The sequence below is a fragment of the Aphis gossypii genome, chromosome 1, assembly GCF_020184175.1.
Source record: "Aphis gossypii isolate Hap1 chromosome 1, ASM2018417v2, whole genome shotgun sequence".
Taxonomy (NCBI): Eukaryota; Metazoa; Arthropoda; class Insecta; order Hemiptera; family Aphididae; genus Aphis; species Aphis gossypii.
Window position 1 is genome coordinate 66,769,347 of NC_065530.1, and position 280,094 is coordinate 67,049,440.

Genomic DNA, 280,094 nt, shown 5'->3' on the forward strand with positions numbered 1-280,094 from the left:
GCACAGTACCAACACTAAGTGTGAAAAAAAGTTTCTTTATTGTTATTGACACAGATAAAAAATGGTTTTAGTTGGTAAATATTGTTTTGATTTATTCAATATATCTACCATGAAAACTAAATTAAAATTATAACAGGTTAATCGAAAAAAAGTTTTTACCTGTACTACATATTGTTATAAAATATATTTTTTATGAAAAGTAATATTATTCTGGCTACCTAGTATTTTTATATTTCTGTTTTAGATACGAAAAATATTGATACAACTTTGTTTATTAAATATTAAAATCTGCAGTTATTAAAACTGCTTATAATTTAAGATACAAACACAAATTGTTTTATAACTAAATAGATATTTATAATAATTATGGGAACCATCTTACGTGCTAAAAAAGGAAAAAGCAATTTATCTGCAACAAATGACTTGTATAATAATGACTATCATAATCAAGTAATATTGTTAAGACAAGTATAATATTCAATATAGGAATAATTAAATAATAATTTAGTAGTTTAAAAAAAAAACAACATATTTTTCAGTTTGTATAATATTGTATTAGATTTATATGTAGAAAGCATTTTGTTATAATTAATAAATTATCTTATTTTATATAGTTATTATTTTAAGATGTTTGAATTGATTTCATTTACTTGTCTTATATTATCATTGTTAGCAGAAAGAAATGATAACCGAATCAATTCCAAAAATTGTCCCATTGTATGATGGCACAGAACTAAAAATTAATCAAAAGTTAATAATGAATGGACTCGCTACTATATCAGTACGGAATATGAGATCTAAAGGGCATGCTATCAAAGTATAGTTGATTAATAATAATCATTTTTGAAACTTAATAATGTATATTTTGCCGAAAACATTGCTAAGTCAAAATATATTTTGTGGAAATAGATTTGTTATGTTTGATAATTATAATTATTATCGCTATATTATTTTATATACCTATACATATTTTGCTGAATTTGTTTTATTCCGTAAGTTGTAGTACATTCATTTATAACCAGTAAAAAAAATTTGAATAATAATAGCATTGTCAACACTTTTATGCAAATATTGTTTGGAGATTATTTATTATGTGTTTTTTTTCATAAACTATAATACTAAAATAGATTATTTGTGAGCAAACCTATGGTAGGTAATTTTTTTTATTAATTTAACGGAAAATAACTTTTCTAAATAGAGCTGATAAAGGATTTATAAGAGAATTGAAGTGGTGTACCCGGATTTTTAAATAGAGGGAGGCTTTGAGTATTAATAAACATGAATCATGATAACTATTATTAGAACAGAAATAATTCATTTTTTCTCATTTTAAATAAAAGTTTTTGTTCTTTAAATATATTAAACTGGCTTATCGATATAAAATTCTGACTAAATAAAATTATAAAATAATATAATCATTCTAATTGCTAAAGACGTTTATTAAAGTATTTAGAATGATTATCAGTAATAATAAATAATATATCAACAATAAAATGATACATGTATTATTTCTTTAATCAGGTGAGATAGGACTATAGGTTGATCCCTATTATACTTTCTAGGTATGCTATTGGAGAAATGGAGACTTTCTAGGATGATCGACATAATTTTATTTATGTAAAAATGTAGAAAATAGTGTAATTTTGGTTGTCACATTCATTAGATGTGATTGAGTTACCTGTGACCTTGGGTATAGACATGTTTTTATTTGATGAAAATGGTTGTTGGATGATATTTGTATGGTTAGAACTAGGACTAATCATTTTTTAGACAAGTTTTTTTTGTTGAGTTTTCGATTTTTGAAGTTCACTGTATACCTAATGTGTAAATTGTTATAATTGGTTGAATGATTGTTCGCCTATAGCTTGTGTTCCATGGAAGATATGAGATTATAGGAATATAGTAGAAGGATGGTTAATTATTTTGCTCAAATGTTCCATATCAGACACAATAAGAGAGACAAAATTAGAATTTAAAAATGTGGAACTTATAAAATAACTTCATATGTTCTTATTGTGATTTATTTATGTATCTATATATCAATGAAAATGCATACCTACGTAATATGTTATTGTGACTAATAATAATTTAATTTATACATTAAAAGTATAATTATTAAATTTTAATAATCTATATATTATATTCGTTATTTAAAAATAATAAATGTAATACATAATATTAAATGAACTCTTATTATATGTCAATGATCATATTTTGTACCATTTATTATATCATTATTAAAACGTAGGAACATATTGATATTATATGATATACATTATTTTTACTTTTTATTGTGAATTATGATATTCATATTATACATTACGGGTATACAAAATATATATAGAACTAATCAAATATATAATAATGTCCAATGTTTTTCCTTTCGAACCGAGTAGTCATAGTATAACAATACTAAAAGGCATTTTAATTGTTAATTTATCGTTCGATATAAATAAAAAATCTTAATGGCTAATAAATATACAATAAAAAGCAGACTTTTATCAGTGTAATGACAATGTTTTTTTTTGTGGCGGATGGTTCAATCAAAAAATGTTTTTTTTTTTACTTATTTTTATCATTATTAACATATTTTATTTAAATATTATAGTGTGAATTATGTTAATATAAACTTATTACTTATTATTAATTTTTATTTGTTTTTTGGTTGGTATAATTGTAATTCAATTTTTTTTATTCACGTGGGAGTTCATCTACTTCACCGTGATTCATAATTAAGTTATATATAATATATATATGCTATTTTTAATAGAGGTTCATTGATGTTCTAAGTTTTTGATTGAAAACTATCGAATATTTACAGTTATTCATTTTTTTAAGTTACACCAAAAACAGTATCAATTTTGTCAAAACTTGGTGTTGCGTAAAAATGTGCGTTTTTCTTAAATTTTATTTTTTACAAAAAAGATCAGTGATAAAATTTATAATTTTTATAACGACGTACAATTATTATGTATAATTATAATAATAACTATTATAAAAATAATTACTGTTTAAATTTGAATTTATTATTAATATTTATATTTGTCTTATAATTTTGAGTAGAAAAGGAATTCATTTTTCAACCTCCATCGTCCTGAATTAAAAGGTTTAGATATTATACCCAATGAAAACCAACAAGAGAAAACATTACACCAGCAAATTCTTAAGGAAGTAAAGACAATTCACGCGATAAAAACAATGTAATAAATAAAGTTTTTTAAAATATGAAAATTTTTTTAAACATTATGTTGTTTTTTTAAGGAAATCACTTTGTACAATTAATGGGCCACAAAGTTTGCTAGAAAATAACCAAGCCAACATCTCAAATGATAATCGTAATTATTTTTAACAATTTATCTAACATCATAAAACAATATAAATATAAGCATAAACTATTTTTTTTAAAACAAATTATTTTTAAATAATTAAAAATTAAAAATAAATAAAAACATTTTTATAAATTATTTTTATCTTACATTATGGTTTGTGATAATTTAAAATATACATTTTTAATAGTAAAATAATATTTTTGTTTATACTATAAAAAAATAAATTATATTTTGATTACAAATAATAGCTATACGTTTTTGTTATAATGTTAAATTAAGTAGAATATTTATTAATATAATATTATGCTGTAATACTTTATACATTTCATATGATTTTTTTTTCAATACAAAAGATATATTGCAAAAAAAAATATATACACGTAAATATAACTTAGTTTTAATTGTAAATTGTAATTCATTTATTTTAGTTCAACCAGCTGCGACATTAGTGGAAAACCATTTTCAAAAAAGACTTATAAAGCCGATAGCCATATCCCCATCCAATCAACAAATCAAATGGGATAACAGTTTAGTTTGTTATACTTCATGAATATACCACAAGTAGCTTTATTTTGCTTGTTTTGTTTTCAGTTACAGAGCTTGAAGAATCAACATTAAAAGCGGATAAATTTTGTGTTCACGATGTGGAAATAAAATCTACTTTAATCGACTGAATTGAAAGTACTATAAATAAAGTAAAAAAGTTGTCTATAATTTTTGTAAAGTTTATTTATTCGAAATCAATAGCCAATTGGATTTATATATTTACTGAATAAGTTAGAAATATTTATAAATATGTGTAGATATGTATTCCCTTTTTTAACAGGATAAAGTTTTTATTCGGATTGCCTTACATAGAAAAATGTTAATTATATTTTTATAAACGTAAAAATAAATAAATGTACACCTATGTAATATAAATGAAACTAAAATAAATTTTGATTTCGTCACTTCATATTATTTTTAAGTAACAACTTTAATACTTCTGTAATTTTCTCATGACAATTACTAATTAATTGTTTAATAAATATATTTGTATAAATTTAGTACTGCTAATTTTTCTTTTCAGTAATTCGTCATATATATTAATAATGTCGTATATTAGGTATCTTAAGTCACACTATACAGCAACAATATAAGTAATCCGCCATACTACGACCCGATGGTTGCGTGGTTATAAAATATATAATATAGTTTTTACATTACGTTTTACATTTTTATGGTATAATGATGAATATAAATATTTTCTATTTTCTTTTCTGGGCTGTACAACGTATTTTGTCATACTAAAAAAAATATAATTTTCACAATTCAAACATATTTAATATTTTCTTTTTTAATAGTTTTTTCAAAATATTGTAATAGTAAAACAAATTATTTATTAATAAATAAAAATCATATACCTAACTGTCCTAACTTAATGTTTACTCCTACTAGAATGCCATATGCTACTTAACTTACGCAGATTGTTATATTTTATTAATTATCAATATTAATATTGATAATGAATTAATTAATTCAAATATAAAATTAACGGTATAATAAATTGTAGCCTTGAATTAAACTATTTAACAATAATTATAACATAAAAACACAATCACAAATATGCTAACTGAATTTATTTTAAGATTGTTTTTTCGATTGTGTTTAATTTCTATAATTAATAATTTATAATTTTATAATCAACAAATACAATAAATGGTTATACAATTCTTTTTGAATTTTAACCAAACTTCAGTATACTTTACTAGGAGTTGTTTATTAAAAATTATTTAAAACAATATTATAATCTATAATTATTGTTATTTTTTTAGAACATATTATTTAATTTTATGGAAAGATGACTTATAATTGGATAAGTATTATTATTATATACCTATTTATAAAAATATCTAAACAATTTATACTTATGACACATAATATCTGAATAATATTTTACGTATTCATAAAATAGGAAAGATAATATTGTTAATCTTACCTTTTATTATTTATCATTAAATTTAATGTTCTCTTTTTTTTTCTGTATCATATTTATTGAATTTAATGTAGATAATTATTTAATTTAAAACTGTGGATTATTGTATTAGATTCTAAGTGGATCGGGAAAGCTTTATTGGTTTCTTGATTTTTTTTTTTTTGAAAATGTTTATTATGATACAAATTATCATAAGTACAAAATTATCTACCGAAAAATTCAAACTGCAAAGTATGATTTGTTGTTGGTTGGATAATTTATGTTTATATTCGTAGTATTTTAAATAGTAGGATTAAAGTTAAAAAATGAAATGATTTTATGTGAAAATTTATATTACTAAAGTAATTTTTGATTAAAAAAACGATCACAATGCTAAAAACATAAATGCTTTGATATAACAAGCATTTTTTAATTTTATGTAAGCAAATATACACATATCATCATTAGACTATATTGCCTAATTAGTAAATCGACTACTACGGAAGATGATTGTTTTAAAAATTAAGAGTGGTCATGAAAAAATCTCAACAACGATGTACAGCTTGACAATAATAGGTACTTGACTCCCAGGTATGCCAACAGTAGAAACATTTAAACCTTCTAAAAAAAAGAAAAAATGCAATGCATTTAACATTAATATTTTAAAGGTAGGTAATAGATAAATATTTTTTTTCTTCAAATTATTGCATATTAATACTTTTATTTCATATTTTACGCGTTGCATAATAATATATTGACGTATGTCAACGTTATCGCATTATCTAAGTTACAAAAAAACCTAAAAATATTATTTCATAAATTACGAGTATGATAGTAGGATTATCATCACGTTATTTTTTTCAAACAATAAAATAAAAAAACTTTCTATACATACCATACTTGGTAACTAAGGATCTAGTTACGAAATTAAATAAAAAACTGATAATTAAAAAAACTTCCAGTCAAATGTCAGGTGGCTTCTTATTCTAAATAACGTGTAATACTAATGAATGTAATAATGAATAATATATAAGTCTTTTTTTCTTTTTTCTACCATCATATATTATATACTTATTGTGTTAATAAGTATAGATCGTATACCTTCATATAATGTAAAAATATATAGGTTTAAATATTTATTAAGAACCTTATATTATATATTTATAAATATTAGATTTAAAAATAAAATTTTTAGTTAACTTCTAACAATAAAATAATTTAAAAATGTTCGATATTTCTTAATTATTAAATGAAGCAGTTATGACTGTTATGAGGAACTTTTAATTAATTTTTACAGAAGTATTTCTTCTAATCATTTTTAGTCTACGCTGATGTCATTAATAGTAAAAAAAAAAACTAAGAAAAATTGAAAACTTCTCATGTTTATAAATACTTAAAAAAAGAGTTGAAATATTTTGAAAATTCTTTTCATAAATAGAAAATAATAATACAAACATTAATTGGTAATTTGTTTTCAAGTTACACAACAAAATCGACTTTGTCAAAAATTTACCTAATTTTTGTTTATTTATCTTTATTTTTTTGAAAAATATTGGGAATTATTGATTTTTACCTTTTAAAAGTACAAAAAAGAGATTCATTTTACTATCTAAAATCATCCTAAAAGTAGAAAATCGAATTATTGGAAAGATTAAGAAGGTTATTCGTTTTTAAATTATAACAAAATAAAAAAATGAATTTTGTCAAAAACATTTCGTTTTTCTTTGAATATTTTGTTTTTACTGATTTTAAGAAAAGTATTTGTAATTTTGATACTCGAAAATACTAACTATAATATGATTTCTATAATGTATGAGTATATAATACATATACATACAAGATACGTCTGTAGTTCTATACTTTATATATTATTAAGATGTAAGATTTAAATAGTCGCCGTTACTATCGCGTGCGTATAAAATCGTAGTAAGTTTACGTTTACAAACGGTGACGTCACTGTTGCTTTGGTTGTTACTATTCATATACTATAATATATATATATACATACCATATACAGCGTAAACGAAGGACCACTCTATTTCATTACTATTGTGACTGGGAAATCGTGCTAAATGCAATTCAGAGTTGCGCGCGTGACAGCAGTGTGTCAGGAAATCGATAACGTGGCACAGAATAATGTTATTTCCTATTTCTATTTATTTTTGTGTTTAAACAGGCCAAAATTAAAATATTCGATACAAATTGACAACTATTTAAAAATCAAAATAGAAATGTTACGGAAAACACACCGTAGAAGAGTACAATTTAACCGTTTCACTAAAAGCTCTTTTAATGGATTATCTATAGATTATAAGTATTTAAATAATAATATGATAATGCTATTCGTAACAATACTGTATCGATATCGATAACAAGCAAAAACAATTTTGTATTTATGTATTGATCAATAATAATTAATAATATATTTTGATGAGTATAAATTATAAATATCATATTGAATAAATATTGATGGACACCAAAATTAAGAGATGATAGTAAAGAAGTCGTAGTAAATTCAAATTAAATACTATTATCAATATATTGTATGGTAAAAAATTTTATTTTTTATTAAAAGCGTTTTTTTTTTTTTTTTGGTAAAATATTGTGTTGTGATCAGAAAACTTTTTACTTTCTAAATAATTCTTCTAATAATGTTTTTTATTTTAGAGTAGGTAGTAGGTAACTAGCGTCTAGCTAGCATCTTGATGCTGTAGTTTTTAATAACGAAATTATTTTTTTATGTTTAATATTTTCTGCACCAGACATCTTGAACTAATACAATTTTAAGTCATAGTTTATCACAAATATTCTTATATTTCTTTGGCTTAGTTTCTCTTGAATTTAAACTGATGTTTACATTTTGTATATTAATTAAATTGTTTAATCTTTCGAAATGAACGAATGTTTATTGTTATGTTACAGTTTGAATATTGTAGAAGACAGCAGTAGGTAGATATTTCATTAATTTCTAATTATTGTGCGTTAAGTTTTCCTCTTTAAAATGATTATTATAAATATTAAATACAACGTTTTAAAATTTTGAACTTAAAGATTTATAGTTTTGTATTTTTATATTGACTGACTCAGTTTAAGTATAAGATTAATATTATTTCCTGTAGAGATAATAAAAGTAAAAAATAAAAATAGTTTTAATTTGTATTTTTTTAAAATACTTGGAATGGAGTATAGAAAAATGTATTCTTAATTTTATTATGCGTGTTACAGTGTCAAAATGTTCTTATTATTGTTACTTTTGTATTAAAAATCAAATAATTACAAAATGTATAAGTCCGAAGAAAATAAATAATTTTTTTATTATTTATACTTTTATAAATTATAAAGTTTCTCATTCATAAAAATAATTTAATAATTGTTTTTCAATCTAAATAGATTAACGAAAATTAGTGAAATTATTGTTCCTTAGTCTCATTTCGCTAATTAAAAATTAAGTGAGATTGTTTATTAAATTAATGAGTGACAGTGACATCTAACAGCTGACAATAAATCATTAGTCGTTACTAATAAGTAGCAGGCAATAATAATAAATCGTATAATTTAGGGTTGAGATGTTTAAAACAGTTAAATTAATCCAACGGTGTTTTGTTTTAAAATAAATTATTTAAATAAAATAATAAAAAATTGTGAACAGAAAAAACAAATGTGTTGGCTTATTTGCTTATTTAGCTATTTAGCTTAAACTAATTGTTTTTTTTATTTTAAATAATAAATAAAAATTGAATTTGTAAATTTTAATTTTGAATTCTAAATATATTTAGGCTTTAATTTTAACTTTTCGTCATAGTTTGTAATTAATACCATGCTTTTGACTTAAATACAAATAAATTTATCATTGAGCTATTATAATATTCCTACTATGCTTTTTTGATTTTTAACAATATTATAATAAATGTAAACAGGGTTTTATACCTACAGAGTTTAATTTTATTAGTTTAAAATTTATATTATCATTTATGAACATGTTTATCTAAAAATAAATAGCTCAGTGGCTTAATTTATACTCCATATTTTACACAAAAAGATAACTGTTATATTATGATGGCGTGTTACTTTACTCCATGACAGATGATGTTTTTATCTAGGTTTTAATTTAAATGATATTTTAGATTTAGGAATCAGGTTATATTAATTCAGCTTAGAAGTTAAACTAACTTATTCCTCTACATTAAGAAAATGAATGTATGAACAAAAAACTTATGATAGGGATTTAAATGTATTATATTATATTAAACTATTGTTTAGAAATAATCATAAATAAATTTAGTTTATAGTATATAAATATAATTCAATTTATAGTAATAATATTTTGAATTCGTTGTTGGATAAATTTTGTTGAGTAAAAATACAAAAACTAAAAGAATAATAAATTAAATTAGATATCTTTAGTGGAAAAAAATTATTTTGAGTAATATTTATGATGAATAAAGTAGATACAACTATTTTTCTGTATAGCCTATTTACGGTTTAGTAGCTGGAAATTTAATTTAAAATTATTATTATCTTTAGAAAAATGTCATAGGTGACATTTTAGAATCATAAAATGTTTATCATTGTGTTTAAAATAGTAAGGATGTTATATTATAATATACGTTAACAGTTAAAAAATATTATATTATGTTGGAAATGCGTTTTATTTATAATTAAAATTTCAACGATTTATTTCAGGATGATCATAAAATAAATAAGTAATAGTGTAATACATATTATATTCGAATAAGTTTACTATTTAAGCCTTAAGTATATGATAAATGGTTATTATACAATGTTACTTTTAGGTAGGTATATGAAAATAAAAATGTACATTTATTAAAATCTGAAAATTTAATACACTTGGTATTTATAATTTATAAACAAATTCACTTAAATTAATGTTTATGGAATCTTTAAAAAGTAAGTGATTGATAAATCATTGAAATAATGTATTTATTAAATGAAAAATTCATATTACTATGATGAAATGACACATTAGATACATAATACTATGTATAAATTTTACTACAAATTAATACGTTAATAAGTAATAACATGGTAACTTATAAAATTTAATTGACTATATCAATATGAGTGTATTAAATTATTATGAACTTAGTGCTATTAATTCGATATTAATTCAATTTTATGTGTTTTTATAATAGGTTTTTGAATTAAGACGACGCCAAACTCGTATGTTTTGTCTCCGCCTGAAACTGTCTGAAACAATGACATCGGTTAATACTTTGTTTGAAAGTTTGTTACAAATTTTATGATTATTGGTATAGGAGAATATTTTATTTTATCAATATATGACAGAGCTCATTGATTTCTGACTGTATGTTTTAAATTTAATTTTACTGTCATCGTTCTCATTAGTATACTGTATAGTTGGATTGTTTAGATTCACGATGTACAGATTAGTGGTTAAAAGAATATTTTGATTTCTTTGCAGAGGCATTTTTAGAGGTTAACTTCACCGTGGAAGGTAAAGATCGTCTGCAATAATAATTGTGGTTTATTATTTATTCTTGTTCATGTTATTATTGATTTTGTTGTTAATTATCTTGATAGGTGGTATGGGCGGAAAACTTCAGATGCATTGTTAGTTGGTATAACTATTATATCTTATTGAGTACAAATGTCACCTATAATAATATATTGACTTGGTTATTGATACACGATAATAACTTCGATGATTAGGGTCTATAATAGTACATTTCATAGTGTTTACTTGCTTTAAGGTCAATGGTGAGTATGTAACAGAAACTGGATAGTTTTCTTTGCAGATTACGATTTAAAATCGGTTGATGCTAGTATGAGAACAATTCATTAAGACGAACTGCACTTAGAGAAAATATTGTAATGGAATTGAATTTAAGATGTGGACATTTTTACATCTATACATTACCTATAAATATTATTATTTAGATAATACAGTTTATCTAAAATCCAAAGACACCCTATAATTGCGCTTACAGATTTTAAGATTTTCGCGAATAATGTGGTTTTTAAGTTCTCTAACGCCTATTTGTACATATATATGGATATTAATACTTATATGTACATAATATCCAATTGCAACACTTGACACTTAATCATTTATCTGGCCACCCCATAGGAAATACATTTATCACACGATCAATATTAATAGCTTTGACGTTTCAATGCATACACATTTGGCCTACACTATTACGTTACGGAATGGTATAATTTCGGTTATCTGTAACGTATATATAATAATATATTCAATACACTACAAATAGTATAAATACACACACGAACGCGCCGATTTATAGATATATACATATGACGGAAGAGCACTAAATACATACATAACCTATAGAAATATTTAATGTTGTATGTGTGGAAGTAGAATATGTACATGTATATGAATATGTATATACATGAAAATCTATTCATAATACTCGTATTGTATGCAACGCAAATTCTAAAGAATATACTTTACTAAAAAAACATTTAACAATAATAAATTACGTAATGGTATTTAAATTCGATCTGCAAATGTAATCTGATAATCCAAATCATAATAATGTTGACAAACAAATAAAAGTAAAAACAATATTATTGTTTACAATAAATTTAGTTGATAAATATAGCGATACTAATAGTTCATACACAGGTTTACGATGGTTTTTGTAATAAAAGTAAAAAAATTAAATTTTTAAATCTAATAGAAACAAAGTAAATCTGTATTTAGTCTTTCAGAATATATTTAAATAACGATTAAATATTATCATGACGAAGAAAATTACTATTGAAATATGTATTATTATGAGTTAGTGCGAATCATAGTACAGGAAAAAAACTCTATACTCGGAATAAAACTATTAATGATACTTTCAGAGTAAAAGTTCAGTAAAAGTTCAGAGTAAGAGAGAAAAAATGAAATAAGTATACAGAGAACATAACTATGGACTTACCTATTCTATAAATATAATATTATATTATACACTAGTAATTATAATACCATTATAATAATAAATTATCTAAAATTTAAGTTTCAGAAATGGTTTGAGTTTTAAATTTTACTATGAATAACAATTAAGTTAAAAGGAATTTGAATCATTTTCATTTCAGTCATCGGATTGAATTGGGTAGATCTAGAGAAGATAAATTTCATATGATAGGATTTGAATAATTATGTAGTTTATTATGATGTCGTTTGTAAAATTTAGATAGTTGATCGGAAATGATCATTATAAGTATAGAGGATTTAATTACTAACATACCAAAGAGCATTGGTTATTGTTCTGAAAGACATTGATTGGAAGGATTGTGTAATTTTTATAATTGAATTTTTGGATGCTTCCCAAAATTGGATTCCATAAGTGGCCAAAAGTAGGAAGTATAGGAATATGATGACTTATGAACGTTGGATATTGTACGTATATTGTACATAATATATTATACGCACGTCACACATTGTAAATAATAATGCTAACAAACACAATTTGTCGGCTACACATTGGCACATGGTAAAAAACAAAGTCAACAGAGTCAACGGTCCTTGGAATTTTCTGTGGAATGATTGAGGAAGAGGGTCGAGCGTCAACCCACTATGGTCAACTGCCACTTATTCAATTACTGTTTGGAGCAAATAGTCCGGCAAGGAACAAATCACTAACCCTGCCTTGAAGTTCTTCCCAAAATACACATTTTTAAATAAAATAATAGACGGCTGTTTCAAAACTTTGTTATTTATCAAACACCCGAAACTACCATTTATAACCTCTATTCCGAAATCCGGCAAAATGTCATCAATCTCCTATAGGCCCATAGCGTTTATTTGTCTTTGTTAACATTTTAGGAGTGTATCACTTAACTACTTTAACTAACCGAAACCATTGACCAAATCAGCGTCAATTTCAGCCAGTGTATACAAACAGCAGCTGTGTTTTTCGACGTCGAGAAGGTTTTTGTAGGTGTGTATCATACGAGTAACTGTGTGAAGTACGACGGCCTTCTCCGAAAAATAAATTATGGTTTTGTGGACATCCGTATAGAACTCATACGTATAATAGAATCCTTCTTTTTAAAACGAACGTTTCTCGTAAAAATAGTTTACCAAAACTCATTAGTTAGGGCTTAGAGCAACTCACGAGGTGTGCACGCTCCAAAGGCTCGTGACATTTTCATATATTGTATACTATTTATATCATGCCCATTTGGAAGTATATATATTATATTTCATTATTTATGAATGACTCCTACCATTTTCTGCTGTTTAATTCTATAGTCTATAGGTATTTGAATCGCTTCCATTCAACTTTAGCGTCAAATACATCTAATTTTCGAGTGGCTTACAAATGATCTATTTTTAAATTACTGAAAAATTACCAAATCGATAATAAACAAATATTTACGCTATTGAATCCACAATTATTTTGAAGAGGATTTTATACTTATGAATTTAGTGTCAAATAGATACATTTTGATACCAGGAATTACTTTGATTTAAAAATTGTTGCATTTTTACTACAAGACACATGCATACACAAAAAGCAATATTGTAAAACCAATACATTTACCTAGAATTTAATTATAAAAGTCATTATTGTCATTATTGGTTTTTGTAATAAACGTTTAGGTGCAAGTATCATGAGTATTTAAAAGTTTAAGCTATAAATATATAAAATACATAATGCAATTTAGTAAAACCAGTTTTGTATTAAGAATGTAAATATTCAGAGAAATATTTACGAGTAAAAAATATAAAATGTATAGGTACATGTCTTTTGCAAATACAATATAAATTATTAATATATACTTTTTTTTTTTTGAAAATTACGATTGTTATTCAGAAATATAGTATATAACAACGTATACAATATAAATCATATATCATATATCATATTATAAAGTTTTAAATTAACTTAACACAGATGAGCGAATAAAGTTTGAATATTTATTGGTCGAAATACTGGACGAATCGGGCAAAAAAATAAACATTATATCATATTATATGTGAATATAATATTTGAATTCATACAATAACGTATATTATTATTTTTTGAAGAAAATGCTGTGGATTTGTAGAGCTATAATTTTACCTTTAAAACTACTAACGACAACCAAATATAATAAATATATTTTATATGCGTATACACACACACACACACACACACAAATATATATGTATATAGGTGTATCATAATACGACCACTGGACGCACTAAATCATTTACTGTCCTATGTGTACCATATTATACGTATTATGAGTAGTTGGCGGTCCAGTGAGCTTTTACAAATATCACGAGTTGCTTTGGACACAATAAATACTTTCTCCTCTCTTGAACTATATATTTTTATTAAATATACAATATTTATTTTGTATCTATCGAGTTCGATCAGTACAAACATGCCTGTGTTAAGATCTTGTCGACCACATTTTTTTGTATTGGTATAATAAAAATATATATTTACAAAACTATCGATATTTATTTAAATAGATACCTATTGACTTATCTGAAACAAAAAAACCAATGTAGCTAGTTTTAGGTTATTTTTTTATATGGTAAAAATATTGAATTTTCTGAATCAGTTGAGATATGCTGTCCATTTAAAATTCAGATCATCAATTAATTTTTTTCCATCACCAATTTCAGAAAATATTTAGAGGCCATCAAATTTTAATGTAAGTAATTAATGTTAGTTTAAAGAAAGTAAAGGTAAATTCAAATTAAAACCTCAAATTATTCACTATAAAAGAAGAAAAATTCTTGTCAACGGGTTGGATACAAGTCGCTCTCGGGCCATCATTCTATGATCACGGCATTAGACTATTGACCTCTCCCTCTAAGTTTGGCCCTTAATGTAAGGTATTCTTCAGTTAATTTGGGCCTCAGTTTTTTTTTTTACTTTTACGCATACAGCATATCGATTCGGCAGGTAATAGCATGCACACAGGTACAATGTATTATAATTTAATACATAAAGTGCTAAATGAAGTCAGGTGAGAGCTTATTTATAACAAGTAGTGTACGTGAGGCACAGTAGTTGCTTTTTTATTTTTGTTTTTTTTCCTTTCTTTCGGAAGGGCTAATTTTCGTGCGGTTTTTGCCAGGAAAGGAAGGGGCGGGGACGCACACTATTGCCAATCCCCTTGTGCCTCCCTGCACCCAACTCTATTCGCGTGCTGTGACGTCGTCGTTCAAGTAGGTAACGTTCGGGAGTTCGGGACATTCAGTTCACCATCGACTGTCTACCGCGACACACGCGCCACGAATTTCCCACGAAATCCAGTCGTAAATACACCAAAAATATATTTTATTTATTTGTGTCACACATTTTTTCAACACACTCGACGTGCTTCCTACACAGTCATCAACCTTTTGCGAATCAAGGTAATACTATAATTGACACAGAACGATTTAGTAAGAAAGTTAAAAGTAAAAATTAGTTTTATTATTTTAATTTTTAACTAGATTATAAATTTATTTTATAATTGTAAAACTTGTACTTTATTTGATTTTGAGTTGTAGATTATTTTTATAAGACAAATAACTGAAAATCTTATTAACATATACCTAGTAAATAAATAAAAAAGATTAAATTACAATATAGTTCTACAGGTGTTTAGGATTGTACTATTTATGATAACCTCATACGATTATACAATATTACGATATTATACGATAATATAATGTATTAAATATAATATAAAATATGTTTCTAAATTAAAGTGGAATTTAAAAGTTTTAGTTATACAAAGCTATACTAGTACATTTTATGTTTATCTTATGTAATCACATATATTTTAATAACTTAAAACTTTGTAATAGTACATAGATATAAACTAAAACTTTAAGTTACCCAATTCAAGTAGGTTTATAATAATTATTAAATTATTAAAAAGTAATAAATTAATAACATTGTGTTGTTCTTATGAATAATATATTATAATAATCTATTGTTATATTATCAAGTTTTATAGAAGTCATCAATATTAAATAGTCTTCAGATATTAAACATAATATGAGGTTAAGCAGTGAAATATTCATTGAAAGTTATAGTGATTGAGGGAGTTGTAGCCCCCGAATCTGGGTAAATTTTGAAAAAATGTTGATATGCATTGAAATTAAAATGTTTTAGATTTTGAGCGTAGCTATGCACATGTATTTTGTTTTACAGTTTATTTATTTTTGTGTATGTACACGATTAGTAATAGAATAAATGAAGATTTTTAACTTTGAGAATGGTTTTTGAAAAATAATTGTTTCTAGTTAATACTTTCAGAAGTCAAATTTGAAAATAACTAGTATTTTTTAAAATAATTGGGGAAAACAAAAATAAAAATAAAAAATAAAAAATAAAATATATTAAAAAATTGATTTTTTTTGTGTTAGGTGTATAAAAATGAAAAATCATGGGTACTTGAAATTTTGGTTAAATATTTAAATCAGAATTTTCTATAAAGATAACAAAATCATAATTTTTTTCTTTAAATGTCGATGAGCTTGAAAAGCTTGAAAACGTAATACAATGTTTTTCACAAATATTTTATTTACCTATTAAATACATATTATAGTTGCATTATTTTTTATATTGTTGAATATTAGAATGTTAAAGAATTTCATTAAAACCACAAAAATTCATAAATGATTTTATAGTTGAAAATTCATAATATTTTTAATAGTCATACTTAAGATTTAAAAATGTAATACAAGGTACCTTATAAGTTGTTCTTATTAGACTTATAGAAAACAGTTAAGTGTATTTCCAGCAATATATTTTATGAGTTATAAATATATAAGGTTGTTGGAATTTATTATTTTATAAATAAATTACAATTAATTATTTTTAAACCTAGATTTTTATACTTAAAAATGAATAAAATTAAACGAAGAGTAAATACGCAAATGAATAAATGAAATAAAATGAATCTCACAGTAATATTATGTCACTTTATTTTTTTACATACCTATTTAGAAATACTAAATGACGCAATAAATTACAAAAATTATTTGAAAATAATTTTAGGTTACAATTTGCGTACCTTAATGTGTTTAATAAGTTTTATGTTATAATCATTAATCACGTGATAGTATAGAAATTTACGTAAAAACGTACTGATTCACATCACAATCCACTGTTTTTTTTTTTTACGATACCCTTGCGTATAACATATAGTTGCATTATATTTTTTAGACATACATATAATTTTTTGAAATACTGATTTATTAAATATTTTCCCCAACATAATCCCTAGATACGTACCATATTTAAGGAAATACACCTATAAGTCGAAAATTTATAACTGACCACATTTTTTATATCTATTTTTGACCACAGCTAAGGTCTTATCGGTATGAATATAAGAATTTTTCTTTTAGTATACAAAGTAAAATGGTATACGAATAACAAAAATGGAATTTAGTGTAAGAAATATAAATTATATACCACATATATTACAAGATACATACACTAAACATAAATTAGATACCTAATCATAATAATTCTAGTAAATTTGATTGTTAAGCATTGATATTAATAATACATTATAAATATACCGCTTATAAAAACAATAAAAATCGGTAGTTTCATTTATCATTTATTTTATATTACATTATTTGTTTTATAGAGCGTAGGTAAATGATAATAAATTGAAATTCATTAACAAAAGTAGAATTTTGTTTTTAATTAAAAATTATTATTATCAGGTGAATAAACATTTCATACATTTTTAGTATATTAGGTATAGGTATATTGAAAATCTAGTATTTACAAAAATTTAGTTTATTTAATCAGTCAACATATTATTTTATAGCATAAAATAAAAACATAGTATATAATAGTGGACAAAAAATTAAATTATTTTAGAAGTTAAATTAAGTAATACTTAAAAAACTAAGAACCATAAATAAATGATTATACAAATAATCCAAAATGTTCAAACTTCAAATATCCTTTTGTTTAGATTTAGTAATTAAATACATTTATTAATATATTTTGGCCATAAAAATAATTAGGCGTTGGAGTTTACCTATAACGAAAAGTTTACAATCGTTTAAAGCAATACAGATAAGGTAAAACAATAAAATTGTTATTAAGAAGTTTAAAATATTAAAATCGGTTTAAAATGTAAAGAGCTTTATCTGTATTTCATAAAAGGGTTCACTTTAGTAAACAACAGCTTGATGTTAAGTTTCAAAGCATTTGCTTCGAATGGAGTTTCGTACATTATATTTTACCGGCGTTTATTTCTACAGGAAGCATAACTTTTCCTTTGTACCTAATGGATGTTGAGTTATATTAGTTCAAAATGAGTGCATACAGCAAAAGGGTTTGAAAAAAGTAGGTTTTTAGGACTTCTAGTTTATACTATAAAACCAAGCAACATAAAATTAATACGAATTTTATACTATCGTAAATAAAATTACATGGAATATTTTTTAAATGTATACTTTAATCACTCACATTTTAAAATTTAGAACTCGTAAACTTAATCACGTTTAGAGGCTTCGAATATTTTAAGTCAAGAAAAGAGGAAAATTCCTAAATCTGTATACATATTTTATGTGTTTTTGTTTACTGAAGTTTAAAAGCATATAATATGGATAGATGCTGTTTTTCATGCAAAATCTGTTGTTATAATGGATATTGAAATTGAATTTTTTTGTTAGAATAAAAATATGTATTATTGAAAAACCATAAGCATTTTTTTTTTTATTAAAGGTTATGTTGACGGTAGTGATACATATTATCGAGTTAAACGAATTAGTTATTATTATTACTACCTATAGTAATCTTACAAAATGATTTAGTCTTTTAAATGTATGATACAAATCATATGTCTTTCAAAAATATCAATCAAATAATGATAACTATTGGTTGAGTACATTTATAAAATATATAACTGAAATATTTTTACTTAAAATTAGAAATTACATATTACTATGAAATTTAACTAACAACGAATAAGCTACTATCTATCTTATCTTCTACGGTGAAATTATGTTTAGTAAGATTATTAACAATGTAAAAGGTATTACCTTACGTCCTTACGACCTTACAATAAGACCGTTTTAAGACTTCAAAGGATGTAACATGATGTGAAAGCTTGGTGTTTTTATGTTCGACCTGTGCAATAATGGCTGATGATTTACGACTACCTTTACGTTTAGTATTGGTTACAACTCGCCGGCCATAACCATTGTACATTTATTATAAACAATTAAATAAAAAAACAAGATTATTTATCGTTAGTATTAGACAATAACATAAAATTAGAAATTTATTGCATTGTTCTTATTGGATAACTAGGTACCTATTTTATATAAAAATAATAATGATAATGTTTATAACACTACGGCTATAATGTGGAGCAAAGAATCAATTAATTAATTATTTTATAAAATAATAAAATAATAATAACAATATAAATATACGGAACTAACAAAATTAAAGCTCACTGCTGGCTTTTTTCTATTATTATGGCAATATCTTCTCTTATCACTCACGGTATTTTTATTACATACCTACTTAAACTAGAAAATTTAAAATGTTATATCCTCACTAAAAATAAAGCTGTTTATTTAATAAATTCACTTATATATATTAATATATTATTAATAAATACATGACTGTTATATTCCTCAATTACATAAATATATCTACATTGTAAAATAATAATTATGTGTGTAAAAGTTTTAATTTTCACGCATTAATTTATCATTTTTATTACGCCAATGGCTTAAGTTATTTCAGTAACCATCGAGAAAATTAGTGAAAATACAGAATTAAACACATTACTCTAATAAATTTAGATATAATGTGCATACATAACAAAAAACTACATAAATGTAGGTTAATTATTATTTTAATTAAAAATCTAATCATTGTATGAAATAAAAGCATAAATTAATTTTAATCCAATAAAACATAAGATGCGATTTAAAGAACTCTATAAGATAAAGTTGTAAATACAAAAAAAAAACAGATGGTACAACAGGTATTTTTATAAAAAAAATATTTTAAATTTGTTCGACCATACTTTATACAAGTATAATAATTTGAGTATAACATATATTATTTAATATTAAATAATTTTTACTGATCAGTACCACTTGGGTATTAGCTAGATTTGTTGTTTCGTTATATTATTGTAAAAAAACATTTTGTACATAGGTAATAGAAGTGAACTTTTAAAACGAATCATGATTGAATGCTGAAATCATTTAAATGATTAAATATGATTTTGTAAAAACTATTTCAATTAAATTTATTAAAAAAAAAAGTTTAGTTGTTTGTTCGTTTAACATTCTTGAAATAATATTTTTAAGTATCTATAAAAGCGTAAAAATATATTTACTTGATGAAAGATACGGTATATCATTTAAATAAATTACGAGGTAATATTTTTATTAAAATATTTATTTTTCATTTCTTTTGTATAAATCATTTGAAAAAATTTAAGATGTCTATCGTTTATAATGTTCTTTAACAATTTTTCTTTTCCTATATCGTCTTAGATATATTTCCTGCACATTGATACTTCACTTGTTTTTATTTGCTCATCTTTTGGGACTTCGAGACCAATTTTACGTGAATAAATATTAAGTTACATACTGTTTACAATTTAGAACCACTTTTACTTCAAATGTTTTTCTTTTACATTTTTTTTTCATACATCCCACTGGTCATTGAATTTTAACCAGGTTCAATTGTATTACACATTTATTCGAACTGAGTATCGTAATAAATGATTTATGTATATAAAAGTAATATAAGTAAAAGTTATAAATTATAAAATGTTTGATTCAGTACATTAAATGCAAGGAAATAATAAAATATATACAATTTTAAAAATACGCATTATAACAATAATAAAAGAAGATACTTACAAACATAAAATCAATACACTGAATGAACTCCGCCGCAGAAGTATACAATTAGTATAGAAATGTATTTTTAGATTTAATTTTGTACTATGGTACATAATATTATGTGTGCAATATACAATTCTATTGAACCAAACGATATTTAAAAATTTATAAATGTTATTATCAATACAGAAATAAGCAGTTTATGATGTAAATTTTAATTTCTATGCTAGTATCAACGAAAGATCTCAAAACGTTTGAATTTTAAATCACTAATTCCATTATACTAAGAGCAATGCCTAAAAATTTAAATTGAAAAATTAAGAATTTACAATATTATTTATATATTTTCAGAAACTTTTACGTATGTTACGACTTTATCAATGAATTTCTTATTTTGACTTTTAGAAATGAATTTTTCTAAAACTATAAATAATAATTATTTGTCTTTTATTAAGAACCAAAATTTTCATGGATAAAACTTGAAATAATTATAAGGTATAAAAACAAGAAGGAAGTCACTTTTCTTTATAAAGCATTTTGAATGTACTTTATATCATAGGTCCCTGTTATAAGTATCTTAAATTTAAATTTTATAATAAATTATGCAAACAAAAAAACCAAAATAAAATTACAATGTACTATGATAAGTATAGTTTGGTAAAATGTTTACTCGGATATAAAAATATTTCAATCTCTCGTAGAAACTAATCAGCTGTAACAACTATATCATAGAGCGTTTCTATACATGCATAAATACACGCTAGAAAAAATCATAAAAGTTCAAAAAAAGTTTAAATTATAAATAAATTTATTGGTACACGCATGCAATTCGGACAGACCTCTCTAAGAGGCGGCATGCGATTTGGACTCTTTTTTTGCGTGCAAGTTGGATGAAGCGTGTACTACAGCAGAGCATATTCACTCATCTACATTTTAGATTTTGAACGGAGTGATGAATGTATTGATTTTACAATGATATGTGTGTTTTTTTAGATTCTGAACAAAGTGATGAATGTATTGATTTTACAATGATGTGTGTTTTTTTTTGTGTGTCTGAGTACAGCATAACTTGTGGAAATAATGCTTCAATTTCAAACTTCGTGGGTGGCTTCCGATGGAAAAGTAAATATCTTTGGTGCATTATAGAGGGAAAAAGTAAGAATTTTCCAAAAGTTTTCAAAAAATCCGAAAAAATGACGGAAAAACGGAAATTTTTACGCAAAACCAGTTTTTGACAAAATCGATTTATGGTCGTAACTCAAAAAAGAACCATTGTAAATACTTTAAATTTTTACTAAATATTTAAATTAACGTTTTCTAAACACGGTTAAATTTTCAAATCACTCATATTATAGGATTGTATGACACTTATACCTTCGCTTAAAATCTAGAATTTATTGTATGAGTATTATTTATATTTCATATAATTATTATAGTAATATATTTCTCAAAATTTTACTATAGACATTTTCAAAACTAAACTCAAATCTTTTTTTTAGCTTTTAATTTATGTATATATATAAAAAAAAATAATTAACTCTATAAACAATTATAAAATTACGTGTTTTTATCATGATAATTTTATTTTATTATAATTTGAATCAAGCACTTTAAAACAAGAAAATAAACATAAGGTATTTGTGAGCATTTATTACTGAGCGGAATTTTAAAGTTGGCATGGGTTATCCTGAAACTAATAACAACAATTATTATTAAGTTTAGAACAATATATTAAGATTAATACATTTGTTAAAGGATTAAATTGTATATATACATGATATCATGGAAACATAATTAATGGATAAAGAACTGAAATTTTTTCTTTCTTTTTTTTTTGTTAAGTAAACTTTTACTGAAAGAAATGTGTCGTTCTAAATAATGAAATTAATTTCATTGAAATTAACTATTTTGAAACACAGAATAAATGATTGTATTTTTTCTACCACAGTGCTTTAATTCAACAAAAGGGTGTAAATTTGATTTATAACGCTTTCTAAACTACTCCAAAAGAATTGCTATCAGTACGTTACTTTTAGATACTTTTTTAGTGGCTACCTTGATTTACATTAGAACGTATTAGATGTGTCAATCGTAGTATGAGTAAATTGTATAAATTACTTCCAGTTCAAGTTTTTTAAAGATACCTATAGAATATATTTCACAGCACAAATGCTTATTGTAACACTCATTTATAGATTGTAAGTTTTAGAAATGAAAAAAATTCAACTTGAGTAATAAATGTTGAACAATATTATTATGAATAATTGTTCTATTTTCTTTTCCTTCTAATTGAACATGTCTTTACCCAAAACCATATATTTTATAGACTCATAGTTTATCTCATTAACTTTATAAATACGAAAATGTACGTTTTGTAACATATAAACAACTTTATAAATAGTTATTAGTAGAGTTCGGTTTTGAAGTCAATATAATAAATAAAAAAAAAAGCATTTAAAATGTTAAAAATGTAATAATAAAAAATCATTTAATGCAACTAAACACATACATAATACTATATATTATGTATTATTTGTAATGATAAAAAAATATATTATACCTATATTTATAAATTTTATTTTCATGATAATACGATTTTATTAAATTTAAGATCTGTAGCTTATTCAAAACCGGTAATATTTGTACAAAACCACCAATTGTTTAATCAAAAAATGATGAAATTAGTATGCTCTTAAACATCTATAAAATGTATTTTTTTTAATTAGTATGTCCACAAAAATATGTTCATTCATGATTAATAAATTATTTATCAATTATTTTATACTGTGGATATTTTAGTATTGATCGACAGTCGATCTTTTTTAAACGATGGATACTAGTATTAACCTTATCAGTCATTATCCTCTACTTTGGTAGAATATTAGGTTACTTACATACGTTTTCAATACAATTTAATTATACATTTTTTAAAATTAATTTTTGATTAGTTAAAGTATATAGTCGTTAAGATGTAAATAATAAAACATAGTTGAGTAGAGGATTCAGTTGAAGCATAGATTTAAATATTGGTATTTATTTTTATCATAAGCTCTCAAAATATGTAGATTTGTTTGAGATGAATTTGGTTTGTATATTTATTTTGAATAGATTTTCGGTTGGTCATTCTTGGTTATTAATTTTAATTATTTTTTGAAGATTATTTACTTTTAGTGATAATATAGTTTCTTGAGTTTCTAATGATATTTTAGGACTTTGTGGATTTGGGTATATAATCTACTGAAACTTACATGAAACAAAGTAAACCATGATAACCAAAAAACTATTCAAAGAAGATTAATCTAAAGTTGTCGTTAATATAATTTAAGTCTAAAACATAATATTATATATTATAAATAATAAAATATAAATATGTAAATATGGCTTTTAAAAAAATCACCATAGTTGTCGATGTTATTTTAATAATAATAAAAATTAAAACAGGTAAAAAGTATTAATACATTTCCATACGGTATAAAATACAATAAAAGAAAGAATTTTAGTAAGGATCTATAACAATATGTACGGAGCACAACACCCTTTGAGTCAAATAACCCTTTGTATACACCACCAGGATACGCCACTGATGCCCCAGGAGGATTTACTATTTCAAAGTGTAGAGAGTAGGATGAAATGTAAATACCATTAGCTTTCCACTTTAAAATAGTAAATCCTCATGGGATACTCTATATAGTTTAATAATGAATTATTTTTGTTTATGTAAGAAGAAAATTAGATAGTATTATTTTTAAAAGTTAGAAAATTATTTTGTTTGAAGTAGTTTATAGAAAATTGTATAATAGAAATTTTAATGATTGAACTTTGAATAATTTATAATACAATAAAAGAAATTAAAATTTTATTCAAGAATTTGTAAATAATTGTATGTAGTAATTTTATCTATCAAAAGTGTATTTATAATTCAAATATAAGAGACTGAAAAATAAATTATAAATTAAAGAAATGTATCTGATTGTAGTTTTATCTGATCTGATTTTAGAATCGGGTTATTTATTATTGACAGTGAATTGACAATAAAAGCGAAATATTTATCAATAAATTCATCATTATTTTCTAAAGTCAGCGAAATAAAACGAGTGCTTCCCAACTAATCGCTGTATCATGTTCGGTTTTTACTTTTTATGACTTTACAGTAGAAAAAAAATCATTAAATAATATATATGTATTATATTATATTTTTGTATATAATATATTAGTATGAATAAATTAAATGAGATGCATACAAATGTCATTATTAAAATGTTGAATAAAATATTATAATATAAATGGTTTGTTATTCATATTGAAACAACATAAAACCGTTAAAATGTATAATGTATTTTATCTTTAGGTGTAGATTTTTATAAAACTGCCATTTTTTGAACACAAAGATGAGCCACATTGACACATAAAATGGCGTTTATCATCAATAATTGTATATAAACGTTGTTTATATAATGTATGATTCACGTTATATAAACGATAAAAGTATGTTACAATAGCTGATCGTTTTTATACTTTGTTATCAGGAAAAATAACTCAAGATTCTATAGGTAATATTATATCAACCAAATACAATGTAAACGATCTATGACATTAATAGACTCCATTAATATAGTAAACATACAATATTATTATATTAAAACATTAAATAAAATAATATCAAATACGAACCACCGAATTTATAATTTTAGTTAAAAAACTCTTCATACATTTGTGTGAATTTGATTGAAAATTAAAAAAAAATTGTAGTATAATATAAAAAAAATGAAAATTCTACTGTGTAAAGGAAACTAAAAATATTTAAGTAATTTTATTAATTATTTGTATAAATAATATTATATGTACAACAATTATACATGAATAAAAAAAATTCTGAGATACGATTTAGTATCATATATTTAAAATTTAAATGTTCAATGACGTTAAAATCCGAAATTAAAACGCTTCACAAAAATATATATTGTCTAAAATTCAACTTTTTTTAAATTCTAGTAATAAAAGTCATAAAATCTCTCATTTTTAATCTTAGTTATTGAAAATTGTATATAAAATGTATTATAATAATTTTATTCAAAACTGATATCGCTTTTATAATTTTGGTTTTTCTATATTTTTCCCAATTATTTAAAAAAAAATTCTTTGAATTCACAAACTACCAACTACTTTAAATTGTTTATAAGAAATTATACTAAAAATAGTACACTTTATCATTAAAAATTATTATACCTAGTAAAAAAATACAAATAAAATCCATTCTTGTACTCATACATTTATCACCCAGACTGAATCTAAAAGATTAAAATGTACATTTATCGGTTACTTTTATTCTGTGTAGAAACATTTGTAAATTGTATAAATTATTTTTTACGATTGTGAAAGATGAATGTTTTGAATTTAATAAAAATAGAAATAATACAATCAAAAGGAATTAAAATAAATATCTTGGTTGATGTTTGGTTTATTTTTATTAATTGGAATTTTTTGTGAATTATCTGTTTATTACTGATATTCGTTTTAAAGCTATCGTATTTATTTTAGATCAATTTTTGGATACTGTTGTAGAATACAAACAAAATAAATCACACGAAATTATAACGTTGATATTTTCGAGAAATGCATTAAAATCTCCCGTCAAAACAACAAACATTTATAACTGAAAATGTTTCGTCCACCTAAACTAACCTGACCTGAGTTAAAATAATTACATTATCTATTATACAGAATCTGTGCTTGCATATATTTAAAATATAAAATACATGTAATAATATTTAGTCTGCTACTTATCATGCTCATTCAATTTTTACAAACTATAAATTAAATGCTTATAAATTAATATTGATCATCGATAGAATATGATTTACAAATCTTAAAAACTTATATTATTTAATTAGTACATTAAGTAAAATCAAGTAATCGTTCGACTTAGATAAATAAAACCTAAAATAATTATTCGCTTCATAATTTATTGTAATAATGGGCTGAACTAATTTAGAAATTTGCATTATCATAGGGTGGATAGAATTAATGCCATGAAAAATTTAAGTAGGTATTTTAAAATTTAGGGTTTTAACGTTTAAGTAACCCTATGGTATAAAACGAAGGTTAGTTTTGGAAAGGTCGATAAATCACCTTTTATAGTTAACGTGTTGTTTTTGATCCTTAAAATAATATTATACAAACGAAACGGGTATTGTAACAAATCGAGAAAATAATAATAATTGTACTTTACATAATCTGATTTCGAAAAGTATAACGCACATTCAAATGGAAATTTATGTGTGGCTTTTACCTTATAATTTTACTTTGACCTCTGTCTATAAAGATATATTAGTTTCCCCATTAAGCACCCATCATAGTTTGATTCTTTCCACCGTGTTATTATTTCTGACGTCTTGGGTACGTTCAAAGCATTTTGAGTGTATTCATTTCTTAGTTTGTCTATTCACATCACACCCCTTATAACGCATCTCGTTATCTACACGGTCTCATCTATTCAATGAAAATATATTCTTGGAAACTGATTTTATTACATAATATAATGATGTCGGGACATAATGTTAAACATACCTTCATGAATTTGGTATAATATTATACCTTAATTTATTTTACATTTTCCATGATATTTAAATATTGTATTTGGTTAAAATACATTTTTATTTCACTCAAATAATACAATTGTATAAAATATTTAAATGCCGTTGTTAAAGAATCAATAATTATACAAATTAGCAATCTCTACACTTAAATAGGTTTCGAAAATGAAATAATAATATATAGGTATTATTCGATGTACATTAAAATGAATAACTTAATTTAATGCAATTCAAAGATGTATACAAATTTAGTTACACTAATAAAAACTATGAGAAAAATTTATTGTAGTGGTTTGAGGAATACGATGTATTATGATTACAGACAGTTCGACTTTTATTACTTATGGTATTATTATGATTTAAGTATGATTTAAGAGTATCAATAATAATTATATATTTCCAATAAACAATAACCTGAGTTTATGTTTTTAATTTAAAAGCCAAACCAATCTCATGTAAGTTTAATTTGCTCTAGAAGTTTTGTCGGTAATAGAAACGATCTTTTTGGTTTAAGTATATTATTATTATTTTTTGTTATTTTAACACTGACTTTATTCTATTCACGTACACAACAAAAAAATGAAATTTTTCTATTGCTGGAATGTATGTATAAAGAATAAAACATCGAAGAATAACCATAATGTGTTATAATTATACTCTAATGGCTTATACAATTCCGGTATCACAATTTCCATAATAATATTTCGATATACCAGTAGATTGTAACACGGCGCATTGTATATGCAATTTTGATGTTTGCATGTGTAGCGTAACGAATAAAATATAAATTGATCACATATGATAATATACGTATATGGTATATTATTAGATATAGCCCTTTTGTAAACATTTTGACTAAATTATTATAACAGCAGTTTACTTATATGATAAAATAATTAAATTTATTGATTATAATATATCCATATTATGCTATTGCTATAAGAGACAAATTTTAGATTATCTTTTTATATTTGGTATCATTCAATATTATTTAACTTTGAACAATTATTAAATTGATAAAAATATATAATCTAACAACCTTGATTTATAATGAACTAGCTACAAAAAAAAAAAAAAATAAATAATCATCATAAAATATTTAACATAATTATTAAAATAATTGTGTTCATATTATTTTAATTTAACATTTTTACAGAAGCGACTAGGGTATGGGCACTCATCACCTCACACCTAGCCGCTAGGTATGTATAGTGGTTTGATATCAAGTACAAAACTTTTGGAGCACTTTTAAAAGTGGTTAGTATTTTTTCTCATACTTGGGGATATTACTGAAAAATATCCTATTGAAGATCAGTTTTATATTTTCATATATTTATGGATGTATGTTATACAAAACCTTTATGATTTTCATAACTGTTCTAAAAAGAGATTAAACTTTAAATGTAAAACTACACATATCATTAAAAAATAAATATATCTCCTCAGTATCATAAATCTAATAATTAAAAAAAAATAATCAAGTAAAGATATAAAATGCGACTATAGTATTATATTTAATAACGTTTCATAATAATTATTATTATGCACGATTTCCAAGAAAACTACGATTAGATTCCATGGAATTGGATTCTAAAGTAAATCATAGAGTTGTTCTTAATTTCAAATAGAAATGTCATAACAAATATATGATTATGTTATGTATGTTGTATACCTCATAGGACTTAATACATGTAATCATTTTAATTAAGTTTTCGTTCATTATTATTGAAAACATTCAGTAATTTTATATTTCACAAATTTATTAATATATTATATATTTTTTTAAGTTTTAAAATTTTAAAATTACATTAATATAAAATCAAATTGTGTATAATAATATTTATGAGTGTATGGTATACATTTGAAAGTGTCACGTATACTTTTTAAATTATTTTTGTTAATTACTTAAATGTAGGTATATGATTTCTTCGGATAAAATATTATTTATGTTATACTATTGTATTTTGCCTTTTGTTTGATTTTTTCATGAATACACTTCGTTACAATTATGCATTAGTTTTTTTTTAAGTATAAAATTTATTTATTTTATTTTATGAAAAAAACAACAACTTTAAATACGCTATTATTTATCGATATATTTATATGTTTTTTACAGAGCATGGACGCCGAAGACGACGAAGACAATAAATCACGTCACAAGTGTATCGTATTCGAGACGGACCACAAATAAATGGAAAAAACCGAATAAAATTGATTATATTAAACAACTATGACAATCACTCTGATACAGTTGGCGTGTTATGGTATCGTGTTGGTGGCTCTGTGTTCGAGCAGTCGGCAATATGGAACACGAAAAATTAGACATGATCACAAAAGCCAAGATGAGGGGACGCAACCAGACATCGATTTCGAGTTTGAAACGACCAAAGGTTTTCAATTCGAAAACGACGGAGATTACGACAATCCGTCAGAAGAAGGGATCACTTTGGACGTCGTTCACAGTTTGTACGATACTCGGAAAGGCGTCGTGCCCAATATAATTTATCAAGGTAGGTACATCATATAATATATGACTACATCACCTTAATCAATTAGTTATATATACATAATAAAATCAATTACCACTAGTAATAATATACACCTAGACATCAGATTGTTTTTATATTTATTCAAATATATCAGTATGGCAACGAATTTTATTAAAATATATATTATATAAATTTTTTAAATTTTTTCATTTGAGCAACTGAATTATAAATTTAAGATAACTCAAATATCTAAATTGTATATGTATTTATTATGTAAAAAATTATATGTAGCTAATGAGATTTAAAATAATAAAATATGACATGAAACAACTAAGTATGGTTAATCTCAATAGATCACACTTGTTTTGAAAAAAACAGTTATCCAAAAATTGAATTAAATTAACCATTAGTTTGATTATAGTTATTTGATACATACACTAATATTTATAAAATTTTTAAATACAACTAAGTTTTGAATGTTTAAATAAGAATATAAGAGGAAGAGTTAATAATGGTAATTATTGAAATAAATATAAATACAATTTAGTAAAGAAATTTGTGATAAAGATAAATTACAATTTGTAGTATAAAAGTGTTAACAAAGATAACTTAAGTATTAACTTTATACATTTCATTATAAAATAATTATAAAATGTACATTGCTAAAAACATTTAGGTATAACAGTTTAAAAAAATTTCTTATATAATGTAAAAATATACATAATATTAAATGTATAACTATAAGTATCTATGGCATCATATTTGAAATTTATAGATTTTGAACGAGAAATGGGTGACTATAATTTTATTTCCAAGCATCGTGTTTCTTTATAAAAATAATTTTTAGTGTCATAAAAATGTTTCAAAAATGTTGAGCATATGTTTTCAAATTGAAACGCCTGTAGATTATACTATAAAATACATTTTAAAATGTCACATTAGTTTGTAAATAAATCAAAATAGAACATTAAATGCAAATCCTGCAAGCTGTTAAACAAAAAAAAAAAAAAATTCGAAAATAAAATAAAATAAACTAAATATTATTTATTAGTTTATACTTACGTACCTATAACTCAATATGTTACCATAAAAATTTGTGAATTATACTAAAATTCGATAGAAAATATAAATATTTTGTATTAAATATTTTGAAATGGATCGCGTATATTTTTAATGCTTAAGGTCTCATTAAATCAATTGTTTAAAAGTATCAATTCTTATATGTTTTAAATTTTGGTTGACTACGTAATATTCATATTTTGTGCGATTTTCTTTTAATTTTAAATTACTTAATAATAAATCATTATATTAAAATTATTCCCAGTCAAATTTGGATAATTCAATAATACTACAAATTTTGTTAAAAATAGATGTTGGCTTGTATATTTTAGATTTTTTTTTTTGGTTTGCGTCTTTCATTTTTATTGTGTGTTATTATTTTTTTTTATTCAAAAATCAAATTTAAGAAATAAATTATAAAAACATCTATTAGTATAATATGTATTGTTTAAGTTTAATATTTATAGAATTCATAAAATTCGTGTATATTTCATATAACTCACAACTTATTTACAAATTGTAATCTTATATTAATTAATTTTAACTCGTAGACCATTTGTGTTGACTAGCATGATACAATAAATTACATTTCATGTGTAATTACATCGCACTGTTAAGGTTAGTTTGGTTAGGTCTTGGAATGTTCTGCCACGGAGATTGGCAATACACGTTTCCACCAAAAATGTACTTTCTTAATTCCACTAATTTTCATTACCACGAATCCTGTTTTCGCCAATTGCCAATTCTACTCTTTTCCGTTCCCATTAAAAGTATACCTTGCACTTTTCCCCCAATACCCATATCAATAAAATTAGAAATTGACGAGTTCATTAGTCAATTGTTAAATTCTCGTTTAATGGAAAGGTAAGCACTTATGGTAGGTTTAAAATTTGTAGTTCGCATAGACATCTCAAGTATGAAAAGAAAACGTTAATGGTTTTCCAAAACAGTCCTTTAATCCGAATTAAGGTAATTTTACTAGTTCAATTTATATAGTAGCCACTATTTATTACTAAAAACCATTATAGAGATTCTAATCTTATGTAAACAATTCAAAATTCCCGTGTTCGTTAGAAACGTATGGCATTACACAATTATGTGTACATACGGGGTAGTATGACTGGGAAGCCCCGTGGCTCAAGTTTCGAGTTCCGGACGTTGTTACTGGCGTAAGTTGACTGCGTTTAAATTACACAAAGACATTATTTCACTATTATCTTAATGTAAAGGACGTGGTCATGTAATGCGTAAGTACGACGTTTTTAGAAGTTTTAGTTATTCGGGCCCGGCATATTGTGTTTGATATTAGTTTCGATTGTTCTACATGCGGTTTTGATGTAATCACTCGTTAGTAGAGCTGGAATTTAAATAACTTTACTATAATAATATGTGGTATCAATTTATTGGTCAGTAATACGAATTGATCAACTGAAGAGTATGCTTCACATTGTAACTTGAATATAGTATAAGTGGAATAGTATCATAAACCATAATATAGAAAAATGTGTTCGAGTCACATCACTCAGATATGCATTATGCGTAGTCAATTGATATACACGATATGCTTGTACACGAAAATAAACATGACATAAATATGACGTGTATTATATTATAAATATATAATTGACGATTCAATCTTTTTATTTATTTTTAATAGAGTGGATACTTATTAGCAAATAAATCCTAAAAAACGTTAGCATAAAAGTAAAATGTCATTAGAGTATTTTTAGTATGTTACATTTTAAAATATAAAAATCATAAAATAAGTATTTACATTTTTAACAAGTATGGTCATCAGGCCAACGAATAGCGAATTATACTTAGAGATGCAAGTGCAGAGCACGTTTCGTTAAGTTGAATACAAAATGTTTTATTATAGTTGAAATAAAATTATCATATTATGTGACCTCTTAGCGATGATAATATAATATCACGTAGGCGTAACTCTGCATATATTATCGTATCATTATACATCAAATCCATTGAAGGTCTCGCGTTTGATGTACGCTGATGAAGTCCTATACGTAAATATTATCTATTGATTAAGTAGCTGTTAATAACGACGACGCACTTCAAACAATAATTATTTTTGATTATTAATTCATTAAAATGAAAAGTTAAAGTGAACCACATGCTGTTACTGTTTTTTTTTCTTCTTCTAAATAATTTATTTTATTCTATGCCATTCAAGATTCCTTTGTGGCTGGCATTTTATGTTTATGTCTTTGTTTTTTGAAACTAATGAAAGAAGCACATTTAAGAAATCGATAAATGAAAACAAGAGTTGAAGAATAATAATAATTATACTATTTTCCATTATAAATATTTTCATAACGATTGATGATGAGAATTTGATAAAAACTTTAATAACAATAAAAAACACTTGAAAACAACAATGTTTAAACATAAAAGCACATTACTTGAGTTCGATAACCTAACCTTTTTTGTATATAAATGTATTAAACCGACACGCGGTTACATTATATATTCTTGTACAGAAAAACTAAAGTTCACCGACTATACCTATTTGTTATTAAATTGTTTTTTTTTTATTGTGTTGTACATACAATCAAAATTTTTAATCCTATTTTATTTCTACATAAATGTCTTGTATCACGATAAAATATTTTCTATATCGGTTTAAACTTTGGGTAAATGAAAAATAAAAACAACTATATTGTATAATATAATATTATATAATCAAAAAATATATTTTTAACTTCAATTAAAAACAAAGTTGTAATAAAATAAACATAAACAGTTGTAGTTTTGGATGGAAAAATAATATTTAAAAAACATTATAGAAGTATGGCATTATTTTTATGCAAGATGACCTGAATTATCGAATCAAGTAAAAAATAAACCTCACATTTTGTACAAAATTTAAATTTAAATAGTCTGTTCATAATAAATATAATAGCTCAATCAATATATTGTAACAACTTTTATAAATGTTCCGTGATTTAAAATGTGAAATCTATAGAAAAATTTTATTCATACATATTATATTTGATTATGTGTGGCTTTGAAAATATTACTGTTGATACTATAAAATAGGTATATTTAATTTTTCTAGAACTCTTCAAGGGAAGTACGCAGAGCACGTACGTTTACACATAGACCGTTTTAATTAAAAATCATAAAAAAATTATACTACACATAATCCCAACCGGCTTATTTTTTTTTTTCATAGAACATTATTTAATAATTTTTCTACAGTATCATATATTATAGTTATCACTATAATCATGTCTATTGGTTGTTTAATAAACAGAAAATCATATTTGAAGATCAAATAAAATGAATACCTCTAAATATTGAACTTTGCAAACAATATAATATATGATATGAAGTATTAATTTATTAAAAACAAAAATTATATTTTAATTTTATTAACCAAGAATATCATATAATCTGATTCACGTATTTTTAATGAATTTATATGCACCGATAATAAATGCTATTTAATAAATACATTTAATTTCTACTATTTTAAATAATATATATTATGTATGTGAGCATTAAAATTTTCATTTGGAAAGTTTCAAAATGCCCAGTGACCTTTTGTACCACTTAAACATTGACAACAAAAAAAAAAGTCACCATTATAATATATTAATATTGTACCTACATTGGGTTTACTACAGGGGAAGGGGCTGAAAATAATCGTATAAAAGAGTTTCAACTTCCGGAGTACAAGTATGACGTTCAGGGCCATTATTGTGTTGTTTTTGTGTTCCTTTAAATGTATATATATATTCGAAATGTATTACACATACCGCATTGGTCGACAACCGAATAGAAGTGAAAAATAATGTTTAATCTGAACGTTGTAGGAGGGTAAAACTCGGATGTATATTGAAAGAATAAAAAAAAGTGAATCGAAATCGCAGATGTATATGTTTAAATTTATATCCAACTATATACATACTATATATAATTTATATAGTACAGCTACTAGCTAGTGATGTTATTCCAGTGGTCTCCTGTGGCATTTTTTTTTTATACGCGTCTTCACCCTCACAACTGAAAGAAAACAGACCTATTAACATTTTAAAAATCTATGAATGTTCATAAAAAAGAGAAAAAAAAATTACATTGTTCTTTTGTATGCATTTATACATATTATTATATATAAAACAAAAAAAATCGAGAAAAAGAACACGCACAGAAAGTAGGTCAACTAAAATTAATGTTGCTCATAATAAAGCACTACTGAGATTTTCCCAGTAGATTAAGTATAGGACCACCGCCAAACTCACATAAAACACGACTATGGTATTATATGCACACCGTTTCCGAATTTTCTACCACCCGAAAAGTCGCCTACATGACCTTGAGTAGCAGGTATGTTAATTTTTTTTTCGATCGTGACACTGTACTTGTAATAATTGACTAAGAGTTTTGTCAATAACATTAAATTACTATTCGTTCCAAAGCTCCATTTTAAAATGACAGTTTAGAATTTATGTAAATTACACTGTACCATGGTTTAGCGGCTTTCCGCGTACAACTATAATAGTCGATAACTTTTCAACAAAGTATACTAGTGGTGGTTTTCCACGACCAACAATTATGCTCACAATAATGCTATACAAGTTTTCAGAAAATAACCATATCATAATATTTATGGATTTTTATTCGAATATGTCTACGAAGGCAATTCTAGAAACATCATAATATTATATTACAGCTGTATGTTTTACAGGCCGAATTAATTAAGTACTAATTTTATTGATTTTTTTCCGTGACTCAACTTGTAAAAATTATAGATGTCAACTTCAAAGTCTCATCAAAATTCAGAAAATCTGCATTTAGTTCATACCAATCGTAGTAAATGGCAATTTAGTATTTTTAAGCAGGCTGATCTATTGATTCACCAACAAATACATCAATATTAAACAAAAAACATCTACTTAATTTTTATATGGCATAAAATATCGAAATATAATTAAAAATACCACAATCCATAAAACATTTCATAAAAATTACAACAATTATAATAATTTTAATGAATTAATTATTGAAAGAAGGAAGAGTTGGGCCTAGTGGGAAAATTACTTTATATACATTGATTGTTTATGTGTTGTATATTAATAAACATATATTTTGTACTGCACAAGGTGATTATTTTACCATAAACTACTCATTATGAAAAAAAATTACTAACGTTTTTGAAAATATATTTTTTTTTATATAATTTTAAGTAATAACAAAAAAGATAATTAAAAAAATATAATTTTTTATGTCTGTTTTTGTAAATGTTCAGGTAAAAATCAAATTTTTAACCAGTGGTTTGTAAGCTATATATATTTAAAGTATTAATGAGTGGATTAGTCGACTAACATTTATGGGGAACTCTTGGGCCGCTGTACATCGCTAATTCAAACTTTAAATACCTATAAATAGGGAGCGTATTAGGCTCTCTACCTTTAACTCATAAATTACTTGTTTGAAATTACTTTGAATAATATTTCTCTTTGAAATATGAAGTTCAGAATATGTTAAAGCATAAAATAGTAAAATACTTAAATTATAACAATAAAAAAACATAAACTTATTGTTTTTTTTTATTGATTACAAACTTCTATTATAAAAAAATATTTTTATTAGTTTTTTTTTTTTTTAAAAAAATAATGAATAGTTTATGATGAAACAATCAACCTGTATAACATTATTAGGCATCATTAAGTATAAATAATTGAAAATATACAGAAATAATTCTACTATTAGCAATTTAACATATTATAAACATTAAATAGGATTCTTCAACTACATAATAATATATACTTTGTGTTTTCTCGTTCCGTTAATATAAACGTTGAAATACAAAACGTATATAATAATGTTATCTTTGTTAACGTTAAAATATTATAAGTGATGTTCATATTATGACAAGTAGGCACGCTGCTGAACACACACATGCATCACTGATGGAATAAGTACATTTTGTTTATATTGTACGTATATCCTGACATCCAGATCTAGTTATGATTAGGACAAAGAGTATTGTATTGTTAAGTGAATTGTATATTATACATAATGATATTGTAAGCACATGTTGCATTGTAGAATTATATTACTACAAGGTAACAGATTTCATTGTAATTATATATTTTTAATTAGATTAAAAATGTGTATAATTTAGAATATTTAGATCGTTTGTATTAAGATAAGCCTATTTTTTTTTTTTTTTTAATATTTTATATTTATTATCTAAATAGCTAATATAATTCGACGGAAAACGTTAATTTGAAAAATAATTTAACTTACATTGCAATGGATTTTTTTTTGGTATGATAAAGCATCAAACCCAAAATATGCTCTTATCAGATGGCCTTATGAAATTTAGTTAAAGAAATAATTACAATGTATACAGAAAAAAATCATGGACTAAAAATTTGAAAATATTAGAAATACATTAAGAACTATGCCTCAAAAATTTATTGGACATCAATCATATAACTAACAAAATACAAATTACACATTATTTTATGGTTATATGATTAGAATATTTGAGAACCCATATAAATAGTCGATCGGTCAGTTAACACATTTCTGTAAAATGAATAGCTTACAGAAGATCATTTCCGAAAAAAAATTCATAAACCAAAATATTATCAATTGAATATGTATATAAAGCTATTTAAGCTACAATGCTTAAAGCATACACGTTCATAATATGTAGTGTACACGTAATACATTAAATGTATTAAATATAGCAAAAGACTTAAGTGTAGAAAAAAAAACCAAAATGAAATCTAGGTTAATAAAATATAAATTATTTAGACGAAACGGATAAAAGTAAATAAAATTTAGACCACTTAAAGTACTGGGTTTTATAAAGCGCAATAATAAAATTTTTATGTTTATCTCTAGTGTTTCTACTTTTCTTTGTTCTGCTCTATTTTAGAATACGATATAGAGACGTATGGAAACCAAATTTTTCAAAGGATCAGCTTCGTATGAGCGACTTTAAAACCGGTTCTTTTCTTACGCTGCCCTTATCTTCACAATATTGCATCTTCACGAGTACTCTTCTATTAGCTCTTATATTATGTTTCTACTCTTGTCGCTTGTCATTTAAATATGGAAATTTATTTTATTTTCACTTTATTAAACGGTTTTATCAATTGCCCTGGTATTCTGCAATAAACTATGTATTTTCGCTTATTGACGAAAAGCATTTAATCATTTATACATTTATATAGCAAGAGACCACTCCTCATTTTAAGTCACTCCCACCGTACAAACTACAACCACAATCAACCTTTTCTGTTTTTAATTTATTACACTATTAAAAATGTTGTCTAATTACCTCGGTTTTATTTGCTACATTCTCACTAACTTATCCTTTTATAACTGTGTTTTCTTCTTCATTTTTAAATTACTATTGCTACTACCTGTCTGTTAGAGTATCATATGCATTATACACGTCTTATAATAGTTTAATAATTATGAAAAAACAAAAACCAAAATATAATTACGGTCTGGAGTTAACTAATTAAATAAATACGAATGTGGTAATCATAATTATATTTATTAATTTTCTTTGATATGCAAATATCTGCGTTGTTATTAAACCTAGTAATATATATTCAGATAATTATCAACTTGCTACATCTCGTACTTGTGAAGTACAGTACATGTTAGCATAACTTATTATCTCTCTCATATTATATTATATTATGTTTGTATTTCCCTACTTTCCACCTCTAGCGATCACATATTCGCAAATATTGTTTTAACAGCTAGCATAATATGGTATTTTCATGTAAATATTTAATTAGTTTAAAATATTTTAATAAAACTAAAAACTAATATATCATTTACTTAGTTTGATTTTGCCAAAGTAGTGTTAAATTTTTAATATTTTAGATTCTGAGTGGAGTGATGAATAAATTTGTTTTACAATGATGTGTGCATGTGTACATAATACAATTTTTGTCGTTGTGAGATTATATAAAATTTTCGATTTTTTATAGCTAAGATACGAAAATTCAATACAATGTTTTTATAAGCAGTTCATATTAAGAATAAAAAAATCTAAAAAATATACAAATAAAATTATTTTGTTATAATTTAAAAACATTATTTAAAGGGACTTAAAACTTTTACATACGTATATAATAAATTTTACTTTGCATAATGACATTTTCAAAATATGCAGATTAATTTTAAGGTATTATCTATTTATATTATGAATTTATTCTCATTGTTTTACAGTACTTAAAGTAAGATGTTATTTATTTAAAAGTTAATAGAAATAATATAATACAGAATGAGTATATATTATAAAAATTAAATACTTATTATAGAGAAAGTAAACGTAATTTTTCGGAAAAATAATTCAACTTACCGTAATACTAATATAGTAAAATAAATTACATTATTTAATAACAACATTAAAAAGCATTATCATAAAATGTACTTAGGATATAGGTTGACGTACCGTTTCTGTCTAAATTATTTTCCCGGTTTTTTGCATACAATTTAACATATCTAATAAAGTGTTCCACTTGATATCTATTATACAGAAGCATGGTACCTACTTGCCCACCTTTTTGTATTATTAATCTATTTATTTTTTTTTAATTTAATTTTACGACAAACTATTATATGAAAGATTGATATAAACTTGTAACATTTTAATAATATTAAGTAATTTTATTTTTTATAATTTACTAGTTATTTCAACTTCAGTAAATAAAATATAAAAGACCGTGTTAAACATTTAAAAAAGTGAAATTTTCCATCATAAGTAGTTTGTGCCAGATAGTATTAATTTATCCATGGAATACATATCATATAAATAAATAAATTATTTAAATTATAAATAACATAATATGTTATTTATATAATAAAATATATATTATAAAATCGTTAAATTATTAACAAAAAAAAAAAAAGAAAACAACAACAAAAAGCAAACAAATAAACGGACAAACTACACATTTATTAATAAAGTTACATAGCTATCTTTCTAATCTTTAATTTTCCAATTAGAAATATATGACCACAATTGTAGTGGAATACAATGCTGAAATTTTATCAAATTCCTAAAAATAAATAAATAATCAAAATCATTACAAATATAAATAAAACATACATTTAAAATAAAATATTTTATTTATGATAAATTAAATTTTATTAAATAAAAATATTCCAATTTAGATTTTGAGCTGTTAAATGAGTTAATGACCTATATGTGTTTTATATATATTTTATTTTATAATATTGTAAATGCATCTTATGAAAAAATACATTTTTAATTTAACGAATAATTCAAGTTAAGTCACTCTGCTGTGTATATAAATTCCCTAGTATACCTCGTCATCGAGTAGGCTTATATTATGATTATGTTTAATTTAAGTTTAATGATAAATTATTGCATACGAAAAATTATTATGAGCAGAGACAATTTGTTAACAGAAGTTTTTAATTCCCTTCGAATAATATTAAAACAAAATAACTAAAAATGTTTTTTATTTGACATATAAGACATATAAAAATGTCTATAAAAAATTGTGTAAATGTTTTTGTTTTTAGATTTCAAATTTTCTATAAGAACTACTTATTGGAAACTTCATGATTTTCAATCAGTTTTACACAAAACAAAAATTTACCATAGATAAATAAAAAACTAAAATTAATTTATATCTATAAATATTGCAATAATAGCCAAAATTGTTTGAAATAATTATATTAGTTTAAAAAATACTAGTAGGTATAAAAATTTGGTAAAAATGCAAGTCTCAAGTTATTAATTTTTTAATTAAAATAATAAAAATCTTTTCTCCTTCCTTCGCAATCCAAAAAAATAAAAACACTAATTGCCAAACTAGATAAAATATTTTTCCAGAAAACAATCTTAAAGTTGAAAATATTAAGATTATTACTGTTCCAAAATAGTAAAATGTGATAAAAGCAAAAAAAAAAAAAAATACATTATTTAAAAATCAATTAAAGGTATATTTATTCCTCTACATAGAATCTAAAAATTGATAGTCAAGATATTATAACAGTATATCTCTTTACAAAGTTGTTAATGTTCAAAAAACACATATTTGTACTTTATTCTTTTTAGCACAAAAATCGTTATAAATGCACTAGTTAGAGTCCGGTGTTTTGGGTTTATCCATTTACGCTTTTATACTCGGTAATCGATCGTCTAATGATTATTATGATGTATTGAATACGTTATACGATTTCATGAGATAATAAGACCAAAAAAAAATCCAAAAGCAAGAAAATGTAATTTGTTACATTGGTAAAAATTATCAATTGTACGCAATCTTTTAAAGCACCAATTTAATGTAACAAATAGTAATAATAATACGTAATGATGATATAAATTTTCTGCAAACACTAGACTTGTGAGACATCTCTCTCTGTCATGTCGTACCTAACAATCTCACGTATTCTATTTTTCATCTTTATTAAACAGTTTTTCAGTGTACTCGTAAATAGTGTGATAAATACATCTCAATAGACCACACATCTCAAACCGATAAATCTACGTCGAAATTTTACAATCTATCAACTAACCACTTTCCATTTATTATTATTATTAGGGGAGTTTAAAACCATTACGCTATCAATATAACTTCTGTTTCGGTGATTTTTCTTCTGAATCCACGCCCATCGTCTTCTTATCGTTAGAGGCTGCTATATGAACGACTTTTACGGCGTATTACTATAGACTACCGTGAAACTCGTTTATTGAAAACGAGGTCTCATATATTTTACGAACTTAATCTCTAAAACATATTATTTAGTAGCTTACAGTAAATCCATCACATTCTCCCAGCAGCATGGTCGTATGATCTTATCGGTAGTATTTTATCAGACGTTGAACACGTATAGTTTGAGTTCAAAACTGTAATATACAAGGGGGGAGTAGTAAGCAATGCTATAAACCACTAGCACAAATCTAGGATTGTACAAAAATTAAGAAAGTTACATTAACACTAATTGATTTTATGAATATAATAAATAATATATACCAATATTATATATATTATGTATATGGTATTTTATACTATTATTATTTTTTTTGAATTAACTTGCTGTAAAAACAAATTATATTTAAAACTAATTTCTATTTAGCCCCGCGTTGAATGTCCTTTTTTTGTGTGTCTTATGGTGGTAAGATTTGTCAGCAGTATATCCGAATGGAGTACATCGCTATGCAAGAGGAATCGCAGGCAGCTTGTACCATACCCTCGGTTAAGGCTTTGAGCATAATGTTCTAAAACTTGCTGGCTATCCACGTTTAGGTCTTATCCAATAAAAACAGTTCACAATAATAACAACCCAAAAGCGACAGCTGGGAATAGAAAAGTGATGAATGGCTACCCAACGGTAAATTTGGCTTTTCTGAATATTATTAATTCTATTTTTACGTAAAAAAAAAAATTCTATTGCTACTGACGTGATTCTTTTGTCGTAAAAATAATTTAATAGTAAATATTTTTTATGTTAAATAACAGCATTAAAGTTTATGAAAAAATGTTTTTTTTTTTAAATTATTAGATAATTTTATATAGGTAATTAATAATAGCTGTTTCACAATAAAATTAATATATATAGAGTGAAATCGACGATTGCAAAAATTGTATGAGTCAATTATTTAAAAGTTTTGAATAATTGATAAAAACTGTATAGTATAAATAATTTTGAAAAAAAAATGAATTTAATAATTAATATTTATTATTATTATATAATATATATGTTATTATCTTTAAATAATACATACATTGTTTATTACATACAGCTAAACAAAATAATTTTCTTAAAATGTTGATGTATGATGAAAATCGAATTTCATATTAATACTTAGTTAATTTAATGAGTGGATAATGGTTGACGAAGTGGTTATTCGTAAAATAGTGTGATATAATATATTTTCTTTAAATACTTATATCTAATTAAATACTAGTTAATTATTAAGAAAAAAATTATAATTACTATTATAATAGATGAATCACCCAACACATAACACAGATTTATTTTTTACTTAGGAAAATTTTCCAAGGTGCAAAGACTTAAGATAGTCAAGCTAAAAAATTCCACGGATGTTGTATACTTTGTTAAAATGTCTTATTTGATCAAATGTAAACCTCGATAGTTGTTGTGGCAAAATGGATTCTCGGCAAAATTACTTCGAAGAATGTAGTCATTCCATACACGTCAAATGTCATTCTGCAATTTCAACGCTACCATAAGTGCGCGAGAAAATCATCTATTCATTATGCCAAAAACATTAATCTGGTTCATCATGATCAAACCTGACTCCATCGCCCACAAATAGCAATAGAGAAAGGATTCATGTATACCACGTGTTTCGGATTTCACGATTGAGGTCACTGATTGTTAAATTTCAATATTTTTCTTAGGTCTTTAATTTACAATTGAATTTATCGCTTAATATTTTATAAATAGTTTTTTTGTTGTTAATATTTATCATTTTATAATAGTATGGTGCATGAGGTAATGTACAATTATTTAGACCTATAAAGGTTCATCAACTCAGGATGTAACGAATTTCAAGGGGATAAGATAAAAGTTAGTAATATCGTAAGTTTGTTACAAATATTAATACATAATATTATACATCAACATAGTCTTTCAAGGAAATGACAGTTTCATTTGTTATATAGAGATTTTTAGTGTACGTAGCTTTTGTAAATTACGAGTTGACAGTATTTTAATTTAAAGTTATACACAACTAATCCATTATTAATAAATTTCAGGTTAGCAGCAATAAATAAATGAATTAAGTTTTTAAAAAAAATTAATTTCTATGATAACATTATGTATTATTAAGTTATTATAGAAACTATTATTTAACTTTTTATAAACTAATTATGTATATAATACTCATATTATGGTATATACAGTGTACACTGATGTTGATTTAAACTATATTATTAATTAAAAGCTATTTTATAAATATTTCATTCAACAATTGTATTAATATTTAAACTAACTTTCAGTATATTGTTTAGCTCAGTGGTTCCTAAACTTTTGTGGCTCAAAGCACCACTTTCAAATTGACATTTTATCAGGTATAGGTCATAGCATGATTTATCATAAAAAAATAGAAAATTTAAACAAAAACAAAAACTAGAAAAAATTGTTTACAACGATAATACTAATACGAAAACGAATTTTTTATATTATGCGCTAAGACACATAATTTGATCCTATAGGATCCTATAAGATTGATCTTATACTCTATAGGATCGATGGTTCAAATAATAATCGTTTTTTTTAACGCTTTTACAATCTAATTTACAGTTTAACATTTTTTTCTTTAAATATAATATAAATGAATATTATCTTAATAGTTATTAATTATATATGTATATATATTACATTGAAAATATAATGTGTCCTTTGATTTGAGTAATATGTGATGTTATATATTATGTAACTAAAAGAAATAAGTAGTTACGCAATCATACACAAGTTTAGCTGAGAAAAGTTTATTTCCGAGTATTACAATAGTTTTTCTACCCTCGGAAATTATCCTATTGTATGTTTAAATATGATTGTCGTTGAAATATATATCTATTTATACATTTAATTTTATAATTAGTTTATACATTTCTCAACAACATCGTTTAAAATACTTAATTAATAGCTACTTATTAACAAAATTAAAAAAAAAATCGTTTGATGAAAACTCTAATATATGAATATCCAAGTTCATTGAAATTTAAAATTCAAACGTTAATAAAAAATATTTGTGGATATACTTATTCTATACCTTTATAGTCTATTCCGGGTGTCTTCGCTGCTTCCACTATTTCATGCTACATTTCTCTATCTTTACTTTCTTCTAAACTTAAACGTTTTGTACATTTTTTGAGGTCTGTTTTAATAGTTTCTATGCACATATGGCTAGATTATCCTCTAGCTAAGTCTTTTTTCATTTATTGTGTTATCACTGCGTAATTTATTAAACTATTGGAACTCTATATAAGTCCGGTTCAGCATATTTTAAAGTTTGTCTCTTATATGACTTGATATTAGGCGTTGGTAAATTTTTTTGTCTATAGATAGTCATCATTTTGTTATTCAAAAAACATATTTTTCGATACTTTCATATTATGTAACATTAAATTGTATACACATAATGTCTTTCTAAAATTCAATCTTTCCAATATAAATTAATTCAACCTATTATATTACTACTAATAAAATAAATTACTTAAATAGCAATATCAAAAAACCAAACATGAAATATACTTAGGTAGATTCACTGTTTCTGCCCAGAATCATTTTTTGCATACAACAATGTATCACTGAATTCAAATTTAACACATCCATCAGTGACCCATTCGACACCTAAAACTGTATAGGAGAGTGGTACACTTACTCATCTCTTATAAAGTTCTACTTTCATATGTTATTATTATAATGTAAAACAAGTATTAACTTTCTATAAATATATTTTTAGTTAGATCGTAGATATTTGAATTTTAAAATATATTCATTTTTTTATTATAAATACAATATCATTACAATTTATTCTCTTTTAATTTTTGTATTAAAATTTAAAATTTATAAATGTTAGCGCATTAATAAATAATTATCAGTATTATCATAAACGTTCAGTATTTAATAAATAGTATTTTGAACAATTAATTGTTAATAAACTATAATAGGCATATAATTTTTTTATATAACTCGTTTATGCTACTTCTTAAAGTAAAGTAAACAAGTTAAACGACAAAACATAAAAACTTTTTTGTAGGTAGTTATTGAAAAGTTATCCACTTGAAGTGTCGTTTACGATAAATAATCTTTCTTCACCATCACTGTAACTAAATTTATATAGTTCTTTACAAACAAAATAAGTATAATATCTACTTTTATAATATTATTTAAGTAAAATTCCTTATAATTTATAACATATTTTATGTGAATTGTATAGGATGAAAACTAATTTTAGTATAAGTAAACATAAATAATTCAAAATCATCTAATTTGAATATAGTAAAATAATTTAACCTTTCAGGATTCACAAGTTGAAAAATATTTAAAATAATGTTTGATATAATAATTTATACTTGTAATATTTTGGCATATGCAGGAGGTATCAGTATTATTAAGAATAGCAAAATCGTATGTGTTTTTTTTTTGTTTAGTTAACATGTAAATATTTTTTAACTACCTAGTTATACATTTTAACTACCTAATTTTATTATTCTCAACAGTTAAAATATTTGGCATCTGGTTAAGATTTTAAGTTTAATTTAGTTTAATATGATACTATACGTCAAATTAATTTTTTTTTTTGTATTTCTTATGTCTTAGTTTTTTGTCAACTTCGGTAAAATTTTTATAATTAGTTTATATTTTTAATAAAATTAAGACGTACTTTATTATTTAAAAAAAGGCAGAGTGTAACTGTTCATTGTTCGGCAGAATGATAGAAAGCTAATTATAGAATTTGTGCCCAAGACTAACCAAGAACAATTTAAAATGAGCAAACATTGATTTTCAAGTAGGAAGGTATGTGCACAGCTCTTCCAGCATCACGCTGAATTGTTATGTATAACTTCTACTTCAGAATAAGGGCCACGTAATGTGTGGTTTTTCCTCGTCAAATACAACATACCTACCTAATATAATATAGTTTATCTGAATAATATACTTAAATTGATACTCGTGCGTTTTAATGTCATATATTTATTTATTAGATTATAAATCCCCCTCTTGAGAATCGAGTTTCTATTGTTGAAAGCGGGGAATAACGCTGTAGACAATATTCAAAGCCACCTTTAAATTTTCTATCTCTCTTTATTTTTCTCTCTATATTATTCTCTCATAAACAAATATATACCAGGACGTCTTAGTTCCATGTTTTTTTTAGAGCAGAGCTACTACTACGCGTGATCACCTATCGGTTTTGTAATTTTAAAAACTGGTAAAAATAAATAAATAATATACAAAAGTCGCGTTTTTCATATAGGTTTATCGACCTGCAATGCCTATATGTATGCGTTCCACGTTTTGCGTTTTTATGTACTTACATTCTTATAGGTCGATCCTAAATATAATATGCGTCCTTCGTGTAATGTCATTACAGCCATCTGTTGCTACAACACACGTCTGATCACGGTGATTTTTTTTCGTTTATTTTTGACGTTAACTCAGAGCAACAAAATATGAATTATGCTAAGTATCTTCTAAATTTTAACTTTTCATCAAAAAACAATTATTACAAGTAATAATATTTATAGGACGAACAATTATATTGAAAAATTAAATACTTTCGGTGTATAATATTTTTGTTCTTTTAATAATTTAAAATGACTGAGTATTGTTATACAGATAGAATAATATAATTTTAGTAAATATTTATATTTAAAACAACGAACGGAAATAAATCATAGCTATTAAAAATCACTTTATTAAACAAATTATATAGGTTGTTAGTCAATGAAATAATGAGAAACTCGTAAAATTGAAAGCAAATAAATTATAAACTTATTGGTTTTGAAACAAAAATTGTTTTCGAAAATTATTTTAATTAAAAACTGTAAAGATTAATGTAAAGAAATTAAATTGTTATAAACTAATAGAATCTATGTATAAAACAACTATATTTTTTTTCTTCAAAACTTTGTGGTCGTGATAAAATATGAATACATTATTATTGATATATGATCAACTATTTAAAATACATCGAATATCGTATTAAGAATAATTGTTTGAAAACTTTTACCATAATAATATTTTTTAGTCTTTAGTAACTTTTAAAATAAACTTCGTATAATACATTTCTGGGTCATTACTTATTAGATTCAAGTTATATTTACGGAGCATATGCTTGTGCTATTATATTTTAATTTACATTTTTTAGTATACACACAAAATGTGTATACGTAATACAATAATACATATATTTTCAAGTTAATAAACTAACTGACTATTGGATTGGATTAATAACGTGGAGATCAGCGGACTGTGATGTGTGTTTTGTTTTCGACATGATAACATTAATACGAACGAGGACGGACGTTATTCATTTGTCGGATTTATAATTCTATAAAATATGAATCACCAGCAATTCAATTAATATCATTCAATATATACGTTATGTGCATAGTCCGTATATTAATTGCCAAACAATAAAATAATAAACATTTAATACAATTAAATTCAATAAAATTAGCATGCATAACATAGAGTAGTTGCGTATCAAAGAAATGACTCGAAGACCATGACTAGCAATACGAGTAACTAATAGATTACAAATAACATTTATGATATTAAAACAGCTTACAAACCTTTTTTAATGGATATGTATCCGATAAAACCACAGCTTAAATGAATTTATTTTATTTTTGATAAAACTAGATTCAAATCCTCTCATGCATGATAACGTTACATATACAATATACATGCAGTGTTTTTATCGCTATTTTTTTTTTTGTTCTCATATAAATAATAATAATATGATTGTATTTTGTGAGTTAAAAAATTCTGATTACACCGATCAATGGGTTTTAATAATTTAAGTTTTAAAATAAGTTAATCGTAAAAAAAAATATAAAACAATAAGCAATAGGCTTTTGTAATGGATAACTTATGAGTCATAATCATGAAACAAATTTTGAAGTTTGTTTTCATTTTGAACCAAATTTAATAGTTTTATATATTTTTCAATATTAAATTAGAATAACCATACTTTTATATACTAATAATACCAAATTATTATGTAAAATCAATAAAACTAAATGTTTAGTAAAGATTTAAAATGTTCAAAAGTTTCAATCTAAATATTCTAAACGTACACAAATATAGGAATCATGTTCATGTAAAAAATTTAACACCATCCATCTTACAATTCTTACATATAAATAAACTAGCAAATTTCGTTAAGTTGTTCATACTTAAGATTTAACAAAAATGTAAAAAACTTCATATGCATTTCATGTTTGTTGTAATTTATAAAAGGTTAAAAAGAACTTGTTTTTATGGCTCCGCTGTCAATTTAGTCTAGACATATAAATATAACTTATCATTCTTATTCTAAGATTTTACGTTATTCTTTCGTTAGACAAAATGCCGAAATGTCAAAATGAAAAAAAAATTTTTGTATGTTGAACATGAAAAATAAATATAAATGAATCACGTATCACGTTATTTACAAATCGGAAAACGAAATTATATGCGTTTGAATGTATAGTCTATAACTTAAATTATAGTGTGGCTAAACATATATTTTATTTATTTACCATTTAAAAGACAAAATTTATGCAAATTGTTAAATTACACCGAAACCGATAAAAATATGAATTGTTGTAGAAATTATTCATATTTGTATAGTAAAACCCGCAACAACAAAATCATTAAATATTTCTAAAGGTAATTTTTAATTATTATGTATAAAGTTTTGTATAATAATTATATAAATAACTATTTTATCGTTTGGATAAAGAAAAAAATTAAAAATAAACGTATATACTATAGAAAAAAATAGATAATAAAGAAACTCGTTTAAAACGAAATATTTTTAAAGAACCATGCTCATATGATTTCAACAATTTTAATGTTAATGGAAGCACGCAAACTTTATGTTCACATAATAACTATTTTAAATTTGTACGAAAAACATCATTTTTTAATAATATGTAATATTCTACCAACAAAATTGTTATTTTTAGCATATTAAAATATACCTACGTTCCTTGATAATCGTTTGATAAATTCACGCATGGATGAAGATTGAAGTAATCAATATTTATGTTGAAATTAATTGAAATGTAGATTTTTAAGTAAAAAGTTAGGATTTTCGTCAATATGATAAAACTTAGAAAAATACTGAGGTCATCAATTCTTATATGGCAATTATACACGATGCACTACGTATGTGGTATACTTATAAAATATAATTTTCGTTAATCATAGCACAGTGTAAACGTAAATTTGAGTTATAGTGGTCATATATGTTAACACTTGCTCTAACACAAAACTTTTAAACTATTTTCAGTCTTGGAAATTTAATGAAAAGTAAACGCCATTACTATAACACTGTAATATAAAAATTTTAAATGGTATATAAACCTAACGTTTCCTTGATCTGCTAGATATTTTAAAGCACAGAAAATGTCTCGTGTATTATGAACATTCCTCTATTAATTTCATTAAAAAAAAATACTTTTTTGTACTAACTTATATAATTTGATTAAGGTAATTTATACTTTATAGTACGATTGTTGTAACTCTACAAAAAAATGAGGTTAAATTTAATGATGACTGCAGTATGCAAGATATTTATGAACAGTTAATATAATACATAAATATAATATACAATTTTCATTAATTGTCATTCTAATATGATTATTATCGTTATTTTTGTATTAATTATTCCCTAATGTTATGGTCCATTATAAATATATTTAAATTATTTCTTAGTCTTAATTACTATAATCATAGTATATTTTAACAAGTAAAATGTACTGTGGTTTTGACTTTATGATAAATAATATTTCTTAAAAATCTATAGGTTCTTGGATTTTTATAATTGTATTATTTAATAGAATTTATTAAATGTATATAATAGTAATTTTATTTACCAAATACCTATTTTTACTTCTTTTAGCGATGACATTTTATTAAATCATACGTTTGCTAAGCTTTATATTTTTCTGCCAGTTATGGTACAAGCTTTCAATCGTTTAGAATTAACAATGACTATTATCTTGATAAAATAGATTAATATTAAAAGAAATTTTCATACGGATTAAAATTGTAATTTATTAATAACGTAATATTTACATATATTTTTTGAGTACTTGCTGTTAAAAATAATACTTGTTTTAGGTACAGACAGTGTGACAAGCTTGCCATCACCTGCTACCTGTATAACCCGTAAACTTATCCAAACATATTTTATTATTGTTGAAACCGATATCAATATATTATATATAATAGTTACAACGATAAACTGCAATTAATAATGGCTGTTTCATAAATAGTAATATGAAGTAACAATATATTACATTGTTTAATTCGAATACCCACAAATCGGTACCTAAATAACAAAATAATAATTATTATTTATATACGGTCCTCTCTAATAACTTATTAGTGCCTATAAAATGTCAACAAAAATAACGTTCAATGTACATGTTGTGCATGTTTTCAATTCCAAAAATACTTGTATGTTATATCTATTGTTTCAAATTGTATTATAAATCATAATAGTATACCCATATGGACTCATTGAACTAATTAATAATGAAAAAAAAATTATGATACATGAGCTTTTACTCTCATATTTTCGAGAGTATTTGAGACACGTGATAATTTATAGATTCTATACTAGTTAGTAGCTATACTATCCAATGATTGCAATTTTGATTGTAACGCATCTAAGTTAAAACGTGTAAAAATTGGAGAATTTATAAAACAACTACAAATGTGAAGAGCAATCTCGATAGATATCGAATAAGTACTTATTTACTGATACTCTTTTATTGACAAAAATTTCGAACTTTGAAAAACAATACACACAAGTTACTTTATATTATTTCATAAAATAATAATATTTATTAAGCTTGTTAAGAGTAAAATAAAGAGAATAGTGCTTATTTTAGATTCAAAGCGGAGAGATGAATGTATTAATTTTAACATGATGTTTTTTTTTTTGTGTACTAGTACACGATAAGTTGTTAATAAAATGCTTCAAATTTCAAACATGGTTTTTTATATCAATTGAGATCTAATATATACGAGTATACTTATTTTTATTATCCTGAAAATTGAACAAAAAATTAAGGAAAAACAGGAATTTTAAATGAAAAATAGATTATTTTAGTTTTTTTACTACATACATTTCGATACAATATTATTCATAGGATTAAAATGCTTAAAAATTGAATAAAGATCCCACATAAGATATTCTTATATCCACATATATGAAAATATTATAAATACAAAGGCATAAACTTTATTTTATACATACTTGAAATTAGAATTTGGAAGAAATTTGTCAAAATTGCAAAAAGCTACAAAGTATTTTGTAGTTAAAAGTTCACAAAAACTTTTCTTTTTCTATTTAAGTTTTGATAATTTGTTATAAAACCATTTATAAGTAGTTTATATTGAAACAATAAAATGCAAATAAAATATATAAAAACAATTATTTTTATAAATATTTTAAGTTGCATTTTACAATTTTGGACAAAATTACTTATTATAACGATAAAAAACGATATATTAATTATTAACTTAAAATTCAAAAGCATTATTCGAAAGAACTTAAAATTTTATGTATTTTAATATACGCAATAATATTTTCAATTTATTTTTAAATATTATTTATTTATAGATGCAATGAATTTATTTTTACTATTTTACGATATTTACAGAAATATGTTATTAAATGTTGAGTTATATAAGTTGATATAATATGGCTTCAAATATATATAAAATTAATTAATAATAATTTCGGAGAAAATTATATTACTTACTATGATACTACTTGTAAAAGTAAATTAAATGACTTTAATAGCTGTATAAATAAAACATATTAAGTACTTGGTGATATAGTCTGATAAATTGTTTTTGTTCAGAATTCTTTCTCGTATTCAATGATGTATAATTGAATTCAAATAACATATTACTATTATTACACCTATAATAGTGACCCACTTGACACCTAATATATAGCAGAGCAATATTCACTTAATTAGCTTTTTATGAAATTTTACAATAGTACTTAATATTATAATAAAAAAAAAAAGTTTAAATAGCTAAATATTATGAATTACATTTTATAAGAATTTTGAATTTTATAATTGCACTAAGTTTCAATACAATAAATTGTAAGTTTTCTGCTTGACCGCAGGAATTAGTAAGGACCGTAAGGTACTATATTTATAACTTTGTATCAATATTTTTTTAAACCATAAATGGGGGATGTATCCATAGACTCACGGAACCGTGCAGGTATCATATTATGATACAATCGAAAAATATGATTGCAAAACTATCGACCGTGAACAATACTACATATAAGTAGTTCGTGATATTGAGTTATTATCATCTGAAAAAAAATATTTGATATAAAAATGTGGATAGTTTTTTTTAGATTATATAAAAAACATATTAGTATTTACATACATTTTTTTATAAATATATAGGTATAGTAATATATATTAATATTACACCTATATATTATGTATTTGAAACAAGATTACAAAACTATTAGGAATTTATTTGTTTTTATTATCAGCATTTATCGTAATTTATGAAATTCTAAATCGTTTATCTACAAGGGTGAGTTAGGCTATAGGAACTGTAAGTGTAATGAACGCGTTTGAGAACTGAATGTTGCTTCATTTTATCAGAATATACAGTTATTTCATTCACTATCCATATTTTTTATGGTGATTTATACTCATACACGTTACATACAAATAATTGTTTTACTTATCGACTAAGTAAACACACACAAGTGCTTTAAAAACAATTTTACTTTAATTAATCTTTGCATATTACACAGGTATCTACTTAATATTCACTACCATGGCATAGCATCCTATTGCCATTTATGCGGGATTAACATTTTTAATCTACATTAATTTACCCATTTTAGGATATAGTTGATATTATAATTATTTACTCTGTATTAGTAATTTTCGACCACGTTCGCAACAAATTTTGCATTACAATAATTATTAATTTGAAATAACTAAAAATATAGTCCCTACTGTCCTACTATCTATCCACTTATTATTATTATGTTTTAAGAAATAAATATTCCGGTCACCACAGTCATGGCGTACCTATGAATAGTTTATGGTGGTACATTAATATAAAAAAGAATAATCTAGAAGAACTACGGTATTATACTGAATAAAATTCTATTAAACTATATTGAATGATAACCACATATTCGAATAGTTTGAAAAATTTAAATAATTATTAAAAAAAAATTGTTTACATGTTTTAACACTTCAAAACCCCCCAAAAAATATTTATTAATAATATTAAATGTATAAAAAAATACATTAATCATTCTAGTGTTAAAACTTTGTTTTAAACTTTAGAATGAAACTACATCTTAATATCATTTCATGATAACATTTATTTTTTTTTTATTTTATAATAATCCGGGTGTCCATACCATAGAAGATACTAAATTTTGATGGATGATTATCTTTTCTTCAGTTAATTTAATTTAAAATACTCTTTGTTTATTTATTTAAAAAAAAAAAATAATAATATATTATAATAGATACTAATAATTATCACCTACAAAAAAAAAAATATATATATATACCAATTATGTGAATGGTCTTAAACGTAATTTTCTTATTTCGATTTCGTCCATGATTATATTATAACCTCGAGTTGTCATAAAAGACTTTTTATAATTAAAATAATATACATTTTTTATAATGTTTTATAAATTATCTACAAAGAAAAAACTATAACGTATTAAATATTAAAATAAAAAATAAATAAAAACTTTTAAGTACGTGGAAAAAAATGTATTGTATTTACACAATAATAATACATTTCACTCGGGTAAGAATATATATGCGCTATTTGAAATTAATTTTGTATAATATTATAAATTCTCATCATGAACACGGTTTACATTATTTTTAAAAACAACATTTTCATAAAATAAAATGGTAAATTGTATTACCAGCATATAGTAGATATGATTTTATTTTCTAACCATAGCTCGAAATATTACTCTTTATAAAATATATTTTTGCAGCATGGAAGCGAGTAATACGATTTTTTTCATATTACCATCCATGCTTCTGTGACTGCATATGTGAGTTATAGGCGTGTATAATATCTATTATATTTATAAAAATAGAAGATCTTTCATGACACACATTTCCACTAAACATTATATATTTCTGGTCACTAAGTATCATATTAATATGCATATTATGATTACTGGTAAGTAATTAAAAAACAGATACATATGTCATATATATATATACATTTCCAACCGCTGTACTAACTATGGTATACAACTATTTTATTTTCAATGATAACGTGTAATTGGCAAACGTCAAATAGGTACCATTCTATTCATTTTTTCGAGAAAGTTTTTTCAATGCATAAATTATTTTAAAATATTAAAAATTGTCAGTCTGGGGAGGGGGGTAATATTAAAAAATATACTACTATTCATATTACATCAAAAACCTGAATACAAGTATATAAGGTATAAAAAGCTAATCGAAAATATTATTTAGTCATGATCGTATGAATATTTCTTTTACGTAATTATTATAAGCTCGTGCAAATTTTGAAAAATAAATGTATAATGATAGCTCAAAATGTCAAATAGAAAATAATTGATGAATATTACAATTCATAATATTTTATACTTACTGTTCCGTCACAATCATGGTTCGAATGATACAATGACAATGGAAATGGTGTTTTTCATGTATATTTTCTTTTAGTAAGAGTAATAAATAAAAAAATATATTTTTAACAATAAAATTCGTTGACATAATACGTATTGTGATCGATTTATTTATATTCAGTAAATAAAACACAATATAATATGTTGTCTTCTTTGAATAGTAATATTATTTTCATACACACATAAACATAATATACCTAGTTGTTTAATATATGTATTTAATTTAAGGAAATACGATGTGTATATTATATTATGACAAATAAATAGATAGTACCTATACTTTGTGCGTTACTCCAATGTATAAAAATGTATGAATATAAACAAGGTGCCTGTAAAATATCTAATTTGAAATTTCAATCAAGTTTTAGTTGATGTGAAAATTAACACTATTTTTCGAAAAATAATCATCTATGAAAATTATAATAACATAATATATTTATAATAACACATAAATATTTTCAATGCTTTTTTACATTATTCATTGTTTTTTTTTTGTTTTTTTACTGTTGTAATAACAGTTGGTTTTAGACTATAATATAGCGTTTACTGTTTAAACCTACAATATTTCTCTTTGTGCAAAGTTAATCGCTAAGTGTAGCTGTTGTTAAATATTTTAATCTGAAAGGAAATGTATTTCAAAAACTTTTTCTTTATAAACATTTAAAATTAATAATAAAAAATGGTTGAAAGAAACTTGTGAACCGTAAAAAAGAAAATGTTTAACTTTTCACTATTATATATTTTTTTAAATCGTACTAATTACCATAATTATTGTAATTTGTAGTGATTACATAAATGTTGTAAGTATTAAATACACAATATATGCTTTCTTACTTTCAAATATTTTCTGTATTGTTTTTTTTAACGACTAAATAGGTAAGTATGTATTATGTAGATTCTTTTAAAAAAATAATAAAATATAAAAAGTTAAATACTATAATAACATTTACCGTATTGTATTACATTATACACTATTATAGGTGCATACATTCATATCAGAAATTTATTAATTTGTGCTAGTTAATTTGCATTATAATTTGTTTTAAAACAGTGATTTATGAACACGGAATAAAACATATTCGCTTTTTCGTGACGTTCTGAAAAAATTAAAAACGCGATAATCCAACTAACCGCAAAATTACGGTGTGTTTTTATTAGTTTATACTGTTTAACATAATAACACTTTTTAGTTGTGACTGGTCGAGTCGATCATAATATAAGATATAACGGTATTGCGTCACGTTTTGAGTTATTAACATTGTTCTGTATTATATTACGTCGCTGCGGTCAACATACAGCAAAAATACGAACACATTTTATTATTATGTACATGCGTGAATAGCGGTAGACGAGAGTGTATCAACGACAAAATAAAAACGCTTTTTTGAAACAGTATTTTGTACTCTGGTTAGGGGTAGTATTTGTTTTCGTCGTGAATTGAAACGTATTTTCTAGAAAAGTTTCGTAACACAAAAGCTCTCTTCTTCGGTACGCAAACGGGGAACCAGTAGTTATAGAGTATTATATATACTCATCATGCTCGCGTGTATACAAATGGCTGCGGGAGTAAGTAGGGGTGGCAGAATTTGTAAACGCGCTCCCGTTGTTGTTCACTACCCATGTGTGTACTTACAAACAACGACTCTCCCCCCACCCATTTTAATTTACACTTGACCTTTTACGGTTAAAATGCATATATATAATATATAAATATATATGATACATGTATAACACGTACCTCTATACGCTTATACGTATAATATGGAGTAGGTGAAGGCGATAGAATTCATAGTACTTGTGGCTGGTTGTAGTGGTATTATAGTACCTTTGCGCGATAGTAAAACATACGAATTAAAGCATTAATGTTATTATTATTTAAATTATTAAACGGTGTGTACTCGAACTCGCCGCCGGATCCAATAATCTAGATAATATATACAAAACACGGCAAGGCCGCAGCTCTGTATGTATAATAACGTCATAATTATGTGTACGCACCACTTAAATATATAATGCGTGTATATTTTATATAATATTATATGATGTAATACAAGTACACACGGTCCGCTATACTGTATATTGTATAAAAACAAACAGCGATGACAAAATAATGTTTCATATTGTGTTTATACGCGCGCGTACACACAAAACACGGGCGAAAAAGAGGTGTATAATTCGATTAGTATGTACGACGCACCGTGATAATAATAATATATAACACATAACCCGTTGACATTTTAATGGCACTCGTCCAAATTCGAGTTGCTCGTATCGACCCCGAACCGTTTCAATAGAGCCGTCGTCTGTGTAATACATAATTCGATAAAATAATATTACCGGGAGGTACCACTGTTTAACTGTCGACGATTATGAACGGCGCATCGGTGTTTACGCGGCAGGTAGGTCGATCATCCCCCTCCCCCACGGCGTGGCTTTGTACGCAGTAACTCTAAAACAGTCGCATCGTTGTCACTAGAAAATAAAAAAATAAAAATAATTTCGTGTTAGACGGTTAGCGAGAATAATAAGTCCAAAGTACATAAAACTACTTTTCGTGTACTTACAACAACGGGAAAAGTGAGATGTACTCGTATAAACGCTAAATATTTTCAACCACTTTACCGTTGGGACTTATCAAGAACCACCCTTGACACGGCGGTGGCTGCGTCGTAAGCGCCAGCTACTCGTACAATGTACGTATTATAATATTATAATAATATACACGACGACGCCGCCTGTTGGTCGATATTCGCCGGTCGTTGTCGCCACAAGTGAATTTTCATTTCACGCGCACGTGTACGTTGAAACAATATTAACGCTGCGTAGCATTATGCAATAGGGTACACTATATTTTAATATGTACACCGAAAACTGTTATGGTAGCGTACTAGTTGCAGTATTAGTAGTACTACATAGCTAATAACGACTATTATCGTTATACTGGTATTGCTATTAATATGTATTAATGCGCCACAGTGTAGTTGTTTAAGTTCGACCTAAACTTGACCGGCGATAGGAGGGTAGAGGCAGAGAATTGTTGTGGGTGTCGAGAAAGGGTGAAAGGAGAAAATTTTACGCCCAGATATTCCATCGAAAGAATTATATACTTTCTCCGTTACTGTACAGCCGCGTTCCGTGCGTCGTCGTTCCCTTCGCCGGGCCGGATGACAAATGGTTTTGCTTTTCCGGATGTTGACGCCAAAACAACCGTTATTCTATAATAGTGTGCGTGTATAGATGTATATAATTTTTGTTTTGTTCTGTTACAAGATTTTCGGCGCCGTCTGTTTTCCCGAGAAAATATACTGATTTATCGTGCGTCTCTTTACTATCATCTCGCCCCCTCCCCTTCCCGCAGGGTCCGAAACAGAAATCGCAAAATATCTTTTACCTACCCATACATAATGCGTAACATTCCCGGCGCGAAATTGTCTGATTCATGAAATGTACATTTTTTTGTACGTTATGTCAGCGCTATACTGATGTCAAACAGCAACAGTAATTTATAATTGAATGCTAAGTTCACGATGGCGCGATTGTAGGTAATATGATATAATATGTAGGTAAAGTTAGCTTTAGAACTTTATAAAGGATGTTTCACCGAGTAAGTCTGTTCTAACTATGTCCTTTAATTATGCATTTGTTCAAATATCGATTTTATTTTGAAATGCTCGTATTGAAGATCACGTTTTATTATTTTCAAACATTTAGATTTTTATACTGAGTGTTTTTCTGGGTGTTATATTTTTTCCAAACTAGAGCTTATGTATATATATATTTTTTTTTTTTGATTGTAAATAGTATTGAAAACATAATTTATGAAATATAAAAACATAGGTATACAAATTGTATGTGGTAAGAAAGGGAATTACTAGTACACTATTTCACACAACGGGTTTTATAATATATTATTATGTTATACATGATGTATATTATGTCTATCGTCTATATATCTCTAGGCGATACGTATACCTTTATTACCATTGAATGAAGTGTAAATTTACTTTTCAAAGTTTTCTTTCCATTAACTTCATATACGAGTAGTGTGAAAAATACTCCTTACTAGAAATACAGACGCGAGTTATATTTTTGATAAGTAGCAATTGGGGTTTCTTTGTTTTGTTGAATAATAAATCTCAATAGGTATTATATCTTTTAAATTGAATTATTTTGAAGATCCTGCAAGAAAAACAAAAAATATTTTTCCTTTCGTCGGCTGGTATAATATTCAATTTGAAAAATATTTCAAGGAAATATACAAACAAGTGTCTTGTATTCATAACCGTAGTATGTGTAAGATTATGAAAGTGAATATGCTTTATTAAAGTTCTCTTAAAATCTTTAAAATAAAGGTAATAATCATAAATGAAATTAAATATTTATATTAAATACATTTATCAGAATTTATCATAATCATATAAGATCAGAATATTGTTGTTGTAGAACTTTAAACTAATGTTATGTTGTATACGATACACAGCCTTTCGTTTCAAAAACATTTTTTAATCAAATTTATCCACACATTATACAACTCTCCAAATATATTTTAAATATGAGACCTAAAAAAAAAATAAAAATAGTACATGATATAATAATACAGATAAAATAAAGTTAGTTGATGCATCAGTGGCATTGGACATAATACGGCTGTTTACAATGGCAAATGAAATTTGTCCATTTCGTTCGTGCAACAGCAGTAGAACTATACGAGTGTCTTGACGTTTTCTTTCGGCCGTTTCATGAATATTGCACGAGTGACTCGGTCGTTTCCCGAAATGGTCTCAGTTTTTCCGGACCATTTCGTGAATTGGACGATTCTGTGTTGGGGCATTGTAACATAATATCACGTATTACGCGTATACATATTAAATATAACACGCTTAACAGACACGCGTATACGGCATTCCCCGTGCAATGTTATCTATCGTATCGTTTTAAGAATAACCACTTCACAACGCGCCGTCACAATACCTATATTATTATATTGTTGTCGTTTGTATACTATTCCGTGCACCAAAGCAAATAAAATCCTTATATTATCATCGTATTGTTTCACAGTGAGGATGAACTGCTCGGCTTCCGCCTCGACGTTGTACAATTATACGATCACAGTGAATGGCAGACTATTAGCTCGGGGAGGTCAACCGGACGCCGACGGTGGATGCAATCTGCTGAAGTTTGACTGGTCGGCGACGACGGCCGATCAACAATCGCACAAATATTTGACGTTTAGGTGAGTACCCTAATATACAAAATATATATATGTGAGCGAGAGTGTGTGTGTGTATTGATCATTGAGTTGTACTTAGGTATTTGCGACTGCACATTACTATTATAAATATTAAGTATAATAATTAACGTAAAAATTATGATTCATCATTGAACTGATAATATAATACTATTGATATGCAAAATCAAACAATAATATCAAAACATGCACTTCAAATAAAAACCAATTTACTTAAAAAATTACATTGTATATTTTATTGATAACAATGGTAAAATAGGTACAAAACATGTACATAGACACCTGCTAGATGGGAACACGCAAAAATACCGTAGCAGTATATGCAACGTAATAATAATATAACTCGTACATTTCCTATATTATAAAAAATGTTTACTTATAATTTAAATAATAAAAGTTTGTAAATTGTACAAATTATTCAAAGTATACTTATCTATATTTTATTATATAATATATAGGAATTCTAAATATTATATTGTAAATAATGATGTATTTTAATAACCTAATTGTATAAGCAAATTTACAATAATTACAATTATAAATATTTAACATTTTCAACTTCCTAAAACAAATTGTTTTCATAAAAATGTTATTGAAAAATGTAAATGGTATGTTTGTTTGTTCGAAAAGAAAAACATTTTTTTTATTTGAATTTTCAGGTCAAATAATATTTATAATAAAAATTATTTGCACATATGTGGTTAAATATTTTTTTTTACATAATTTCATTACTATTTACTACTACCAAAAAGGTAGAAATGTTAAATTCACAAAGGAAACCAATGTGCCCTTTATATACTCTAAAACTATATGTAGCTTAGTGCATACTGATGTGATTTGTGTATTATGTGTCTAAAATATAAAATTTAACATCAAGACTGATGCGAGTGTCTGTGTATATGTTCGCTCGCATCAATCAAATTTCAATTGTTGGATGGTCTAAGCAGCAAACACGTTATGAATTATTTCACCACACAAGCGTTTTCAACAATTTCAAAATTGAATGTTCATCTGCCTGGTTTTTTCTACGAAAACAGTAAAAGTATATATATATATATAACGTACACTAAAAAATAAAATGGAATGATGAATTAATTTTTTCCGCTCAAAAATCGTGTAAAACACGTCGGGTGCAGATCAATCAATATACCACCGACAATTGAAATGGGTTGACAGATTATTGATTTATATGTTTGTTATTATCATGTAAATACCTGCTGATACGATTGTAGATGTCTTATTTTGGCTTTTTACGGCTAGGATTTATATACATTCATTTATCATTTTATCAGTATCCAAACACAGATTTAATCAACACAGTATATAGTAAACATAATTTCCAAGAATATCCTTCTATTTTATTTTGATAAATCATTATTAGTAAAAAAATAATTAATGACAAATTTATACCATACAGTACAAGTACGCAAGTGTGTTTTTGGCCGTAGTAGGGTTTTTATTTTACAATCTAGTCAACAGTGTAGATATTCATATTAAATAGTGTTGTTTTTTGAATTTTACGGCATACCTATAAACTGGGTAATATATATTTTAATAAAATCATTAGGTATATTGGCAATAATTATGGCAGAAATATTGAAAAAAAGCCGAGTTATCCTGATGATTTAGCGGCACTCTAAATAATATGAAAAGTTTTTCTTTGGTGGTCTGTAAACAGCTCTGACTACCGTCACTTGGTGAATATTATCATGTTTTACATGTTTTACTCATATTAAGTAATTAAGCTAATAATTCATAGATTATAAATATCTAGACATACATAATATTTTTACAACTATCCTATTATTATATAACAATCTGAAATTTGCATTCAAATAATATACAATAAATTTAACATGGCACGAGCGAAATAATAGTCGAGAGTAAGACAGTACTTTTTAACTAGACGGTGGTCGTGATCAAGTAATAGTTATTTGAAAAACAGTAGCTGAGAGAAAAAAAGTAATAATAAATATGAAGAAGATTTTAACAAGATCGTAGTTGTGAGTTTTCAATAGCTGTGAGCAAAAAAAAGTTCGTCAAAAAAATATTAAACAATAATAAAAAAAAAAAGTTAAAATCAAAAAAAATATTTGTTAAATATTTCCTCATGGCTATAATACCAGTACCTATGTTATATTATAATGCCGATGATGAATTTAGTTTAATACATTTTCCCCTAAAATACTTATATTTATATAATAAAATTCGCAGTTTTAACTAATGCATTCTTATTAAGTCAATTATTATTCTGCTACAGTTTATTAGACATGTATTAAAGACTACCTATAGGCACATGTAACAAAGTGTGAAAATTCTCTATGAATTTTTAAACTGCTCTATAAGGTTAATGGTATATAATTCATTATGTGAAACATTTGGAATTTTATTATTATCCTAAAAATTATACGAAAAAAATAAAAATAAAAAAACAACATCATAATCCAATATATTCTACGCTCTTCTCGAAGTCTAAAATTTATACTTTGCAAAAATTGAAAAAAAAAGTTGGTTTATGTAAAAAAAAATGTAATATTTATAGATTGTATTCTTAGATACGAAAACAAAAACTTTAAAAGTGTAGTGTATAGTTGTGTAGACGTTATAATTCATCGTTAAAATGTTTTTAACTTGTGTTATTGTCAAATTGTAAAGATAAATCAAAAACTTAAGAATTTTAGCAAACAATAATATTAATTATAATACATAACATAGACTGTGTTTCTAGTTTTTTTTCTTCTTTTCTTTAATTTCTTTCTTTCATATTCTTTTACATTCATTGGAAAAATATGTGTTATATCATATATACTGAGAATCTTATAAAAAAAAAAAAAAAAAACAATAACACTAGTCAAATTCAAACATATTATATAATATTACACACATATGCAACATTTTCATTCATCTAAACATTTTATTGTCATAAAATTATGACACAGTATATTATTACAATGCAATTAATAATTTTTTATTTGCATTAGTCCATGAAGCATTTAAATCAGTCTCGTGGTGAACAATATTTAAAAACTTCTGCTTTAAAAGAAAAATATATTTTGTGAATAATATTTTGGTAATATCATATATATGTATACTAATATTTGAAGTTAATACAAAATGTTACTCGAACTATTATTTTTTGAATAAACTATTTAGTTCATTACTACTTAATATTGAATTAAATACATGTAACGATACTTGTTGATATTTTTATAGGTTACAATTATAAATAATTGAGAACAGTTTTAATTAATAGAGATTGATTTAAAAACGCAACTTTGTCAGAGTTTCATTTACTAATATTCTGTTGTACTACTATACCGCTTCGTAAGTAATTCGAATTTCGAACGCAGAGGTTTAATTGGTAATCACGTATTTTGTTGATTGCTTTATGAAGAAAAAAAATATTTACTATCTTAAAATAATGTTGACTGTAGATTCAGTCCTAATTAGGTAACTTGTTGACCACTTGAGTTCTATAATAGTTTTTTGTTTTATGTTTATTTATCTCTATGTTTCAAGTATTGTTTCCATTACTTGATGCTTAATGGTTTATTCTATGACTTTTATTCTAGGTGTTCTGTTAATTATTTCTGTAAGAAGGGGAAGACGTACACTTTTCGCCACTTCGATGATGGCTTTTTTGATGGAGAGTACTTAAAACTAGTTTTATGCGGCCTTGTTCGTTATGATACAATTGTTTACCGTCTGTCATAATCCAAAGAATGGTGGTTAGATTAAAGTTCTTTTACTGCTGGATGAGGATAGATTATAGATATTATAAAACGTCTAGTTTTTGTGGTTATTTATTTTTGAATAAGAAAAATTAGAAATTTTTTAATTTCGTTAAAAATTATAGTTTGCATACAAATTTTAATTTTTTATGAATCAAAAGTACCAACTAGATATAATTTTCTACCAAAAACTTTCTGTGAAGTCAAAGATTGAAACATTTTTTCTTTTCAACAATAAACAAGTACACAGACCAAAAAAAAAAAACAAATTTTAAAATAAAACCTATATCAATCTCTACAACTAATACGTGTTGTATTAAGTAAACAAAATATTAATCTGAATTTTTATTTACTATAGTTTTTTTTTTATACACATCAAAGGTATAACCGTAACCCATATTTAGATAGTATAATATCGTGTGGGTTAGATGTATGATCAATGATCATTGATCCTGGTGTAATTGAAAGTGATCGGTCAAATCTCTATGCGTATTACGTTATCGTATGACGATATACGGTCGCATAAATGTATTTCTATGTCGTGGCGTATTTTATATGGCAAGGGAAGCGCTGTCATCGCCGTGTCACGTCCCCGCGGGGTGGCTCATGGTTATGATAAATGTTTTTGAGCTTCACGGGGAAACCGAAAAACGCCTCAGAGTCGAGACGATATTATAATAAAACGATATATTATCATTATTATTAATTATTATTGTCATGTGCGTGTATCTTGGCAAGCTTTGCGAAGTACCCGCGGTGCTCGTAATATACAAAATCTACCTTATATCGCGTCCTATAAGTACACGAGTTTCGATTTTCATCGCGCTGTCAATCATTATCACGATGTACTACATTTTATACATATACTGCAAAAGGGATAAATAATAATTATTATTTTATCGTGATCAGCCGTTACCTTCGGTGGTAGTATTTTTTTATTCTTCAACCGAGCGGAGCGTTAAAAATACGTCGACATGAACACAACGAGGAATTTTATGGTAACAAATTAATAATATAATAAGTAGGTAGGTTATAACGTAACCTGCTCTAAGCATTGGCGCAAGGGGAAAAAGTATGAACATTTTGAATACAATAACATAAAATATTTAGTAGTTCTCATCCAGTGCATAAAATTCCTAAAAGGAAATTCCAATCATATAAAAAGCATTCAAAAGATCGTGTATATACGAGGCTCGAAAATGGAACTAGCACATACACGTGTACGTACTCATAAGACAAAAAAAACCTTTAAAAAATGTTTAAAAAAATAGCATTGTTGTAATATTATCATTATTAACATAAGCAAAATACCTATTGAGTATTCAGTATATAATATACAAGTTACAATATAGACAAAAATGTCGGTAACCTTCGGACATGGTATAATATCATTACCATATAAGTAGTAGGTTTATTATATTATACAAAAGACGTATAGGCTCAAATTACGATGAACAACGGCCACTCGCATTTGTTAGGTACCTATTTGTCATTTTTACTTGTGGGTATTATATTATTGCTGGTTAGATGGCTGTTATTATATCACAAGTGGTATCATAATAGTAATATCAATAATCCAGAGCGCAAGCCTTATTATATCTTATAGGGGAATATTGGGGTTTGTGAGGTACTATAAGTCCTCCAGTATATTTTCAAGCCTCCCCCACACACAAGTATTTGCCAAAGTAGAATGTTGATGAGTGATGATGTTACTGTCTAATGTCTAAACGTACATAAATCTACAGTGAACTTTAAAATAATAGATGATTTCGGTGGCTGAATTTTTTTTAAGTTATTTGGAGGTGGTCGATATTTAGAAGAGAGAAGTAAGTGAAAAAATTAACAGTATAAAAATATATCGAAAAAAATGATACAAATATGTTTATTTATATTATTTGTATGAATAAATATTATACTTATATGTATAATTATTTAAAACGAAATCAGTTACCCAATAATTCGCCCATTTCATATGATGGATAAGATAAACTGTAATAATATGGTAGTGTGCAAAATGCACATTGTAACAAGATATTCTTGGATAATAATTACGATAAAAATTATTAAAATCTAGTCAAATAAGTATCCGTTATTTAGAGGTTTTCTATAAATAAATAATGAACGTTTTCCGGTTCTCCCAAAAATATTCTCTACTTGGAGTTATCTACTATTTAGAGTTGTCAGTTAAGAGAGATGCATCGTGAATATATGCATTATACATACATAAGATATAATATATTATATACTCTAATAGAAAATACAATTGTATAAAAGTATACCTACTTAAATGTGCAATATAATAAAATATGTATATCATGTGCTAAAAATATACCATTTGAATGATTAAATATCATTCGCAAAAATGCAAAATGTTAGTGATGTGAGTCTTGTAAATTTACTATGTAAAATTTTACCGATAAAGTAAATTTACAAAAAAAAATTTACAATTTATATTTTTTTTTACCACTCAAACAGTTCAGTGACCACTTTATTTGTATGTTTTTGTATTTTTTATCAAAATATTAGGATTATAATACAAATCAGGATTTTTTTTAAACGATAATGACAGTTACGTTTTTTTATTTTTTTTTTTTTGAAACAGATATTGATTATTTTTATTTTAAATTTTAGTATTTTACTATAGTTAATAATTATTAATTATTATTTTTAATAAAGCGATTAAATACTAATACTTTATTTTATATACATAATATTGTGAAAAAATTCAACAAGTATACTATAAATTGAATTTTAATAAAAATGTATCAATTTTACTGTAAATTACTAAAAAATTGCTTACGTAAAATTCACATCTCTACAAAATACCTATCAATCAATGAACTAGTGTTTACCGAAGTTTGACATATTATGTTAAAATCGACTGTAACTAGTTAAAAGGATAGTAGTGAAAGAACAATTTATTTAGAAAAAATATATTACAATAGTGATGCATGACTTGAAAAACATAAAAACAAAATCTGATATCGTTAATTTATACAACATAAGCAATTTAAATTAAACTATAAAAATGTATAACAAATTATTGAAAAGTTGAAATTTATAATAAAAATGTAAAAAAAATCATAAAAATCATCTACTCGTGTATTATAAACTTAAAAGTGATATTTGTTTGCATGTTATAAATAAATTTAGGTAGTATATAATTTATTTGATTATTAATAATAGTATTAACTTTTCTTAATAATATTAGTGAAATTTTAAAACTAAATATTGAAGTAAATTATATATATATATATTATATTTTAAGCAACATACACACTAAGTATGTATACAATTTTCATAATAATTATCTGTTAGTTTTTACAGTGTTACATTTAAAATATGACCAGGAACCCGGTGACTAGGTATAATATAGTGAAACGAATAATTATTTATGAATCTTGTATTAATAATAATATTTAAGATTTTGATCAAGGTGATAACATTGTTGATTCTATATTAAATTTCCAGATGCATTTCAAAAAATATAATCAAAATGATATTCATCACACTACGTTATATTCTTTTTCTCCTATACAGATTACAGACTGATTTATCAGAATAATTTATTCATCTTGTAGATGTAGTTTATTATTATGTTTTGAAAAGATATGATCGAAATCACCAACAATGTGACCTAGTTTTTATCTGAACAAAGCCTTTATTTTAATAATTATCCTCTAGTTATATGTATTTGTACATAAAAGGTGAATCATTTAACGGGGTAGAGTATTACACTCATTTATCAGAAAATGATTGTAATTTAAAATATATGTATATCTACATAGACAATTTTAAAACGTTTTATTTTAAAATATGATTAAGAAAATATCTGAAACATCACTATGGGGGGAAAAAAATCACAAAACTTCATTTTATGAAATGTTTATAGCTTTATAAGTATGGTCGCATATGGGTATTTCATAAACAATGAAACATTGTTTTCTTCATAAAAGTGAATATATACCTATATCAAATGCGGTCTTGGTTGTAGGCGCAGTGGGAATATTTTTAATCACCGTAGACGTATATAATATGCATGTATATTATTATCAATGACTGTTGCAGACTTGGAATAGGAAATTAATTTAACAGACGTATGCACGCTCGTCCACATCATATATAATAGCAACCATACATTTAGAACACTATAAAATAAAAAAGTTCTGTTTTGTATCTTTTTTTCTACTTAAAAATTGATTCAAAATGTATGATGTTTTACTGCCATAAACTGATTCGATAATCTTCTATCAAATTTTCCTAAGCTAATATTGTGAGTCGTAGATCCGAATTTCACTGCCGGTTCAGATTTCCGGATTGTTGATGCCGACGTTGGTATGACAGTATTTCCGGAATTCTGTTAAACTTTAATCCCCCCACCTGTATAATAAAACATTTTTATATCATCTTATCAATTGTATATCAATTAATTTACTTGAATAAGCACTTCAGTTTTAATAGTGATTTTTCTAAATCCTAACGCCGGATGACAGTTATAGTGCACTAGCATGAATTGACAATTTAAAATAAATTATAAATATTGTTAGAAAACAAAATAATATTCTCAGTACAATTAACTTTTAAAAATATAAAAATAATCAAACACATCATACCACATTTTTAAATAAAAAACTAATTACAAAATACATTATTTTAAATTATTTCAAATTAAATTTTATCATAAATTATAATCTATATTTTAATAGAAACTTGAATTTAATCAGATATCTGAAAAAATAAATAATCAGTTTTCTGATGTATAAATCACACTCGAAAAAAGCTCTGAGTTTACACATAAATCCGTGGGTTTCGTAAAATTAACTTTTTTTTTTGTTTTATCAAGCTTAATAAAATTAATATTAAGTGTATAATTTAAGAATAACCCACTCTTTTATGTTATTGTTTTCAATAAATGTCTATTTTTTTATTTGATTTATTTTCAGAAGTATAGAAATATATAGAAAATACTGAAAATCGCCCTTTATAATTATCGTAAAAACATCAATTAAGAAATTATAAAACTGTCAAGTGTACAATATATTTATTAAAAGATAATTATAAAATGTAATATAAGTATTATAATATAAGGATGTTATTTTATACCTATTAAATTTGTGCAGAGTAACGGAAAATGTCTTAATATATTATCATGTTCAATATTGATTCGGAATTTAATTTAGTATTAATTAAAACTGTGTGTTTTTTATATACATAGGAACTTTTGTAGTTATATATGATTTAATACGGAAATTTCTTCCACTAAGATTTACTTATTTATGTAATAATTAATACCTGGTTATAATTATTTTATTTATTATAATACATAATATAGTGTTGTTATTATAATATTGTAAATTCAATACCTTAGGTAAAAGTGTAATGCTATTTAGTTTGATACAAAAAATATTATAATACATTACTTATTACCCGGGATAAATATAACAATAAAATTAATTTATGTACATGTACATATTTTAAACGATTTAAGTTTTACAGATTACTACAATACTAATATTTTTATGCACATTAAATTAGTAATTTAAAATATGAATAGATTTAGATTTAATCTTTGTTCTAACTTTATCGTATAAAAGTAGTGCCAACGAAAAAAGAGTTGAATTTTATCTAAGTAAAATTTGGGTGATAAATTATCCAGTTGAATAGTATATATCTATGATGAGTGTAATTAATTATGAATTAAAATAATATAGGTATCTATTAGACAAACATCAATATATTTTCACTGGTATAGTATGTTTTCAAAACAAAATAATAAAATAATAAACAACTATTTTTGGCCAAAAATATTACATAGCATACTATATTTTTTATCATGATCTTTTTATAAAAATTAATAATTTATTTTGATAATAATATATACTATATTATAACTATTAACTTAAAGGTCAATATAATTATGTATAGAAAATAATAATAATATAGAAATAATAAAAAGTTGTTAAGTTTATACAGTTAATATTTGTTGATTTACAAACAACATACTTGTGTTAGATAATTTAAAATAATGGGCGTTTTTTGTATGTTAATGTGTTTGGTATTGACTGTGCGAACAGTAAAAATCTTTAAGATTGAGGGTGTTTTTTTTTTAAATTAAATAATTTTAATTAGATCTTGTTGGTATTTAGAGAGGTGAAAAGTAAAAATTATCAGTACTTTTTAAAAAAAACTATGAATAAAATTAAAGATAGGCATGTTGGTACCGCTTTGCTGTACATTATGTGTCAAATGAATCACTGTTTTGGATATGTTAAATTTTAATTCAATGATATGTATAGTATTATATACGAAAAGCGATAACTTGTTTTAATAAAAGTTTTTAGTTGTAGTTACACATGTATTACATTTTCTAACTTTTTGACTAAATTTTTTTTTATCGTAATCATAATAAAAATTATAAGATACACTGGAAATTTACTTGACAGATATTCCCCGTTTTGGCAGTTTTTTTTTTGGAATTATTTAAAAAACAACTTCTAAACTACTAACTTGGTCCAATTCGTTGCTAATAAAATACATTTTCAATATTGAATGTTACATTTTTTTTTTGATAAAACATAAAATTACATTCATTGATCTGAATTAAAAAAGTATAGTTGAAATCATTACCATATGGTAAATAAACTTGTAAAACAATTGAAATAAACGCACATTTAAATCGATTAAATTTTAAATTAAAGAACTTACAGTTTGTTATATAATTAAATCTATATTCTTATTCTTAAAATTAGATTAAATTATATAATACGATCATTAAAATTTTAATATAGTCATTAAAACATCGTATTATTACTATTTACATAATAACTCTGTTCAATTTATTATTATTGTTTGATTTTTATGACTGCGATATTTTGTTGTTTTACTTTAACTAAAATGAACATAATCATTAAATTTTTGTGCACAACACATTATAAAACCTTATTACTAAATCCATTACAAACGTCTTTGTGTTCTATGGATCATCGCTTTCAAGTTTATTTGTACACTGCTGAATCAATGATTTACCACATCTACGTTGACCTACTTGCCTACCTTTTAAATATTTAAACTATAACTTCAATGTTAATGTTGACTGAAAATGGCGTTGATAGCATATAAATGTCTACCTATCAAAGTGAATATACCACAACTGTTTAAATTTAAAAAGAAAAGAAAAACATTATAATATGAGATACGTAGTAAAATTGTTACAAATTGTTTATGATGTACCTAGCCCTTCTAAATGACTGGAAATAGAATATAGATTAAAGACTAGTATAAAATAGACATTATAAATTGATGTTGTGCTCTTTAGATAGTTAATATTTCAAATTCCTTAAATTATTAATGCTCTTGAAAAATCGTATAAGCGAAAATGTCAGGGATTAAAGCCAGTCTTCAAAAGTATTTTGATTGTATTTTGACTGTTTGAATACCAAATATTTATCCACTATCACTAAATAATCATGTATATTATTATATTAGTTTTATTCTTAATCATAATTTTAAATTAGAGTATAAATGTGACTGATGTCAATATGGTGAAATAAGCATTATTCCTATGTATTTCACCTTATGTACATTTTATATACTTAAATTATTATTTTTTAAGAAACCAAATATTTATTTAACAAAATTATAATATGCAATATTATACTCGCCTATGTATATAGGTATTGAATATGTATTATTTTATCGTGTCCAGGTCACGTAATAACAAAAATTGTTATACAGCACTTAAATAATCGATATTAGACCTCTACGTAAAAATATAACTGGACTGTTTAGTTTCTACCTTAAATTTGAATTATTAAAAAAAAAGATTTATTTTATTAGGTATTTAATTATTTTTAGTTATATATTTGCGTATATTTAGTACGATGTTGTTATTTTATGACAATTATATATTTTAATAGAAATAGTAACTATCATAAATAATTTAATTTTTAAAATTTAAAATATTATTTTTTTTCTATAAAGTTTGCTTTATCATTTTATATAATAGTATTTCGATCGTTAGATAATTATTATTATTATGCAGAATCTGTTATAATTCTGCTTACTCTAACTTATAAAATGTTAGAAGTTTATTGTGGACCTATTAATTAGAATTTAGAATTAATTTAGAATACTGATTATGTGTTTCTTTAAAGTAAATGTACAATCTATAGCAGTTAGAATGCCTGGAGCATTTACTATGTAACATTATGTTGTGTAGTTTGATAATGAATTAACGTAGAATTTAGGGTTGGAGTTGACTGCAGTAAACTATAAATTAAAGGTCACAATGTACAATATATAATATTATCATTATGAATACAATCTATGGGGTCTTCTATGAATTATACAAGTTTTCGTTACAAAATATACCAGGTTCAGGTATTTATGGATATTCAATTAATAATTGATATTTTTTAACAGGAGGTTTATTTTGAAAGAAATAATTATTTTTAAAAAAACCATAAACTTGGGGTAGAATCGTGATTTTCCAAACGAATTATTTTAGAGCATTGATTTTAAATTTAAATACGTCTGACCGACCTACAATACCCAACTTTTTTTTATCTTTTAGTTATAAAACGAAAATCCTTAATTGGTTAATTAAATGTGTTATATGTAATATGTATGTATTAAGAATTATTAATAAAGGAATTATCGAATGACAAAATACAATATAGGAACAAATACATCTACAACAGTGACACAGTGTAGATTACAAATGCTTTTCCTCTTAAAAACCCTATTATCTTCAATAAAGCTGAAAACTTTTTCGAGTAGTACCTACATAAACAAATTTAATATCCTTTGATCATTATAATATTATATAGAGTTAACGGGACACTATATATCTCCGATACTCCGTTATCTTCGTTAGTGTACAATAATCCAATATTAAGTAATAACATAATGATGGTGAATGATAATATGTAGCTATTATTACTATAATATCTATTTGTTGTATTTTCATTAAATTCAATTATTTTATAATAAGAATACAACTTTTATGTTTTAAAAATCGATGGCTTGATGGTCAAGTCAAATAAAAATGGTATCTCATGTTTGGTGAACGTTTTTGTATCAAAAAACCTTCTACCTGGTCGATAAAGGGTAAAAAGCCATTGATTTCACGCGAACCCTATACAAAAATATTATAAATGGAAAATTTCACTGGCCTTTTAAATTCAATCACCAAATTTTAGTAGTAGAATCCATTAATCAAATACAAAAAAAAAGAGAAAAATGTTTTTTTCGTCGAAAATTCTGTTTTGAATAAAGTTTGAAACATCTTTGAAAAATTGAACGGTCCATTTAATTCCATTTTTTTATAAACTCAATATACAAGGACAATATACAAATATTTCTATATAATTTTAATGTTACACGATCAGTTTTTTTTTAATATTATTTATTATATTTATCGTTTATTTAACTCCTATTAATCTTAGGGAAAATTTTTCTTAAAAACCAACCCATCATTACTATCATATAAAAAAGCACTATCTATGATTGAAGAAATTGTTAGTGAATAGTGTAATCGAGTTACTAATATTTAGGTTTATACATTTTAAAACAATAATTGCTTTGTTACAGTATCAGTAAAACATTTGTCGGTTGCGTCATTTACTCTTTATGTGTCAGTGTGTAAATGTAGTGATGGCTATTTAAATTCATCTATATTGTATTAAATTTATAATTAATATGAAACGATATTCAAATCGTTATTATTTAAAAATATAATAATACGAATTTTTAATAAAATAGTTTATTTTTTAGATTCTGAGTAGATCTATAGAGTATTGATTTAACGATATTCGTATATTTATTTTTATTTTTACTTCATTCATAACCTCTTGGGGCAGTAATAATCCGGTTTTTAACTTTGAGTGCAGTTTCTAGTAAAGAAATTGATCTGATTGGTACTTTGTGAAGGGAGGAGCAAAGTTCTAGTATTTTCTTAATAATCGAGAAAAAGAAAAAAAGAATAAGAAATCGTCAATTTGTACACAAAACCGACAATTAACAAATTTTATTTTGTTTGATAAACAAAGTTTGTTCAAATTTTAATAAAATTCGTCATATTTATTAAAGTTGCAAATTTATTTTTTAGTTAAGAATTTATAAAGTGTTCAATTTTTATATTTTTATAGATAAGTATAAAAAAAAATGTAATACAATGTTTCCAATAAGTTATTTATATTGTAATGAAAATGTCTTAAAAAAAGCACTTTTTTTATAAAAAATATTTTAAGTGCAAATTTAGACAAAATTAGATATTTAAATAAACAAAAACGATTTTAGTTATTTTATTGTAATTTTTCCTGTTATTGGTTTAAGTGATATCAGGCAATCTATACTAAAAAATCACAATAAGTATTATTATAAGTGTTATGTGATCCATGAGGTATGAAAGTAAAAAACATAATTGTGATTTTATAAATTATTGAGCTACCTATTATAGTGGCACTTAGCTTAGGATTGATCTCGATTCTCGAATAATGTATACTCGTATTTTAAAAATATTTTTCGTAGATACTATTGAAAATTTTATCGTATGTTATTATATTTTATACACACAATGACATTTGTAAATATGATGTTTTCTAAAAAAAAATGTGTATAACTAATTAAAAAATTGAACGCTTTATCAAAATTAAAATAGCCGGATTTACTTAGACCGTGGCGTAAATAAACATAAAATATAGGCAGATGCTCAATATTGTTTTTTGAATGCAATAATTAATCATTGAATTAATATTTAATACATACCGCGGTGTATTACTGCAGTAAATCTTTATTTTTCGCTTTAGACTTTAATATTTTGAATGAATGTACTTCGTGTAGATAGCATTCAAGTTAAATTCATTCGAACAAATTGTAGAGATTATGCGTGTTTAATGATATTGCAGTAGGTTAGACGTGATATAATTGTAACTCTTGCTGCACTATACTTATTAGTAAACATAAAAACCACTAACCAGTGTATAAAATATTTAAAAATACAAAAGTATAATGTGACAGTATCATTATTATACAGTATACTTACTATAACGACACATAATATAATACCTTTCAATTAAAACTTAGTATTACGATCGTAGTGTATTCGTTCTCGTATAACTGAACTACTACCACGGTTAGTGGTTACAGAATAAAACACCAGAATCATTTTTTTATTTTCATTTAGTTTATTCAAAGCATAACGATGCTTGTTTATATATTATGTTTCTTTTACCATTCAAATGCCATTAAATTATATTATTTCGTTCATAAAATAACATTTATTTTAAAGGTAGGTATAGGTACAATAGGTACATTGAATTCTTATTTACACACGTATATACACCGTTTTATTATTATTATCACGCCTTTTTAAGAGATTTCAAAACATTTTAAACTCATTTACACTGAACTATACACAGACATCTAGGCACAATTGTTGTTATTCATTTATTCATAAATATATAATAATATATTATGTTATTGAATATTAAAATAATCTTTTGACTAATTTTAAACAAAAAACTTAGTTTTAAATATAGGTATAATAGTAATCTCAGTACGAAGATCTATTGCCAAATTATTTTCATTTTTCATACAGTGGTGCCAACTTTTTAATTAATGTTTTACGAACTCCAGTATGGCCTTTTATTCTTATATACCTGTACAGTTGTACACCAAAGAATAGTCTATTTTTCAACAGCCGCCTTAACTTCTTTGTCTATGCAGAATTAATGTTCATTGGTGTGAAAATAAAATGTTTAATTACTCAAGCCGATAATATTTCAAGACTGGAGAGCGTTACCAAACATCCTAGTCGAATAAGTCGAGATGATTTATTGTGACATTATCAGAATTTGACGCAATTTTATGTGAAAAAACTATTTTTTTCTGATAATTAAACTGGCAATGACGTAAGATGGGAACCATATCACCTTCTATCTAAATGTATACATAAAATAAAGGTAATAATAACTTATTATTTGTCTACATTATTTTATTGGTTTTAACCTTTTTAAGTTAACTTTCGTAAAATATAATTTTATACGGATAAAATAGTACACCATAATATTGATATAACTGACAATAAACGCTTTAGTCGTAGAGCATAGCAGCAGCAGCTGATGCGTGATTAAAAAGGAAAATACGACGAATATGGTTATAAGTTTAAAACTATAAAATAGATAATTTAATTACGTTCATAGTTTTTGACTTGTCCAATAAGCATACTTTACTTTTTTATAAGTCTATGAGCGTAGACAGCAGTTACTTATCATCGCGAATTATGATTACCGGGTTATAAATAAAGTTAGAGCAAGTAATAACTTTGGTCGATTGATACAATTATATGGTCAATGGCCCCTATACCTTACCTATACCTTATAATTGAATCTGAATTTGTTTGTCTTGTCTGTAAAAGTGTAAACTAATTATAGACTAATAACATTAAAAAAAAAAATACTGATATTAAAATTATTTTCCATTTTTATCTATAAAGGTTAAAAAATACAATGAGTTTTACTTACTAATATTCTTCAATTAGCCATGTAAATTATTTTTAATTGTCTATTTAAATGTATCCATTGCTATTTTTTTTTTTTAATTTGATAAGGGTATGCCAGATTTTTATAATTTACATATTATATATAAAAAAATATTCACTGGCAACAGTAGTATAAAAATATTTTTATTTTTACTTCCTCCTTTTTATTGGATATTCTGATTACACCACTGCATCCTGATTTTCAATTTCTCATCACTCATCTCAATTTTCTTGAACACACAAATAACATTTTTGTTTGAAAATAAAGGATACCTAGTATAATCTCTTCACAGACCTTTTTAATAGAATAAAAGAAAAAATATTTTAATCTCTTACACTAACCTTTTTTTATCTGGCCACTTAAGCTTAGATTTTTGGGATGTTCCAAAAAGTTCTAACTTCTATGAAAAAAAAAATGGTATTACATCATCATATTCATATGAAAATATTAAATAATATTTTAAATAACATTTATTTAACATAATAACTCGGATGGTTGTTTTTATAGATGTTATGTAATTTATTTTAGACATTTTATTATTTTTAAAATATTTGAATTTATAAAAACTTAAAGATTTCAAAGTTTCGGTTTATAGTTTATACTGATAAAATGTTTTTTTCAAATAATTATTTAGCATTACTCCATAACAACTACCTATGCATAATTTTATCACAATAAATATACGACACTATAAAAAAATGTTAGATTATTTATAATGTAAATAGTTCACTATATACAATTATATTTAATAAAATTCCAGATAATAAATTTATTTCACTAAATCCATCCCGTTTGATGATTAGAAACAAATTGACGAATACTTGTTTTTACAATTTTTAAAAATGTCCATTATGAATTACTATTATATTAATAGGATTTTTGTTGTATACTTACTCTATTCGCTGTGTTAAGATTCTAGCAGCAATTAAAGTAAACCCTAAATGCATACTGTAGTTCTTGAACAACAGTATCTTTAACATGTTCCAAAAAACTATAATAGCAATTATAGTAAATATTAGTCATACAAATGATATAGTCTATTAAAATGTAGATATTTAGTTGACTATTCTGTTGGTAGATGGTAAAAAATATTTCAATAAAGCTTTTTTTTTTTTTTAATTTAACACTAAGAAATTAAAAAAAAATATATATGAAAAGAAAAGGCATGCATAGAAAGGTTAAAAACAAAATGTGAATACTTATCGAAAACATTTTAAAACACATTGTAAGTAATAAATTATTTAGTATTCTTATTCATTTTAGAGATAATATTATCATATTCCATATAGACCATTACCATTATAATTTATAGCAATACATCGTAATCTAATTTAACTAGATGCAGGTTATTATAAATTTATAATAGCATAATAATGTTTGTGGTAGCTGTGCGTAGTATAATATAGTATCTAGTTATGGGCACAACTTCTACCAGTTGCGGCATAAAGATATAAATTACGATAAATGATATAATATACAATATATACTTCAGTACTAGGTACGTGGTAAATGTTTGTATGGTTGTTGTATTGCATTTATCCACTGTGGGTCATCCGAATGACCGTTCGGTTGTATACCTGTTTGCTAATTTGATGAGGATTTCCTTTATTTGGGATAATTTCAGAGACCCTTTTCAACGGCCAATTACCGTATTTCTGACTAAATACGAACCACTACCGTCTTTTGTGGAACAAAATTAGTACAGATTATAGTGTTTAACTGATTACAGATGCTCGGAAGGTCTGTTACACTATGACAATATCATTAGTATATAATTAAATATTCAAATTCAGAAATCATGTTAAATTACTAAAAACAACATTAAACAATAATTATTGCTGTAATTACTGGAAAAACAATAAAAATAATACATTATTGATACTTCTAAAGTAAACAATTCATGATAATAAATAAAAATAATACAAAATAATATACATATGTTGACGTAGATACTATAAAATTATATATATACTTACACAATATATTTATAATATTGTCATATTTATGTATAAGTAACTTAAGACAAAAATAATATTTAATAGTCGAATTTGTAGTAAAGATGTCTTTCTCCCAGTAAAACAACCAATACATATTATATATACAGAGTGATTAATCTATTTCACGGGTATTTAAAATAAGGTGTACATTGAATACCCTACACTGGTAGATGAACGTTGAAATCTGTGTATCCGTTTATTTGTTCCGTTTTTTTAATATTTTAAAATCTTAAAATATCCATCAACACTTCCAGTGAAAATATCATGATTATCGATTTCATTATAACTAGTATCTCTATAGTTGAAAAAAAAAGAGCCGTGAAAACAATTATTAAATTAAACTAGCCTGGGTGAACAATTCATGTTGGTGTTTAAAAAACTATACAACAAATTTCTAGCCATACATAATATTACCTATATGTATAAAATGTTTATGTAAGATATTTATTTGGTAACAATTAATTGAGGGAAGATAGTGCTTGATATATAGTGTATATATCGTTCGATAACAATGAACGGCAAACACGATCAAGGAAAGTCACCATGTCTGTCGTACTGTCACAGTCATTCACGAGTCCGTAGTGTTGACTGTCGGCTGTCGTATTAACGTGATTTCTGAGTCACATATATGAATAAATAATTATCATTAAAATCAGTTAAAGATTTTATCATCGTATATATTATTCTCTCGACTAAAACACTTATATAATTATCAATTATTTTGTCATTAAAAACGTATAAAATGTATACTACATAAATATACTTAAGGTATGCAAATAAATTATGTAAAAGATTTTCTGTAGTTTTCTACAAGTACCTAATAATAATAATAAACACCTTCAGAAATATAAGTTGATTCTTTAATTAGAATCATATTCGAAAATGTTAGGAATTATTATTGAATTTAAATCTAATCAAGGTGCCTACACACTGCAGCGGTGGCGGTGGCAGTAGCGTTAAAATGAATCCGAACACAGTTTTACCGCCACCGCCGATACAAAAAAAATTTTACCGCCAGTGTGTGGGAACCTTAAATCCATTTAGTATACGATACTAAATTTACTTATTTTTTCCGATTGACTTACCGCTTTTTAAAATTAAAATATTTAAAACTAAGTAAATACGTTCCTTTTTAATTTAGAAATTGAATATCGGTTGTAAATTATGTTAACTTTAAATTTATGTTAATAGTGTCTTCTTAAAGATCATGTCGATGTACCATAAAAACAGAATTCATTTTTTTTTTTATTTTGAGAACACAAACTGCAATATGCTTTTTTTTCTACACCATAAGCATACTGCCATAAGTACCTACTACCCAACTTTTGCGATTACTATAGATTTTAATACTCACATTTTAAATATTATATGAAGTATTAAATAAAAAGATAAATGGTTATTAAGACAACTTAAACGTCAAATGAAAATTCAAAACTATTATTTTTATAAATGACATTCAAAACTTTATCTAAGCTTACATTACATGCTATTCATGATAATGTAATTGAACGAAACAAAACACTAAGTCACAATAAAAATAACACGATTAAACTTTGAACGTATTTAATGTTATCATATAATATAACATATTATAATACTAAATAGTATAATATTTATTTATATCCTTCTACATATTATATCTAGTATTAGCACTACTTAGGTGTACCTGACATTTGGTTTTGAGATTTACTTTATATTATGGTTAATTTATAGAAAGCATAACTATGGATTTTATACTTGCAGCCTATAAGTTCAAAATATATCAATTATTTAAATACACGTGTACTTTGAATTTCAATTACACGTGTAATTCTATATACTTACAGGTATTAATACAGTTAAGCTATCTGTACACGGTATCCTTATACACATGTTGGTTAATACTTGGTAAAAATCACGAGCTACAAAATTTGTACGTTATATTATAGTGTAGTATGATTTTCTGCAAATGTATAGCTTTTTAAATATTTGTATTATTTATAGAAAATATAAAAGAATATTATAAAATAATTACTTTGATAGATTTTGATATTGATAATATATTTTGACTAAAATTAAATACTAAGACAAATATGTAAAAAAACAAAGTTTCAAAAGAAAAATTACCATCTTACAAATGCTTAACTTTGTATACTAATTACAATGGACTATCAATCTGTTAAATTTAATTACTCTCACCCACAGCTTAAATTTTTTAAGATGAGAATTGATTTAAAAATGTAGCTGAAATCAATACTGAAACTTATTTAAATTGGTCTCAATTCTTTTAAACATAAAATATTTTAATTTTATTTAAAACATTTATAAATAAGTATAGTTAAGCTTAAAAATCAAAAAAAGCTTTACTAAAATAATATTGAATAAACGCTTAAAGGAAACGTAATAGGTTAATACATACGAAATATAAAATCACTGTATAAAACATGAAGTTTCAATAATAGCTATATTATATATTTTGATAATGGTATAATTGGGTGCAGTTTATTATAATCTTTTATAATAATCAAAAGTTTTTATTTTTCAATTTGTAATAACTGTTAGTAATTTGTGCACAAATACATATTACAATGTACGGTATATTATAATAAAGGTCGTTCATTTGTGAAAATTGGTTTGAAATACTATTTACTCGGTATAATATTCAATGAATGGGTAGAAAAATATGTTCATTTAAAAAAAAAAAATAATTTGCCACACCACTAATCCCTGTTTAATAACTGTATTTTTATATTTTTAGTTAATCCTACTACTCTTCTGTACTGGACATATATTTTATGGGAATTGTCCTACTCACAATTTTCTTTCTAATAGTTTGTAAATAATTTGTTTTTACATTCCTGGTGTAAAAAAATTATTTCTGTATTAACTTATTATGATTAACTTAAAATTTTTACAAATAGATGGTATTTTTAATGTTTTTGACGGATTATAATATAATACACTTACGTAGCCAAGCGAAAAATGGGAAAATTGTTTTTTCTGTAATACCTATAGTATAATATTCCAGTTTACACATGTTTTAATAATGTTTGTCAGAATCCATTTTGACATTAATAAAAAAAAGAAACCTTAAAAATTGCGTTCTCCATAAAAAAAGTTTTTTTGTAGTAAGTACTCGTATGACAGAATTTGTTTTGACTTTTCGGAGAAGACATTTTATTAATCGTGATCAAAAAACGAACATTTAATTTTGAACTCAGATTATTTGACACAATTTTTTGTGTAGATAATACTTCAATAAAAAAAAAATAATAATAATAATATAATAGTAGTTGTGTTTGTGTACTGTGTATACCTATTATACCAAATAGAAATTCCAATAAGTGGATGATATTGATCAACTATGAAAACTTACGAATGCCCGAAGACAATTCAACCAAACTCTATAAAATCGGAAAGGTTTACGATTCTTTATTATTTATGCTAATAAATCATAGGTTGGTAGCTGTTTCCAGTAGAGACTAACAATAATGCAAAAAGTGCTCTATAGTGCTCGTTTTTTAAGAACTCAAATTTTACATACCTACCCAATACAACCTTATGCTTATAAGATAGTTTGCATCTTTGTATTTAAAAATAAAAACTCAATTTATAATAATATGTATTATTATTGTATTTGCATAAAATAAACTATTATTATTAGTATCTATACTAACTTGAGAGTCGAATCGTTATTATGACATTGGTCGCAGCAGCTATAATCTATGTAAATACACAAAAATATTGAAATGACGATGTTAGGTTATAACGTAATAACCAATACATGTTTATATCTATATAAATAGGTAGGTAGTTACGATCAAAGTATTATAGTGGTTTTATGAACAAAAAAAGCTTAATAAATATCAATTTCATTAAATATGATGAAAATAATAATAGCCTTTTACCTATACTCTATAGTATATAATGTAATGTATACCTATAAGTATAAATTAGTTATAACGAAAATACTACGAAAATAGGTTGTTTATTCATTTATTTTCTGTATTTGTATCGATTATAGATAACAACGCTTTGATCATAACAATAAATAACAAATAGGTAGCTTTTTTTCACTACAAAATTGAATATTTAATATGATGCTTAAGTAAAATTTCTAATTATTAGTTGTTCAGTGGCGTACTAAAAATGTTTATATTCAGGGTGGGCAAGTGTTTTATACAACTTTTATTATTACTATAATTATTTATACATAAATATAATATGTTTTATTAATATATTTTCAAGTTTTTATATTAGCAGTGAACACATGGCATAGATTTGCACAAACATGGTTTGTTTTCTTTTCATTTACGCGATTGAAATTTTCAATGTATTTTTTTATTCTCGTGAAGATAGAACGTTTATTTTTGGTCTCAATGGATTTCACGTTAAACAAGCATCGTGGTACCTACCTATCGTGTAATAAAATAATAATGTTAATACAATTTATAGTAAAGTTTTATTAGTCTGTCTAGAGTAGTAGGTACTTACGTATTGCGAATTCTCATGGGAAATTCGATTAGATCGGTTGGTTTTACGAAATCACTTTTTGATGTGCAGTTGTACTAGTTTATATTAGCTATTTAATGTTTTGCAATAATATATAATAATAGTGGTAAATAACATTGTTTCAGGTTAGAATATAGTACGTTAGGAGCACCAGATATCAACCAGTTCAAAAAGAAAATACAAATACTAAAAGGTAAATTAATAATACATTAACGTTTATAGTATAGTGTAATGTATATTATTAAATAGTTTAATATATATATATATATCTATATATATATACCATTATACCACAATGCTGTGAAGATCGTAGATATAATTTCTAGTAATATAGCATATGTTAATGAGTTACGAATACAAACCATTTTCCGGGGATATTGATTTAAAATTACGGGAAAACAGAATCAACATATTGGAAGTCCTGGGTAATGTAATTCGTCATTTCATCAGTAAATTATATGTATATTATACATATTCCTGATCTGTGCATTTATGCCACAGTGAGATATCGGTTTAAATAATATTGAAATAGATAATTATAGAACCGTACGTGTTTTTTTTTAAAACATTTATTTTAAAACACAAGAGCTATTGTGAATTTGTTTAACACGCGTATTTTTAAATTAATACTAAGGATAATATAACAAAAAACGACTGTTGCATGACCATTAAATTGTTTAAATGGATAACTTTACATTGATTTCAATCGGAATCCCACTACCGTTAGATAATACATATATGTAGATACATATATACAGTATGTCAATATACATATATACAGATCCTTATATATAAGATAAGTACATTTGATTACAGATTAGGATTACTTGGCTGTATCCATTAAGTTTTGCGATTGCTAAAATCTTTTTTTTTTATGAAATGTCAATAGTATAATTTCATTTCATTTCTGAAGTCTGTAATCATACTATATAACCATGCTATGTTTTCAATTATTTTAAATCATAATAATATTGTTATTCAATATTTATTATTTTCACAGTTCAAAAAGCAACAATAAACATATTTAAATTATGTTGTAGAAATTCGTTATTGCAAGTTTTAATGTAGCATAGTGGTCGTTGACCGTGGTATACCAGCTAGTTATTATCCGTATATGTTATTAAATGTTCAATATTTTTATCATTACTTATTCTTTGTTTAGTGTTTACTGTTTAGGGTCGTAAAGCTTATATTATAGTTGCCTGTGTTTTATTTCAATACTTAAAGTCTACGTATAAGTTATATAACCGTCTATAATATTATGAGTTTAAGTGACCTCGGTCGGTCAAATTTTTCGAACGTTTTCCAAATCTCTTGAGACAATAATATTTTTTTATCGTATCGTTTTACGACGATCGAGGAGGGGTCCCGCATTAAATTTCGCCTGATCACTGACCACAAACACTGACTCGGTCGGACTCGGTTCGCAGACTGTGAGCTGTACCTGTTGCCCGCCGAATCGGGTCGGCTGTCGTCCAGAGACCTGCCGCTGACACGCGGACAACAGCAACAGCAGTGCGTGGTCAGGTTCGCCCAGCGACACCGCGCCCGGCTGGTGGTGGACATCGTCAAGCTGAACGTGCCGTGCAAGCGCGGCCGGCTCCAGGTGTCCGGCCACCAGCCGGTGTGCGGCAAGCTGGAGGACCTGCGCGAAGCCGACCGGCATTACGTGCTGGACGCCGGCCGGTCGCCGCCGCCGGCGGTGACGTCCACGGTTAACCGGTACTCGTTCTCCGTCGTCTACCGGTTGGCCGCCAACTGTTTCGACAACGACGTGGCCCAGCAGAACGGTACCGTCGTGTTCACGCCCGGTTCCGAGTGCCGGTACAAGGTCACTCAGCCGTACGGTTACCGGTTGCGGTTGCTCATCAATTCCGTGCCGTTCGGTCATCAGACCTCCGCGGACGCTGACGCGGCTGTCACCGCCGACTACGACCATGTGGCCACCACCGCCAAAACCATGACGGTCAGTACTGTGACATTATACTATTAGTATTATTATTATTATTATTATTATTACTATTATTATTATTATTATTAGGTAGTAAGTGTTATAACTTATAATAAAAACTCCTGGGTAGTCTTCATTTTTTGTTTATTCGATGTCGCGATTTCATAATAATATTAAGTATTTCAACGATATCAACGATTGTACTACGACCAGAGATCAAAATTTTTGTACCATCATTAGATCTGCACAACAGTGTCGATAAAGTTATTTTTTTACGGGGTAGTGGGAGCCTGTTTTTTTAAGGCAATCCAAATTATTATTATTTAGGTACATTAATTGATTTTATAAATATATACTCGTAGGTAATATTATGTATAAATAATATTGACAAAAAAAGTATTCCATGTGAAGATACCCTCTCCCTAAATCACAAAAAGAGCAAGGATCTATTGAATATTAACTATGATGTTAAGTCATACAATTTTATGGCGTCTCATTTTTTTTTCAATGATATTGAATTGAATCCTAAAAATACTTTTGGATTATCGGAGTTTATTCCGACCAATATTTGTTAAGTTATTCAAGTAAATTCCCTTCAGACTATTAGCGTTACCCAAGAGAAACCACGTAGAGGTTGATTAAACAGCTAAACATATGTCATTCGGTGAAATGTCTTAAGTAATCTCCCAAAAATGCTTACATTTGTTTAACTATTTTTTTAATATTTTAAATAGCAATAATAATAACAATAAAAAAGTTAATTAATTAAAAAAATATTTTATAAAACAATAATATAAGTACAGAAATTTAATGATGTTAAAATTGAAATATTAAATGATACTGATTTTAAAAAAGTGAAATCTGCAAATTTGTTTATTTGTATATTTGTTTATTTGCTTCTGTAAAAATCGCTCCTTGTCCAATACCTACTTTTTTACACGGTTTTATTGCTTTGCAACAATTTATATTGATCTATATGGTACAAAATGCAAATTTAAATACTGCCGGCGTTGGGGCTAAAGTCAAAGTCAATATTTACAAAACCTCTATAATAACTAACGTATTTACAATACGTGACTTATCGACATCATCTACAATTCATCAGTGTTTTTCGTGAACTCGTTTAAATTCAAAGGACTGTCGCAGATGAATATTGAAAAATTTGCTTATATTTTTTTGAAGCGTTACTTGTCATCTCTGAACACAAATTTCGATGGATGCTCAAGTGACTTATAGCAGGCCATAAAACAATTTTATCACCAAATTTATCATTCTAGTTCGATTCAAAACACTAAAAAAATCGTTACATAATACATATCATCGTATTTAACACGAAATGCGGTGGTTTGTCAGCCCATCATCAATAAACAAGCACATCAATCGTTTGAGACCATTTTTCAAATGCCATGGGTAACATTTGTTGAAAACGGTGTTTGCAAAATTACGAATGAATACGTGCGGTGTAGTTTGACCGAAGGAGACCGAAGACAGAATGATAACTATCTTTTAACAGTCCCACGTCGGGTTTGTTATTTTATTCATCATTTTCTGTTCGCTTTATTTGATTCCATAACTGTGACAACGGCGATAAGATGCGAGCATTGTTCATTGATTACCTGTTTTGTATTTAACTGCGTGTCTACGAATACAATAATTTTTATCACAAAATGTAGTAAATTCTATAGAGCTAATAAGTCGTAAAGAATAGCGATTTAATAATAATTAATATTATACTTTATTAAACTAATATTATAAATGTCCTATATCTAATGTCTATGGATTAATTTTTTTAATTAAAATATCAAAGGAAAAATATATCAGACTGTCAAAAACTCAAAAAATTTTCCTATGAACAAAAATTGTAATAAAAAAAAAATTTTAGAAAATTCATTTTTATATTTCTTAGTTTAAACAGTACCGTATTATCAATAAAATTAATTTAAATAAAAATAAAATAAAATAAATAAAAAATACATTTTTAAATTTTGTTGTAATCAATAAATTATAATTTTTTTATAAAATTATTAACGGTAATCTAATTTACTTTATGTTATGTTTGTCTTGTTAGCTGGATTTTGTATTTGCGTTTTCAAAATATATAACATCCAAATTTTTAAATATTTGTGAATAATCTAACTCAATATTAGCGCAATTAATTACTAGTACACTGACCTTAAACAAAAATTTTGTTTTAGACGCAATTGGTCCATGCTCTTGAATATTCTATAAATGATCAGTGAATTTAATGAATGTTTACAAATATTGGCAATAATATAGTTTATGGTTAAAATAATTTTATAGTGTTCGAAAAATGCATTTACCTTTAACGTTTGGAATGGGTTATAATAATAATGATAATAATTATGACGTTAATTTTTGATTAAATTTCATACACGTATCTACTATGTATTATGTAAGAATACTTCACCCTTATCTTCATTAATAAGATGATGGACGATCAGTTTATTAACTCTATCTTCATCAACCACGTTTTTCTTTAAAATGCGTTTATATGATAATACACACTTATATAATATTATTACATTGCTAAGGCTAACGACGTTTCTTATAACGTTTTATCAAAGAAAATGATTTTACTCGTATTACACCTTCAGGATAATATTAAGTTTCCAATTAGTATTAAAATTAAATTAATCACTAGTTGTATAATAATACATGTCAGTTGTTTATTAGATACGTTAGCTTAGGGAATGATAAAAAAAGCTAGATTTTTTATTGTTACCTATTAGGAAATAAGATTTTTTTCTATTGTAATTTTAAAACGTAAATATCGTTTAAATATAAATAGTATCAGATGGATAATTTTGATCTAGAGTAGAAAAATAGTCAATTGTTCACATCGTACTTCACACTCTGAACAGGCATTGGAGTATCCAAACAAAATAAAAATAATAACAATAATAATGTTAAAACTTTATATTTTATACTTAAAATACATTTTAACAATATTTTCACTAACAAAAAAGAAAGGAAAGAAAACTATAAAAGCATGTATATATATTATTTAAACTGCAATATGACCTGACTAAATGTTCGTGTTATTTTCAAATATGAAATGAAAGGTATAAAAAACCTGCTAATGGCACAATCATCAATTTATAAAAGATATTAAAAATAAAAACCTTTTTTTACAATATTAAATAAACATCCAAACGTCCGGATTTAATAAATATTTAATGTTAATTACGATTTATTGATCGGATTAAATCTGTGTTAAATTTTAATTGGATATCTAAGCTCATTCCTACACTACAGTGAATGTCCCCCTTTTCACATTGTGTCTCACTAAGGTTTTCTCTCCAGAACCTGTTCATATCTACCTTTTTTTAAGTGACCTTGTTATTAAATAGTTAAGTTTAAATAAACTAAACTATGTAATTTTTGAATAAATAATGAATTATTTTATTACAATTTACAATTAATAAAAATTATGCACATACCTTGATCTACTCTGCAAAGTATATTATGTAGTATAAATGCCTGTTATCTATACAACAAACAGTATAAATACTAAAACGTGTTGTGTTATATTCACCCACTTTTGACATTCACCACGCTAAATTCACGTCTTGTCCAATTATACACAATGATGAATAAATTGTATGATTACACTCTATATATTATATTTAGTATACATGATCATATTTTCATGTATATTATATATATATATTTGATTAGATGAATATAATAAGAAACGATTACAATGCATAGTAATACTTCATATTTACATGTTACATGACTATTTTACTAAGGTCTTTGTTGGATTTTCAAAACCTATGTAGTATGCACACATTATGCATAGAACTATACAATTAATTCTTAATACGTGTCATAGAGGTATAAGCCAATGTCGCCATTATTACAAGGAGCATGGGGATATGGGTTAGGATAATTCAGGTAATTTATGCATACATCCTACTTTTATGGAGAGTTAAGCGTATAATCTCAAGAAATGGACGGGGTGTCCCGTTTTGTTGTGTTGAAAATTATATAGAAGCTCGTTCATATCTAGTTTCGGTGAAAACTCACTCCTGGAATAGAAAAACGAAAAACAAAATACGGAAATTATAGTGGTTATCTGCTTATTGCGAGTGAACTAAAATAAATAATAATATATTTTAAGAAATACCTAATGTTATATACATACATTGAAGTCGTCTCCAGTAAAACTTGCTGTGATTGCAGAGCACCGTAGCACAGGTTTATAAAACCTCACTGTGTAATCCGTAAATGACGTGTTTGGAATGTTGTCACCGAAACATTTATTTTATCGTCGAAAGCCGTTGCGATCTAAGTTTTATAAATACGACCGGGGCGACCGCTAATGACACTAATAATATTATTTACGGTTCTCGCGTTTAGCGCTGACCACGACACTCGTAGTTATTTTGAATTTTGAATAAGTCCGTTTCATAAAAAATGGTCGTCATAGCTGTTTTCTTTTCATTTGTCTCCATCGTCCAATTTCGTGTGACGAAATTTCCGTTATAGATTTTATTGATAACCAACGGTTTTGGTATTACCATTTGTAAGTGTTGAGTGATTATAATAATTTAGTACACTAATCGACAGTGGTGCAACGACTTTTGGTCAAACCTTCGGTTTCCAGAAGATAATGAGCTTGGCAACAAGTCCTAACTTGATAGTCATCTATTAATGTAATAAATGTATATTACGATATTAGTTACGTATTTAGGGTAAAAAATATTATTTTTATAAAACCATTATTTTAATTATGTAATTTAATAATGATAGATGATCAGAGGCATCACAAAAAAGTTATTCATAAAGGGAAATATTATGAAGCTGACCACACACCCACAAACAAAATTAAAATATGTCTGTGTATATTTTTTGTTTGTATAATAAAAAAAAGTACGATATCAAATATCAATGGACATTAATGGATTAATGTAAACAAGTTATGATATGTTTTATTAATTAATCTATAACTTACAATAATAAATACCATACGCATACAATCTAATCACTTCTATAAGTTGTAATATATAATATCTATTAATGAGGAAATATTACAAACAATCATAGAACATGCGTTTTGTTACGTATGTTATGTAGTGTTTATTTCAGGGGGGTGAACGGGGGAGGGGGAATACCCCGGAGAAAAATGTATACCCCCCCCCCCGAAAAAAGGTATGACATTATTATGTAAATTGTATAATATGATGTGATTTCTAAGGCATACACGATACCTCCCCGGGATAGAAGGTCTGTAATAAACACTGATGTTACGTATTATTCCTATAAAGTAAATCCGTAAAATTTATCTACAGTGTAATGATAATTAATCACACTGAATTAAGATAAGCATAATATTAGGTACTCATTCGATGATGAAAGTCAAATATAAAAATATTTTTACGCCTAAACAAAATTAACCACTTATAATGCTATACCTATAAACATAATATCTCTATTGACTATATTATACCAATATTCCCGGCCAATACCTAAGTTATATACAGACATACTGACATAATTTTATCATTGCTGTATATGTGTCACAGATCGACACACTTCCAATTCATCAGTCAACTACTATGTGTCCGGGCACTTTGTTTCGGCTCACCGATGGCGCAGTCGGGTGGTTCTACTGCGCGCCGGCCGACGGTCCCAGACGACAGATGTCTATGGTCTCTGAGACGAACGTGGTGCTGATGGAGTCATCATCTGCATCAATGCATGTGCCAACGCTGGTGGTGTCGTACCGGGCCGAACCAATACCGGAAGTAGTGTCCCAGTGCCCGTATGGTTCCGTGTCACTTAGAGCTGGCAGGTGTCTGACCATCGTCAACGAATTGCTCAACTGGGAAGACGCCGAAGAATATTGCACTCAAAATGGTGGTGGAGGTCATTTGGCCAGCATCGACAGTCATCGAACCCAAATGCTCATCGACACAATATTAATTAATAGGTAAGACACATATTTAAATATTTTGTAAATAATATTATACGAGTAGTATAATATATATTTATATACTTCATATACGTTGTAAATCAGCGTTGCTTATTATTTGTGATATAATTTTCAAAGAATCTTTATTTTCTGTTTTCCAGAAAAGTTGTATTAACAATTTATACTAATAACGTGTGGTAACACAATCGATTTCATGCTAAGATAGATAGTGAGTTATGACATAAAGTAACGTACTAATGATGAGAAACCATCCCTTGTAAACAATAATCCATAGAGTATATATTTTTCACTTAAATTATTTGCATATTATTCATAATCGCAATATTATTATGTAGGTATATATAATAAATACAATAAGTACATCTGTAAAATATTTAACTTTTACTGCAGTCGCAGTGATTGTTATGTTCCGATAACTCTGGACATTTTTTTAAATTTTATTTGTTCATTTTATTTAATTTGGAGGCACAATATCATTGCCATTAGCCAAACACAAAAATAAATGTCTGGAACCCATGTAATATTGTCACATATCCGACGTGCTACGCAACAAACTGACCATATCATTTTTAAAGCAAACTTGCAAACCTTTTATACGACCTTTCGCATCAGTTGTTGTCAAAGGATCAGGTTGATCAGGGATCAAAGGGGTGTGTATATATTCACAATGTGAACGAATATAATAAATATTATTTAAGATCATAAAATACATGATTTAAAAAAATCGTAGTAAGTACTAATTAAATGAAGAATATTTAATATGTGTAGATGATTTTCAGAAGTTTAATATAAATAACATGTTTTAACGACACTGTTTAATTATTTAATTTGACTGTTTTAAATCATTTTTGACATATTATGAGATAAACAATCAGTTGTATTATTAACCAAATAATTTATTTCCTATTATCATCAACAGTAAATACGAAAAAGGTTTATAAGATATAAATCAGAAATAGCTCTTATTGTTTACAGATAAAATATGTTTTTGTATTTATTTTGAAATTTATTTGTGACTTGAACACATTCGCTTAAATAATGTGGGTATGATACGATAAATATGAACAATGTTTGTATGTATGTTAAGCTTTGATTTTTTTTTTTTTTAAGCCCAAATTACAGTGACAATGCTCCATATTGGATCGGAGCTACGGATATGAACAATGAAGGGTTTTTCAAATGGACAGATTCATCGCCGTTTACTTATTCCAGTAAGTCAAATTATTAATAGTGCTGCATAAAATTAATATACAAAGAATCTTACTAAATATTTATACGATAAATTGGCTTTATACGTAATACACCAATGATAATTGGTCACTGATGTGCAAACGATATCCAATAATTTGGCGCAGATAAATAGACAATAACTGGTGGATATGTTTTCTCGTTTATTTTGTAGATTGGTATCAAGGACACATACACCAACCATACAGTGGTCCAAATTCCAAACAGCCTAATGACGACGGACTTAGTAGACAGGACTGTGTTGAACTGAGACAAGTGTACAGGCCCCAAAATCGGCTGCTCAAGTACTTTAATCGAAATTCGTCTTACACTTGGAACGACCGCGATTGCTCTGTGAAAAATAGATTTCTATGCCAAATGCAACAGCACACCTCTTTAAACGATTATGGTAACGATTTAGTTTACACTGTACATCATACTGTATAATTTTTAATAAATTATATGTGTAGAAAAAATTATGAGAAAAATATTGACCATCTATTTTATAAACTTTATTTGTATATTATTTTGTTAGATCCGGATGAATCGAGTTGTAATGTCACTATGAAATTAACTAGCGAGATGAGGTTCGCCTCGGTCTCAAGTCCAGGCTTTCCACAACCTTATCCTGACAACCAAGATTGCACTTTCACCGTAGAAGTGCCTCGAGGTTATCAGATTGAAGTTGAATTCGAAGAACTAATGTTAGAAAATGAATCAACGTAAGTTTAAATTCACATTTCAATACAGTTTGGTGAGAATTATACAATATACATCTGTGTTTATTATGAAATGAATATTTTCTCCCCGAATTTTGAACATTAAAATATGCATAATAGTATATAATAGCAATAATTTAATTCTATATATATATATATATATTTATGTACATTACATAACTATCAGCTTAAACAAATATATAAAGTTAATTATTAATTTAAAATACATAAATATATAAATATACTTTCAATAGTAAATAATTAGCGCATTCATATATAACTATAAATGAAGTATATGGATACGCTGAGTTTAATTATATTCTTAACTGTTTATTAATTACATATATTAAATATATTTTTCATTATTTGATGTAGTTTATAAGTGTTTTGTAATAATTTTTGAAGAAGTGTCAATATTTTTTGTAAACATCTAATTTGCATCAATTATTGTCTATTGTTTTTTTTTCATTTTATTTAAATACATAATCATTAATTAAAAAATAAACCTAACAAAGTTAAATTTATGATGATTTGCAGTTGCAGTTACGATTACGTAGAATTAATTCCGGGTGACGACGACGAGGGTCCTAAACACTGTGGTGACAAGAGCGACGTACTCAAACTAACTAGATTCGTCACAAAGAGGACTAAGTTGAGGATACATTTCGTGTCCGATTATTCACACACGTTCAGTGGATTTAAAGCTCGCGTATCTGCCGAACACGGTAAGTAAAGCACGTCGGATGATACAGTAATACATATTACAGGTGCGGCAATATTATTTTCTAATCGAATTTTATGTTGTGCGTGATAAACAGTCAATAACGAGTGTGACGACGCGAGACAGCAAATGTTCAATGGGTCGTGTTATTTGTTTGCTAGTTACCCGGAAGTGTCTTGGCACACCGCTAGAAGTATCTGCAATGGAATTAAAGTACTTTTTATACTATTATTACTATAAATACAGAACTAAGGAGATTTTTAAAAACCGTTTATAAACGTGTTTGTGTGTCGTTTTCCAAGGCGGAATTGACGAGCGTCCATAATTCCGAGGAAGAACAGTTTGTTGAATCTTTTATCCGGGAATCGACTGACAGCAGATCAGCGATTTATTGGTTGGGTGGAACATGGAATGATAAGTCCTGGTACTGGGTGGACAACTCAACAGATACATTTTCAGGTTTGTCAAACGTTATGTACATTTTAGGTATTTCCTAAAAAAAAAAATTATTTTACATAATAAAATAAATTATTATTATAACCGTAATATATATGCACAGCTTGGTTAGCAACCGACGATGCGAACGCATTGACATACAAGGATATGTGTCTCGCGATTAGTTGGCTATCGTCGCCACCCGTAAATCTACCCAGGGGTCTTTACTGGACCGCCAACAACTGTAACACGGTCGGAGGGTATATTTGTAAAAAAAATCAAACAAGTAAGTACCTAAAATTTTATAATAATAATAACGATAAAAATATTATGTCATAACGTTGTTTTGAATACGATGTTGTCACTTCTATTAATAGATATATAATATAATATAGCGATAGAAATATTCATATATAGGCAAGTGTTAACTGGAATGGTTAATGAAAAAACCTTTTCGGTAAAAATAAATATGTTTACATGACGACAAAATACCAAACTATGGTTTTCGTAACGTGTCGATCGATATTGAAACCCGGTCGAGTGTTTGACCCCAACATTGAAATTGGTATAAAATACAATTTTTTTTTATTGTTAAAACAAACAAAAAATATTTTTTTAAATAAAAATTTCCTCCAAAATTTTTGTTGAAAAATGAAAAAACTTAATCAAAAATAGAATTAGATAGGTACATAACTTATTAATTAATTACATTAAAATTCATTAAAAACATAGATACGTTCTAGAAATAAACTATATTAGGTATATAAAAAACATAATATATTAAATGAGTTAAATCATAATCATTTACCCCCCGTTTAATTTTCTTACAACAAATATAGTAAATTTTGTTTTTAATCAATATTATATAATAAATATAAATTGTCCAGGACATATTGGCTAATTATGACATAGGAAATCCGGATAATGCTAAAATTAACAAATGCTACCTAATGAATTTTTTTAATAACATCAATGGGTGATATATTTACTAATTTACAATTAATTGTTAAAATTATTGATACAAGAATTATCGGATCATTACAATTTAAATACCACGATGACCGGCACAAAAGGAATAATAACGTCGTTAAATTATCCGGCCAATTATTATCACAACTTGGACTATTGGATACACGTGATCGGCCCATACCAGTCACGCATCGTGTTCCAGTTTGATTCGATAAACATAGAGCCACAAGCCGATTGCCTTTACGATTTTGTTGCCGTGGTGGAACCAAAAGAACGCGAAAACCGAACAATGACGGTTTGCGGTTACCGCGGAAGTCATCTCGAAGAGTGAGATTATATTTTTATTATTACGTTAACACTAGCATTATAATTTATCCGTTTAACATTTAAAAATTAAAATCATAACAAACACAAATATACAACAATTTAATAATGTCTAATGCATGTGATGTTGCAGTTACATCTTCGTTACCGATTCGAATGAAGCATTTGTACATTTCCATTCTGACTATTCCGTGTCCAGTTCAGGTTTTCACCTCCTATGGAACACCGTAGATATGTCCGGTTGCCCGTCCCAAACACTGTCCGCTCTTGAAGGGGAAGTTGTCAGTCCAAACTATCCTAACTTCATACTACCAAATCTCAATTGCGTCACCATGATATTAGCACCAGGTGACGACTAGGGCGGTGGCTATAAAATCGTTGTACTATCTTGACTTGTGAGTACGTTATTAATATGGATTTCTCATCTTTTAGTCGGTCACCGTATATGGGTCGATTTTGTTGACTATAACTTGGATGATTCCCAAACCTTCAAGTTATATCTGTCGAGAACTGCAGACAATATAACTCCATTTAGATATCGGAACTCAATTAACGACGGTGCGTTTTTGTCGGAAGGCGAGAGCGTTAATATTGAATACTCTACAAACCGCTTGCCACGGGGGAGAGGTTTCAAAATAGTGTACAAAATGGGTACGTATGAATTACATTATTGTAGGACTACAACAACAATTAAAAAAGTACGACTATATTTTATTTTCTGTTCGTAAAATTTCAGTGGTGGACTTTGACGAAGAACGCGCAATCGTACTAGAGAATGACACGTCCGGATTCATGTATAGATTAAATTATCCGTTGCCGATGCACTTTCCTAAATTACGATACAAACAAAGACTGTTAACTTCGATAGGGCACAATATCCAATTACAGTTTAACCGAGTGGTACCGGCGCAAAGTAAGAGTTTCAAAAAATAAATACATCGAAACTATAACCGTTTCAGTAGTTATGAAATCATATTATACGATATCTATAAATATAATATTAATGGTCGTCATCGACATATGAGTTCCGTGTCTTTCTAAACTGATTCTCGTCATTAAAATATTTTTTAATTGATATTTTTTTCAGTGGATACGGCGTTAGGCCGTACTGTATGTCCGGGTCAGCAATCAACAACCGTTATCGAGATCCACGATCATTACGCTGCTGAGAACGGAACTTGGTGGCTACTGTGTGAAAATGTTGAACAACCAAAATCCGTGCCGATATCGATCACTTCGTTTCTTAACTCGATGTCCGTAGTTGTCGTATATGGCCAGAAGCCGGCGATGGATATAGCTTCCGCAAATATTTCAGTGAATGTCAAACCCGGTTAGTATTCCACGATTATGATATTATTTTTTACGTATTTTATTGTGTAAGAATATGTTTATTTATATTTTATGCGCTGTACCTTTTGATTTCTCATGAAACATTTATGTTTTTTTTACATCATAAACGATTAAAAGCAGCTGTTATAGTTATATTGATGAATTATTTTTACGCATTTTTGATTAACTATTTCTACTGGATTTGCCGTGAGTTATATATTCATATGAAAGCTATGAAAATGTTTTGAATACAACATATTATCGTCCCGTTTATATATTTTGCGATTAAACAAAAATCTTGTTTCTGAAGAAATGATTTTTTTAAAGTTATTTATACAATAAACTGCTTATTTAAATGCAAAAAAAAAAAATCAACAGACTCATTTGAATTATTACTAACTCTTAGATATACCTACGGTCCGCCTAGTGGGTCCCATCATTTCCGATAATCCTCGTGCGTGATGTTATTATATTATATTATATTATATTTTTTTTTAATAGTTGCATGCTTCCACTATATATAGTTGTGAAATAATCTGCATATCATTAAAAAATTAAATATCTCGTGATTTATGTATCCTGTGTATAATATGTAGATGCTGAATCCAAAAAGAAACTTGTTGCCTTGGCAAAAATCCCAGAAACAGCCAACAACACAAGAATCGAGTCTTGCAATCCTAACCCTTGCGTAAACGGTGGTACATGTGTCGTCCGAAAAGCCACGCACACGTATCACTGCAAGTGTCAAGGAAACTATACTGGTAAATAAACGATTTTTAAATAAATTTATATGTAGTTTATATTATATTAAATACCTATACGAGTACTAGTTTGAAAATGTTCACGAAAACGTTCACGGGTATTGCATACAATGGTCAACGAGTGAAGTAAAATATGACTATATTATCAAACGACTTACGTCTAATAATTATTATTAACATTTACATACTGTTATTGAATGATGAAAATAGGCTTACGCATTAAATTATTTCTAATTTGACTGTAAGCCGTATTATGTTTTTACATTAATATAGTCTTATGAAATCGGAAAATATTATAAAAAGACAAACGTTATAACAACTATTGTACGGCAATAAAACAAAAAGTACTATGTAAAAACTAAAAATTAGATGAAAATATTTTTACATAAAACATTTTCAATTAGCTAAGTTTGTAACTTTTATGTATTAATATTTACCATAGAGTATAGAAATCAAAATTGAAGTGTAAAATGCGAAATCAAGTTTCATTAGTAGTTCTTTTATTTTTTAAATCAAACATAACTTCATATAAATAATAATAATATATTTAATTCAATAGTTTATTTTAATTTGTGTGAAATAAATGTAAAAGTAAAAAGTAAAACAAACATGAAATGATAATTTACGCAATGTGACGAGGAACTTTAGATAAATCCATTTAAGCAAAAAACAAAAACTTAAAATTGAAAAAGTTAAATTAAAATGATGAACGACAATTTTTCAATATTTCAACGCGTTTAAAAACGTTTTCAAATAAGTTATTTATTTGTTTTTATAACGCTAAACTTGATGTTTACAGGAACATTCTGTTCGCTTACGTACTGTGATCTGGGATATTGCGTTTTTGGTGAATGTATCTTAGCTGGTAGTAATGGCTTCGAATGTAAATGCCAGTATGGATACATGGGACGGTTTTGCGATGAAAAGATCAAACCATGTGAGCTGAACCCATGCAAGGACCGAGGCGATTGTGTATCATTGGGTGATTCCGACTACCAGTGCAGGTGTTATGCCCTCTGGACGGGTAAGTACTTTTGACTTTTACCCAGTACCTACCTACTCGTAAACTACAAATAGGGAAATAAAATAAAAATAATGTATCTAGTATACAATATAAAACACTACAACTACTATACAAATATATAAGAAACAAGTAAAAAATAGCAACATAAACACGTATATTATAGTCGTATAGGGTTACCTTTACGAATTTGACTCACGTCACACGTTATATGTAGACATATGTCTTAAATTTATTGTATTACAGGTGATCAGTGCGAGAGGAAAATGTTTCGCATCACGTACAAGCCGTTAACGGATCGAATGCTTCAAGAACCATTTTGGTTGGGTCTACTTACTGTGTTCGTGGTCATGGGCATATTGGGAATAATATGGTGTGCCAAACGTCACGTACCTGAAAAAATTGAGAAAATATTATCCGAAGAAGCCGAACGCAGTAGACACTGTGAGTAACAAATGAGATTTAACCCCCTCTCCTACTATATAATATTATATATTCTTATATAACCATAAAGGTATAGGTACATAATATATGTATATATAATATAGATACTTTATATACATTATACAAGTTAGGTAGATCCTGCACATACCTATGTTATGATGTTGTCGATTCGTATGGAAATACCAAAAATTTGGTTTGTTTTGGTACTAGTCAGTGAATTAGTGGCTTTTGCTAATATTTTATATTAAGTAAACGCTAAAATAAATTGTTTTATATATTTTTTAAATAATTTATTAAAACTGAAAAGAAAGGTATTTTATTGATAAAAATTGCAATCTAGAATTTATTTGTAGATAAAAATCCATTTGTATATCTTGTGTTGGTTGATGATAAAATAATATTATAATTTGTCAATGTACCGGTATTTTAATATAATACAAGTGTATTGATAATAAAAATATCCGATATGTAACGATTGAAATAGCACAAAATATTGGAATTTTCTTTTTAAAAATATTGATAAGCGCTTAGCACAGCGTTTTCAACAACCACATAAAAAATGTGGATATCTCCTTCTATCTAATCTAAAGTCAGTATTGGAAATTATCTCAATTAATATTATTCATTTAATTATCTTATATAGATAAAAAAAATGAATGGTTATATATTATTTATCTAGATAAATGTTGAATAAATTATCTGTTCTTATTTAGATGATTATTTGGTCATCTTTTACCAACACTGTCTAAAATACAAGTGCTCTATAAAGAAATTGCTTGTACGAAAAAAATTCATCTAATTTCTTTCAAATATGAATTATTAAATAATTATAATTTTAATGTATAAGTCACATTGTCATTCAACATAATAAATATTACAATTGTATTTGTGAGTATGCTCTACTTACTTAGCTTGCCCTGACCGCACGGTATGAATACTTAGTAATAGTAACATGTAAAACATTTATAAAAATAATATAAAAATATATACACATAATAATAATAATAAAATAAATAAATAATATGATAATGATGTCACTTAAAAATGAAATGAAGAAACACATTATTATTTTAACCTAAATTGAGTGCTGAAAGAAAATTCAAATCGTGATATATTTTTTTCATCCACATATTATGAACTTAATAAATTCTATTGGCAAGTACTGAAGTTTTAAATTTATTACAATTCTATAATAATATATCTTCTGTAACTAAAACTATATTAAAATAAAACTTTTAATTAAAAAAAAAAGTACTCTTCTAAGCAAAACTTTTAGACTCGCAGTATAGTTTTTGAAAATAATAGTATACACTCGTATTATGTTTACTAATATATTTCAATATATTCGCATCCTGTTAGTTATTTAAAACGATTAATTTCAATAAACAAGTTTGAAAAGCTTGATGCATTTTTAATTGTTGATATATTTAAAACGGAAAATACAATATAATATATCTAATTGATTTATAACATATTTTTATACTCGTCTAACGTATAGTATAATCAGATATCAAATGAACTAAGAACGCCTAATGTTAGATTAATAAAAAAATAACACGGTGATAATAAGTAATAAATAACAATATATTTGTTACTATTCTTTGTTAAGACGACTGTCACCTTCTATGTAGGTAGTATATAACTATCTATCTATACATTTATATACTATAATGTGCGTACTCTATTTTAAAGGAAATACTCCGAACAAACGGATCATGTAACACGTTTTTTTAAAAGCGATTTGTCGTTCACGGTTTTTTTGTTACATTGAAAACCGTGGTATAATAGACAATACATAGTAGGTACCTATAGTGTTAACGATATTTTTCACAGCCCCTTACGTAGGCGATATTTGGGCTAAGTTTCCAAACACTTTATACGTTTCAGTAATTCGGCTAAATCTCGTGTCGAATTATTGATCGCAAGTATAATAGTAATATAGTCTAGTTCGCCATCTTCTTTATATTCTTGACCAAAATGTTTTCCACGAAATTTCCCCTATATTGTAACTTAAATTATGAGTAAATCTGACACACCATTGTGAGCGTTTTGACCTTTGTATCACACAACAATACATGAAATTAGCCGGTGGTCGGCGATATATATTGTCGATAACAAATACGCTGTGCTAATATCATATAATTATATAGTTACAGTGAATGCTTCCGGGCGGATGTCGAGCGTACGGGGCGAACTCCTGGTGCCGACTGTGAGAACAAACGGCGCCACACCATCGGAGGGTGGTAACTCGCCACCGCCGCAGCCGAAAACGTTCCTCAGACGATTGGGTATACGAAAACCTTCATTAATGAGCCTCACCAGTCCGTTACAGACGGGCCGGACGGCCCGTACGTTCAGCCTGGACGATTTGCTCAGGCCACAAGTTCCGAGTAAGGTGTCGACTATACACCCTCTCCCAAACCCTTCACCTATTCGCACCGCATTGCACTTTACAATATTTTAACTATTTATTCTATTTCTATACTTCTATTTTTACAATTAAATACATTATACATAACAAATGTATTGTATATTATATATAAATACACACACACATACACACATATACATATATATTGGCACCTCACCTGGACTTGCTCTCTAACACTACCTTTTATTATTATTATATTAGTGTTGTTATTAACGTTTTTCGTGTACATATAAGTATTGACTTCCGTCATATCGTTTTTGTTTTTTTGATTTGATACTTACAATTATTTATAGAAATTAAATAATATGATAAGATGTACATTTATTCAAGGGTGGGCAAGTTAACATTTATTTTTTTTTTAACTCGTTAAGTTATTTTAAAATAATAAAGTTAAGTTAAATGTTAGTCAATTTTTTTTTGTTAACTTTGAAAAAAAAGTAATTTAACTTAGTAAAAATTTTCTAATTTGCAAAATAAAAAATTCATAGTATTGTTTATTAGATAGTTTTTCTTTACACTCAATAAAATTACTAGGGAAATTTAAAATGATACATCATAGTATTAACTAACTATCAAAAAACCTAATTTTCTGAAAACCTCATTCGAAAATTTGCTATATTTTTTGGACGAAAATTAACTTAATTTAGATAGGTACTTTTGAAGTTTTAAATAAAATTTATTTGATGTTACCACGTTAATCTTAAAAAAAGTAACTTATTAAGTTAAAAGTTAATTTGAAATAAAAGTAAAGAATTAATTAACTTAATTTTAACTTTTAATTCGTTAATGCCCAGCCTTGCATTTATTGTTATTACTATTATCAGTATAATTACAATAATACCTATACAACACTATACGTATTTTAGCTTGTACATAATATTTTATTTAACCTATACATAGCACGTAATTTATGTCTTGTAAATATAATACAAAATATATATATTATTAATATGATGATTAAAGTGAAGTGCTGGTGGATATTATTGATTAAGAACAATCGTTTTATTTTAGGATTTAATCAATACCGCGCTAAACAAAAAAGTGCTTCTCCATCAAAATTTCGTACCACTATAGCTGATAAGTCAGAAATACTTCAACAGCTCATATCACCTGGTCTCGAACGACAAGCCAGTTTCAACGACGAAATCAACTTAGTCGACAAGCTATCAACTAATAATATTGGGCCTAACGATATTCTCTTACCACAGTCAAACATTTCACAAGAAACGAGCTTTTCAAACGACTGTTCAATAGGTGATATACACAATCTATTTTCGGTATAGATACTTAGGAGCTAACGACAAATATTAACAAAATGTTATAATTCAGATGAAGCTGTTCAAAAGATTGAAAAGAAAGTCACATTTGCCAGGCTGATGAATAAATTTCAATCAGAAATGAGCTCAACAAGTTCAGAAGTAGACAATCAATCTAAACGAACTTTGAGAAGACCATGTCCCAATCAAGGCAGTGATTCTCTGTCCAGTTTAGAAGGTGTACTAGGTATATTTATATCGCTCTAACAGGAGTTAATAATTTAAGCCTTGTGCAGAAATCTTGTTAAGTTACTTATTTCATTATCCATGATGTTTTTGATTTTTAAATTATATGGTTTAAAAAATAGAAACGTATTAAGGTACATAAATTGTGTTGGCTTTATTTAAATTATTAATGTGAGAATGGTTTTAATAGAGAATCGAAATCCAAATACATTATCGCTAAACCAATATCATCAACAAACGGGACAAAAAGCCATGAGCGCTGATTCGATTTTGGCCATGTTTCGGAATTTCAATACTGCAATGGCGATGACGGAAATGAGTAATTACTTATCAGCATCTACAACACCAAGTTGCTCAAGTTTGCAAGACGAAGTAGTGGGTAGTGAAGACGAGTCGTTAATGTCAAATACTGCTCATTCACCAAGTGGTGGCAAAGAATCCCCCACGCGATATCGTTATTCCAATGTGATTCAAGTGAGTTAAATTATGTTAAAGTACATCAATTATCAATGTATATGTGTAATAAATAAAAATAAATATGTGTTATTAATTTATTAATCAATTATAAAAATATGTTTAATATTAAACATATTGTATTAATTACATTTTTCAATCATCAGCTACCCGTGGTGGACATGTTGAGCTCACAGCGAAACAATTCAAATAATCCATTGAACAGCTTGCAACATCCTCCGTCCATACTACTCGAAGTGCCCAACTATCGTATGGATTGTTTATCACCGATACACGAGCTACCAACGCCAGCGCCATCACCATCTCCCACACCCATCATATCCAGAAAATCAGCGTTTAGTTGTCTGAAGGATATAGATAACTATCAGCAGCAGCAGGTTTTTAATTTATTTTTTTAAAGAAAATTTTTACCCAAAATTTTAAAACTTTTAACATGTTTTTTTATTTAGGAACCACCATCATTACAAGTACCAACCGAACTACCAATGACCCAAGCGAAACAACTATCTATACCTACGCTGGTAATACAACAAGCAACACCTATCAATTCACCAAGTATGGAATTTCCTGGTTCTCCACCACCACATAAAGAGAAACCACTCAACCGGAAGATGTTGAAAGACATGGAGAAACCAATATCATTAGATCTACCCGCTCCACCGCCGGTCATCACTGTTACGTGTATGAGTGATTCAGATACGGAGTCAGTAACCACAAAAAACGGTACGGATTCGTCAAAAAACGGAGGAGGCATGTGTTATCTTAGTCCATTTTCTATGTGTTCCCGGGCCGACAGAATAGCCTCGGAGTCGAACCTCAGCTCATCTGGGTACAGTTCGGGTCCATCCAGATGCAACTCGAATACCCGACTGTGCCCATTAGACTGCGGAGAAGAACCAAGACGAATATCACCACTGATTCACACGCCCGAGATCAGGGAAATGGACTCGGAGACGACATTCTCCGAAAACGATGATGAGGGCTTCGACACGGAAACGGCAGACCTAAAGACAGACCACCACTACCAAAATACAGAGATTGAAACGGAAACTCAAAAGTGCGGTATGACTACTAATGGCCTTAAAATTTACACTTCCGGTTCTGAACCAGAACCGCTTGGCCGTCACTTACAGCAGCAGCCAGTACCGTCAATCACGGTTGAACAGTATCCATCTACACTGCACCTGTCCACAGACATGTTGTACGAGAAGAGCCCAGTGAGTTCGAGGAGCGAAAGCCCGCTTAGTGACAAGACAGTGTTCAGGTTTTCACCCATGTTTTACGGCCGCATTACTGATTCGGACAGTATATATGACTTTACGAGTTCAGATTGTGCTATGAAAAAGCGAACAGGCAAAAAGAGAGAGCGAAAGAGGAGACACTTCGGCGGTGGCAGCGGGATAATTGGAGGATCCACGTGTACCACTCCATCGGAGACTTTAGCTTGCAGCAACAGCGTTCTGTTATTGGACGTGCCTGGTAGAAATGACCGGAAAAATTCCCGGTCCAAACCGAATACTAGGAGACGGTCCCGATCTCAACAGACGATAGTGCCAAGCTCATCGTCGTCTACTGACAGCTTAAACGACACTTCTAAGTGAGTACCGATAGTGAGTTACAAGATTGTCATGATTTATATGTTTAATATACCCAATATAAATTCTAAAGGACTGCAACTCAAAAAATGTAAATATTGTTTCGAAGAACATTTTTTTAAGTTTAATAATTCTGTTATATTTATAGATAAATAAATTTTAATTTTAAGTATAATAATATTATTTATCATGGTTTTAATGTTATTGTTGTTTTCCACTATATATCTAAAAATAGTATTTTTTTTAAACTAAATTTTAATTTTCGTATTGCAATAATGCATTATAAATGTTGTAAATGCTCAATAGGATCACACATTATTATTAAATATTGAAATAAAAATTCAATTTCTAACTAAATAAACAATTTTAACGTTATGAATACCAAAATAATAATATTACATACGTACTAAACAGCTTATAAAACAATAAAACATGAATACTTAGTTATTATTATGTTAATACTAATTACTGTTAGGTATTATTCTATACTTTTTAATACAAAATTGACGAAATGTTTTAAAAATGTTAGATAGTTACTGACACTTAATAGCGATTTTATTCTTAGATTTAAGTTCTTCAATAATCATAGTGTAATAAATTTAATAGTTAACATCACAGTTTCTTAATATTTACTAGATACTGTTATAAAACGAGAAATTGATAAATTTACGGATACCAAATCAATTAAATTTTAAAATTGTTAAGTTATGGTCTCTTAATACTTATAGTAGGTTTAATAAATGTTATATATCATAATATTTATATAATATTTACGATTTTGTACTCAGGGTTAGTTACAGCAATAGGCACAAACGTTCCAATGATTCGGTGAAGAGAAATCTTTCGTCGGAAAATTGGTCGGACCGCGGTAAGAGCGGTGAAGACAAGAAAACCGTTAAAAGAAAAACCAAGAGTAGTCGCACTGAAAACCGGAGATTGAGGTGAGTGGTCGAACGACCTTGTGATGTCTGCAAACACTGCCTACATATATTATATAACCATTAAATTATGATAAATGATGGATCGTTATTCGCTCGTGTAGGTATCAAAACAAGACGGTCAGCGACCAAGGGCATTACGAATCCACACACGATGAAGAGATCGTTTCAAACTTCGCGTCACTACCGTCGTTGCTGTCTATCGATAATCGCGGTGCAGTTCCTGTAGCAGAGATAGCCATCACGAATAATAAATGCAAATTTAAAACAGCAAGGTTTCAAAAAAGAGTTATCGCTTCCGATTAAGTCTCCCATGTTAACCGCGGTGTTCTCAGATTTTGTTTCGACAAAAGTTTCAAGTGTAAAGCTTAGGAATTCAAACTGCCGTTCAATTGTATTGCGCTTATAATATATAAAACATGTTTATATTATTATATAACGTGAATTTTGTTTAACGTTGAGATACTCATCAGTTTCAGTCAATTGTTTTGATGTAGAAGAAAAACATTTTTTTTCTATAGAATTTGAAGTAAAGAATTATATGTTAATTATTATACAAAAACTTCATTCAACAATTTTTACGCATATTAATGTAAGGAAAATAATTCTTAACTAAATAATATTTCATCAGTATTTTATTTATTTTAATCGAAATCAGTTTTAAGACATTTCATATTCTGAAAAAAAAAATATTTTTCTATTTTTGATGGTGTACCCATCCAATATTCTTTAAAATGGTATTAATAAAAGACTACCAACTCAATGTGTGATACATGTCTTATTTCAACAATTTAATAAAATGTATTTTTCTTCCGAATATTAAATTTTAAATAATGGCCAGAATTAAAAAAATTTTTATGATGATATATTTAAAATAATTTAATCTTACAACAATTGACGAAGCAAATTAGTGTCTGCAACGTTTAAAAATCACTCTGTATACACATAGGTGGTATAGACAATCTGAGACACGATACACTGGTCTCCAATCATAATAATACTACCGAATAATCTTTACAAAATTATAGCAATAAAAAATTGTTTTTCAAAAACAGTGTAGGGTATTACAATAATATTATATTTATATAGACTACGAAACAAAATGCCTTACTTTTCTATCGCTTTTCGATTAGTAAAATCTGTGATATTTTAACGTTAAGATTTACCGTTATTTTGTCAGAAAGGCCAATAATAATTGTTTAAAACTATTTAATATGTTAAAATATTATATTATAATAATTATATTATGAATATAAATTTAATATTTATGATAATATTATGTTTACTAGAGTGCCTCTTTAATTATTGTTAAATTGGTGTAAAATTGTTTATTATTACCTACCTACTAAATATATTATATTTAGGCTAGAGGTTCTTGCTCATTCACTTGACTGTTATTTAGGTAAATCACGCTTTACTTTTGTAATTTCTATAATATTTAATATTATTAATATATATTCTATATTAATTAATATTACGTGTGTATTTGACATACGACTTTCTAGATTAAATATGATTCGAAGTTTGAAAGAGCATTATTGTAATAGCGTATTATGTATAAGATTAATTTTTGAAATGTAAAATGAATCATATAGCATGTACCAATTCCTTTTATTTAAAAATCGATTTAATAACTTTTTGAATTCTTCATTTGCTCTATTAATAATTATTATTATTATTATAAGCAATCTATTTTGTCTACTAATTACGTCTAATAAAAACAATTTCTATTTTCAATTATATTTACTCGATAATTTTTTTTTTTTTTGTTTCCCTTACAACACAGGTTATTGTTATTCTGTAGACACAAATAAAATATGTCAACAGGTGAACACCACGTATTTTAGTAACAAATATTATAGGCACCCATTTGTTTCATTTATTAGAGATTACTAATTTTTACAATATGATAATAGTAGTGTGTAGAAGAAAAAATATAAAAATATTCATAATAATAATACTAGTCGACGAACGAAGACGCAGAAGAACAACTAGTCGGCATTATCTGTTCCACGAAAGTCCCAGAATGTTCTTGGCCTGGATAAAAAAAAAATACACATCAATTTAAATTATACGATTATTGTCGAGTTAAACGATAGTTTAATGTCAATTCCCGATTGATTGGAATTACCGTAGACACTGATGCTGTGACGACGTCTTTAGCGAGCTGAGCGTTACTCTCTAGCATTGTGTCTAGTTTCACGCATTCCTCGACTGCTCTTTTCACAAAATTCCACGTGTCGTCGTATCCTTGTGATCTGTCTTGCAACAAATGCAGTTCACTGGACTTGTAAATGGTGGCCAAGCCTATACGCCGTGTGTACCATCGTGTCTATAAGCCGGATAATTGAGACAAAACACACACAAATTAGTTATTGTTGTAACGTATGGTCTGCGGATGTTATGTCGGATATACGCGAAGCTGTTCAACTAATTGTTTGTCTTATTATATGTATCCAAAAATAGAAATTATAGAAATTATCCAAAGATTTTATGTCGATTGAAATAAAGTGTTTCTAACAAGACTATAAGACAAATTAGACATTATAAAAAACTTAATTTTACATTAACTATAAAGCGCCTATAACGTTTTTCTCATCACGAAACATAATAAAACAACAGTTTTTAATTATTCGAGTACCCTCGAACTTTGACGTATGAGTAAATAAAATAATAAACTACCAATAAGGATTTCATCGAAAGTGTGATTTTCTAACGTAGTAAATTAACTTTTTGGAATCGTGTTAAATATTTATAAATATTATTGATTATATTATAGGAAAAACTGTATTGGCAGGACGTGTGACTTGCTGCAAACTGTACACGTTTTCACAAACATGCACATATTATAGCTAAGTGCGCGTGTTCGGGTGTTTTGATGTTAATATTATAATATTGTACGCACGTCTATGGACCGGTCGCCGGCGTAGTAACAGACGTCGTTGACCAAAGTCATCAGGTTGGACAGAGCGTGCGGCGCGTTGGAAGGTTTGGAGAGCAAGGCGATCGCTTGCGGCCACTGATTCAGGTACGGTTCGAGCATCAACAGTCTGGTCTTGATGGCGTTGGTCAGGAACGCGTTCAGCTCGGCTTTGCTGCAATCAAAAAACGGCGAAATTAAGAGGAGTGTCGACGACGGACGCGAACGATGACCGATGGCCAGCAGTGTATACCTTTCTGCACTGGGGGACGGCAAAGTGCCGTCTCTCAGGAGTCGGGAGAGTGAATCGTTGCTGGCCGAGTAAAAGTACAGCGCCAACTCGGCCCCGGGGTCCCGGAAGAGGCCGTGCACCGTGTCCGGATAACCAAGTTCTTCGGCGCCTACATAAAATACGAGCGGATTTAGTGACAAGACGACAGTAATATAGTTGGTAGTTTAAGTCGGCGTTTAAACCGCGGACGACAATGTAATTATACAGTGTTAGTGTTATTGATAATTATAAATTATATACGTAATATTATTATATTATAATGTGTACGCGTCGAACGTGTCTTCTATATTGGCCGGCAGACTGCCTGACACTTGTAAGAGGCTTTTTCCTATACCATTGCAGATGGGCATTCGATTTGGATGCGTAATCCTTACATCGCTACAACGATAAATATTATACAAAATAATCGACCTACCTGGCGGCTGGCAGTGTAATAACATGGCTATTATTAATTATTTCTAGGGCTCGGATTTTAAAGCATAATATGTTTATTTTTTTATACGAGAGATACAAATCTAATTTTTATACATAAATTCGTTTCACGTCATTCTGATTTCAAATAAACCAATTTATTTTTGCTTTTTTTATATAAATGTTTTTTGTTTTTTTTTTTTTTGATTATTCCAGCTGTGAATTTTTTATGTTTATTATGCTATTGTAATAAAAAAAACAATTAATAATTAATGTAAAACCACAGAATACGAATATTGGATTATTATTGTTTTTTTAACGGCTTTTTTATTAAATGTACCTATAGAATGTCGATCTACATATAGCCTGTAGTTAGTACCTATACGGTCAGTATGTCTATAAAATCGATATCAGCCATTTCAAAATGTAATATTTAATGTTGTAATTTGAAATCTTTTGTATGAATTATGTACCGATCACTTCAGTGGATGTAGATAGTTTGTTTTCTACGTAAAAAAATTTTCAGTCGGACCCTAACCACCGTTCCCCGAAATGTTTTTTCAGTTACGGCCTTGTAGTATACAAGAAATACATAATTATTAAATATTAACAGTCGTGTAGGTATAATATAATACGATACGAATTAGATTTTGAAATCCATTATATATATATAATCTATTCAAACTGTGCGTCGCGAGAGTTTTTGAAGGGAGTAGCGTCCTATAGTTATTGAAAACCAATATATATTTTTTTAATTTAAGGTTTTTTATCATACGTATCTATATCGAAGTTAATATAACTTTGATTGTATATTAGAAAATTACCAGTGACTAAAAATGGTGTGTTTATTTAGGATAGGAATACTCATGTAAAATCATATTTTAATTTACTAAAAATTTCAACTATCGACATACGTAAAACATTTGTTATTAATAATCATGACGTTTCGTAGCACATCTATAGAGGTATTGAAGCACACATCATAGAGTTCCACCAACACTCAACAGTTCTCGGTTTAACCTATACAGTCTACACATACAAATGGCGTATTTGAAAACCCAAGACGCCGCAGAGTGATTTTCGTATACTACGTTATAACCTACGCTCATTTCAAATTTCAATTTCTTTTTTTTTTTTTTATCACATATATCGACGTGAGCGTTGTAAAAGAAAAATAATAATTGAAAAAATTTGAATACCTGCGGCCACAGTATCTCTGGACCATCCGTGTCGGGGAACGTGTGGTAGAGAGGATTGAAGTATCTTTGTTTTGATATCCTTTTCGTAACTATCGCCGTCACCATTGTTTCCATTGTTTGCAATGTTTCCATCCGTCGTAGATTGTCCGCTGCCGTTGGGGTTACCGCTGCCGTCGGGGTTTCCGCTGCCGCTGCACGGTCTCGAAGTCAACCCTCCGCCGACGTTCGGACGAAACGACGAGCGAAAATTATTCGCCCTGGCAAGAGTGCCTATACAGTACAGAAAAAACCACAAAAACAAAACGCATAAACAACGATGATATCTTTTTCGACGATGGCGCGGCAACGGCCAGAATAATAATATAATGGTATGCACGAGTATGATTTATGTAAATATACTTTATTTTTAACACGTTTCGTGCGAACTACACCGACTTAGCGTTGTAGGCACGACTATATACATACAATTATTAGCATACCACGCTTAGTCTACCCGCGATTCAAAAACATTAAACGCTATTTACCTATCGAGTTACCCGTGCTAAGCTATTATAGGCAATGCATGGTTCTTTATCCTTCTATAAGTATGCAAATATATTTATAAGCAATGCGTAGTAACGGTTTCCCCTTAGATTGTGTTATCCGATAAATTAAAGTTTTAGATTTTATTTTTATGTACAACTAGTGTATAGTCATTACAACGTTGCTACGATACAAGTATTGTACGTAACATTAAAACATGCGATCTAAACGTGTGATTAAAAAAAGGAAAAAAAACTTCTGAATTTACTTTTTGAGACGCTTAAAATTAGGTACCTATATTATTGCTATTCATAATATCAAGTAGATAGAATAGCAATTTGTGTATATATAAAGTAAAAAAAAAAAAATTATAAATTTAAAAAAAAATCCAAAACACAATATCCAAATCGAATGATGAACCATAAGTGTGGGTACCGAATATAATATAATATACTATATGTAGGTATAACGTTTTATGATTATAAAAAATCGATTTTGATCGAATAAGACGGTAAATCAGCACCTATTTCTATCTTCTAAGGATAATTTATGTTAAGTAGGTTCATCTTAATTATATTCTTGATTCAATCGGTACTAGGTTGATCTAACATGCTGCATTTTCGTGGTGTATAAATAGCTTAAAATAGTCTCAAAACTTTGAAAATTTAATAGTGATTAAAAAAATTAAAATCTTTACAGTATATATTTCGAATAACAACAAAATAATTAAAATATATAAAAGATAAATCGTTATTTTTGATTTAAATTACACCACGTTATATTAGAATTTAATTTTGAAAAGCATGTAAAATAATGTCCTTCAATATATATTCGATATTTTTAAATCACTATATGTCTAAAATTGCTTAAGAGGGAACCATGTATATATGTTCAAGCTTGAGATAAATCGAGTTTCGAGAAATAACTAAAATAATTTATACATTTTAAAAATGGGTAAAAATTTAAGAGAACTTATGACTTATATTTATATGTCTATATACCTACGCATTATATAGTTGTGAATAAGTGTGTGTTATAAATAAAGCTTACAAATTATTAGTCTATACATTTTTAAAATTGAGTTTAATATTAAAAATTATAATTTAGATAACACTAAAATGTTTTGGCAATTAGTATTACAAAACATTATAACAATTATATACAACAATAAAATAGTAAAAAATATCATATGATAAATCATTGTTATGCACATATGAATATTTAATGTAGTCCAAATTGTATTCCCATTTACCAAAAACTAATGTAAGTTTTTTTTATTTTTAGTAAAAAGCGTATTAGAAATCTCGTATTACATTTTTAAAATTTTGATATTAAAACTTTAACCTAAACGATTAAAAACAATTGTGAATATATGTATTTTTAATATTTTTTAATTGAGATAATAAATATTAAATTTCCAATCTATCTATACTCAAATTAAATATACAAATTGTATTAAAGATACATAAATCCAATAATAATTGAAAATTTAAAAAAGTATAAAAAGAGCCAATATAAATATTTGATAAAAAATTCAAGTTTCAACAATTATTAATTTTTATATTGCATATTATTATTATTTATGGCTTCAATCTGAACCACCTCTATCTCGTATTACTATATACATTCTCGTGAAACTTATTGAGTGAGAATTAAAATTAAAATATCATAATATATTCTATGTTTTCATCTAATAAAGAATATTATTATCTGAGAGAAGCGAATAATGTATTATTTTTTTTATTGGTTTTTAAAAATTTTTCGTTTTTAGTTTCTACTTATCGAAATATTAATTAAATAGAATAAGTATATCCATTTTTCTAAGAGAAACCACATTAGAAGTTACAGATCGCATTATTTTTACTACCTATTCCAAAAGATTATGACTAAAACAACAAAATTTTAAAAATTTATTATTATAAATGCTAAGAAAGTTGTATATTTATTTGATTTCTCATATTAAATAATTTAATATCTATATCCCTTTACCCTATAATATTATGGATCGGTCAATTTACTTTTGGAACACTACACATAAAATATAATATAATATAAGAAAACATTTCAATTATAATTATGGCGAAACAATAATATAAAATGTTGGCAAGAACATAAAAAATATATAAAAAAAAACAATCACCAAATGTCTATTTTTATACTTCTCCGCCATTTATTTTCAGTTTAAAACTAGAGTATAGAAATATATTATAGGTTACTATTGTTATTCAACTATGTAGAATGTATATTTATATGCATTACTCTAAACTGTATATATATATATTGAAATTGCCATACACAACAAATTGTACATTCTTGAAACCAGACAATTAACTATTCAATAATATAATTTTATCAAACTTAATTCGGAACAATCAGAATTGATGTGCAATCACCCTATAGGTTTTTAAGTTTTTTGTACTATCATTAATATTTTTAAACGAGGATTGCTTCTTTGTAATTGGCTTAATATTGGAACCATAAGAGCAGATATTTTATTCCAAAACTTACTTCTATTATACATTAAATCTATAGTACTAATAGAGTAATAAGTACCATAGTAAAATAATAAATATAAATGTAAAATGTAACAAATACACATACTTAAAAATAAAAATAAACAGCATATTATATTATTATATTTTAAAATACAACTTACAAATAACCAATACAAAACTGTATAACTGTATACATTTCACAATTATGTAAATACAATGAAGTTTGTACAATTGTATTTATTATCATAAAAATAGGTAACTTAGATTTAAGTATAAATATAAAAAATATTAAACTTAAATGTTTTACATAGAAAATCATTAGTCTTTGATGCAGTTTTTCAACATATTTAACCTTTCCTGCACTAATGTAATATTATTATAAATCTGTGCTAAAATATCTCTCTTTTCATTTTTGGTTAATTTTGAATAGTCTAAATCATTTACTAGCATATCGGTTTCTTCAATGACAATTTTACCATCTAAAACTTGTTGTTCTAATGTGTGCTGTTCAAGTGCTTGATTGATGGTATTTTGGATTTTGTTCACAAATTGTTTAGTATGGTTTGAAAGTTCTTTGCCCATATTTAACTTTTCATTCTTATTGATTAATAAAAAAAACAAAAGTGATATAGCGCCCAAAATTTGTTCTACGTTGTTTTCAATACAGAATCCAGGTTTATCAGGAATATTACAACATAATTGTACAAGTTCTAAAAGTCTTATTCCTTGAAAACATCCAAGGACATGATTGGATTTTAATTTTAATATTATTAGGTTTTTCATCTTAACAATCAATTGGTCTTTGATAGCAGACTCCAATGGTTTTAAAAATGCATGCCTAAGAACTACATACTGAGCATCAGTGCTTAACTTATCCAAGAATATCATCAATAACTCGAGTGATATTTTTCTAACATCATAATCTTCAGTAAACATTGAACTATGTGCAGCTTCTAATATAAAACATTCATGATGTTCATTCAACAAATGTAATGGAATTTCATTATTTTTAAATTTTGTTAAAATTAATTCAGTAAAAGATTTTCCAAAATTGTCGTCGTTAAACACAGACATGGCTAAATTACAACATTTATATAAGATGTAAAATTGGTTATAGATTTTGGGTCCCCATTGCATTTCAGTTTTAAAATACAGATAAAAGAATGAAGCCATACATAATTCTTCTTTCTTTTCATCAAATTCAATCTCAAGTAAATGAAAAGGATCATAAATTATGTTTGACAATAAGTTTAGATACTCAATTGGATCTATGTTAGCACGTAACACTAAGAAAGCAAATCTAGTAAAATAATATAATATTGATTGTTCACGTTGAAAATGTTTCTTTAATTTTAATAAAAGTCGTACTATGTTTAGCAAATTTTCCTTTAAATTTGTGATGTCCATTTCATTTAAAATATTAGAAGTACTAATCAACAAATATTCTAAGGATGTTAGATTTGGATTTTCAGTATTCTCTAAAACAGTAACCGCTATTAATACAGATGATGATAATTTAGAATCATGCATTTCAATTATATCTAAAAAGTCAAAAATTAATTCTTGATATTCTTCATTATTTGCCATTTTAAATAACTGTTCTTCACAAAAGTTGAAGTAATCAGGCCTTTTTTTAAAATTGTCTTCAGTTAATCCCTTTCCAAGTTGTTCTATTACATCACCAGCATTTAAATTAAAGCTAGTTTTAGACAATATTTTTGATGCAACATTAATGTTGAAATTCTCCATGCTTGACAGAAAGATATCATATTCTGTAATGGCGTCCATTTTGTAAATATAAGCAAAAAACTTAATACATCACGACACATCTAAAAGAAAGAAATTATAACAATATTACCAGGGGTTTTACCTCATCAGTTTTTATATTAAGAGTTGTGATTATGGAACCTTATTTAAACATTAATCATAATAGATAATTTGATGCTTGTAACTTTTAATTACATATAAATTTTACAGATCAATTTTTTTTTATCTAGATAGTTAATTAAGTTAATAAAAAATATAGTTGACAATTTTAATTTTAATTTTATTATTTTAAGTATTAACCAATACCTAATCTAAATTTAAATATGAAATATGAGTACCTAGTAATAGAATATAAAATAAAAATTACCTAGCAATATATAATTTTTACTCAACAAGTCTAAGTAGTTACAAGGATGAAATTATTTGTCTTAAAATTGTGTACATCTAATACAATACTAACATAATACTCGTATTGCAATTTAACTTTTTAAGTATGATAATTTTTCTCAAAATTACAAAAATGTAAGTACAGCATAATATTATGTAAAATAAATTATAGATCGTTTTATTAATGAAAAAAAAATACAGTTATATAACTAATTAAATATTTTTTTATTGATTTTATACAACTTAAGTGGCAGATTTTTAAGTTTTTATATTTATTATAAACCTACATAAGATGTTAATGATATAAAAAAAGTAAAATTTTATCTCTTTATTGATATAATATTTAATATTTAAAATGCCTCATAAATGTTTTTTAAGCATACCTTATTTCTTATTAAGTAGCTATCTTGTTTTTACCAATTTTATGATCAAGATATTTACATCCTCACATCCACCAACTTAAATTACCTATGACATTCTTGACGGTTGAACCACGGGATAGGTGCCACTGATAAAACTAATTTACTAGGTATTCCAAATTAAATCAAATCAATTTATGTTCATAGTTTTAAATTATATGCAAAATGTAAAATAAAACTTAATCATAAAATAATAAATTTTGTTATTTGAAATAAACCTAAAAAATTCAGATTTTAGTAAATAATTAAAAATAGGTATACACTCACATTTAAATATATTGATTACATTTTAATAATAATACTTTCCTGGTAAAATTAACTCTTTTTTTTTGTAAATTAAGCAATGGTAAAATACTAAAGGCTTGTTAAACCGATCAAACTAAATTTATTGGCAGGTACTCTCTGCCAAGACAAAAAAAAAGCACTAACAGAATCACCACAAAACTTGTATGTTAATATCAATTGATTTCATCGACATGCAATGCAAACGGTTTTAACCAGTCAATATCAGGACATGAGGACAAATGGAAAACTTAAATGGAATGATGAAATTGAAATACAAGGATTAATGTACCTAAATCACTTGAAACGCTTTCGTACACCGAGTAAAAATATTAGAGATCAAACAACTAACATGCATTATTAATATTTGAATCAACAGACAACAAACAAGTAGATATTATAAGTATTTACCTGATTTCGAAAGAACTCTGCAAAACATGGCTAATTGTTCGTGAAATCAACTGCTCGTTGAATTTTAGTATTCTGTAAATTGTTTGGACACTTTCAGATGAAATAGATAGAAGATAAAACTATAGATTTTGTAATGTAATGGTAGTAGCTTTTCTACCACTAGGAGACTAGAGCAGTAAAGCGTAAACAATTTATTTTGAAAACAGATTATAGTCAGAAGGATTCAACTTTCACGGGTTATTCATTAAATTCATAAACAACTAAACAAGTAATTGCGGAGAGATAAGCGATAACGCTGATAACGACACTGCAGGAATGTGTGATATCAGCACAAATGTGTCAGCATTGCCAACGTCTTTTAATTGTCATAAAACGTCATATTATCATGCTCGGAATGGTACAGTTCGGCCCCGTGATAACAAACAGAGTCTTTTGAAAATAATGCAGGTTCACCAACTTTAATATATAAAAAATCTCATTTTAATAATATTTACGTAGTATCCATAGATAATAAAGATAATATGGATAGGACATATCGGTCTTATCAGCGGTATTTAAGGGGTCCAGTTGAGGCCAAACAAGTATACCTATATTGAGTATCGACTACCATTATAAAAACGCCTCAATTGCCTTCCCCTCCAGGCACGCGGCCTCAAATATATTTAACATAGGCATGGCCTATCCATATCTTTATTATCTATGGTAGTATCAAATTCAAATATTATTGAATAATTTACTTTACGATTCAAATATAATTGTATAGCTCATTGGCTCAAACGTATAAAAAAAATTTACTTATGAGACATATACTGTGAAGGATGGCGTGACAACATTAGAAACTAATTTATTCCTCGCAACGATATATATAAAATGCATGTTATAGATTTGTCAAAAACACGATATTAAAAGTTATTAAAAAATCGTCGCACACCAAGTTTTTCAAAAAATGAAAACTTTCAACGTTAACAATTTGGAAAAACGGAAGACTGATCTTTGTGTAGAATTTTACAGACAACAATTCGATTTCAATGAGAAATGTAAGTTCGATTATTTTGGTGACTGATTAAACGCTAAATGAAAAAAAAAATCATTGTATCTATTTTTATAAATCTTGCTTATGATATTTAATGGAAAACCTGTAAAAGATTTCCTGCATACATATCTTTGATACAAAATAATAATAACTAAATATTAAAAAGTTGAAGTTAGAAGAAGTTTTATAATATACGTATATTTATTGTATATTATTATGTATTATATAATTATTATCGTACTATATTATTCATATTATATACATGGGCGCCCGCAGGGGGGCTAGGAGGGGCCTATTACAGAATTTTACCTAACCTAACATTATATATATATAATATATATATATATATATATATATGTATAATATACACCTTGCCCCCCCCCCGGTGAAAATTTCTGCGGGCGCCCTTGATTAAAATAATGTACGCTATAATGATATAATTTTAATTCAATTTTCCTATTTTGCAAGCTGAAATTAATAAAAAATGGTAAACATCTTTGCGGAGTTCAAGATGTTAAAAAATAATACTCCATATCACCTAATTATAACAACAATAAGTTAAGAAATATTAAAAAAAACAATTTCCAAATGGTCAATCCCAAACAACTCGGACAGGAAAGAACAAACAGTCATTAACAGAACCAGATTAAGCCATTCACATAACACACTCATACCTCATCACCAAGGAACTTAAACCTTTGTGTGACTTATGCAGAGTTCTAATTACAATCAAACTCATCACCATCGACTGCCCCAAATACTCCTCAGCACGCCACCTCCTCAATAATCCATCATCGACAGAAGAAGCACTCAATCAACACAATAACACTCACAACATTTTTGAATTCTTCAAACACATAGATTTAGATAAAAACTTGTAAGTTACGTCATAATATTTTAACCACCCTCCTCGATAGGCTAAAAATCTTTGTAATTGAAGTCTTATTTTTTAATTAAAAAAAAAAACGCCTTTTATTCAATAAGCAGGTAGCTTTCATATTTTGTAACTTTATTAACGTTTCTTTTTCATTTTTACACATTGTATCTTCTTTAACGATTTCTGACAAATTTAAATTGTTTTTATCGAGTAGCATTCGTCTTAATTCATCAGATGTGTAATGTACTACGATTTAACTACACATTTCCGTATCGAAATCAGCAAATTCATACTTAGTCACTTGTTGTCTTGGATTTGATATAAAATGTGAGCCTGACTCGTTATCTTCTTATCTTAATTTTCTAAAAACATGTCGTTCATTATAATATATTGGGTTTATCTTTAACATGAAATGTTGAATTAACAAATTTATAGTATATTGGAATGCTTTTATTTCTTCTGTGATATAACCACATCCGGAAATTTCTATCTACTTTTATGCAGCATTATAGCTTATATTATTATTGTTTAGTATATTTTGTTATATTCTATGATACGGTATATAGATCAATGTGGATTTCATTTTCCCGATTGTAATGTTCAAAACGTGGTATTTAGTCTTTATCCTCTTCCATCGTGTTTTCATTTTTAAAAATAACAAAATAACTTTTTCTTTTGACTGATTTATTATTTATTCGTGTTTTTTTCGCTTTTGAGCACAACTCTAATTTACATTTTAACGACTTTGCTAATAATCGCTCTTTCTTGTTTTATTTTTATTTTTTTCCGACTTCACTATTGTTATGTTATAGAACGTTCATCAATAGACTGAATTATTTTTCTAAAGATTTTTTAGTTTTTTAGTTTATCTCGTTATCAATAATTTATTTTATCATATTATTGCACTTATGCAAATCAAAATGTAATTAATATCTTATTACCAACCAATATAATGGTGTTTTAAAAATATTTCATATCATTTTTTAGGCTTTAAAATAGTTTTAAGTAAATAAAAATACACTGACTTTTGGAACAATTTATTAAATTTCTAAGTTTATAAATAAATTATTTATGTTTGATGGCTTAAGAAATATTTCTGTTATTTTTTTAGACGATAAAATTATTTGTATTTTGAAAAAGAAGAAAAATGATAAAAGAACTTTAAAACTGTTTTTAATTATCATTATAATAAAACAATTCAAAATATACAGAAAAAGACATTAAGAAACTAAGATTTCAACTTGTTAGATCTTTCTTAAGATGAAACAAAACTATTAAGTGAGTATAAAAAATAAATATTAATGTAATTTAATGTAATTAATAATCTAAATAAATTGTAGCAATAATTAAAATTTTACAAAACTAAATAGTTATATTTATTAGTTGTTAGTAGAACTAGTATAATTTTAAGATATTTAAAACCAAAATCATGTTTGCTAACTAAATTTACATATTTATTTTTTTATCTATTAAATTTTTTTTGTTTAATGAAATAATTTATTTAATTTTATAGTAGTTAATTATAGTTTATAATATTTTGACTCACAATTTTGCATAATTATGTGTATATAACAAATAATTTAACATTGTTTGTAAAATAAATATTTCCCCAATACCTTACCAAAATTATAAGTGTAAATTAATAGATTTTTTTTGATTGAACATACTACATATTATCACAAACATTTACTTACACGGTATGAATATGCTTACAATTTTTTTAAAATTTAAATATATAGTAAAAAATAATCTACAATATAAAATTCTAATTACTATCTTAGCGTGTTATGTTTGCACACTAAAACCTATTTAAGTTTTGTCCGTTTAACACTTGATGTTTTTATACTTTTTAAATCAAAAAACTGGTTACAATGAAGTGAGTCCAGGTCCATTAAGAGAAAATTGAACAACTGTCGTAGATGTTTATAAATAATTACTTGACCTAATAAAAAAAATATGTTTAAAATGTTTATGCATATATATATATTATCAATAGAATTATGTAATAAATATAATATTTTTTATGTACCTTCATTTTTACAAACATAAATTATTTATCCTAGAATTATAAATCTCTGTTGTTTTTGATCTGGCTCATCGTCTGATTTTAACATCCGAGTATCTAGTCTATTATAATCAATAGCCCTGCCAAACATTTCTAAATTGCAAATTTTTTGTGCAGAACGCCATCCTACAAAACCTGTTGACACATTTTAAAATCATTCTTTATAGGATTTAAACAATTACCTGACGATGTTATTGGGACGCACATTGGTGATGGTACTGCTTCGATCAACGGTTGAATTATATCTTGTTTACGTAGTTTCTGTCTTCTGAGATCAATAAAGTTTTCTGGTAGTCCCAAATTGACAGCATTTTCGCTCCACATCTACAAACATTTAGTAATTGGGTGATTAAAAATTATATTTTTTATGAAATTTTTGCAATTGTATAGGCCTAAAATTCAGTGTCTTACTTTCTATAATGATATTATATAATATATTGTATTTCTTAATCAATCTACTATCTGTTTTATCATTCGTACAATAAATACGTAATAGTACTTATAGTAATAAACTAATATATTATAAAATAAATATTGTACATCGTGATATATAGTATCTTAAATAGCAAGGAGTTATTGAAAACACATTAAAAAAACAAAAATAGGTAACACTGTTCTGCAGCTCTGTTGTACAGAATAGGTATCTAGTGTACATCGTCATAAAATTTCAAAATACTATAGGTAGTACACTTACTCTTTCCACGTTATTTTTCGAATAAAACCCCCATCGTTCTGGCCATCTGGCTCTCAATTCATTTTCTCTGTTTATTATAATTTTCCTGTGATGAAAAAAAAACTAGACAATACTTGTTAAAAGTTAAAAACTAAATTCTAATGGTTTTTAAGTTAATATTTTTATTTTTTTACTCACAATCTTCCGTCACATTGCACCTTATCTATCTTTTTATTCTTTCTCCTTTCTTGCTGTTGCTGCTGCTGTGGTTTAACATTATTATTTTTATTATTATTACTGCTGTTGTTATTATTAGTCTGTTTCGATTCTTTGTGCTGCAGCTCAGAGTTAGACATTTTCACTTCAGTGCCGTTGTCTACGACAGTGACGCCACTTTCACGAGAAATGTGTATCTTTGTAATAAAACTGACGGAACAAGAACGACGAGGGTACCAGGCCACTATATCATGTTATCGCGTGTATACATTATATAATAAAATTTCAGTCATTGACCCAACGTGTTGCTAAGACACCACACCCACTAAAAATACATGTTATTATCTCATTTATCAAAATTGACATCGTGTACAGTGTATTATACACACGCTACGAGATAGTCGATTTGAATCATTTAACATTTTGGGTGGGTATTATATATACTCCATATAAATAAGTATTACAATAAAATACATAAAAAATTAAATTGTAAAATAAATTTTTAGTTTAAAGTATAAGTGTGGTTATTCGTTTTAGAATTACAACAAAATATATGAAATCCATATAATATTTAAATTTATTAAACTGACTATTTTCAAAATTTTATTAAATAATAAAATATAATTTTTATATTTATTCATAACGTGTGTTTATATATTTTTAGATTTTATAGTTTTGGTCATATAACATACACGATATACTGCACTGCACTTGTATATACATTCTACAAGCGGTGGGAAATATTGAGATATTCTTAACACGAAACTTCGTTTAAAAATAAATAATTATATTTAATATGTAGGTACTTTATTCAAATAGTATATTATAATAAATTAAACGAAAATACAGTAGCAATTTCAGATTATTTCGCCGGCATTCCGCAATTTGTAAACAGTTTAACATATATATATATATATACGTTCAACGACCCGATCGCAATAGGTGGATAGCATATTATGGAAACAAATTGAGAAAATTTGTTTGCGATCGTTTATTTCGTGCGTCGGAGATCGCATGTTCGCGAGTCGCAGTGCAGGTAGCAGCCTGCGTAACGCGTGAAGTCGTACTGCCGTGTTTGTATTATTGGTGAGATAATAATAACTTTGAGAAATATTTTTATTCAATATATTGTACGTCTCATATGTGTATAAAAAAAAAATATATTTGGTAAGGATTAAGTTTACATACCTATCATTAAGCATTTTATGAAGAAATTATATGGTTGAAGTTAATAATATCTATACCATCGTATTATTATCGTATCATATTATAACAACACTAAACTTGAATACAAAATATTATATTAACTAATTAACCAACGATAATATTTTGAATATTCGAAAATAAAATTATTATAACAACATATTATTATTTAATCGTTTATACCTACTATACGTCTAAACGTATATTAATGAAAAATATTAAGATTAATTCATACACGTTTTTCAGTATCTTGTTATATTATTTTACATAAAAAAATATTATTGTGAAAAAAACATTGATAATGAAATTAGGTCACACGGCGTAATGAATAGGCTATTTAGGTACACCGCTGTCTTGTTATTTTTTTCAGTAGAGCAATTATTGTATATAAGTACATGAACATTTGAATTTACTGATTGTTATAAATGGCATGCAAACATTGGAGTAACATTGTAAAATATATCAGTCACCAACTGGGAGGTCAGAATTCATGTGTTCTAGTACAAAACGTCATGCCCATAATAAATATTATATATACTATAATGATAAAAGGTATTATTGTATTAATACATTTTTAATTTTGATTAAAAGATGCAAATTCAGAATTCGATGAATAGTATACTTATTTTAATGTGAATGAATAATATAAGTTTTAAGTTGTTTAGAAAAAATCAATAAATAAACCTTTATAGTATAGGTATACAAATAAACTTTTATATTTTTAAATAACGTAGAAAATATATTAGAAAAAAAAAATACATTATATTTTAGCCATCCAAATACCTACTGAAGTCTGTAAGTATAAAAGTTTAAAAAAAAAAAAAATGAGGTAGAAAAAGAGTTTATTTGTGCGAAAGAAGCCATACACAATAAGACCATACCCCACTTCAGTGATTTTCTGGTGATTTTCATACAATATTACACAGCGTCTAACTTGCCTCTGCGAAATAAAAAAATAATGGTTTTTCGTTTTAGTTTTCTTTTTTATGAAGACAGTCTTTATACTAGTTATCATTAAATTCTTAAATTGTTAGACATACGTATATAATATATATACTTATATATACACTTATGTAGCCTTCAGGGTTATAGACAAAATAAATTTTTAATCGTATGCATATTTTATAGATCCATTTGGTTAGGTTAGTAATATATTAATGTATATGCACTTACATTAAATATTTTATCTACTTGTGCATAATATACTTCCATGATATTGGTAAAGTGTCGCATCATGTATAGGTGCGTGGGTGTACTACGCAAACACCTATTATAGTATAATATTAAAAGTGCACTTATTTCGTTCCCAGAATGAGTAGTGAATCACAGGTTATGTATATTATATAGGTATAAATCGGATTTTAACACATACTAAGTGACCCAAAAACAATTTTCAAACAAAAAATAATTATCCAACGAGAAATGATTCTTTTAAATTTTTAAAACTCAATATCACTTGTGCGCAATGTATCATAGCAAAAATATAAATTTTATAGATATTATAATATTTACCAACGTATTGTACGTAGAACGACACAATTTATGTTTTATTGTAGACTTTTTATTATACATACATTTTTAAGTCAATTATATAAGTAAATAAAATATTAAATTTTAATAATTCTCATAACTCATTTAAAAATTAAAAAACCTATCGGAAAGACGCACTATTAAACACAGATAACATTTTTATCTTGAAGTTTGATACTAGGTAAATTCACATTATTATGCATTTGTAAGACGAAACATAAACAATAACATTTATGTACTTGATAGTGTATACATATTATATAATATACTTAAATTGAGTTTATTAGTTATTTAGTTTCATCTCTATACTAGAACAATATTGTTATACCTACGTTAGATAAGGCCATGTAGACTAAAGAGTAAATAATCTTAATTTATCTTGTGCTTATTTTTATTAATGTCAATAATAATAATAATTAGTTGTCAATAATATGATAAACCATAGATTTTAAAACAATAATTATAGCATTAGTTTATAATTTGTATACCTAAAGGCTAAAGTTAATTATAACATGTTATTTGTTATGTAATTTAAACATTAATATTATATATTTTTATACTTTTTGTTTGGTTGAAATTTTTGTTTATTCGTTATTTATTTAGATCTATTCAAATCTAAAATTATTCAACTAAGTTTGTAACATACATGTTTAATACTGATACAATTTGTTTTTATTTAATTTTTTAGTAACATTATAATATCATATACGACAATTTTTAACAACAATTAAATAAATTGTTGGTTGTTCAGTAAAATTTATATTTCGTTTGAAGTGTCAATGACCATAACATATTTGTGAATATTATACGTTTTCATACACTTTTTCGTATTGTTACACCACCCACCATTACCGGATCCTATTATATAACTTATAAGCCGATTAAAAAAGTTTAATTATCCAAGTTTGTATTGTGTACAATACAATAAGCGATTATACATATACAGGGGTGATTCTTTTATCATTGAACACTCATTATCTCGTTATGTGTTGACTTTTTTCAATTTTTTTTTTTCAAAATGTTTAGTTTTATGCTTTTCTAGAATTATATAAAAATTTTATTTTTTTCACGCTTATATTTAATAGTGAAACCACCATCAACTTTTGATTTTCAAATGACAACCTATATAAATAATTACATAAATTAATAAAGCCATTTTTTTTATGAATTTTTACGTTAAAATGTTTAACTTTCATTGATCCGTCGGCGAGTTATAGCTGCTCAAAGTTGGTTGGTTTTAGAAAGTTTTTAGGTGTTATACATCAGTACTAATTAGTCAGAACTGGGATATTTATTTGTGAAGTCCAGTAGCTATTATACTAATGAATTCGATATCATTGATCCATGTTGTAGCGGAGAGTGGTGATAATATTAAATTTGTACCTGTTATTACCTGTTATAGCTTATTATCAATTGTCATATAATTATAATTAATTGGACTAAAATTACTACTATAAATACTATTATTCGCTTATCGCTTTCGATTACCGACACCGATGATGATGCATAATAAGTCATTCTAATAATACCTATTAGTGTTTATGAAAGCCAAAAGTTAAGAATACCCTTGTATTCTGTAACTCCGCCCCACCTATAACATTAAATTATTTAAATTTATGAAGCAAAATAATAATCTTGCGTTCTGTATAATCACAAAACAATAATTCCAATACCATAGACCTTATACTTATTACCTAGTATAAGGTTTATTATTATATAATATGTACATATCCGAGATCGCAACTTAAAGGCAAGCTATAATCCAGATTTCAGTTATATAATGTTTCATGATTACACGATACCTCGTGACAACTTACTGAAAAGTGAAAACTTTATATTTACAGTAAAAGTTTTACTAACGTCTGACCGTAAGCCATATTGTACTATGTAGTATGACTATTGTGGTAATCTTGTGATGCATAGTACATCAGACATCAGCATTATAATAAAATAACATGACATAACAGTCAATATTATATTATATGAATATTATTTATATTATAATAATATGTCATAATGTGTTGTTTATATTATATTTTATTTTGTTTATTAATTTAATTAAACATAGAAGTACCTAGGTATTTAAATTGAGATTACGCGTGTGAATTTGATACTTGGAAAGTCCTATTAAATATTGGTAAGTATTACTTATTTTGTAGTTATATGTATGGTGACCAGATATAAAAATTTAAATCTTAGCTTCTCCTCTGTCGTAATTGCCAATGCATACACCCATTTTGCCCATATAGACCATAGGTCATCTCCTTCTACAAAAATTGTATTTTTTAAAATTATTATTGTTACCTAGGTAGGTACTAAAAAACTAATTATTTAAAATTATTATGTCAACTCATTAGATGTGTGTCTTTATGATATCCAGCAAATAGTCAACTAAATTATTTTTGGTAGTCAATGGCAACCATTTAAATAAAATAAATCATTTATTTAAAATGTTTTTAAAAATGCATGCAAATAGACATACAAACTTAAATCGTTGTCATAGTAAAAAAAGAAATTAAAAATCTATATATATATAAATGGAGACAAAAATGTATAAAAATTCATCAATTGAGAACAGCTGAACCGATTTCGCTAATTATTTTTTAGAAGTATTTGTTATTGTCTGGAGAAGGTTTTTACGAAAGAAAACTTTTAAAAAGTCAACCGAATAAGTAGAAAAAGTGCAAAATCTATTCATTGATGTCTGGGATTTGAACTCGATACCATTGTCTTTATTTACTCTATGGTAGACGTAGACATCTAAACATCAGATCGATGTACAATCAATATAATCTATGGTTTCTATAGTTATTTTAGTTTGGAAATTTGAAATTTGTTGAGTGAATTTTTTTTTAGTTCACAATAATCTATCTATCTTCTATCTTTATATATATGAAAATAGAGACAAAAATGTATAACATTTCATCAATTGAGAACGGCTGGATCGATTTCGCTCATTCTTATTTTGTTTGGGTCGTAATTTCTAGGAGAAGGTTCTTATGTAAGAAAAAGTTAAGAAAATTGCACGGAAAATTAAAAAAAAATACGATGAAAAATAAAAAATACCTATGACTACTATTACTATTATTATTATTATTATTATTATTATTACTATTTTATTTTCGGTAATCATGGTAACAATTTTTTTTGTTATTATTATTTATTTTCCCCATTTTTGTAACATTTTTCACTGATGATTCGCTCCTATTGGTCGCAAGAGAAGGTGCTTATGTAGTACAATTTTAGAAAAATCCACCAAAAAACTTCGGAATCTGGATGTAAAAAAACAACAACAACTATCACTGCAGTCCAGCAAGAAAATAAACTATATTAAGGTCACTATTGATTATGATTGAATATAATAATTATATACCTGTTGTTATATTTTGTTAAAACCATAACAACAAAAATAAGAATTAACAAAATAAGTCAATGTCTACAGTAAATTTCAAATTCACAGCAATAAACTAACATAACAAGTTATACCAAGTTTTATTGTTTTACCAACAGGTAAAATGTATTTTTTTATTTAAAAACCACGAGATGGCACATTATTGTATTTTACCCACCGTAGTAAAATAAAAAAATGATATAACTTTGAAACTTAAGTGTTAGAAATTATAAGCTTACGTACACATCTCGCGGGGTCCGCAATCCACCACGTGTGGATTGCCTACATGATAATATACTGCTCGCATAATCATAAGAGAGTCTCACGGCAACGGCAAGCAGAATGACTATAATATTATGACTTGAGTAACTCACTGTCTAATAAACGTAGAGCCTGAACAATGATAGATCGATGCTTACAATTTACACGGTACATTCGTAAAATCGTACCACAAATTTAGTGCGCAATAAGAAAGCATTTTACAAAATTCGCATATTAAAGTGGTGGTTTTACAAGATTTTTGAGAATCAAAACGGTCAATGAAAATGTCTAAGTTTTGAACACCGTTAAACCGAATATTAAATAACAAATTAATCAAAATTCGAATCATATTATATAGAATTGGCATTTTTAACGGGCAACGAAGTGCACGGAGCCAGCTAGTATCTTATAATTATATGTTTTAAATTTGTCTTACCAAAGTTGTAATTTTGCGCTTTAATATTTCATTTTCAGAGAGTGTATGTTCAATTTTATTTTTTAATAGCACATTGCTCTTTGTCAATTCTTCCTGTTTTAAATATAATTATTTATGAATACTATTAAGTTAAATATTAATTAATTAATCTGGTCGATATGCATATTCTAGATAGACACCAGAGATCAGCGCAAGCCGTTTTTATTTCGACCCAAAGCTTAATAACTGTTGCCGCCCAGACCTGGTCCGTAACTTATTTACTTAAGTCCAACCCTTCCAGGCCTGTTAGTAATTGTTTATAACCAACCCACAATATTTATATTATTGTGGTCCAGCCCAAATTTTAGTGCGGACCAGGTTGGGCTTGCCTGGCCTGTGCTGATCTCTCACCCTAAATGTACTTAGTTAAGTTTTATCCTGTTTTGTGTAAATTAAATTTTATTTTTTTTATTGATGATTTAATTTATTCATTTTATTACTGTTTTTATTATGACCTCTCCAATTTCTTCTTTTAATTTATCATTAGCATCATTAATATCACTCAGATCTTGGTTTAAAAGAGAATTCTGTGTACCTAAGCTATGGATTTTCTGCAATTAAAATAATTCAAAATTAACTATCAAAATGTCATTAAATACAAATAATTATTGTTGTTCATAATGTAATAACTAAATTTACTTACTTGCATATTGGATTCATATAAATCCAAAAGAACTTTGTACCCTTCTTTATAAAAATCAATTTCTGATGCTTGTGATATTAAATCAGAATTTAGGCTTAAAGCTAAGTACTTTTCGTAAGTTTCTGGAAATTTACTCATTTTGTAATTTGCGTTTAATAATTAAATTTACAAGAACAAAAAATTTGATTTGTATAATGAAAAATGTGCTAAACAATAACATTAGGTAACATTTTTTTTTTATCATTTAATCAATTTTTTTTTATAGTTTTAATAAAAATTAATTTATACTATACTTATACATATTATGATGTTAATATTTTTGTACAAATTATAATAATTAAATTGAATGTACCTGTATGTATAATTTCAATTTATTCAATAAATTATTGTGAAATAAATTTTTTTTTTTCTATAATTATTTTAAAGGAAATTCCAAATATTATCAAATTATGATATTAATGTATACCTATCATACACTTTAAAAGATTTTACTAAGTAAAATCACTTTATTAAGTACAATCACGTTTAAGTATTAATTACTTAATTTTCTGTATTAAAAAATTGTTAGTACTTCACTAACTTTTTCATTTTTAAAATGAAATACACAAAGGAAGAAAAATTGAATATGATAGCTTGCTACAATGAATCAAGAAAAAATAGTAGAGTTGCATTAAGGTTTATATAAATTATTATTTTTATTCTTTTCATACGTGTATTAAACATTATAAATAAATTAAGTAGAGCAGTATACATCTTTGAAAAAAATTGTTTTATACATAAAATGTTATAATAAATATGTATAGGTTATATAAAAGTCGGTATCCTGATCACTCTAGTCCAGCACATTCATTGTTTCCTCATTTGTATAAAAATCTGCATAATTTTGGAAGCTTCACAAAACCAAAACATAAAACTTGTACAGTATACAATGATGAAAATGCGTTTGCAGTTTTGACCAAATTCATTGAAAATCCACAAATATCTTTAAGAACTGTAGCAGGTATTTCTATTAAGTAAAATAATAAATAAAAATTAATTTTACATTTTAAATTTTAGATGAGTTGAATATATCATATTCTACTGTTCAAAGAATTGCAAAAAAATATAAATACCATGCATATTTGTATTTCCCTGTTCAAAATCTTCAATCGAGTGACTATGAAAGACGTCTTTATTATGTTGCTCACATTATAGTGAAATTAGAGGAAGATCCAAGTTATTTAAAAAAGATAATTTGGACAGACGAAGCTAAGTTTCACAATAATGGAACAGTAAACCACCATAATAACCATTACTGGAGTGATTCAAATCCTCACCAAATAAAACAGTGTAACAAGCAAGTCCGTTGGGGAGTAAATGTGTGGTGTGGAATAATTGATAAGTTTTTAGTTGGTCCATATTTTTTTGAAGGAAATCTCAATGGAAATAAATATCTAAATTTTTTAAAAAATGATTTGCCAATTTTGATGGAGAACATTCCTCTTCAACAGCGAAATGATTTAATTTGGCAACAAGATGGTGCACCAGCACATAACACTTTGGTCGTGCGTAAATATTTAAATCAAGTGTATGGAGACAACTGGTTTGGAACTCATAGCCCCGATGTTCAATGGCCACCACGTTCTCCAGATTTAAGTGTGCTTGATTTTTTCTTTTGGGGCTTTCTTAAAAATGAAGTTTACCAAGAAGAATCAAACAATGTAGAAGAGCTCAAATCTAAAATAAAAGAATGTTGTAAAAATATTAATTATTCGGTCATACAAAAAGCTACTTCAACCGAATTAATGAAGCGTTTGTCTTTTTGTTTAGCCGAAAATGGTAAACAGTTTGAACATTTATTGAAATATAAATAAAACAACTACCTATTAATATACTCATATAGTCATATTAGTAATTATACAATTGTAATTTACTTCTAATATGTATACATACCTATTATAATTATCTTGTAATTAGATCTCTTTCAATTCATATTTTACGTCGTTATGGAAACAATAATATCTTTTATTATTTTATAGTTTATAGTTTTTAAACAGTATTAAATATTTTAAGCTAGAAAGTCTAGACCTAGGTAATAAGTAATAACCTTATCTAGGCTCTCTAGTATAAGCTAATATCAGTAAATCACTAAAAAAAATACAAAATGATACTTAAAACTAGGTAAGCCTAGACCACGGTTGTAGATAGAACTACTGGTGATTACCATGAATTAAGATATTGTTAATTATTAGTATTTTTTTATTTTTTTTATAGCAGTAAGTTGTTATAATTTAAATAAAAAGGATAGATAAGATAAAGATATACAGATTATAATAAAAAATAATTTGTTCTATTAATAGAATACCGCTGTCTAAATCTATTGAGTAGTTGTCATTATGTTAGTTTTAGAAGTTGATATTATTCCAAAAACTGTGACACTGTCTCTACTCACTATCTCAACCGTCTTTGATATTTATTATCACTTTATATGCGTGGTCACTGTCACAGAATTTATAAATGAATTAATATTATGTCACGACTGTTTTACCTATACCACGGTCTTTACCACGATTAAAGATATCTTTAACCATGGTCTTTACAATTAATGAAAAGTACTACCACAGAATAGAACAATTTATACTACTACTATTCAATTTCTTATCAAAACTATAATTCCTGACCATCGAGATAGATAAGCATTTTTATCTATCTTTTAAGGGGTATTGATATCAATACACCTTGTGCTATCTTTATGTACTTGGCTTGGTTATTATCTAAATTAGATATGATAATTATAGGTATGTAATTAATTTATTACAAATTGGACAATGGACATAGTTACTATACAGGTACAAAGTTCATCACTGCGTCGAACAATAGTCGATAATGAGTTTATTTACACGTGAAAATATGTACCTAGGTATAATATTACTATTATTTATTAATTATTACCTATGTAACTGCATATCTTCAGAAACAAGAAGTATAATAAAAACTGAAAAACACTTAACTTTGAGCAGCTATAACTCATTAACGGTTTAAAGGAAATTAATAATTATAACGTTAAAATTCATAAAAAAATAGCCCCATTATTGCATGATATTTAAAATATAGGTTGCCATTTTAAAATCAAAAGTTGATGGGGGTTTCACTATTAAATATAAGCGTGAAAAAAATAAAATTTTTATGTAATTCTAGAAAAGCATAAAACTAAACATTTAAAAAAAAAAAAAATTGAAAAAAGTCAACACATAATGAAATAATGAGTGTTCAATGATAAAAGAATCACCCTGTATATTATATATGTTATGTATAATATACGTGTGTATTTAATATTAGTTATATAAAATAAATTAATCTTTTTAGTGAATACTAAATTAAGTGAGCATTTAGTATTACCCAATGTATAATTTGTGATTTTAACTTTGTTCGTTCATTTAATTTAAATTGGATTGATTTATTATTATTTAGACATACGTATTATTATAGAGTTGTTAACATAAAATTATTATCTTAAAATAAAATTAATGTTATAAATTAATTCATAACGTTAATAACTATTATGCGCAATATTTTTAATTTTATAAATCACAATATTACAATATACGATGTAAAATTCTAACTATGTACTCTACTGTCTACAGTTATATAACATAGATTATATATTCTATTATATATTATATATTATTATGTAGGTTGTTAACAGCTTGAACACCGAGCTCTGTTATTACAATTGAATATTATACAGAAATAATTGAAATGATATAAAATTATTACATAATATTACAGTTGGTACGTTATTGGGTGTTACATTGTTATGGTAATTTTGGATTACTAACTATATGATCATCTAAAAATCCAATTAAAATAATCGGATAATGTTTTTTTATATATTTATATATTATTACTCATCAGCAATCAGCATAAGTTATTTAACAAAAAACTGTGTACAGTTATTATTTCAAAATTGCAAATACTACGTCTGTTAAATGTTGAGTTTGTTAGCAATATCACTAAATGTAAACTAAAATATCATAATATTCAATGAGGTTAAAATGTCACGAGTACTTATAAATATTGTCTTTTTTACTATACATTTTGATTACGTGACAACTTTACTTTAATGCGTCTGTTCAACAAATTTAGCTTTACGCAATACACATTCCACGTGATATTATAATTTTAATGATAAATATGTAATAAATAAGCAATAAAATATTTTAAAGACTCGTTTAATTTGTGAATTATTTTACTTGGCAATAATGTAAATATTATATAATTTATGTATAGTGTATATAATAATAATTTTTATAAGTGTATTTATTCAACTAACGTATTTAAAAGTAGTTAAAATTAGGTACACTTAAGTATTAATTCATATTCAGTATTGTTGATAATTCATAATTAGTACTAAATAGTTCGATGGTTAATTACTCGAAGTAAGTTTTTGTAATTATTACTTTGAAAATGGCAAGGGGTTGTTTGATCGAAAATTATGTGTACGAATAAATATGTACGAACGAAAAGTGTTCGAATTTTATATGTTAGAAAATTTAAATGTTCGAATATTATGTGTGAATGAGTGTGTCTGAATTAAAAGTGTTCGAATTTTATTTGTTAGAAAGTTTAAATGTTCGAATATTATTTTTATTGTGGAATCAACAAAATGTAATTTTTCGGTATAAAAATTATTTAATATTATTTATTATTATTAAGCTTAACTATACAATTAAATATGATATTATATTATCTAAAAAAAAAAAAAATGTTTTAAAAAGATAAATTATAAGCAATTCCCCTTAAAAATTCTAAAATATTAAAATCAGCATTGTCAGCATTGTTTTTATAGCTTAGAACAAGAGATTTAATACGTTCTTCTCGTTGTTGTTTGGACTCTTTGAACTTTTTTGGAAATCTGTTTTGAATTAACTGTTCGATCGAACTTTCTGTCTCGTTCTGAATGTGCTGAAATTGGGTAATCAGTTTATATACACCTGGCTTCCTGGATGTTAACCTATAAATAAATATAACATTGAGAAAAATATTTGGAATACCAAACAATTATAGTATTTTACTTATTCAGGCGACTGTGCCATGATTCAACAATGTTAGTTGTTCGTGGCAATTCAACCTCCACACGTGCAGCAACTGACCATAACTCTAAAGAAAACATCGGAGGTTTTCGGGTTCGTCCACGCAATCTCATGAATGGTTTTCCAATGTAAGTTGATTCAAAGTATTCCAACAGTTTTTGTTCACGATCGTCATTTGAAAATAATGGTTTAATTTTTTCCCAACCTTCGATGACCTTGGATGGTTAAAAATAAAATAATTACTTAGTATCCGATATAATAAAAGTATAAAAACATAAATTATAAGTTAATACCTTTGTTATAGGGAGAAATGCCAATGCTGGAAGATGGCGACAAAGTAGATTGAAATTGAAATCTTCGATGTATTTCGTTGCCAAACCTTCTTTTTGAATATGTCGGTATATATTTTGTGAGAAATGAAAAAAACAAGCCGAGTGAAAAGCGGATGGAAATACATCGTTTATCGCGTTAATGGCTGCTTTTTCAAAGTCTGTTATAATTTCTAAATTAGAATTTCTTGTTAAATTTATATCATTTTCTAAAGCAAAATTATTTAATTCTAAAAACATTGTTCTGTACGCATTTTCTGTTTGCTTGACCATTAAACTAAAAACTAACGGTACACAAATAGTCCCATTTCCTTTTTTAATATTTCCATGTATCGTGTAAATTTGTTTAAAAAGTCCAGGGCAAGACTTGAAAGTTCCATCAGCCAACCAAAATTGAGACTCACTTAAATATCGTAAGTTTTCGATGGTAGATAATATAATAATTTTATCTGTGTCACTACCAATATCTTTAATATAAAATTCTTGTCCAGATAATGTTTTTTTCAACTCTGGTGGTAAGTTTAAATCTCTCAAAGAGCACGGTTCTGTTAATTCTCCTTTTCTTTGTCTCTTAATTAGTAGTTTTGACATATTTTTAGTTATTTGAGATGAAATAATTAAAGGCGTACCGGATATTTGTTCTTGATAAATTTTATGTGGATCTTTGTAATCTTTTGCAGCTTTTTTGATATTTTCTTTAATTTTTTTACATTCAGTTTTGATTGGATCAGGACCGTGAGAGTGCTCTTTTAATACACAAGAGTTATCTTTTATGTGTTCATTGTTTACAATAATAGTTCTAAAAGTCACGCCACATTTTTTGGAACATATCCAATAATATACTTCCGTGTTATCTCGTTTTCGCGTATTTTATTTATTTAACATAAACTCATAATTATTGACATTTAGCATAACTTTATTGTGTATTGTCGTAACACATTTAATAACACAAGACATTTCGACAGTCGACTAACAAACACTATAGGTAGGTACACTTAGTTACACAGTTTCTGGCACACTGATTAACGGATGCCAAATTTTTGGTCTCGGTATAAAAGGCACCGCATAATATAGGTAGGTATAATGTTCACTGCACACAATGTTCCGATAAGAATAAAATGTAATCTCGATTATCCGATATCGTTGTAGTCATTGCAGAGTGATGACTACACACTTCTATACATATATACATTTAATATGGCTGGTTATCGCGCGATCATAAAAGTATAATATCTATTATCTGGCTTTTAACGAATTATTGGGTGAATTATATTTGTGACTATGAACGATATTCGTATAATACTCGTTATTATGTTCAAATAGAAAAATATAACATTCGTACATAATACTATTCGAACACAAGTCCATTCGAACAGATTTGTTCGAACACTCAATTCGAACACATACATTCGTACATAATACTATTCGAACACATTTCCATTCGAACAGATTTGTTCGAACACTCTTCATTCGAAAACAATTCATTCGAACACTCGACTAGTTCCTTTTACTTATAAAATTTACACTTTTCTTTAATTTGTTAATTATATATAAATATATAAATATTATCACATACCTACATAATATAATTTATACATAAATGTATTCATTTTATATATTATGAGTACTTATATATTTTTTTTAACTACTACCATTACTAATACAGTAAATTTCTTTACAATTAAAAAAGTAAATGCACCTTATGATTTTCCACTGTAACTAAGGAACAGCTAGTGTCAAGTTTAAATCGGCGATGGTGCTAACCACACTGCATGTTATATGTTTTAAAAAATTTATAAAATTTTAAAATCTAAAAAGTTGCGTTTTAATTTAATAAAATTATAGGGTTAAATTTACGCCATAATTGTAATGAAGACGTATCAAAATGGTTTTCAATCAATGTTATAGAACTATTGCTACCAAAAAAAAAAAAAAAAAACTACAAACAATGAATTCAATCATCTGTCTCGTTATGAAATTATTATAATATGTACCTACACGACGTATACATGAATATATTTTTTATATAACCACGGTAGCTACCGTTGTGACTAAATTTATCGGACAGTGTAAAGTACATAAATCGCACGCGTAAGTATATGCATAAATTATATTTTAATAATAATATAGTGTTGATACACGGTAGAAAGTAGGTATACAGTCATACAGAGTATAATAATTGTCACGCATATTTACGACAGACAGTTTATGACACATTGTCTCCTCGTTATAATATTATAATAATAGGTACCAGTAATATAATACGAAAACTTGCGACGAGTTGTACAATGTACGCGTAGGTATACTCACATTATATTATTATGTTTATGTGTAATACATAACACACAAGGGGATATAGCAAACAAAAATAATGATAATAATATCAAGTTATACTTACGATGTTATGCGGTTCGAATTCGATAGTTATTTTGGTTGTCTGACGATGAGACAACAGGAGTACACATTTTACTTAAACGTTCAAGAAATACGTTTTCTAATCTAATAACGCACGACCTACGGACGCATAGGTACGTGTACACGATCATAATTTACATTATATAATGATATTTTACGTCACTATAATACTGTGTCGGTAATATTAGAGCTATACAGTTTATTATGATAACATCTTTTCTTTACTCATTTAAACGAAAAAGCAATGGTTTTTTTTTATTTATCACCGATACGTCTGTAGGCTGCAGTTCCGCGAGTTGTCCAGAATCGTTGAACTATGTGATATTCGTTGGTTGTTCCGAGCTTTTATCTTATATTTCGACATTAGAAAAGTCGTGCGAATATTATAATCACGATCGGTCACTACGGAAAATATTATATAATAATATCTACTTACATAAAACTACTCTACGGTGCCATACATAATATATAACGTAATTTACAGGTATTGTCTACGAATTATGAATATTACACGGAAAATGTTTTTGCTCACACCTCGTCACCCCGACACCCAACATCTACAATATTCATAGACATAATATATTATTATCTACGTTTATCGTTTTATTAATTTTTCTAAATTACAGTATTATAATCTTGTGTGGTTGGATCATGCGCATATACATGGACGAAAGAAAAAAAGTACGAAAAAAGTAAGAAAAACAAAACATGAATATCGACCAGATTAAACAACTGCAGAATTATACATATTATATTACACACGTCAATTTTATATGGACAATAGTATGATTTATTGCAAAAATGTTGTGTTTTTTTTTTTTTTATTATTTAATAGTACTCGGTTCGTATATAGAACTCCTATAGACGTGCTATTGGTCTACTCGATTCATATACACACGTGTATAATGTGTTATCACTAAATGTAAAAATATGTAGATCTGCGTACTTATTATAAATACTGCTTTGCTCCGATTGATAAAAAATAAACACAGAGTTAAAATAGATGAATTGGAATTCAAGCAATAAATTCGTTTCATGATGTAAGTGCACACTGCTGAGAAAAGATTTTGTAAAATTAACATTTTAAAGAAGGGGTCACACATTTTTTTTAAAAAACGATAATTTTTTTGTTTTTAAAAGTTGTCATTAATTACAGAAAATAACGTTTTTATTATAGTTAAACTTAAGACGTGTATTTTACATTTTTTGTTCAAATCCACTACCATTTAACGGGGTATTACTCATATTTAAACACAGTATTTCGCATTTTGTTTTATTCGATAACATTTCGAATGTTGAGATATTTTAAAATGTTATTTTGCGAATGTCTTGGTTAGTGATCTTTATCGTAAACTCATTGCATCGCAGACAGGTAAATGTTTGACTTTCTATTATCACTTATTTAGTCGTAAATAAATATATTTTATTTATTACTAAGTAGCATTTTGTTATTAAAATATAAACTATAAGATACCTACTCTTTTTCATAAAGTTTTAAACAGCTATTCATCGAATACTAAATAACGAAAAAAGTTTAAATTATACTATAAGAGATGTGTAATTTTTAATGGGAGATAAAGTGCACGTATAGACATCTAATATAATATAATATGTACGAGTACAAATATAATATAATTTATATTATATTTGTATTACGGGATAGTTTAAGTTTGAATTTAATTTTAAGTGAAACTTTGTGAACTAAACTCTTAAAGCTTGAGTCTGAGGTGGGCGAATAGCGTATAATATAATATTCTCGCGCTAGTCTGGTTTTGACGGCACCTGCAACATCAGTAACATCATTGTCGACGGTAATATACGTAAAGTATCTATAGAACATTAAACCACACGTCTATTATTAATTTATATAATGCCCCGTCATATTAATCTGCCATGTCATTCGTACATTTAAGGAGAGACGTAGTTTCGGTCGTTTTCTAGTTTCGACCGACCTCGGAGGTCGGGGGCCTTGTAAGTGTCAGACTTTGTCGAGGTTGAAACACTATTATGTGCGTGTTATCGGTACAAGACATGCCTAACCAACTTCTATATTAGGTATACGATAAAAATTAAAACAAACTATAATAGACACAAATGTGTTAAGATATTATATCGTAAACGGTCGATAAGTGCTGCATACCTATATTTAATTATTAATATTTAAACAATGATTATATACGAGTTTATTTAAACGATTCACTTAGATTCAACTTCTTATAGAAGATAATATTTTATTTTTAGTTTTTAGGCTTAGAACGAAATAATATTAAATTAAATAATAATATTTCAAATCTAGTTAGTCGTTCATATACACGTTATGCTCTACGTGTTTATCTTCCCTTATAGTTAACGAACATCTATTTGGAACTCATTTCCTTTCATACGTCATATTATTGTCCATCGTAATTGATTGTGTTAACTTTTAGTTTCTATTTGGTTGATAACTATATCTTTAACATATCCTCAAAAGAAGTAATCACCTGCCGTAAGATCGGATAACATATAGGAAACAAGGTGTAAATAATTGGACGATCGTTTTGAATAATTCTACGTATATAGAAGTGTAAAATTTAAAAATCTTCAAATACAAATAGCACACTTTGACTCTTCTTGTTGTCCACTGGTGACACATATAATATTATACTAAAAGGACGTCTGCAGGATAAGAGCTATTATGCATTTAAAGATAAATAAAAATAATTACATTTGCCAACAATCGCCACGCTTTAAATTTTGGACCGAACTATCTCATTTAATGTAGCTTCTTCCTTTTGCTTGATCGTATTGTATAGTAAATAATATAATAGCTATTATACCATATATGCATAATTTACAAGTAATATAGGCTAAATAATAATACGAAATAAATGCGCACAAATATCGCAAAGGACGTGTACAGAAAAATGAGGGAAACAATAATAAATAATGATATGGCAGGTACGTAAGCCGCAGCCGTAAAACTAGACAGTTAAATGCAGATATACTAATAATATAAAGCTATGTATATGGCGTGCACCTGGTTTAAAGTTCGAATTATTATTTATTTTTTTTTTAAAAAAATTATTCCGACACCTACGCGCAAAACTTCTGTTTAGAAATCGACTGTTAACTATGGCGATCGGGTGACGTGGGTTATCGTATAATCAGCGTAAACGGACAGTGATGGTTATTAGAGAGAGATGCGAGTGTATGTGCGTGAAATATAAATTGAATAATACATATTTTATAACACGCTTGGCTATTATATTATATGAATATAAACAAGTTTTATTTGTGTACGTATTTTGTACGTGTGACGTTAAATAGGTGCGTGATATATGTTTTGACATTACATTCAGTCCTTGTTGAATTAATAATAGTAGTATTAACTATTGAGATGTGGAATTTACAAGTAAAATTCTTTTGGTAAATTTACCGATAAAATGTATGTAAATATATGTAAAAATGTATACATCGAAAATTGGTACAAAAATTGATTGTATAATTTTTTTTTCAAACTTTTAAATATAGTAACATACGATTTATGTTAAATTGTTTATTTGAACAGTTTTATTAAACGAATATACAAATAAATATAATCTTCCAATTTTTACAAATTGTCTCTAAAAATGTTTGTAGGAAACGTCGTGTATAAATATACAGTAAGTCGATGTATAGTAATATCAACTACATGATACATTAGTAGGTTAATAAATAAAAGCTATTATGCTGGTAGATATATCTAAAATGATCGATCACTTATAAGAAATATAAAAAAAAAATACTTGGTTAAATCTACGTTTACTCGTAAAATTAACATTGTTGATTTTTTCTTATCCATTATTTTTATTGTCAAATACCACTACCGAATACAGCCAACGATCAAAATATATACCATTGGCTTATATTTGTATAAAAATATAATAATCATACGCTAGACTGAGCCAGGCGATTAGTAACAAATTATGTAGATAAGATAACAATAAGAAAATTCAATATAATATAGCTGTTTTATCAAACTCAATTAGATGTATTATGAGATGAAATTTATCCATATACATAACTGTAAATCTGAGAATGAACTGCATAGTTCCTTAATGGTATGTAGTATTTTGTATTTAATGATTTTAATATTTATAGAGTACAATAAGTAAGTTTGATTAAGTACATGTTTAAAATTACGGGAACAATTATTTATTGAAGTAGGAAGGCACTCAGTAGTACCCATCCAACAGAATTAGTAAATATTTAGGGAAAGTCTGTTCAAAAGGTTATAAGAGATTGTGGAAAAGGATAGTTGAATAGTATGTAGGTTTTGATGGTGAGGTAACTTAAAACTAAATCCAAGTTAGTATGATTTAGTCAAAGGAGTGAGCGTTGGAATGTTTAAAGCATTGTGGAAATTATTATTTTTAATGAATAAATAAGGAGCAGAAAAAATTTGAAAATGCAAATTGATTGAAAGGTCTCATTAGTCCCTAAGTTGGAAAATTTGGCAAAGTCCCATATTTGGACACCATTATAGGATCATGTTGATTTAACAATAAATTATAAAAAAATAATTAATCATCTATTTTTATTTATTTACTAAATTAATAGTTTATTGCTAAAGGATATATTTGATTGGGAAGTGGGCGGAGCTGATAGAGTCAGGAGTCAATTGATTTGATTTGATTTTTATGATTTTATGTCCAAATTGAGCGTCTACCAAATAATTCTACATTAATTATGAGGTAATATGATATTTTTTATAAATCTAAATTTAGTAACTATTCATATTGTTGGTTATTTAATTTGCGTCGGACGTCGGTGTCTATTTATTATTTATTTATATAGGGAAAATAATAATTAATAACCTATCGGTTCAGACAATTTATTTTAATGTTTACACATACATACATCCTACATAACGGTATACATCTGAATAAATTATATTTAGCTTAACATTCAACTTAAAGTGAGTATTGAAGTAATGAAGTCTAATAAAAAAAGTTATAGCTGAACAACAGATAATACTATATAGGTAGTTTATATTAAATGCGTTGGTAATTGGTAGTTATTTTACTTAAGTGAAAATAATATTAATATATTGTTGTTTATGAATATAGTTACCTAGTAGTTATAGTATAATAACCATTAATATATAAAGTGATAACTGAAGATAACCTTTTTATATAATTTTTATAAAGATTTTAATAAAGGAATCTACTATAATTATATACAATTGAAATAACTGTATATCTGTATATAGGTAGTCGGTACGACCAAACAATTATTAATCATATATTTTCAATATTCTAAAATCAATAAATAATAATATATTCTCGTATTTTAATCGTCTATCATGTCGTACGACTAAAAATGATAGAAATTGGCCCAAATTATAAATGTGCAATAAAATAGTCTTTGATTTGAAAATGTTGTAAATAAATTATTTTGTTAATTATGTTTATTATAAAGTAAAATATGTTCGTAGTAGGTATGTAATTATTTAAAACTGTTAGGTTAATAATTAGGTGACTGATTATAAGTAACAACACACAAATCTATACCTATATAATATTATATATACTATATATCTCTAAACATAAATTAAATCATTAATATATATATTATATATATACATAAATATATTTTATTATATTATATAATATATATAATAAATAACGGTATATATAAATAAAAGAGAAAAACATACATATTATTAATTATAATACTAACATCTTGGTACTAATATTGTTAAAAGTAGGTAGATAGTCATAATTCACTTATATTTACATTTAAAATATTATGTGTAACAATTAATTTTTGGAATTACTACAATTCTAATTTGATTAAATATATATGTAAATAAAATATACCTAAATATAATAACAAAATAAACTAAATATAAATATATAACATTAAAATATTCAATGTTAGTTAACTTATGAGGTGTGGTTAAACGGTTTAACATGCTTTAACTCTGAACGTAATAACTTGAATTTTTATTAAGTAATTTATAATCATTGAATATTAAAAGATGAAAATAGTGGTTTTGTTGTATGCGAAAAGTGTATTAAATATACTATATTAGATGTAAGAATAATAATATTAATTTTGTAATAATTTATTGTTCTTATAATACCTATGTATATTATAAATACATATATTTTATTTGTATAGCCATAAATTATATATTAAAATTTATAAAATTAAACAAATATTATCTAAAAATATTTTAGAATTAATTTTATCTAGTCGTTTAATCTAAATTATTTATATATTCACTATTTAAATATTATGTAAGTTATGGTTCTAAAGTAAAAACTATTTTATTTTATATGTAAGTACCTATGTATTACATGCATAATAATCTTATATATAAAAATGAATCGCAAAATGTGTTGGTATTTGCATAACTAAACAACCCCTGGACCGATTTGGCTGATTTTTTTCTTCAACTGTTCGGAATTGCCAGGAGAAGGTTCTTACGGACGAAAAATTTGAAAAAGTTATCAGGTTTGAGAAATATGACGAGATGATGATGAAATTACAGAGGCGCCATCTGTCCAGCAAATAGTAAATTAAATTATTTTTGGTAGTCAATGGCAACCATTTAAATAAAATAAATAATTTATTTAAAATGTTATAGCAAGGTTTTGATTTAAACCCGATACCGTCAAAATATAAAAAATAAATTAAAACTATAATATTTTTGTGTTGCCATGGAAATATTATAGACAATATTTATTCAATTTAATTGTTTGAATAAAATATAATAAAAAATTCCTGGGAAGACCTTAAAAACATAATAATTTATATTTGATATGCCTCCTATACGACGGAGCAATCTAGGTAGAATAACCCGAAATGCTACCAACCAAGCTAATTACCGATCTAACCAAAGTCCTCAAGAACGTGACGACCGAAATGAACGTGATTACGTGAAAGAATTCGGATATCACAAACGCGTGAAGCGCGAACGCGAAATTCAACTAATAATCGCGCAAGTTTGAATCGAGCTGCTTTCAGTTACGATGTGTCAATTGACTACAGTAACTACCAGTGTGTTGTTATTGGTTCTATGAACTCGGTTTGCTCACACTGTAAGGCATTAAAATACAAAAACGAAGCCAATGGATTGTGTTGCGCAAATGGTAAAGTGAAATTGATACCATTGGATCCACCACCAGAACCATTGTACTCATAGGTTTCAGGAATAGGAACAGATTCTATACACTTTTTGACAAATATCCAACAATATAACAATTGCTTTCAAATGACTTCATTTGGGGCAACAAATGTAGTTCGGGAAAATTTTATGCCAACTTTCAAGGTATGTATTATAGCAGTTACTCATAATTATTAGCGAACAAAATTTTCTGTCACCAAAGTTAAGATGTGTCACTAATCTTCAATTTCTTAATCATTACGAAATATATCACTTAGTCATCATATTATATGGTGTTTCTGTTTCAGTGACACTTTTATTATATTTTATATTTGATAGATATTAGTTAAAACTAAATATATACTTTTTAAAATCAAATATTATTTAAGTTTGATCACCGACAATCCATTAATTTATACCACACCATAATATTTTTTTTTTATTTACAGATACAAGGGCAAATATATCACAGAGCAGGTTCACTGTTACCAGTGTCAGATAGCGACAACAAATTCCTGCAAATTTATTTTATGGGCAATTCACCACAAGAAATTGATCTGCGTTGTGCACATAACAATTTAGTAAAGAGGTCTATTGTAGAACAATTACAAACTTTATTTCATCAACACAATCAATTGATTATATTGTTTAAAACTGCCCTGGATCTGATGCCATCCGATAATCACAAAATTGTAATCAGAGCTGATAAAACACCTGCAGGTCAACATACAAGACGTTTTAATGCACCAACTATTGATGAAGTTGCTATCATTGTAGTTGGAGAAAACTTGGAATCCCGTGATATTGTTTTACGTCGTCGGAATGATCAATTACAACGTATAAAGGAAACACACCGCTCATATGATGCACTGCAATATCCCATTATATTTTGGCAAGGTGAAGATGGCTACGATTTCTCAATATAAAAATGATAAATCCCATTGCAGGTAACTAAAATATTAGTTAAGCTATGGCGATAATATCTCAGTCATTATATTATGTATTTTAATTTTATATTTGAATGTTATTAAAACAAAATCTATTTACAGGTTCTGAAACCAACAAAAAAGTCAGTTCAATGAACTATTATTCACACCGCCTAATGATTCGGGAAAATGAAGATAATCACATATTGAAATGTCGGCGATTATATCACAAATATGTTGTTGACATGTATGTTAAAATTGAAACGGAGAGATTAACATTCATCAGGTTGAATCAAACCAAACTCCGATCTGAAGAGTATATTCACCTTCGAGATGCGATTAATACTGATGGAAATGCACAGAATGTCGGTCGGATGACTATTCTTCCAGCAACATACATCGGAAGCCCTCGGCATATGCACGAATATGCTCAAGATGCCATGTCGTATGTTCGTCATTATGGTATAGCAGATTTGTTCATCACATTTACATGCAATCCGCAATAGATAGAAATCAATCAGGAGTTATTCTCTGGGCAATCACCCATTGATCGTCATGATATTACAGCCAGAGTCTTTAGACAAAAGTTGAAATCTTTAATGGATTTCATCGTAAAACATAATGTGTTTGGTGAGACACGCTGCTGGATGTATTCTGTGGAGTGGCAGAAACGAGGATTGCCACATGCACACATTTTGATTTGGTTGGTTGAAAATATAAGGCCAAATGAAGTTGATGCAGTGATATCAGCTGAAATCCCTAATGTACAAGTAGATCCTGGATTGCATGAGGTAGTTATCAAAAACATGATACATGGTCCCTGTGGAACTCTTAATCAAAATTCACCGTGTATGATGGATGGTAAATGTTCAAAACGATATCCACGGACATTAATATCGGAAATAATTACTGGTAATGACGGTTATCCATTGTATCGTCGCAGATCGACAGCAGACAATGGAAAATCAACAATTGTCAAATTAAATCAACAAGATATTGAAATAGATAATCGTTGGATTGTTCCATATTCACCCATTTTATCAAAGACATTCAAAGCACACATCAACGTTGAATCTTGCCATTCAGTGAAATCTATTAAATACATTTGCAAATATGTAACCAGAGGGAGTGATATGGCTGTGATTGGAATTGGTGCAGAGAATTCCAATGATGAAGTTACCCAATACCAAATGGGCCGCTATGTCAGTAGTAATGAAGCAGTTTGGCGAATATTTTCTTTTCCTATTCATGAGAGACACCCTTCTGTTGTTCACTTAGCTGTGCATTTAGAAAATGGACAAAGAGTGTATTTTACAGCACAGAACGCAGTACAAAGAGCTACTCAGCCACCATCTACTACATTAACCAGTTTTTTTGAGACATGCCAAAACGATGATTTCGCACAAACATTGCTATATTCTGAAATGCCAAAATATTATACCTGGAATCAATCCTCAAGGAGATTTATACGACGGAAACAAGGAAAACCAGTTCCAGGATATACAGATGTATATTCCACCGATGCGATTGGCCGGATTTATTCAGTACATCCAAGCAATGATGAATGTTTTTACTTACGACTGCTATTAGTCAATGTACGTGGCCCAACATCATTCCAACAGTTACGAACTGTTGATGGTGAATTGTGTGTATCCTACAGAGAAACCTGTCAACGTTTGCAATTGCTTGAAAATGACGCTCATTGGGATCAAACTCTTAATGATGCTGTAATATCATCACACGCTCATCAAATACGAACATTGTTTTCTATAATCATATCTACATGCTTCCCATCAAACCCAATTGATTTGTGGATCAAGTACAAAGATTATATGTGTGATGATATTTTGTATCAAATACAGAATAGAATGGGAAATCCAAATATACAAATCAGTGAAGAAATTTACAATGAAGCATTGATTTCAATTGAGGACATGTGAATAAAAAATAATTAAATAAAACTATAACAGTTAAAACTATAACTACTTACTTTTAAATCATTATATATGTTTTATTTAATTATTTTTTATTCACAACGCCCTATCACCAGGGTGACGGTTCTGTTCAGGAGAATTTTTTAAAATACGTAGGCACAAAAACTGCCACATTACAAATCTTTCGTCGTGAATTCGACGTAATATTAGCACTATCAATAAGATTAAATTAAAAATTAACACACGGCATACGAAAATGCAAAAAAAGAAAGTAACACACGGGCAACGCCGTGTCGGGTCAGCTAGTAGTTATTATATTTATGTTGTATTAATATACAATTATCTAAGTATATAACAATTAAAAACTAATTTAATGAAAATGAATAATGTTATGGAGTCTTTAACGATGTAGGTATGACATTGTTATAGTAAAATGTATTAACACGCGAAGAAAGATCAGAGTGAGTGAGAGAGAAAGAGAGCTGAAGATTGCGTCATTAATTAATACTTTAGTTGTTTTCAAATTAGAATATTATTGATTCAAGTCCTTTAATAACAAACAAGTTCTTATATAAGTATACGAAAACAATTGAAATGTATAATTAAATTACTCATTTATTTGCTATAATTATATTTACATCTATATAGACTATAATTTTATTACACACAATGAACGCAATAAATACCTTGTGTTTTGTGATTAAACTTATGGAAAGTCAAAACGGCTAGACATGATAAGGTCAATTATAAGTACTTAGTTGTACACAATAGATTACATATTATGTTTAATTCTAGTGATTTTTTAATGACAATTATAGTTATAAAAAGTTATTACCAGTGTAGTAAATAAGTTTTATAATTTTATTACACACAATGAACGCAATAAATACCTTGTGTTTTGTGATTAAACTTATGGAAAGTCAAAACGGCTAGACATGATAAGGTCAATTATAAGTACTTAGTTGTACACAATAGATTACATATTATGTTTAATTCTAGTGATTTTTTAATGACAATTATAGTTATAAAAAGTTATTACCAATGTAGTAAATAAGTTTTAATTAACAAGCGGACAAACATTTTGATTATAAGTTCCCTCTATTTGATGTTTAATAGTAAAAAGGTAAAAAAGTGACAGAGAACAATTATATTCGAGAGTTAGACTATAACATTTAATAATTCACAAAACACTTTAATATTTGTAAAATAGTTTAAGTATATTATATTATTTACAATTCATTAGACCAATCACAGAATGAACTTCTAGTAATTTATTTTCACATTGAAAAATATTTATAATGTTCCCTTGGATTAATTATTATCCACTTTATTAAATAATATATTATACTAGCTGGCTCCGTGCACTTCGTTGCCCGTTAAAAATGCCAATTCTATATAATATGATTCGAATTTTGATTAATTTGTTATTTAATATTCGGTTTAACGGTGTTCAAAACTTAGACATTTTCATTGACCGTTTTGATTCTCAAAAATCTTGTAAAACCACCACTTTAATATGCGAATTTTGTAAAATGCTTTCTTATTGCGCACTAAATTTGTGGTACGATTTTACGAATGTACCGTGTAAATTGTAAGCATCGATCTATCATTGTTCAGGCTCTACGTTTATTAGACAGTGAGTTACTCAAGTCATAATATTATAGTCATTCTGCTTGCCGTTGCCGTGAGACTCTCTTATGATTATGCGAGCAGTATATTATCATGTAGGCAATCCACACGTGGTGGATTGCGGACCCCGCGAGATGTGTACGTAAGCTTATAATTTCTAACACTTAAGTTTCAAAGTTATATCATTTTTTTATTTTACTACGGTAGGTAAAATACAATAATGTGCCATCTCGTGGTTTTTAAATAAAAAAATACATTTTACCTGTTGGTAAAACAATAAAACTTGGTATAACTTGTTATGTTAGTTTATTGCTGTGAATTTGAAATTTACTGTAGATATTGACTTATTTTGTTAATTCTTATTTTTGTTGTTATGGTTTTAACAAAATATAACAACAGGTATATAATTATTATATTCAATCATAATCAATAGTGACCTTAATATAGTTTATTTTCTTGCTGGACTGCAGTGATAGTTGTTGTTGTTTTTTTACATCCAGATTCCGAAGTTTTTTGGTGGATTTTTCTAAAATTGTACTACATAAGCACCTTCTCTTGCGACCAATAGGAGCGAATCATCAGTGAAAAATGTTACAAAAATGGGGAAAATAAATAATAATAACAAAAAAAATTGTTACCATGATTACCGAAAATAAAATAGTAATAATAATAATAATAATAATAATAATAATAGTAATAGTAGTCATAGGTATTTTTTATTTTTCATCGTATTTTTTTTTAATTTTCCGTGCAATTTTCTTAACTTTTTCTTACATAAGAACCTTCTCCTAGAAATTACGACCCAAACAAAATAAGAATGAGCGAAATCGATCCAGCCGTTCTCAATTGATGAAATGTTATACATTTTTGTCTCTATTTTCATATATATAAAGATAGAAGATAGATAGATTATTGTGAACTAAAAAAAAATTCACTCAACAAATTTCAAATTTCCAAACTAAAATAACTATAGAAACCATAGATTATATTGATTGTACATCGATCTGATGTTTAGATGTCTACGTCTACCATAGAGTAAATAAAGACAATGGTATCGAGTTCAAATCCCAGACATCAATGAATAGATTTTGCACTTTTTCTACTTATTCGGTTGACTTTTTAAAATAATTAGCGAAATCGGTTCAGCTGTTCTCAATTGATGAATTTTTATACATTTTTGTCTCCATTTTTATATATATAGATTTTTAATTTCTTTTTTTACTATGACAACGATTTAAGTTTGTATGTCTATTTGCATGCATTTTTAAAAACATTTTAAATAAATGATTTATTTTATTTAAATGGTTGCCATTGACTACCAAAAATAATTTAGTTGACTATTTGCTGGATAGATGGCGCTTCTGTAATTTCATCACCACCTCGTCATATTTCTCTAATCCGATAACTTTCTCAAATTTTTCGTCCGTAAGAACCTTCTCCTGGCAATTACGACCCGAACAAAAAAAGAATGAGCGAAATCGGTCCAGGCGTTGTTGAGTTATGCGCTTACCAACACATTTTGCGATTCATTTTTATATATAAGATTATTAAGAATTTATTCTACTATTTACTTGCAGCCAGTGGCGTATTTAGGATTTTTTCTAGGGGTGGATAACAAAAACTTTAGTTTACAGACCCGTGGGGGGCTATGCTCCCCCAACAACACAACAATGAATTAATTACTTTGAATTGCATATAAATATTTGTTATTATAATATAAAAATTTCATTTCATTACATTTTAATATAATTAATAACAGTTCACTTATATTACTTATAAAGAAGGTAAATTTTTCTTGGGTCTAATGCCAGCTTATCTATGGTTATTTTATATAACAAAATTATGATACTTTTTTGTTGATAACTAAAACTTATCAATTAATATCTATACATTATAATTTAATAATTAGTACATAATATTATATACAATTTCAAAGAGTCATGGGGGAGGATCTGTCCTCAGATCCGCCCCCGTAAATACGCCCCTGCTTGCAGCAAACGTATAGGTATAGTTAAATAGTTTATTAAATAAACAAAAGAAAACCAATAAAGTTTATTTTTATTATACTAGAAATGACAGTCCAAAGCCAGTAAAATTAGAAGGAAAGTGTTTTGTTTTAAAATTATTTTTGGACTCAATTAGATGTTATTTTTAGGAATTAATTAGATTATTTTTGGACCTAATGTCAGTAATAGTGTTGGTACGAACTTTTTTACATCATAAGGTCAATATAGATGTTATGGGGGTAGACCAAAATAACCTAAATTGTAAAATACAAAACCATATGTAATACTTTTGTAAGCTTATAGCTGAAAGCCAGTTAGTCGTGAAGCAATGGTCTCATGAAAATGAAGTATTCTCTATCACACTACTACTGGATTCAACTTTAACACGTCTTTAAGACCTTTACGTTTCGTAAATGCCACTGCCTATACAATTTAAAACTAACACTATTTATGTTGGTAGATGGCGACCGTCTACACGTTGTAACCCTACATACGATGGATAATACTCGTATCAATGTTTTCGACATCGCGCTGTACAAGCTATATTCGACGTCATAGCATTTTCACAACAATATAGCAAATAAACCAGATAAAAACTCCAAAAATAGCCCTTATAGGCTCTCAGAAGAATGATATAGGGTGCACCCTTAGGGTATATCAGTTAAACATAGAAAGCATCTAAAAACCAAAATGCGAATATTTAGCTAAGCCAATCAAATGATTGATATTTACGCAGCTATACAGCTCTTCGTGAGACACACGAATACGACAATAATAATTTAGAATCAAAAAGAAAGATGATTGAATGTTACAAAATAATAGCATTTATACTAAACTCAAAGTTTATATGCCAGGAAAATAGACACACAGCTAAATACAACCATTCTCATCATAATCAGCGGCAAACTCAAGTACACATCTACTACTTAGTAATCAATCTTATCAAATATTCATCCTCCGTTACTAAGACTTGAAGAATTTCTAAAATAACCAACAATTACCAATGAACTCTATCCTATTAAGCTCTTTCTCCCCACAAGAATTCGCTTCAAGTTATACGAACTCGATTTTGGATAGCTGTTGAGAAATCATAGTTGGATAATAAGTCGTCCATAGAGAAATGACATTGCTCATGACTCACGAAAAAAGGTGGCTATAGCAAACCAAAATCGAATACAGATGTTGGATACTCTGGTCTTTGATTTCAAACTACCAAGAAGAAAATGGCAATTTTAAATTGAATCCGTAAAGATCGGGGAAGATGTGCTGTAGCCCTAAAAAAAAGGAATATCATAGATTTGGAAAAATGTGAATATAGGGTGCTGAAAAAACAAACGATGAAACACATAATCGATGAATGCAATTTATATGCATTTAAAGGTACTTTAATATTAAATGATTTTCATAATCTAACCAAACCACTTCAACTATGACACATGATGACGAAAGTTACCAACTAGACACATTTATGTGTTTATACACACATAGTTTATAATTAATATTTTATTTATGTACATTGATAGTTTTTATCCAATCAAAATTGTAATGTTTAATGTTGTGAAACCAAACGAATATATATATATATGTATATATTATGAGGTATTCACGATAATTATATTATAATACTGTTGTTGATTAAATATTATAGTTGCAAAGTATTTGTTTTTCTTTAAACAAATAAATACAAATAATCATTACATCATCATTCGTCATTGTATTGAAACGATTACAGTATAAATATAAATATAATATATATAAATATTAAAGCTGATTTCATTGTTAAAGTTCGTGGAAAATTAAATGCATCAGACATTCGACCTAATATTAATATAATGTATCTACTTATGCACGCAGAGTGCAGACTATTGACAAACAAAAATTAATTAACTACAATCTACAGGGTAATAATTAACATCATTTTTATTCTTTGATGATATATTTATTATGATTTTTATTTTCAGAATTTTAAAAGTACCTAGTATACTTCAATGTTTTGCCCACCTTGGGTGTATTTAGTTTCAAAACATTATTTTAACTTTTAAGCATACTATGTATTTTTCAATATATTTTTAATAATTTAATATATATTTGATTACGAATTTAGATCGTGAATTTTTTTTTAAAAAATAATATAAGTTGCTCATTGTCACGTCACGTCGAAGACTCATCTCATGATTTAAGTTTCTATAATATAATAATAGTTATTGCTTCTTTTCGAATTTAAATCTAATCTGCACTATTTTTATTCTACATTTTTAAGAAGGTACGTAATATTTTTGAATAGGTTGATGGCTTTAAATCGAAATTCGAACTAGCAGTTTTTTAAACTAGATTTAATAATATTCTTGAATGTCTTATTTCAAAAATATAATATCGGTCATTTTCACTCTAGTGCTTTTTAAATTAGAACAATTTTTATAAACATAAAAAGCTAATATATTAATATTTAAAGTTTAATTAATATAAACTTCAAATTGTATTAGCCACCGTCCACCATGTCTTTAAGATTATTTTCGTGTTCTAATATTGTATTATACTAACTAAACTATTCTTTGTGCATATAATTTAATTATTCAGTAATTTCTCGTTTGAATTTTGATTTATGTACATCAACAACTTTTAAAATAAATCATTTTCAACAAACTTAACAATTTACTGTAAAAAACGATTGGAATTCCTTTAAAAAAAGTTTATATCAACACGGGACAAATTTTCCTTGAATTTTTCAATAAAAAAATGTAAGTAGTTTAATTTAATATGGGTTTCAAGTATATTTAAATAAAAAAAAGATCGATATTTTTATAAATGTAATATTATTAAAGAAAAAATGAGTATGAGCATTCTCGACAAATCTCCCTGTATAAATGCATACTTATCTCTAATCATAAAATGCATAATATGTGACACTTGATTATGTTTTAATTAGTACATAAATATCACAGTCAAACGTATACAATTATACACAATACACATATTATTATATGATGTCTATGATTTTTGCATACAAAAGTATTAATACTAATAAACAGTTTTAATACGTTATATTTGTTCTAATAATAATTGAATGGAAATATAAAAAAAAAACGGTTTAATTTTTATGAATTCGCAGTTTATTATAAAGTTAATGTTATAAAACAATATATATATATAATATATATTATAAATGTACCGTAAACAGTCAATATACTTCTTATTGCGTTTTGATTTAGATATATTTTAATTTTATTGTGTATCAATTTTACTAAGTGTAAAATGTTTTTAAATTCATAATTAACATTAGTGAATTTCTAGTATACAGTAGTTGCAATGTAGGTACCTATACTGAAACAAATGAAACAATATTATAAAATGTATTCATGTGTATACTGTATACTATACATATTTTTTTATGTAAACTCTATAATGCATTCATTTTTTTTTTTTTTTTTTTAGTTATCAATTTATCATACTCATTTACCATACTATAAACTAATGTTATTTTGTAATTTATCGCTAGACACTCTTAACTTTGATTCTTTTCAAAGGTCAATAACTAATAAGTCATATTATATAGTATACTCGTATAATGTTGTGGTATTGCGTATACACATTATAATATGTTTATATTTTATACCACAGTCTAGTGATTTAAAATCGAGTATAATAATTTTTGTTCCGTCTATTTTTTAAATTGTAATAATATATTTAATTGAAAAATAAAATGCAGCCATACAGTATTGCGTGGAAACCAGCGTATAATTTATATTTTAATACTCCGCGTGTTGTACTTGGCGGAGTCACACAAATTTATTTTTATATTACACGTGGCTTCCTCTCTCCATAGGCCATCATCAATTCGCTTCATTGGACGATTGATAGTGTTTTAATTTTTTGAGTTTCTGAGGAATTCTAAACTTTAAAAGTCAACAAACAATTATAGTGGTATCTTTTTGTAAGTGCACCAGCGACCGTCACTGTCCATTCATCAAAATCACGAAAATATGCGTATTATTTTATAGTTTAAAATTGGTAAAAATGTTAATTCGTTTATAAAGGTTTGAAAACTTGACACGAGATTTGTTTTTACTAGAAATTAGAATTGAAAAAAGTTTAAAGAAAAGCAACATTAATTTTTTATGTGGGTCTGAAGTTTAATAATATTGACGAATTTATTTTTATTATTCGATATAACGGTTTTAGTTATTTTTATATGTACTCAATTCAAAAATATAATTCGAAGAAACTTGAAAGAATTCACTATTTATTAAATGTATTAATTTGTATACACAACGAAATGTATAAGATGTTCAGACTTATTCTAAGCTATTTTATATTATAAACCTATTTACATTATTCTACTATATGTCGGTTTTGACTTGCTAGTTACTAGTTATAATGTATGTATTATATTATATAATATAACATTATTATAATTATTGTGTAATATACTATGTAATAGGTATGTATGCTTTTTGTATAAAAATGAGTTGATAACGTACTATTCGTTAAACTAGGCATCTAAATACAATCGAGTCTTCGAAACCTACTATGCAACACAATGAATTCCATGGTTTTCTTTTTATTTAGAAGAAATATTTCCAACCAGTTTTTAGTCTTGTTTTAACCATAGCACAATAACCATATTTCTTAATAAAATTGTTATCTATAAATAAAAAGAGCACTACGAAAACTAAAAACCAACTGCAGGGTATTATGGAATTACGAAAATATATTTCTCGTTGAGCTCGGAATCTGAAATTACGTTTTATAAAATATTTATCGAATAACGAAAATTAAAGAAAAAAAAAAAACCCGATATCTAATCAGTAATTTCAATATTATGTTATATCCTGCGCGATGGCCTTTCAACCGAAATCGATGATCCTCGATCTATGACGTATAGTACCCACAAATACAGTAAGCACGGCAGTGTTATCGTTTACCCTATCATACAAAAGCTACGACCGCTACGGGAAAATGGGCATCGTGTTCTAAGTATAGGCACAAATCAAACGTTTGTAATATTATAGAGCCGATCTCGGAACAGGCGATAAGTGATGAGCTTGGGGCAAAGAGTAGTTTGTTGTGATTCGTATAAAAAATTGCGTGTTGCCGTGTTATCACACACATCATCGGCGTATTGTATCAAAAAACTAAACGGAGCTATAAATATTATTTCAAGTACAGTAAGACCTCATCGATCCGGACTAAAGCAACCGAAAATCGTAAATTATAAATTTAAAAAAAAATTTAGTCTAATTCGTACGATGTCTAACAACAAGGCGTACCTATTCTAGCGCCTTTCTAATGCGGTTTTACCGTACAACGATGACGAGTAAATAATATCTCGAATTCGGGGGGTTGTCGTGATGATTATAATTTTTATGTCATATCCAATATGACATATTATGATATTATAATATAATAATATGAGGTGAGTAGATATAATATAATATTATAATGTACGTATCTATTATATATAATGCACACCGGGGCGCGCGTGTGAGACGGATTGGGGGGGCGCTGAGCGAGGTTCGTGGCGGGGCGGCGGGTCGGCGACGACTACGACGAAAAACCCCTGTCTCGTCACAAATAATTAAACGCGTTTGATCGGCTGCTCTAACCAGACGGAGCAGACGCGCTCCGCACACACACACACGCACACGTCCAGACAATGACGACGTCGTACACACGCGCGCCCGAGCTGCCGTCTGCGCGTACACACGTGTGTGTGTGTGTGTGTGTGTGTTGTGTGTACGCCTCTTCCCCGCTTCGCGCGAACGCCGCTTAGAGAGCCGTCTGCGTCTACTACACGCACACACGCGCGCCGCCGTGCGAGCGCACACAAACCGCACCACCGCCCCCCGCACGTCGTCGCCGCCGCCGCCGCCGCCGTACGACTCATCCCACCCGCGCGGTCTCTTCGCATGTGGCGGCGGCGGCGATCGTGTTTATCGCGGCGCGCGCGGGGGGAAGGCGTCCCGCTCGTCTGTCTAGACGATAGTGTTTACGGCGCGGTGTGCGTACACATATATATATATATATGTACGTATGTATATAATATATTACGTTATATATACATACGCGTGTATATACACATATACGTATATACACGCGCGCGAGCGCCTCGCTCGCACGCACAAGCGCACTCACCGCCGCCGTCTAGTGCACTTCTCTCGTCCCGCCGCCGCACCTCTTCCCCCCCCCACCCGTCGACACCGACCGGAGCAGCAGCAGCCGCCGCCGCCACCACCACTCGTCCGCCGTCGACGTCGTCGTCGTTCACGACTTTTTCACTATTATACGCCGCCGCCGCCACGACTGCGGCCGGTCGTGAATACTAATAACGGTAGAGAGGATAAAAAACCCATACACGCGTAGTAGTAGTAGTAGTAGTAGTGGTTGTAGTAGTAGTAGTAGTAGTAGTAGTAGTAGTAGTAGTAGTAGTAGTAGTAGTAGCATAGTGACGGTAATAATAATAATAATAAAAATATACACGAACCGGTCGAACGGGGAAAACGTTGGCCATTGGCCGTTCGTCGTCGTTTGACCTCCTCCGCGCAAAAAACCTGCGGCAAAGTCCGACCGCGCGGCGGCGACGACGGTTATAGGGGCACCCGGATGGGGGAAAATTCGGGGCACGTCGTGTGTTGTGTACGATAATAGCCGACGGGCGTTCTTCGGGTTTTTTACGTTTCGAGATGACGATAAGCCCACGACGACGACGGTCGATGATGTTTTTGAGTGTGTAATCTGTCCGAAATGTTAAGCTTTGATAGAACGCCAATTGGGTTAAATAATATAAGATCGTGTTTATAGTCCGTACCGTCGAAAAATGATAATTCGCAATACGAATAAGAGAGTAATTTGACATTTAATTATATTATGTTTACTTATTCATAATAGTTTTAAAATTCTTACTCGCACTCGTTATGAAGATTAATTTTCTAGATATTATTATATTTTAAATTAATTTAAAAAAAAAATGATGTATGGTGTTATCATACAGCCCATGTCACCTCAGTATGTTATTGTAAATAATAACTAAACCGATGTCTATTCAACTCTTTACTGAACAACCTTTGTGATATACGTACATCAGCCTCTTCAATCAACTATAGAATTATACAGTCTTGCTGCGACTTCCTTGACTGAAATAAACTTATTTTTTAAAATATAAATTCTATAATATCGTTCTGTTTATTAATAATTTTCACAGTCACTATAGACTCACGCAAACAACTTCACCGACATCGTTTCCGCTAAACGAAAACGATTAACAATTTTTTCCTTACACTCGCTTCAATAGCCTGGCTAGACAGATATTACTGAAGTAGGTTAAGCCCGGTGTGTGCACTCGGCACTGGAAAATACTAGCTCTCATTTTCTCAAAACTCAAGAGCCATAATGAAACGTCCATCTTCTATATAATAACTACAGGGAAAAGAACGTCGATGTAATAATAACTATTATAGTCTGCAGTAGAGATATTAAATATGCAATGAAGCTTTTCGAGTGTATACGATTGAAATTAAATTTTTATAAAAAAAAACTGAGCTATATATTGAGTATATATCTAACATAAACATATGCAATTGACCTGCAGAAAAAATTCATAAAAACTATATAAACAACAAAATAAAATTGGGTTTTATTGATTTCAGAATGCTTTTCTATTATTATAGGAAATGTGAAAAAAGAGTGAGTTGATAGAAAGAGAAACGTATACACATAGATGGGTTAATTTCTCAGAATATTGTATACGGAATAAAATATAGTATAATTAATTAATTTTATAAAATTCATTGTACTTTGAAATTATTATTTTCCAGACGATGAAGGTTACTTATTTGTTTTTTCCTCCTCTCTCTACTTAAAATTATTTATATTTACAACACTCCTATTTGCATTTATTTTCCAATACACCTCAAACATTTAAGGTATGCATCGGAAACCCACGGCCCTCATAACTTTTTGCTGCTGTCCTCCAAATATACTTCATGGTGTTTAAAATTTCAATTTTATAGGTAGCTTAAATTGTTATAAATAATATTTAATCATGACTATTACGTAACAAAATTTTTAAATTAGTTAAAAATTAGTTAATAAGGACAACCGCAATGTTAAACACATTATATGATTGTTGCTATCTGTAATTAATATATTAGTATTATATGTTAAAATTATATTTTTTAATATTTTAATTTTGTATGCAGCTCTCCAAAAAACCTGAAACAAATTATGACCCGAGTAGGTAAAAAGGTTGCCGACCCCTGATTTAAGATAAAGAAAGGTAATTAAAATCATCAGAAATTGAATATTACTATCATATTCAAATAATAATAAAAAACAAAATAAAATAATAAATAAATAAATAATAATATATATATTTTTTACATCGGCTAATAAACTTATTGAATACATAATAGTATTATTTCAATTCGAAATATACATATATTAAATACATATATAAAAAAAAATACATCAAACAACTATTGAAATTAATCTATAGGTATGTCGTTGTGTTTCGAAATTCACTCGATAGAAGTTTAGGTAATTAATATTTTGTCCTATTCTTTCTCATTGAGTTGACATTACAATTTTAAATTCTGAGAAAAACAGGAAAGATAAATAAATACGTTATTAGTTTTAGTGTTTTAAAATACTATTTTAAATTATACCTATTTGTATACTTAAGTATTTTCTATAAATAATGATTTGTTGGATTGAACTATTGAAGTTGTGTATATTTTAATGTTGAAATCGGTTTGTTAATAATTTTAATAGTCTAATTGGTATTTCAGAGAGGTCATATGTTTTGTTCTTTGATTAATATTTCAAACTTCCAAAACTTATAATCACAAAAAATTATCAAAAAAAAATGTATAAGTCTTTAATTTGAAAATCACGACATCTGTGTATAGTGTATACTATCCATCTTGTAGATTTTATTGTAATTTAATATTAAGCACTTAATTATTTTTGTATAATGAATAGTCTACAAGTCTACAACAACATGTTGCTTGTACCGCTTAATCAAATAACTATTAAATAAAATACAATGTATACTATTTACTTATTTTTGTGAAAATGGAAAATGTTTATGCATAAAAAACTTCGTTCATTTTCACAATCTGGTGAAACTATAATACAATTATAATATATAAAGCTAATAAAATTATGACGATCCTTAATCCCGATGATTTAAAGAGGTCTCTATAATCACTATCATATATTATAGTTTCGACAATTGATAAACGCGAGGCAATTTGAGGTGCATTAATGGCATTCGATGTTTTATAATGTTTGGAAAAATATAAAACCGCAAACTATGGATATAAATATATAATGAAATATTATCGTTAGTCCCTGCGGGAGACGAAGTCGTTGAACTCGCGGGTCAGTAATGCAGATTGCCGTTGTCGGGATTCCCAATATTGGAAAATTAAAAACATATTTTTTTCAAAATCTAAATTTTTAAAAGAAAAAAATAGCATTTATAAATCTAAATATCTGTGTAAAATATGAACTATTTCTTATTCAATACTAAAATTCTACATTTTTTAATATACTGATTTTATTCTTAATATTAGGTATAGGGGCGTAGGGCATATTAAATATTTTAAATTCTTCTTACGAGGTTGAATTTAAGAATTATGAAGTATAGAAAATACGAATTATAAATAAAAACTGGTATAAAAACAAAAAAAAAATATTATGAGGGTACCAAAAACCAAAATATGTATTCAAATAATATATCATAATATTATAGTTCTATAAATCAATAAATTATATAATATAAACAAATAAAATACTTTCATATTTATTTTCAATCAAATACAAACACAATTTTTAAATCATTTGTAAAATTGTATTAATAAATGTTATTAGTATATATACACACAGCCACGTTAACATATTAATGAAAATTGAGTAATGTATTAACATTTTTAATTTTAAACATTACATTTTATACGTCAATAAAAAGTAAAACATACGTCTATTTGACAACTCGGAAATTTGTTATAAATTGTCTCTTATATAGGTAAATGACTTTTTTATCATCAAAATTTACATGTTTCTGTTTGGTTGAGATATACATAAATGCAAACATGACGTTTGTATGTAGGTACATAAAAATAAAATACATTTTTTTTTTATTGCCACTTAAACCCCGCAGACACTGTCAATATCCAGTTTTAAGACTACGTTCAAAATAAAATACAAATTTTAAATAATCAAAATATGCAAAATTATAATTTTTTATAAATAAATTAACTCCATGTGCATTCGAATATATATATTTATTTTAATTTTATAATAAGTTAATATCCTAATTTGTCTGGTGATTCTGCAGCTGAGGGTAGGATGAGAGGAAAAACCTTTTTATTATTTTTATTTTTTACATCTAACGTGTTCTTTTAATATCCTATAAATTTTGTTTTTAATTCAAAGTATTGTATTTTATTTTATTCGGTTTAAGATCCACTTATACATTATCCAACAACTGAAGCGCAAAATATCAACTTTGAAATACACGTATTGATGTAGGTATATGATTTGTATAAAATCCGCCTTATGGCGTACGTATATAATTATATTAATATATATGTATAATATATCTAATAAAAAAAAAAAACTGAAATGTTAACAATCCATGTACAATGTATTACTTTAGGAGTACTCGACGCGACGAGTATGTATTATGTATTGAGAGAAATTATAAGCGGAGATTATTGTATAGTAGTGCATATTTTATCTCGATGCAGTTACCTATAGAAGATCAAAGAAAAAGGTCGTTAAACACGCAGACAGCGATGGTGGCTTATATATTGCTGTAGGTATACCCACATAGGGCCGATTGTGTTTTATCATCTTCTTATTCCTGTTAGGTACCTATATATGGCAACATATATAGTATACTATACGAAAAAGATTATTGCTTGCATTTGTGCATATTGTAAGAGTCAACTTCATCCTGTCTTCTACGGCTTATTAAAGTTTTTTAATCACAACACATATTATGTACAACTTACGTAGGTAGTTATTATACGGATAAGAAAACGCAGTAATACAGTAATTGTATCTCACGAGTACTTACCATATAGTGTATATAGAGGGCATGATTTTTTATCATTAAAAAATCTATCCAAATATTATATTACAACAATTTTTAATAATTTTATATAGATATAATGAGACAAATTTATGTGGAATCGTGTATTCAATTCTTAAGAATTTTCACCTAGTAAATATAATTTGTTATCAACATATTGTATAGAAAAAAATCGAAAATTTCTCTTGCGAAAAAATTGCTCAAAAAGAGTTAAAATATTTTGAAAATTATACAATGTATAAAAATTATAATTTAATACACACAAAAAAAAACACAAACACACGCACACATTGTTATAAAATCAACTCATATGTATTGCTCCTCAGAAATTAAAACAACACAAAATTGTTATAGGGTCATATCACTCAATACTCATATTTATAAATAACTTTGTATATTTATTTTATTATACATAATAAAGTCTACCAATAGCGATAATAAATACCTATGCATTTGGCATGCAAATACCTAGGTATGTTAAGGTATACCTGTAGGTATCTGTATTTTATTTTGTTATATGCTTTATGTTGTTGAAAGTCGATGTCCGCGCGTCGCCACTGCGCCGCCGGAACGTTTCGTCCGCTACAAACCGGCTCTTTCGTATCTGTCTTCTACAGTTCTACGCAGTCCCACGTAGTCAGACTGATGCGATAAGTATTTGTTATAGAGGCTGGCTACGATAAAATACAAATATAATAAAAATGACGGAAAAAAATTGTACAGCAAACTGAGCAATCCGACACCCGTGTGCGTATGTCACTGTATATATGTGATATCTGTATTGCATATTAAAATATATTATTACAGTATCTGTCTCGCCGGGTTTGTGGTGCAGAAAACTGTTTGTGCTTTAACTCTGCGTAAATAATATTATTGATTATTTAAGCACATCGATCTGCAGGAACTCCATAAGATGATAAAATGTCATATTAATGTAATACCATACATACTTAGAGTATTAACCATTATGGTTATAGATAATAATTATACTTTGACGACAAAAAATATTATATAATAATTATTATAAAATTATAACTATGATTAAGAGATGACGATATATATACGTGGTATTGGTATACAAGGGTAAAACGCTTTATTGTTATCATAATATTTTTTTATCTATTAGCTACACAACTGTTTCCTTCATTTTTAACACTTTTCCCTATAACTAATGTAAAATAAAACACGATGAAAACGAAAAAAAAGACTGTTAGTATCATAAAATAAGTGGATACTTCAAAAAGTTATAACTAGTTACTATATGTGATGAGTTTATGCTATATGCCTATGTAATAACGCCTGTGAAAAACAAACGTGCTGAATACAAATTTAATAAATTGACAAGTTATAAAACTAAAATATTGGAAAATAATAATATACCTATAGGTACTCTATAATACAGTATTCACAATGTGATATGACAGAATCGACTATTGATACGTGAAAGTCGTTGAGATTTTATAATACGTGCATACACCCATAGACATAGACAGTTGACCTCTGACTTCTATTTCATCGAAAATTATAGTATTAAAAATTTTATAGGAGATAGAAATTTATATAACAATATATCAATAAACATTTTATTATACATTAAATATTTAATTAACACATTTTATTAAATCTACTATCTACATATAATTCTTGTGTTTCTGTACGTATAAAACTAAAACGGTTTTTAAGAGGAGTTCGATAATGTTGTAATAAACTATACATTTTATAGTCATTCAATAAAAACTCGATACGTTTTCGACATTTTTTTGGAAACATATAGTTATTTCGTGAATTATCATCATTATTGCTGGTAACATATAAATAGAGAATGTATCTTATGTCGTTGCACGTGTAGTTTTTAATGGTTACGGATTCTAAATACAATAAAAGACATGTTTCTTTATTTTTAACTGGGAATTTTTTTATTACAATTTAAAAATTTCCAAAAAAAGCAATTGAAACAGTAGTCAACTTAATTTTTTTAAATGATAAAAAATATATTTTTAATGACATTTAGTAGAACTCATTTTCCTGAACATTTTAATTGCCAAATTATCAATCATAGTTCACTAGTTTATTAAATTACAATCCTCTAAAATGTTGTCAATTCAGAGCTCAATAAATTTTATAAACTATATTTTTATAAGATCCAGTACCTATTTTATTAATTTATATGCTTAAATCGGTGACACACACACACACACATACCTATCTACAAATCATTCAATTTTGGGATAAACAGCTCATCATTTTAATTTTAACTTATAGGTGGTATACGCACTACGCAATCATAAATTAATAATTACTAGATATTATTGTATAGTCATAATCAATAATTGATTACATTATTTGTTTTTCCATAAATACTTTTCTTACAAATTACAATAATATAAATTTGGCATCTTCATCAAGTGGCTAAGAAAAAATTGATAATTCGATTATTATTTATTATATTATGGTATTATAGATTATTTTTGACTTAGGTCTACAAAAATTATTTATACATATTTAAGTCAATTGAAAAGTTATTTAAACAGTAAATTAGATGAATTAAGTTCTGAAATTAATTTTAAAATAAATTAAGTAATTAAATTAAAAAATTTACAAAATAATTAACCATTGAACTTAATTTAAACCTTATAAATAGTTAATGTGTATCTTTGATGATGAATACGAATTTACATTACATTTAACTTACCAATGAATTTACAATCTTTTTGATGTTTCATTCAAAAGCAACAGTTATTAACGTTTGTTAGATATAGCTGCGGTGTCCGAGTGGTTAAGGAGTTAGACTCGAAATCTAATGGGCTCTGCCCGCACAGGTTCGAATCCTGTCCGCAGCGAGTTTATATTTTTTGCACAACGCAGTCGTTTTTGCATGCTCATATCATTGTAATTTAAATACATAATGTATACAGAATGTACTATACTCTCTCCGTGTGTTTACGTCGTCGTGGAATGTACTTACTTAATGCAATATTATTATGTTAATTTACATAAAACTTTATTTACAATTTTCAATACAAACACTGTTCATATTGAGTATTATATCATATATTTTATTGTAATATATGCTTCACGCAGGATATTATACTAATAGTTTAAATATGGATAACCATAACTATTATACATCATACAGCAAAAAGAGAGTGCGTATCATATTATTTAACTATTTAGCGATTAAAATTTTAAAAAGTTTATTATAAATATATATATATATATATATATATCTACGTGAAGCGGATTGAATGATTTAAGCTATAAATACGCAAAATGTCTCATATAAAAGTTAAATAATGAATTTCATATATTTGTAATATAATTATTCATTATTCTATAATTTAAAATTTATAAATCTTCGTAGAACGTGTTAAGTCAAGGGGAGAATGATTTAGGGTTGACGATTCAAACTTATCTATTATCGTGTTATACACATAAACATGACATAATTAATTTTTTATTTAAAATAAAAATGGAATACTTTATTACTACTTCTCATTTTCTCAATATTTAATTTAAGAATAAATTATAAAATATAATAACGTTTTTCCTTTCTTCGTAGTCTATAATCGTTTAAAATAATGAAAATAAATTATATATAATATATAATTATTTATTAATTAAATAAATTATAGATAATCTTATACATATCTATAAATTTTACGTATCTGGTATTCTGGTATTAGTAAATATTACTAAATCTATTACATTATACTTAAATCTAAAGTTATATCAAATGCTATTATAGTTTTATTTTATTTAATAATTTGATAATTATTTACTTGAGTTCAATACTTAACTATTGACAGTGATAATAATGTCGTATATTATACATTATTGTTAATGTATTAACTATTTTTGTTACAGTAATTTAGTTAAATACTCTCGAAGCAAAATTGTTTTTAATTTAAATTTATTAGGTCTATGTTACACATTGGTAATAAATAATAATTTATTGTTAACGAAATTAATTTTTTTTTAATAAGCGATATTCTAGTCGTTATATAGAATCTAACAGTTTTTATGCCGTCTGCGATCGACATAATATAGACGTTCGATTCTTATAATATTATCAAATGAGTTTCTAAAAATATACACGTGGGAGGGAATTAAGTGTCAAGAGTTTTAGTAGTACGATGGTCAACGTCGAATTTATCGTCAAAAACTTAAAACCAATTATCCGTAATATCAACCATTGTCCATCAATACTATTTATTATGTTCTGATGCAGTAAAATGTATGTTTAAAATCTCACAATATTAAAAGTACATAAGGTTTTATTAGGAGCTATAGTGTTTATAGTGTTGCAATCATTATTTTGCGAATAGTGTTATTTGTTTTCTACAAATTTAAAAACAAAAGAATTATTTAATTATAATTAAAATAAATTATTGTTCCGCTTATTGATTAGGGGCCCTCGCAATATATTCCGTCCAAGGGTAGATAACATACTATACTATACATATAGACTATCACGGGTAAATATTCTACATCGATACCACCTACAGTCAGATGAAACGTACCGCTACTTCGTCAATACTATAAGGACTACCACCACACGGGTGGGCCTTAATAAGGATATAAACATATCAGTCAATTGAATTCAACTGTATAAAATATATTATTTACTGGTTCCTGGTATTATATTGAAAATTTCACATTAGTATAAAATTCTATATGGCTCTTACTTTGAGTTAAGTACCTAAACCTAATCGTATATTCACGTATGAGTGCAGATGTATACTTATAATGTCACATATATATATAGAAAATTTAACTAACATGTTAATAAAATATTTATCATGCTTAATGTATGTATTAAGTGTTATTTTTCATTAATTTATTGTCGTTTTGTATTATAGCAGTAATATATTATATTATATTATTGTAGCCACATATTATAGACCTTATATGAATATACTTAAGTAGTAGGTACCTAAGTTTACAGCGTTATTATAATATTATTGTAGTAATTGGATGGGGTGCGTATTCAGTGAGACGAAATATATAACGCACAGAATATTATTATAATATTGTTATGTTGCAGGGTGAAAATAGCGGGCGGCACAGAATAATAGGATTGGCCGCAGGAATACGGCAGGCGTAACACAAAGGAATCGGCCGCGGAAAAACGAGGAAATGCCACCACTGTTCCTGCGTGCACGAGCATAACGCTGTATGATGAGATGTCTTGTATTATTTATTTTCGTTAATTTTGTAAACGGATGAGTGATGAAACCCGTACTTTAACCAGCCGGAATATGTGCACTTCGCCGCACAAGTATCACGTGCCGTCGGCCGTTCATATATCATATAAAATATTACAATAATATACAATTTAAGTCGGACGCATATAATTAAAGGTATATACGACGGTGACACACAGATAATATACAGAATATTTTGCATGACTTTGTATTGCTCGGCTCGTGGTTAGGTTCTAGGTATGTGTGTTAACACGCTTTATTTTATTGTCACGTAGACCTACGTTTCTATTTCATTGTGGACGATCTCGCGATTTAAACGAAACATATCGGTCTTCCGCTACGCTCACTTCCCGTCGTCGTCAAATATTAGTATTTTATAAGTATAGGTAGAATATTTCTATTGTATTTTATCGTTAAATAAAAATACACATGACACGTCTATACATAACGAAAATAAAAATGAACTACTGTAAAGATGGTATTAATGGTAGATAAAATATGATTTTATACAATGTGTTCACGCTAAGAGGGACTATACTGAATATTTCAGTTGGATGACCTTAAATTTAAATGGAGTTTTCGGAGAATGAAAAGAAGTACCAACATTTTCAGACAAATTGTAACATTTTAACCCTTACGGCATGCACATACACAATACAACTTTTTTGAGATGGCCACACTATTTTCTTCAATAGATTCGGGTAAAATATTTTTTTTTAACAATTTTTGTATAAAACGTTCTAACAAATTATAAAGTTGACAAATACAATTTAAAGTTGAAATGTATTCATATTTATAAATAATCTGTTTTTGGCGAAATTTTAACTATATTTACTTACATTCTAAAATTAAAATAACATATCCGGTGTTGTTAAATAACTGTTTGTAAATAGATAACATATAAATAATCACTGATTTGTTTTCATAATTGAAAGAAAACTAAATAAACGCTGCCACATCAATATCATTTTTAAAATGTAAATGGAAAATCATAGACGGATACTTTGAACTATTTGTTATTATTAAGTAGTTAAAATTAATAATTGTACATCTTTGAAAATATTAATTTCAAAATCGTGATGTGTACATTTTTATTATTTTTAATATTTAATTATCTTATTTCAGAAGTATGAATGGCTAAAATGAGAGTAAATTACAAAAATAAGTAAGTGTTTGATGCTTTGATGTTTATTTATGTCTTATCTATCAACAAATAGTTATTTTGAAAATATTGGAAATATTATTTTGATTTTTAAGTATAAGATGAATATAGTTAAAATTTCGTCAAATAAATTATTCGTAAATGTTAAATTTCATTTGGCAATTTTTTATTTGGAAAAAAACTTTTTATATAAAAATTGTTTTAAAATATACACTAATGGTCTTCTACTCTTCTCGAATAAACTAATTTTTGGTGTCGAATTCATAAATAGAAAAAACAACGATGTCACCTTTATGTTAGCGAGGGACAGGGTAACAGGTTGTGAATTTAGCCAAATATTGAATAATTGATATAATATATGTATTGAAAAAATCCAACGTTGATCATATCAATTTGCTACGTTCGTTTTGTATCTAATGTGAAACCATAATTTACCTGAAATAACTAATTACAATATATAATATATTATTTAAATAACACTATTATAGCAATTATTAGAAACATTGTTATTAATAAGATGGTAAAAAAAAAAAAAATACGACGACTATAATACGTTGTAGTTTCTGCATCTTAAATTATTTTTTGTGGTTTAATTATTATATTTTTGATAATTTCATAATTAAAGTCTTATTTTTCATGAACATTAAATATGCGTAAACGCTACGGGAAAATAAAAATATGCATTTGGAAGCAGAATACTTTCAAGAGTTGGAATTAGGACATTCCATTGTGTGTGGTTCTTTGAATTTACATTATTCTATAGTATATACTAAACAAAAAATTAAAGCTACCTATATACTTATATATTATTTAAATCAACGTAAAAAAAATATATATTAAAATTAAAATAGATTATACATTCCACTTTGAACAATTAAATTGTATTTTAATCATAAAAAATTATAACTATTTAAACTGTATACAAAAATATAATTAATATTGTTAATGATTAATTAACAATCATCATATTATAATGCTCTTTCATGTTAAAATAATTTTTTATATTTTGGGAGATCAAATAATTTATTTTTCTAGTATTATTAGTAAAATAAGCTATGTAAGGTAAAATATAATGTACCCACTATAATATAATTACAGTATTATAATATTATTATAATAAATTTCACACTTGCTATATATATATATATTATGGTATGGGGCTAAAATATATAGAGTTCACATAACCAGTCTATAGGGTAAATTACCAAAATAAAAAATAAATAAATAGCCCAGGTACCCAAGTAGAGTATATTAATAATAACTATATTATTCAATGCAGTTTAATCACATTAAAAAATATATATAAGTATTTAATTTTCTACGTACATATTTTATTAATTTTTTAGCAATTATTAAAATTTTATAATTTGTATCATATTATTTACAATCATACTTAGACATAATAATGCTATAAAAAAATATATCAAAATTATTATCTATTAAGCAGACTATTTTAATTTTGTTTGTTCCTTATTAATTCTGTTGGTTAATTTTAACTCTATAGATATTTTGACCTATATTTTTATTTATATTATAATATTATGTACAATATAGATAACAACTAATAACTAATAAGTTATGAGTAATTATAACATAATAAATTTATAACAAACTTAAATTTACTGTACGTATTTAATTTTACAGATTATCCATATACAGTTGCTGATTAATACATAATAATATATTATATCTATCTATGACCTATATATTGTGTTTAATTACTAATTAATTATATATACTATTAATATATTATGTATTATGAATACATTGTATCTATTTCATTGGTATGTTATTTTTGTTATTATTGTCGGTTGTAATATAAATGTGTAATTTAAATTTTAAATTATGTTATTTTCATTTGATGGTTTAAAACCCGAACACTTTGATTAAAGAAGATACGTTTTCTCTTTAAATATTAAATAATAAATATACTTGTCTAATGTCTATATATTTTAAAACGAATGTCTAGTTCTTAACTACATTTTTGTGCGGCCAATACTAATGTTAATAAACATTTAAAATGTTACTGCATTCACAAAATATTAATCAAAATACATTTACCGTAAAAATAAAACAAAATTATAGTTTTGGCAATATAATATATGGACTTGTCACATTTAAAAGTGACTGCAATTTTTCAGTTTTTGATTTAATTTATTTTCCACTCGTTTTATAATACTGAAACAAGGTTTCTTGTATGTTAGCGTTTAAGATCATACTCCGGGAACATCGAAAATGATATTTAATGTTGACATGTATAATTTATGAAACACTACAATTTTATGGTGAATTTTTTTTTTATTCTTTGGAGTAATATTTTTTCTATATAATGTGATTTGATTAATATTTTTAAATTATTCTAATATGAATAATATATTTTAAGTCCGTTAAATTTTATACTCACGTACCTATACCTATTTTATGTAATGTTTATTTTTAGCTTTAGGAGTTTTAATTCATGAATTGTTTAATTGTACGTGAAAATCTTTTGAAAATACACTGCAGATCGAGTATTACAGCGTACAATATAATTATAAACATTGATCATAATTAGTAATAAAAAAGTAATTTATAAGTCAATTTGGAATGCACTGTGTTAACAATTTTCGGATCAAGCTACAGCCCATAATATTATCATTATTAGTATTGTTATGATTTATGATTAACACTACTATCGTGTACTTAGTACTTGAAAGTTGAAGTGTCATACATGTATTAATATATCGGTTCGGCCCCCCAACCGCTACCGACCATCCACTCGACAGCGATGTCTACCGTCACGGACACGCCACTACCTCACTGTATAATGTATGTCTGCCATAAAGAGCGTTATTACTTATTTTAAACCCAATATATTATATATAGGTACGTTTAATAATTATAGTCGTCATCGTCACACTCTCGTACACGCACGACATGACTTACAAGCACAGTGAATGATACGTTAATTCCAATACAGGCGATATGCATATGGAATATATTGCGTAGGATAATGTTTAAAAAAATAATAATAATAATAATAATAACACGATATTATGCCGTATGTCGTACATGAAATAAATAGCGCGATGATCTATACTTGTATGTAGAGCAGAACGGACTTGGCGAAACGTTCAAATTTATGATAGTAAATGTTTACACATATTAAAATTTGATGATATTTTCATAAAATTAATTTAAATTTAATTTTATGGCATCTATATAGATGTTTTATCAAAAAAAGATATATAATAATAAATAAGTTAAAATTATTTCGCGCATGAATGATATAATATGAAAGATATATAATATGTAATACTTTAATGTAAATGGTACAGCATGTGTGCGTAGTTTACTGGTATTTATGAAAAGAAATTTAATTTGTACGGAGAAAGTATGAATTATGACAAAAATTCAATTTAAATATTTTCGTTTTTTTTTTTTGGAAAATCAAATTATTTTATTCGAATACTTTACTGCAATTTTGAATTTCATTAAAATAATCAAAATTTAACACGCACATGTCTTACACGCAAATATCACTCCTCGCGCATTCGGTCCTATCTATTCAAACGCTTTAGTGCGCGCGAACCTATAAATAATCGGGGCGGCCGAGGACGATACGCGTATCGGCAGTTGGCTGCAATCAACTGCAGAGCATAATATCGCGATTGACGCAGTCAATCGTCATCACGGTGGCGCGTATCTCGCGCAGAGTAATCGTTTTCAAAAAAAAAAAAAAAAAATAAAATAAAAAATAATTTGCACGTAAATATTACGCCGATGAGACTAGAAACAAAAATAAAAAAAAAAACCTCCCCCCGGATATACCTCAAGGGTGCGCGCGTTACGCTTCGCGGGTCGTGTTGGCGACGTGAAAAAAAAAGAAAAAAAGCACATACGTATACTAAATACGTCACGATCTTGTGTACACACACGTTACAATACGGCAAGTCTCGGTGGTATATACCAAACACGACCGCCCCTCACCAGAGACCTGCACGCTCGTCTCTTCGTACGTATACGACTCGTCGCGAGCGCAGCAGCTGCACCACACGCCCGCGTCTAGCACGCCACTGTCATCGCCCGGTTACGGTGTCGCGCACGTGCCCCGTTTTTGGCGTATATGGCAAATAATAATATATACATACTCTATCCTTTCGTACATAATATTATATCTATGCAACTATCGTACTTATGTGTATATATATATATATTATGCACGCGCGCGGGACATCGATCGGCGTGTCGGACGGGGTGCGTCGGCGTCTATCCGCCGCCGCCGCCGAAGTATACACAGACTAGAGCGGCGGCGCGTAGTTGTTGGTCACGTTCGACACGTGTCGTCGTCGAGAGAGTGTGACGCAACCGCCGCCGCCGCCGCCGCCCGGTGACGTAGCGTCTAGACGATCCGTAAACGTTACCGGTCTGACGGCGAGGTGCGTGACCGTGTGGGGGAGGGGGTGTCGTCTCTCCACGCTAGTGTGGTGGTAGTCGCAGTGGCGGGCGGCGCGTGTGTGTGTGTGGTACACACGTACGCACACGCTCTCGCGGTCACAGTCGGCGGGGAGGCGACCGGCTATCGGTTTGTGTCCGCGGGGGGGGGGGATAAAATATATACCCCCGCGGGGCGGCCCCGGGGATGTGATTGCGAATATTGCGTGTGCACGACCACCATTCGCTCACTCCGCCCGTCGTGTGCATATACGTGTGTATTGATATGTGTGTATGACCTCTCGACCTGCGTCCCGACCGGGCGGCGGCCGCTTTTCTCTCGCGCGCGCGCGCTCACACACACACGCGAGTACCGGGCGCGCAAAGTCTAGACGGCCGCCGCGCCCCGATAATAATAATTATCTTCATCACCACACACACACACACACCGTACACGCCGCGGACAATGTCGTCGTCGGGGTCCGCGAGCCGGTAATAATAATTATTGTTCGCGCCCGAGCGAGCGCGTGTACACCCCGTCCCGGCCTACGAAACACCTCAAAGCAGTGCGGGCGGGTCACACTCGCACCTTTATTATTATTGTTATAATAGTCGTCGTGTCTGGCCGACTGCGAGTTGCCTACCGTGCGTAAGAGGAGGGGAGGAGGAGGAGGTAAATAGAGAAAAACAAACCGGTGACATTTGGCCAAAGTCACGACGACGAATACCTTCTACCTACGTAGTATTTTTTTTTTTATTTTTTACAAAAATGCACGCGATCCGTCTTTAAATTTATTATAACGTACTCGTGTATTATACTACACGAAACGACGACGACGATCGTTGAGCGTATTATAATAATAATAATAATAATATAACAGTCGCCGCTCGCCACCGTCGCTGTCGCCGGCGACGCCGACGACGCCGCCGCCGCCGCCGTCACATACAGTTGGCAGTCGTGCGAACGGTTAGGCGGATGCGCGTGTCCCTCCCTCCCGTCGGAACGCCGCTCACTGGTCGCATCTGCTGTAATCTAAACTCTCCCGTTTTCGTTTTCGTCTAGCGCGCCACTCGTTATCGCGTCGCTTTACATGGACTTAGTAGCGAGGACCACTTGACACAAAAGCACGCGTTCGAAACGGAATCCTTTGCCCGCGCGTTTATCGCTCTCGTACGTTAAAAACACGAATTTCTAAATCGTTTTCCGCCGTACGTAAAACAATACGCGCTTAAAGGCTTAAGAATCGCGTTACGAAAATAAAAATATACTACCACGTGCCGTGCGCCGTAACCCGTCCGCACATCAGCAGACCGCGAGCGCGTCCGCCGTTCGAGTGAAAGTCTTGCATTTTTTCCTTCTCCACCGCCGCCGCCGCCGCCGCCGCTTTCGTCCTCGTGACGCGCGAGTGACATTTTTACTCGCGTCTCTATCACAGCGAGCGTCCGCCGTCGACCCCCGAGGTACGTAAACGGACATTAAATATTATCAAGTCTGCCTATATATATATAATATGAATATTATATGATGTAAATATATTATATATAATATTGTAACATTTACGTTTTGTCTGTTTTCGTCTGTTGTCTGTTTTGTGTTCGGTTTTTTTTTTGTTTTGTTTTTTTAGTCTTTGTCCGTTCCACCAGTTCACGGCCAAGTGCGGTGAACGTATATATCGCATATTATTATAAATGTGCACATTCAATGCTCACTATATATACCTACTCTCGCGCAGAACCGCGTTAACGATTAGAATATCGTACGATAATAGCAAAAATAATATTACGGTGGATCAATGGTGTCGGGCCCTGTGTTGTGGACGCGGCGGAGCGTAGAAGACGAGGCCGAGCTGTTCCGAAAATAATCGACCATCGGAACAGCAGCAGCCGCAGCGGCAATAGCAGCGGCGGCGGCGGCAGTAGCAGCAGCCCCGGTGGCGACGGCATGTCCCCCCACCCCCCGCGAAATCCGGTCACAAGTCCCGACTATGCCCGCTGTAAAAATATCTTTTCGCTCTCCACTACCGCTGATAAAAAAAAAAAAAAAAAGATGCGCGCTGCAAGAGTGTGTGTGCGTGCTTTTACGAAAACGTTGGCTTATTGAGTCGGAACGATTTTTTTTTTTTTTTTTGGACAATCGACTCACCGTCTTTTGGTGTAACATGCTGTCTCGAGACAGAATAAAAAGCATTTTTGAGAGATTATTTTTCCACGCCTATCGTTCTTAACACCCTTATCGAAAAAAAATACTGTATATCCCCATACTGTATATTCGTCCGTCAGCACCTGTGTGCATCCGCGTCAAAATTGCATCTTTTTGCACTTTAAGATTTTACTCAAAACATTATTTTCTATTTTATAGGTGTAAAAATGACGATTCATTCGGGCGCGCTCAACACCTTCTTGGTTTCCTACATTTTATTGAATACGTTCAAATTCTTTATTTTGGAATTTTTAAGTATTATATACTTAATTACAATACGTCTATACCTTGCAAAATTAAAGGAGAGGTTAGAATAAAAATACGAGTATTTTATTTTTTTATTATTATTACATTTTCGGACAATTTATTGAAATTATTTTGAAACAGCGAGTAAAAAGAAACAAGTAAACATTTTACTTATGATCTATAGTACAATTATAGTTTAAAATTCATATTTTTATTCATATTAAAATAATTTATCACCACATCGTGTAATCCCACAGCTTATATTTTTATTTTATTTTAACAATTTTATTATTCCGTTAAGAACAATATAATAATTACGTACTATTGTGCTATGTGTCTACATTAAAAGTAACTAATTTATGCTTTATAATTGGTATTATGCAATTGTGGACGAATAATCGATTTACATAAAATTATGAGTGCCACACAGACAGCGTATATTATTTTAAAGCGAGGACGAACTTTAATTTTTTGACGAGTATTTTGAGGCTTTTTACGTAACGTGTTTTTCTCAGAAGTGTTTATAATATTGCTCTGCATAATATAGCTATTATAGTTGTTCTAATTACTGTATAATGACCATGTGAAATGCATTAGAACAGTAGACATCCACAATTTATTAATAATTTACATACGGTAATGGAGTGTTGTACAATGTACATAATGTCTTTTATACTTTTTAGGCTTTAATATTATGATGTCTTAAATTTATTTAATTATTTTATAATGGTAAATAATTAAATTATAAAATTAATTTTTAATTCAATAGTGTTAGGTATACTCATTTGATTTTTACAAAATAAACTAAAAAAATATTTTAAATATAAATAACCAATAATGAGATTCATTTTTATGAGATATTGGGAGGTTTTTATTATTATAAATTTGAATTGCTTCAATCTAGTACTCAGCTTTATTTCAAGTTGAAATTATACTTTCTTCGGGTTTCTTCCTTTGTAAGAATTATAAATACCCAATACTAATTTCATTCATAAAACCGTTAAATTTTTACTATTTTAACAAATTTACACATTAGAATTTTAAAAGTTTGCTTTAAATTTTTGTTCAATATTATTTTAAACCTAATTTAATTGAGTTACCAACTTATTGTATAAATATTGAGATAAATATATTACAATAACAATAATATACCTACTTTTTTCATCACAAAACATTTTTTTTCTAACTTCTATAAGATTATACCTAAAACATTTAATTTTAACTTAAATTCTATTTTGAATTTTCTTTTTAAAAATACATAATTGGTACCTGAATGTGATATGTATTATTGTGTTTGCTACGATAAATTACCGGCAATATTTACTATTTTCTAGTTTATAAACTAGATTTGTAATTTATCTTTCTTCCTTTTAATATTATAAAATAAATATCGTAGAAGTGTAACGTGACTATATATTCCAAGTATTTTGATTTGTATTACTGTGCGTTTAAAATATAAAACGTCATCACTAAGATTATAGTTAATTAAATATCATGGTTTGTTAGTTCACTTGATATTATTTAATCAAAATAATTGAATCATATTGTTTCTTAAGCGATACCAAATTAACTGTGACGTATCAAGTTACACTATGACAATGGTATTGTACAAATGGTTATTTAGTACAAAAAAAAAAATAAAAAATAAAATACCTACGTATAACCAAAATATAAAAAATAACAGTCAAAATATTTTCTTTCAAATAATACTTTAAATTTTAAGTATATAATAATATGTAATATCAACTTACTGAAGTTAAAAGTTAGTATAACATATTCCACAAATACTATTTTGTTGGTTTTGATACCATAATGTTGATACTTATTCTAATTGTAGAAAAAACCAAAGTTAAAATAATATTCAGTTTATTTATTATATATATTGATTAAAATAATAATAATGATTATAAATTACGAGAAAGTATTAAATATATGAGAATAAATAGAACGAAATATGACGTAACTTTAAGTAGGTAAACATTTACTCATGGTTATTCAATATTTAAGGGTTGAAAAAAGTTGGTATAAATAAAACATCTCTCTGTATTTAAAATTTATAATTCAAAATAAAAAGTTTCATGGAAAATGGAGTCGTATAATGTTTATAATATGTTTTCTCAAATGTATCGCTGTGATTGTCTATTATTTTTAAATTTGTGCAAATTGTATGTTATTTAAACCTAGATTCTACATGATATGATTATCATTCCATCTCAAATTTTCAAAATAATCTATTAAAAGTTAATAAAATAATAATTTTTCATTGTATATACTATATTATTATGGTTTAAATAAAAGCTATTATTTATTATTTATCTTTATTTTAATGTAAGTAAATAGTATTCTAAAATTAATTTCTTTGAAACTAAAAAAAAATATACTGTTTTATCATTGAAAATATTCTGAAATTAATAAATAGAGAATTAACTATTTTAAAAAGTTGTGCTTGTATTTGACTACAATATATTAATACTTCAAGTTTTTTTTTTTTTTAATTAAAATATTATACAATAATATTAATGAATTTATTATCAATAATAGTGTATTATAATATCATACTGGACGATAAACTAAACACTCATTATTTTAAAATATATTACTATTTTTAAAAACATTTTTATTAAATAATATCCAGTCAAAATAAAACAACATAGTAAAAAAATACGTATTTTTTGTTTTTATAATCTTTAAGTTTTTACACTTTTAATGACGATATACTTTAGTTTTAACTTTAGATTCTGAGAAAAATATAAATCGAAATTTAGACTAGTTGTTTATGGCTCATGAGTTATAATTCATAAAACCTTATTTGAATAATACATTTTGAAATAATATGCTTTGTTCGATAAAATAATTATCTATAATTCTGGAATTACTATAAAATTTAACATAATATCATTATATCATGCATAATAAATTATGAACAGGAAGTAGGAAAGTAGTAATAATTTATTAGCCATATCAATATCATTATTATTATTTGTTTTAATAATTTAATACAAAAAAAAAAAAAATAACTAATACAATACAAATAGAGAACACAAAATGTTTCAAATATCTGAATATAATATAAGATATTATTTATTAACGTATAATTGCGAAGATGATATTAATTTTTTTTATGACATTTTAAACAAAAAAAGTTCAATCCATTCTGAATAGACTATACAGTTTTTAATTTATGTATTGTGTTTCTATTTTATGCAGTACTTATAGACTGCTCTAAGGCTGTAGCATTATAATAGAATTTTAAGTTGAAAAAAAATAATACTTACGATTAAAACAATATAATGAAACAATTAACCTATTACAAAATAAGAAACTATTTAAAATTACACAAACAAATAATGTGCGAGAACCTGAAAATTGTAAATATTAATTTATCAATATCACAATTTTATTACTATGATACTACGATCAAATTAAATTTTTGTTATAACGATAAAACTGCCACAGTGACGGGACGAGAGATAAGTACAATATAAATTATAATCAAAAAATATTAACTATATTATAATATAGATGAACGTTATTGAGTCTTGATTAAGAAGCCCTCGGGAAAATTCACATCCAAGTGAATTTTTATGTTTTGAAAATTATAAAATATATTCGGCTTAATCATAATTTATCTAGCCAAATTATGTTTAAATTTATCAATTTTATTAATATTATTAATTATTATTGTATTGATAGTGGCAGTCGTGTTGATATACCTCAACAAAATAAGACTGTCTACTTACTTAAAGCAAATAAGACAATGTATTTTGAATACATTTTTAATTACCTATGTATAATTTATAAATATTTTTATGTACTCAATTATATTATTAATTATATTATTAGTTACAAAAAGTAGTCTAGTTTTTAATAAATTATTTGTACCTACAATAATTATTAATATACTCGTAAATAAAATATTTCTAGATACTCAAAGTATTTCGGTTATACATTTTGAATATTTTGCAAACAAAACTTAGAGAATAATTACTTATAATATAATGTCCAAATATTTTTTAACTACCTATGTAAATAAATCATACATAAATAAATGTATATTGGAATATAATAAAAATAAGTGAAATATGTTTTAACAATATTATAATATTGATAATTTTTGTACCTAAATTGCTAAATTTTAATCGTTTTTATTTTCACTAAACATGTAGGTTTATATGCAAAACTGTAATATACTTTCTATGTTCAACTATATAATACTCCTAATTAGCTCACTTTTATATTCCATAGCTGTAAATAGTAGTAAATAGTAATAATAAACTTTTTGTAATGAATTTAAATAAGTCTATGACAATGCACATTAATACAATATTATGATTATTATGCAATTTATAAAGCGTTTTTGTATTAATAAATAAAAATAAAAATGAAGTATTTGTTTTATGCAGATTGCAGATATTAGTTTAATGTAAAGATTTTCATATACCTGACAGTGATAAAAAAAAAAACAATAAATGAATTAACATATTTTTTTAGTTAAGACAATGATTTTGGATTGAAATGGATTGAAATTATTTACCTAGTTACAAATTCGCTGAAATTAGAATTTTGATTTGTCAACTTCGGTAATAGATCTGTTATTATCTGCTAAGTACTGGCGCTTATTGGGATACGCGCGATTAGGCAAAGTAGGCGAGTTACTTGAACTTGGCCCATTTAAATGAAAATAATTTATAACTACCACAAAAAAGATTTGCTAACTTTTACAATACATATGCTAATATTTGCAAACTATTTTCCAACTATTGGCATTTAGAGTTGATTATTTTAAGTGGGATTATGAAAGTTACTATTTGCACTTAAAACCGTTAATTATTCTTATGTTTTATTATTTTATGTAAAACGTTTATAACTTAGATTCATATTCAATTATAAACATGTACACTATAAAAAGTAAATTATTACCTATGTTACTTATTCGTTTGGTTGGTTATTGCTCAAAGTTTGCATTTTATTAGTTCTATAGATTATAAAATAATAAAATATTCATAAATTAATTTTTAAATTCAAAATAATTAAATAATTAATTATTATGACTTATAAAACAAAAAATAATTGTTTCTATTACCCATAGAGTTATTATCTACTAGGAATTTGATTTTTTAATAAACCCATTGTTTAATGTTTGATGTAATAAATAACGTCAGAAATATTTTTAATACGATTAGAATTGGTTTAAATTATGTTCTACAACTATATTATACTGCGTATTTATGATTTATTATTTATATCGATATTGACTGACTATTTAAAACATTAAACTCAATTTTTTTTTTTTTTTAATGAGTAGCTTAACTGGTTTTGATTTTTTACATTTTGACGTTTTCTGGTAGATATTAATACATTTTTTCACAATTTTTTCGTAAAATCAATAAGCTTTTACGGCCATTAAAATTTTCGGTAAAACTAACTATAATTACCTACATAGTATATTATTACACCTTTATTTATGATACGAGTATTCACAACGTATTTTATTGTTATAATTTGTAAAAAAAAAAAAAAAAAATGAACCCATATACATATTACGCACTTTCAAATTCTCTTAGCACGCAACAAAGAAATAATAAAATATATTGATTTATGGTTGATTTATTATAGAGGGTCAATGTTTTGATGTACTAACGTAGGTACGCCAAAAACGTACTTTTAATAAAATAAAATAATATTTTTAAAAGTTTGTTTGGGTTTTTTGTACTATGAATAATTTAAAAAACGAATTCCTACATTGTTGGTAATACCCATTTTTCATACGTGTTTATATCATCTTAAACACTAAATGGCATTAAAGCCTATTAATTGTGTTATACGTCAGTGTACTACATTTAAACATAATTATCGCCGATTAATTAAGTTATCATATAAATGATATAATACGTGATGCGTATAATGTTATAAATGTTATAAATACTAAAAATAAAATACAAGAAAACAATAAAACATATTTCAGTGAAAATTCTATAACGTGCAATACTATATAATGTACGGTGTGCGTTTAAGAACCTAAGGAATTCTAATTATAATGTTCAAATTCGCCCACTTTAAAACTATTTTTCCCACCCTAATTATAATAAAAATGCACTGTATAGGTAATATACTATATAAATTTTAAATTTTCATAGTGAGATTCGATCGATTTTTTAAGCACTTATTAAAATTAAAATGAACCTGTAAAAACCAAAAAACCTTTAGGTCGAAATATTGGTTTTTATAATACTTTCCTATAATATAATGGTTTGATTTAATTTTAATGTTTATCAAAAGGTTTCAGTTCTCATACACCGATTTTTTTTCGGTTGGGTTTAATTTTCTATATAAATATATATCACATATTTTTATTTTAACCGTGGTTTGAAGTAATATCCTATCTCATGCGACAAAAAATAATATTATACTATCTCTGTGGGTTTCTCCTCTTCCCGTGCGTGGCTTGAGTTTTTGGCCCTAGAATCGTCGACGTATAAAGACGTAGCTCAGCGGTGGAAACAACGACAATAACAACAAAGACGACGTCGCCGACCTGCTGCCGCCGTAGTGTCGCCGGAAGAAAAGTTTTTGCGTGCTTTGAAAGCATCCTCATGCCTTTGTTCGACCCTGCCCGTCGTTATCCTAGCTGAGTCTGCGCATAACGACTATATACTACAGCAGTCTACTTAGAAAACCTATGTCGTAAAAAATATCAAAATAATAAATAATATATATGTATAATACTAGGTTACAGTATATCAAATTTAATTTAAAAGAACTAAAATTATATGTCTCAAATGCGAATAAAACTACGCGTATTAAAAATCATAATGCAATATTTTTTGTCACGCTTATGCGTAGCCATCAGATATTTTATTAAAATATAATTTCTTTTCATAAGAAAAAATCGAATTGCGTATTATAATACACGACTACATTTTTTTTATTATGTTGACATCACGGTTAACTTATAACTTATCACTAAAAAGTAATAAATAATAATATATTGTGCAGGTGAACCTATTATATAGTATTATAAATTGTAACTCTACGCTTACTTAAATAGTCGAAGTCGTAGACTATTTAGAAAGTATTTGATTTAAAAAAAAAAAAATGTAATATGTCTATCTCAATTATAAGAAATGATTATAGAATTAAAATCTAATCTCAATCTACACGTGTCATGTGTAAGACCGAGTCATACAATATCATGGCATTCAACACAAATTAGATTTGCCACAGACGCAAGTACGTATATATTTCGTATACGAGCATTAGGTACGAGGATAATACCACGGGAATAAAAGCTGACTAAGCGCTCGAAAACCCCCAAAACTCGTTAAGCTCGTGGTGGGTATCGTTGAACCGGACGAGGAACTATTATTTGCCGCTATATGTATGTATATAGTACACTCCGAATTTGGGGTGGCGTATAGAGTCGCATAGGGGTCGTAACGACTCCTCGTCGCCAACAGCATCTGAATCGTTTTCTTTTTTTTTTTTTCGGAATCCTATTATCGATTACTATACCGTCTCTCACGACGACTTTACAACGTAGTCATTATTACTATATACTACGCCTAAATCCAACTGTTATCGGTACATGTGGCATAATACTGTAACGTGTGTTTCAGAGCGGGCGTTATCGTTGTCTACATATTATATATACGCTGCCGTTATGATAAGAGTGCGAAAAAAGTCCGGCCGAGCAGCCGAGTGTGGCTGATCTCGATGTGCGGCGGATGTGGAAATAACGACGAGATCGACAAATACTTAACCGACAATAATAACACCGTCGTCGACTTCCGTCATCGAGGCGACACCGCGGTAAGACCGCGGACTGTGGCCTTTCCGCAAAGGACAACGAAAACGAAAACGACAATAACGACAACTATATTATCGTCGTCGCGTCCGACGGCCGGTCGACGATCGTCGCAGCAGCAACGACAGGCGACGGCGATAGCAGCGGCGGTGGTGATCGCGCCGGCGTCGTCGCGGCGGTGTTGTCGTTGTCGCCGTCGTCGGTGAGGGGGCGGTGTTGGTGGTGGCGCGGTCGGCGGCCCCGCGCGTACGACCACGGCCGGCTGCAAACTGACCGTCTGCGGCTGCTGTTACCTACCGGCGATCTGTTGTCTGGCCGCCGTGATCACGTCGTTGTCGCTCATGCGCTCCAGGGCGGCCGCGTACACCGACGTAAACGCGACGGCCGACCTCGTCCAGCAGCACGCCGGTCGTGATGTCGTCGTCGTCCGCGGCCGCGTGGCCGAAGCCGCCGCTACTGCCGCCGCCGCCGCCGCTGCTGCCGCCGCGACGACCGTCGTGATAGCGACCGCCGACAACGCGACGACCGCCGCTATCGCCGCGGCCACCGACACGTTACTGTTCCGCCGACCCCTTTCGCCGTCGCTGCCGACGACGACGCCGCCGCCGCCGCAGCATCATCGGCCTAACCAGACCAAACCCGCCGACGGCGACCGAGTCCACAACCATCATCAGCAGAATCATAACCATAATCATTATCATCATCAGCATCAACAACCGCAATCTCGTGAGTATGCGCTCCTGCGCGATTTTATTATTATTATTATTGAAATGTTATTTATTACCTATTTCGCGATAAACGGTTTATTTCACTTTTACATTCGTTCCGTACATTGTATTCGAGCATATAATTAAACACGTCCGTGTGTAGTTCGTGCTGAGTCGTCGAAATAATATACTCTGTTTTGTCGGACTAACCTCATATTACCATACGGTATAAGGTGGTAAAATAGATTCCTAGTCAGGCGCATCACAAATAATACCATGCAGGTACCGAATTAATACTGCTTCCGTCGGAATAATTTAAGGCGTTAAATGAGTTATTTAAATTAGAGAACGTTTTAAATATACCGTCTGCGACTTACCGTTTTATATTTATAAGCATGTCTGATTGAACTATAAACGCTTTGCAAATAGGTATAGGTAGTTAAAAACTCATTATAAAGTATAAGCTCAAGAATTTAACGTGCTTCGTCATAAAAGTATCTAATAACCCTCATTCCGAACTACGAATTCCCAGACGGAAAATATTATATAATATCTATATTCTATATCATATTGTTTTTCTTTATTGTCCATTAAGTGACACTATTATCGAAAGATCGACATTATCGTTATTATATTTTATAATTGTAGGTATACCTACTACTCTGATACGTTTTATGAAATATTTCATATTATATGCATTCATAATTATTTAATGGTAACTACGTATCATAGTTCAACCGAATGATGAATTATATCTTTTTGAGTATTAATATTGTTAATACAGTATTTTTTATAAGTACCTAATTACTGTAATATTCTACATTTAATTTAAATATCGTAACAGTTACTCTGTAGATACCTTGTAGAGTATAGAATTATTGGATATAATTATTACTAAGCATTAATTATCTATTTGTATATATATGCTCTCAAATGTATCATACAACATTAGTCATTATTCGTTATAATTTATTTATATAATTTTTTAAATTATAGAGTCAATATTTAGTTCTTACATAGTTACATATTATATAGCTATTAATAATTATAATATTATTTTACCGGGAATCCGGTAGTGGAACATTTTATTTTTTAGACCTCCGTATTTAATAATTATTTATAGAATCGTCTCATTTAACTATAAAGTAATTTTTAACAAATATCTTAAAATACTTCATTGTTTAGTAATAATAATAAAAATATTCTTCCAACACGGAAAACTATTTAATTATGATTGCGTAATACATTTCAAAATTACTTTATTGACTATATAAATAATTTATTATATATTTACAAAATAGTAATTACATACTTCAAGTAGGTACCTACTTATTATCATTTATTAAAATGCTATAGTCATTAAAAATTTTAGTTATTATTAGTGTTGATATTTTGATTAGTGTAAATTGACGGAAATGTATAAATAGGTACATATGATTATGAAACAGTTTAGGTATTTTAATAACTAATATAGGTATATAATATATATAGCTCCTAGATATAAATGTCTATTGTTTGACGAATATCATAGAGATGGCCCGAAAATCTCTCTGAGGGTGTTAGTATAAATATTATTTATAATATTTATTTAAACAAGATTAATACATTTTATAAAATTAATAAATAACGTTGCATTTTATGCATATCTACTTATAATGTTATTTCATATTTCCTCTGTGAATTAATAATTGAGTTTATTTTTTTTTTTAGGTTTTTTAGTCCTAGTCTAAGCACTAGGAAAATTATATGGTGTTAGGTATATTAGGTACATTAAAATTAGTAAACAGATAAAATTAGTTTTGTCAAAAATTGCTGTTTAGATTATCAAAACTTTAAAACATTCGTACGTATTTTAATATTACAGAGGCAGTATTAAACATATTACACTACCTATCTAGTTAAACCTAAACAAAATATCAGTTCATTTTTGTTATAAAACATATATTTTGATATTAAGTAATCTTTCTGATAACAGTAACTAAATAAGATTTTTCTCTTATTTTTGCCACGAAAATTGAAAATTAATAATAGTTATTTTTGATTTTTATTATACAATACTGAGATGATGTTGGATGACCGACGGGTAATAAAGCAACAACTGAAGGCGCCGATATTAAAAAGACGCACATTTAGTCGGGAGGTTTAAAGATACCTATACATGCGTTGTCTGGTGACTGGTTGTGAGACTATGTTTTTTTTTGTGTCTGATACCAGTAATAAAATAGATGGTTATATATTTGTTTATGTACAGACGTGTCGTCAATACTTTTATGTAATCCGCAACAGAGTATAAAATCATATAGAACATATACACTTCATCGACTGTGAGCACATGTACATAGCAAGTGGATGTATAGTAGATTGACTAAAGGTTATGTCAATATTTATGGTTAACGGAATTATTTCCATTGTCGCACACCTGATTCATAAAAATCGAGTGACCTTCGTGTGAACAAAACCGTATTATACTGTATACAATTAAAAAAAAAAATAAAATAACAATGCACTCAGTGCATAGGAAATACGAGTGTATGATAAAAAAAACAAACGGGAATCACCGTTAAAAAAAACGAAACAGACTGTGTGCGTATGCACATTTTGATGTATGTTATAATATGTACAGAGTGATGCCGCGTGATACAGCAATTAAAACGAATATTTCAAATAGGTTATTTGTATACATAAAATTGATATATTTGCTTTTACAAGTAAAAAAAATAAAAACAAATAAAAAATACAGCGTAAAATATTATAATTATTTCTAGTTAAGAGCGTAGCGTATAGACGAGGAGTTAACATCGTGCCTATAAATTATAATATTTATTTGAATCGCGTCTAGCATGGCTCTTATTTATCTTCTATGATATCATCAATAACTGTGGATCATTATTATTATATAATTGTGTTTGTACAAAATAAATCGTATACCCAATTCGAATAATATTTCAGTCAATATTGAACGTTCGTGAAATAACCGCTTCGTTTTTATTTCTTGTCACACTGTATATAATACACACTATATACATTTACTAAATAATAATAATCTATACGTACGTAGATAGCTGATATTATACACTTCTTTTCACACCGACTGCTGCAGTATTTTAATTAGGATAACGGTCTGAAAGGCGAGCACCAGTCTATTATAATATATAATATACGTTCTACATTATAAATATATATATATGACAAATGCCTAATATATATATATATATATATATTACACTGCAGCAGCGTGTTACACCGGATAAGTCTGCGAGTACACGCATTCAATCGTAAGTCGTAACCGTGGTATACACGCATATAATTATTGAACGTAGACGTCGGTCGCTGTAATCCGTCGAGTGCATTAACTACCATTTAGCAGAGTGGTGTTGTTTTTACGGTATAGACATTTTTTTTGCTCTGTTCAAAATGTACATAGTTTTAAAACATAACATAAAGGGAGCAGGGAATACATCCGTGACGTGAGCGCGATGCATGTTATTACTATTATTATTATTATTCGCTTTTAGACTTTTCTAGACAATAGGATACAATTTGCATTTTGGCGTCACATACAACGCAATGAATAAAAATAATAATAATAAAAAAAACATTACACATTACACACCCTCAAATGACGAAGCGGACACCATTCGTATGTAACTCATGTGTAGTACGACGTGTGACTGAATGCGTTCATTCGCCTCCTCTGTCTCGGACTTACACATTATACTGCGCTCTTGCGAACTCGCTCGTCCGCTGCAGTACATTATTTGTATGCATAATATAATATTATATTTTTTATATATAAGTAAAAAACACACACGTGATACCGTGCGCATAAATAATGCGTCGAGTAAAAATAAAAATCGCACACAATACCCATAGAGTACAATTAGCCGGTTCGAGGACTCGTATAAAATATTATATTAAAACATAGCGAAAACGATGATGATAATAATAATAATAACAGCGTAGAACGACCAAACTGAATAATTTCTGCACGTCCGTGTTCGAGTGGCGAGTGGGTATATAGTATAATATAATATATTATAATATTATAATAATACCGTTCTTCGCGCGTCGATGTTGTTCGTTCAACTGTATTATTATTTATATTAATGTCATTATTCATTACTCATTGTGAGCTCACGTGCGCACAATAATACTGCAATAAGTGGTCGTGGTGTATATAATATATATATCTTGGTATACGTAATTAATATTATAATATAATACATTACTCACGGACTTCTGCTGCATAATAACGTTTTAGGTACTATAAACTACAATTTTATTGTATTGTTTTTTCAAGAAAAAAAACGGCAAACGAAACTTTTGTCTTTGTTTAGCGCTTTTGAAAAAAATAAAATGAACGCATCAGACATCGGATATGCGCTCTCTGATTCCATATGTTTTATTGTTTATTGTATTATTTGCATTTATTATTATAATATAAATATTACGCTTTGCATAAATCTAATTAAATAATAAATAATATTGAACGATAAATTCAACTGTAATAATTTTGAACGTCAAGTAAAAATAAAACAAATACTCGTAAGTATTTTAAATTATAAACTTGGTAAATACTAAAGTTAATTAGGTACTATCAGAGAATAGTCTATAATATCAAAATAATATTAAGATCACGGCAATAGCTGGGGTTTGGGTGGAGGTAAATTAATTAAATTTACATTAAAAATCAAATATTGAAAGCTTTAATAATTTTTTTTTTAAATAAACATAATTAACTACGTTTATAAGAAAAATGTATAATGTATAACAATACTTTTTTACTCATGATATAGACATAATTAAAATTAAATGTACACTGACTAGCTAGAATTTGTAATAAGTAATTAAAAATTATATGAAAAAACATCAAAAATTATGATTTCCAAAATACTGCTCTGATTACGCAAGTGAACTGTATATAATATTATTATAGTTATTAGCTAATATCAGGGTTTTCATTAAATAAAAATATTTGTATTAAATTATTATATATTTTAATTGTCTTATGCACTTTTAACATCTGGAAATGGTCAAATTATTTATATATAGATCGTCTGGCATGTGGAATTTAATTTTGATCTTAGATAAATTTGGACAGTTGTCGATAATGTGTTTAACCGTTGATTTTTGTATCTCGCGTTGACAAAATGAAAATTTCTCGTCTTTTCCATTAGGTATCCACGTGAGATCGTTGTGTAACCAATTATACGTCTATTTAGTACGACATCTTCTTTACAGCTTTAACTATTGTTTTTTGGCCAGAGTTCAATTAAGTGTTATATTTCTTATAATATTTTTTTTTTATAACATTTTATAATTAATGCAGTATTTATTTACAATTTTGTAAATGTAAATTGTTAACTAGTGATAAAAAAGATAGTATTTCACCATTATTTATTGCGCTTTGATCAATTATGTCTGCTTCTCATATCTCTTATGTTGCAATTCACCGAATTTTTTATTGTAAAGTGTTCATAAATTTTTATTGGATTGGTAAATGAGGTAACTGGTTTTTTAAGTCGAAAGATCTATAAGTATATTCAATTTTAAATTAAATATGACATTATAAGTGAGTCAAAGCGAATGTCAATTTTTGTTATATCACTTATATCTATACTGTCTAACTAAATAAGTACAACCCTGGATGTTTATAGCGATTGTTGAGTATTATGTTATGTATGATGTACAAACTACAGCAGGTAAATACAAATCCTATACCAGTCTCAGTTACAGATGCATCATTTTATGCATCAGATTAGATTCAGTCATTTCAGTATTATAAATTATCAGAATATATTATAGTCGATAATACATTAACATTTAATAAATTTCCATAAATTAATTCAGGTGTTCGTATAAATTAGAATCAATTTAATAATTTCGTTTTCTCCCAGGTTGTGCCATATAGGTAAAACTTAAACTTAACGTTTTACTTTTAAAAACTCTAATTATATATTATCATTAGATTTGCATAAAATCATTTTCAACATTATAATTTAAGGAAAAGAAAATAAACGAAATTATATATAGAAAAATACATTTTTAAATGTGAGATGAACTTTTAAAAGTTTGAAGTGAAATAATAAGACATTTACTAGATAAAACCTGAATATTATGGAGATTGAAAAATAAATTATGCAGTCTGAAGGTGTATATTATGTAAATCGTTATGAGTAAAAGTTTATTTAAATCCAACATTTTGAATTGACCAACATTTCAGTATTTACTGAATAATGTCAAGTGTTTTATAAAAAAAAGTTAGAAAAGTTTTTTTGGTTTATCAGTTTTTGTTTATAAAAATTCTTGTAGAAAATATTCTGTTAAATAATATTTACAAATTAAAATTTCTTTAAATCAACATAACAAAAATTTCATGGAAAAAAATAACTAATAAGATATTTGTTTACTATTATAATTTAAATATTTTCGCATTCTTTACCATATTAATCCCAAGAATTGTAGCTATGTTTGTAGTTTACGTTTACTTCACACTTTCTGTAGAAATTAGCCTAAATACATTTTACAGTATGTAAATTGCATTGTTACACTATTATAAAATCATTCTAATTTAAGTATTTAACAATATTTTTCTACAATCAATAGTGTATATTTATATCCACCTTCTTATCTATCATACGTATGCCACGACTCGGGGTAGTTGTACTTTATACAAACTAAAATTGTATACATCAGTGACACAAATATATTACTCACATTGTTATATAAGTTCTTCGAATGCTTCCAATTCGTTCACTAATAAATACAAACAATTAAAATATAAAATTTTATTACTGTTTTGTTCTACAATGACTGCATTAGGCGATTACTATTAAAGAACCAACTTTTATCCACTCTTATCTATTATATATTAGAAGTTAATTAATAGTTAATATAGCTTAACCTAGTTTCTTTTTTTAAACATTTTGTTTTAATTCTAATAAAAGGTATCTGACAAAGACTTAATACAAAATATTGTTACATAAACGTTTTCTTAACTTATTGAATAGTTTGAATGTTTGAATTTTATAATGTTTATACATTGCTAAAGGTAACAAAATATTAAATGTAAGTACTCTGACATTATGGACATATATATACACATTATGCGTGATATAATTAATAACATAATATTATTATTATTATTAATATATACACAATGGTGACTGTTGGATTATAGTTAAGTTATAAATTAAAAGTATGTTTATATTTTTACTAAAACTTAGAAGTTCATACAACAAAAAATATTTTTTAATTTAAAGTCCTTGTATTGAATTTAGTTGAAAAAATTATGTATATATAAACTACAAGACTTAGATAAAAAATGATTTATATTGATGAATATGATTAAAAAATAAAAAATTTGTGCTTTTATATTTTTGGTATTAAGTAAGACATTGTTTATCATTATTTTTTTAAATATTTCAAAACTAACTAATATTTTTTATTGAAAATTCAGTGAAATGAGTTTCCGGGTCTTTTAAATTATGTTAAAAAAATATAAGTTTATTTATTGTTGATTATATTCAAGGTTAACTAAATAAAATTAAATTGTATAATGCAAACAATATAATTTCTTAACTCCCCTAAAAATCCCAAATAATCCCAACATTATACTTGATGTATAAACATAAATTATAAGTCAACATTTTGATCTAGATATTAAAATATTTGTGGGAAGTAGATCAATCCATATCTTAAGGACATGTTGATCCGATTATTTATTTGTTTTCAGTTTTAAATATACTCAAACTAAATTTATATACTTAACAACATTATATTCGGAATTAGTCTAAGATGTTTAATGTATTTTCACTGATTAAAACAAATTTAATATTACATTTTTACATAACATATTATTAAAGGTAATACCTTTTATATTATGTATAGCAGATAACGGTCAAATACTATAAATCGAATACTTATAAATTATGCCTATATAAGTGATGCATTTTTTCAGTGTTGCATACTGTTAAAATTGTCCTCAAAATTAGGACTGAAAATTTATCGTGAATTGAAATGTCCTAAAATAATATATTGACGTGTCTGCTCAGAATAAATTCCCGATACGGTGATACCTCAAACATAAAAAAATATATATATTTATTTTTTTGCGAATCGGAGATAAGATTTGAATTATAATTTTTGAATTTTATTATATAAACTGTTACTATTGAAGTATATAATACTTAAATACTTAAAGTAAAACATTTTGAATTCATAGTTAGTGGTACTAATGGACCTGATAAAACAAATAAAACGTATAAACGTCACTAGATGCAAATAGTGTTCTTTGCAACAAAACATAATACAATAACTACACTAGACAGTCTTTATTGTTTCACAATAATAGTCGACAAAACCAAAAACAAAACCACTATAATAATATATTATTACAATATAATGACTTTTTAATTGTGCATTGATGGTCACTTTCTTGATTTCGACAACAATAACAACAATACCCGACATTGATACGACTACTACATATTATATACATATATTCTTTAAAAATAGATCACGACAATAGGTGAATGTCCTCTTACATCATCATCCCCTCATAAACAGTGACGATCTGCGACGTCTGTTGAAGTTATACTTATGAGAATTCGTCTTAAGAAGGTCTTATTTTATAAAGCTACATAATATTTTAGATACACAAAATTATATGCAAATGAAAATTTTTTAATAAAAACGGTTGTAAGGCACGTATACAAGGCTCTCACTGTCTCCTGTGAATAGTATATTAATATATACCTATATAAATATTTGACTGGAGTGCGTCTTATCTTGACGCATTGCTCTTGACATTTAATCCTCAGAAAATGAAAGTCGCTAACCGAAAATAATAATGAAACCTACAAACATATAAATATAATATATTGCTATTTTATTATATTATATATTAAAATAATACTATATTATATATATAGTAAATATATTATAATTTTGGTGCATTGCGCACTATGAGTAATGGGTGGAAAAAAGAGAACGGCTGGCCTCATTGACTGCTTCTAAGACTATGGAAATATAATGGTTGGTACTCGTTTTTGAGCATATGATTATAACATATCGAAAATATGTACCGACAAAATTGGATATTTTTCGGGCTCATGGGTCTATCGATGAAATCCTATTTCTACACGATCTTAATTCATAGCTATAATATTTGACAAACGAGTTTAAACCATTCTTAGACAACCAACTTGGTAAGTACCATAACGAGCGAATATGCACCACGAACCACTATATTTTTTATTTTTTTCTGTCAACTTGTTTTGGAAAATAGTCATGCACAGTGACCGTTTATATTATAGGTGTCTGTCGTGACAACAATTGATTATAGATCAAGCATACGAGGTGTGCGATGTATATTTCGAATAAGACACGGTAAATAACGGAATATCCCTCGTCAGTCGTCACAGGGATTAGCCGGATAATATTATAATACTCTGCCGTGGACTAATACCCCAATCCACAATTCACACCTAACCTGGCGGCCTGGCGGCCCGTACGTTTTAATCTCGGAGAGGTCGTATAGACCAGGGGTATCCAACCAACAACCCACCTTGGATAGCCCGCGACCTTTTTACACTTTTTTAAAATATTTTAATTTCAATTTTTATATTTGTTATAAATGTAACTGTGCATGCAGTCCGCGTGGTTTTAATGCATTTTTAAAGTGGTCACAAGGTTATTTGGGCTATATTACCGGCGTATTATCATTATTCTGTCTAGGAGTAGGATGTCAAAATAAAACTCACTAATCTTTGCGTAACACAAAGAGGTCTAACTGTTTAAAGTGGTCGAATTTCAGGTCACTATAATGTGTGACGGTGTGAAAATACGAGTTCATACGGTAGAGCGGTAGAGCGAGTGTGCGATGAGCGTTCCTGCGTTAGTCTTAACGTTGCATGTTATCGGTACGAGTGGTGAGTATTTGCGTCTTGCATTCGGTTTGCTTGTCGTCCGTTTGTTACCTCCAAGTCAAGAGATAAATGACCTCGCAAATGTCCGACCAGTGTGTACGCGGACACTTCGTTATCTTATTTATCCTTTCGAGAACTTCTAAACGTAATGATTAGACATTTATTTGCGGAGAGAAAGCGCATGGTAAGATACATCATCGACCAACTGTATTAATCATACGAAGATCTTTTTTAAGAATATAATATAGACAGTTATTCGACTGTTATTTAAAATATATTATATTCAAATATTTATATAATAATGTAAATGGAGTTCGAGTTTACTTAACCTTGTAAAAGTATAGTTGAATTATATTTATAGGTATGCATCGTATGTAGATTTTTTAGTAGGTACATATTATGTACATATTAATGTATTATTACGTATATATATAATATTATACATAATAGGTATTATTTATAAAAATCATAATTTATATTTTAATGTATTAGAGGTGAGACAAAAAATTGAATTAAATTTAAGTTATTCGGTTAAAGTTTGAAAGTCAAACCGATATAAACCAAACTGGATTAAAAAGTTTGAAATTCTATAATTAATCCAAACTCCAAAATAGTTTGAATTTTAAAGAAATGTCCAAACTTCGAAAAAAATAAAACGCATCAAATGTTGGAAATAAAAAATATTTTTTGTTTTTTTTTTTAAATTTTTATTTTGTCTATTGTCTATTTCATCTACAAAATATACATTAGTTAAAACGCCATATTACCAGAGATCATTTTAGTATAACTAAATTTAATTATAATAATATAAACTGTATTGATACCAACAGGTAACAATAAACAAATGTTTCGATATTTTTTCCGATTATTCTTTTTTCTAGTTTTATTATGAACATGGTTCATTATGATTCCAATAAAATTACTCCAATTTATAGAGAATACGCAAATATAACATCTTAGGTAATTTTTGTTTTGTTCATTGGAATTGTCGTAAATAGGTGTATACTAATATAATTGGTGTTTTAGACCATGATATTTATTTTTAGACTTAATTTTAAGTCTCCACTCTTCAGGGTATGGGAGATACAATGAAAAAGAAATAAGTAAATTAAATTATTCAATAGAGAGTTGTTAACTATACAATACATACGATAAAATAGCCCGTGCAAAAAACTATTTTGACTTAGTATCATTTACAAAATCAAAATCGACATTCCAAACTTGCTGGACATGTTAAAATGATAGATGATATTAATTATTATTTATTGTTTGTCATAAATCATTTATGAGTTATAACGTTAGTTCGGTACTCCAGTTAGTCGTTAGTACTCCAAACGGTTATACGATACTCGATGAATGTAAATACGCCCTATTCAAGTAAGTTGCAAATAAATAATAATAAATAATTTATTATTTATATTATATTAATTTAAAATGAATATATTTATAATAAAAATGTTTTACCGATAAGTCTCTTAACATAAATCAACTGAGAAAAATGTCTAGGTACAGTATTACAATTTATAAAATTAATAAATTTAGAAATAATACATTTCATATATAGATCACTTTATAAAATTAAATGTTTGGTATTGGTTTCGTTTTAATTTTCTTAATAGACTATACAATAATGGAATATCGAAATATGTTTACCGAGATGTTTACCTTTCTCAGTTTTTTTTTTTGTGTTATAAACTAACTTAATTGTAAAAAATAGACTAACAAACTAAATATTTTAATAACAATAATAATGTATAATATGTTGACTAAATTAATATGTTAATGGGTTATATCACTGCATAATATTAAATGTATAGGTAACTGTTTATTGAATACATTCAACTTAAATGAGCATTAATACAATCAAGTAATCAATATTAAAAATATGTTTAACATAATATCATTAGTATTAACTACCTATAAAAAATATAGTGTACATTTTAAAGTAATATTAATGATTTTAAGGTATTATAGTATATGTATCCTTATCTTTATATTATTTTTATAATACTTTTTAAATATATATATATGTATTTATAAGTAGGTATAGAAAAGAACAGTCTTTTATATACCCTTATCGTTTTTCTGACAATACTATATACTTATTAAATAACTGTACCTATACGATTTTTTCTTGAAGAAGTTCTAAATACTTCCTTTTTCTTCAGTTTTTCATATTATCACACTATTTTCTATTTTTGGCCTGAAAAGGGGAGGAAGCTTTTTATACAAGGTCTGTTCAAAAAGTTTCTGATTTTTTTTTTTTAACATGGTGCTTACTTCAAGATATAATTGAGATTTATCACCCTCACAGTATTATCTAGCTTGGTTTATACACTTGCTATTTGCTAATGACATTTTTACTATTGAAAGTAGTCTTAGAAAACATTTCTAGAATCACACGTAGTTCCGTTAGTGAATTTTCTTTTATTTCATTTATTATCGTAAATCCTTGTTTATTCGATGGAGATTTTAGGAAATAAAAAAAAGTCTGCTGGGTCCAAACCAAGATAATACGGCTGACGAAAAAGCACGTCGGTCATATGATTTTTCACGCAAAAATCATGAATCAACAGTGATGTGTGCGCCAGAGCATTATTGTCGTGATGGAGGAATCAAGAGTTTTTTCCACACATCAGGTCTTTTCCTTCTTACTTTTTCCTGGACACGTTTTAATACTTCTAGATAGTATTATTGGTTTAAAGTTTGTTTTTAATGTAGAAATTCGTGATGGATAACTCCAGATTATCAAAAAATACCATCAGAATTTTAACGATCTTTTTTGATTTTAGTGAAAATTGTTCTACTTAGGGCCGTTTTTACAATGTTCGATTAGTGCTTGAAAACGCTAACGAAAAAGTTCATCACGAGCTAACCGATAGAATTCTACCGGTTAGTTTTAATCGACACTTAACCGGACATTGTAATTTGTAAGAATGGCCCTTATTGTAATAAGTGGACTTTTATGGCTTATCTCTATTTTATTTTCATCTAATAATATTAACAATACTATGATTTTTATTTTTATTTTTGTTTTTTTTTTTTTTTATAGACTTGGTATATTGAATTTCAATGTTTTGGTTTTTAGCAAGGAATTTGTACAATTTCACACCCCTCTCACCTCTAGCTTCGCCTTATTTCTTTTACGTTGGAGAAAGGGAGTAGTGGACTTACTTGTATTTCATTGTACTATTTTTTGTGAGACATTTTTAATAAATTTACGATTTTTATATTTTAAACCAGATTATAATTTGGTAAAATGTTTTATAACAACCTAATTAAGTAATAATTGTTAACAATTATAAATAATTAAAATAACTATAAATAGTATGATATATAAATGTTATAAATATTACATATTCATTATATAAAATGTATATAATATTATATGTTGGTCTTATTATGCGTAATTGTTTTCATTTAAAAGAACAATATCATTTTTCGAAGTTAAATGACTACAGAGTATAACATTGTCTTAACAACATATGTATCAAATCAATAAAAAATATATATCGAAAATATATATTATTATATACTTACATAGGGAGTAATGAGATGGTGGGGGAGGGGTGTAAAACTATTTATTGAGAAACTAAGACGTGCGCTATTCCTTCATCTATAGTTACGCAGATGCACTTGGGGTAGTTATGAAAATAAATTATTAATAGTTTATTACCACTAACTATATATTTTATTATTATGCCAGAACTCGACTATCGCGTTGGCCGAGTACAACGACCTATACGACTAAATGCCTTGACACGCCAGCCGCCACAGTCAACGCAATATAATCCCAATCGTTTGTGCATGTATATAGTGTCAGTGACGACGGCCGTTTGACACTGTCTGTCTGCTCCGGGAATTAGTGAAATCGCCGAGCGTATATACACGACCGGCTGCCGCCACCCGTTCGTCTTGATCGCAGTAGCCTCGGGAGATATGTATATAAGGTCGGGGACATTTCTCATCTCCCTGTGTACAGAGAAGACGTTTTAGTAGAATAATTGACTACCTAACGCTGCGAGCGAGTTCAATAATTTTTATAAATTATAATATATATGCCGTGCGTATATACACTGCAGATGATAAAATTAAGTAATACCTGCTAATGCATAATATATTCTCGTGTACAACATGGATCACGAATTTTAATTTTTAAATCCTTAAAACTAATGTCAAAACTTGTTTACTTGTTTAAAAAAAAAACCTTATAACAACGAATTTATCATAATTCATATTTTAATTTACAAGATATAATTACTGAAAGTTTAGTTGGGTAAAAATAAATTTGTTATATTCTCCATGATGATGTTTTACCTTAAGTGAGAGTTCACTGATGTACTAATGTTTTATAATATGCTGGATGCGAAGAAGGTAACTGGTAATTCTACCATATATTTTATGATATAGGTACTTAAGTAAAAATTACGTTTGTATCAAAGTAAGTAGGTTAAAAATAAACTGTGTACGTAACTGATATTATAATATACTCATTATACCTACGTTATATACAATCTACGATTATCGTAATGAAAAAAGTTAATTTCCTCGATTTTGTAACCCGTTTTTGCAAAGGACCCAACTCTTGTTATGTATACATTGGGTATTTGTTTATTATTTGAATATAAATGTTATATGAATGATATTGATTTGAAAAAAGTTTATGTAGAAATTATATTTTTTTATTTAAAATACAAATAGTATATCACACAAATCGACATTATCAACTAATGACTATGAAATATAAGAAAATTCAAACATAATAAGGTAATCATTATTTCTTTTTCAAGTTTGAATTTCCGATTTTTGGTATCAATGTATACTGTTTGGGTTTTTGGGACAAAACAGCTGTTACATAATATTGAATGTCAGCTAAAGAAAAATATAAGAAATAATTTTTATTTTAGCTCTATTATAAATCTGATTATAAATAATTGTGTCTCTATTTTTTTTGGAAAATTATATTTCTTTAATATAATCAAAATCGTTCATACGACTCAAAATTAAATAGTGGATTAGGTGAAAATAATGTAAATTATCTAACCTTCTAAAATAAATGTCCGAGACAGTATTTATTTTGTTTCCTTGGCCTGAAATATATTCGTGGAAGTAGGTAGTACTCAAAATGTACTGATATTGTCTGTCAGATGAACTATAATATTGAAGGACGTAATAATATTACGCGAATATAAGAAAACAAAACAAATAATGATTGAAATATTAGACATTCGCTTACGGAAATTGTTAACTGTTATATTAAAATATATAAATACGATATATATATATATATTATAATATAATAAATAAGGAAGTAAATAAAGTATTTGTAGCCAAAAACTTGACACTGTGAGTTATAAAAAATATTTAAACTTAAAACATTTTCAACACTTTAGTCATTATAAATCAGTAACACGAATAATTTCGTTGTGAATGCATTATGCAATAAATTAACTAAACATAAAATCTGACCTATCTTCTAGGAAAACCATATAATGTGTATCACAAGTCTGATTGCAAATGTAATCAAATAATTAGCTGCTATTTAAAACATATTCAATAAAATTATATTTTTGTTTGATGTTTTAAGTTAGATGCAGTAAAATGTCATTAGTAATAATACTATTAAGCTAATTTTTCAAACTTCACTGCAACATAATAATATTTCTGTATGTGCCATTAGAAAGTGTATTTTTGCAATGTCATAATTAACTTAGTAATATACAAACTTGAGTATCTAAATTATGTTATTATAATAATTGTATTTTTCATTTTGAGTGGAGTGGTGAATTAATTTATTTTAGTATTTTACAGTGATGAGTATAATTGAGTATCATTTTTTTTGGACCTATCGTCGTCGTTTGGCAGTATAAAAGTTCTAAATTTTAATTTTTTGATAGAGATTTCTGGAAGACAATTAAATCTAGTTTAGGAGGTTAAAACTTATTAGCTAGTAGATATTTATTAGAACTTTTCAAAATATTTTAGAAAATTTAAGCAACAAAAAAATAAAAAAAAACGAAAAACGGAACATTAATTTTTGATGAAATTGATTTTCTTATTAGTTGATATAATAGGCTGTAATTTAAGAATAAAAATTAACTTAAAGTTAAATTTAAAAATATAATCTTGGGGCTTGAGATTTCCATAAAATATTGATAATTTAATTTCATATCAAATTAGACAAAATTAATATTAAACAAATCGTTATAATATTTTATGGTTTTCTACTTTTTCAGTTTCCTTTCTATAAATGTCGGTAAAAAGTCAATATTTTTGAGTTATTGTATTTGATGTAAGTAATTTGTATATTAAATTAAATTTTAATTTAATTTAATTTTAATATTAATATTATACAAAAATTTTAAAATAAGTTTGTAAGTTACCGATAATAACGTATTTAAACATTTGTATTATTCTTTAGTCACTTAGGTTTCTCCTGCAGAAAAAAGAAATACATAATAATAAAACGTTATACATATTGTATAATATACGTTTTTGAAAACATTAAAGACTTCAAAACTTTAAAATTAAAAATGAGGCAAAATGTCTTTATTGGTTTTTGTACTAAGATGTTTTATAATAATATTATGATTTATGTCAACAAAATTTATAAGGTTTTATTGTTGAAATAATAACGTATCTTATTGAAAAACATATTACAACAAAAGAAATGCACATAATCGATTAAAATAAAATATTATACCGAAAGTCGGTTTTGTTGCCATCACTGCGGTTATTGTGCTTTACAATATTCTTGGTAATAATAATGTTTTATAATGAAAGCTTAATTGATTGTTATAGTGTTTTCTATGTTTGGCTAGACATGAACTGTATTAGCAATGATTATAGTAATGCGGGTTAACAGTGTGTAGTGTAAAGTGCTGGTATAAAAATATGTAATCGTATATCATATTATTATAATATTATAAAATACAACAAAATAAATGCTCTTATGTAATGACGACGGTAAAGTCTTTCTCTTCCCCATTTAATCGGAAAAATGTGAAAAAAAAAACACCACGAGATTGTTAGTTGTCACATCGCGTTATAATATGGCAAGCGCGCGTTTATTACCACCGCGCATTCCAAATATATAATTCCGATCTTCCTACGCTCTTAGCGAGACTTATTGGATCGGTCTCAAAAAGAAAATTCCTCCGCGGGTCATGATCAGCGAGGGTTGTGTTTGTAAACGTTTGGGTGGGGGTAGCTATATAAACGGAGGACAGTAAGGAGCATATATAATATCGTTATCACGAGTAGAAGGAAGAGAGATGGAATGGAAGGTACTCACAATTTTGTCGGGGTACCCGACGGCGGTGATGCTGGGGCAGCCACCGACGTCGTAGAGCTCCGCCGCCGCAGCTGCAGCTACCGGTATACATATATAACATACGACGACGGCGGTGGTTGCGGTGGCGGGGTCGCGGGGTGTGTTGAACTCGAGCCAAGGTGTCAGACATAACAATCAATGACGACTGTGCTTGCCAATTATTCCGCCGTCGTGCTACGTTTTAATTTTTATCTCTTTCGGTTTGGGTTTCTTTTTGCCCCGAATATTTCCAGTGAGGATATGTTTTTTTTTTTTTTTTTTATATGATGCGGGCGCACATTTTTCGGTCACGTTTTCGGGATCGTCTTTTTGGAGTGTTCGCTCAAAGTGCGGGCGGCTAGTTGGCGCGGATTGGAAGTGTGTGTGTGTGTGTGTGTGTGTGAGGGGACCGCCGGCGAGAGGAGGAGCAAACGGCGGCGGAGTGTCTTAAAAAAAAAGAAATTACGCTCAAGGCGAAATGAAATAAAATTACCAAACGGAAAACTTTTGGATATAGTGTCTCGCGGCCGCTGCCGATAGGAGCGACGGCGGTTGCGGCGGCGGCGGCGGCGGCGTCGCGTAAGTGGTGGTGGGAGCCGGCGGTGTCGGCAAGGTGCGTACTGAACGTGGGCGCAGACACGAAAATGTTGAGGCACCTTGGTCGGTCGGGGGTCATACACACGCGCTCACGCGTTCTGCTCACTAGTTACCAGCAGCGGGAACGTCGTTACACACGCCCGTTTCTTTTTTTAGTCGTCCCGCCGTCCTCACGTTTCACGATTAGTCGCCGACGCGCCGCCGCCGCAACAGCATATACGCACGTCCGTGCTGCCGTCCCGACAAAAAAATTAATCACAACACACACACTGTTCGTCATATCCCGCCTAGACCGTCAAAGACGGACGTCCGCGCACAATAACAACAACAAAGACCAAAATAATTATTTAATTTCGTCGTTATCGTATTATTATATATTAAATATATTTTTTTTTAAAAGCCGGTCGCTACGATCGCGTTTAATTTCGTAAACGTTAAAAAGACCGGAAAAATTATCAATGATCCGTCTACACTATCACCGCCGTCGCCGTACAACCGTCATCGTTCCCATCAAGTACAGTTAACACCTGCACTCTACGACGCAGTACGTTCGGTGCACATCACCACAACCACCTTCGCCGCCTTCGTCATTACTCGCACAATCCTGCAAAAAGTAGACCGGTCGCTCTACAATCATGGTAAGTGCGAACACACCACACACGATCGATCTATCTCCGTCTAAGCGAGAAGATCGTCGTCTATTTATCACGATAATACCTATTATTATTGTTGACGAGAAAACGGAAAATATTTATCATTTTCCCGGTCGGGGGCTGTTGGGGAGGGCGGCGAGGAAACGATTTTTTTTTCTTTTCCTCGTTATTATTATTATTATTTTTTTTTTTTTTATATTTTAATTATTATTACCGTTCGTCTTTTGCCGGGTGCGGCGGTAACGAGTCTGCTACGGTATAGTATAATATTATGTAGGCACTAGGCAGCCATGGCTTGTAATCGTCGCCGCGTCCCGGTCGTCGGGCGGACGGGCGACCGACTCGCGCGCGCGCACACGTACAAATACACAGGTCACAGACACACACAGTACGAACGCACACACAGCCACCGCCGCGCCGCTTCCTCTCCCCACTCCGCCGTACAGCTGCCGTTCGGCCGACCGACGGACCGGCCGGTGTCTCCCCGCCGCAAATCCCCCCCGTCCCGGTCCACCGCCACCGACACGTAGGACCGTCTAGACGTCTAGGCCTCGCGGCGTTCATGTTCCGGTAACCTTGTCCAGCCCACCCGGCGGCGGCGGCGGCACCCCTCCGGTCCGTGTCGGCGGCGGCTGACTCGTATCAGACGTAATTTTTTTTTTTTTTTTTTTTTCATTTTTTACTACGCGCGCCGCACTTGGTTTTTATTGGGTACGATTCATGCACGGCTGATATTATAACACTAATACGACTGTATATGTATTATGTATATATATATATACGTATAATACTGTTATTATCATCATAATCATTATCGTTATTATTATTATGCATCGAAACGATGCCGCTGAATAATAATAATAATAATATTATAATTTATCAGAAACTACGCGTACCTACCTATATATATATATATATATATATATGATATTTACCTAACCGCGAGGCTTTAATGCGGTCAGTGCGAACGGGGGTGGTATATTGTCGTTATAGAGAAAATCAGAAAACTATGTCGTTGCCGGGTGGAAAAATCTTCCGGCTTCGTGCGGCGTTCGTCGAAATAATGTGGCGGATTTCAGACAGCACTGAATGCGATAGAAAACGGGCGAACGAATGGGATAATAATAATATAATATTATGATATAGTCTACGCGAATCGTCTTACCCTTAACAGTTATCATTATTTTGTTGCGACTGTCGTTTTGTTTTTTAATTTCGGTACTCATTTAAAAAACTAGCTGAAGCGTCTAACTGTACTATGTAGTTCCTATATTGTATACAGAATTTTTTACGACGTACCTTTATTATGTTATCGTTATATACATCGAAATAATAATTTAAAGTACGATGTATATATTGCTATTTAGAGATATTATTTATTTACTTTTTTAACCAACGCACGTCCGGAGTTCGCTATGTATATATATATAAGGTTATTTTTAAAGTCTTACGGTCTAACAAGAATAATGTTTAACTTTAGGAAGTTTTTCCGCCCCGTATGTTTTGTTTTTGTTGTTTATTATGCTGCACAGATATAAAACATTACGTTATAGTATCCGAACAACAATAATTTTAAAAATAATTATAAAAATGATATACCCAATATTGCAAGACCACTGAACTTAATTGATTCTTACTATTGTTTTTTTTTTCATATACCTACCCTTCAGACGTTTGTACTTCTACTTTACAAATGCTACAGACGTATCGTAAAATTGACATTGTCCATTAACAATTTTTTTTTTTTTGTAACTAATGCAACCGATAATTTAAATACGATTCTTCAACAAATATTTAAATTTATGAAGTACATTGTAATATAAATGAGTGCTATACTGACGATTCTACATAGACATAAAAGTTGCTGCCGTTGACATAATACGTACACCGGGATGTGTGTTACTATGAAATGTAAATTACAACGTTAATTATGCGTTTGATAGTTAGGTAGGTATATATAACTGTTGTGGCCATCGACTCTGTTAAGTACGAAAATAACAGGAAAAACAACCAGATACAATATATTATTAATTGGATATAATAAATGTGAAAAATAAATAATACATTCCAAGTTATTTGTTTTACACAACAATTATTATTCCGTTATGCGTAATTTCATTTGCACGCTGCTATTGTTGTTTGTATAGGTAGGTAATGCATTTTATAATTACTCGACTATAATCCGAAACCCGAGTACATTATTTTAACACGGCGATTAAATTGTGATATGTAGGTAGGTACCACACACACGCATACAATTGTTGTATCCATTATATTATTTAGTCTGCGTGGTAATGTTAACATGTAAATTATTGTAAAAATACAGCATTCCCGTTAACCCTAACCCCGATGTTGCTGTTGTGTATACTATATACATTTATATATTTTTATTTTTATTATTATTATTATTATTAATACAACGAAAACGCAACGTAGTGAAAACGCACGCTAAAATGATTTCAAGCGCGTCTGAAAAAAGTCTCTACACGAATTCGCACTTTCTTTTATTGTTTGCAGATATTACTATTACACACATCACGTACCTACATAATATTATTATATCGGTAAAAAATAAATCTGTAATTATTTTGACTAGACGGATGGAGGACGTTGTTTACAAAAAACTACGCACAAAGACAATAAAATATGTATTGTACAGATAAAAGTGATTCTAATCGGTTGTTGTTTTTTTTTTTTCAAATATAACACACATAAACATAATCATTATTATATTGTGTACGAGACGCGACAGACATGCGACACCATTATGATATTATTATGTTTATGCATCTTGTGATACGCGTATATTATTACTATTATTATTATATTATTGTCGTCGATGATGTGTAGTCTAAACTCTAACACAATAATACACTGTTAATAGAATTAGTATGTATAAATACATTAATTAGTACGTTTACCGTATATTCAATGCCACTCATCCTCGTGTTCGTCGCGTGGGGTGGGGGGGACAGAGGGACGTCTTTTAAAACGACAGTTACTGCAATATCGTCGTCGATGACAGGTCATGAACGAAAATCGTTGTTGGAGAACCCAGATAACATATTATTATTATTAATCACAAGTAAACCGATGGGATATTCAGCAGACCGGCATTTGACAAAGTTTTTATTAATCAATCTTTAATACTCGTAGAATAAGGTAAATGTGTTCAGGACTAGAATATTGTACCTTTACCATCATGAGTATAGACGAGAGAGGAATCTTAAGTTTATCTTTCGCATACTTGTAATTTTATAGATGGATAAGGATTTAAGATATTATTTATTATATTATATTTTACCAAGGTACGCAATGATTTAAAAAAAAAAAAAAAATTAAGGCAGCATTACAAAATCTGTCAATATACAATATAATATTATAATGGTATAAAGTTCGTCCCCAGACATCGACACTCAACAACTATAGATATATATACACGTCATATAACAAGATATTTAATATAATGTATGTGTGTGTGTGTGTGTTTATAGTATGAGCGTTTTATGCGCGCCAGACGTCTGGGTCTTGAGAATCCGTGAGCGTAACTCTAACCGATGAAATTTCCGCTGTTTACACACCTAGCACAGAGTAAAAAACCGCAAAATAAAACCTCGACCGTTGTTATGACCGCGTTCTAGATTTGTGAAACCAAGTCGTCTGACCGTAAAATCGTTTATTTCTCTCTTGAAAATCACATTCTTAATAATATAGTTTTGAAAATATTGTCGAAACACATAAGTTACAAAAGTCATGTCTAGGAGTAAAAGTTTGGTCAAAAATCCTTTCATGTTTTTCAACCACAACGTAAAAATATCCTGTGTACAGACGTACAGTAATTTTCTATGAATTTAATTATCATGACATACAATATAAAGGATCTTTTAACTTTAAATAAAACAATAATGGTATTGAGACTATACAAACTTAAAATATATAACACGGCCACTTATAAATGTATAACAAACAATATCATATATATATGTATATATCTGTATATAATACTATTGCTTTAGTTAATATATAATGGTAAATAATGGTTTGTTTGAGATAATAATAGAATTTTTACATTAACATTTATACGAAATTAAGTTTTCTTTGTTTGAATTGTTGATTTAATTATAAAATTGTCCATTTTCCTAATGAAAAACCGAAATAAACTTATTTAATTATGTTAGTTAAAAAGTTCTAAGAATTCAGTTTTAGAAAAGAACAATTCTGAAGAGTTGCCAGATTAAACTTAAATTTTAAATACATGACATGATTTTGGTTATAATTAAAAATAAATATTTTAGTGTTGTATAAACTTGTGGCATTAATTATTATAAGATTTCAACTTTTACAACTAATAGAAATGCGTTGTATTGCTTTTCAGAAATATTCTTGTGGTTTTTTACGTATAATATATTTTCTAGTTAATGAAATTTTGGCTCAACACAACGCATTACAGGTGCATCCTATGAGGTGCAATTGGAAATATTTACTTTATTTATTTGTATTTTTTTACTCTGTTATGCAATTTATTATTAAAAACATAAAGGAATAATTTTTAAAGTAAATTACATTTTATTATTTTTATTTTGTATAGGTAGGGTAATACTTTAAATAATAAAAGTTTTTGTCAGAAAAAGTTTGGTTTTTTATGGCTATATTTCTGCAAATGATGGATAGACGCTTCGAACCTTTTGACCCTTTTAGGTTGATTTTGAAATGAATAATCACGATAATAAGCAATTTTTTATTGTATATCTACAGGCTACAATTATAAGGGATTTGGTAGTAAAAAAAATAATTTAATAACTGACTGTGTGGTAGAAAAACAATTTATGAAGATTTTATTTTTATTTTAACTTTGTATGTATATAGGGAATAGTGATTCCGACGATGAAAATATAGGTCACGATATTATAAATCGGTAATTCGCGTATATTTACTGATTGTGCAGTTTATGAAATTTTATAATACAATTAACGCGCACCGACTTGTTGTTATTACTTCACTGTAGATATTTTTTTTTAAAGTCGCAAAATCATGTACTATTACTAAATGAATGAAACATAATATTCAGCATATTTTATAATATATATGTAGATACAAAGTCATATTCATATATATATACATTATCATATTTGTTTATAAAATAACGGTTTCGCAATAATATGAATAAAAAAATTAGGTATTTATCTTCATAGGTATTTATTGTTCTGTCAACAGAAATCAAAATAATTATAAATAATAATTTAAAACGGGGTGTAATCGAATTCCATAACTAATTTTGGTTAAAAACCATGTTGGTCAAACGATATATGATATTATGTATAATGTACACTCGTGTGACTGCGGGTGCGGCAGGATATTATAAAGTAGGTATGTAAAAAAGTATGTATTGCACAATATATATAAGTTGCCAACTACATTTTTGTATTGCACGTAGCTTTTAATTATCTATATATATATACCTACATTATTGCGTAATTCTATTTTTATGCAATTTATTTTTTATGCATCTATAATTTTTTCCGGCTGTATTAAAATGTAGGAAAAATTATGTTTCTATAATATTTCAGGTTGAACTGCAATATACATTATTAATCATATCATATTATTTATATAATTATAATATGGACTAATATATAAGCCATCATGTATGATCTTGGTGGACTTATTATTATTTATACATCACACATAATATGATGATTTTTTCGTTGATTGTTTAACGTTTCTTGGTACATATATCCACTTTTATAAAGAATTGTTTTGCAAATCAAAAGTATGGAACGGTCCGTTGTAATAATTTAGTACACGTATAAATAAATTGTATTGTTGATAAACATAAATATATTGTGTAGTGTATACTTATACAAATGAAACAAAACTTCAAAAGTAAAGAAGAAAAAAATTCAAATTTGAATAAGCATCACGACCAATTAAATATTTTAAAATTTTAGATAAGTTTAATGTACATACTTTATTTAAATTACATTTTCATAAAAAGTTTAATATATTTGTATTAAAAGTATTTTCGTTTTTTTAATGCATTTAAATCTAATTTAATATTTTAATCTAAACAAATTGGACGAGGGAATAAACCAAATTAGAATGCTATACAAGATTATAATAATGTATAATTAACTATTTTCCTGCACCTTGGTCCTTTATTTCTCTTTCATTTTTTTTTTTTTTTTTACTGATATTGCGTTTGTTAAGTCGATTTGGGATTTATTTCGAAATACGTTCTTTGGTGGTGTTCTTTTTTTTAGAGATCCACCATAGTTCATACTTTCTGCAGACTTGACAGTAATAAAATATTTTCAGAATTAAATTTTTTATTTGGTTTCAAATTAAAAAAAAATAAAAATAAAAATAGAGAAATAAATTTTAAATGTGGTGTCGATCTTAGAATTAGGATATGATATTTTAACGAAGATGTTATTCCTTATCATTCATTATTATATCTCGTTAATTATAAATATATGTAAAGTAAATTATCAATGACATTGTCTGGTATCAATGACCTATACAACTAAAAAAATGGTTAGGTTATTAAAGCAATTATGGTATATTTCCGTAAACGCTAAATCTACACGTTAATGTTGCATAATATACACTGATTTTAAATGTTTATATTAGATGGATACAATATTGAAATAGTTGTGTAGATATTTGAATTATTTTACCTGTTTGGTTTAATCAATTAAGAATAGGTAGATTTTTTTATATTTTATGGCAAGAAATCTAGAAGAAAATAAATCACTGTTTTCTTCCGCGAAATTTTACATCACGGGTTATTTTATTTTTAATAAAAATAATTTCGATTTCACCTATATCTTATAATTTTAACTTAACATTGGCATATTATGTACTATTCGTTAACTTCATCAAACCTTTTACTATCATAATATTGGCGTTATCACAATATAAACGTATATATACTAAATAATAAATTAAGGGTTGAATTATTTGCTGTCGAAATATAAACAAATAAATGATATATCATTTTTAATGTATTTATACATCGATATCATACCATTTACTAAATATTTATATATACCATTATTATTGTATCACTATTATTAACTGTAACGTGATAATACGACTATAAGTAGACAAGTAGTTGTCATATTCATATAGGTGCTCATATGTAGAAACTCTCGATATTCGAATACTTATAAGTACATAAGTATCAATGCTCAATATTTCAAAAAGTTTTAATTTTATTTAAAAGTATTAAAAATATGGATTATTTCTCCCCGTTAACACGCCATACAACATTAAATTTCAATATTAATTTGCATATACCAACATTATAATTATAATTATTAGGAAGTAACTATACACTGCATATACTGCAGTATTTCGCATGTAAAATTTTTAAAAACTATAACAGATTGTAACGAAATTAATTTTCAACAACCTGTTGAGGCTATTTAATTAAATTGATTTCCAAGCTGAATATTAAGCTTTATCGACTATATTTTAATCTTTAACATATTTTTCTTTAAAAAAGTATCTGAATTTTTGATCTTCTGGACTAAATACTATAATACAAATGTATAACTTTGTTACTGAAACTATATGAAAAATGTAGTTATATGATGGTTAAAAATATTGAAATACCATAATATTATCTACCAGTCATCGATTCTTTATAATATGAATAGAGTACATATCTATTTTCCGTGTTTTTCCATGTGAATATTTACAATCGTCTATTTTTATATACTATTCTTTATAATTTAAAATTAAGGTATATATATCTTCATAAATATTTAGTAAAATTAATAATTACCCTTTTAAAATATTAATATAAATTAAAACTATAAACACGAGTAAACTTGAGGGCATTTCATACTGTTTTCAAAAGAACCTATTATTTCGTGTTTTAGTCATTACAGTAATTTTTAAACGAAAATCAGAGGTATTTCCTATGAAGTCTGTATAGACTTTTAAATTTGAGTGCAATGGTTATAATAATAAATTATACGTCATATATTTATAGCAATAGTAAATACTGCAAATACAATATATGCATTTACAACAACACAAATAAATAATATTACCACTATAAGTTGAATAATAGATATATGTAATGCTCATTGATCAGTTTGACACAACGAACGCATTAAGTCGATACTATATACACTCGAGGGGAGTACTTTTTGGCATTATCTGCATGGATATAATAAATCACGGGCGTCGAAATACGTTGGCGCTCGACGTGTCGGCAATTGGTATAAGTCGGCCGTAAGTCACATTTTGTTTAGATAGTTTCGGAATATTTAAAATACTTTTCCGTTTCTCACCACACTCGTGTACTTTATGTACATTCTAGTTATTATTTAAACACGTTGGAGTACTACTTAATATTATATCTATGCGTACAACGTCACTGCACTACTTCAGGTGATTATTTTTACTTCTAGTAAACAATGCATAGCAAAAAATAATGATTCATCGTCTAGGATGGCACGACTATGTGATAAACATTTGTACAATATTGGGAAGATACTTGATTAGTTTTTATAAAAACAGTGGTATTATAAATAACTATTATAACTTGTGTGTATAGAGTATAGACTGTTTTATCCTTGTTCTATACTTCTACACATTATTACGAGTTACGACCACCGAAATTGACGAACTCTAGCTATTTTACTTTTCCTCATTTATAGTGACTTATCCTGATTTAATTTGCTAATTAAGAAATATTTATCAACCAAAGCTTATATTCAAATAACTATAACAGACTATTTTTTAATTTAGTTTTAAAATTTAAAATTTAAATTCTAAATAATGCTTATTATGTAATGGTGTATATATTTTTAAGCTGAGATTTCTAGATGTGACAATTATATAAATGCCTAATGTTAGTAATATTATTAAAATTGTTTGTTTAAGACAAACCTTGGCATCTGAGCAATTGGATAATAATTGATTATTTGATATAATATTAAAAGCTCGATTAAAAATAATCGTGTTTAATACTTAATAGATAAACAACAAATAAACATATTTTTTGGTTAAATTTTCACACATCAAACTATTGGTGATAGACTAGTTTTCTACAACTAATGTTGTTTATTTATTTATTTTTATAAACTAAGTGAATATAATTTGTTTTTGTGTTTTATAGCGAATGTTCGTTTTGACAATACATTAATGTAATACATAGTAATATAATATCATACAATGCATATGCTCTATATAATAATACTCTAGAGAATGATTTATAATATCTTATTTTCTGTGGTTTAACATGTATTATTATGATTATAAGAAGACGTATGGACGTGTGTGTGTGTGCGATTGTAACGAAACTCGAGATTCGAATCTTTTTAAAATTTTATTTTATATTCGAGATCATATTATTTATTTTTCCTTTGACGCACCATATAGGTACTCATACATAAAAGTGTCGTGCTCGTCGCGTCTAATGGGGTTTTCTCGAATTCGTTTCGTATTAAAAAGAAAAAGAAGTTACGGAGTAACATACAAATTAGATTTTCAAGTCCATTTCTTCCCAAAAAAAGAATTACAATATCGACTATATAATATACATTATACATTATATAGACTGCAATACCGTCGAACACTCACGCATCGATGTACTTTAAAAAAGTATTCTTCGGCAGTTCGTCGCGATAGTCGTTCGTCGTGCTTTTTCTTTTTTTCGTCGAATTGCAGATGGATATAAAAACTTTACTTTTATGTACTTTAAAACTCTATATAACACTCTATTGTTTTCCAATTCTCTCTTCTTTTCACTCGCACTGCATACACACATACAAATGATAAGCTAATAACCAGAATAACGTTTTATCATTTCGTACAATGTATTCGACGAAATAAAAATGGATTATTAATACTGTTTTTTGTTGTATACAATATATATCCACGATGACGTAATGCTGTAATATGTTATGGGTAACAGTGCCGTCTCAATTGTATACAAGAATGGGTGGTATTTAATATTATACTTAATAAAACAAGACTAGAAAAGACTAGATCAGCAAAAAAAAAAAAAAAAAATACTATCGATATGCGATTCACGGCAAGAAACAACAGCCTGCTGCAGATTTCAAAATAATATATTATAAAGACGAGACCACGTGCCAGGATCTCGACCGGTCGAGTCTGAGCGTATATAATATATTATATTGTATATCGCGCATGAGCGTTTTCTATCAAGAGACACCAAGTAATTTTTTCTTTACTTCGTAGGGGAGGAAAAAATACGATTTTTATTTACTCGCTTTGCCGCTTTCTCATACACTACCCACTTGATTTTTATAAGATATAAAGTTTTTATTGGATCGAATTTAAGTTGCAAAACCTATGCTATTTTAAATATAGTCAAGTTGTATGAACCTAAATTTTGAAGAAAAAATAAAATGTATTTATTTTAGCGTTTTTTATTTGAATACCGACGAGTTTATCATATCTCACTTATTCTGAAACTTATCCTACGTATGCTATAATTTTCGATACAATGCTATATTCATTATACTTGTATATATTATAACATATAAATGTATATAAATAGCACACTATACTTTAGAACTGCTGCATTTTTTTTGTTTGTAATATTATTATTTGTACTTTGATTTACAAAAGCGTACCTATGTATATATATAATATCACCAAAATTGATACAGATTACGGATGTTGTACGTATATAGTTAGGGAATCATTCTGCAGTGTACACGATACAAAATAATAATATTATTATGTCATTGAGCGGCACCGGTCGTGTGTACACGGTTCCTGTCTTATGTATTGCCTATATAATAAGTACTTATATACAATTATATTATAATAGACACCTCGCATACAGCTGCAGTATTTGCGGGGACAAAGTGTATTATTGATTTGTTATATTGTTATTACACAGACGAATGACCCATAAAGAACGGTAATAATAATATATTACGTGCCTATATAATATATATATATATATATATATGATAGTCGATATAGAGTACGCAACTGCAGCATTTCGGTGTTATGACAATATAATAATATATAATATGTTATACATTTATAAAACTACACATGTGTTATTTAACATTCACTGAAATAATATTTGTATTTAAATAACGGGAAAAAATATTATTGATCATTGCCGAACACTGTTATACATTTTTACAATTTTGAATATGGTATTATAATTTATCTTATTTTTCCAAATGTAATGACCATTGACGAAATTTCAATAAAATAATAAACATAATATATATATATATATATATATGTACCTATTATTTGTATAATATTACATGGCATCTATCTTTTATTTATCCCCATGTATTACATTAAAATTGCAGTAAGACATTTTATACACGCTATTTGAATGGATAATGTTATTAAAAAATATATCTATAAACAGAATATAAGTATATTATAAAACCTTTTGTTTATAATTGTATAGAAATGTTTGACTGTCACGTGATAACAAAATGTTTTAAAAATGTTTGGACAAATGAACGTTAATACCCTAGAATAAAACCGTGAAAACTTTTAATGACAGATCAAAATGTCATCATATACGTATTACCTGTCATCAGATCAATAAATGATGTATAAATCATACATTTAAAAAAAGTTATTTCTGATTTATAACAAATTAACAAATAGGTACCTACGTTTAATATAAAACCCAAAAACGTTGCTGTATAAGCGATAAGAGGAATTACGGTTATATTCTATACTGTGTAGACTTAAGTCATTGATTTATTAATTTTATAATTTATAGTATATTAATATATTACCATATAGTATATGATATTGTTATATTAAACATCTGTATTAGAAGAGCGTAAAGACGTTTTAGTGGGCTTTGGATATGGGTCATGACATACCTATGACGGTATTTAGATGCATTTTGCTTTCGTGATATTGAGAATTTCATTGACTTTTCTAGATTTTAGTCACCCCGAGAATTGACTGAGTATTAATTGTATACTTGAGTATTTTTAGATCGCATTTGCTGACTGTAGCAGACACCTTCAATTTACGATGTCCTACTAATACATGTATAATACTTAATACATCAATATTATGTAAACTATAATTGATATACATTATGTATATTATATATTATTGCTACGTGTTTGTATAGTTTCTCTCTATCTTTGAATATTATTATTTCGAGTGTGATAGAAAAACTTCAAGGACAGATTGGTTCCAGACAGCACTGCACCATACAATCCGTGCGAATAAACAATATTATAATAATAACACATTATGCTGACGAACTTTTGTGAATATTTATTATACGGAATTACATTACACAATTATATTATTACGGAGGTACCTAAATAAGCTTATAGGTTAACTCTTTTAAGCCCTTTTATCAAATCGTGTTTATCATTTTTTGTATAGATAATATAAAACTATATAGAAGTATAAATATTATATGAGGCTACGAATAGTACGAATGTTTTTAACTAGCTTAGAGTTGCATTTTTTTTTCTATTTGTTCAACCTTCTCTTGTATGCCGTAACGGTAGATAACTATAGGTAACTGCTAGATAACTATTATACTCCTATACTTTCCTATTGTAGTACAAATCCTAATTCAGTTTCTTTATCCGCGTTTCCATTGTCCTTCGATCACTGTTTCCCGCGATATGCCAATATATATATATATATGTATTATGCGTAGGTGGTATTTATTATAATGTGGCTTCATTGTTACGTGTATAATTGTGTACACGCGCGTAAAAGTTTGATTTTTTTCCGACGCGTCCGCAGCGTCTATAAATACTAAACATACTAAAATATACAATATTCTTTCACTATAAGAATACTACAATAATAATAAACAGTACCAGTTCAGCAGTTATAGAAATCAAAATTTTCGAAATAACATGTCTGTGATTCGCCTGTAGTGTGTACACAGGAATGTTCTTGTATAACTATTACATTATTATTATTGTAATTCGTACGGCGAGGCATAGTGGTAGAATGGTAGACGAGTATTTAACAAATAGACTTGGCGAGCACTAGACGTCTGTAACAATTGCGCTCCACTCATGCCTTAATAATAATCAACACTCCCTCAATGATAATCGTGATATCCGAAGCCTACCTCAGCACGACCATTGGACATATACACACGAGACGATTGTTTAAAAAAATAATCAAATAAAAATTCTTACGCAAAATACTAAACCATAAAAAAATAGTAATAGCGAGCTTACTATATAAACTTATTAGAATATTCTTTTTTTATTATTGTTTAATCGTTATTTAAAGTCTTTTTTATTTAAATTATTATTTTTTTTGATATTTTTAGCTTTTATTTATTTCTTCAACTGTTTCTTCTATCAGTACAAAAAGCAGACGGTAACAAAGAAAGCGGTTTTTTGATCTTTCGTTTACTGCAGATTTCGTTTATTGTTTTTACATCCTCCCCCTCCCATATAACGTTATGAATAACGTTTTGATGTTCTGGCCATATAACACATTTACATATTTTGTATATTTAATCATAAACAGCATATTATTATAATGAAGAACAATAGATACCTACTGTGGTGTTTCTATAAACTTTACCTATATATAGTGTGTTATTTTAATGTCTCGTCATCGCCGCCGCCGCGGCGGCGGCAGTCATCTCGCGCGCGAAATAGCTGCTCCTTTGCCACCACATCCTCCGTTCTCCTTATTCATCATTTATATGTACGCTCTCGCAATCTCTCTCTCTCTCTGTGTCTCCGTCCGCGGTCACTAAAATGTCCGAAGTATCCGGAGTTATATTGGTATATTGTTCACAGTTGGAACGGTGATGGTACTGATGGTGGTGACGGTGGTCGTGTTGGGTACTGTCGGGCTGCTCACTTGCGTGCTGCATCACTACAATCAACAATACAACGCGTCCGTGCCCTGTCTGTCGGCAGCGCCCGGGCCGCCGCACCGCAGGCTTACCGCGCCGCCGCCACCGCTGACCAAGAAGAAAAAATCGACTACGACTACGACGGCGGCGGCGGCGGCGGCGGCAGCAGCAGCAGCAGCGGCCGTGACGACGACGACAACGACGACGACGACGGCGACGACGGCTATCATCATCGCATCGCCACCACCGCTCTCGACTACGAACGGTGCACGTCGTAGCGGCGGCAGCAGCTGTTGTAACAGTAGCAGCACGTCCTCGCGAACCGCCGTAAGTGCACCCTCTCCACGCGCACCCCCTCGCTCGTTGTTCGTCTAGCGGTAGTAGTCCACGACTCGGCTTTTGTTGTTGTTTTGTTTTTTTTTTTTTTTGTTTTTGTAGGCGCGCCGCGCGTCTTAGGCGGCGGCGGGCGCGACGGCTCGTGGTGTCGGCGGCGTACCGTTTGCCGCCACTCTGTGCGCTCATTTATTCACCGCAGTAGTCGTGTTGGCAACGTAGCGCCCGAGCGGTTGAATTCAAATGTATTGATTATGATAGGGTCATATGGCTAGCGCTCGTTTATGTATATATGTGTAATATAGCATATAGACCGTTAGCAGACCGTATATGTATATATCGCATACATATATTATACAAGTGTATACTTATAATTATATATATGTGTACGTTTATATATAATATATATATATATATATTAATATAATATGGTGTGTATGTATGTGTGTGTGTGTGTGTGTGTGGCGTGGCGAAGGGCCGCGCGCGACGTTTGCGGTGGTGCCAAGTTTAAAATGGGTCGTCCCAGATTCACACGCGTGCCGCCGCGTTCTCCTATTGTACGACTATGACGATGACGACGACGACGACGACGAACTAGTCACCGACGACGCTTCCTCACTCCACCTACAACTAGACCTAACCCCTTCCTTTAATGTGTGCTCTCTCCGTCCGTCCGTCCGTCCGTCAATAGTATATTATTCGCGTTTGACTCTCGTACACATTTCAACATACTATCTCGCACTAGAGAGGAAAATCGTATAACGCGTATTTGCAGGAATGGACGCATTATGTATGGTTTGAGAACGCGAAACGATTGCCGATAGACGACGTTTTAAGTCTGTTGGATATGGGGGTAGACGGCGGTTTGAAAAAGTTCATTGAGAATTTTAAAAAATCAAGTATGATTTAATACTATATATATACGAAAGAGTAGGTACAGTCGTCGTTATTGTAACGTGTGTCTAAAACAGCTGTTATTACGTGATAAAGTTAAGTATATAAAGAATACATTTGAGAAAAAAACCTTACTCTAACTTATTTTAACTTCTCGAGTTTCGTCTCGACTAGTTTGCTCTTTTTTAGATGTTTGATGCATCGCTTAACTTTATTTAAAAACTATATATATACTTGCAGTATCGACAAAATAAAAACTACCAGTTAAACACTTGACCAACTTTGACCAGTATATATGTATTTGTCAGTTACGAAACGAGTTCCATTCTATGTTTATCCATAAAACAAGTTTTTTTGACAATCAATAATTTTTTTTTTTTTTTTTTAAATTTACACTTTTATACTCTTCAGTGAACAACTCCTAATGGTTTGATAAAATGTGCATCGTGTACGTTAAACACATCAATTTTCTTTTTTCGTATAAGTTATGTCAAAGAAAATGATGATTTGTTTACAAATGTTGACGGACACCTATGTGAATAAACCAAAGTAAAAAATTTAAAGTATACAAAAAGCATTATTTACTAGTAGCGAAAAAAAATTATTTAATACACTTGAACTGTTTAAATTGTCAGTAACTGATCAACGTATATAATTCATAATTGTTTTATATAATTTATATAATTCAATAATTGTAAAATCTAACGGAATTCCAGCATAAAATTTTATTTCCTATAAAGTATTAATATTATTTCATTGATTTCTGCATTTTTATTGCTGATGTAGTGATGTCTAATAAAAACTACACAACTGTATTTAATTGCGAAAATTTCGTTGCATAATGAAATGAGGAAATAAATTTTATTTGCATACATCTGTGTATGTGTATGCTTACGTGTGCTATATATTATACCTTAATATGATTATGTAATGTAATGCTAAAAATTAATATTTCATATTTGACATTTAAATTATTTTATTATTAATTTGAAAAGCGAATTTTATTTTATTTGATATCTGAGACCAATACTATAAAAAATTATTGTCGTAATACCAAATGATGAGTGCATTTACGTATGTTTTAAGGATTTAAAAACGTAACAGAAATACTTATATTCCATTTCTGCAATCTTAAGACTTAAAAGCACTTGATGACTATTGACTTTGATCTGATTCATTTTTAAAATGTATCGTACATAATCCAACTGCGAAAAAAGAATCGAATACATTTATTTTTTGTATATACATTTTTCGGTAGTTACTTACTTTTATTTTCAACTTAATACTCTTTGCAACATTTTAATTTATAGTAAGTAAGCATTAGACATTAAAACATCAAATATAATATACATTTATATAATTGTTTAAGTAACTTTTAACTACTCTAACTATATAATAGTATTGTAAAAAACTGTCAGTTCACTCAGCTCTTTGTAACGTATTTAAATAAAATGTAAATAACATGTTTCACGGTAGTATACATACAGTATAGATATAATGTACGTTACAAATAACTATATTCAACTTTAATATTAAATATATTATAAAAATCGATCTAGTTGGAAAGTTTATAGAACAAAGTTTTTGAAAGAAATATTAATAGACTATTTAAGCTCGTTACCACCATACGAGGTCAGTGTGTTATACGTATTACATAGTTGAAAGTAAATAGAATTATATTCCTTGAAAAAGGTCGTGGCTTCCGTTTTTAATAATAATATTATCAAATTGTAATAAAATACTAAGCTTAAGATAAAATAAGCAGCCAATTCAACAACAATGTTGCTATACTATACTTTTTATGCGTATTTACCGCTTATAACTTTTAGTGGGATTATGAGATATTACAACGTTTTATTGTTAAATTAATTTTCAAACGATAACATAATGATACGCAATTGTATATTATTATATAAATGTGTTGGCATTTATCCATCGTTTGATTTCTAATTGAGTGTTATTTTATTTGGCGATGCATTAATATGTATAAAAATCCATTGAAGTCGAAATGTGAGGGTTTTGATATATATACCTATACCTGCAGTTGTTATGTCATATCACATTATTTTATTTGATCACTTTTGTCACGTCGATTAGTCGAAAAACAAAAAAATTATATAACTATATTGTAATATTATATGCTTACTAAAAATTCTCTGTTTTCGATAGTTTGCTTCTCCTCTGTTTAAAACAGTATATTTTTACAAACAAGTTCGAGCTTACTATATAGTAAGTCGCAGATCGTATTTATAGTTTTTTATGTTTTAATTTAATCTGGGACATCGACCCTTTGAAACACCGGCGTTTCACATGTTAAATCGTGATCGTTCTGTGTACACACTCGCATACACTTTCGTATGACGACCTAATCGTCGTCCGATCTGTCCCGGACGTTTTTCCCGTGCGGCACACGGCGAGGCTGAGCGGAACATACAGAACGCGAGACGATAATTCCGAACGCGGCGGCGGTTTAATCGCGTGTACGCGCGCATGCATGATATTCGTGATATTATTATTATCGTCTCTCGTATAATATAATACGAGTGCGGACTGCAGACGAATCCGTTTACACAGAAATTACTGAAATATGACGAATTTTGACTGACGGGGAGACAGAGAGAGTGAAAAAAAAAACTGGGGGAAGAGCGAATGACAGAGGGATCGAAATAAGAGGGAAAAAAGAGTAAAATAAACGGTCGTGTGAAAGGGAGATTATATAGTGAATACACACGCACGCACACAAGGACGCGTATAAACGCGCGCGTGCGTGTGTGCCCCCTTTTCATTGTCTGCTGCAGGGGCACTGCGCTCCCTCGTCCGCGGGACACGTCGCATCTCGCGAGGCCGCCGCCGCCGAGTTTTCCCACCACCGAAAGGGAAAGGACGATGTATTTTTATATACACATGTATACTGTGAGTGTGTATATATATATATATATATTTTATCGCGGAGGGACCTTTGAGTAACGGTTTTTACTCGGGCGTGTACGTTTCGCCGTCGGTGCACACGAGTTGTCGTACAATATAAAATATTTCATTATTATTATAATATATATACTATTATTATTATTATTACTGTTATTGTGTTAGTATTATTATTATGTACGTACCATAAAATAATGATGATAACAGTAGTCGCACGCACGTATCGGGGAAAAAAGTGTGGTTTGAAATGTTTTCGGTCGACTGCAGTGACGACGCGATCGTGCATTTGTGACGCGCGTGTGCGCCTGTCGTGGGTCTCGTTAGACGTGAAAAACGACGACCTGCCTCCGCGTGCTCGATCATTATTAAAATTACGCACACCATAATAATTATATACTCTGTTTTCGACGTTGTTTTACGTAACGCGGTTAGTTCGCGGGTCTCGTCGAGAGTTGTAATATCGTAACCCGCAGCAGTGTCCTTACCGTCCAGAAGCAGTATTGTCTATTATTATAGCTATAAATAATTATTATCTCCACCCAGTACGTCGCGTTTTACGTAAAATATAGTAATTAATTTAAACTCTCGTTTTTTTTTTTTATACTTTTCATGACATTATATTTTCGCGTGTCTCCGCGCTGCGTTCTTATAATAACGCGCATCGTTCATATTATATATAGTTAAAATATACAATAATTATTATTATTATAACGAATGCATTTTCGTGACATGAAATTTATCATCGCGTTTTTCCATCACAGATGTTGACGATGCGAAGCAATAACGGGCTGTCCCGAGAACACGACCGGCAAGTCCGGTTGCACTCGGTCCGGACCGACCTGGAGTTGGACATGCCGCCGCGAATCCATTTGCCGGACGGCGAGGAGTACCCGTACGGCAGCATGGCCAAGTTGCATTTGCGGAATTCCGAACAAGTACGTTTATAATGTGTATTATAAATTTATGTCGAATAATTGTCAACGTTTTTTTTTTTTATACTTTTCATGACATTATATTTTCGCGTGTCTCCGCGCTGCGTTCTTATAATAACGCGCATCGTTCATATTATATATAGTTAAAATATACAATAATTATTATTATTATAACGAATGCATTTTCGTGACATGAAATTTATCATCGCGTTTTTCCACCACAGATGTTGACGATGCGAAGCAATAACGGGCTGTCCCGAGAACACGACCGGCAAGTCCGGTTGCACTCGGTCCGGACCGACCTGGAGTTGGACATGCCGCCGCGAATCCATTTGCCGGACGGCGAGGAGTACCCGTACGGCAGCATGGCCAAGTTGCATTTGCGGAATTCCGAACAAGTACGTTTATAATGTGTATTATAAATTTATGTCGAATAATTGTCAACGTTTTTTTTTTTTATATAATATCATTGCTGTGGTCTGTGCTAACGATGATAACAAAAATGTACACTTTACTTTTAATAGTTTAACAGTTAGTGTATACCTATTGTTACCTAATCACGTGATATGTACTGTACGTATAAGAACAATTACAAACAACAGCCCCGATATCGTTATATGAGCAATGAACTCATCGCGTCTCGTTCTTGGAAATGTTTTCCCAGACGTGTAATGATATTCTACGCTGTCTGATATGTATTGTACAGAATGATTCACCAAACATGTGTTCATTGCTCGCGCTCGTTATTCTTTTCATAACGAATTTATTTTAATTCTGATTTTCGGGGCTTTTAATATAGTACCTATACTAGACGACTGTAATTATTTTCAATTATTTACATTTTTAAACCGTTTTAGTATAGTGTTCTGTGGCGGTGTGAACTGTTTTTAGTTGAATCATTAATTAGATTAGGTTTTTTTTTTTTAGAAAATGTGTCAAAGTAAAAATTTTAACGAGCAGTTTCTGAGTTATTATTATTTTACTGAGAATATAATAGTTCTTGTAATGGTTTTATAAAATATATAAAACATAATATGTAATATTTTTACAAATCATTAAATTATGATAAATTAAATTAAATTATTAATACATATAATATGGTAGATATGTTCAAATCATTAAAGCATCTGTATATTATTCAAATACGTTATTATATATATATTTATTATCCTTATAGTATTTAAAGTTAAATAAATTAAAAAGTACTCATTGGATTTTCGATTTAGATATATAAATGTTTTCAAAAAAGTCATCTGGTTAACAATTTAATAAAAAAATGGTGATTGTCATTTCAAAAAAAAATTGGTATCGTCACAAGACACTCTGTAATCTTAGTATTTTAAAATATAGTCGATAATTACGGTATACTTAAAAGTTCTAAAAATTGGGATTACAATGCATTCATTATTTAAGATAAAAATAGAGGTGACTGGTGAGTGTGCTTAGTGAATCTAGAATTACCATGAGTATACACGTATAATGTCGCTAAATTCCTGTAGATAGTGATATGACAATATGACAGAAAAATTAACGCGAGATCATAAAATAAAATTTATTTTATTTCTCTTTGAACAACGAAAACGACACAATTCCTATACTCCTCTTACATGACATGTAAACTAAAATTAAAAAAAAAAAAAGATTCCACTTCGTCTATTTCAACAACACTATCAACTATAATAGCATCGACTTATCTGATGTGTACGGCGGTACCAGTTTAATTAATAATAATAAATGTCGTTAATCGTCTTTGTCGGCGTATACAGTTATAAATACCACTGACGCCGTTTAGAATAGGAGCGGTTCTCCTAATGTAAAGAATAAAAACAGAATAACGTATTACAGTTCGGTTAGTCGTGTGGTATAATTAATAACCTTAAAAATTAATAATATATATTTTCATTATTTTGCAACCCAAACACCGTTCAGTCAATAACTAGTAGTATAATTTAAATATTATCTACCTATCAATTTTTATAATATATACCTAACCTAGATTTTTTTTTCAATCGGAGATTAGGTTATGTTAGGTTAGGCTATTAATTACTACAATTGCAAAATTAATAAGAATTACATTTTATAAAAAAAAAAGTAATATTTTATGTATTAATATTATCTTACTTATACATAAATAGTATAAAATTATATTAGGCATACAAATATGTACTCAGTGTAGAAATTTACAATTAAATCTCTCACTATGGATTTTTATTTGGTCAGTCGGTATATAACACATCTAATCATAGGGGTGGTAAGAAATTCTACTTATCACCCTCAACCCAACAGAATATCATTCATACGAAACGTATGTGTATAATAATATTCATATTTTATTATATTACTCTTTGTAGCGTCGTTTAATAAACCGTGTTTTCCGCAGGAACGAGAGATCTACCAGAAGTGCATCAGGGGACCGCCCAACCGGACGATATGGACGTCAACCGCCGAGTGTGGGAAATTTTCGCAGCCTCACAGGTCCAGTTCAGCGTCCGGTCTCACGTCCCTCTCCACGTCCTCGTCCGAAGTGGACTCGGTCACGAGATGTAATAGCGTCTCCTCGAGGTATGTGTACATATACATATATACACGTTATATACCCTTAGTTATTTTTTATGTTAGGAGAGATTTTAGTTAGATATACTATTTTTATCTCGGACGATTATGGTTAGATAGGACACGATGGCGTGTATGTTTAAAAATGCACAGGTGGTCAACCATCCGATAACTAGCAACGGAAAGTACCCTTAGTTATATTACGTTTATAATATGATATGAGATATTTACGATCTTATACAGCTCGTGTTTTCCAACTCCTTTATATATATATAATGTCGCCCATCGTATATCAATTTGTCCATTTACCACGTTTACCGCAGTAGACAGTTCGAGGAAAACTATGTTAACTGCCGCAATTTCAAACAACCGTCGTGACACGACCGTGTGCTCTTATTATTGTAGCCATTCGTTGATGTTATTATCAGATGATGCGTCATCTGTCCGTATATACGTCCAGTTCTACTGTTTTATTTTCCATTCCACGTTTAGTAATTAGAGTATTTTTTTTTCTTTATCGACAATACGCCAATTGTTTCTTTCACGCTACTTAAACACAACATCTGTATAGTTTAGAAATTACTCATATTTTATTATTAAAAACTACATAGACATCGACCAAAAATGTAAGTGAGCGTCTTATGTGTTAAACAAAACATCATTTTGTATTATATTATAATCCGGCTCCAGTAGTATAATAAAGTCATAAATACGTATAAGATAGTATGTATGTGTGCGTGCGTGTGTGAGTGCTTGTTTAAGTAGGGAGGGCGAGGTGAGGTATTATATATATATATATATGAATTTTTAACTATCTACTCACGGGATCGAGTCTCGAAGAAAATAAAAACGAACTGTGTTTGAGGAGAAGCCGAAAGATTTCAGATACCGGGCCATATCGAGATGTTGAAGAATTTAATAGCGAAACTGGTTGTGGAAAAATAGTATTGCCGCGCCTCGTATAAACATACGCACACACACACATATATTTAGGCATTCGTATTATGTCGGGGCCATTTTAAACGCTATCGAAGTAATAATATAAAATACGATGTAGGAACTGCACGTGTCATAATAAATTCATTTTAAATATGTTAATTTTTTGAAACATTCTATTCAGAATTTACTCGTGCGCGACATTACCAGTCGATTATGTTTCCTCCCAATGACGCCACCGCCGCAATACGGTTCCTGTAAGTTGTATAATTTGTATGCTTATATCTGTACCTGTATAAATAGGCGTTCGCAGTATTTTATGAAGTTCGCTGCAGATATAACTCTATTAAATTTCAAATCGTATTGTTGAAATATTTTCTTACAGTTTTAATGAGGAATATTTTTGAGAAGTTTATAATGCTATGTAAATCATAAAGAAATAGTTTATTATGTATCTATTGTATTCAAATTGAAAATGATAAAAACCTAAAATTATATAATTTATTAAAACGGTTTTTCATAATGTCGTTAACTGTGTAAATAGTAGAATGAATACATTTCATTGGAATTCTAATTTTAAACTTAAAATACACTACATTTTTTCAAATTAAAACTTTATTTAGGTTAAGAAAGAAGTTTAATTAAAATTTGAGATCTTTGAGACAAAACTGGTAATTTTAAATCATTTCAAAAGGAGTTTTTATTTTTATAAGTACAAACATCTAGAAAGGTTGTTGTGGTTTTCTAATCTAACTTCATAATATTTTTGTTAAAAGTTTTACTGAACAAATTTTCAGTGAAATTTAGTTTATATTTCAATAAATATTGTACGTTCATTTCTCTACTATAAAAGTCAATATGTACCTAAACAAATAAAGAACATTTGAACACAAGATTGGTTAATTTTTAATAATATACTGCGAGTATATTGAAAATTTGCTTTTTAACTTCTTCGATTAGTTTATTACTATGGTGCTACACATACATAATATTATGTAAAATATAAAAACGTATTGATTTTATAAAATTACGATAATATTTCAATAACTAAATATAATAATATATGATCTTTGTTGAAACGTGTGAGTACATCACGTCATGCATGTACAACGTGCATAAAGACATAATCATCTTTAAACCGTATAAATTTTTTCACGTCCTATATAATATGCGTGTGTATATATATATAATATAAATGTATTATAATATTTTGCGTTTTTTTTTTGCAGGTATTTGCCGAGAACCGAGTTTCCGCAAGTAGACAACATTCAAAGTCTGTCGAGTCTGACCATGGTACCGTGTTTGAGCCACGTAGACAAACAGACTTTAAGCCAATAGTATAATAATAAAGACGTCTCTCATCGTTTACTATTATAATAATATTATACCTGTGTAATAATATATATACGAGGTGCTACACATTGCAGAGACCACTGAAAATACGATATTATGTTATATATTTATACATATAATATGTTCGTATGTGTATATTTTATAATATACACTCACACACACACACACACACACACACACACACACACACACACGTCTTATGTATAGGTACATATAATTTAATTGTATTATTGTATAATTAGCGTTTTATAAAGAAGAAAAACAACTCGCGCACACGCATACACACAACAGACACAGACACAGACATACAACACACACAGACACACCACATTCACATACACACCCACACACCCACATACACACACACACAAACACAAGTATATTTATACATATTCAAACGGTCTTCTATAATATCTACGTATTTAATATTTTATAAAATCTAAATCCCCGCGTGTATTCATCATATTGTGATAAAATAATACATCTTATGTGTGTAATAAGTGTGTAACATGTAATTGCATTTTTTTTTTTATACATATTATATTATATATATATATTATTTAGTGATATAGTTAATTTGAACATTTTTTTTTTTTATTATTATTATTGTAATTGTGCGTACGTGGGGTACGTATATTATCTGTTAATTTTTAATAACATAATACGTATTAGATTCCGTTGAAAACACACAACCAATTTGTCGGCCAGCACAATGATTTTATAACCATGATATAGTAAAATAATAATATGTTATAAACCATCGTATCATAAACGTAATTATGATGATATAATAGATAATATATATAATTGTTGTCTGAATACCATGGCGGGCAAATCGGTTTTACAGTCGAGGGACGTGAGTTTTCAACGAATCTTATTATTTCAAATAACTTGTCGTATTACCTGCATATATTTATTATAATTTACGATATATTATGTAGTATATAACATGAATATTGTATTTAAAAAAAAAAGACAGAAATTGTCATTGTGGGTGCCCCAACCGCGGCGACATCAGCATAATAATTAACGATAATAATATGATGATTACAACGTCCGATAGCGTGAATATTATTAAATAATAATTAATGTTGATAATATTATAATAAGTATAAAAAAACAATGTCTTACTTTGCTTTTATCAACGGGGGTGGATAATTCGTGACATATTATGTAGGTAGGTAGGTACCGCGATGTGTTCGAAGGTAAATAATATAATATATTATATAACGTTTGTGCTGTGCTTATTTAGACTATTTATGATGGTTTTTTCTCCTTTTCTACTTATTGACATTAAGTTGACGATTACATTTCGAACAATGTTTTTTTATTTTTTTACACGATTGGAGTAATGATTATTTCTATTCGGTCCAGGGAGGTAGTTATATTATTATGAAGGTTATGAATTTTTGAAAAATTCTTCTACTGAGGGGGTTTGGGAAGAGGGAATATGAGGCAGTCGTCGTCGCGGTCAATAAGCGTTTTTTTTTCCCAAACACAATCTCTGATATATAAAAAAAAATTAATACTATACGTAGTACGACGACATTATTATAATATTCTGTGACGGATAAATAATTAAAAAAAAAAAAAAAATGTTTTTAAGAACCTTCGATGTGCCTGTAAATTATATTATAGTGAAATGAAAAATATCTATCATATACATCGCATATATTATATACTTAATAATATCATAACCGCACGTTTTCTTTTCTTTTTTTTTTAATTGAAAGTTTTCTTCTTTAGTTTTAATAAAAATGCGCTGACGTGATAATTAGTTTCGGTACGTGTGTGTTAATAAATTTTCCGAAACCAAGCGCTGTCGCTTTTTATTTTTGACGGACTCTTAAAAAAAAATGGGTAATAAATTATTATTATTATTATTACTATATTATTATTATTATTATTATTATTATTATTAATTATTATAAATGAAATAGTTTCTAGTCATTCGTTAACTTTATTTAGCAAATTGTTTTGTTGTTTCTAATGACCGAAACTATGTGAGAAATCAACAAGTCGGGTCGGTGACTATATTATATTGTGTTGGACAACATTTTACCATCCAATTTTTGTGCGTAATAAAAGTGACTGTACTGTATATTTTATTATATTATTGTACATATTATATATATATTGTGTTGTACATGTTGGATTAATATAATTTTGTCATTGGTGATATTTATAGAAATAATTAAAACAAAATTAACTTTTTTTATGACCGTGCCATTTAATGGGAAAAAGCTTAACTCCAGAGTGAGTATGATGAGATATAGTTGATAATAGTGTGAGGTAGTGAGTGAGGAGAGAGAGAAAAGGAGTAAATAATAGGTAGTATAATTTTTGACAAAAGACAAAATAATTATTATTCGATAGGTTTTTCAATACTTTATAGACAAATAGTAGAACAGTGTTTTTTATTATTATTATGTAAGTAATATAAAAATTTAGATAATAATATGTTCTTGCGACCGACATAATTACAACGTTTATAACATGTATTTTTTTTTTTTTTGTCATTTTGTACAAATATAATCTCTTTGGTCTATGTACAATATAATGTAAATTTAACTATAGTTATCTAAATAATAATAATAATAACTACATTATATTTACTACCAAAAACACTCTTATTTAGTTTTATTTGTATTTAATTAATTTATTTGTTATGCTTGTATACAAAACAATATTATAATGATATTCAGTGTGTAAATACAAAAAACTAATGTATATTATGTATGTGTAAAATAACGATGGCATAAATGCAGTGATATGTGGGTAGGGACCCAATTTATTTTATGTAATAATTATTTTGAATTGTTATTTCGGAGCGAATAAGCCACTGAAAACTATATACAAAAAAAAAATAATGATAAGAAAAAAAAAACGATGATAAAAATGAATAAAAACATTTTATTAGCTAATTAAAAAATATATTTCTGTATTGTCAAATGTTTTGTTTGTTAATCAATTGTCTAAATCTCTCCAGTCTTCATCGGTTGGGGGTGTGAACATTATCCTAAAAGGCAATTCTTGTTCCAACGCATCCACCGTCGAAGTATTTAGCGGATTATCCTTGAGATCAACTTCTTTCAAGTGTTTTAAACGTGATTCCAATATCCTAACATTGACATCTAAAATGTATAATCACAAACATAGTATTAATAGTTATGACATACATCTATGATAAATGGTAACAATAAATTGCATTTGTAATGGGTTCGTGCAAGTATATAATAACACAATATTATTTTTCTTTTTTTTTTTTTTTAAATAAACCTTTAAGTATACTGTGTTGTATACTACGCTCTATATTTATGTATTATGATTTATGATTTGATGTATTTGGTAGGCATATAATTTGTCACTACATCAACATGATATACATATTATTGTCTAATTGGAATTAATATCGTTAGGTAATATAAATTATATAGCTTGATGTATATTATGTTTATGCTGTAAACATCCAAATTACCGATAAATGGTGAAACGTTATTTTTTTACTCGTAAATTTATATTAATGTCATATTGAACCGGTGTATGTATTGTGAATAGATAAATTAAATCAATATAATTAATTATTTAAATAATATCATAACATCTTATATGTGCATACATTTTTTAAATTAAGCAACTTTTGTTTAATGTGTCTATTGTAGTATAAATACTAATATTTACTAACTAAGACCATATTCAATCATAAAATATAGTTACTATACCTATGGTAAAATAATTATGTTTCTTTGTATCAATTTGTATTATTTTTTTTCTTTAAATATTTGTTGATTTTAGTTGTTTTTATAAAATTTTACTAGTGTAAATACATTTTTTACTTTACATTTTAATAAAAAAAAAAAATAATGATGAAAGTAATTATGAAGACGTTTACAGTTAATAACAGTGATGTTTATGTATGCTAAATAGACTTAAGACATACATTTTTCAAACGAGAATAGTTAGAACACTTATTCAAATGTTAAATCACAAGAACAACAAAAAGCATACACTAAATCAATACCTATGTTGCATATTTATTATTTTCGAGTTATTTATTCATATAATTATCATATTACTTATATAATGTTATAAAAATGTATTATAACATCAATATTTAAGTCAAAATTTTACATTTACTTTTTTTAAAATAACTTTATTTATCAATGCAATTTATTGTTATACTTACCAATAATAAAATTATTGTTAGCGATTAAAGTAGTTAATTCTGGTAAATTAGCAATTGGCTCCGGCAACTCAACAAATGAATTATAAGAAATGTTCAACTTTTTTAAATTCTTCATTCCAGATAGTTGATCCGGCAGTTTACTGATTTGATTATTAGACAAATTTAACTCTACAAATCAAAAAAATACAAATTATAAATCAATTCAACATTAATACTTGCCAAGAATATTAATTAAATAAATTTTAATCTAAAAACTAAATAATTGATGAAATTAATGATTTACTTTCATCTATATTATAATATAATATTATCTAGCCTATCTTCCTATGTAGGTAGATATATGTTATTTTTAGTTACTCAAAGTTGTAATAATATCAATAAAAACTATCAATAGATTCTTTGGTACTCATGAGGTATTAAATGAATATTGCAGAATTCAACTTATGAAATGTGATTCAAACATAATATTTGTTTTAAAAAAACATGAAAGTCGAATTTTTATTTTATTATTTCTGATAACAATTTATTATTGATTATTCAGAAAGAAAAAATTGTTTTTATAAATTACAAAATATGTATTAATTTCACATTTGCAAATATTTAAATTATGTAGGTAAATAGTTTAATATAAATATTTAAATATTTCACTTTCAAGATAAAATGTTGTATTTTATTACAGTTAATAGAAATGAGATGGTATGAAAATATATTCCTATCATAGCTTGATTTATTTTTATAAATTACATTTTTTACATGTACATAGTGTATAATATGGTAATGTGAAATACAAATATAACATTAGTGAAATATTTAGTTATGTTTTGCCTTGCAGTACTTGAAGACTTATTTCAGGGGAGAGTGATGCAAATAATGATAAACAGTATATTGTGTGTTGTATTCATGTTCTTATTCATGAGGAGCAAAATATAAAAATAAATAAAGACAAAACTTATTTTTTCAAGATGACTCAAATTTTTTTTTTTTTAATTACCAGATGACAGTAATAAAAATAACACTTCGTTAGTATTTTACTCAAAGTTCTCTTAAATGACATAAATCATTTAGTTTTTGGCACTGCATTTATCTAGATATCTCTAAAGAGATAGGTAAGATAAAAAATGTAAATAAACCATATAATTTTAGGATGAATATTTTTATTCTATTCATTTCTTGTATTTATATTTGAAAAATTCAATGTAGAAAATTTTATTAGTTTTGTGTATCCGATATTCTAGTGAATCATCTTTTTATAGAAGTAGTGTATTATACCTATGTATAAAATAATTAAATTCAAATTTAAAATAATACAAAAATTAATTGAAAAATAATTTTTAAAATGTATTATTATGAGAGTAAATGAAAACTTTTACCCTAAAATCCAGAGTTCTTACAACTTTTTTTTTTACTGTTTTCTGAAATATTCCTCACACGTTATCAATTAGTTGAGTACATTGAAGCCATATTATGCTTATTTTTTATTTTATATTAAGTAATATGGAAGTATATACCTATCCATAATCTATAAGAGGAACCTGCATTAATCATCTAACCCAATTGAAACCAAATTTGCCTAAACTTCCCCATGATTGATGAATCACATCGTACAAATTATAAATATGTATTTATATTTTTAGTTACGTGCAAAAAATGATGGACAGTAGTTAATATAGGTAAGTAAACATAGTTGCGGACGTATTAAAATATCTAGACAAACTATGTATTTAGCTTTAGTATTCACAATATTAAATTATTACCTTCCATGTTAAAACATGACGGTAAAAGTTGATAAATTAGTTTTCTTGTCAAATTTGTTGATTCAATTTTAATGGGTCAGGTACCTATTTACAATTTCTAAATAATTAATTCTCGAGTAATAGATAAGCTACTTAAATAATGTAGCCAAATACAATATTACATTACTTTTTTTTCTACCTTATTAACGTCTAACTGATTTTTTTTAGGAAGTCTAAAATAATTTGTTTACTCATATTTATATTTTTTGTAGATTTTATGTTATATAAATACTATACTATTATGATCACTGAACATGTTTTATGAACATGGTAAGAGCGTTTAAAATTTCATCGTCTGCTTTTTATAATCACATAGAAATGCCGTAAGACTGTTGCACCTGGTTTTCTAATAGTTTAAACTTTAAATGTCAATCGTTTTCTATTTAAGTACGTATCAATATTAGAATACTATCATTGGTAACCTATACAACTAGTTGTATAATAATATATTATCTATAGTAAGTATTAACTGTCTTAAAGAACATCTCTTAAAACTCAAACTCTCCTTGAGTATTTTCCTCCGAACCTAAAATACAATAAATTAACTTAAACCCCCCGTAAATTTTAGATTAGGTTTAGTTTGAGTATTTTACCTATTAATTGATATAACTGGACTCTCGGAACCCTTGAGATCATAAAAAATAATTCATCATGGCATAACTTATATTTGCTATTCACTTATTAATTGAAATATAAGTATCATCATTATAATAATAAAAAAAAAACTTGAACAATTTATCAGGATTTAAGCAAATATATGCATTACTTGTAAGAACTTTTTTGTTTTATCCGGCTTTTATGGATGCATTAATAAAAGTTTATTTTTATATAACTATAGATGCGTGTATAATATAACCATTATTATTATGCTACTGTCTTTTGTTTGTGTTTTTATTTTTTATGGTAATCATAGTATGTATTAAAACTATTTAATTAAAATACATTTATCTGACGGTACAAACGTTTTCTAAAAAATGATTTAACTGTTATCGCTGAACTGTAAAAATATATTCGAGTTCAAAGAGCAAAATGAAATAATACATTGCCAAGTAATTTTCTGTGTAAATCATTATTCTTTACAAAATATTATTATTTTGTTTGTCATCAATTGCATTGCATTGCATTGCTTATGCTCTAGTAACGTCCATTGTAATATTATGTATAATAGGTATCTTAATCCAACACATAAATTAACCCTACTGTCGACATAACTAACAATTAATACTATTAGTTTGGTAATTTTCATTCCTCGACCTAAGTCAAGACATGAAATATACTTGCCTGTGATAGACGGAAACCGTTCGGTAAATTTTACTGGTAGTTTTGAAATTACGTTATTTGACAAATCGCACGTAACCAGCTGCGTGTTTTGCATAAGTAGGTAAATTGCATCAGGGATTTGCATCAGCTGACATTCGGACAAGTCTGGAAAAAAAATATATTTGTTTAATCGTCTATCAGAGTGACACTGTGTTTTTATGGTCCATCACGACGGGTAGTATAAGTGCACATGTGTACATTGCATACTGTATATAGTATAAGTATATATTATACTATATTATATTATTTTATTATATAGGTTTATCTGTAATCGTCGGACGTGATACTTGCAGGAAGTCCAGATGTAGAATGTTCAAGGTCGTTATAATATGATTATTGCTACGATGGAATATCTTTCCGCGCTAGTCTGTTCTGATGGCCATCACCCATATATGGGTGCATAATATCATTTGACGTGAAACCGGAATAACAATACAAAACTGTGTGTAGTTATCTATTTACACACATCATCGTAATCATCATTGTATTGTGATATTCGTGATTGAAACATATATAATATTATAATCTACTAGAAACGTGTGAATAGGTAGTATAAGACTAAAGATAAATTTATCGCTTTTTATTATCAAACAATTGTCTAGGTAATTGATTTTTTGCTTATTTATTTAAAGTCATTGCATGTTATAATTTTGAAGTATAATAATAATAATTTTGCTTACCCAAAATATTGAAATAATACAAATAATTGCTGTCTAACTCATGTATTGAGTACCTATATATTTTTGATTTAAAAATATTTCGTAACAGTTATTTTATTATTATTTGAAAAAAAAAATCAAAATTACTTTTAAATTTATATTATAAGTTTTGGTTTGAATGCAGTGATAATAACAATATATCACATAATATGTCATAAAAATTATGAAGTAATAGTTGTGTTTACGGAAATGCGTAAATTTTCATGGCCAAATCCCAGATATATTTGACTATTTATACATTTAAGTTTTTACGCTGTAGGAAATGGATTCATAAAATGGATTCATAGACATACAATATTTTTACAATAAATACACTTCAAAAAATTTTAAAAACTGTTGAAAACATAATATATTATAAATATTTTTTTCAGAATTCCATAATAAATAATATTAATAAAACAATTGACATACATATCTCCAGTAAAATCACTAAATTAAAAAACTAAATTTTTTGTTATTATGTAATACCTATGTGTCTAGATTTAAACGCGTTCACAACGGTTCTGAGTTTGTAGTTAACAATACGGTACTTCTCACACGGACATCAAAACACTTTCTTTCATTGCAGCATTAGTAACGATTTTCGCGTTGATATAACAACGATATATTATAAAAAAAAATAATTAGATCGAAAAAGGAGAAAGTGAGAAAATTACATACGTACAACGAGCGAATATACATAATATATGAATTAAAAATATTAATTTGATGCGAGTATATGAAGTAACCATTGATATTATGCAAAAAGAGTTTGCTCATGTATATTATACAATTAAATAATCATCATAGGTACGTACGATTATAAGTCATGTACATGCACGATGTATTAGATTTTCACTGGAGTACCTATTTTTGAATGAATTTACATGTTTAGCTATGGAGTGTAAACAAAAAATAGAACAGCTGTTACACGTTTCACCTTATACACTTCACGAAAAAATATTGATAATAATATCATGTGATCAAATGTAGGTTTAATCTACCAACAACTTTTCAGCGATAATACTACGCGTATATTATTTTTGCGAGTATTTTTGTAACGAGAATTTAACATAGTTCATATTATTATGATACAACCCCAACTGAACTTGATCAGTGACAGATTCATTGATATCGTCCATTCAACGTGCTTTTGAACTATATTTGAACACTCCATATAATATACACACCGTTTCCCAGCAAATATTAGGATTGAGTACCGTAATACAAACACGCTCAGTATAAGTGCTTATAACGTCTCTATTAGATATTATATATTAACTGAAGTCATTGACGACCAACGTGTTTGGTATACTCAGTAGCAACCACTGAAACCACATGGTATCTTGTGTGGCGGACTACCCCTATTTCTCGCATTTACCGTGCCCAGTCGCAAAACCTCGCATTGCAGTGCACTTACCCAAGTTTTGGCTCTCTTGCGCCTCGTTGCACCGGTTCACCACTCTGATAACCGCGTTTCCGGCCAGCCTGGTGGACACCAACATGACTGCGGTCTGCTGGCCATCGTCTACTTCCACTTCGGCGGCTTCGATTTCCTCCTCGATCGGTGGTCTCATGTTGACGGTGGGTTTACTGTTCGGTCGTGCACGTTGGTATATATATAATACGTATTATAATATTATAGTGATCTATCCGACCGCCAAGGGGAGCGCAAATAAATCTGACAGGTGGGAAAACACAAACTATTTTGGAGAAAAAAATTCGAAACTAACTCGTCGCGTACGGCGATCGGTCGTTGGGAAATTCAAAGACGAAATTTTATTTGTCGAACGACAACAGACTCGATGGTGGACCAACGCTCTGCTCGCCAAGTGCAATGATACAATAACAGACGGGTGATCCGCGGCGACGGCACCGATAGGACTGTACGGCAGCCGTTTGGTATATAACGTTGTCCGGCCCGACGCCACTACTTGTATAACGTAATATATGCGTCATCATCGCGTTGTCGTTCACCTCGAGCGTGCTGCTGCTGCTGTAGTTTATGTTTAGCTTTTGTTATTTTTAGTCGTCCGCTCGCGCTTCAGGGTTGCTTAAACTTCGCAGAAGAACGACTCGTGTCTCGATTTTCTTTGTATCGGATAATAATACGATGACGATATTGCGCGTGTATCGTAACATTATGTGAATAATAAATCAGCTCTTTGTAGTGGTTTTTCGGTCAAATATTTTCATACTGCGGCCCGTGCTAAATTATTTTGCCGGAAAAAAACCAAAACGAAATAAAATCACTACGCCGTTGCCACAAATAACTACAAACATATTTCCTTCTTTGTTTTCATTACAAACACAAGAGAAGAAAGAAACTACGCGTTGGTATCGCATTTGGCCCGCGAAATGTCTATTGTACACAGCAAAATTTACCATATAAATCAGACGCGTTTATAATACTTATACGGTATATTATTACGATTGTAATAATATTGTTCGAAAGAGTACATTTTGAATAGTGACAACGCCAAAAAAAACATAAATGGTTTCAAAATATTTCAATTTAGTGGGCTTGTTGATTTTAGGGTATATTATTATTATTATTATTATTGTTGTTGTTGTTATGTTGTTGGTAAACGACAGAGATTATGTGTATCCATTCACTATCGTAAATAATATAGTTAATACACCTACGACTTGACACAAACAATGATTTTGGTTTTAGTTTGGATTTGTTATTTTAAAATGTTCAAAATTATTTAATTATATTATACAGGAAAATTATTTATAATTAGTTAAAAAAAATTGAAATTCAAGCCTCAACAAGTTAGTAAACGGAAATATATAACATGTAAAATAGTCTTTATGATTTTGAATTCTGAGCTGAAGCAATAAATGTATAGATTTTACAATGATGTGTCTTATTTTTTGTTTGTTAAGATTATAAGTAATAAAAAAAAAAATGCTTTGATATTTAAATTTGATGGTGGATTCTGATAATAAATTGGACCTTGTTTGAACTTTTGAAAAATTAAAATTAAAAATTTTCAACGTTTTTCAAAATAATCCGGAAAAACTGTTGAACATCGAAGAAATAATAAATAGGAAAACGGAAGTATTCAAGTAGTATTACTAGTTTTTGACAGAATTGATTTTGATTTTTTAGTGTAGGTAAATTAAAAAATAAATATCCATAAATTAAGTACTTGAAATTTTTATCAAAGGTTTATATAAATAATAAAATTTTCAAAATATTTTGATTCTTAATGAGCTATTTTTGTGTTTGACAAATTTTCGTTTTTTTAAAAATTGTTCTTTAAAATATTGTTGAAAAAAAATGCATGGTCAAAATCCTTAAAGATTTAATACAAGATTCATCATAAGTTTTTCTACTCACAATGAAAAAAAATCATATTCTTTTGTTTTTAAACGATTTAAGTTGATATGTTTAAAACATTGCATATTCACTCATAAAATAACTAGGCGGTGCGCGGGTAAAAGGGAATAAGTCAAAATTCACTACTTTTCAGAAAATAAAATAAACTTCACATTTCTTCAATAATTTTATTTTAAAATTCTTATACTTATTAAGTGTTAAATAATTATGAGTTACCTTACTATTGTACAATATAACATTTTGGTTATTTTAATAACTATAGCACTTAAGTGACTTATTACATTTAAAACATCATGATACTGACTTATACCCTTTTACACGCTTTATAACTCAATCATATTATTTGATTTTGTACCTTTCAAGCATAATTCTTTTAGTAAATATGATATAATAGGAGATGGAATGTATTAAATTAACTATACCTACCTTGGTATTTATAAAAAAAAAACGGTAATGCAACAAAATGGAATAAGTCTACTTATTTCATTTTACACGGATATAATATTTTATTTATAAGACTTATTCCCTTTTATCCACGCATTATAAATTATAACCGACTTGTTTCATTTTTCACAAACAATTTAAGATAAGAAATATCCAACATTATTTTTAACTTTTAATGAAAACTATGTAGAATTTGTTTTTCTACAAGATGGCGTAATAATCGAAAAATGTCCAAAATTGACTTATTCCCTTTTACCCGCGCACCGTTCAGTCACTATATTCGAGGTTTCCATAGAGTTATTATTTAGGTCATATTAAAGATAACTCATTCGAAATAAAAACATTTTATTATAATTTTGATTATGTTTACCAAAATAAAGTAATAGTAACCATCATCTATGCATAATAATAATTGTATAATACGTTTTTGATGTGTTTGCTCTGAAAATTATCTAACTAATTTCAACATTATAAAACTTTTACTTTTCATAATAATTATTATATGATAGATTATAGTTTTTATATCAAATACCTTTTTATAAAATTTTAAAATTATAAATAAAGAAGTAGTTGTATAATGTATTCCTCTTCGTATACCTATTGTTATCCACGGTTATAATAGAATATATATTTATCGGTCTTAATTTATGAATAATTTTAATTAATTGTTGATGCTGACCTACGTATTTTTTTGTTTTTATCTTGTATTTCATGTTTCTATTATTGTTTATAATTTTTAATTCATGTGTATGTGTAATAAAAAAACATTTCGTTAATATTCTGTTTCTAAAAACTAACAAAATGCCGAGTGATCTCATGATACGTACACAACTATAAACAATTGTATAACGTTAAATTAATGTCCATCCAGGAAATATAATGTTATCATATTTAATTTATATATTAATTCTTAAAATTGTTTAACAATTTTTTTTTTTATTTACGGAAACATTTTAATATTTTCCGGTATGTTTGTAAACACAAAAAGTATACTATTTTGGCCATGAGTCAATGTTATAATAATGTTATCTCTTATAGTATTTTATTACTACATCCATTGATTATAAATACCTACTAGTATTTTATAATCAGAATTTCTTCATAATGGTCCTACTTCTGTCGATTATTATTATCGTTAATACTTTTATATATTATATATATGAATACTTGATACCTATGTAATTTATTTTAATTTTACACCAAATTCAACTGAAATGAAAGGAAATAATATTATATTAATGTGAAATTTTATGAGATACAAAAATCGTATTTATAAGTATTTTGTTAGAGAAGATGCATAATGCATTGACTCTCGATCAAACTAACTCGAATTTCACTGATAATTTTTTTTTTTTTTTTTAAGTAAAAAATGCATGTCTTACGACATTTATAACAATTTTATGTACTTCAACTGTTTAAAATTAAATTTTTTCTATCATTATTATGTCACCAGCAAATAAAATAAAATTCGAAATTTTCGTCTATAGATGATATACAATTATCTTAAAATGTATTTATAACTATTTATTCAGAAAATGAAAATTCCAAATAATTGTATTCACTAAAAAAAAAAAAAATACTATTTTATAGTAGGTAGGCATCAATGGCATCAATGGTTTTATGTTTTGTCTTTGGTAGATACGTTCGTATTTTCCGGTTAACTGATTACATTTTACAATGAGCCCAAAACATTGAACGTCCATTTTGACTTGTAACTCGTATCTAGTTTTCATGTGATACAGATGCACATAGCTGATTTGTGCGCATAATACTGCTATAGCCAAGCAATATATAGTGATTTAGTAGAAATGTCGAACACGATAAACACAACACAATTAACGATTGGAAAGCTATTGTCTCGGAGCATGTGCTAATTTAAATGCAAAAACAAATTTGATTTTAATTACATCCCAAATGTAATATATAGGTGTATAACTTTTAAAAGTGTATGTTTAACGAGATAAACATCATACGGCTTATTACTAGCAGACTAAAATAATGTGCAGAATTTTGCATTAAAGTGCTTTAATTCCATCATATGCGCCATTTTGTACGAATAATTTTCAATCATTTTACGATATATACCTACAAACAAAGAATACAGTTATTTGTTAGGTACGATGTGATAATATTAATTGTCATACTACAACATTCTTTTAAACATATTTTTGCTGTTATTACATATACGTAATGATTATACGAAACATTATAGTTTAACATATTATTTCGACTAGATAAATATTAAATATTGATGTTGCCATTTAAATAAATTATTACAACAATTATTAAACGTTGGAAATGAAAAACATATTTCCCTAAAAATTTTGTATTTAGATAGTATTTTATGTAAATAATTAATTGAAAATGTAAATTCCGAAGTAAATGAAACAAGTTATCAAAGTTAAATTTACTTGAAACACAAACAGTAAATAATTTTACACCATATTAGTTTTTAAAAATATAGATACATATTATTGTAGTGATTAAAAAGATAATATTATACTTCTTAATATTTTTAATATACAGTTATATTTTATTAAAATAAAATACGATCGAGTATATTACTATCAATATTATTTTTAAATGAGTCAATCGTAGCTTTTATTGTTTTCATAAAGTTTATGTATGCATGTTTTTTTAAACTAACCAATGTTCAAATATAGTAATGATTAATATTATACGTTACTCGGTAATGATAAAATGTCATAGTTATTAATATAGTATTATACGTGTTTTGGTTTACAATTTTCAAGAAAATCTATAGTCATAGTTATGATTTTTAAACGCAATATTTACTGTTATAGTTATAATAGTATTTAAACAGTACATATGTACGAAAATAAAATCTTATATTCATCCCCGGAAATTTTTTTGTTGATTGTTTTGACTGTATAACATAATATGTATGAATTATATAACCAAGCTCATTATTGAACAATAACGTACTACAGATTCAACCTATAAATATATATCATTTTGTTTATAAAATTATTGGCATGTAGCCAGAATTTTTTTCGTGTTGGGTCTTTTATGTTATTTTATTTATTTATCCATCGAACGACCTTCTGGCCTCTTTATTAAATGAACGACATTAATCTTCTCATTTTTATGATAAAGTTTTTATAGTTTACAAGTTTTACAATCAGAATATAATGAAAAATATAATGATTTAACTACAGTAGTGTTTTGTTGCTAGACGTAACTGCATAGCCCATTTTTTCTTTAATGGATTGTATGTATATACATAGTTGAGTAAGTACCTATAATAGATGGATCGAGTATTACATTTTAAAACTATAAAATTTATAGTTTTAAAATTTAATATTCCAGTGTCTTTTAGAAGTATAATTAATAGTTATAGAATAAAGTATATACAAACTATAATCTATTTTCAACGATTTATTGAACTAGATACCTATAAGAATTTACTAGGTTTTCAATTTATTAAGAATTCAGTATATTTTTTCATAAATTATAAATAGTTAAATATTTATTAGTTTAAATTAATGCGTTTATTGTCTGTAAAAATTAATAGCTCAAGCTTATATAGTTGAAAATGTATATAATAAAATATGTATGGCAGGGAAACATTTTGCAATTTAGTGATTTAAAATATTGTGTTATCAATGATAAACATATTATCTGATGATACATTTGAATTATAGCATTACAATATTTATCTTGAAAAAAAATATTGTTATGGGTTTTAAATTATTAATTATTCATATTTAAGCTTGCCTATTGGTGAACTGAAAATAACAGCAGTATTCTTTCATAATTCACTGAAGATTATTTAGTTAAATTTTTTAAGGAGATATTAATCTCAATACTTTAAAGTAGACTGGATTAATAGTAAATGAGATTTTTTTATAATTAGAAATATACCAAGTATAATAGTAATCAACAATTTTAAAATCAAGAAACCATAATATACATGAATTCAAAAATGTATTCATTTTGTTTTTATGATAGATTGTGTTTTTTAGAACTTTTCATAGAGATTAGAATATTTATAAAACAAAAAATAATTCTGGCGCAAGTTTTAAGATTTATATGTTTTATTCATATAGTTTTCTTCATTTTAGAAAAAGGGTAGCTTACAATTGTCTTATTCATATTTTAAAAATATGATTCTTTGTAAATTTAAATATCAAATTTATTTCAAAATTTTATCTTTGTAAATATAATATAGGTTTATTCAAAATTAATAATGACAATCTATAAATACAAACGTAGACTATTATAATCAATTTTTATTACATATTAAAGTGATAGAAATAACTGAATTGAAAAAGTTCTTGGTAGTTTTATTATTGAATGAAATTTATAGATAAAATATTTAATATGCTATGATATATGTTAATTACCTTTCTTTACAATTTATATAAGTAAATCATAAATTTATAATAGGTATTTTAGGTGTAAAAAGAGTATCGTCTTTCATAATTATGTTTTTATATTAACCGTCTTATTGTTTATTATGTTTTAAAAATAAAAATATATATATATATAAATGATAAATCGTGTTATATTTTTAACTTTTTAACTTTTAACTTTTCAAATATTAAATACAAAATGCTGTTAACAATTGTACTTATGAACAACTTACTTTCAAACAAGGTAAAGGAATTAAATATTGTATGAAACTAAATTAATTAGTGAGAAATTACAACTTATATTAATAAAGTAACTTTATGCTTGTAAAAAAAATTAAATATTTTATACTAGTGATCTTGAAAAAGTTAAGCGATACTTACAAATTATGTCATAATAGAATTACTATTAAAAATAAAAATAAAAATGAAAATTATGAATGACTAGGAATATATAGTTGATCGTGAATAATCTTAAAAATATTTATTTTAGTTTAACAGTTCTTATGTTTAAAGAAATTAAATCATTTTTTAAATTTTAGATATTATTTTTTCCCCGAGGTGCTGTAATAAGGCTAACTCTCTCTTTCCACCCATGTTAATTTTATATTATACATTTAGTTACTTAATATATTATTTTGTTATCTACAGTAAATAATCCTATGAATTTAATTTAAAAAAATAATGTTATGAATTATCGTAATATGGAATAAAATAGTATGTACCTACTGTACTTAGACAATCTTTAATTATTAAAATATTAAACGAAAACATTTTTTCAGTAGATCTGAAATTACATAATATTGTTTTAAGTTATAAGTTTATCAAATAGTGTACCTACTAGTTGTACAGAATGCTATCGATATAATATACTTTTACAGTTTTTCTTTTCTATTTTTTTCTCCTTGGTATATACAATATTATTTTTGTTAAGTTTATCTAAAAACCCTCAATATTATAAAAATCTAGATGTTTAGTAATTAATTAAAATAATAAATTGAACACCTGCAGCTATATTATATGGTTTGATACCAACAAATAATGTTTTCACAAATCATACTCCGATAACTATAATATAGAACTCTCAAGGGAAATCTAATACCTCCGGGTTAGGTGAACACGTGAATTTTATTATATTCTGATTATCTGGTTTAATATAGTATACATGTTATAGTTACACTACTTTCAATAATATAGATATAATAATATAATACTTTTAATTTAAAAATAGTAAAAATAAATATATCCTGAGTTTACGTTAAAAACGCTAGCTTAACTCCTTAAAATATTTAGGAATAACCTTTTTTTATACAAAAATACAAATAATACAATTTCTTTGGAATGGTTATAATTTTATACCTATAATTTAAGTGTACGTTTTTATTACCAAAAACATTGTTAATTTGGACAAATTTTTATTGGAATAAGAGTCGTCTACCGATGGTACAATATCAAAATTATAAATTTTTATTTAATTGAATATTGAAATACAACAAAAATAAAATAAATGTATTATATATGATGATTTAAAATTTGTGTACAGTCATTTTATCATATTATTAAAAAATATTCAAAATAAAGAAAACATTTTTATAAAGTTTGATAATATATATATCATATCAAAATTCTCCATATAATGATTCCAAAAAATTATAGGCTTCTATTCATATTTTTTAAGTCATTCCATAAACCCTTTCCGCCAAACAGCTATTAATGTAAAACAAATTTATAAATATATGATAAAATGGACGTAACTTACATTTTAAATAACTCTAGATAGGTATAATTGGTGTATAAGTTGTTTTAGATAAATAGAAGTGAAACATAGAAAAAAAGAAAATGATTTTATTACAAATACATATAGGTAAGTAAAGTATATTATAAATTATAAATTATGAAGAATAATATTATTTTTATAACTTGTAAGTTTGTAACTATGAATGATAACTGATAAGTGATATATTTGTTTCATATAATAACGTCATATATTTTTTGATTTATATATTTAATAATTTAACTTTATTCCGTATAATATCAATCGTTTTTACATATAATTAATATTAGATGTTATATTCAATACATTATTTTAATAAAGTATGAACAAAAATGTATGTTTTTGAATAATGTGTCCTAATAAGTATCTACTTAATATATTCGGAAAAGATATTATTATCTGTTAAATTGTGTTCAAGTTAAAGTAAAATATAAATCAAGATGATAAGTACAAAAACCATTATTAATGAATTCAAACTTGTAAGTATGAAACGGGTATGTACTGTTACAACTTTAAACTTTATAGATTTATAAATAAGAAAAGAGTAGAATGATTTTTTTTCAATCATTAATTTGTTCAAAAAAAAAAAAAAAAATGATAAATTTTACAAAATAAATCTCATTAGAGAATATTTGTTTTTAGACTTTGGATCTTGATTGCTGTTATTTGGCTTTGATGCATTTCGAATTTTTACTGTATGCTATTGGTATAATTTACATTTTACTCATTTTGCGTGTTTTTTACAAGATTTCAGCTGTACTGTATGAACAGAGAAATCCACTTGAATGGTACTTTACGTCTCATGGAGTAACACTAAATAAAAAATTCGTTCAATCAATATACGGAGTAGCATACACAAAAAAGCGTGGAAAAAATTGAAAACATGTTTCAACCATTTGAAACCTTTTAATAAAAAAATAATAGTAACATATTATATTAATATAAAATAAAAGAACAGATAATCATTCAAGTATTTATTATTAGAGTGGGTGTGAACATAAAAACAAAAAATAATTTTAACTGTCAATAATTAGAAAAAACTATTTGGAAGAATCACTTTTAATTACCAAATATTTCTGAAGAGTTTCTAAAATATTATATATTTTATTATAATGTGATCAAAAAAATTGTTAAAAAATCATTTATATTTAGTATTAATGGATGCATAGTTCTAATTGTAAGACAATTATATCTATGTAGAATATTTTTTAGAAAAATAAATAAAATGTCAAAAACCGAATTTTATCATATTTGTATTTGAACTTACATAAATGTATACGATTAAGGAGCAGGTAATTTTTGTTAAACATATATTATTGTACATTGTTTTTATTTAAAAAATGTTTCATACATTTTTGAAACATTCTATTTATAAGAAAAATTTCAATTTGACATAATGAACAATGTTTGATGTGCAATGTCTGAGATGACGAGTTTCAAGCAAACAAAGACATCAATCGAAATGGTTCATATGCGTCGAATAAATAGTGATCCTTTGTACGATAAATGTACATATAATACTAAAAGTATTTTATTGTTGTTCACAAATCGAGTTCATTAGGTATAATCAAAGCTTACTGTTATATATTAATATTTAGCCAAACATTTGGTAAATTCGTACTTGTACTTGTACATTATACTTGTTTACTGTATCGTATAATCTTGCAAAAAAAAAAAAAAAACTATTGTTGATTATATAGTTACTTTTCACTCTTTTAGAAGAGGGCTGATTTATACGTTTTATAACAAGTATAATATAATTTTAGTCATTGTTGTTATTATTATTATTATATTTTTATACGACATTAAAAACTATATTATTGTATTTAAATGATAGAAACACCGATCCTTATGTTGGTATACAAATGACCCAAATTATTATGCAAGTGTTCACTGATTTGAAAACAAAGATTTTATTGTAGAAAGTATTATCTCAAACACTCGAAGAAAGATTTTTGACGTTTAGTCTCAGTATTTTTGTTCTTATCTATTCACAATTTTATTTCTAACTCAACCTAACTATTTAAGATCGATCACTTAAATTTATTTTTGTTGTATTTTATTTAAAATATTCATAAAATATTACATTTATAAATACAGTTTTTAAAAATTATTATTTTACATAATTATTATATTTAGGTATGTAGTTGTTAAACTAAAATATTTTTTCTTCATCAAATTGTAAATACATTTTATATTATCTTCTTAAAACTGGTTTTTATGACGTAGGAAATTATGAACAATTGTTATTTCTAAAACAATTTAAATTTGAACTAAATTAACGTAATCTATGTACTTATTTACGTATTTGTGCTACTTACGCTATTATAACAACAAATTACTAATTTATCAGTTACCTTAGTAAATAAATGTGTTAGGTATACCATTGAAAGTTTTTTTTTATATATTATATTAAACACTTTTTGTTTTAATATATTTTATTGAATGAATATGCCGTATTATGTATGATAATAATTATTATTTGTCTATAATTTAATTCTGAAATCATCTCTATAATTTTTTATAACTTCTTAGTAATATTTAAGTTTTGTCACAACTTAATCGCCTAAAAATAGCCTGGTCTTAACTTTGTTTTATTATTTTTTTTTTTTAAGATCAAATATAATTTTCAAATCAAATTAAAGAAACATAACCCATTAATTTAATAATATTCACATTATGAAATTCATTATAATATAGGTATCTATATTAATTAATGATCAATTAACAAAAAACAAAACTTTTTTTGTGTATTATATAATGTAAACGTATATCATTAATAACAACACAGAACGCTGAAAGCTAAAGTTATATGAATGCGTAATAATACCAAACCAATTGCAATTCATCACACTGCTCTGGCACAAACGTCTCATAAAACACACAAGTCAATACATTTATTGTGTTTGTGTTTCTTGAGCTTTTTATTGTTTTAATCTCATTTGTACCATTTAGATTTATCGGTCAACATAAAACAACAGATTGAAAATTTAAATGTCTTATAATCAATAGAACAAATATGGTTTCAAAAATAAGTGTTAAAATCAAAATACAATTAATAAAATATGAATTAACTCTGTGTTTTAGATTTTGATCGGAGGAATGAATGTATTGGTTTTACATATGTTAGTGTTTTTATTTTTAACTCTGGCGTCACCTTTCGGGAAAATATAAATTATTTTCAGTTTTTAGGTTAGTGTAAATCAATTAATTACGGGAGTAAATTAATTTATTATTTTTATATTATTACATATTCGTGTGCGTGTATATATGGTGAAAAGAGAGGTATAAAGTAAGAATTGACCACTTATTTAACACTTATCACACTAATACTAATCAATTTAAAGTAAACTTATTTTCGAAAAAAATCAATTTTTTTTTATGTTATTCAAAGAATTTTCATACTTAATATTTTTAGTTGTAATTTAGACCCAACTAAAATTTTTAAAACTTTTTATAACAATAGAAAGTATATAGTTATTGAGGTAGAACTTTTATGTTTAGTCAACTTCGACCAGAATTCAGAATCATTTTCAAATGAAATTATTGATCATTTTTAAAATTCATATTATTAAATTTAAACTTCCTTTTTTAATGAATTAATCGTATAATATTAGTTCTAAGAAGCACTAATTATTTATTATTAAATCTATAGGTTAGTCTAAAATATTATATATTATTATATTTTTTTAAATTTATTACTCGGCGCAATGTATAGGCAAAATAGGTACATTTATGTGTTATGACTAGGGTTAGGATGTTTATGCACTAAAAATGTATGAATATGTATGCACTTTTGCACTGAAAAACAGTTAAATATGCATTAAAAATAAAGTAATGTAAACAAAAAAAAATTCATTAAATATATAGAGATAAATTAAATTATAAGTAGATAGTATATCAAAAAATTGTGTTGGTACTATTTTTATGTGCTAGTTTTCAAGGCCGTAACTGAGGAGAGGGTCCAGGATCCCTTCATTGAATTTTTTAAAAGTAGTAATATTTTTTTTTTATTAAAAATTAACTATTATGTGGATTGAGTATTATTATGACGAATTATGTTTTCAATAACGATAATAATCAAATTGTATATTTTTAACGAACAAAATAATGAAGTTCAGTATATTCTATATATTTAAAAAAAATGTTGGACCCCCCTGCAATTTTTTTCCAGTTGCGGCCTTGCTCGTTATACCATAGAATAATCTTTCATAATTTTTCATCGAAAACCGTTAAATATGCGCTTATAAACAGAACAAACATAAATTATACACTTATAAATAAAAAATGGTAAAATATGCAATTATATATACAATAAAAATGTGATATTTTGAATACAGATATCATGAGACACATTTCTGTACAAGAATGGACACTATTGAACAACCTAAAAAAATATGCAATAACATAAACATCCTAACCTTAGTTATGACCGACTTGGGAAAATACTCACTATCAGTTATCACATTTAATTTTAATGTAGAATTAAAAAATATGATCATATTGTACAATAATTATATTCCTATCTAAGCAAAAAATGTTCTATATATACTGATTTCTAATGTTCATGAAAAAAACTCAAGTATTATCATATTTAAAAGGAAATTTAACATGTCAGTTATGTCTGATCCGCAATTGAATATTAATGACACCTCATTAATATTTAAGCCATTATTTAAAAAATGAAATTAATTTAATTACTAAACATAGATTAGTTGGTTCGTAATTAATTTTGAAGAATAATTTAAAATAAAAGATTTATAATTCTTTAAAACATTTTGTATATTGATTGAAATATAAATGAATGATCAGACATTACATATAATATAATATTTAGAACTTGGAAATTTTAAAGTGTATGTAATGATAATATTTGAATAGTTATTTTATTACTATGTATAGTGCAGAACTTCTAGTTTATAGGAAATATAATAAAATACGCGACAAGAGTAATAAAATGTTCTTGGTTTAAATTTTTTTAAATTAAAATATAGAATTAATTTTTAGGAAAAGTGTGTTGTAAATATGATATTAATATGCTTCATTCTCAGCACTATTTGATTATAATGTTGATTTAAATTAAAATCTTAGAATTAATTTATCTGTTAATGAATGATAATTTACTGTGTGTATTTAGACCGAACAAATTGGTAAATAATTCATATGTTTTTATTGTTTAAGTAATATTTCAATTTTAATATTTTATGTTTATAACGCAATATAAAAATATATAACATTTTTGTTATAATGTATTACGCAGTAAAATCCTCTCATAAATGTATATTTTATATTTGTATTTATTTATTTATGTTGAAGTAAATGTTTTGAATGGCTATTTAAACCTAGAACTCAATTAATCATATACATTTTTTTTCTAGAAGTATGATTTCCATATTAAACCTTGTTTGGTTACACAAAGTAAAATGGACTCTTTTGAAATTCTTAAGTTTTTAAAATGCATATTTTTAATGTTGAAACCACTTTATTTTCCATGTACCTTTATTTATACAAGTAAGTATATTTTATATACGTATTTATATTATTTATTTAGTAAAATATTTAAGAGATAGGTAGTTAATACAATTCAAAAAAAAAAAAAAAAAATAATAATAATAATAAATAATAATTATAACTGAATTACTTTAAATTATAACTACATAAGGGTGTGTTAAACCCCATGTGATTTAACAAAGTAATTTTCAATGTCAACAAACAAGGATAAATCATTAAAACGTAGAGTATAGGAGATTTAAAACTTCAAAAAAAAAGGATACAGCAAATTTATGAGTTAATTGTTAAATGTTTATTAGATCTATGCTATAGGTATTATATAATTACTCATTACAAATATTTTAAATTAACTACTGTAAAATAAAGATTATAATAGATTTTTGTTTAATATATTAAGCCGATTGAATATTTTATTCGAAATACGTATACTCATATGGGAGCCTTATTGCTTTTTACTATAAAAATCAAATATTTAAGAACATAAGTTTCTGTTTTTTTGTAAATAAAAAAAAATATAGCGCTTAAAAGATTTAATTGCACTCAAAATAATTCTCTTCAGTACATTTTGAATCATTTCTAAAAGCCAAGATGTTTAATTGTTTTATAAATTAAAGATAGTATATTTAAGTTCAGGTTATATTTAACTTTAAGAATCTTAAGTGTTAACTACCTTAAACCATTCTCAGGTTATCTTTACAAATCAATCTTAATTTAATTTATAATATAAGGTAATACAGTTAAAAAAGTAATTGTAATACAATGATGATAACTATTAACGTTGAAGCATTGTATGCCCAATAATATATTATATCAGTCAAATACATTTTTTAACAAAAAAATAGATATTTAAACATTTAGTTTAATATCAGTGTTAAATTTTGATTGAAAAAAAAAATAATAATAAAAATAATACAATTTCTACAGAGGTACTTTTTGTTTAGATATAAGATTCTAAAACCTATAATTATTACTGAATGCATTAAAATTAATCACTATTAGTAAAAGTACCTATGTACCAATATATTATTTTGACAGGGGTTAAACCATATTATTCATACAACTTGCTTAATATAAATAAATAATGTTTGAATTATTCTACATTAATACTTATTTATGCTTTAGGGTAATGATAATAATGAAAAAAGATCATAGATAAAGTTTTGGTCAAGGTACGGTTATAATTCTAAGGGTATATTATAAATTATAATATATGTGATGTGATTACATAAGTTTTTAATTAAAATATCAGTTATACTAAACTATTATTGTACTTATTATTGTTACTACTGTTATATTGTATTGTTAATGTGATGTTTTACTTTCAAAGTAATTTTGGTATTTAATTCGTAAAACTATATTTTATTTATTTTTCACTAAATTTGCAATGTTACAATGTTATACGTTTATTTGTTCAACAGAAATATTATTTACGAATCGTATTAAACGAATATTTTATTAATTTTTATACAGGACCTTAGGTATATTTTAAATTAAAGCATACATGTAGCATACGTTTTTTATCGCGGTCATTTAAAACAAAATTATATCAAAATACTCGGTTCGATTATCTAAGTGCGTATAATGTGTTCCAGTTTAGGCTATAGCGTTATAGGTTCAGCCATTTGGCCATAAAACTTAAAATACCAATTATAGGGGTTGATAGATTTTAAAGCATCGTCTTTCATGATAATAAAAAGAAGATTTATTATGAAAATGAAGATTTTTTTTTTTTAGATCTCATTTAAATGTATATCTTTTTTCAATCGTAAGATAATTAATTATAAAATTTAAACATAAATTGTTAGTATAATTTAATTGGTTTTTGAGTATTAATATGACCGTGATTGCTTCATGCCTGGTAATAATTTTTCAAATGCTTTATTGATCACGATTTTTCCTATCATACATCAGGTTAACTGTATCTTATTTAGTTAAAATATTAAAGCAGAAATCTAAAATCAAAAAAACATACCAATGATATAAAATAAATCATAAGGATTTAATTACTTTGTAATAAATCAACAAGGGAGGTAAAATAATAATAAATGGTACAAAACTATTTTATCGAACAATTAACGATTAATCGTATGTATGAAATTTACAATTATTATATTCCAATAATAAGGGGCTATTGTTATAATAGTTTATAATATTATAATATATATAATCTTTGTTTTTTATTTATTTATTACCTATTAATTTAACCATACACCTAATTATTAAAATAATTGTTTTGTATGTTTCTTAGTAATATTATACTATTAAAATAGGTAAATTAATTATTTTAATATGTATATTTTCTATTTAAGTAGAAATATAAAATGTGTATTGTATTTAGCTTATGCTGTATAGCTGTATAGAAGTAAAAAAAAAAATCAGCATTATGTAAAATAAAAATATATATATTCTATACATTCTGATCAATTGTTTCGATTTATAACTTGTTATACTTTTGAATTTATTTCTTATCTTTTGTTTAATTTTTACTTATATTCATTATTTTGGATGTTGCTTAGTATTTGTAATTTATTATGTTTGCGTAAAACGACTTAAGAATAACAATAATAATAATGCTAAAGTATTTTTCTCACTACATTAAAATCTTGTATAATTGTCATTGTTTTATTATTTATCGTATTTTTCACCTTGTTGCACCGGAAAAAATATTTGTACAACTACAATATATTTTTAAAATAACATTGTTATTCGTATAATACACGATTGTTTCTAATTTTTAAAATATTTAACTTATCGTAACGCCGTGTCCTGAAAAAGTGTTCATATACTTTGTACTACTCCACTTTGTAAGTCATTTAAACGTGTAGGTGTTATTAGTAAAATTAATGTTATATATGAATAATGTAAAATGAGTACTTACTTCTAGTATTTTGACAGTGTCACAGTGAGGCATTTGTATGGACCGATGGGATCTAAATAGATAACTAGTATCATCGATTGTCTCGATAGGTATACCGTTCTTGGTCTTCGGATAATTAATTACAAATTATCAATAGACTATTTCAACATAGACATGACAACATCATGTTAGATTAAGTCACGAGTTTATATATTTTCAGATAACGAATAGTTTTAAATAATCTTAGTTTATTAAAAAATCGTCGTCTGTTATTGAAAATCGTAGATTTAATAAAAGTGGCTTATGATTTTTTTCCTCTGGTTTTAAATTAAACATATCATCGCTTGAAATGATTTATATTTTTCGCTATTTTATTTTGTCCATTTGATATGATATCCAACTGTGCGTATAATCAACTGACCTATAAACCATGTTAAGCATCTGTATAAATATATTGCGATCATGGCTCGGGCGCGCATACTATTAAATCCAGAACCCACTTCAAGCACAGACGTGTGTTGAGGAAACGGTAGGAACGCGACCAAAATCCACGTCGGTTGGAGACACGGGATCGGTGGATAAGTTTTAATTGAAAAATAAATAACTTTGACTGTCAATGTTATTACACAGCAGGTATCAACCGCCATGATGTCGATAGCAATAATATACGAACACTCCCCAGTTCGAAATTTTATTGTGTGTACTTCACGTCTTTTCACGCCGACAAAATTACAGCAATATATTATTACTTATGTAATTTATACAATATTAAATTAAGTTATATATATAACAAAAGACTACGGGATGTCTCCATAATATTTTTGTACCTGTAGATAATTTTTCCTTGTTAGAAATTGTATAAGTAAAAATGTTGAAAATACTATCCGAGAGTATATTTGAAATTTGATAAATCAGAATTTAAATAAATGTTTAATTAGAGGAATGAATTATGGCTTGTACATATTTTTTATAATACAACGATATATACCATATTATTATAGTGTGGTGCATGTGCGCAATGAAATTCGGAAGATAGAGATCGCTGGAGCCAGAGAAAACCACACATTATTTACGAGGCCATGATATTTTGTGCACATATATAATATACGTATATATGTGAGGGAGTGTCTTACATTATGAGGATGAAGAAGTGTCTAGGTGTTAAATTGCCCATTAAATCTTTTCACGCGAATGGGGATGTAGTGCTCAGAAAACCTCGGTAAAATACATTTAGATTACAAACAGTTTTTCAGACCACCCATTACATATTATATTGGCTTAGTACTCTGTAGGCGAAGGACAAGAAGTGTAACTGAACTGTGACTATAACATTTGCTATTTGCAGCTTATGAATTTCGTACCGTACTATATTCTACTCGTCTACGCCTCATTGCGTACCTATTCATATGCGTGTAATAATAATATAGGTAAAGTTATAAATAAAAATAAAATAAAACAAACCTAGCTAAGCATAATATTATATGGCATACATGGTTTAATATCTTGTTTTCTCAAGCAAATTTTAGCTTAGCATTAGAGATAAAATTCACATTACACTAATTTATGTACTATATATCAATTAAAACTATAAGACCACTATTATTAACATACCCGTTCCTAGTATGAATCGTCACGTAACAGACAAAAATAAATAAGCTACAAACAATACGGTTTTAAGAACAGCTTTAAAATTTCACAATTTTAAACATAATATTAAATCCACAATGATGACGAAATACTGTAATTGGCCGATTAAATCGAAAAATAAATATTCAAGAAATACCAACAAAATTTGACTCAAGTGCTGAAAAAAAAACTATATAATTAATACAAAATTGAAATAAATATAAAATCGTATAATATTTTAAAAATAATTTGAAACAGATAAATGGAAAAATTAAATAAATACATCATATTATAAAGTAAACTACCTTGTATAATGTTATATTCGATTTTATACGGTCGGTACTTCAATATTAATATATTTATAAATAACTTTTTCTGCTATAATTTAATAGTGTGTGCAATATTTTGATAAACTAAAACTTAGTTAGTAGGTAAGTGCTATAATATATAATAATATGGTCGAATAAGAACATTATAAAATAGATGGATTGTCAGGATCGATTTGGTGAAGTATGAATTGTTGTTAGGCATTAACTAAATTTGATTTTCAGATGTTTCAAAGGATCAACTTATTTTAACTTTTCTTGCTTATATTCAAAAAGTTCAGATCGAATTCAATGTTCCCAGTAAGTTATTCTTACAACTAAAATGTGTAGATAATAAATAAACATTTGAAGTTAGAATTTTAATAAAATTACGATTAAAAGATCATAAATAATTTTATGATAGACTTATAAATAAAATAAAGGTTTTTTTCATAGGTTGTAGTATTATAGTAGTATTTGTAGTTTTTATATTAGGTAGGTATATGAAAAATAATAACTTTTTATTAGTTTTTGTTTTTTCGCGATTCAATAAATATTATTAATCGTCAAAGTTTAAAGTATTCTACTATAACATAAATTATCATTTTCTATACTCAGTAGTAATTTGATGTTCCACGTCTTTTGAACAGTAAACGGAACCATTTAATTGGCAATATCCAATAGATTTATAAAACGGAACATTATTATTTCTTATTCAGATCTACAAAAGACTTTTAAAACGGACAAGTATAATAAAAAGAGCAGATCAAGCAAATCATTAAAAAAAAAAATGACCTAAACACATTTAAATTCAAATTTTACTCAAAAGAGGTACGTTTACTGCTCAATTATTCAGTTAAACACACAATAGCATTGACTATTCGTACCTAATAAACTAAAGTGTAACACAACTTCTAACACAGCAGATTTAAATGACGATCGGACTTCATGAATAATCTTTTTGACTAAATAATTCATATAGTTATACATTTGTTTTAATTGATACAAATATATAATTCAATTTGGATTGAATATATTTTTGAATTATCCCACACCAAATCTTCGAAATTATCTTCGTGCAATTTGAACCTAAAGGTGTTAGTAAACGTCATAAGTTTATTCAGTTTTCTATTTTATCACTTTATGGTTCATAAGTGTACAATACAATTATGAACGAATATTAATTTAAACAATAAAGATCAATAATTAAAACAATACTTATCAAATATTAAAAGTCACTGTTAAATGTTTAAAACACCATCTAATAAATTTAATTCAAGATAAGATTAAATACTTGATATACTTAATATATTTGAAAACTTAAATAAATTTATGTCGAGACAATGTTAAACAAAAAAAAAAAAAAAAAAAAAAAACAAACTACTCTTAATTTGAAATCAGTTTAATGAAAATGATAATTGTTATGAGTATAACTTTTCACTTAAGAGAAACTTTTACCTTTTTTATTTTTAATGTCATAAGTTCACGAAATTGTTTTTAATAAAATATATTTATTAATACAGCTGGCGGCCATTGTGCTTCGTATAATCAAAAAAAAAACAATATTATTTTTTTTCAACTACATTCTACATAATTCTTCCACTATTGGATTTTCACTGACTTTATTTATATTTGTAATCATATTACAATTCAATTGCTGTGTACAGATGTGATTCAGTATATTATATACAAATTTAATCGGATAAATAACAATTAGTATTTATTAATTATTTTCAAAAAACATGATATTAAATATTATTGAATGTTAAACATTTTACCGGTTTCAATTACATTTTTTTAATTATATTAAGCCATTGGAAAATATTTATTCATTTATTCATATTATTTAAGTCTTTAAACCACTTATTTAAGATTATTTTTTTCAATAAAAATTAAATTTTTGCATTTAATTTAATTACATTTATATTTTAAGGCTTAAGTAACAATATTTTTTTCAAGTATAAATTAAATATTTAAAAAGCTTATGATCCCCTAATATTATATTACTAATAAGCAATAATTATACTACATAACTCAATATGTATAGTTCTTCAAAATAACCGTACAAGTATATAATAAGTATTTTGTTATAGACTTAAGTTTTTTTTTTTTTAAATATATTAACTAAAACATCTAAAACAAAGAACTGATATAGTAAACAAACATATTATTAAGTTGATAAATAATTGATTTTAAATTATATATATGTTATATCAAAGCGGTTTCGAGTTATTCTATAATACAATAATAAATTACTACTAAATACAAGTTTAACGTTATAAAATATTTACCACTTTTTTAGAAAACAGGGAATAGAATTTCAACTATTTAAATGTGATTTACTAGACTGTCAAATGTTCAAATAATGCGCATATTGCATTTTATTTTACGTGTTTGAAGAAAATAATATAATATGTTAGTATAGGTACTCATGCATGTCATCGAAAAACTGAGTTTTTATAAATTATTCAATTTATAAATAATGGCATAAAAAATGTTTAAACCCACTTGAGTCATGTTTTGACTTCAGTCACTCGTGTCCAAATTACGCATAGCAATGAATTTATATTCGTTTATATCCGGATAAAGTGTATAAGGCGAATTGTGGTAGTATACTGAAATATAGTAAACCACCCAGTTATGTTGGAAAAATTGTTTATTCGATTCGTATTAGTCAAAAGTTAGATCGAACGCAAAAGTGACAGTCCTCCAATTTTACATTAATATTTATTACCGATTTTGGTGTATCATAGTATAACATGTTAAAAATTGGTATCAAAACATTAAAATCAGTTTTAAGAAATACAATATTCAGTCTAAAGTTTTGATCACTCGTATAATGTTTATAATTTAATTGGAGCTGATCTATTTTCAAATAAAAATGAAATAACGAAAGAAAACATAGAATAAAAAGTAGCAACATCTGCAAGTCTTATATACATAAAATACAACTCTTAATGAGGTTTTTCATTCAGAAAAAGCATCGTTATGATTAGTGTAGTCTTGTCATTAAAGTATTTTGAAATTGTTGCTACGCAAATCATAAAAGGCAACGGAATTGTAAAGGTTTGAGTCAACTTCCTTCTTTAAACTTATTTAATCTTCTTACTGTACAAATAATGAAAACTTTGTCGAAAAATATTAATATAAACTCTGTAAAAATAATATTTACAACTTCTGAAAATGGTTTTCTTATAAAGATTAGAAATATTTACTAATGGACTATTAAAACATGATATTCAGTGCTCGTAATATACGAACTTATATAATATACATTAGCTCAAACCTCTCCTGACATGTGAACAGAAGAATAATTTACGCACTTTTATACTTTTACAGTAAATAAAAATTAGATTTTGTGTTAAATTGTGTATCTATTGTTATATATTATTATAATATTACTATCTGTATTTTATGACTGATTTAACACTTTTATTTAAAATATATTATATCTTAATTCAACAATTCTGAATATTATAGTAAATCTCAAATTGATCCACTTAATTTAATAAATTATTGCTTTTAATAGCTTGATTTCATTTTCATTGAAGACGTATAGATGGTTTTAATATATTTTTATATGTTATGATATTAAAGGCTAAACAAAACTAATAAAAAACAGTAATTTTTACACGAAACTATAGTTTTTGAAAAAATTTAAAATCTGTCATGAATGACAGTATTGCGTTTTATTACTTTATTATACACATATGTGGTTGAATAATTTGAATTTAGTCCTATTTTATTATATGTGAAATGTGTAATTTTAAGTTTTTTTAAAATTATTATTTTATTAAATGTCTTATAAAGGAAAGAAAAAAAGAGACCATATGAGAATCCGATCCATTACATCAAATGTAAGCTTTTTTAATTTTGATTATATCGAAAAATTGAAGTAATTAATATTGTAGTGAATTATTGTCCAAAAAAAGGGATGATGAACTATTTAATTTGATTTAACTATGCTGTTACATACAACTGAAATAATAAAATATTGCTTTATAATAAGGTATAATTTAAATTATTATTACTGCCAAACGATCTTATAATAAATGGTGTGTAGTAGCAGTCGTTGACTCATGGCCAATTTAAAAGTTATCAAAATGATTAATTGTACAATATTGATATATATTGCTAACCTGTATTACTGAATCAGTATAAAACAACTTATTATTTAATTATCCGTAGGTTATTCAATTCAATACACGTAAAAGCTTTTAATTTAGACGTTATATATAATTATATTCTAGAGTTACTTGAACAAACACACTTTTTAGATACAATAGAAAAATTGTGTTTACTTACTTTTACATAGATTCTGTGCAGAGCGATGAATGTATTGATTTCAAAATGTCTTTTTTTTTGTGTTTAGGTTTTGAACTTTTAGGGTGATTTTCTTTTGGTAAACTTGTTAGTTATTTTGAAAAGTAAAAATTAAAGATTTTCATGATTTTTCAAAAAATGATTAGTAAAAAAAAAAAGGCGAAGAGAAATTTTACACAAACCCAGTTTTTAACGAAATCGATTTTGTGGTTGAAGTATAACTGAAAAACATATAACCATGAATACTTGAAAATTTCCTTAAATATATGTATGAGAATTTTTTTTAAAAAAAACAGTTTCTATTCTTTATAATCCATATCTAGATGTTTTCGATATTTTCGATTTTTCTGTTGTTATTTATAAAAAAATTTAATTTGATCAAAAAGTTTTAAAAATAAATTATAAAGGTTCTTTAAAAGATTTTATTATTTAAATAATTTAAAAATATTAAGCATACAATGCTATGTATATTCATTTTTTAAACATTTGACAAAATTAGTTATAAAATAACGAAAATTTGAAAATTATTTTGTAGTAATAATGTATTAAATGTTCAGTTATTATAACTAAGGATTTAAAATATAATACAAGATTTGTGATAAGTATTAATTAATATTAGAATAAAAAATTAAACAATTTAATTTAAAACTTTATTTTTTTCATAGACATTTAAAGTTAAAATATTAATGAAATTCAATTTTTAAACAATTATTGGAATAATTTATTTTAGTTACTTTGTTTTAATTCAAAATTGTGTTTCTTGGTGGTTTGACATTTTTACCTGTATTATGCTATGTATGTATTAATTTTATGCAATAACTTTTTTATAATTCATAGATACTATATTACTGTATTAGTTAATAGTAGTTTTACATGTATATAATAATAAGACCGTCTCGACTCAAAATAACTTTTCTTATACAATCATTTTTCATTGAATTCTAATTCACCACATCCATTACAGACTACAGTGACCTAATCAATGACGAAGTATACTACTGTATAGTGAGAGTGGTTACCTTTATTCCCCCCTTTTTTTTTCGTCTTAGAGTCTTATGAATTGTGATCCACTTATAGTTCAAAAACCATTTCATAAGTATCAATAATCCTGTATAAATTGTGCTTTGGAAAAATATTATAACAAAGTCTTTGTGTGCATAGTATGAATATAATATGAGTTATGACCTCTGATGATAGATCATGTCAGGAAATATTCCGAAGGGAAAACATTTAGCGTGTAATGTTGTAGTTCATTATAATCATATATCTAACGGTAAACCATTTATTTTACCACACTTAAAATGTATAAACATAATATTTGACCTGTATTGTGTAAATATAAAATACATATTATACATTATATTTATAGTTGTTAAATATTTCAATAAATAGTTTATTAACGATAATATATATTTTAAAATCGTTTAGATGGACACGATATAATAATAATGTATGGATGATGTTAATTATGTATAAAATTAAATTGACATAATATATCAGAAACGACTTATTTAATAATAATAGGTATTTTGATATGGTATTACAGCAAGTTTTTTTTTTTTTTTACATTTAATATAAAGTAACAAATGGTAATAATATGGTCTTTAAAAAGTATATTATTCAACTTAACATTTATCTGATTGAAAGGGCGCTGAATTATTGTGTGATTCGTCCTATTTATTGCTATATATTCCGTGCGAAATCTACCTACACCTATAATAATATAGTTACGTGCTATCGGTGAAAAACACTGTGAGTTATGCATACTGTCAGGGTGGGTGAAATCAGGCCATTACTACTATTTACACAATACACGAAAGTCCGGAGTAGGTATTCGATTAAATATTGTATGATAACACGATAGATGGACGTATAAACGTGTGAGTGTATGCCACGATAATGTACAGGTTGAACTATAATAACAAGCGATAGGTAAACCTGCAATGATAGAATTAAATCGACCCGATTCAATAATAATTGTTGAATGAAAACTGACGTGAGATGTTTAGTCTAATCACTAACTACCACCATTCTATGAAATAACAGAAAGATTTTACACAATAACTTTTCCGTAACGTCAATAAAATATATATTTTAATAAATAATTACAATGTTAAAATGATTTCTCTATTAAACAGTTCAAAAATCGTTTAATATTTTCAATTATGATGGAAAATAAATATTTTTATTTGTATTTTAAAAGTGAAGTACAATTCAATCTGCACTAGTTAATGTAGTTCTTCTTCCGTAAGTAGCACAAACATTGTATACGATTGTGATGAAAATAATGGTTTAAAAAAATCCAACTGTTAATGTTCACATTATTGCCTTTTTACTATTTCTGAAATGATTGATTTAACCTAAAACTCGAAGTGATTTAAAATCTTTTTTTTTAATATCTTAATTTTCTTATTATTAAAGTGAATGCAATTGTGTACCTTTATAAGTATATTATAAGAGAAGCAATGTGTTTTGACGCGATTTTTATAAACTTAAAAGATTTATTAATTTATATTTTTTAAAGTAAAATTTATCAGTGAATATTAAAATTATCGGTCGTACTATATGTGGTTCAAGAATTCATAACATTCAAATAATTATCAAGTAATTGATGTAATGATGTATTACAAAAACTAAAATGTAAAATAGTATATAATAAAATAATGTAAAGACAAATAAATACTAAATATTTATAGAGAAGTTAAACTAAACAAACAAGAATATTTATTAATAACACAATCCAAAAACATTTTAAATGAGATAAAACTTTCGAAGTCCCTACTTATAAAATTATACATCAAACCAAGAAAATAAAAAATGACAATTTTAATATTATTTTTATTGTGTGATTAAAAGATAAAGAAAACTATATTTAATAATTTTCATTTTAATTACGGATTGCATCATGTTAAAAAAGGTCGCACATGCAAATTACAATATTTTTATTTTATTTGCTCAAACTGTTCTTCAATAGTATATGTCGCAGTTATTGACAAACTAACTGTTATTTCCTTTTATACTAATTAATTAACTAGGTTATAAAATAATTGATTACAAATGTAATGACTTGTTTTTGAGGAGAAAAAATATCCAATAATAATGCAGGTACTTATTGAGTATTATTAAAATCAACTGATGAACTGTTACACATTACACAACTAATGAGCCAAACGTATATTGATTATTATTATTTTGCAAACAAAAGTAATTAGAAAGTGATTATTTTTTTTTTTTTATTGAGATGCGTAATTTATGCATAAAGTGCTGATTGCAACATTATATTATGCTTATAAAGTATGGGCAGCGGGTTTGAACAACAAACAAACAAGTAAACAGTACGCTAAATTATTATAATTATTTAAAATCCTCATATTAAAGAATATCGGTATAAATCATATATTATATTATTATATTATACTATGTAAGTGTTGTGTAAACTATCGTTAAAAAATAAGAAAAAAAATAAAATAATTTGCATAGAAATCAAGTTTTGAAATATAAAATAAGCAATGAACTTTATCTTTTTAGTTTTATAGAAAAACGAGTTTTCGTTCTATAAAATATAATCGAATATTCAATATAGGTAGTTGTCTGAAACTTATTATATTTATTAAAGAATAATTAAATTTGCAATAGCGTAAACATTTTGATTACTAAAGTGATTATTTTCACGCTTGTGTAGTATATTTATGTAATTTTAATAGCATTTTTTATTTATTATTATTATTTTTTTTTTTTTGTATAGAAAATATTATGCATTTATTTCAATTTATTAAATAGGTACACTATGGAAATTTGTTTATGCTACTACGTGGACATACTTCATTGTCAATTTAAATAAAGGGTATGTAAATAAAATTATATACAATCAAATAATTCGATTTATTATTTATACATTTTAAGGTTATGAAAAAATAAACTTGAAGATAGATAATCTGTGATACTAACAACAACTAACATTTTTAAAATAACCATTATTCGTGTGTTTTAAAAACAATTTTTTGAAGAATAGTTATGTTATACATTTTTACTATTATTAGTTATATAATATATTAATTTGGTATTTGGTAATAGATTATTATTTTAATAATCTAAATGGAACCTAAATGTTGTATTGAATTTCTTAAGTTGAAACCCAAAAATATTCCGTAAAATATAAGAAAAAAATATAAAAAATACTTATATTTATATTTTTATGTTTATATTGTGATTTTAAATTAATTAAATAAAATACAACTATTAATAATATAGTATACATTATGAAAGTTATAAAGTTGTTTACCACAAGTATATTTTTTAAATTTATTTTAACTAATATAGATTTCATATTTATAAAAATAATTTTAATTGATAAATTTTAAATTTAAATATATTCTAAGGAATTTAATTACTAAGCTAAATGTTGAAGAGTCATTGAAAGTACACCGTGTCATGTATTGTATATGAGAATAAAAAAGAGTAAAGTGATTGAAAAAGATAGTTGACATTTTTATATCCTTTATTTATCAGAATTCGAACCGGATACGGTTTGAGTAAAGAGGGTTCCTAGATTGGCTGATATAGGTTATATGGTTGAATTGGCAAGTTAGAACCCAGCCAATTTTAGGTGATCGACTATTTATATTGCCAAGCGAGAAACCACTTTTCGACATTTTTAATAAACGTAGATACAATAGATATAGTTCTAATTACGTATACTATAGTTGAGGTTAATCTAATATATTTTATAATAATTCAAAATTTTAGGAATTTAAGTTGATATTCTAAACCGATGGTTTATTAACAAATATCTAATTATATTTCGAATTCGGGATGATTGAAATTGTCATTATTTTTCCACTTAAGTAATATATGTATACCCACATATTTTTATATTTTTTTTTTTTTGAAAATCTTAGATTTGTACAATATTTGAAATAGTTTTGAAAATATTGTAATTTCTTAACGGCATTTATAAAAATATAGTTCTCGATTTAGTCATGAATATTTTTAATTTGAAAATACTAAGATCAACATTAATATGGTAATAGTATGGTATAGTTCCTATTGCTTTATTTAAAATATTATGAATCAATTATATATATTTTGTATTTGTTATTCTTGTATAATTTAGTTATTAATTTTGCATACTACAATAGTTTTGATATATTATTTAATAATTAATTTTAGATAATATAGTGAATTATAAATTTTAATTTTCAATTTAAGTTTTATAGAATTGAAATTCTAATACAATTGTTTATGACGAAAATTAAATAAAATATTATCAGTGGAAAACTGAGAAACATCATTGGAAATAATTTATTATTGCTTATATGTATTACTTAAATGTTCTATTTATTTACTTGTTCTATATATATATATATATTTTTTTTTTTTACCATAAGTATGTTTTTAAGTACTTTCATAATAATGAATCTAGATACTAACATTCGTAAACAAATATTTACGGTAGACTGAAATAGTATTTAGATATTATTAAAATCTAAATGAACCACAATTTCAAATATTTTAATTTATGATATTTGACTGTTAATATTTTTAACTTAAAACCAATTTCATAAAAACTCAATTTAGTTGTTTTATTTTAATAATTAAAATGTATGACTAGTGTAGAACAATAAAATATAGGTACACTTCTTATTATTATATATACACCACAACTGTACCTATAGTAAAAACCATATTATTTATTAATTGGTTTCATAATAGTAAAATAGTACCTAATACAATATATCTAGTATTATTATAAAAAATAAAAATAATTTTATGATAATATATTATATCTTTGTTTAATATTATTATATTAGTGATTTGATTTTTATAGTTTTAACATAAGCATTAACATTTTACTCATGTAAAAACGATTATGAAAAATTAAAACGTATCATAAAAATATAAACATATTTACACATTCGAATGTAATTACAATGTAAGATTATTATATTTCCATGATACACCATATACACGCAAACATTTTTAAATAATAATAAATACAAATTATTAGTTACCATAAATGTTATATAACAATAAAAAAGTCATTTATTTTTCCTAAAAATAAATTTGGCATGTTTAATGGATTTTTAATCTCATTTCAATCCCTCTCATTTTTAAATAAAATTTACACCTGCAGTAGTTTTTCGCTGAGTGAAAAATAATGAAGTGATGGATGATTTTAAATTTTTTGCGTTCTACTAATATTATACCATAATAACATTATTTTAGACACTTAATTATGTAATTATGTAATTTCAATTATATTGATTTTTTATAAAGTCATAATTAAAACCAGAATATACATATATTATTTTGTTTTGACGTCATTGGTTCATTTTTTTTCTTATACTCGATGAAGATTGTGATGTTGAATAATTTGACGTACAATCAGTATTTTTCTCATTTTTATTCCATAGCTATTCTATCAACTTATAATTTATGTAGAATTTTACCGTTGAATAGGTTCATTTTTTATTGTAATTTATTTTTATTTTAAATTTACTTTTTTGAAATAACATTAGTTTTTGATGTACCTCTCATTTGCATTTATTTGTTTTATTAATTTAATTATTTTTTCTGGTCCCCATAATAACGAGTATACTACAATAATTATTACTAAATAGAAATGTTTATTGTAAATGACAATGGTCATTATACAAATTATATTTAACTACATACTTAGTAAAAAGTTTTATTCTCGTTTAAGAATGAAATATATTTTTAAATACTTCAAGATGCATAACATAATTTAAATAAAAAAAATAAACTATAATTTACTAGTTACGGTTGTCTAGTTGAAACAATTTTTTTTTTTTGTCCAAAGCCTTATAATTTCGTTTTTATTTGTATAAACTATTTAAATGTTAACAGAATTGAATCAAAAAAATATATAAAAATAAATATACCTATCACCTAAATTGAAAATATAGTTTTTATTCGAATTAGCATTAAAAAACCAGTATAATAGAATTTTAATTTCACACTATGCTGTTGTGTTAGAGTTGTACTTTTGTAAGTATGCACATATTAAAATATTATAATATGTTATTAAAGTAATATCGTAATTGCCTAATAGATAGTTGTCCAAATTTTGTACACGCAATTTAAAAAATTATAATTATATAGGTAATGATGCAATATTAGTTAAATGTCTTATTATGTTTATCATATACAAACGTTCCATACAGTAAAAAAAAAAAAAATAAATAAAAACGAAACAGAGTGTTCTAAATATGAATCTAAATATGTAAACTCACATTTTAGCATTTAATCGAGTACTTTTTTCATAATTTATTATGATTTAATGCATTTTTTATTATACTGAAAGGTCATATTTTTTCAAATGCTAAGATGTTTTATTTCATTTAAGTGTATAAACTATACAAACTTAATGTTTCATATCTTCTCAATCTACTATCATCAATTTAATAAATGTGCAGAAGGTTAAAGTAAAAACTGAAAGAGAGCAATCTTAGCGAATCACTCTGTATACATAAATACGATGGTAAAAATAAAATATCTGTTGTGATAAAAATGGTCTTAAGTATAATTAAAAATATATAATAATAACAATAATATATTAAAACATACCATAAAAAATAAAAATACTGGTTTTAATATTTTGTATACTTTTAAATTACACATAAATTATAATAATATTATAATAATATCATTTTTTAATTTAACAAAGATCGATGTATTTTGTATAACGTTCGGTTGTTCATATGACTAAGTCGATGATCTAAATGGCAAACGACTGTTTTCCATAGCATTCTTGTGGTATTCAAGGATTAAGGGCACGATACTAAATCCTATTTATTATCATATATTCATATTTTATACCTACGTTGTGGTTTATATGGTGTATAACATACATCATTTCAATTCGTAGCAAACCTAAAATTAAAAAAAAAATCTCTCGATACCAATTTGTCAGGTTAGTCGCATTTTGTTTTCAGCTGCTTTGCATAAATACTTATAAACTGACATATTGAATAAAATTTCCGACTAAATTCAGATTGTTAATCGATTTATAGTCAAAATCCTGTTAAATGGCTGTTAAATTAATTGAATCTTTTTGTTTTAATTTCACTTAGAAACGATCAATATATTTTACCGAGGAATAAGGATAAAATGGCATGCATGTGAGTAATAATCAGTTATACATTGCTTGTTTACGTGTATGAATAAATTAATAAACAATTAATACATTTGAAATTTATATGTAGTTTTATTTTTTATATATAAGTATACCAAATAGGTATATATACACCTAATTTCTCTGTTAGATGATTTTTATTCCATCAATGTACTTGTATGATTATAATTTATGATATTTAAATTTTAAACGATTTTATTTTTTAGAAAAAATATTGATTTTACTCATTTGGCAAATTCAATACTATTCTACTCGAATCTGTTGTGGTCTGTCTTATTTTATAAAATATCACCATACCAATTTAATTTTTTTGTTATTGCTAAAGTCTAAAACTGATGATCACATAGCAGACGTCTCTAAAAAAAAGAATATATAACCTACACTTTATAGATAACTATATTTTAACAATTTATTTTTTTTTCTTTGTTAAATTACGGTTCAATTCCGTGAATATATTAATTTAGTGTATATAATGTGATTATGTGAATAATTTTTTAATATACGTTTTATCTACAGCAGAAGTCGGTCACCTTTTTGGTCTCAGGGGCCAAAAAATAAAAATAAAAATTATTGCGGGCCATACCCTTTATTATATTTACAGTTTATCAACTAACATAAATAATGTGATATTCCATATATTTATACTAAATATAAATATTTAAACAAAATGTCAAAAACTTAAGGAAGTGCAAATTTTGAAAAAAAAAACTTATTGAGAAATACAATATTGTTCTATTAATTTTGTTTTGATAGTTCTGGCTATTTAAAATTTAAAATGCTCATCATTCATCAATAAAATTTACTATTCAATCATGTAAATTTAATTTTAGAGTGACGTTTATACTTTAAAAATCACTTAAAGTTTTATGCGTATATAACTATAAGATGTATTTTGTAGTTCTATTTTTTCTTGTGAACTTAGGTCTGAAAATCTATCTTCCTCGCACCTGACGCCACAGAAAACATTATGTCAGTAATTAGACACCACCTCTAATGACAATAGTCCTGATACTTGTTACATTGTGGTAGTCGTTAAAACATTTTTGGTTTCATACAGAAATTCCACTTTAATTATTGTATATATTACAGATGATATATTGATAATTTCTTTGTTAACATAATTGGGTTCAAGGTTAATGGATAAAAATGGTAGAAAGTAGCCGTTTTTTTTTTAAATATTCAGAATGTATTGAATATAATATTAGTAATATCAGTGTTGATTGAAATGTGCTGAAAGTTTTTTCCTATTTACGGCCGTTACAGTGGTCCACAATGCATAGAATCTGAAGTTTATGTTGACTACATGATCTATGGCAGAATTATAATCAATATAGATGTGAACTTACTTATGAAATATTTCAAGGTTTTAGATGGTTTTGCGTTATTTTATAATATGGCCAAAAGCGTTTCATTAAGTGAGCAGAAAAATGGTATTTTATTTTTACGGTTATAATTAATTATTGGTGAGTTATATCATGGAAATGTCAGTGACTGTTTTAATTTGATGATTTGACGACACGGGGAGACAAAATTAGAATAAACACACCTATTTTGTTTATAATACGTCACGGTGAGGCTAATTTATTATATTACTCGATATTAAGCAATGTATATAGCTTAATATATAATAATACTGAAAGCACTTGAATAAATAATTCGTAAAATGTGATAGCATTGAGAGTTTATTGTTATACTTGTGACTGTAAACTAATCATTTACAGTTACTACTTACTTATAACAGAAAAACGACTTACAATTATTAAAAATTATGAATTTTTTATGCGTATCAGTAATAAATATTAATTATTGTAAATACGCATTACTTCGTGAATCCTATACATATAATTTTGTTCACTTAATATGACTACAATTTAAATGGTTTATGTAAAGTTAGGTTATATTATGATACCTAACTATATTATGATATATAGTTTTTTAGTGTGTACCTTATATAATATATTCATTACAAGTAATATTTTTATATTACAATGAATACACTATATTAGAAAATAGTATTAAAATAAATACAATTTATAAAGAGATGGGACCTATCATAATATTGTTTTAATACTTGTAAGACGGCGTCTTATATATGCAATATGACTACATTGCTGACAATTTAATAATTATTATTGGTTGGTCCTATGGTCCTATAATATTATTACTATTATATTTTTATCGTCATAATACAATAATTTCCTATTATACTATGAATATTATAATTAATATTAAATAATAAAACTAACTAACTTATTTATCATTGTAAGTAGATAATTGTATAAATTCATATTAGTAGTTGATAGTAAGTTGTAAATTTTATTATTTAAATAATAATTAAATGATAGGTATGTTACCGACAGACAAATAATAATAAAATTATGTCGTAACGTATTATACTACTTGATAAATGTTTATAATTACATCTTCAAATTCGTATGTGAGTTTGGACCTACAATTATAATTGTTTCCAATAATGTTGTTTGGCATATCCTAAGTTATTTTAACTATATAAGTTTTCCTAACTTATTATAATAATTGAAAATTTCATTGAATTATACGTATTATACAATATATTATATCACATCGTATTATATTATACATATAATCTGGCCGAGACCTTACTTAGTTTTTAATATCATTCTTTTAAGAACTAATTTGGAAAACAATTCAAGTATTTTATTATATGATTAAGTATTAACGTTATCTATTATTATGGTGTTATAGTTACATAATATTACATTTTTAAATAAAAAATTTAATTATAACTTTATCATCTCAGATATCATAGAAACAGGCTTAATAATTAATGTGAAATCTTCTGCACAATAATATATATTGTATAATTTAAATATAATTGTATTATTTTACTTTAATTAGAAGAGTTCGAATATTATTATAGTGTTGACAAGCATATTTCACGAATTTCACAACCATATTATACAAGATATTTGCATATATAATAATAATGTGAGCGCAGTAATTTTATACACGAATTGTGTATGGGTACTATAACATGATTTATTCGTTAGAAATGGAAACACTACTGTTCCTTGTTTATATTTGAATTAAATAAAAATGTTTATCGTATGTGATTTTAACACTGATAATAATTCAAAAGGACAAAAAAAAAAAATTATAAATTAACGAATTTAATTTTTTTTTCACTCTGAATTGAAATATACTGAATTTATAAAAATGAATATATTTTAATGTTTACTAAACTAAAATCGCGTTTGAGCTCAAAATAATAATTGTGATTTATCAATTTTTACTTCTAGATTTCTCAATGTTCTCAAGTTAAGTATTTGTTAAGACGTACCTACAACTGTCTTAGTGTATTGTGAATTTTTTAAATAACACCTATAATTCCACCGTTAAAATTTTAAAACATAATACGATATTATTATAATAAAATATATAAATCCATCAAATAAAGCCTTGTAAAAGTCTTATTGTATTTTACTATTCTTTCTAGGATTTTTTTCTGGATGATTTGGTTGAGCATTGAAAACAAAAGGTCCCCTCACTATCATATTAACCCTTTTAAAACCTTTTCCACACATTCACCTTTACTGTCTCATTTTATTATAACGTTTTTCCATCCCCCTCCTTTTATAATGTACATTCACATTGTGTGAACTACGTCACATTTGACCTAGTTTAAAATATATAACTCAATATTTTTTGAAATATCATACTATTATCTACACACTATCTTTAAGTTTTATAATGTGTATTGCGAAGATTTTTTTTTCATTATCATATTTGTTATCCTCTATTTTTTTTACAATATTAACAAGATCTATGGAAGCGTAAATGCGGTATGAATAGGATTTTATAAGGCATATGTTCACTGGCTTTAATCATAAAGTTCATACAGTAATGAGACGAACAAAATATGTCAAGAAAACTTGTTTGAATCTCTTCTGTAATTTCATGTTTAACTTCGTAGGCTTTTAAAAAAAGTACTTTGTGTATTTTTAAGATGAATAATAATAATACAATTTTTATATAAAAATAATTACATGTCCATCCCATATAGGTTCAACCACTTTACCAAATTAAAATAAATATATATTAATTACTTTCATAATCACCACATATTATATTTAATATATTTAATAAAAGAAATAAGTTAAGATTTCCTTGTTACAGTATCGACATCGTAGGATACATAGTATATGGTACGAATGATTAAATAGTCACATTGATATTGACTAAATAAGTATACTATTAAGGGTGGTTGTTATAAATAAATAATAAAAAAAAAATCAATTACATTAATTCATTATTTGACATAAAAAAATTGTTTAAAACATGATCTTTATTAAACATACATGAACATTTCAAAATTCAAACTACTAATTAATACATGGTTATGTATTTTTAATTATAATTAAAGGATAAAATGTCTGTGAAGAATGAACATGTTTGGTAAATAGTTTGTATAGATATATTTTAAACGATTGTATCGTAATATTATTATATTCACAAAATTAGAAATTTTTAAATGAAACATTATTTTGCATGCCACTATACATCGCAATTAAATTTCAATAATTAACTATTTTGATATTCTTAATATCATGTTCTTTATATAATATTATCGTAAGTTTATTTGTATCTAGTCAAAATACAGTGACATTTTTCCTCACAATTAATTACGTTTGTAAAGTTTGCGTATTAAATGGTTATGGTCTTTTTATTTAAATACACTTAGTGCAGTTGTAATAATAATGTGAATATATGAGTCTCAAAAAATGATGACCGTATCTAATAATTGAGAAGATACCTTTAATTAATTGTGTATGTAAAAAAATATATAACAATATTAAAATTAAATTGTTACTTTAACATTCATATTATATATCCCAGATAGAAATAAAATATTTATATGACATTGAAAAAATATTTTATATGGTGTAATGAACATGGTAATAGAAACTATGTTTTTTCTACATTTTTTTTATTAAAATAATGTTAAAACAATATTTATCAAATAGTGGTTTGCCACAAGTTACACTTTATAAATATTACTAGATGTGCCTCGCTCTGCTGTGAAATTCGGTCTAAGTGATATTCGGTCTAAGTGAGAATCCTAGATCGAAGACGGGACTGTAAAGAAAATATTGTAAAAAGTCTAGTAGTCACTATTTTAGTTAACCTAACCTCCGGTGGTTTGGAAGGAGCCGAGGGAGTCCTAACCTAACCTTAGATGGGTTCGAGTGAAAATCGTTTTACGGGGAATTCAGTCGGAAATGGTAATCAGGTGTCTAGAAAAGAAATAATTTACTAAAAAAGTACTTAAGTCGATCGTTGTGTTTATAAGTTATTACCTATAGTTAATATACCTAACTGATAGTATTATGATTGTTATCGCTCTCGGTGTAAAAGTTTATCTCGACATAATAGCCCGGCTGTTTTTGAAATGTGTAATTATATAATAATATATAATATATTACATATACATAATATAAAAATACAAAAAATGGTAATTTTGATTGTCTATTTCTCCTCAACCAGTGTAATACGGTGTTCGGACGCTTGCCCGGTTTTTTTTTTTTTTTTTTAAAACAAAAAACAAATGAATCGAAAAATTGCAATTGAGTGTCTAGCTATCCGTCCTCAACCAGTGTAAATCTATTCCTGTGAAAGTGTGATGTTAGTTCTTAAGCACATACATATTATATTATAATTTAATCGACCACATCATATATTGTACAATGTACACATGTATTTGAAAATCAAATTAAAGGAATATAAAGTATTTTAAAGAACACTATAGTAAAGTGTAATATTAACAAACAATAAATATATGTATATTATTGTATACGTAAAATTAAACTTGGCAATAATACGTTTAAGTATTGGAGTTTATTCTTTTTAATTGTTTGTAATGGTAAATAATTAAGAATATTGTATATTTTTATGATATATTTGATATATATTTTGAACATGAGACATAAAAAAAAACATACAGAACAATGTGTATTATAATTATTATTATAATGTAAGTAATTAATGAAAATATTACATGCATAAAACGCTGTACATGGTGTGTGTTATAACATTGTTATGGTCAACAGTGTCTGGTTTGGTTACAAAGCAGTAACTACAATGCTTATGTTGTATTATAACAATTAAAATTTTTGTTCAATGAAACAATGTCAATCATTACTTGTTATGTTTCTTAAGGACATTGACAAACAATATAAATACAAATTAAATGTGTAAATACGACAAATATTCACGTTGAAAAAGTGCGAGATACGAACGTAATGAGAATGTTGTTGACCACATCGACCGACGATCCCGGAAAAGAACTTAAAAATAATAGACACATCAGTGGCGCAACCAGGATTTATTCAAGGGGGGGGGGGGTCCAGGAACATTTTTTATTTATTATATATTGTTTTTTTGTTCTCTTCCTGAGTATATACTTTATACATTATAAATACATTTCATTGCTTTATATACACAATTATATTATTATACCAACTCTAATAATAATTATAATCAATACATTTTGATGAAAACTTTTGGGTAACTTTAAAAATATAAAATAAAAATAAATACTATGGCATGATCCAAGGGGGGTCCTGGCCGGGGTCCACCCCCCTGGTTGCGTCCTGGAACACATTAAGTTGTAAGTATAAAAAAGCGGCATCCTCGAAATCACATACGGACTTTGTGGTAATACGGCCCGGTAGTAATTCGCGTTGCATTCTGAATAGAATATCCCTGTAATACTCGGGGCGGATGCGCTAATTAATTAGCTTATATGAATGATAGAAATTGTACTTACCGGTCTGTAAAACGTCCAATGAAGTTAAAAAAAATATATATAATATATTATATGTACCTACTAAAAAAAGTACAGAAAAAAGTGCAAATTTTTGTTTACGTAAAGACAAACGTGTTGCATGAACGTCAAAGAAAAATTGCCTGATGCAGGCGCACCGGACCCAGGTCCTCAACGCTTTTCGCTCTCTACTCCGCCACAACATGGCACCAGTATTAACAAATATTAAATACCGCACATAATATAATTTAATTAATATTACAAAGGATATTATTAAATATTAATTGTCAATCATCACTAATGGATAGACCGATGGACCAGACTTGCGGTTATTTATAGTACTAATTCCAACCATAAATGCGTAATATGCAATGGAACAACGAACGTCTTACGGACGCTATTCAATTTGAATTGTTCATTCGAAGTGAGTACACGTATTAGTTATTTTAACCTTTTCGCGTGTATTTTTTGTTTGTTTTTAGGTTAACTGTAATATGTCATTTTACTTTTTACTTAATTAATAATTTAATATTAAATGTTATAGATTATGTTCAGTTTCAGAAACTGTACGGTGATGGTCAACACCGACCAAAAATGCCAAAAAAGTATGAATATCAAAAATAATGAATATATACAATGTTACCTATACACTTTTATTTTTCAGGATGCTATAAACTGAAGCACAAAAGGCCATCTGGCCCGTGATTGTACGTATATTTTGTAATTATATATATTATTATTATTATTGCGCGGGGGATGGCGGCACTTATTCTCCGGACACCGGGACTTGCCCGAAGAAAAATGCCACTCGGTGACCGCGAATCGAACCAGCAACCGGCTCCGCCACAACGACGCCTTAGACCGCACGGCCACCTCGTCCCCCAATATTTTTAATTAATATTGATTGTTAAAAATATGATTTAAATACAGGACAGAGAAGAATGTCCAAGCGGTAAGCAATAAGTTTTTTATTGTTAGCATTTTTATTATTATTTTTCTAAATTTTAAATTTGTTATGTTTATTTTTTCAGAATAAATAAAATATAATCAATATATTTGTATGTGTTTTTCTTTAAGAGTTTTCCTGCCGTCTATATTTATATTAATATAATATGAGTGTATCTAATAATTAAATAATAGTATCAGTTGTAGTAGTGCAACTTCAATGTATCATGTCTGTAAAGGAAAGTATAAGTTCGATCAAATTACTTACATTACAATTACAGGTATTTGTGCAGCTAATAGGTTAACCTAATAATAATAATAAACATGTATTTTAAGTACCATTATTATTATGTTGAGTGTTGGCACCGTTGGTATTGTTATAGGTATTTTTTATTTTTTGGTTAGTAGCTTAAATAATTAAAACATTTATGTATGCTTATTCAGCTTATTGTAATCTTAAGTATATTATATTATATTAATTAATTTTAAAATATATAATGCAATAAAATATTAAAATGTAAAAAAAAAGAAATTAAGCAGTATAATAAGTAATAGGTATTGGTTAATTTACATGAGCTATTGCGTATAATACATTTAATTTTTTTTTTTTTAATTTCATTTTCACATAAAAATGATGAAAATAGAAGAATTTTTGTAAATGAATTTAATATTAATAAGAATAAATAACATAATACATTTAATAAATTCATATTTACCATATTAAGTTACTATAATAACATGTCCAATGTCCATCCAACATATTATATTCAGTCATAACAATTCTGCATTAGTATACACACACAGTAATATAAGTAAGTATATATATATATTGGTATACCTCATACCAGTGTATGTATTGAAATGTCACACTTATAATCATAATCATAACTATACACTGTATAAACTCTTGTTTCTTATCCATATGTACAGTGTCAGTGTGTTGTATCTATTATAATAGTCCAATATATTAGACAAAACATTAAAACAAATCAAATAGGTATCAATTGTACAATACAATATATAACAATATTTAATATAGGAAATAATATATATATAATTTATTCAGAGAAATTGTTACAGTATACATTAAAACGTATTACACATTACATCATAGTCAATTTAAAGGACATGCATAATAAAATACTATAAGAAAAGTGTCATAAACATTTCCTACAGAAACTCTTAGGTATGATTAAGAATATTTGCAATTACAACTTTGACTTACCTAACTATACCTGTACCTAACTCTTTCAGGGGCTTTTATTATTGAAACATATCAATTTTATATGTATGTGTGTGTGTGTGTGTGTGTGTGTGTGTGTGTGTGTGAATAAATATTATATTAAAAAATGAAGAGTATGCCATCATATATACCTGTAAAATTCCGTATAATTCGTGTGTAATAAAGCTTATATTAATTGTCTATTTAATATAACGTTTCCCAAAGCAACGTACACTTGAAAGTTGAAACCCTCATACCTATAGGTATTTACGTAAAACGGGTTGAAAATACAACAACATATTATAATATAACAAACAGCCGATAAAAAAAAAAAAAAAAAAAATCGAAAAAATAATAAAATCGTCGAAAACCCGCGTAATAATCGAACCTAACCTAAGAAAAACGCGTTATCGAGACGGCGGCGTTGGAGAACCGTCTGTTTTCGCGATAACGACGGCGGCGGGCCATGGAAGAAAAAAACGGCGACCGAGGCGCACTCTTTTCATAGTGAAACGAACTATTGTTCACGCTTTATTATATAAGATTATATTTATGAATATTATAAAAATATTATTATAAGCTTCTTTTTAACAGCTTAGCGGGCCTTGTAGATCAGTTGCTGCTACCAATAAATCATTCCATCGAATTCTGTCACTTGTGTCCTCTATTCGTATGCTTTCATGGATCGTTTTTATATCTTTTTCCACAACATCTTTCCATCTCGTCCTGGGTCTTCCTATAGGCCGTTTTCCTGCAACATTTCCATCTGTGACACGTGTCCAGCCCACTCAATTATTTTTCTTCTGCAATAAGATAAAATATTTGGCCTTTCGTATAGATTTTGTAGGTCCTTATTGAGTCTTCTTTCATAGGTTCTGTTCCATGTTATAACCCGGACCAAATATTTTCTTGAGAATTGTTCTTTCAGTTGTACTCAATTTGGAGTGATCATCTTTTGTAGTAGTCCACGTCTCACATCCATACGTCAGCACTGGTCTCAAGTAGCTTGTTTAAGGAATTATCTTCGATTCCCTTGATAATAACTTCGATTTGAATAATTTGAATAAGCTATAATAACATAAATTCGCACTAGCTACTCGTTCTTTTATTTCTTCATGCGTGTTATTTTTGCCATTTATGTTAGAGTACGTTAAATACTTGTACGATGTTACTTTTGCAAATAGATATCCTATTTGTAGGCTTGAGTCAACATTATCGTTCCGAGATATGCTCATATATTTTGTTTTTCCTCGATTAACTTCTAACCCAAGTGTTTTAGCAGCTTCCAAAAATTTTATTCGTGTCTGTACTACTTCCTTTCTGGTATTGTTCAAAATAATCACATTATCCGCATAAGCAAGGATGACTTCTATTTCACCTACTTCAAATTTCCGCTTTTTGTTAGCTATTCTCATTACCCGTTAGAGGGCAATGTTGAAAAGCATTTGAGATTATGCATCTACTTGGCGAAAGCTAGATTTCACTTCAAACACTTCCGATAATTCTTGTTGATATTTAAATTTCAACATTGCCTTACTATTGCACATCTTTATTAGGTCTATGTAATTTTGAGGAATACCAAGATATCTCAGAATATTCCATTGCTCTGGTCTATTAATGAAGCTATTTAACTATGGTATCTTGTCCTTGCCTGTTTAATAGTGTTTCAAAGTGTTTTTAAAACTTCTATTATAATATCTCTTTTATCCGTAATTAACCGTCCCTTCTAATTTACAAGCTTTTTTTATCTGTGATTTGAATCCTTCTTTAATTTGTTTACTATTTTCAAAGGATTTTTTGGGTTTTTTCTGTTTTCCTCTAATTCTGTTATTTTAATCTTTATATAAATTCTTTTTTCTCTTCTTAAAATTTTGTAGGTTTCTTTTCATAGTAAATTTTTTTTTCTTCCGATGGCGTTTGTAACATATTTTTTCTAAGTTTGTTTCGTTTCCTCGTTGCTTCTCGACATATATTATTGCATCATCGTTTTCATTCTTGTTTTGGTGCATTTCCGATAGCTGCTGTTGCGCTTTTTGTTATTATTTGTTTTATTTAGCTCCATTGATTATTTATATCCTCTACTATATTCTGCAATTTATTGTTTTTTATTTAATTCTAAATTAGCTTTTAAAATGCCTTGCTATTTGTTGATCTCTTAATCTCTCTACATTAAATCTTGAATTGTTATTTTTTGATGATCTTTTCCATCTCGATGATAACCTTTTCTTGAACTGGGCTATTAACAAATAATGGTTGGTATCCACGATATTACCTCAATAACTTCTTACATTACTTATAGCACTCCTATGTTTTTTACTGATCGTTATATGATCTATCTGATTTTTGGTTTTTCAATCTGGCTTTACCCATGTGTGCTTGTGTATGTCTTACTGGGGAAAGTAAGTATTGCTTATGCCTTATTACCAACTCTTTTGTCATCTTGATAAGTTATGTTCCATTATCATTAATGATTTTATGAAGATTGTCTTCACTTATCGTTGATCTGTACATAGACTTTTGTTCGATTTTGGCATTAAAGTTGCCCATAAATATTTTAATACAATGTCTAAATAGTCTCTCATAGGCATCTTCCAATTCTTCGTATAAATTGTCTTTTTCTTTAATTTTATTTTCCTCAGTTGGACCATAGAAAGATATTATTGCAACATCAAAATATTTTCCTTCTTGGATTACATAACATATCCTGTCGTTTACGGGTTCAAAGCTTTTTACCAGTGGTAACAGATATTTGCGTACTATGATGCCCACTCCATTTTTTCTTACTTAGTTATTTGTTCCACTGTAGAATAAGGTCATATTTTCCTTAGTTATGTTACCATTATTTGGCCATCTAACTTCTTTTAATGTTAATTGTTGTATTTTATATGATTTAACTGTATCTAAAATATATTGTAAAGCACCTGGTGTGTTCAAAGTCCTAACGTTCCATGATCCCAATTTTATTCCGTTTCGTAGTTTTAGTTGTTTGTCCAAAAAATCATTCCATATCCAAGGTTTGTTGTTAGGTAGTTTCTTAACCTGTATATTTTTTATACTAAATGGGGGTTGACCCATCGCAGCAACACCCAACCTGGAGAACCAGATGACCCCAGCCACTTAAGGCAAGAGTGATAGGTATTACAATACTATAAAAATAGTACTGAGCGATGAGGATTCCACTTGATGCAATAAAAATGGATCCAAGTACTATATAGTAATAATGATAGTAAACAAATTAAAACCCAATCAAAGTACGTATTAAAAACTAAAAAAATCTACAGTAAAACATTTTTTATGAACCAACCCGGAGGACAAAGGCAAGATTATTTTATTTATTAGATTATTCATTTATTCGTATTAATAAAAAGGTATCCATATTGGTTGGTTTTCTTTCACACCTAAGTTTTTTAATTCCATCGTTAGACTTATTGTTAGGTATGTATCTGTGATAATCCCCGTTGCACGTGTTCAAGCATGTGTTCAAGCTCAATAATATTAATCATCACTGAAACATCACCTTGGTGATACATATAAATATTATTCAATATAATATAATATACTTTTTTAAAGTTAAAACTGTGTTTTTAAATCAAATTATATTATCTGCAGTTAAAAAAAAACAGAAGTTAGAATTATTTAGAGTGTAAATTTATAAATATAACGTATTGTGTGATTATTGCTTTCTACAAAAACATAATAAAAAATTATTAAAAAAATAATGAAGATATGTTAAAATATTGCTAAGTCTTCAACGTGTAGAGTATATTGTTTTTAAAATAATGAAAATAAATAATAATATTAGGCTATTAGGTAGATAATAGTTATGTAATACCATAATTTTTTATATACTAAATATTTTAGAAATTCATTTTTTCTATTTTAAATCACCATTTAAATAAGAATTATTAAACATGAT

At 27.0% G+C, this 280,094-nt stretch overlaps 11 protein-coding genes and 1 non-coding gene across 18 annotated transcripts; 7 read left to right on the top strand and 5 right to left on the bottom strand.

Moving 5' to 3' along the window:
* Positions 1-263: 263 nt before the first annotated feature.
* LOC114132881 (uncharacterized) lies at positions 264-4,043 on the top strand. Of its 2 annotated transcripts, none has more exons than XM_027998483.2 (6): positions 264-450; positions 674-817; positions 3,064-3,200; positions 3,262-3,335; positions 3,758-3,856; positions 3,921-4,043. In XM_027998483.2, the coding sequence occupies exons 1-6, from the start codon at positions 367-369 to the stop codon at positions 4,001-4,003; spliced, it is 621 nt and encodes a 206-aa protein (XP_027854284.1). In that variant the 5' UTR covers positions 264-366; the 3' UTR covers positions 4,004-4,043. The 2 variants fall into 2 exon arrangements, with proteins under 2 accessions (XP_027854284.1, XP_027854285.1); XM_027998484.2 differs by having other exon boundaries at positions 677-817.
* Positions 4,044-15,475: 11,432 nt separating this feature from the next.
* On the top strand, positions 15,476-108,237 carry LOC114132877 (uncharacterized). 3 transcript variants are annotated; one of them, XM_050198823.1, is made up of 29 exons: positions 15,476-15,637; positions 29,828-30,221; positions 60,745-60,919; positions 83,821-83,888; positions 85,126-85,661; positions 91,196-91,602; positions 92,716-92,816; positions 93,008-93,241; positions 93,368-93,554; positions 94,089-94,276; positions 94,370-94,485; positions 94,575-94,731; positions 94,832-94,993; positions 95,733-96,003; positions 96,134-96,348; positions 96,433-96,651; positions 96,737-96,913; positions 97,088-97,330; positions 97,926-98,090; positions 98,890-99,114; positions 99,358-99,555; positions 101,706-101,945; positions 102,998-103,240; positions 103,316-103,489; positions 103,679-103,962; positions 104,109-104,339; positions 104,412-105,559; positions 106,346-106,498; positions 106,600-108,237. In XM_050198823.1, exons 2-29 carry the CDS (start codon positions 29,942-29,944, stop codon positions 106,799-106,801), a joined length of 6,999 nt encoding a protein of 2,332 aa, XP_050054780.1. In that variant the 5' UTR covers positions 15,476-15,637; positions 29,828-29,941; the 3' UTR covers positions 106,802-108,237. The 3 variants fall into 3 exon arrangements, with proteins under 3 accessions (XP_050054780.1, XP_050054781.1, XP_050054782.1); XM_050198824.1 differs by having other exon boundaries at positions 101,706-101,843; XM_050198825.1 differs by lacking the exons at positions 106,346-106,498; positions 106,600-108,237 and having other exon boundaries at positions 104,412-104,685; positions 104,759-104,903.
* A 114-nt stretch (positions 108,238-108,351) lies between these two features.
* Positions 108,352-117,865, bottom strand: LOC114132878 (ubiquinone biosynthesis protein COQ9, mitochondrial). The gene is made up of 6 exons (XM_027998479.2): positions 117,601-117,865; positions 111,318-111,587; positions 109,669-109,816; positions 109,401-109,590; positions 108,627-108,827; positions 108,352-108,532 (listed from the first exon to the last, which is right to left on the bottom strand). Exons 1-6 carry the CDS (start codon positions 117,626-117,628, stop codon positions 108,497-108,499), a joined length of 873 nt encoding a protein of 290 aa, XP_027854280.2. The 5' UTR covers positions 117,629-117,865; the 3' UTR covers positions 108,352-108,496.
* Positions 114,441-116,159, bottom strand: LOC126548823 (uncharacterized). Its single transcript, XM_050198826.1, has one exon. The coding sequence runs from the start codon at positions 116,120-116,122 to the stop codon at positions 114,653-114,655; it is 1,470 nt and encodes a 489-aa protein (XP_050054783.1). The 5' UTR covers positions 116,123-116,159; the 3' UTR covers positions 114,441-114,652.
* Positions 117,866-121,080: 3,215 nt separating the features above from the next.
* On the bottom strand, positions 121,081-122,862 carry LOC114132879 (uncharacterized protein C20orf85-like). Of its 2 annotated transcripts, XM_027998480.2 has the most exons (5): positions 122,447-122,850; positions 122,270-122,354; positions 121,758-121,899; positions 121,540-121,710; positions 121,081-121,452 (listed from the first exon to the last, which is right to left on the bottom strand). In XM_027998480.2, exons 1-4 carry the CDS (start codon positions 122,602-122,604, stop codon positions 121,565-121,567), a joined length of 531 nt encoding a protein of 176 aa, XP_027854281.1. In that variant the 5' UTR covers positions 122,605-122,850; the 3' UTR covers positions 121,081-121,452; positions 121,540-121,564. The 2 variants fall into 2 exon arrangements, with proteins under 2 accessions (XP_027854281.1, XP_027854282.1); XM_027998481.2 differs by lacking the exon at positions 121,081-121,452 and having other exon boundaries at positions 121,571-121,710; positions 121,781-121,899; positions 122,447-122,862.
* Positions 122,863-130,762: 7,900 nt separating this feature from the next.
* LOC126549240 (uncharacterized) lies at positions 130,763-131,820 on the top strand. The gene is made up of 2 exons (XM_050197856.1): positions 130,763-130,967; positions 131,024-131,820. Exons 1-2 carry the CDS (start codon positions 130,763-130,765, stop codon positions 131,818-131,820), a joined length of 1,002 nt encoding a protein of 333 aa, XP_050053813.1.
* A 1,941-nt stretch (positions 131,821-133,761) lies between these two features.
* On the bottom strand, positions 133,762-137,230 carry LOC126553467 (uncharacterized). The gene is made up of 5 exons (XM_050208646.1): positions 137,226-137,230; positions 135,333-136,167; positions 135,022-135,254; positions 134,818-134,960; positions 133,762-133,796 (listed from the first exon to the last, which is right to left on the bottom strand). The coding sequence occupies exons 1-5, from the start codon at positions 137,228-137,230 to the stop codon at positions 133,762-133,764; spliced, it is 1,251 nt and encodes a 416-aa protein (XP_050064603.1).
* A 7,471-nt stretch (positions 137,231-144,701) lies between these two features.
* Positions 144,702-146,347, top strand: LOC126553542 (uncharacterized). Its single transcript, XM_050208707.1, has 3 exons — positions 144,702-145,080; positions 145,365-145,821; positions 145,965-146,347. Exons 1-3 carry the CDS (start codon positions 145,024-145,026, stop codon positions 146,345-146,347), a joined length of 897 nt encoding a protein of 298 aa, XP_050064664.1. The 5' UTR covers positions 144,702-145,023.
* A 141-nt stretch (positions 146,348-146,488) lies between these two features.
* On the top strand, positions 146,489-147,781 carry LOC126553613 (uncharacterized). The gene has a single exon (XM_050208778.1). The coding sequence runs from the start codon at positions 146,489-146,491 to the stop codon at positions 147,779-147,781; it is 1,293 nt and encodes a 430-aa protein (XP_050064735.1).
* Positions 147,782-165,263: 17,482 nt separating this feature from the next.
* Trnas-cga (transfer RNA serine (anticodon CGA)) lies at positions 165,264-165,345 on the top strand. The gene has a single exon. It is a non-coding gene; the product is annotated as a tRNA-Ser (tRNA).
* Positions 165,346-174,233: 8,888 nt separating this feature from the next.
* Positions 174,234-229,764, top strand: LOC114130450 (uncharacterized). 3 transcript variants are annotated; one of them, XM_050198658.1, is made up of 6 exons: positions 174,234-174,745; positions 183,347-184,260; positions 216,511-216,896; positions 221,483-221,656; positions 224,034-224,221; positions 226,372-229,764. In XM_050198658.1, exons 2-6 carry the CDS (start codon positions 183,876-183,878, stop codon positions 226,478-226,480), a joined length of 1,242 nt encoding a protein of 413 aa, XP_050054615.1. In that variant the 5' UTR covers positions 174,234-174,745; positions 183,347-183,875; the 3' UTR covers positions 226,481-229,764. The 3 variants fall into 3 exon arrangements, with proteins under 3 accessions (XP_050054615.1, XP_050054616.1, XP_050054617.1); XM_050198659.1 differs by lacking the exon at positions 221,483-221,656 and adding an exon at positions 221,878-222,051 and having other exon boundaries at positions 174,235-174,745; XM_050198660.1 differs by lacking the exon at positions 221,483-221,656 and adding an exon at positions 221,878-222,051 and having other exon boundaries at positions 174,237-174,745; positions 224,034-224,215.
* Positions 229,389-236,421, bottom strand: LOC114130451 (leucine-rich repeat-containing protein 57). Its single transcript, XM_050198661.1, has 4 exons — positions 235,913-236,421; positions 233,756-233,899; positions 230,682-230,849; positions 229,389-229,629 (listed from the first exon to the last, which is right to left on the bottom strand). Exons 1-4 carry the CDS (start codon positions 236,067-236,069, stop codon positions 229,463-229,465), a joined length of 636 nt encoding a protein of 211 aa, XP_050054618.1. The 5' UTR covers positions 236,070-236,421; the 3' UTR covers positions 229,389-229,462.
* Between the last annotated feature and the right edge of the window lie 43,673 nt (positions 236,422-280,094).

Coding starts and splice junctions, on each gene's coding strand:
- LOC114132881 (XM_027998483.2), top strand. CDS start 367: ATGGGAACCATCTTACGTGCTAAAAAAGGAAAAAGCAATTTATCTGCA. Junction 3,201..3,261: donor ATTCACGCGATAAAAACAAT/GTAATAAATAAA, acceptor TGTTTTTTTAAG/GAAATCACTTTGTACAATTA. Junction 3,336..3,757: donor CAACATCTCAAATGATAATC/GTAATTATTTTT, acceptor CATTTATTTTAG/TTCAACCAGCTGCGACATTA.
- LOC114132877 (XM_050198823.1), top strand. CDS start 29,942: ATGACAATCACTCTGATACAGTTGGCGTGTTATGGTATCGTGTTGGTG. Junction 85,662..91,195: donor CCACCGCCAAAACCATGACG/GTCAGTACTGTG, acceptor TATGTGTCACAG/ATCGACACACTTCCAATTCA. Junction 93,242..93,367: donor CACCTCTTTAAACGATTATG/GTAACGATTTAG, acceptor TTATTTTGTTAG/ATCCGGATGAATCGAGTTGT.
- LOC126548823 (XM_050198826.1), bottom strand. CDS start 116,122: ATGGACGCCATTACAGAATATGATATCTTTCTGTCAAGCATGGAGAAT.
- LOC114132878 (XM_027998479.2), bottom strand. CDS start 117,628: ATGTTTTGCAGAGTTCTTTCGAAATCAG. Junction 109,591..109,668: donor CCGTCCCCCAGTGCAGAAAG/GTATACACTGCT, acceptor TTTTGATTGCAG/CAAAGCCGAGCTGAACGCGT. Junction 108,828..109,400: donor CCGGCGACCGGTCCATAGAC/GTGCGTACAATA, acceptor TCCGGCTTATAG/ACACGATGGTACACACGGCG.
- LOC114132879 (XM_027998480.2), bottom strand. CDS start 122,604: ATGTCTAACTCTGAGCTGCAGCACAAAGAATCGAAACAGACTAATAAT. Junction 122,355..122,446: donor GTGCAATGTGACGGAAGATT/GTGAGTAAAAAA, acceptor TTTTCATCACAG/GAAAATTATAATAAACAGAG. Junction 121,900..122,269: donor CGAAAAATAACGTGGAAAGA/GTAAGTGTACTA, acceptor AAATGTTTGTAG/ATGTGGAGCGAAAATGCTGT.
- LOC126549240 (XM_050197856.1), top strand. CDS start 130,763: ATGTATAGGTTATATAAAAGTCGGTATCCTGATCACTCTAGTCCAGCA. Junction 130,968..131,023: donor ATCTTTAAGAACTGTAGCAG/GTATTTCTATTA, acceptor TTTAAATTTTAG/ATGAGTTGAATATATCATAT.
- LOC126553467 (XM_050208646.1), bottom strand. Junction 135,255..135,332: donor CATTTCTCCCTATAACAAAG/GTATTAACTTAT, acceptor TAACCATCCAAG/GTCATCGAAGGTTGGGAAAA. Junction 134,961..135,021: donor TGGCACAGTCGCCTGAATAA/GTAAAATACTAT, acceptor ATTTATTTATAG/GTTAACATCCAGGAAGCCAG.
- LOC126553542 (XM_050208707.1), top strand. CDS start 145,024: ATGACTTCATTTGGGGCAACAAATGTAGTTCGGGAAAATTTTATGCCA. Junction 145,081..145,364: donor ATTTTATGCCAACTTTCAAG/GTATGTATTATA, acceptor TTTTATTTACAG/ATACAAGGGCAAATATATCA. Junction 145,822..145,964: donor ATTTTGGCAAGGTGAAGATG/GCTACGATTTCT, acceptor ATCTATTTACAG/GTTCTGAAACCAACAAAAAA.
- LOC126553613 (XM_050208778.1), top strand. CDS start 146,489: ATGTATTCTGTGGAGTGGCAGAAACGAGGATTGCCACATGCACACATT.
- LOC114130450 (XM_050198658.1), top strand. CDS start 183,876: ATGCGCTCCAGGGCGGCCGCGTACACCGACGTAAACGCGACGGCCGAC. Junction 216,897..221,482: donor GCACGTCCTCGCGAACCGCC/GTAAGTGCACCC, acceptor TTTCCATCACAG/ATGTTGACGATGCGAAGCAA. Junction 221,657..224,033: donor ATTTGCGGAATTCCGAACAA/GTACGTTTATAA, acceptor TGTTTTCCGCAG/GAACGAGAGATCTACCAGAA.
- LOC114130451 (XM_050198661.1), bottom strand. CDS start 236,069: ATGAGACCACCGATCGAGGAGGAAATCGAAGCCGCCGAAGTGGAAGTA. Junction 233,900..235,912: donor GCAAGAGAGCCAAAACTTGG/GTAAGTGCACTG, acceptor TTTTTTTTCCAG/ACTTGTCCGAATGTCAGCTG. Junction 230,850..233,755: donor ACGGTTTCCGTCTATCACAG/GCAAGTATATTT, acceptor TTTGATTTGTAG/AGTTAAATTTGTCTAATAAT.